Source organism: Ursus americanus, chromosome 31 (genome assembly GCF_024610735.1).
Source record: "Ursus americanus isolate L20-20 chromosome 31, mUrsAme1.1.p, whole genome shotgun sequence".
In the NCBI taxonomy this organism is placed as follows: domain Eukaryota; kingdom Metazoa; phylum Chordata; class Mammalia; order Carnivora; family Ursidae; genus Ursus; species Ursus americanus.
In genome coordinates, this window is record NC_142157.1 from 21,308,826 (window position 1) to 21,597,183 (window position 288,358).

The following is a 288,358-nucleotide window of genomic DNA, read 5'->3' on the forward strand; positions in this document are numbered from 1 at the left end:
AGGGGCTGTGTGAAGAGCAAGCAAGAGGCCATTACCTGGGCTGAAAAGCTAGGGTTCCCTCTGGGAAGCAACTGAGCCAACGGTCCCTCAGCAGACAACCCCAACCTAGAGTGACAGAAATGGCAGGCACTAAAAGAACAGTTTCATGCTGGAAACATTTTCTTAAGGGCTGAAACGGATTCCCCTCATTCTCTATATTCCGTGCCTGGAGTGTCTTTTTTCCTTTGATTCAAAAGACACAGTTCTCACAGACCATTGTTCCTTTAACCAGAAGGAAAGTGAGCGGCTAAACCTAAGAGGGAATCTCCTCAAGGCTGGGAGGCAGAAAGTTCTAGAAGGCTTTCTCTAGAAAGTTCTCCAGAAAAACAGAGAAAACTGTGACAAAAGATCCTTGAAGCCCAGCCTCAACCATTCTGGTCCTCTTCGACTTCGGAAAGGTCCTCTTAGAAGAGAAAATCTGCTCATTTGGTCACAAGGATGTATATTCATTACATGATGGGTAGAATTGTTTCCTTAAAAACAAAGATGGGAGCACCTGGATGGCTCAACTGGTTAAGCACCTGATTCTAGATCTCAGCTCAGGTGTTGATCTCAGGGTTGTGAGTTCAAGCCCCACACTGGGCTCCATGCTGTGCATGGAGCCTACTTAAAAAATAATGATAATTTTAAAAATAAATAAAAATAAAAACAAAAATGTTCATTAAACACAACATTAACCCCTAAACATCTACTTTGCTATTTTTCAGAAGTAAAACATGGATTAAGAATATCTTGATGCAGATATCAGTAATTAGAGAGCCAACCACACCTAGAATGTTATAAAGATTACCAATTCAAAATGAAACTGCTAGAAACATTGCGTTTTTTGGAAAAAAATTTTAAAGATTTTATTTATTTATTTGAGAGAGAGTGAGCCAGAGATAGGGCATGAACAGAGGAGGGGGAGGGGCAGAGGGAGAAGGAGAAGCAGGATCTCTGCTGAGCAGGGAGCCCAAAGCCGGCATGATCTCAGGACCCTGGGATCATGACCTGAGTCAAAGGCAGACACTTAACAGACTGAGCCATCCAGGTGCCCCTCTTTTTGAAATTTTAAATAAATAAGTAAATTATCATCAAGTGGAAAGCCCTATGACTGACCATTTTTGTGAAAATTATAAAAGTTATAAACTGCTTCCTAGGAAGAAATGTGATATACTCCACTTACTGATTTTTTTAAACATTCTAAATTTAAGATTATTCAGACAGGTTGCAAAAGGTGGTAGAAATGTAGGACACAGGACAAAAGTTTGATTTTTTTTTGTTTTTGTATTTGTTTTTTTCATTAAGTTAAGACTTGACTGACAAAAAAAGTTGGTTATGAAACAGATGAAGTGTGCCTGGGTGGCTCAGCCGTTAAGTGTCTGTCTTTAGCTCAGGTCATGATCCCAGGGTCCTGGGATCCAGCCCCGCGTTGGGCTCCCTGCTCAGCAGGGAGCCTGCTTCTCCCTCTCCTGCTTCCCCTTCTTGTGTTCTCTCTTGCTGTCTCTCTGTCAAATAAATAAATAAAATCTTAAAAAAGAAAAGAAACAGATGAAACAAAATGTTTGTTTCTGAAACACTGTTTCACTGATTTATCACACACACAAAAAAGATATTTTAAATGAGTCATTCATGGCCTTTAAATGTAAATAATTTACATAAATTCAAAACATTTTGCCTAATTTGGATTTATATCAATTTCAGAAGCAAAGAAAATGTAATTGTATTCTCTCTACACTCACCCTCAGGGTCTTTTGAATTATACAAATGTGTCACATGGCCAACCAAGATCAGTGGTAAATCTGTGACTTTGAAACAAAAGGAAGCCAACTGTCCCACAAAGAATTTTTTTTAAAGATTTTATTTATTTATTTTGACAGAGAGACAGCCAGCGAGAGAGGGAACACAAGCAGGGGGAGTGGGAGAGGAAGAAGCAGGCTCCTAGCGGAGCCGGGAGCCCGATGCGGGGCTCGATCCCAGGACTCTGGGATCACGCCCTGAGCCGAAGGCAGACGCTCAACGACTGCGCTACCCAGGCGCCCCGTCCCACAAAGAATTTACCCCAAGGCCTTGACCTTATTGAAACAAAAATATATCAGGCTAGAAAGGGTGGACAGGCAAAAAAGAAATCCAACTTTTGGGAGAGTGACATCACAGAAGATGATGGAATAGGAAGATGTAGGTATCCATCATTTCATCTAAACAACTATTGAACTGGCAGGAGCTGTCTGAATTAACTATTTTGGAACTCTGAACTCTAGTAGAAACCTTGAAACACCCAGTGGAGAGTTGGTAAATTTCAATGAATTTCAACATTTTCCTTATGGTAAGGGCTACCATCCTCCTTCCCCAGTCTTTGTGGCTGTCAGTGAAAGGGCACCAGACTGTTTCTGGCGCAGCTTGCTAGACCCAGTGTGGACGGTAAGGACCCTGTCCTTCAAAATATAGGAGTTGTGGGTTCTGAATCCTGACAACTGCTTTTAATTGCTTTCAACACTTTTATTCAACATGGTACCAGAAGTTCTAGCTTGAGCAATTAGTCAAGAAAAAAAAAAAACAGTTAAAAGTATCAAAGTGGAAAAGAAGTAAAAGTATCTCTCAAGAAGAAGTAAAGTTATCTCTTTTCACAGATGGCATGATTTTATATGTGAAAAACCCTAAAACTTCCACCAAAAAAAAAAAATTGTTAGAGCTAATAAACAAATGAAACACAGTTGAAAGATACAAAATCAAAACACAAAATCAGTTGCATTTCTACATACTAGTAATGAAAAATCTGAAAAGGAAATTAAGAAAACATTTCCATTTGCAATAGCATCAAAAGAATAAAAATACTTAAGAATAAGTTTAACCAAGGAGGCAAAAGACTTATACAACGAAAGCTACAAAACATTGCTGAAAGAAATTAAGACCTAAATAAATGGGAAGATATCCCATGTTCACAGAATGGAAGACTTATCATTAAGCTGATAGTACTATCCATAGAGTTCTATAGATTCAATGCAATTTCTATAAAAATCCCAATTTTTTGCAGAAATTAAAAAAAAACCATCATAAAAATCACATGAAATCTCAAGAGATACCACATAGGCAAAATAATCTTGGAAAAGAATACAGTTGGAGAACTCAATTCATACTTCCTGATTTCAAAATTTACCACAAATCTACAGTAATCAAAATAGTGTGATGCTGGCATAGGGGAAACAAAAGACCAATAGAATAGAATAGAAAGCCCAGGAATAAATTCTCACATATGTGGTCAATTGATTTTTCACAAGGGTGCTAAGACCATTCAATGAAGAAAGAACAGTATTTTCAACAAATGGTGCTGGGAAAACTGGATATCCACATACGCAAGAATGAAATGGGGCTTTTGCTTATATCGTGTACAAAAATTAACTCAAAATGGATGAAAACCCTAATTTAAGAGCTAAAACTATAAAACTTTTAGAAGAAAACATCAGGAAAAATCTTCATGCCATTGGATTCAACAACGAGTTGGGGGGGGGGTGGATATGACACCAAGCACAGACAATGAAAGAAAAAATAGATAAATTGGGCTTCGCCAAAATTTTAAAAATCTGTACATCAAAGGATACAATCAAAAGAGTGGAAAGACAATCTAGAGAATGGGAGAAAATATTTGCAAATCATATATCTGGTAAAGGATTAATACCTATAATATATTAAGAAGTACAATTCAATAGCAACAACAACACAATCAATTTGAAAAATGACGAGCTTGAGCAGACATTTCTCCAAAGAACACACACAAATAGCCAATAAGCACATGAAAAGATGTTCAACATCACTAGTCATTAGGGAAGTACAAACAACACCACCACGGCATATCACTTCACACCCACTGGGATGGCTACTATCAGAAAACAAAAACAGAAAATAAAAAGCATTGGTGAGGATATGGAGAAATGGGACCCCTTGTGCACTGCTGGAGGGAGTGTAAAATGATATAGCCACTGTGGAAAATAGTCTGGCCATTCCTCAAAAAGTTAAACATATCATTGTCATATACTCCAGCAATTCCACTTGTAAGTATATACCCAAAGAACTGAAAACAAAGACTAAAACAGATATTTGTACACCAATGTTCATAGCAGCATTATTCATACTAGCTAAAAGATAGAAGTAACCCAAATGTCTATCAGCAGATGAATGGATAAACATAATGTGGTGTTTGTCACACACACACACAATGGAATATCATTCAGTCATAAAAAGGAATCTGATACCTGCCACAACATGTACAACCTTGAAAACATTATACTAAGTGAAATAATCCAGGCACAAAAGGGCACATATTGTATGATTCCACTTATATGATGTATGTAGAATAGACAAATTTATAGAGACAGAAAGAATAGAGGCTACCAGGGACTGGTGGGGACGGGAGAGTGAATGTTATTGTTTTGTGGGTACAGAGTTTCTGTTTGAGATGACGAAATGTTCTAAAAATAGGTAGTGGTGATAGTTATACAACATTGTGAACATACTTAAAGCTACTGAATTGTACACATAAAAACGGTTAAAGTGGGAAATTTTATGTTACGTATATTTTACTACATCAAAATAAAATCTATTACCATATTCTTCTGCTAAGTTTTGGTTCTGGTTTTTGCTTAGCTGTTGATGATGGTGGTAGCTTTTAACTAGCACTTCTTTCAAGCTAATGAAGTATTTCTATAAAATTAAGAAAATCCTTACTTTTTTCATTGGCAAGATAATTGCCGAACTATTTCATTTCCTCCTAGACATTCTCTTTCTGAAGCATCACGTACTTCATACCCACTCAAGTCCATAAAAGATTAACTTGGTGACTCTTTGCTCTGAAACAGTTCCAAGAAAATTAGCTCAACACATTTCTGTGACCTGTTCTATCATTTCTCGTGGTTAAAACTGGTGACTAATTCAGAAGTTCATTTTGTTTAAGCAAGCCTGTCTTTTGATGGGCAAATTTGCTCAAGTGGTATCACAATAACTATGACCCAGAAAAAAAAGAAGATATAATTATGCAGCTAAGTATAAAAACTTAAAAATTTAAAGGATGGAATACTGTTTCCTTATGTTCTTATTCCTCACATTTTCCAATCCTTACCAAAATATGCCAAAACACGAATAATGCATTTGCAGTTTAATAGAAAACAATTGCCTTGCCACAATAAAAAAAATCTTTGTATTGGATTATTTACCTAAAATTTGACTTCAATTGTAATTGTCTTCAGATAGAATATTTAGATTGATTGTAATTTACAGGATATATAGGCAGACTATTTGAGGGCCTGTGAGTTCTACGGTTCTTTAATTTGTGTTATGTTTTGTTTTGTTTGACACCACACACATCTTTATAATAAGCTTATTTAACTTTGCAAAATAATTTAATTAGAATGTTATTTGACCCATTTAATATTTGAAAAAAAAGTTTTAAGAATAAGATTAAAAATGTACGTTATGACCTGAAAATGACCAAGACTTTATAGTTGGAAGCCAAGACACAAACACATTAGATTTCTTCTCCAGAAATACACAAATATGTAATGTTACCTATAATATTTAGCAATAAAGAATATAAATGTTACATCTATTCACTGAAATATTCTGGAAACTCTATTCTCTAAGATACCTAAATCTAAAAAAAAAAAAAAAAAGAAATACATTGTAGAGAAAGAAGGCATTTCTGAAAAATCCATTAATATTTTAATTTCAATGCATGAGAAATTATGAGTTTTTTTAAATAGGCACATCCTGAAAAATTAAGATTTGTATATATATAAATGCAAACTTTCATAGCAAATATTACTATAGTAGATATTATCCGGAACACATATAAAATCATTTTTTTGCTATATTTAAGACTACAGTACTTTTTTTTAAGATTATTTTTTTAGGACACTTAGTTTACGATAAAATTTAGAGGAAGGTACAGAAATTTTCCCATTTACCCCTGCCCCCACATGTGCATAGCCTCCTTCATTGTAATTGTCCTCTGTACTCCGCCTGTTCATCTTTTTATATTGTCTCTGTAGTTTTCCCTCTTCTAGAATGTCATGTAGTTTGAATCATGCAGCATGCAGCCTTCTCAAACTGGCTTCTTATATTTAGTAATATTCAGATAGTTTCCTTCATGGCTTTTCATGGCTTGCTAGATCATTTCTTTTTAGTGCTGAATAATATTTCATTATCAGAATTACCAGTTTATTAATTTTACCTACCAATTTACCTACAGAAGGACATCCTTCTTGCTTCCAAGCTTTGACAATCATGAATAAAGCTGCTAAAAATATCCACGTTCAAGCTTTTGTGCTGACGTAAGTTTCCAACTCCTTTGGGTTAATGTCAAGAAGCATGATTGCTGGATGGTATGGTAGAAGTATGTTTATTTTGTAAGAAACCATCTTTCTGTCTTCCAAAATGTCTATACCATTTTGTATTCCCACCAGCAATGAATGACAATTTCTTCTGTTCACATCCTCCCCAACATTTGGTGTTGCCAGTGTTTTGATTTTGGCCATTCTAATTGAGGTGTAGTAGTATCTCATTGTTGTTTTAATTTGCATTTCCCTGATCACATATGATCTGGAATATCTCTTTGTATGTTAACTTGCCATCTGTGAGGTGTCTATTCATTTGGTGAGGTCCTTTTCCGGTTTTAAATTGGGCTGCTTGTTTTCTTTTTTTATTTTTTTAATTTAAATTCAATTAGCCAACATATAGTACATCATTAGTTTTTGATACAATGTTCAGTGATTCATTAGTTGCATATAACACCTAGCGCTCATCACATCACATGCCCTCCTTACTGCCCGTCACCCAGTTACCCCATCCCCCCACCTACCTCCCTTTCCGCGACCCTGTTTGTTTCCTGGAGTAGAGTCCCTCATGGTTTGTTTCCAGGGTCGCTTGTTTTCTTAGTGTTGAGTTTAAAGAGTTCTTTGTATATTTTGGATAACAGTCTTTATCAGATATGACTTTTGCAATCATTTTTTTCCAGTCTGTGGTTTGTCTTCTAATTTTGATATTGTCTTTCACAAAGCAGAGGCTTTTTAATTTAATGAAGTCAAGTTCATCAATTATTTCTGTATGGATCATGTCTTTGGTGTTATACCTAAAAAGGCATCACTATACCCAAGGTCACCTAGGTTTTCTACTATGTTATACTCTAGGAGTTTTACAGTTTCATATTTACCATTTAGATCTATGATCCATCTTGACTTAATTGTTGTGAATGGTGTAAGGTCTATATAAGATTAATGTTTCTTGCATGTAGATATCTAGTAGTTCCAACACCATTTGTTGAAAAGACTGTCTTTTCTCCATTTTATTAATTTAGTTCTTTTTCAAAGATCTGGGTTTTTTTTTTTTTTTGATGTAATGTTCCATGATTCATTATTTGCATATAACACCCAGTGCACCATGCAATACGTGCCCTCCTTAATACCCATCACCGGCCTATCCCAATCCCCCACCCCCCTCCCCTCTGAAGCCCTCAGTTTGTTTCCCAGAGTCCACAATCTCTCATGGTTCATTTCCCCTTCTGTTTACCCCCCTCATTCTTCCCTTCTTTCTCCTACCAATTTTCCTATTTCTTATGTTCCATAAATGAGTGAAACCATATAATTGTCTTTCTCTGCTTGACTTATTTCACTTAGCATTATCTCCTCCAGTGCCGTCCATGTTGCTGCAAATGTTGTGTAATTATTCTTTCTGATGGCTGAGTAATATTCCATTGTGTATATGGACCACATCTTCTTAATCCAGTCATCTGTTGAAGGGCATCTCGGCTCCTTCCACAATTTAGCTATTGCGGACAATGCTGCTATGAACATTGGGGTGCATATGGCCCTTCTCTTCACTACGTCTGTATCTTTGGGGTAAACACCCAGTAGTGCAATGGCTGGGTCATAGGGTAGCCCTATTGTTAACTTTTTAAGGGACCTCCACAATGTTTTCCAAAGTGGCTGTACCAACTTGCATTCCCACCAACAGTGTAAGAGGGATCCCCTTTCTCCACATCCTCTCCAACATTTGTTGTTTCCTGCCTTGTCAATTTGTTGACTATTTATGTGGGTTTATTTCTGGTCTCTCTTCTGTTCTGTTGATCTGTTTGTCTATTATTTTGTCAATACCATATTATAGCTTTATAGTGACTCTGGAAGTCAGGCAGTATCAATTCTCCAACACTGCTCTTCTCCTTCAGTATGGTATTGTCTATTCTGAACATTTTCTCTCTCCATATGAACTTTAGAATCAGTTTGTCAACATCCACAAAATAACTTTCGAAAACTTTCATTGGGATTGCACTGAATCTCTCGATCAAGTTGTGAAGAACTGACATCTTGACAGTATTGAGACTTCCTAGCTATGAACATGAAATATCTCTCCATTTATTTAGTTCTCCTTTGATATTTTTTATCGTAACTTTGTAGTTTGGTTGTTAGTGTTGTTGAGTTCAACCATGTCCTTACTCTGCCTGCTGGAACTGTCCATCTCTGAACAGTGGTGTTGAAGTCTCACTATAAAAGGAGATTCATCTATTTCTCTTTGCAGTTCTATCAGTTTTTGACTCATGTAGTGTGATGCTCTGTTTTTAGGTTGCATACATGTTAAAAATTGTTATGTCTCCTTAAGAAACCCACCCCTTTATCATTATGGAATACCTTCCTTAATCCTGATAACTTTCCTTACTTTGCAGTCTTCTCTTTCTGAAATTAATATAGCTACTGCTGCCTTTTGTTGTTGTTGTTAGCATAAACATAGTATATTTTTCTCTATCCATTTACTTTCAATCTATATGTGTCCCTATATTTAAAATGGGTTTCTTATAGATCAGAGAACTTGGTCAGATTTTTTGATCCACTCTAACAATCTCCATCTTTTTTTTTTTTTTTTTGGAGATTTTGTTTATTTATTTGAGAGAAAGAGAGAGAGCGCACGCGTGCGTGCGCGCACACACACACGCGCGCTTGCGCGCGCGAGCAGGGGGAGGGGCAGAAGGAGAAGCAGACCTCCTGCTGAGCAGGGAGCCTCAGGCAGGGCTTGATCCCATGACCCTGAGATCATGACCTGAGCCATAGGCAGAGCGTAACCAACTGAGCTACCCCGGCTTCCCTGACAATCTCTGTCTCTTAAAGGGTATATTTAGACCAATGACATTCAGAGTGATTATTGATAAAGTTGGATTCATATCTATTGTATGTATTACTGTTTTGTTTGTTGCTATTTTTGTCTTTCACTCTTTTTCTGCCTTTTATGGTATTAATTGAACATTTTATAGGACTCCATTTTGTCTCCTTTCTCAGCGTCTCTATTATACTTCCTTTTTTAAACTTCTTTTAGTGACTTCCCTAGAGTTTGCAACATACTCTTACAGCTAATCCAAGTACAGTTTCAAATAATGCTATACCACTTAACACGAAAGTATCTTAAAATTTAAAAAAATTACTAATTCCTTCCTCCCATCGCTTGTAACATTGCTGTCATTTATTTTACTTACATATAATTGTATAAAGCACATATGTATATGCTATATACATAAGCATACATAAATGAATACATTGTTGCTATTATTACTTTAACAAACTGTTACTTCTTAGGTCATTTAGAAATTTTTAAATAATTTTTATTTACCTTCATCAATTCATTTTCTGATGCTCTTCCTTTCTTTATGTATCAGTTTTTTTTTAAAGAGAAAAAGAGTCTTTTTTTTTTTTAAGATTTTATTTATTTGACAGAGAGAGAGACAGCCAGCGAGAGAGGGAACACAAGCAGGGGGAGTGGGAGAGGAAGAAGCAGGCTCCCAGCAGAGGAGCTGGATGTGGGGCTCGATCCCAGGACTTTGGGATCACGCCCTGAGCTGAAGGCAGACACTTAACAACTGAGCCACCCAAGCACCTCTGTATCTCAGTTTCTGACCCTTTTTTTTTTTTTACCTTCTAAGAACTTCTTTAAACATTTCTTGCAAGACAGGTCGACTGACAACAGATTTCCTCAACTTTTGTAAGTCTAGGAAAGTCTATATTTCTCCTCACCTTTGAAGAATAATTTCACAGGGTACAGAATTCTAAGTTGGTAGTTTTTTCTCTTAACCCTTTAAATATTTCACTGCTCTCCTTGCTTGCATGGTTTCTGAGAAGGTAGATGTTAGAGGTAAGGTGTTTTTTTCCTCTGGCTTCTTTCACAATATTTTGTCTTTGACTTTTTGTGATTTGAAAATGATATGCTGAGGTGTAATTCTTTGCCATTTATCCTGTTTGGTGTTTTTTGAGTTTTCTGGATCTGTGGGTTTGGTGTCTCACATTAATTTGGGGAAATTCTTAGTCATTATTTTTTCAAATATTTCCTTAGTTCCTTTCTCTCTTTCTTCTGTTTTAATACTCTATTACTCATAACTTATACCTTCTGCAGCTGTCCCGCAGTTCTTGTGTGCTCTGTTCCATTTTTTTCAGGCTTTGTTTTGTTTTCAAAGATTCTATTGCTATATCCTTTAATGCAGAGATTCCTTCCTTAGCTATATCCAGTCTACTAATAAGTCCACCCAATGCAGTTTTCATTTCTGTTACACTGTTTTTTATGTCTAGAATTTCTTTTTTGGTTTTTCTTGGGATTTCCATTTCTCTGGTTATACTGCCCATCTGTACTTGCATGCTGTCTACTCTATCCATTTGAGCCCCTATTATATTAACCCTAGTTGTCTTAAATTCACGGTCTGATGATTCCAACATCCCTGACATGTCTGGTTTTGATGCTTGTTCTAGCTCTTCAAGTCATATATATTTATGAAAAAAAAATATATATATATAATATGTGTGTGTGTGTGTGTGTGTGTGTGTGTGTGTGTATTTTACCTTTTGGTATGCCTTGTAATTTTTTCTTGATAGCTGGACATAGTATACCAGGTAAAAGGAACTTCTGTAAATAAGTGTTTAGTAATGTAGTGGTGAAATATGTGTGTGTGGGGGAGGGGGAAGCATTTTATAATTTATGACCAGGTCTCAATCTTTAGGGAGTCTATGCCTCCAGACTGTGAAATTCACAAGAGTTTCCCTATTTTGTTTTGTTTTTTTTCCCCTTATCCTTAGGTCAACAAGATAGCTAGAGTGGGCTGGAATTGGGTCTTTCCCTTCCCTCAGGTCAGATAGGCTCTGATGATTATCCCAGCATATTAGGCTCTGGAGAGCTAGTTTTCCCTGAGGGCAGGCTTTATTAAGAAGAACAGAGTGTTCTGGCTTATTTCAAAAAGGTTCCTTTTACCCTCCCTCTGGTGGAAGCATGAGGGAATTTTTCTCCAATATTTGCTATGAAAATTTGGTCAAGCTCCTGGAGGTTAATCTCACAATGGGGAGCCCCTATGACTGGGTCCCTCTGGAGTTTTTAACTCAGTTATATACACAGAGCCTCCAACAATTCATCAGTTACAGTTGAGATTTTCTTACCTGGGTGCTGGTGAGTATCTCCTTCAGGAAGCTGTTGACTCCCTGTCTGTCTCTCCAATCTTGGAAAAATCCCTGATGTTCTTCTTACTTGTTGCAGGTAAAACCCTTCGTTTTCCTATTCTTTGGCTTGGTTGTATCTTTTGGCTCAACACTCACCAAGAGGGAAACCCACTTTGGAGTAGGTTTCTTTTTGTCAAGGGCACTGCATAAGGATGTGCAGGTTGTTCACTGCTAAACCTAAAGGGTTCCCTTCCCATTGGCTACCACAATCATACATGCCAGTCCTGAAAAACACATGGAGCTGCATGATTTAGAGTTCATGAATTAATGCCTCTTTGTGAGACAATGAAACACCTTCCCAATGTAGGTACGGCAGGGCGGCTCCCCACTAGTGTGCCTCCAATAGTTGTAGCTGGACCTTGCAACCAGCTGCACCAGGGGCTAGCTTCATATACAAGCATGCCCATTTGAGCCACAGTTGGTCTCTTAATCAACCACACTGGGCCAGGCTTGCCCACCAGTCACAGCACAGCCATAACAAGAGGGCACATGCAGACTACACAGTGGGTACCTCTGGAGCACTTAGTTCTGGTGACTGGGAGGATTGTACTTCTGAGTCTCACAGGACATCTGCATAAGGCCACTTCTTCAAGGCCAGGAGATGAAGCTGATCTATCTAATACATAGAAACCAACAGAAAGAGTCAGGCAAAATGAGGAAATAGAGGAATTTGTTAAAAAAAAAAAAAGACAAAACCACAGAAAAAGTACTGAATGAAATGAAGATAAGCAATCTACCTGATAAAGAGTTGGAGGTAATGGTCATAAACATGGTCATTAAACTAGGGAGAGAATGAATGAACACAGTGAAAACTTCAATAAAGAGATAAAAAAAATATAAAAAGGAACCAATCAAAGCTGAAGAATGAAATAACTGAAATGAAAAATACACTAAGGGGAATCAACATCAGATCATAGGATGCAGAAGAACAGAACAGTAATCCGGAAGACAGGGTAGTTGAAATCATCCAAAGTGAACAGCAAAAAGAAAATTAGAAAATGAGGATTGTTTAAGTAACCTCTGGAACAACATCAACCATACTAATATTTTTTTTTTATTATAGGGATTCCAGAAATAGAAGAGAGAGAAAAAGAGCAGAAAACTCATTTGAAGAAATAATAGCTGAAAACTTCCCAAATCTGGGAAAGGAAACAGACATCCAAGTCCATAAAGCACAGAGTCCCAGACAAGATGAACCCAAAGAAGTTCACACCAAGTCACATAATAATTAAAATATCAAAAGTTAAGGATGGAGGACTTTTAAAAGCAGCAAGAGAAAAACATCTTGTCATGTACAATGGAACCCCTCTAAGACTATCAGCTGATATTTCAGCAGAAACTTTACAGTCCAAAGGGGACTGGCATGATATAGTCAAAGTGCTGAAAGGGAAAAAAAAAAAACCTACAACCAAAAATACTCTACCCAGTAAGGTTATCATTCAGAGCTGAAAGACAGATAAAGAGCTTTCCAAAGAAAAAAGTTAAATTTTATCACCACTAAACTGGCCTCTCAAGAAATGTTAAAAGAAATTCTTTAGGTGGAAAAGAAAAGGCCATAACTAGAAGAAAATTATGAAAGGAAAAATCTTACTGGTAAAAGCAAACACACAGTTAAGGTAGTGGATAAACCACTTATAAAGTTGGTACGAATGTTAAAAAACCAAAAGTAGCAAAATCAACTATGTTTATAATAATTAGTTAAGGGATACACAAAATAAAAAGATGTAAAATACGGCAACAAATAAAACATTGGGGAAGGCGTAAAAATGCTGTTCTTTTAGAACACGTTCAAACTTAAGTGTCCATCAACTTAAAGAGACTGGTATATACAAAGGGTGCTAAATATAAATCTCATAGTAACAACAAACCAAAACCCTACAACAAATACCCAAAAAATAAAAAGAAAGAATGTCAAACATAACACTATAGAAAATCATCGAAACAAAGAGAAAAGATTAAGAAGGAACAGAGAATAACTACAAAAACAACCAGAAACAATTTTGAAAATGGCAGTAAGTACATACATATCAATAATTACTTTAAAGGTAAATGGACTAAGTATTCCAATCAAAAGACACAGGGTGACTGGAAAACAAACAAACAAACAAAAAAGACCAGGGCTCCTGAGTGGCTCAGTCAGTTAAGCTGTCTGACTCTTGATCTCAGCTCAGGTCTTGATCTCAGGGCTGTAAGTTCAAGCCCCACATTGGACTCCATGCTGGGCATGAAGACCACTTAAAAACAAACAAACAAACAAACAAACAAACAAACAAACAAGACCCATCAATATACTGTCTACAAGAGACTCATTTCAGACTGACAGACACATACAGACTGAAAATGAAGGGATAGAAAAAGATATTCCATGCAATGCATGGAAATGAAATGAAACGAAACCAAAAGGACGCTGGGGTAGCAATACTTACATCAGACAAAATAGACTTTAAAACAAAGAGCGTATCAAGAGACAAAGATAGGCATTTACATAATGATAAAGGGATCAGCCCAACAAGGATATATAACACTTGTAAATATGTATACTCTCTAGTAGGAGCACCAAAATATATAAAAGCAAATGGTACTAGATCAAAGGGAGACAGTAATACAATAGTAAAAAAATTTAACACCCCACTTACATCAATGAATAGTTCAACCAGACAAAAAAAAAAAAACATTAAGAAAACAGTGACCTTAAATGACATATTAGGCCAGATGTACTTACCAGATATATACAGAACATTCCATTGAAAAACATCAGAATACACATTCTCTTTAGGTACACATGGAACATTCTCCAGGACAGATCACATATTAGGCCAAAACACAAGTCTCAACACATTTAAAAAGCTTATAATCAGATCAGCATCTTTTGTGACCACAATGGTATGGAACTAGTAATCAATTACAAGAAAAAAAAAACTAGCAAAACACAAACACCTGGAGGCTAAACGACATGCTACTAAACAACCAATGGGTCAATTAAGAAGTCAAGAAGGAAATTAAAAAAATACCTTGAAACAAATGAAAATGAAAATAAAATGCACCAAAATCTATGGGATACAGCAAAAACAGTTCTAAGAGGGAAGTTTATAGTAATATGGGCTACCTGAAAAATCTCAAACAATCTAACCTTACACTTCTAAAGGAAATGGAAAAAGAAGAACAAACAAAGCCAAAGCTAGCAGAAAGGAGGAAATAATAAAGAGGAACAATAAATGGAACAGAGACTAAATAACAATAGAAAAGATCAATGAAACTAAGAGCTGGTTCTTTGAAAAGATAAATAAAATTGATAAACATTCAGCCAGGTTCATAAAGAAAAAAAAAGAGGACTCAAATCAGAAAGAGAAGTTACAAGAGACACCACAGAAATATAAAAGATTATAAGAGAAAAACATGAGCAATGAGTTACAACAAATTGGACAACACAAAGAAAATGGATAAGTTCCTAGAATTATATAATCTTCCAAGACTGAATCAAAAGGAAATAGAAAATTCGAAGCAGACTGAGTACTAATAAGGAAATTGAATTAATAATTTTAAAAACTTCCAAAAAACCAAAATCCAGGACCAGATGGCTTCATAAGTGAATTCTATTGAACATTAAAAGAGGAATTAACATTTATCTTCCTGAAACTGCTCCAAAATATTGAAGAGAAGGAATATTCCAAATTCAGGAGTCCAGCATTACCCTGATATCAAAACTAGACAAAAATACTACAAAAAAAGTTACAGGCCAAATATTCCTAATGAATGTGGATGCAAATATCCTCAACAAAATATTAGCACCCTGAATTCAACAATAAATTAAAAGGATCTTATACCATGATCAGGTGGGATTTTCCCCAAGATACAAGGATGGCTCAATATTTGCAAGTTAATCAACATGATACATCATATTAACAAAATGAAAATAAAAATCCTATCGTCATCTCAATAAATGCAGAAAAAGCATTTGACAAAATTCAACATCCATTTATGAGTAAAAACTCTCAACAAAATGGGTATAGGGAGAACATATCCCAACATAATAAAGGCCATATATGACAAACCCACAGCTAACATCATACTCTATAGTGAAACATTGCAAGCTTATCCTCTAAGATCAGGAATAAGACAAGGAGGCTCACTTTTAGAACTTGTATTCAACATAGCACTAGCCACAGCAATAAGACAAGAGAAAGAAATAAAGGGCATCAAAACTAGTAAGAAGTATAACTGTCACTATTTGCAGATGACATAATTATATATACATAGAAAATGCTAAAGACTCTACCAAAAAATTGCTAGAACTAATAAATGAATTCAGTAAAGTTGCAAGATACAAAATTAATATACACAGATTTGTTGCATTTCTGTACACTACTAACAAATTATCAGAAAGAGAAATTAAGAAAACATTCCCATTTACAATTGCGCTGAAAAGAATAAAATAAGGAATACATATTTTTAAATACCTATTTAACCAAGGAAGTGAAAGACTTTTACTCTGAAAACTATAAGATGTTGATGAAAGTAATTGAACTTGACACAAATAAATGAAAGATATGTCATGCTTATGAATTGGAACAAGTAATACTTTTAAGATATTCATACTACCATAGGATCAATGTAATCCTATCAAAATATCAATGGGATTTTTCACAGAAATAGAAAAAACAGTCCCAAAATTTGTGTGGAAACAAAAAGGGCCTGAATAACCAAAGCAACCATGAAAAAAAACAAAGCTGGAGGCCATTATGCTACTTGACTTTAAAGTATATTACAAAGCTCTAATAATCAAAACAGCATGGTACACACACACACACACACACACACACACACACACCAGACACACAAATCAATAGAATGAAATAGAGAGCCCAGGAAAAATCCCCACAATTATATGGTCAATTAATCTATGACAAAGGAGGCCAGAATATATGATGAGGAAAAATTCTCTTCAATAAATGATGTTGGGAAAACTGGACAGCTACATGGAAAAGAATGAAACTGGACCACTTTTTCAACCCATATACAAAAATAAAGTCAAAATGAATTAAAGACATAAATTTAAGACCAGAAACCATAAAATTCCTTATGTCCTCTTGGACATAAGTCTTAGCAATTTTTTTTGGACCTATATTCCCAGACAAGGGCAATAGAAGCAAAAATAAACAAATGGGACCACACCAAATGAAAAAGCTTTTGCGCAAAGCCATCAGCAAAATGAAAAGGCAACTTACCGAATAGGAGAATATATTTGCCAATGATATATCCGATAAGGGGTTAATATCCAAAATATATAAAGAACTAACACCATAAAAATAAACAATTTAATTAAAAAATGGGCAGAGGAGGGAGGTGAAGAGGCATGTTCCAAAGAAGACATACAGATGGCCAACAGACACACGGAAAGATGCTCAACATCACTAATAACCAGGGAAATGTAAATCAAAACTACAGTATCACCTCACACCAATCAGAATGGCTAATATTCAAAGGACAAGAAATAACGTGTTGGTAAGAACGTGGAGAAATGGGAACCTACATCTCTTGGTGGGAATGTATGTAACATTGTGCAGCCATTATGGAAAACAGTATGGAGGTTCCTCAAAAAATTAAAAATAGGACTACCATACAATCCAGCAATTCTACCTCTGGTATTTGTCAGAAGAAAATGAAAACACTGATTCAAAAAGATATGTGCACCCCTATGTTCACTGCAGCACTGTTCACAATAACCAAGATAAACAGAGGCAGCCTAAGTGTCCATCAACATATGAGTAAATTAAAAAATGTGATATATACACAATGGGATATTACTCAGCTGTAAAAAGAATGAAATCTTGCCATCTGCAACAACATGGATAGTTCTTGATGGTATTATGCTAAGTGAAACAAGTCAGACAGAGAAGGACAAATACCATATGATTTCATTTATATGTGGAATCTAAAAAACAAAACAAATGAACAAACAAAACGAAACAGAAACAGACTCTTAGGTACAAAGAACAAACTCGTAATTGCCAGAGGGGAAGGGTGTGGGTGGATGGGTGAAATAGGTGAAGGGGATTAAGAGGTACAAATTTCCAGTTATAAAATAAATAAGTCATGGGGATATAAAGTACAGCATAGGGAATGTAGTCAATAATATTGTAAGTACTATGTATGGTGAGAGATGGTAACTAGACTCATTACAGTGATCATTCTGTAATGTATGTAAATATCAAATTACTATGTTATACACCTAAAATTAATATTGTATGTCAGCTGTTCTTCAGTTTAAAAAATTTTTAATTAAACAAAATACTGAAAAGCACTGAAGTGAAAAAAAAACCCCATAGACTTGAACTTTATAAACATGTGTATACTCTTGAAATAAAATGTTAAATTAAATTAGTTACCCAATAATTTTCCTCCTACGTGTACATGACTATACTATTTGTATAAAGTGTGACTTCCCAATATATTATTATTCAAATATTAGACACAAAATGCATTCTAAACACAAATAAGTAATACTTTAGAGTTTGAGCACTGCTCACTCTATAAATTCCAATATAAAGATAAATATAAATATATGTAAAAATATTTTCATACTTAAGAATATTACAAATCAACTACTTCACCATAGGTTTTCCTTAATTAAAAGAGATTATCATAGCATAATTTGGAAGAAATGATTTGAATTCTCATTTTTTAAGAGTTACAAGTACTATAAGATCCTGTTGGATTAACAGATGAGGTGAGAGATGCATTGTTAAACAAGATTAAGGATTTAAACATTAATGGGGAACTCAAAAAAGTAAATTAATAATGAAAGTCTTCACAGAGTGCTATAATTAGGGTCTATGAAAACTCAGGTGGGACGGTCAAATGCCTGATGAATCAATAGTCACAACAACTTTAATCTGTATATTTGCTTATTTTGAACCTAATACTACTTGATGAAAAATTATAATCTGAGATAATCTTAAGATTTTACATATTATTTTTCACAGATGCACGGGTAAAATTTTTATTCCCAGACAGTAAGCAGGGATGCAGCAAAGAATAAGACAGGAAAATTAGAACAATGCATTTAGCTACTTGTTTCTCTGAGATTTGGTACATTTGAAGTATTTATAATTTATCTGGTTATTATTGTTTGACAGACAAAGTCATGAGAGCATTTCCTATCTCGTGTAATCCTCTCAACTCTCTTAAAGTACAATTCTAACCTATTAAGTCACTGTTATTAGTCTCCTGTTTGAGATGTGGAAACTAGGGCTTATCGTGGTCAAAGAACTTGCTCCAAGCCATAAAGCCAGAAGCTAAGCTTTTAATAACTGTGAATAGATCTTTTCTTACATTGTGAGGAAAAACCATAAAGCATAGGGGGCCAGTGAGACTGGGGAATTTGGTGGAAAGTAGGGGTGGCATGCAAGTGCAGTTATCCATCCTTAAGCTATGTTGCCACAGATCATTGAAAAGACTCACTAGTTTAACACATTACTCTGTAGGCATACGCCTCTCAAATTTCTCTAGCAGCTGAATATCCAAGAGCGTCCCAATATGGTGAAAGCAAATTCGGTAATTATGTAACTAATCACTTAACATCAAGATATTCATTATATATTATCAGATAAAACACCAATGCATTTGCTGTTATATTCATAAGCTGAACTTCTAATTCTAAACGGGACTTGGGACTGCTTTTAGGATGGCCTGAAATTCCACAAACAAAATATTCTTTGAAATTCACATCTTCAATGTATGGTTTCTTCCTATTATAAAACTTTTCCTAGGTATTACTGATGTACCCAGACTTCATTATGTTAAACAGTATTTGTATTAGTACTTCAGTGCTAGCAAAAGAGTTGTGCCTTAAACTGAACCAAACATCTGTTAAACTAAATTGCTGTTTATGCTATAATCAGCCAATTACATAAAAGTCACTTGCCATAGTGGATTAAAGAACATAATACCATGTTTGAAGAAGACCCTAAAACTACAATTCAAATTGTTAAAAACTATAATCTAAAAATTATTCAAGAATTTCAGGTATATTTTCTAAAAAATAATTCTATCTAATTAATTCTTACAATGTTCTTTAATTTATATAAATGATAAGAATCTCATTCTTGGGCTGACTTAGTGGGAAAACATGTTTTAATTTTTTTAAAGCTTTAACAGTGAGTGTTCTGAGGAAAAGTATGGTATACATAACTAACTAAAATGACTAACATTTTCTAGAGATCCAGGGGAGTTAACATAAGAATAAAACTTTGCTTAAATTTACCATCATTTCAGTACATTTTTAAAAAAGTGATCCACTACAGTTATTAAAAATAGTGTAGTCTCTACAATGTATTCCTCATTTCTTTATATAGTACAAAAACTTAAGCCCAGAAAAAAAAAATTACAAACGTGCACACCTGCATAATGAAGAGGTTTGACTATATTACATTTTCTCTTTAAAATGAAGACGTTTCAAAGATAGAGAAAGCCCTGAATTTGGTTAAGAGATTGAAGTACACATAAGACAGAGTCACCAGTATGTTTTTACAAAGGCCCAATACGGGTGTGATAGTTCCCAGGGCAATGATTAAACTTATTCTAACAAAAATAAAGGGTAAATCCTGGAGAAGGATGCCCAGGGAATTCAGAAGAGGGTTCTGAGGAGTTAATATAATTCGAAGGAGAGAAATAAAACTGAATATGTAGACTGGGTACAGCCAGCCTGACTTATACACGGCAGACTGGCCAGCTACGCGCACCATCTCTACGGTGTCGGACCACAGCAGAAAGCTCCACAGGAAGATCTGGGCACGATCGTCCTGCTGGGACATTGTTGCCAGGACTCCCGAGTGAAAGGAGGGCTCTTGGGGTCTCGCCATCACTGGATCGGGGTTCGGTGTCCTTGCTGCTGACGGCAGTGACAACTCGGTCCACCTGGCCGGATGGGGAGGTGAAGCATTTTCTTCATTTTGCTTCACTTGGTCCGTCACGGTTTTCATTTGCTGCAAAGTAGCTTTACGAATGTGCCTATCGTCATTACCTGCAATGAATTGATTTGAAGTTTAAAAATTGTTTAAATGTTCTGTAAATTAAAATTTCTTTTCAATTTTATGTAAATTTAAATTTTAAAATTTAAAGGTAAAATTGTAAGTGTTCTCTTGACTGTTTTGACATCTGTTTTACACATGGAACTTCAGACAACAAGGGGAAGCATAATAACCAAAAAACAAACAAAAAACGCCAAAAACCAGAGGCAGAGAAGGTTCTTCATATTTTTTAATTTTTCTAGATATGGATCCCAAGTCATTTCTACCATTTCACAGTACTAGCCATGACTGGTTAGTGAGCTAAGCACTTTCACACATTATCTCATTTAATCCTCAGGAAAAAAGTTGACAGATGGGAATTACTATCCCATTTTATAAAAAGAGAAACTGCAGGCCAAGAGGTGAAATGACACACCAATTCAAATACACAGTTAGTAATGGGCAGGGTTGGAATTTACACCCAGATTTGTTTGACCCCAATTGACAATCTCTTAACTTTATGGCTGCTGTTACCGTCTAGGGGCACTACATCATGTGCTAATTATAAAGCATACAAATATCGTAAAATCAAATGACTCTAAAAGTCCAATGGTCCAATCCTGTCATTTTTTTTTAAAGATTTTATTTATTTATTCGACAGAGAGAGAGACAGCCAGTGAGAGAGGGAACACAAGCAGGGGGAGTGGGAGAGGAAGAAGCAGGCTCACAGTGGAAGAGCCCGATGTGGGGCTCGATCCCACAACGCCGGGATCACGCCCTGAGCCGAAGGCAGACGCTTAACCGCTGTGCCACCCAGGCACCCCAATCCTGTCATTTTTTATTAGAAGTCCACAGGGATCACTACAACCCAGATCTTCAGGTTTGGAGTTTGGTTCTAAGAGGGAGTCTGTTTGACCATGAGAAAGTCTTAGTGAAGAGTGCCACTCGATCCAAGATTTTTTAAGCTGTACTATCCTCAGAGTTTTTGAACCAGTCAGTACAATTGATCAGACTAAAGCAATTTGTTTGTGGCCACAAGGCTATGCCGGATCAACACAAGAGTCATCTGAATAAGGAGGATATTTTCTCATGAACATCACATTGTGCGTAAGCGTGTGTGTGCATTCGTGCGTGTGTCTCTCTGTGCACACATGGGTGTTGAGGTTGGGGAATTATGAAGGGAACCTCAAATCTCAAAACTTACTACCAGTGCTGATGGTGTGGTTCTTATACATGAATGGTACAGCACATTATTTCTCAAACATTCATCCAGTTAAGCACCATTTTTTTTGTTGTTTTTGGCTAAGAATTTGTTAGGTCTTAACAATTCGTTTACTCAGTAAACATGGTGAGCTGTCATATTACTTGATAAGACAAAATTTAAAGAAGTCATTATACTGAATAGTTCTAAAGGTTAAAGGCACAAAATCAATAAAAATTTGAACTATATTGAACTGATGTGAAAACATTTTAAAATAAATAAACTATTATGATTAATGACTAATAAAGGGTTTGATTACTATAAATAGGAGCTGTTTAAAGAACAAACAAGCCTCAGTTTTCTTTTTTAAAATTTTGAGTGTGAATTGAGTAAATCGATAAACTAAAAAGATAATCTAAATTCTTGATGAAATAGTACTTAGTTCTGATATGAATCATTTATAAATAAACAGTAGGACCCTTAGAAACTTCTTTACCAACCTTAGATGACACAGTAGCATGAATGAGTATCATTTTAATAAATAATAGTCAAGTAAGAAAGAAAATTATATACTAATTACTATTATTTTAATATTCATAAGATCATCTCTTTTTAAACTCAGATGCTCACTGGCATCAGTTATCTCTCTCATTTTACAAAAGAAAAAAAAAACAACACGGAAATTATGTTTCTTAGAGTATGTCATGTCCTGGAGAACTCTCCTTCACCTGTCTTAGTAGATAAAACTGAATGGAAATCCAAATTCCTTTGTCAACATAAATAATGCAGTGTATAATGTGGGCTTTGGAGGATGATTGCAAATTCAGCTGTTTCAATGCCAGGAAGCGGCAAGCTAAGATGTGACACATTAACATTTTAAACAGTCAGTAAGAATCTTAATATCTGTGGATAAAAGCCGTGGGATGAACAACGAATTCTTAGCTAGAGTTCGTTTTTAATAAAATAGTAAAGTCCCAACCCATGGGTATTTGGTGAAATTGGGGCTGGGAGCTTCATATCTCTCTACAGCTCAATACAGACTAGTTTGGATTTGGGGGTACAGGGACTCTGTTGTCCTCTTTCCAAGGGAGAAGTACTAGAACTATCAGCTGGAAAGCTCTGCAGGCCTGCCAGGGGGCAAGATAGTGTTGAAGAAGCCAAGATACTGTTTGGTCGTTAGAGTAGACCCACAAATTTATCCCCAAGCAATGTAAAGTTTCATGTACTTAATACTATTCTGTTTGACTCAATAACTAGTTACCCTCCAAACTATTATTTTTATAAATTTCCACTTTGTTCTTTTGTTGTTGTTGTTAGTGTTCTATTTGTGCAAAAGGATATTTATTTGTGCAAAATCCATAAAAGATCTAAGCATGAAGAAAGAGATCTACTCACTTCCCTAGAGGCTGACATTTTGCTGCAAAAAGTAAAAGTAAGAGCCATTCTGTAGCTCCCTACATCTTATGCCAGTTGCCAAAACAACTTTTTGTCTTCACTGTGCAAGCTAAATACTTAAGAAAATGTAATTTTAATCCCAGGTAAATGTTTAAGTAGGTAACTCACATCTATTTTACTTGTTTTTTTTTTGTTGTTGTTGTTGTTATATATTTTTTGAGAGAGAGAGAGTATCAGTGGGGGAAGGGGCAGAGAGAGAGGGACAAGCAGGCTCTGCACCCAGCATGGAGCCCAACAGGAGACTCAATCCCACCACCCCAAGATCATGACCTGAGCTGAAATAAGAATCAGTTGCTCAACCAACTGAGCCACCTAGGCGCCCCTTGATTATTTCTTTATATTGATGTATTTCTATCTCTAACTTGTTACCCAGAGTTTTAGATAGCTTACAGGGAAAACCTAAGAACAACATAACAAATCAGTAGTGGAGAATTTTCTAAGGTGAGTGAGTATTCCTCTTGAAAAGAGAATAGGAAAGAAATAAGAGCTATTTAAATATAAGAGAAAAAGAATCATAAGGAAAGGCACCTAAAACCAAGACAGGAATGGAGCTGATACTAAAAATGCACTAGTTAGGCTCCTGATTGTCTGATAGGAGCAGACAGATTTTAGAGTGCCATACCAAGCCTCAACTGGGCATAACGAACGGTAGCAAGTACTGTGAACACAGTCCTACCCTCACCATGCTGTCACCTGCGATCACATCAATAAATACAGAAGAATAAAATGTGGTAGGACTTTAAAAGGAAGGTTAGTTCTGTGATGAGAGACTCATATGGGTCTGAGTGACACTGGAGGTCAGGAAGCCTCATCCGAGAAGTGACAATTAAGCAGCGACTTGAAGAATTAAGTAGGAAAGAATTAGGTGAAGAATGGAGAAGAACTTTCTAGGTAGTAGAAAGAGCATGTGTAAAGATCTTTCAGCCAGAGTGATCGAAAGAGGGAAAGTTTTGTAAGGCGTTGGGGAGGCAGAGGAGGAAGAGGAGGAGAGGAGTCCAAACCTAGTAAGTGCTCTCTATATACCAGGCACTGTTTTAAGCTCTTTCTATGCATTATCACTTAATCCTTAGAAAAACTCTATACTGTAGATGCTGTTATTTTCCCACCTGAAAGATGAATAAACTGAGGCACAGAGAGATTGACAATTGTTTCTAAGGTCACACAGTTAGCAAAGAGAGACCAGAACTTGAACCTGAAACACTTTGCCCTTAGATCACGCTATCAGTGGCAGAGTCAGACTGTGTGGCACCTTATGGCACATGATAAAGGCTTTGGACTTTCTTCTAAGCTCAATGGAAAGCTGCTGAAGAGGGAGAGTGGAAGGCAGGAACCAGAAAGGACATGGAGACATCAGCAGAGAGGCTCTCAAGGCCACTGAGGCAGCTGTTATGAAATGAGACTGTTACTCAATTCACAGCAGCCAGGAGATCAAAGAATTATTCAGAAAAAGGAAGACTGGTTTTGATTGACAGTCCCCAAAATCTACTTTTCTTGAGAGAAAAATGTTCTAGAGAATATGAAATGCTAATGAACTAGAAATAACACTCTGAGAAAAAAAAAATCTTGACAAGAAGAAAATTATTAGTCATCACAAATATCTTAAAGTATATTAAGCACACAAGGCACTTTTGGTCATAGTCTTAGAGACTAAGACAAAATGTAATAAATTAAAACACACAATAAATTAAAACACAAAATGTAATAAATTAAAACGCACTTATATACATTGTTATTTTGATGGTATCTACTGACTAAACTTAACTGTACTGTGTATAGTTCGTTTCCTTTCAGCAGCACATCTGAGGTCTGGAAGACAAGTAACTTCATTGCCAAGTAATAAGTGATGAAACCAGCATCGATGGTTTAACACAAAAGGACCAAGACCGTCCATACATTACGCAGACCATCAGCCCAACAACCTATTTTACTCTCTTCGCTCCAAGACAGGAAAATCTCGATAATTTTTTTAAAAAGATTTTATTTATTTATTTATTTGACAAGCGAAAGAGAGCATGCACAAGCAAGGGGAGAAGATATGGGAGAAGGAGAAGCAGAATCCCTGCTGAGCAGAGAGCTGACATGGGGCTCGATCCCAGGACACCAGATTCTTAACCGAATGAGCCACCCAGGTGCCCCAAGAAAATCTAGATATTGAAAAGCAATGACCCATGCCTTTACTTTCAATTTGGGGCCATACTCTTTGTTGATTATAACGATAGGAAGAACAAGGCTTGGAATTATAACAAAGTAATGCATGCCCAGTTCTTCATGTTCCCTATTTTTATCAGTCTTCCTAAAATATTTACTTTGAAAATATCCTGCAAATCTCAAGAATCTCACTTATGCTAAAATTGTTCATAATTTTCCCTATGTAGGAAGAAAGTAATAATTAAATGCCGAATTGTTACAATCATGTAAAGTTGTCCTAATCAAAGGATCACAATTTGATAGCACCCGATGTCCTATGTCTTTTGGCATGAGGATTGCTACAATATAGTGTATGACCCAATACCCACTGACCTAATCCTGACAGCTCGTTCTTCATTAGAAGGTATAAATCAGAAATTCTACCCTTCTCTCATCCCAGTCTGGTAAGTAGCTACTCATTTCTTGAGAAGGGGGAAAAATCCTAGAACTAACGTCCGTACTTTTCTGAAACTTCCTTCTTCTAAACAGCAAAAGGAGGGTGTGAAGGAAATACTCCCCCTTTTTGGCATGGCCCCGAACACAGTGTTCCTCATATGTACTCTCTAAACCCATTGCAAAACACACTATGGAAACCCAGCTCACACGCTGGGCTCATATTGTATAATAAGCTTTTTCTTAAAAAGAAACAAAGGGGAACTCAAAGTGCCATTTATTTTATTCAGAGAAAAGCAGTGCCCCTTTCTCCCCCTCCCCTTTGTTGTCTGTCATATTTTAATTCTATCTGGTTAAAGTGTGTTGCATTCCATTTCAAGGAAATCTGGAAAGCAAATAGCTTCAGGAATTTGGATTTGGGCTCTCAGCTTTTAACCTGGCATATGTCACAATTCCCAATACTTCCCATTACTAGGGGCTTTTATTCAGGGTGGGTATCAGAACTGTTTGTGGAACTTTTAAAAATTGCAGATGCCAGGCCTTAAACCCTTGCGTATACTTCAAGCCAGAAATTGCTGGTCTAGGTATTTAACCTGAAGAAGTTAACTGTATATGCTGAGACCCCAGCAACTGTCCCCTGGTGTACTGATCAGTAGATAGTGTTCACGCATATGTGTTGTGAAAAGACGCCTCTGGTGAGTACCCAACGGGTGAGCCCCTGCATATATGTTCACAGGTGGTCCAAGATTCACTGGAAATAGCTTAGAAGTTCAGTAAAAATCATCATTGTCATGCATTTAAGAAATCGTATAATTCAATAAGAAGGAATAACTAATAAAGTAACAGTCCTTTTCCTTCTTCCATTCCTGCTCTGTGAACCCCTAAACCTGGATCAGCCCTACAGTTCTATCTTTTCTACAATCAATGCCCAGATTTCTCAGTATCATTGAGGAAAGCTCTCATCATCTTGATTGGTCGCAGAACAAATTCCTGGTTTCCATCCTTCGCTGAGCCCTATGCATCTCTCATCTATCCACCTCCCTGCCCTTGACCTTCAGCAATTATTCCAAACCTTACCCATCCTGTTACAGATTCTCTCCCTTCCATCCATCCCCAGGGCTCTCTGCAGGTAACTTTGCTTCCTATTTCACAAAGACATTGGGGTGTTAACAGGTATAAACTGTCCCTGCTTGCTTTCTGCCCACCCACTTGAATCACATTCACAAATGTAAATCACCTGGAGGTTTAGAAATTACTTGTGCCTGGCCCTATCCTCCACCAAAATTATGATTTAATTACTTAGTGCTCAGTCTGGGAGTCAAAACAATTTCAAGTCCCTTAGGCAATCTGAATGTGCAGTCAAAAAGTGAAAAACACTGCTCATAATTGGGGATACAAATCAGAATCCAATGAGGTTTTGTTTTTAAAAATTTAAATATGCCCAAGTTCCATCCTCAGAGATCCTGATTTAGTTTATCTGGGGTTGCTATGACTGGAATTGACATTTTTAAAGCACTCTATTAAGTCCTTTTTTTATGTTGGAAATATGAGGAGAAATGGAAAGAAATACAATAAAGGCAGGGTCTAAAAGTTTTGCCAGATCAAGTAAATAAATATACTGATTATCATTCCTGATTTACTGGTTACCTACAAATTAATGAGTTTATATGCTACAAAGCTTCCAACTTCTTCTCTTCATGAAACACTTATATGTACAAAATTTTGGGGAAGATAATTGGTAAATATTTAAATCAGCTTGAAGTGAAGAAAAGATTTTTAAAGCCTAACATCATAGACAGAGTCCAGAGAGGAAATATTTATAGAATAGATTATGTCAAAATTAGAAATTTCCTGTATCAAAAACACTGTAGTAAAATTAAAAGGCAAATAACTCTGAAATATATATTTCTGACAGGCAAAGTTTTATGTCCTTACTATTTACAGAACTCATGAATCAGTAGTAAAAACAACAACAATAACAACAAAAGAATGGACATATCAATAGAAAAACAGATCAAGGACAGAAATATATGATTTTTAAAAAATACAAATAGCCAAGAAATCTATGAGAAAATACTCAACACAACCACTACCTTAAGCAAATTATTAAAACAATAAGATACTATTTTTGCCTATGAAACTGGCAAAAATGAAAAGGAATACATTATCCGAAGTTACAAGGTTGAAGAGAAACAGGTGTTTTCTTACACTACTGTTTCGATGATAAATTAGGGCATTCTTTAGAGGGGGTCATTTGATTGATTGACACCTGTCAAAACCTTAAAAGCCTGCATATACTTTGAGCCAGAAATTGTATGTCTAGGCATTTAACCTGAAGAAGTAATCATCTATGCTGCTGAGGTCCTACAGCACTTGGCCCCAGTCTCTGGGTATTAAAGAGACTACACAGTAGGAACTGGACAAGGGCCACTGAGAGCAGATTTATTTGAAAACCTTACACTGCCAACATCATACCTGGCACCTCTTACTGATGTGACAGTGGAAACCACCTCCTCTGCAGAGCTCTGATGTTTTCCACTCAAATAGCCTGTTGATCTCACTTCTAGCAAGTCATCTCTGACTGTGCAGGTATCCTTAATGCAGCCAAACCACCTTGCCACCCCATTGTACAATCCCCTATGAAAGAGCCCCTCTGTATTTGTCTGCATGTGCGGCCAGTCCATAATAGTCCCATTTCTTCTGGCAAATGTCATTGCCAAGGAGTCTGGGCATGTGCAGATGCTCAGGGTCTTCTGAGGACACTCTGTGGTCATCCTCCTAATATCATTCAGCTGCCATCCAGTGGCAGTTAACTCTCTCTGTCCCCAGGCACTGCTTGGCCAGTGACCTACAAGTGGCTTCTGACTCTCATACACAGCATAAGGTCCCCCAGAAGCTGACCACCTCTACTACCCACGCATGTGCGCTCCACACATGCCTCCCCTGCTCAACTCAAACCACATCACCCTGCTCATTCTCACCACATCCTTCTCCTTTTTTCTGCAACCCTTTTGACTTCTGAACAAGAGCCCTAACAATAGTGTTTTTAGTAGTTAAAAACTGGAAAAGAATCTAGTTGTCCAACAACAGGGGTTAGTTAATAAATCATGGTTAAATAAGTCAGGGTTTGTTAATATAACAGAATATTATTCAACCAATAAAAACCACGTAGCTGAAGAAGATACAATAAAAAGAATGATTCCCACCACATACTGTTAAGAAAAAAGATACAAAATAGGTTTCCTTAAGTGAAGATTTGTCCACAAAGATGTTATCAGTTCTAAATCTCTAGTCTACAGGATCATGGTTGATTTCCATTTTCTTCTTTTTTGCTTATGTTTATTTGACAATCTTTTTAAATGAATATGTATTATTTTGGGAAAACAAAACATTAGAAATAAAACAGTTTGAAACAGAATGTTAAAAAATTTACCTGGCTTTTCTATGTGTCGAGCCTCAAAACCTGCGTGTGGTCTACCAGGACGAGCCTGTTCTACCTGCAATGCTGTATTGTAGTGTGTTTTAGTGTGTTGTACAGTATTGTATTGTATCATATCACAACACCTCGGATGAGGGTACACTTTGTCCTTTGGTGGTGCAGTGTCATGATTCCCAGGGAGCCATAGGCTGGAAAGGTAGAGCACTGGCCACCTGAGTTATGGTACTGCCTTAGAGAAAGCCACAGCCTGTGAATCTAAATGAGGTCCTGGTTCATGGTTTCTAAACATTTAGCAGAAGAACCATTTTTTCTTTCAAATGAAATCTTATATAAAATATCAACTCCTAAACAGACAAATGTTGTGTTGATTTGGTTCAAGAAGGAATTGGGGCAACCAATGACTCCAGTTAAGCCTCCCCTTTCTGCCCACACCTCCCTACAAAGCAACTTTTAGGTTTCCAAATTCACTAGTTGAGAAGCAAACAATAGGTGTTTTAAGGAGGCAACTTCCATTCCAGCAATCGGTTTTTCCATTCAGAGTATGAAATCCAACTGGTTATTTTTACCCATTTATTACATGTATGCCTGGATTTCTTGAGGCCCAATCTTCCTTCCATGTAGAAAGCTTTCTTCACCAGGCCTACCTAAACTCCTACAAACCCCAGATACTCCCTTTAGATTTTTCTGACCTCCAACACCCTAGATTAAATGAAGTAGTCCTTCATGTGTTGCCCATAGTACTTTATTATTCTCTATTATACCACTTGTAATGGGGTGCCCGAGCTAGGCTTATGCTATTCAAGTGAGTCCTTGTAGGTAGAACTGAAAATTTGCATCCTAACCACGGACTTCTTTGTGGGTCTGTTTGCATTACTGGTTTTTATGGTGGTTAAAGAATCTACCTGGGGGCAGGGGGAATCTAATGGTGACCGTGATTTGGGGTTTAGACAATATAGGTAAGACTGAAGTAAGGAGAAACTATGAGATCCCATGGAAAAGAACTACCTCAAGAGAAGAAGGAGCCTGGCTCTACCAGAATCAGCCACAAGATCTAGTGATAGGATGGGAAATGGTGGTTTCCAGTGGAGTGGAATGGCCATTACTTGAACTTGTTGAATCCCAGCCAATCTGTTGGTTCATATACATTCTGGGCATAAAAGGCTTGTGTTCCCAAATGAAAATCTATTGCTCTGTTTGGGACCTCTCTAAACAAGTACATCTCAGTGAGGGAAGTCAGGATTCCCACTGTCAGAAGAAAGGCAATCAGTCTAAAGCACCGCAGAACATCAAACAATATCCCAGAGGCAAGTAAGAGCCATACTAAAAGCATTTAGTGCAGAGTCAGTCAAGAGTGGTGTAAAAACAGCATTGCCAGGTTGTTTGTGCATGAGAATGACAACTGAAAAAAAAAAAAGCAGGAGCAATGGAATATTTAGCAGTCTGGAGCAACAAATGAGACCAGAGGAGACTCATCTTGGGCCTGGCTTAAAAAACGGGAGAGGGAACAATATGGAAGAGGAAGAGGTATGGAGGTCCAGTCATTTATTGGTTGGGACTGAGCTAGCAAAATTCAAATAGAAATATCATAGTGTGTTCATCTGTACCCACATACTAGTAAGAGCTGGGGACATTCAGGCTATATATTGTCTCCTTATAATTTGTTCCCATGAGTGGGACGTGACATTATTAGTTACGACATACATCTGTGAGATGGCTATGCCTCAGAGATCTGTCATCAGAAAACATTCCCATGTGAGGCTCAGGCTATGTGAAATGATGCACTTACTTTGATGTTATGACATGGTAATCACTTGATACTGAGATGTTTCGACTGGTAACGGAAAGTTAGCAGAAAGGACTCTTGATCCAGTGAAGACTGGCTTAAGCATAAGCAAATTTTTATATAGAATAATTTTTATTTAAAATTCTAGAAAAGGAAAAGCTACACAAAGACCAAGCTTTTCTAGTTTGGAATTGAGATGGTTGAGATGGCATGAGAGTGTCCAGAAATCCAAGCACTGTAGATTACCTTAGTTTCATCAAGTATAAGGTCATAACTGCTGTAAGCTGATAGATGGGTAGGCATTTCAAACTCTCTGGATAGGGCACAGAACAGAATATATTCCATTTCTCAACATTTTCTAAACGGAGCCAAATGTTTCTAAAGCTTCTTCACCACCTACTCCTACCCTACCTCTTGGATTCTGAAGTACTACATGCAGTGACAGCATATTTTTAGCATACTGGCTTATGTTCAGATTTATGTATTACAACTTACATGTTTACAAATTTACATATTAAATTCCAGAGAATGAGAATACCCCATAAATTGAAAATTCACATAATCTATTTTATTAGTATGCATGTTCAAAAGCTTGCATAAAAGTTAAATTAACATATATTAATATTTGCAAAGGTAGTTTTTTAAAAGATTTTATTTATTTATTTATTTGACACAGAGACAGCCAGTGAGAGAGACAGCCAGTGAGAGAGAGCCAAGCAGGGGGAGTGGGAGAGGAAGAAGTAGGCTCTAGCAGAGGAGCCTGATGTGGGGCTCGATCCCAGAACGCCGGGATCATGCCCTGAGCCGAAGGCAGACGCTTAACGACTGAGCCACCCAGGCGCCCCTGCAAAGGTATTTTGAGTGAATGCTACTTTTTTAAAAGCATGATTTCATTAAATGGTGGAGCTATTAAACCAGACATTAACCCTCCCAAGTTTGGGCAGAGAAGAGCTCAAGAAGAAGGCTTTTCAAATAAGAAAAAGCAGTTCTGCAAGAGGTTTTCAAGTCTTGTCTCCAAGACTAACTTCTTTGGGGTTTTCTCTTTTCAATTCTTAGTGTCATCATCATTGCTGGATACAGGGAAAATTCCCCTTTGACAATCCAACTCATCACTTAAAATATAAGATGCCAATAACTTAGTCCCAAAAATATACATGTACCTTTTTTAGAAGGAGAACTCTCTAAGAACTCCAAGAACTCTCACTAAGAACTTAAACAGAATGTCCACATTAAGCTGGAAGGTACAGCATTATTTAAAACAATCCAATTTCAAAATAGGTTTGCATCGAGAAAGAGTCTAGAGAAGTAACAAAGGACATGACAATCCCCAAAGGTCCCCAGTCTGAGACAAATACAGTTGACTCTGGAGGGCAGATGTAAGTTGAGGATACCCTTTCCTCGAAAGGTGGCCATTACCTACCATCTTACCTACCTCGTCCCCTGTGTTATGTTAAGCATAACAACTGTCATCTCCTACTTGAGGACAGAGTACAAACATGAAGCTCAGAGTCTCAGATTTCCTGGTGGCCTCCCAACTCAGTTTTATTCTTCAATTTGAGGAGTAAGAGTGACTGGGAGGCTGGTGGCTCATGATCCATAAGTGACTCTCTGGTCTTTTCCTTCCTGGTTGCGGTAGTCATCCCTATTGCGCTAATGCATTCCCCAGTGACTCACTCAATTCAACCCCTCCACCCCACCAGGAAGTGATTAGACAAAATCTATCCACTTCAAATATAAAAATCTTAGCCATACAAGAACTATAGCATACACTTATTATAAATTAAACTCAGATACTATCACATGAAATGAAGTGAAAGTTGAGAAAATTTAAGACCAAACATAATATTCAATTAGCAAATTACCTTTTCCTTTTTTCTTCTTTTTTTAAGGCCAACTTGAATTTAGTTTTGATTGATCCCTTTGGAGGAATATTTGTGGCACATCTTGGTTTTGTTGTGATTGTTAGCTTTTTGACAATCCACAATTAAAAACACACAATTCTCTAAGACATAACTGCAGTAGTCACATTAATTTCTGTATCAAAGGTATCCAAAACTAAACTATTTATTTATCTAAACTTCAGGTTTTAAGAGTTCCTAAAAAATATAAATCTATAATAATTTACTCAGATAATTATTGTGCTAGAGTAAACATTAAAGGTTTTGGTATTAAATATTTGGTAAGCTTATTCATTTATCAGTACTACCAAAATACAAATAAGAATAACTGTGTAGCTATCAAGGTAGGTTTTAAAATAATTATATTTAGATATATTCATTTCTTATCTTCTAACTATAATGTTAGATGTAAGAAAGGGTATCATTAAACATGTCAACAGATAACAAGGTGACAGGAAAATCTGTCAAACTTTTAAAAATTTTTATGTTTAAAAGAAGAATACTTACTCTTTAGCCGCCCTCTAAGAGGATATATCCTGAGCTTTTCAATAATATCAACCACAATCAAGGAAGTCAGAACCAGAGAAACTGGCAGGTCTGGTAATCTATCAGGTAAGATATCCGCAGAACCGCTAATACTTTTTTGAACCTGTTTTCAGAAAACCATTTAAAAGGATTACACTTTTGTGCTTTCTTTGTTTAAAATTCTTTTAATAGTCTGAAAGTAGCACTAAATTAATTATAAAGACATTTGCTCAAAGACTAGAAGCTTGATTTCCAGCTTTTCAGGTGTTCAACCCCATAACCTTCTGAAAAATTTGTAAAGATGTAGCAAAGATCCCTATCAGTGGATGAGCTTTCAGTTCAAGATAGAGCTTGGTAAATACATGCAAACATACAATGGCAGGCTCCTGGTAATGGTGGGATGGACAATTTCTTCAAAATCTACTGCTAAGCAGAGCCTTTGGGAGTCCTTAGATCAAAGAATGAGGGGGACAGATGTTGGACGGAGCTCAGGGTCTTTCGAGAAGAGAGAGCCCAGGTAAACCCAGCCATGTTTTGGGATACTTCCTTCATCTAATTAAGGTATCTACAAAAAAACCTATGGCAAACATCCTATTAGTGGTGATATGTTGAGAGCTTTCCCTCTGAGATCAGGAAGAAGACAAAGGTGCCACCATGACCAATTCTATTCAACATTGTATTAGTGGTCTTAGCCAGTGTAATGACGCAAGAGAAAGAAATAAACACTGTAAGTATTGGAAAGAAAAGAAATATATGATTGATCGTTATTCATAGACTACATAATTGTACATGGGGAAAACCTCCCCAAAATGGATAAATTATTTCTAAGTACCAGTAAAGGGAAAATGAGATTTTAAAAAATGATACCATTCAATGCAACCTCAATCAAAATAAAAAGTTTTGTGGAAAATGATAAGTGGACTCTAAAATCCATATAGAAATACAAGACATTTAGATGAAAAGGATATAAAGATTTACCCTTATGGATATAAAGGGCTATTATAAAGCTAGAAGAATTAAGTCAATGTGGTATTGGCATAGGTATATAAAAGTAGGCAGTGAACAAAACAGAAGACTTGAAATAGATGTGTATATATACTCACCTGATTTATAACAAAAGTAGCACTGCAGAGAAATGTGGAAAGACAAACTTTTTAATAAACAGTGCTCAGTTCATTAGACATTAATTGGGGCGAAATGGACTCCCTACTGCACAACATATACAAAAATTAGTTTCAAATGGATTGTGAATATAAAGAGAATGTAAAACAATACAGGCCCCAAAATATAATCTAGGAGGATATCATCAGGTGCTTGAGGTTCAGATTCACAATATGACAAAATCTTTTCAAATTACCAAAACTACTACCCGCGAAAAAAAGAAACTGATAAACTGCACTGTTTTTAATTTAAGAACTCTTTGTCCAAAAACGGCATGAAAAGTAGTAAGCCACAAATTGTGAATATATTTACAACACATATAATCAACAAAGGGCTTGAAATCTGAATATATAAATAATTTCTGAATCAATTCCAAAAGGATAAGTAACACAATAGGAAAAAATTGACAAGATGAGAAAATGTTCAATTTCATAAATTATTGGTGAAGTGGAATATAAAACTACAATGAGATTCAAGAATATACACACTGGAATGCCTAAAAGACTTACAAGGTAAGGCTAGCAAGAATGTGGAGCAACAGGTAGGCTCGTTCTCTGCCAGTGTCAAGTCTAATTTCTTTGGAAAACTGGCATTTTCTGCTACAGCTGAACATCTGAATATCTTATGATCCATCAATTACACTCCTCCATATTTAACCAACTGAAATTCTTGATATGTGCATCAATAGACATATTCAAAGATGTTCACAGCAGCATTATTTGTAATAATCAAAACCAGACACAACTGAAGGTGGGCATCAAAAGCAGAAATGTAACCTGTAATATATTCATAATATGAAATACTCTACAGAATGAAAATGAATGGAATACAGTTGTACACAAAAACCTGAATGAATCATACTTCTGAATAAAAGAAGCCACACATATATTAGGTAGATAAATAGAAGATAGATAGATAGATAGATAGATAGATAGATAGATAGATAGATAGATCATTGAATTTCTCTTTATGAAAGATTCAAAACCAGACAAACCAATCTATGGTATTAGAAGTTAAGTTAGAAGTTACCTCTGAGGAGGAGGGAAAGGTGGTCATTGCAAAAAACGTGGGGGTGGCTTTTAGGGAGCGGGCAAAGTTTTATTTTTTGACCTGAGTAGTACTGACACAGCGGTTTGCTCTGTGGTATTTCATTAATACTGTATATCTTATGTTTTGTACACATTTCTGTTTGTGTGTTATACTTAAGTGAAAAATTAAAAGAAAGAAGGAAAAAAATGTGCACCAGTGGATAAGAACATAATAGAAAAGAACCAAAAAGATTCTTTTTGCCCCTAAAAGGGCAATCCAACTACAAATATACCATCACTTTATGATAATAGGATTCCTTAAAAGGTTGTAAACCGAATTTTTAAAGGTCTTGGGGACCTCCCATGTGCTTTACAAAGTCCTTGGGGAGGAGGGAAGGGAAAAAGATAAATTTAGATAAAAATATTCACATATTGTTGTTTGATGGCAAGTACATCTGTGGAGACTTCTGAGGTTAACACATTCATATGCTGTCCTAATCCAGCATCTAGGACATATTCCGACAATCGTGTATTTCTAATGATATCATACACTATCCAGTACTCACTTCTCTCACAAAGCCTATCATAACTATTCTGATTGCCTGTTTATTTTTCTCTCTACTGTCGATAAATGATGACTGAAGGCCAGAGACTCCATCAGATTTCCTAAGGATTTTATCCTAGTACCTAACACAGTGCCTGGCATGTAATATGCACTATTTAATAAGTATCTATGCAACATATTTCATCTATGAAATATAAAGTAATTTAAGTTGCTCACTTTGGGGGACTGAAAATTATATTTTTCACAGCATCACGCAAATTAATAAGGTTAATAGGGCATTCTTCTTTGAACCACTTTTAGACAATAAAATTCTCACAACCTTAAAGTTCTGCCTATAATAGTCCTCTCCTATAGATGCCCATCTATCAGAGTCCTTTTGAACCTGCATTAAGTCAAAACATAAAGTCAAGTTTATTTTCAAATAAATATCGTGTGCAAATGCTTTGCCAATGGATGTATTATCAAAGGTCTTAGAATGTGAGTGGTTATCCTTTCGGAGAGTTTAGTACTGAGGACACTCAAAAGACATCTAGCTAAAAGAAACAAATGTGGATCTACTTTCAAATCCCTTGCTTTTTTATTATTTTGAAATTAACATTCCTACCTCTCACACACAAACACAGAAGGTACTTTTTTTAATTGGCTGCTAGACCTTCCTTCACAATTGCAGATGTAACAATCATCTCAGTACTTTAAATATATGCATTGTAACTTGGAAGAAGATTGGATAAAATACACTTTAAGAAAATTATCAGGCACACTGTTCTATCAAATTCCAGTAACAGAGGAAAATTAAAAATCTCAAAATCTTGCAGCAGGAGAAATTAAAATTCCATACCTCAGTCACTGCGATAGAAAAGCTGAAGCTGGGAAGTGTGGTGAGTATAACACACATCATCATAACAGGTCTCCTAGCAAAGGAGAAAAAAATAAGCAAAAGCAATAATGTACAAGATCAACAGTTCCTGTTACATTTTGCTAATTTTGCAGTTCCTGTTCCATTCATCTATAGTTTTTCTAAGAAACTACTGCTTCCCTATTTCCATTTCCCAAATGTTTGAGTATGGCAAAGGGCAACACATGCAAAAACCAGAATATTTTCTAGAACAAAGGGATGAGAGATTTCCAAATAACTAGCAAACTATGGACTTCTAAGAGCATCTCCGTGCAAGACAAGACAAGTGACATTCAACATTTTCATTATTATTTGGAACCCTGCCCAAGAGTTCTGGCTCTGGTGACCAACTGAAAAAAAGAACATGACTTGTTTAAGTTATACTATACCCTATGTCTAAAATTGATTTTTCAAAAAAGACATTTAGAGATCGTATACCAAGGATGACTTCAAGTGAAAATATTTGGATAGATAGATCTATATATATCATATATCTATATATCTATACATCTATACCTATATTTATCTATATATCTATATGGATAGAGATATATAGATATATAGAGCTAGAGAGGATATATAAAATGATATACAAACTATATATATAATATATAATGAAATATGGTGTGATTTTATATATCATATATATGTATATAAAATCACATATATCACATATATATACAAAAATATAAAATTTTATGTATACCACATATATATAAAATCATGTATGTATATGATATATAAAATCATATAATTTTTCACACTTGTTTTGGACCATTTCTTAAACTTTACATGATCAATTAATCAAATGGCTATTGTGATATAATACATGCATAATACATAAAATACCGTATGACAGAAAGAATTAAAATATACACTTAGCATCATTAATTTATGGGAAGATAAAATATACTCAAATCTTTTGTATAATGAAATGCTTACCTCCTCTTTCCTGAAATACACATTTCACTAATTACACATTTTACTAATTACATTTATATGATAATGTGTTTTTAAGTACAAAAAGTGTTGAACTCTTTCAAATAACTAAGTATCTCTCCTTGGCCCTACCATGCTTCCGTCTATCCCATTCTGGTCCTAGATGTTCTAGGTATAGACATAAATTAGGGGGCGGGATAGACCCCTCTCCCAACCAGACCCGGTATGATGTGCTAAAACCAGAGGTACAATGGAGCTTTTAAGGGGAAGCTTTGCCTCCTTTTCCGAGCCCAGGTCTAGGTTCCTGCAGCACCTGGTTCTCTAAGACTAGCTAGAGCCTTCAGGGAGCCCTCTTCTTCTTAGCTTGTGCTCAAAAATAGATAGGAGTGCCCCAGAGATTACTCCTGCTCCTCTTCTTTATCTATATTTTCTCCCTCAATTATCTAAGCCAATCCCTTGGTTTTAAACACCAACCACTTACCCATGACTTCCAAATATTTTATTTATATATATGATTTCTTTGGTTCAAGTAAGAAATACCCAAATGTTTTCACTTGAAGTCATTCTTGGGGGGCGCCTGGGTGGCACAGCGGTTAAGCATCTGCCTTCGGCTCAGGGCGTGATCCCGGCGTTATGGGATCGAGCCCCACATCAGACTCCTCTGCTATGAGCCTGCTTCTTCCTCTCCCACTCCCCGTGCTTGTGTTCCCTCTCTCGCTGGCTGTCTCCATCTCTGTCAAATAAATAAATAAAATCTTTAAAAAAAAATGAAGTCATTCTTGGTACATGATCTCTAAATGTCTTTTTTGAAAAATCAAAATTAATAAATCAATATTTTATATACATAATCTATATATAGATATATATATCTATATATAGATTATATATATATTCCTGAGCTCTGGGCTTGTATGCCCAATTCTATTTGGTACCTCCACTTGGATGTCTAATAGGTAATCCAGATTTAATGCCTGGAAAAGACTCCACATCCTTCTCCATACCTGTTCTGATTATCTTCAAATGCTGTCTGGTTTACTGCAAGTAGATTTACTAAAAACACATTTCCAATTCATCCTTTGCTAACACTGTAGCTTGTCTGCTATCATCTCTCATCTGACTTCCTAACCGATTTCCTGTTAGTGCTTCTATTCTTGCCTAGCAACCTTTTCTCCATAGAGCAAACAGTTATATTTTTAAAATGTAAAACATATCTTATCACTGCCCTGCTCAAAAATCTCCAATGATGGGGGATGGGGTGAATGGAGAGTTAGTGTTTGGTGGAGACAAAGTTTCAGTTTTGCAAGATGAAAAGAGTTCTGTGGATGGATGGTTGGTGACGGCACAACAGTGTGAATGGAATTAATGCCACTGATCTGTGCACTTAAAAATGGTTAAGATGGTAAATTTTATGAGTATTTTTCATAAAATACACACATTTGTGCGTTTTATATATTTTTTAAAAATCTCCGATGCACAAGTCATGTAATTAGAATAAAACTGAAACCTATTAGTCTAGCCTACATGCTCTATATGATGTGGTTTCTCTTCGTTCTCCTACTGTTTCTCATTTAGAATGACCTTCTTCTCTCCCAAAAAACCACTTAACTCCAGCCGTACTGGCCTTCTAGTTACTTCATGATCACAGCAAGCTCACCCCACCTTCAAGTCGTACACTTGCTACTCCCTTTGCCAGCAGCTCTCTACTCCCAGATCTTCCATGTCTGACGTGGAATTATATATATTTATGGCCCTACGACCATCTGAAATTCTGCTGATTATTTCTTGTTTACTGTTTTACACATTCCTCTTTGCCAATCCCCAAACTAAGTTCCATGGAAGCAGGAAGCTTATCTGAGTGGTTTCACTACGTTATCTCCACTGGCTAGAACAATGTTTTTGAACCATTTTTGTGCAGTGAAACTTCTGAGAATCTGGTAAATTCTATGGACCTTTCTCAAAATAAAAATTCTAAAAACAAAACAAAGCCATTCTGTTGAAATACAGTTATTCAAATTCTTTTAAAATTTTGATAGAGTAATATATGTGCCTATCCATGAACACACTGTCTTATTTCCCTTTGAGTACTCAAGATCTCCCAGAAACTGAAATCATTCATAAATCATTCTATGAAGTATCTACAACAACTGTAATGTGACAGGAAAAGGCCTGTGCAATGAAATTACAGGTTCTGGTAATACTACTGTGGTTTGTTACCAACATTATAAATGGAAAAAAAGGGGCACCTGAGTGGCTCAGTCGTTAAGTGTCTGCCTTCGGCTCAGGGCATGATCCCGGGGTGCTGGGATAGAGCCCCACATCAGGCTCCTCCACTGGGAGCCTGCTTCTCCCTCTCCCACTCCCCCGGCTTCTGTTCCCTCTCTCACTGGCTCTCTCTGTCAAATAAATAAAATCTTTAAAAAATAAATAAATAAAATAAAAATGGAAAGAAATGATAGCTTTCAATTAGAGGTTAGTGAAAATAAAGATGTAACCTGTTCCTAATCCAAGTTCTGTGTTTTATGTAACCTGAAATAATAATTAGTATTTGAAAATCTTGACTTACTGCTAACATATGTTTATAATTTATTAATAACTGTTGTGGGTTAAATTCTGTTCCCCCTAAAAGATATGTTGAAGTTCAAACTCTTGGCATCTTACAATGTAACCTTATTTGGCAATAGGGTCTTTCCATACGTAATAAGTTAAAACGAGATCGTTAAGGTGGGCCCTGATCCAACGTGACTGGTGTCCTTATAAAGAGGGAAAATTTGGAGAATGTACAGACAGAAGACTACGTGAAGAAACACAGGAAGACATCACATGATGAGGAAGGCAGAGATCAAGCAGGGTGATGCATCTCCAAGACGAGGTATGCCGGAGTCCCAGAGAACCCCCCGTGATCAGAAGGAACCAACCAACACCTTGATCTCAAGACTTCTAGCCTCCAGAACTGGCAGACAATACACGTCTGTTGTTTATGCCACCCAGTTAGAAGTTCTCTGTTATGGTCACCCTACAAAACTAATGCAGATTTTGCTATAAGGAAGTGGGGTACTGCTGTAATAAATACCTAAAAATGTGGAAATGGCTTTGGAATGGGATAATGGGTTATCTGGAAGAGTCTGAAGATTCGTGATAGGAAAAGGCTAGACTGCCTAGAACAGACTGTTAGGAAAATATGGGTCTTACGGGAGATTCTGGTGGAAGCTCAGAAAGAAAAGAGGAGAGCTGCAGAGAGAGCCTCTATCAACCTTAGACAGTATGCACATTGTCAAGAACATAAATGCTACAAATACGAATGTTATAGGTGTTTCTGGTGAAGTCTCAGGCAGCACTCAGGACCGTGTTATTGGAAACTGGAGGAAAGGCAATCCTTTCTATAGAGTGGCAGAAAACTTGGTAGAACTGTGTTCTGCTGAATAGAGAGTAGAACTTCACAGTTGATGAACTTGGATTCTTAGCTGAGATTTCTAAGCAAAGCACTGAAGGCACTGCCTGGTTTCTCCTTGCTGCTTAGAGCAAAATTTAAGAGGAGAGAGAGAATTCAAAGAAGGGAGTGTTAAGCAAAAAGGAACTGGAACTTGAAGATTTGGAAATTTCTGTCTATCCATATTGGAAAAAATTAAAGGGGTACCTGGGTGGCTCAGTCAGTTAAGCGTCTGCCTTCAGCTCAGGTCATGATCCCAGGGTCCTGAGATTGAGCCCCAGGTCGGGCTCCCTGCTCAGCAAGGAGTCTGCTTCTTCTTCTCCCTCTGTCCCTCACCCCCTCACACTTGTGCTCTCTTTCTCAAATAAATAAATACGATCTTTAAAAAAAAAGATAGAGCATGTTCTAGAGAGGATACTAAGGGTGTGACCTGTGAATCAGAAATACCTCCACTGCCAGTTTGGACTAAAGGGGGACAGAGATGGGACAAAAGGAAGGAAAGCTGTTAGCCTTTTGGAATTCAAGAGGCAGGAAGTGGACTACTGGAGCTCTTTGACTGTGAACATGTCTCATCCTTCAAGAAAAGGGAAGAATGACTCTGACAGTGCTTTAGAGGCCCAGGAGGCTGCCACTGCCACCACGGGCCCAGAGGTTTCCACCTCAAACCCAGAAGCCAGGAAAAGGATGGAGCCCCCAGCCTGATGGGGCCAGAGGACACAGTGTCCAGCCACAGAGGATTATTCTCAAGCCTTAAAATTAAGTGAAATTTGCCCTGCTAGGTTTCAGTGAATCTAGTTTGCATGTCAGAGGAACATGAATTTTGGGGAGGGCCAGAGGGCAGACTGTCATGGGTTGAATTATGTTCCCCCAAAAGAGACATGTTGAAGTCCCAACCCCCAGTACCTCAGAATGTGACTCTATTGGAAATAGTGTCTTTCCAGAGGTAATAAGTTAAAATGAGGTCATCAGGGTGGGCCCTAATCCAACATGACTGGTGTCCTTATAAAAAGAGAAAATTTGGAGACACATGCACAGAGGGAAGACTACGTGAGGAGACACAGCAAGAACACCGTGTGATGATGAAGGCAGAGATCAGGGCGATGCGTCAATACGCTAAGAAACGCTAGAGTACCAGCAAACCACCAGATGCTGGGAGACAGTCCTGGCACAGATTCTTCCGCACAGCCCTCACAAGGAACCAACGAACAACTTGACCTCAGATTTCTAGCCTCCAGAATTATGGGACAGTACATTTCTATTGTTTAAGCTCCCAAGTTTGTGGTACTTTGTAACAGCAATCCTAGGAAATTCATACAACGAAATTAATGTTGGAAATCCCACAGACACATCTTTGAAGGTGTACTCGTGCTAAGACCAGCGCAAGGCTGTAACCAGAGTACAGAACAGCTGGGGAGAAGGACGTGTGGACATGGTGGAGGTTCCAGATGGAAGGAGGAGTTAGGGACTACCAGTAGGGCTCTGTGGGCATCTGGAGTAAATTAGAAAGACGGATTCCCCCAGGCATAGGCCTACGAAGAAAGGCCTGACTGAGCTCAGCCATGGTGAGTTAACAATTCCTATTTGTGCAACAAGAATTCTGGACCTGAGATTTCTCAGAGAAAGCACGGTGAGTGGAACAGGTCAGATAATAATGTGGGAAACCACCCTATGCTCAGAAACTCATACACATTCTCTATCACTTAGCTCTTCAGGTCCAAGTTCCCTTCCTTGTCTTCCAAGACTCCCCACAATCTGCCATTAACTTCCCAACGAAAAATAATAACCTTCCTATTTGACACTAACCCCAGTGAGCTCACACTACAAGCCAAGTTCTGCATTCATCCATTTGCCCATTCGTCTACACTGTTGTTAAATGTGTGAACCACACTCTGTTCCCAGGATGGAAAGACATGTAAGATGAAGTAACTGTGCAATTAGAGCAAGTTTTTTGAGAAGTCACCCTCAGCGATGAAAGTGACACAGCTGTAGTTGGTGTCAATACATCATACCAACAGCTGAAGTTGACAGCTGTATCCACAGGACATCAGGGTATCAGTGAGATCATCTGAACATTAGCTAGTCAGCCATCATATGAAGGAAATATCCAAAGGGTAAAAGGTACAGAAATCATAGAACAAGAATACCATAGAAGACTTAGCAGACTAACATGGGGTGTGCTTGAGATGGCCGAGTGATGCAGCTCCTTTCAATATTTGAAAAACTTTAATACACACTTTCCTCTGAGGTCATTGAGGTCATTCAGAGAAAAGTCACCCCTGGAGACACAATTTTGGGAATCATCATCATATAAGTGGCAGTTTGTATTATGAGCCAATGAGAACGCTTGTAAAGCAATAAAGAGAGGAAATTGGGGGGCACCTGGCGGGCTCAGTCAGTTAAGCATTCAACTCTTGACCTCAGCTCAGGTCTTGATCTCAGGGTCGTGAGTCCAAGCACCACACTGGGCATCATGCTAGACATGGAGTCTACTTAAAAAGAAAGGGGGGTGATCTAAGAAATCGGGGGGGGGGGGAGGGGATTGGGTACAGCTCCTAGCCATGGCCAAATTCACTGGCATATAAAGAGGGCAGAGGACATGAAGTCTATGAAGAAGATGGGGAGGAACTTTCATGGAGGCAGATTTTATTTTCATATATGGCAATAAGGAAGACTATTTTCAGAACTAGACAAAAACTAGTGAATTCCCCTTAAAATCAGAGGTCCATTGTCTATCTGTATTGTGAGAAATAGTGTAGTAGGAGAACTCTAAGTTGACTTCTAGCTTTAGGATTCTGTGGTATAATGCCAATACCATTGTACAAGCAAGGGGGAGATTAGATTTTTAAGGGGCAAGACTGATGTGCAGAAAACATTTTTCAAGAAGATTATTACACCAGCTGGTGAAGGTTATCAGAGCCCCAGCATTATTTCATAAAATGTTCTTCATGCTTCCTTGAACAAAACAACCAGGACAAATGATCTGATACTGGATTTGAACATAGGAAAATTTGGGGAACCATGTCCGTGTATGATGACTCTGGAAGTTAGTGCCTAACTGGGGTGAAGTTAACAGTCATGGAGAACAAAGACGTGATGCAAGAGAGATGAAAGAGGAAGAATTGATGGAATCTGGTGACTTATTGCACAAGGTGGGAGAGAAAAGCAAAAGTAAATATATTCCGGATTTACTGGATATGGCAAGGAAGAAAAAGCCTATAGTCAAGTATCACAAAATTATTGCAAATGAATAGAAGATGGACAGACCCACTGGAAGAAAGAAGTAACTTAAGCACCAGTGTTTTAGTTCATGGTAACTAACGGATGACCTTCCCAGGTCTGAAAAGAGCAAGCTCTACTTCCTTCAGTTTATCCAGCCTGTCCAGCAGTGCTTAGGCATTATTATCACTGCGCACATGACTTAGGTGTGCCACTATGGAATAGTAAGGTGCTCGAGAGACCAGGCTCTGGAGACAGACCACCTGTGGTCAGTGTGGCTCCATAGCTCACTGCCTGTGTGGTCTTGTAACTTCTGTGCCCCAATTGTTCTTACACATAAAAGTTAGAGAATTAACTAAAATAATACAGGCAATATGTTTACCACTATGCCTGGTACATACTGCTACTATCGAACGCTTTCAATAAGTACTTCTCTTATTTTACTACGACTACAACTACTACTACTATTACTACCACTATCTTAAACAAATCAACAGCAAATCATATCTAATAGGTTAAAGACTTAAGCAAGGTACAATGCAGTCCAAAATGTTGGCATGTTTCAAACATGGCACTGCCCGGAATTCATGACATGTTATGTTCTAAGGTAATTGTACTCTGAAAGACTTGTGAGAATTCCTGAAATGCAGCCCTGTGTCCCATGGCATTCTGGGAATCCCCACAAGTCTTCCATTATTATCCTATCCCCAGATACCCTCTTTATCGAGATATGCTCCATCTGCAGACTAGTTTTGCAGCTCAGTTGTTTCATCCATTCACTGATACCCCAGGAAAGAATTTCTTATTTACTGGGATGTACAATTTGGTGTGTATATAAATAGCTTTTCCTCATTCCTCAAACCATCTCCCTAGTCTATTATGAATTATGACAGGCATCCCTAAAAAGGAACAATCATTCTAAAGAGAATGAGGAAGAGTTCCACAAGAGTAAAGCAAAGAGCACTGGATTAAAATTCAGACTCTACTGTTGATTTAGTGTGCATGTCTTAAGATGTCTGGCATTGTTTCCTCCTTTACAAAATAGGAATTATATCCACTTGGTCAACCTCACAACACTAGTGTGCAGGTCAAGTGAAAAAAATAAAACACAGAAGCACTGTATAATTGCCAAATACTTTATAAGATATTCATGATATCACTATTTTGACCTTCATTTTTCTCAAAGGATGAAAGAGACCTGCAAGATTTTCCAAATTCAAAGACTCTCACTTATAGCATATAACTTTTTTCCTCATCACTTTTTTTATCCCTTCTCCCACTTCTCAGAGTCATTCTGAGGATTAAACAAGATCATGTCATATTTATTTATTTTGTTTATTTTTTTTTTAATTAGAGAGAGAGTGTGTGTGTGTATGGGGTGGGAAGGGGCAGAGGGGCAGAGAGAGAGAATGTTAAGCAGGGGAGTCGAACATGGGGCTCCGTCTCACAACCCTGAGATCAGGATCTGAGCCAAAATCAAGAGTTGGACATTTACCCAACTAAGCCACCCAGGTGCCCCAAAACAAGATCATGTTTTAAATGGAAATACTAAATGCAGCCTGAGGTAATAACAATAATATTCATTGAATCTGAACTATGTGCCAGGCATTATGCTTGGAACTTTATATGCATAATCCTATTCAGTTTCTTAAAACAGCACTCAAATGATAAAGCTAGGTTGTCCCTGTTATGCTCATGAGAAAATTAAGATTCAAAGAACTTAAATAACTCACACAAATCCTCACAATTTCAAAGCTGAGATTTGAACTCAGGTCTGTACCTCTCAGCTGTATGGCCAGGGCACACTCTTTCCTAGCTGGATGACTCATTCTCTCCTGAATACCAGCTTCATGGGGCTAATAATGCCATCGTGAACCTACAGGGACGTCCTCAAATAGGCTCATCAACAATTTATCTGTGAATGCTAAGGATTGATAAGATTTTGTATAAACAACTATTTAAGCATTCTTCAAAAGTCGTTATTTCAATCCTTACCTTCTATCATACCAATTGTTTTTGCAGCATCTTCATCTAGCAATTAAGATAAACACTCTACCTTACCACAGATATTAAAATATCCATTTACACAATGTTGAGAATCATATATAATATCCAAATATATATCTTTGGAGGAATACATCTTAAAGACACCAAAAGAGTTGCATTGATCTTGAAATACACTTGGCATTCAAAGACAGAAAAAAATAAAGGAAAAGTTACACAAGATAAAAGAAATGGCACAGATTCAGACCAATCTGGGCTTACGAATCCCAGCTCTACCGCTTACAAATTTTATTACCTGACAAAGTTGATCACTTGTTAGAATTTCTATTTCTTTATCTATAAAATTAGAACACTAGCACATACCTCACTGGGCTGTCATAAAGCTTAGATTTAATAGTACAGAATGTGTAAAGTTCCTAGAATAGTGCTAGGTAATTCTTCTCTTCTATGCCAGTTAAGAGAAAGAAATATGACAGTGCTCACAAATGAGGCCATGAGGAAATAGTTTCACAGCGGCACTAAAACTATAGATAACCTACTGTATATCTATTTAGAACACCTGTGGCCAGCCACACCTACAAAGAAAATGAAAGACCAGAAGAGTATTTCACCAAAGAATTCACTGGAAGATGTAACTGTGACAGCCAAAGACTCATTAGCACAAGGGGAGTACATGGACCAGATTTGTAAATCAGAATGTGTACTGGGGAGTAAAAATGAAAGACTATTCTCTTCCTTACCCTCAACTTACCCCAGCAGATTGGGACCTTGTCATTCAAAGACACAGTTTAGGAGAGTGGTTAGAAGTACCAATTATGGAGTCAGATGGACAGAAGTCCAAAGTCTGGTCCTCTCACTCACTAGTTAAATGACCAGGGAAGTTGCATAACCTCTCTAATCATAAATTTCCTCTTGGGAATAATAATGATAAACTCAGGAAAATACCTACTTTACGAGGTAGTATAGAAGGAAATGAAATTCACATGTAAATCTCTCAGCACATATGTGATCAGTAAAAGAAGCAGTTATAACTTAATGAAGATGATGATAAATGATATGGAAGGTTTGCTGCCTGATGATATCCAGAGCCTAGAGACCTAGGGATGTGAGTCAATGTAAAAAGAAAAAAAAAAAATCAAGGAGTATCTTTCTGGGCTGGAGTAAACCAATTGTTTCTATAGTCATTTGGATACTCCATCCTTCCCCCAAAACTCCCAGCCCAGCCAGGAGTTCTGGACAGTCAGAGTAACTCCAGGTGATGTGAGGAGTGAAGGGCCCAGCTCAGCTCCAAACCTGCTCCATAGGTAATCCTGAGACTTTGGGTCATAATCCTGAGACTTTGGGTCAAGGTTTGGAAAATCGCTAAACCCCACTGATAAATGCAGTGTCAACCAAATGGTTTATTTCCAGAAACCCTTCAATACCTTTGCCCTCAGGGAACTGAAATTCCCCTGGCAAGGTTCATGGAGCCACATCTGGAAGAGAACACTTGTGAACTCCACACTTCAGTTCTCCTCTTCTGCACCCTTCCGATACAACTAGACTGCCGTCTCTGTGGTTTTTACATTTCTGCCCTTGCTAAAATTCCCAGCTGCTTGCTTTTCAAATGTGTTGATATTGTTTGACTTCAAAATAAAAATCAGTATTGGGGTGCCTGGGTGGCTCAGCTCGTTAAGCGTCTGCCTTAGGCTCAGGTCATGATCCCAGGGTCCCGGGTCATGCTCCCTGCTCAGTGGGGGAGCCTGCTTCTCACTCTCCCTCTGCCTGCCGCTCCCTCTGCTTGTGCTCTCGCTTGCTGACAAAAAAAAAAAAAAAAAAAAAAAACTTAAAAAAAGATCAGTATGAAAGAAGGTTTAACTAAAGCAAAGGAAACAAAGAAATCTCAAATGAGTAAAAATCAGATCTGAAGATCTAAAAGGAAAAATATATTAGTAAATATATTAGCATCAGAGATTATTTGTATTCAATTGATACAGGTAATACAGTCCTCAAGTTACTGCTGAATCAACATTAAATCTTAATTTATTTAAAATATTTCTATATCATTATTGAAGCAGTCCCCCACCCACACACATACCAGGGAAAAAGAATTTCCTAACATAGTTAAGTATTATTTTTTTAAATCTAAGTAAAGAAACCAGTTGCTTAAAGATCTCAGCTGGATACAGTGGCTACCTGATCATAATAAAAAAAAGTTAAATTTAAAAAAAATCTCATTTGGTTAAGGGTTAAATGATGCTTTAGACCTGCAACACAATATAAACATTTCAAAACAGACATTATTTTGTTTCACACAAAAGTAAAATTCTATGTTACAATCTTACAATTATGATTTCTATAAATTAATTGTGGTAATGTCATGCAGTTCTGTGTACAGAGGAATTAGGTCCAACATTTAGGACTCAGGATATAGACCCATGCTAACTGCAAGCTTATGAATACATGTGTTGCTATCAGTCTGGAAAAATGCCCCCCCCCTTTTTTTTTTAAAAGGAAGATACCATAATATCAACATATTTATAGAAATGGTGCCAATTGCTTCTCACTAACCATATGCTCACACATTGTGTACATTTGTGTTATGCTAACATCCTCACCCATGGTACCTGAGAAAGTATCTTTGAAAGCATCACAGAGATTCCCTGCTATAGAACCCTTTTACTTACCATCCTTTAATTTTTTCGTTAAGGCTATGCATCTTGTATAAGAGAACCTTTATGGGAACCCAAATCAGTAGAGTCGCTAAAGCCACATACGCGATGGAACAGGAAACAATCAGCCAATAATGCGTTTTCTCGGGGTTGCCTGCGACTCTTTGATAGGCAGCGGCAAACTGTTCTACCATCACGAGCGTGGGGGTGGAGAAAGCTGCAAATTCAAGAAGCTCAAAAACCAGGAGCTTGATGAGTCTTCCAGACGCCATCCTGAGAAAAGGCAAGCTGCTGAGATCAAACACTCCCCCTTTGGTTGTGAGCAGCATATGGACACCGATACTGAACTAGGATCAAGTTCCTTGTACTGAAATCACTAACCAGTGACTTTTTATTCTTTTATTGACCCTCATATGGTTCAATGATCTTCTGACTTAACAAGCAAGGTCTCTTAAAGAAACAGAACAGTTGTGGAAATGATGACTTAATGTGTTTGCATGTTCATTATTCAAAGTCAAATGAATTTCTGAATATGTTTTGCACCACTGGTAAAAAGCAGGTCTTTCACTGTAGCTTGGATTGCCAATTTGAGCACACACAAAACATTATGAAATATTTAACATTTGTCAAGTAGAACCATTGGAATCATATAATTTTAAAATTCAAGGAGAAGAAGAGCTGGAATCCAATCCCAAATTTTTATATCTAAGCAAATCCAGGCAAAAAGACATACCCAAAACCTGGGTCTTCATCATGGAAGACCACCCCTCGCTTTTCTTCAAAGGGCTTGAGAAGGGAGTTTAGATTCACACTGCCAACCTCCTAACCAAATTTCTTCCTGGTACTTGGACTATTTGTTCTTACACGTTAATTGTTATGTAACCCAGATTAACATTTTTATTTTGCTGGTGAGGAAACCAACATATGTTGGAAACCTGTTATCAGGATTGACATATTAAGAGCTGTCTATATCTAGACCAAAAGCATATCAAATATTTAAAAGACAACAACTATCTCCGTGAATATCCTTCCTTCAGAAACTACTTGTGAGCACCTGCAATGAGCACTTTGCCTTTGCTAGGTGCTGGGGAGTGAAAGTGGACAGACAGACGATTTCTGCCCTAAAAACCTCAAAGTCCATAGAGAAAACAAACCTGTGAACAACAAAAATCACTGAGGTCAGAAGTACAACCTAAGTGCTATGGTAACACAGAGAACTTCCTCTTTGGGCTGTGGGAAGGGGAGGGAAAGATAAGGATGAGGACAGATGGCAGGTTTTGGGGTGTTGGTGACATTCCAGACACAAAAAAAGCAGCCAGGAGGCTGGAGCGGTTATGAGAACCTGGTGTCGCATGGCAGGATGCAGGGACAGGTGATGTTACGAGAATTGGCTGGGGTCAGAATGTAAATATTCTGTGAAGGATTTGGGTGTGGGGTGGGGTGACGCGGTGTGTGTGTGTGTGTGTGTGTGTGTGTGTGTGTGTGGCAGCGAAAAAGTAGTTTTCCAGACATAAGAGCCACTTACTTGATCATTTGGAAAGAGGAGTGAATGCTGGTGTGGAGGGAGGACAGGAGCCGTGTTAAACTGGAGGTGCAGAAGTCAGGGGGGAGCCACAGAGCCACCTGGGGAGGAGGGAGAAACTTGGCTGCGACTGATGAAGAAAAAGCAATGAGGGGAGCACTGATTCTGATCCCTTCCACATGCTTGCTTCTTTAGATGGCTTCCCCTGTGCCTGCTGGCAGCCTGAGGCACGCCAGTATTTCTCTGGGTTCCTCTCTCCCCAGGCTGGCCCTTTGCAGATGGGGCCCTGCGCTGCCTGGTTCCCTGGTGCACCTAGGATTCTGGTGGTGGCTCTGAGGATTACTGCCTCCTGCCCTCCCACTGCAACCAGTTCCTCAAGCTATCTATTTTATTTGAACTTGAATTTCCAATCTGCAGATGTTTAGCAGAAGTCCTCTCAAATGAACAAAGAGACCTAGAAGACGGGTACCAAGAACATGAACGGACAGGGTAGAAAAACCACGAGAGCCACATTTCTGTTACCAACTATTTCTAATATCATATAATTGTCACTGATTCTCTGTATCATCCCTGACAAAACTTTCTATTTAAGAGAGACTAGATACAAATTAGACTCTAACCTTCTAGCCCTCTGTCTAGAGGGATCAGTGCTACGTTGTGTTATAATTTCGTCTACAAATTTTGTGTGTTAGTAGGAATTGTGACCTGGGCATTTGAAGACAGTTGTTGAATAAAACTGCCTGGCTCCAAGCAAAAGGACTCTGTCTAGGACTTTAATTCCATTTTAAATACTAAATTTTTTTCCATGTATGGGAATTTAAAAATGGTACTCGCTTTATATTTCTCACATATAATTTTCCTCCAGTTCCTAATCTCTCTTCACCTTTACCTTCAAAGACAATGTTTCTGTGATGCGACCTGCAGTTTTCTACGGCACGGAATGCTCTGATAACTAGCTGTGCTTTCTCTGAACAGGAGGGAGGTTGTGATTCTTGCCCGCTACCCACAACAAGCCCACCTCCATGTAAGGGAAAGAGCACCTGTGTTAACATTGTTTATGAACACTTTCTATGAGCAGATCATGCTAGAGACACAGCCCTCCTGACTTACATTCTGGTTAGGAACAGAATGTCCCTCCGTAAACTGGGCCATGTGCTCCAGCTCAGAACCAAGAAACACAGAGAGAATTTGGTAAGTGGAATTAAAGGAGGCCATGATTTGGAGTCAGGATTAAAGCAACCTAAACTGTGTGTGCTGGAATCCCCTGGCATGTTGCTTATGTGCTTATTTGCTGAGTGAACGAATGGAAGCCGAGGGAACAGAAGAGTTGGCAAAGAGGGCAACACAGAGAGCAAGAAGACTGGAAGAGATCAACAGGGAGAGGCAAGCACACCAAGAAATGCCAGTCCCTCAGTTCTTGAATGTTCCAGTTTATGTGTATTCTTACAAAACGGGCTCTTTGGTCTTGGCAACCAAAAGGGCTTTAGTGTAAGAAAGGAATATGTTTATGAGCAGGGGCCAAATATTATACAAAAACAATAGGTAAGCCTACTGGATAATTCAGAAGAAAGGAATTTAAAAAATCAAAGTAGAGTTGCTCAGAGAGGGCTTCTTGAAGGAGGTGAGTTTTGGCCAAACTGATTTTTCTATTGACCCAAAGCAATATCCATATATTACTACAGCAACCTTCTCTGTGTCATATAATGACATTTTCTTTGAAAATTAGTTCTAAGACTGTTCATGATGTAGTAAGTTAGGAGAGGGTAAGGAGAGAGAAGTAAGTTGCAGATGCTATGTATAACAATGTGAACAGCACAATCTCATTTTTGTTTTAAAATATCGTAGTTGTGGATTTAAGCATAAATTAAAAATCCAGAAATATACTCATCAAACTTAACAGTGCTGGCCCTGGGAAATGGGTGAGGTGGGGTGGAGGGGTTTTCACTTTTGATTTATTATTTGCATAGCTATAATATTTCACCAGCATAAAAATTAGGAAATACTTTCAGATTAGTAACAATCAATTAGACAAAGCAATTCTGGCTTAATAAAAATTTTATGCCCTATTTTTTAAATCTTTCCCCCACCAGTTTGTTTTCCCTAACTTCTCAGCAAAAGCAACATAAATAAATTCCACTTCCACTTATTCCTTAAATGGCAGCACTAAAGAGCAATGAAATAGCTACGAGGCAAGCAGAAGATGGGGAGATCCTTGAATAGCTGCTTGCCAGCTGGGCAGTGTGGGCAGAATTTTATTGTCTTCTTCTGATCTCACATGAGAGTGGCAAAAGCATAGCCTTCCTCCTGCACACCCCACTCTAAGAGCTTTCTCCCCTCTGAAATCCTTCCTTACTCTCCTTCTCCACAGAAGCAAGCATTTCTTCCTTTGAGTCAAAACACCTTCTGAATCCTTCTGGATTCATTCACACTTTTACCGTAGCACTTGTCTCCCTACACTGTTTGCACACTGGGTCCTCTACAAAGCTGGAAGATCTCTGAAGGCAGAGAACACTTGCTTTCATCTTTGTATCATCATACCTCAGCACAGTGCCTATCACATAACAGGCCCTGGAAAGATCTTGTGGAAGGAATGGATGGAGATGAAGAGTAAGAGAAGTGGTGGGCAGTAAGGGGAACATGCCAAGCTTTGATAACGCTAACTCATCTTTTATTCCGAGGGCATCCTGGCTCTCACATGGATCTTTCAGAAGGAGAAATCATGCATTACCTGTCCCAATACCATCTGTCCATTCAGCCTACGAGCTTCAATTTCCTTGTGTGGTCCCAATTACAGCCCTGGGGTCTCCTTCCTCCACAGCCACGATGCCATAAAGTCTCTAGGGAAGAGAGAAAACAAAGCCCCTGGGGACTGCAGTTCCTCCATCTCAAGATGCATGTTAGGAAAAGACCATGCTTCTTTGCAAGCATTCACAAAGACTTAGGTCCCAGTGTTGCAATATCTTTCCCAACCTTTTCTAATCCATATGCCCTCAAAAATGCATATTCCATAATGGACTTGAACCATTAACAAAGGAGGCTACAGAGGACTGGCTGGTATGTGTCTGGACCAAGGCACAACCTTCAATTATTTCAGAATCCTCAGCTCTTCTCAAGTAAGTATTTGTCTAAAATTTCCATAACAGATTGGGAGGCAAGGTAGGTCTCTTCACCAGCGATAGAGCAACAAGCTAGCTTGGCAAAAAAAAAAAAAAAAAGTCATTATGGCAACATTAAGCTACTGGGAGGAAATGCTAGACCCCTAACTTGGAGACAAAGACAAACGGAGATGAGAGAGGGTTTGAAATCACCTACCCTTCAGCTGAGACCAGTTTATGCCAATCCTGATTCTTTCCCCTTCTAAGTCCCCTGACGAGTCCGCCATGCAATTGCACTGCCAGTAACTGGAAGGACATGGAGGGAGACATTTTCACACCCCCAAAATCTTTACTTGGATTCATCCAAAACTGCTACAAAGAACTCTGCCCCTTACTCTGCTCTTTAATCCTGGGTGTAACAACTTCCTGGTAGGAAACAGATCTGGTTTTCTGGAGCTGGGTCGGTGGTGGAAAGACTGAGTCTTGTGGTTAGAACTCACTTCCACGTAGGAATGTTGATGCAGTGTTTTTTATTTTAGTAAGCAGAAGATATCATGCTGTCCGGGGTAACACCTGTTCTCCACACTTCCAACTGTCATTTCCTTCCTGCAGGCAGGAAGTCAAAAATTCAAAGTCTCTTAAATTGTTAGTAAGATCATTTGTAATCTCAAGGTTTGTTCATTGTTTTCAGCGTAGGATCTGTGAAACAAAATGTACAGACAGCCAGGAATGTTCTGGCATATCTGTGGTTTGTTTCCTGTGGTCGTATGGTGTTGATGTGCAGAAAGGCAGGAGCTGGTGGCAGTGAAACTGCTCTACAGGTCAAGCTGGATCTATGGAGAGCCTGGGGAAGAGGTCAGACCTAATTACTGATTACTTATAATTTCCAAAGCCTATTCCCAAAATACAATACTGATCCTCACGTGCAGGTGTCATGAAACAAATCACAAGAAGTGAATTCAGTAAGATTATATCACCAACTGATTACGCCCCTTTTATCAGCGTTATGCTACCAGAGTTGAGACAACAATCAATTTATATTATAGGAAAAAAGTACAATTGCTTCTCTTTGACTATTAAATAAACAACTTTGCAAGAGCGAGGACAATAGCATATTCACTTTTGCAACCCTTTTAATATCTGGTATTCATTTAGTGACTCTATTCTTGAAATAAAATTTAGAGAATGTCCTTACTTTTTAAAATAATCACGCTCCCCTGAAATATTTTTTCTATTAAAATTATCAAGATCTCAAAATTTTAAAGAAAGAAAGGAAGAAAGAAAGGAAAATGAGTTAAGATTTCCCATTACACAAATTGCGTGTAGTGGCATATAAATGGGAGCTAATAATTAAAAACAGACTTTTAAAGAAAAGAGGAAGTCACTTCATTCTGTACGATTCTCAGATTTTATTTTTTAAGAGACTACAACAATCTGGGTTAGCCTTTCAATATTCCGAAGAAACAAATGTAAGCAAATAAATAAATCCTACTTAAATATAGATGCAGCCCTAATTAATTACTGTATATTCATCCCAAAGTTCACAAAAACAATTTAATCTATATTTCCCAAATCTTCACTGCTAAGGACTTGATAAGTTTGTGGCTCTTCAATTTTTCTTACTTAAGATAAAATAACTTGAAAACAATATTAGTAGACATGGCCATATCTTTGCAAAGTACACAGAAATGACAACTATCCAGTTATTTTGGTTAATGTAGATAAAAGCTAGAATTTCCAAGTGGTATGCCTAAATGTAGTGTTCCTGAACTCCACTGGGTGGTGCAAATTTGTTTTGTTTTAATCACAGATTTTAAGTCAATATTTTAATGATATTATTGTTTTGGAATCTTCTAACCTAAATTGCTCCTTTAAAAATTTAGGCTATCAAGGCATTCAAATTATATGTCTTCTTGTACTATGCATATTTGGCCCAATTATTTCCAAAAACGTTTAATGAGTAAGTTCACTTTTCTCTGTCCAAAGCTGCCCAGTGGCTTCCCATCTTGTTTTGAGTAAAAGCCCAAGGCTTTACCAGAATTTTCAAGGCCTTCCACAATCTTCCCCCAACCACCTTTCTAACTTAATTTCCCATTACTCTCCCTCTCACTGTTCTCTTCGATGTTCTCCAAAAATGCCAGACATAGAGGCTTCACCCATTATGAAGCCTTTGTCCTTGCTATTCTCCACCCCAAAACATCCAAAGAGCCAACTACCTCACTTTCTTTAGGTCTTTACATAAATGACACTTAAACTGTGAGACTGCTTATCCAAAATTTCAACACACGCCCCTCCTCAATTTCCTAATCTTTTCCCTCCTTTATTTTTCCTCTTATTACTTAACAACGTAATGTTTATTTGACTTACTTATTATATTAATTGTCTGCTCTCTCAACTGGAACATACGTTTCTTTAGGGCAAGAACTTTTACCAGTTTTGGTCTCTGTTATAGACTCAAGCCTAGACGAGCACTTGGCACATAGTAAGATCTCAATAAATGTTTGTTGACTGAGCGACAGAATGAATTCACAAATGAACTGAGTGGACTCTCTATGCTAGCTATTATGCTTATGCTGGGGTACAAAGATAACCAAGACACACTCTCTGCCCTTACAAGCTTAACAGTCTAATTGAATGGACAGGCATTTCCACAAGTAATTTCAATAGATGCACAATGAGACATGTGTACCCAAGTCATTATAGAAGCAAGGAGGAGAGCAACATGGAGGTTCAGGTAAAGCTTCCTGACAAAAAAAAAGAAAATAGGCCCATTTTCTGTGCTCAAGAAATTAGTCTAGCTACAGAAATACAATACTCAAATATGAAGATCAAAAGGGAGATTTTAAAATATCTTGAGACAAATGAAGACAAAAACACAACATACCAAAGCTTAAGGGATGTAACAAAAAAAGTACTAAGTGTTTACAGTGATAAGGAAGATCTCAAACATACAACCTACATTTATACCTCAAGTAACTAGAAAAAGAAGAACAAACTAAACCCAAAGTTAGTAGAAGGATGGAAATAATAAAGGTCAGAGAAGAAATAGATGAAATAAAGAATGGAAAAATACAGAAATAAACAAAACTAAGAGTTGGTTTTTAAAAGACAAACAAAAGCCTTTAGCCAGAACAAGTATGAAAAAAGAGAGAAGACTCAAATAAATAAAATCAGAAATGAAGGATAAGACATTATCATTGATGCCACAAAAATAAAAATATCATAAGAAACTATTATGAACAATTATATGATGAAAAGTAGGACAACTTAGAAGAAATGGATAAATTTTTAGAAACATAAAACCTAAGAATGTTTCAAGATGAGACAGGGGCATTGGGTGGCTCAGCTGATTCTGTCCAACTCTTGATTTTGGCTCAGGTTATGATCTCAGGATCATGAGATTGAGGCCTGCATCAGGCTCTGCACTGGGCATGGAGCCTGCTTAAGATTCTCTCTCCCTTTCCCTCCGCACCTTCCCCTGCTCACATGTGTGCATGCATTCTCTTTCTCTCTCAAAAAAAAAAAAAAAGGATGAAACAGAAAGACTAAACAGATCAATAACAAATACTGAGACTGATCAATAATCAAGAACCTCCCAGAAAAAAACAAAAAAACAAAAAAACAAACCAGGACCTGAGTGCTTCACAGGTGAACTCTATCAAACCTTTAAAAATAATTAATAGTAATCCTTCTTAAACTCTTCCAAAAAATAAAGGGCACAATTCTGAATTCATTTCATAGGCCAGCAATCATCCTCATCTCAGCACCAGACAAAAAAAAAAAAAAAAACACCACAAGAAAACTGCCGGCCAACATACCTGATAAACGTGGATGTAAAAATCCTCAACAAATTATTAGCAAACCTAACTCAACAGCACATAAAAAGCACCACATACCAGAACCAAGTGAGATTTATCCGTAGGATGCAAGAATGGATGAACGTACATGGCTCAAACAATGTGACACATCACATTAACAGAATGAAAGACAAAAAACAATCACATGATCATTTAAATAAATGCAAAAAAAATTATTTGACTAAATTCAGTACCTTTTCATGACACTCTCAAGAAAAAAAAAAGAAACAGTATAGAAGGAACTTGCCTCAACTCAATAAAAGCCATATATGAAAAGCCCAAAGTTCACATCACACTCAATGTTAAAAAGCCAAAATCTTTTCCCCTGAAATCTGGAACATGACAACACCTGTTAGGATGGCTCTTATGCCACACACAGCCCCAAAACAGTACTGTTGGTAATGATGGATAGGGAGAAATTGGAACCTTTGTATACTGTTAGTGGGGATGTATAATGGCATAGCCACTACAGAAGATATTACGGAGGTTCTTCAAAATATTAAAACTAGAACCACCATATGATTAGGCAATCCTACTTCTGGGTGACAGGATCTTGAAGAGATATCTGCACTCCCACATTCATTGCAGCATTACTCACAACAGCCAAGTTGTGAAAATAACCCAGGTGTTCATTAACAGATGAATGGATATAGCTACTGTGGTGTATGCATACAATGGAATATTATTCAGTGTTAAAAAAAAAAAAAGGAGGAGGAAATCCTACTATTTGCCGCACATGGGTGGGCCTGGAAGACATGCTAAGTGAAATAAGTCAATTGCAGAAGGACAAACACTGAATGAATCCTCTTCTTACATGAAGCATCAAAACAGTCAAATGTAGAGGAAAGTTCAGAGGAAAATGGCAGAGGCGGAGGACCCTGAGCTCACTTCATTTCACGGACACACAGAGATAACAGCTACATCCGTACAACCGACGCTGAAAAAAACCCCTAAAGACTGGCAGGATAGAACTTACACAGTTAATCTTAGAGAGGCCACATGCAAAAGAGTGGGAGGGGGAGAGACACGGTTGGGAACCACACCCCTGGCGAGACCAACCACAAATGGAAGGGAATCTACAGGCAAGGAGAAGGGAGAGGTTCAGACCCCACACCAGGCACCCCAGGCACTGGGGGCCTGCCCTGGGAAGACAAATCCCCATAACATTTAATTTGAAAACCCGTGAAGCTTAACTTCTTGAGCTTTTAGAATCAGTGAAGCTTAAGTCCAGGTATTTAAAAAAACCAGTGGGTTTAGCCCAGAGAGAGCCAGACAGCAAGAGGAAACTGAGTCCCTGCCCTTAAAGAGCCAACATAATAAATAACCCTGCTGAGACAGCATAGAAACAGCAGTTTGAAAAGCGCCTGTGGTATTACATAAAGGAGATTCATTTACAAATTTCAGAACATGCCCTATAGGGGAAGAGATCTTCAGGAGACTTCTCCAAGAATAAAAGTGCCGGTTGGTGCCATTTCTCTTCCCTACCCCCAGCCTAGATAGTCATACATTTGTGGGAACCGGTGTAACATTCTCCAGCTATCTTGTTGGCACTGCATGGCCTGCCCTCACATTCCCCTGTGGTCCTGCCTTATCCAACCCAGCCACTTAGCAGATATCCCTCCAAAGCAGCTCCTGCCCTTGACACACCCTATAAGCAACCCCAATAGGGACTTGTGCCACTCCAAACTGATCAGTGTCCTAGAAAGAGGGGGGAGATCACCCCACATACCAGTGTGCCCATAGTTCCTGCAGGTGAGACTTTTGGCTGGCTGTGCAGGGAGAGAGCCCTGCTGTTCAGTGCATGTGGAGCTGTGGCAGACAAACAGTGTGGACAGCCAGTCTGACTGCTGACATCACCCACTCACAAGCCCAGGGTGACCTCAGAAAGGCCACTCAACAATGCAGGGACCAAATCCTGCCCAGTGTACTCTCAGTAGGCAAAGTGGGTCACTGCAGCCGACTGGACTAAAGCAAACAAGGTTCAGCCCTAACAGTAGAAAATGTGCTGCCCACAGAGGAGACGTATCTGGGATGCCTGGTTCTGGTGGCCAGAGGGCACTGTGCTACAGGGACCTCTTCTACACAAGGCCACTACTTTCAAGACCAGGAAATGCAGCTAACCTTCCTAATACACAGAAACAGAGAGTAAGAAAAAATGAGGAATATGTCCCAAATGAAAGAACAGGTCAAATAACAGCAAAAGAGCTAAATGAAATGGAGATCATCAATACCTGATAATTAATTCAAAGTGATGATCATCAAGATATTCACTGGCCTTGACAAAAGAGCGGAGAATCTCAGTGAGACCTTCAACAAAGAGAGAGAAAATACAAAAAGGAACCAGTCAGAGATGAAGAACTCAGTAACAGAAATAAAACATACACTAGAGGGCATCGACAGCAGATTGGAGGATGCAGAAGAACAGGCTGGCAATCTGGAAGTCAGAGTAAGGGAAAGCAAACAAGCTCAACAGCAAAAAGAATAATAAAAAAAACAAAAAATGAGACTAGGTTAAAGGAACTCAGTGACATCATCAAGTATAATGCATTATAGAGATCCCAGAAGGAGAAGAACGAAGAGAGCAAAAAACTTTTCTGAAGAAATAATAGCTGAAAATTTCCCTAATCTGGGAAAGGATAGAGATATCCAGATCCAGGAAGCACAAAAAAATCCTAACAAAATTAATCCAAGGAGGTCTGACTCTTGATTTTGGCTGAGGTCATGATCTCAGGGTCTCCCTGCTCAGCGGGGGTGGGGGTGGTCTGCTTGTCCCTCTCCCTCTGCCCCAAGCCCTCTGGTTGTGCTTTCTCTGTCTCTCTCAAATAAATAAATAAAATCCTTTTTTTTTTTTAAAAAAAGAAAGGGATGGAAAAATAGATGCCATGTAAATGAGAGCAAAACAAAAACAAAAACCTAAAAAACGGGAAGCAATACTTACATAAGACAAAACAGACTTTAAAAAAAATATTGTGGAAAGAGACAAAATGGAGCATTATGTAATAATAAAGGGAACAATCCAATAGGAGGATATAACAATTGTAAATATCTATGCACCCAACAGAAGAGAACCTAAATACATAAAACAATTATTAACAGACATAAAGGGAGAAATTGGCAGTAATACAATAATAGTAGGGTACCTTAACACCCAACTTACAACAGTGCATAGATTATCCAGACAGAAAATCAACAAGGAAACAGGGGCTTAGAATGACACATTAGACCAGATGGACCTAACAGATATACATGGAACAGCCCAGCCAAAAACAACAGAATAAATTCTTTTCAAGTGCACATGGAACAATCTCCAAGATAGATCACATGTCAAGTCAGAAAAAAAGTCTCAATAAATTCTAGAAGACTGAAATCATATCAAGCATCTTTTCTGACCACAGTGGTATGAAACTGGAAATTAAGTAAAAGAAAAAAATCGAAATAACAGAAATACATGGAAGGTAAAACAAAACAAAACAACACGCTAAGAAATGAATCAATCAAGAAATAAAAAAGGAAATAAAAAAAAATACATAGAGACTAATGAAAATGAAAACACAATGGTCCAAAATCTTTGGGATACAGCAAAAGCAGTCCTGAGAGGAAAGTTTATAGAAATACAGGCCTACCTACCTCACGAAACAAGAAAAATCTCAAATAACCAACCTAACCTTATACCTAAAGGAGCTAAAAAAGAAGAACAAAGCCCAAAGCTAGTAGAAGGAAGGAAATAACAAAGATTAGAGCAGAGGTAAATGAAATAGAGACTAAGAAAAGCAACAAAACAGATCAACGAAACCAGGAGCCAGTTCTTCAAAAAGATAAAATTGATAAACCTTTATCCAGGCTCATTAGGAATAAAGAGAGAGAACTCAAATAAATAAAAGCAGAAATGAATGAGAAGTAACAACCATATCACAGAAATACAAAGAATTGTAAGAGAATATTATGAAGAATTATATGCCCACAAATCGGATGTGTAAGAATTAATAAATTCCGGGGCACCTGGGTGGCAGAGCGGTTAGGCGGTCTGCCTTCAGCTCAGGGCGTGATCCCAGCGTTGTGGGATCGAGCCCCACATCAGGCTCCTCCACTATGAGCCTGCTTCTTCCTCTCCCACTCCTCCTGCTTGTGTTCCCTCTCTCGCTGGCTGTCTCTATCTCTGTTGAATAAATAAATAAAATCTTTAAAAAAAAAAAAGAATTAATAAATTCCTAGAAACATATAATCTTCCAAAACTGAATCAGGAAGAAACAGAAAATTTGAACTGATTACTAGCAATGAAGTTCAATCAATAATCAAAAAACTCTCAACAAACAAAAGTCCAGGACCAGAGGGCTTCATGGGTGAATTCTACCAAACATTTAAAAAAGAGGTAACACCTATTCTTCTCAAACAGAAGAGTTACGAAAACTTCCAAAGTCATTCTATGAGGCTAGCATTACAGTGATACCAAAACCAGATAAAGATGTTCCTAAAAAAAAAAAAAGAGAGAGAGAGAGAACTGCAGGTCAATATTTCTGATGAACACAGATGCAAAAATCCTGAACAAAATAATAGCAAACTGAATCCAAAAATACATTTTAAAAAATCGTTCACCAAGACCAAGTAGTATTAATTCCTGGGATGCAAGCGTGGTTCAATATTCACAAATCAATCAATTTGATACACCACATTAATAAAGCAAAGAATAAAAGTCATATGATCATCTCAACAGAAGCAGAAAAAGCATTTGACAAAGTACAACATCCATTCATGATAAAAACTCTCAACGAAATAGGTTTAGAGGCAACATCCTGCAACATAATGAAGGCTGTATATGAAAAACCCACAGCTAACATCATACTCAATAGTGAAAAACAGAGTTTTTCCTCTGAGATCGGAAAAAAGACAAGGCTGCCTGCTCTTGGAACCTTTATTCAACAGAGGACTGGAAGTCCTAGCTGCAGCCATCAGATAATAAAATGAAATAAAAGGCAACCAAACTGGTAAGGAAGAAGTAAAACGGTATTTGCAGATGACATGATACTGTACATAGAAAACCCTAAAGACTCTACCAAAAAACGTATAAAATGAAGTCAATAAAGTTGCAGGATACAAAATTAGTATACAGAAACCTGTCGTGTTTGTATTCACCTAATAATAACTATCAGAAAAGAAATTAAGAAAACAATCCAATTTACAATTATACTAAAAAATAAACTACATAGGAATAAACTTAACCAAGGAAATGAAAGACCTGTACTCTCGAAACTATCAGACGCTGAAGAAAGAAACTGAAGATGATATAAACAAATGGAAAGATATTCGATGCTTGTGGATTGGAAGAATTCATATTGTTAAAATGTCCACACTACCCAAAGCAATCTACAGATTCAATGCAATCTCTTCACAGACCTAGAACCAATAAGACAAAAATTTGTATGGAGCCACAAAAGACTCTGAGAAGTCAAAGCAATTTTGAGAAAGAAGATTAGAGCTGGAGGTATCACAAGCCCAGATTTCGAGATATATTACAAAGGTGTAGTAATCAAAACAAGATGGTACTGGCACAAAAACAGACACATAAATCAATGGAACAAAACAGAGAACCCAGCAACAAGCCTAGGCTTATGTGGTCAATTAAGGTACCACAGTGGAGGTACAGATATACAGGGGAAAGGACAGTCTCTTCAACAAATGGTATTGGGAAAACTGGACAGCGACATGTAAAAAAATGAAACTAGACCATTCCCTTACAAACGTTTATTGCAGCACTATTTACAATAGCCAAAATATGGAAGCAACCCAAGTATCCATCAATAGATGAATTGATAAAGATGTGGTGTATATATACCCAATAGAACATTACTCAGCCATAAAAAAAAGATGAGATCTTGCCATTTGCAGCAACGTGGGTAGACCCAGAGAGCATTATGCTTAGGGAAATAAGTCAGAGAAAGACAAATACCATGTAATTTCACTGCTATGTGGAATCTAAAAAAACAAAAACAATCAAACAAAAAATGAGACTCTTAAGTGCAGAGATCAAACTCGTAGTTGCCAGAGGGGAAGTGTAGTGGGGGATGGTGAAATAGATAAAGGGGATTAAGAGGTACAAACTTCTAGTTCTGAAGTATTAAATAAGTGTACAGAAAAGTACAGCACAGATAATACAGCCAATAATGTAGCAACATTAAGTGACAGATGGTGACTACACTTGTGGTGAGCACTGAGTAATATACAGAATTGTTAAATCATTATGTTGTACGTCTTAAACTAATATAACACTGCATGTTAATTAAACTTCAATTAAAAAATGGAAAAATGTAATAAATAAATAGTCAAATTATAGAAGTAGAAAATAGGATGGTGGTTATCAGGGGATGAAGGGAGGTATGGGAAGTTCATGTTCAATGGGGAAGAAGCTACAGTTCTACAAGGTAAGTGCCAGACATCTGCTGTACAACGTTATGCCAATAGTCAGCAATAAGGTATTTTGCACTTACAAATTTCTTAAGAGGACAGATCTCATGTTAAGTGTTCTTACTATAAAAACAAAACAATACCAGGAAACTTAGGGCAGTGATGGATATGTTCATTACCTTGATTGTGGTAATGGTAATATACATACAGCTGTTCACATATATCTAAACTCACAAAATTGTCTCTATTTTGTGTAATTATTTATATGCCCATTATCACATCAATAAAGCTGGGAAAATTTTTTTGCTCCAAAGCATTAAAATGATTAATGCTCATATCTGACTTCCCAGTTGCAATATTGGCACCATCTCCACATTACTAAACTCTACCCTGTGCTGTACTTTCAAAAGCACATGCTTTATTTCCTTACACATTTATGACCTCCTTAAAGGAAGGTACGGTATTTTGCTGTGTTTCAAGGACCCCACCACCACCCCCAGTTTTGATGGTTCACAGGGAAGACTTACAGCGTTCAGCATATTGTACTCAGGGCTATAACTTATTACCCTAAGAGGACTCCAAACCAAATCAGCAAAGGGAAAAGGTGCTTGGGGTGGTGAAGTCTAGGGGAAACCAGGTACAAGCTTCCAAGAGCCTCTTCTCAATAGGGTAACACAGGATGAGTTTAACTCCCCTAGCAACAAGTTGTGACATGTGTGAAATGTTGCCAACTAGGAGAACTCATTAGACCTAGTGCCTGGGGCTTTTATTGGGGGCTGATCATGCCCTCTGCCTGGCATATGCCCAAAGTCCAGACTTCCAAAGGAAGGCAGGTGTTCAGCATAAACCACATCATTTGTCTGAATAGTTCGGGCACAGTGAGCCACTCTTGTCAATTCTGGGAATGGTGGGAACCCTCCCCAAATCCAAGTTCCCAAATGCAAGCCAGGGGCCAATCTTGTAAATGGGACTTTAAAAGACAGCAGTCAGACCTGCTATGCTTGTTTCTGTCCACTTGGTCACAGGTTAAGTCCCACTAGTGCTCAAATATCTGTTGAATTCCATTTACAACCTTATGCTATTGATAAAAATGAGACAACGGGAATCAAAGAAATAAGTTTCATATATATGATGAACGATGTTTATATCTTAAAACTGTCTGCATGTGTTTTTAAAAACTGTCTTGCCACAAAATAGGAGTTTGTTCTGGTATTACCTAAACTTGGAAAACCAATTTCCTGTAAACATCTAGCTAATTATAATAAATACAGAAGTAAACAATATGTAATGGTTAAATCACCACCACAGAGATAATGACCCAAATATAATTTCTCTTTTTAAAAGATTTTATTTAATAAAGACAGAGAGACAGCGTGCAAGCAAGCATGAGCGGGGGGAGGGGCAGAGGGAGAGGGAGAAGACAACTCCCTACTGAGCAGGGAGCCCAATGTGGGGCTCGGTCCCAGGACCCTGCATGCTTCACCACTGTAGTACCAGAATGACTTTTGCCACCTCCAAATTATGCTCTAAACAAGGGGTCCGGGGGCGCCTGGGTGGCACAGCGGTTAAGCGTCTGCCTTCGGCTCAGGGCGTGATCCCGGCGTGATGGGATCGAGCCCCACATCAGGCTCTTCTGCTATGAGCCTGCTTCTTCCTCTCCCACTCCCCCTGCTTGTGTTCCCTCTCTCGCTGGCTGTCTCTGTCTCTGTTGAATAAATAAAATCTTTAAAAAAAATAAAATAAAATAAAATAAACAAGGGGTCCGTCTTTGAGAATAGAATAAATTGATACATATACCTTGACAGGTCAACACAGTCTACTTTATCAGAAACAGCCAATTGCAAACTATAAAACCCACCTAGAGCATTCCCTTAATAGATTACATTCTGTATTTTTTAAAAACATCTTATTTACTTCAGAGAGAGAGCGAGCAAGCATGCACAAGCACGTGGAGGAGCATGGGGGAAAGATAAGCAGACTCCATGCTGAACATGGAGCCCAACGCAGGGCTTGAACCCACAACTCTGAGATCATGACCTGAGCCAAAGCCGAGTCGGTTGCTTAACTGACTGCACCACCCAGGTGCCCCAGATGATATTCTGTATTTTGACAAACACATACAGGCTTTAAGAAAAGCATACTGGTTCCTTTGATTTTAATTTTTCCATGTGTCCAGGAATATAAACTAAAAAATTTGCTCGTCCTTACAGCTCCTGAATACGATGGGTATGATGAGGCCGAAGGCTCAATCAGTAGCGTAGACCAAGATTACGGGAAACCTTGAAATCTAGCCTGGGGAATTTCAAACCGATTCTCTGAGGGTTTGCAAAGTAGGTGATGTAGATGGACTCTAAGGGTCTCTGAAGCATCTGAAATTGTATGTAAAGCTCTGGGTAGGAACATTTTTCTGGTAAGGGTCCCCGGTGACTGTCACTCTAAAATGTCTGTGCAGTCTCAGGCCAAGTATGTAAGGAAATTTAGGTCAAAAAGAAGCTACATATACCAGTGTCTTCCAAACTAGTGTGACCATAAGGATCACTGGGGACACTTGTTAAATTATAGATTTCCAGCCTACCTCAGATCAACTAAATCAGAATCTCCAGGCAAATGGCCTGAAAATCTGTATTTTACCAAGTACCTAATTTGAGTGATAGACTTCAGCATCTTTAAAATCCATGCAAGGTTAGACATTTACAACTCCATGGTTTTTATGGGCCTATTCCTATTAGTAAAGGCCTGTACTACTGTGTTTCCTGAGGGGTGACAGAAAAATGGTATCTCAGTGGGTCAACAAATCATTGGTCATATTTGTCTCATGAGATGAGGCTGCCAGAGACACAGCTGTGAAGTTCCTTGTATGTAATTCTCTTCCCCCGAAAATTCAAACAATGAATCAGAAATTGACTGGGTTGCAAGATTCTTTCCCAAATAACCTATCTGAATCCTAGATAATATTCAGTTTTAAATGTCTAGATTTATGTTTTTCAGGATCCAATCTCAGCAGCACCACCTACTGATGATTTAAATTCAGTACTTCATGTAAATTCTTAGCAATGTGAATATTAAACAACTGGAAAACAACTCGAATGCATTTGGCTTTTCATAAAATATGCATGAAAACCGATAGAGGAAAGATTTAATTATTTTTGCAAGTGAGGAATCAAACTGCATTAAATGACAATGCATGCTTCGATTCTGCTATAGCATGAATGTGTGCTCCCCTAAAATTGATCTTGAAATCCTAAGCCATAACTTGATGGTAGTAGGGAGCGGGACCTTTGAGAGGTGATTAGGTCATTTGAGCAGAGTCCTCATGAACAGGATTGGCACCCTTACAAAAGAGACCCCAGAGAAGTGCATACCCTCTCCTCTTGCCATGTGAGCTTGGAGGAAGAAGACAGCCTTCTATGAATCAGGAAGTGAGTCCTTACCAGATACTGAATCTTGCCAGAACCCTGTTGGTGGACTTCCCAGTCTCCAAAGCTGTGAGGAATACACTTCTGCTGTTTATCAGCCACGCAGTATATGGTATTGTTATAGCAGATTGAATGCACAGAGACAAATCCGGATATGTTTCTAGCACACTGCTATTTTCCATTTGTCCCCCTCCCTCCCTGATCCACTCCCTATCATGCAGTATTCTAGCGGGGTTCAGCTACCAAGAGGATTACTGGCAGGAGATCAGAGGGTGGCAGGAGACAAAGGGATATCTATCCCTCGTCCCTCTTTCCTGCCTGCTGTGCCAGTCACAGCTCTGTCACTGTCCCTCCTCCGTAAGTCTTACCTCTGCTCCCACGGAGCTCCACACGGTTACTGTATAATAGCTGCCCCTTTTGACCTAGGAGTCACAACAGCAGAGAGTGCCTCAACACCCCTTGTTTGTTCCCTTAGTCTTCAGTAAGTAGTTCTTTCCTGCAAGTCTGTTCAGATGGGCCCCTGAGTGTAATTCTGCTTCCTGCCAGGGCCCTGACAGATATGGAGAATCACCTTGTGTCCTATAAAATTGAGTTGATCATTCACTCAACACTTAAGTGAATACAGCGAAAAAATACTGTCTTAGGTGCAACACAGATACAGACACAAAGATGAAAAAAAGTCCATTATTATCCTCAAGCCTCTCGCTAACATACGTAAATGAGATGTGGGCTGACTAAAAACTTTCAAAGAAAATGATTCAGTGTAACTATTTTAATTTCCATACATCATTTTATTAATCTTATTTTAGGTATCAAACAGGTAAGCCTTTTGGCCGATTGTCTGCATAGTTCCCTAAAAGTCTCACCGAATTTATTACTACCAGATTAGAGCCCTAAGATTTATTTCAACAACCCTCAATAAGACATTTAAAGGTTTATTTCAACAACCTTAAATAAGACATTTAAAAACCTGGAACCAATTACTTAACCTAAACATGTACACTTTTACATTCTAAAGAGGTATTCTTACATACGAATGCTTACCTTGGAGTCCTGCTGTGGGACACATTCACATACACACACACACACATACACACACACACAAACACAGAGCACAAAATTCTCACTTTGTGTGAAGATTCTGGCGAGCAGGGACTTGCCTCATTCTCTCCTGTGGCGAGTTCTCAGAGGGCAGAAAGTGAATCATTTTTTCAGTGAAAAGCTGGGAGCAGCACAGCATGGTGGAAAAGAGTACAAATTTTACTTAGGTTTGAACCCCAGCGATGTCACCCTCTAGCTGGATGACCTTGAGCAAATTACTAAACTCCCTACCTCGTTTTCCTTACCTATCTCACCTGTTTAAATGATTATTTGAAAAGCACTTAAGAATGGTACCTGTCCCATAGTAAGAACAATGTTAAGTACTCATCAAATAAACAAAATTAAAGGAATGCTGTTTTTTACATTGCCTAGAAGTACTGCAGTTGGAAAGGACCTTACAAATATGAGTCTCTCATTTGTAGGATATAACTGAAGCCCAGGAAAAGTTAATACAATTAGCTAGTGTAGAAAATGTGACTGTCTCAGATAACTTCCCTCTTAGGAAGACTCACTCATTGATACAACATGCTTAAGACATACAAGCAATTTTATCTAACAAAGCAAATAAAAATCTTTTTTTCCAGGGAGGAGAAAAACATATGGGTAACCCAATCCATTCTGGAAAAAGTTTATTCATGAGTAGATTAACTTCTGTTCTGTCAAAAAATAAAATCTTGACTATTATTAACCAACACAAGTTTCAAGACCTCTGAAGGCTCTGAGATCTTACCTTACTTGCAAGCTAAAGAGCTAATCTGTACCATTCCGTGAATGCTGAAAAAAGAAGACACAAGGCCCATGGGTCTGAGACAAAGGACTGTATCATTTCCAGCGCTAGTAGTAGGCAAAATGTCAGCATTTTTGTTCCAAAGGGAGACACTAAGTTTATCTTCCAAGGCTTTAAGCAACCCTGCTTTTTGTTCCAAAGAGATACCATCTCTATCTTTAGCAAGGCTGTTCACTACACAAACATCTTTAAGAAGATAGTCTAGAAAAAGCAGTCAGTGCCTCTGCTTGCAAGATGTGTAGAAACACAAAAGAACTAAGGAGAGGTATCTCTCAACCTTCATTTCTACACCATCTTCGTCTTAGGGAAATTTTCATGAATTTCATGAAATTCATGCACCATTCCATTGATCACTAATAATCTGACAGAGGCTGGGATCAACTGTTTAATCTGTCTCACACAGCATTCAACTACAACTACAGCCAACAGGACTCCAAGCAGAGGGATGAGGTCAATTTCTACCATGCCCCAGTGGCCTGGATTCAACCGATTAAACAAATCTCACGAACCCTCAGAATTCACTTACGCAAGTCAGATGGACCTGGACTTCCTCTCCCTGAAGTGGACCTACACACGGGGAGCATGTAATAATTAACGTGTTTTTCTGTGAGCATAAAATCAAAACAAGGGAAGGTAAGCTCACCCGAACTCAAGCTTTATGTATCACCACCTGGAGAACAGCTTATTTAAAGGGCTAGGATGCTCGAAGTACACTGGCTAAGATTCACTCTCCCCAGTAGATCCCCTCTCTGCTAGGCTTCTATTGTTTTACGCTGCCCACCCCCCTCTTCCCAGGCTATGTGTTTTGTTACCGAACAACGAATTTCTACAGTTAGTGGCTTAAGGCAATATACATTATCTCACAGTTTCTGTGGGTCAGGATCCTGGGCATGGCTTATCTGGGTCCTCATCAAGGCTGCACACAAGATGTTGGCCCAGAGGTGGGTTCTCATCTGGAGACTTGACAGGAAGGCTCTTCTTCCAAACTCAGTCTGCTAGCAAGATGGAGTCTCATATAACATAACATAATTACAGGAGCAACATCCCCTCACCTTTCCATAGTCTGCTGGTTATTAGAAAGTTACAGGGCCTACCCACACTTCAAAGGAAGGGATTAAACAAAGGCAGGATCATCAGGAAGGGATCATGGGGGAATACACTCTACAGTCTATTTCCCTCATCACATCAGACATATTCTTGATAATTACATAGTCAGGTCCTAGAAGCCTTAGAGAAGCACTGTCCAATAGGAATAGAATGCGAGACACATAGTTAATGTCAAGCTTTCTAGTGGCTACATTAAAAAAGTTGAAAGAACACAAACACTACAACAATACCATTACGTGACCCGATGGTTACAGTGAAATATAGTCCTACTGAAACAATAAAGTTATGTTTAAAGGTGGAAACATTTTCATGTTGCTTCACGTTTTAAATTTAATTAAAATTAATTAAGATTTAAAATTTAGTGGGGGCGCCCAGGTGCTCGGCCAGTTAAGCGTCTGCCTTCAGCTCAGGTCATGATTCCAGGGTCCTGGAATCAAGCACTGTGTCGGGCTCCCTGCTCACCTGGGGTCTGCTTCTCCCTCTGCCTCCCCCTGCTCATGCTCTCTCTCTCTCCCTCTCTTTCAAATAAATAAATAAAATCTTTAAAAAAATTTTTAAATTTAGTTCCTCATCACAAGCACTCAAAAGTCCAACTGGATAGGGGCGCCTGGGTGGCACAGCGGTTAAGCGTCTGCCTTCGGCTCAGGGCGTGATCCCGGTGTTAGGGGATCGAGCCCCACATCAGGCTCTTCTGCTATGAGCCTGCTTCTTCCTCTCCCACTCCCCCTGCTTGTGTTCCCTCTCTCGCTGGCTGTCTCTATCTCTGTTGAATAAATAAATAAAAAATCTTAAAAAAAAAAAAAAAGTCCAACTGGATAGTGCAGCTTTAGCTCCACTCTCTTTAAAGCAGGAATCAAAGCCTCAAGTATCTCCAGGGGTCAGGCAAAAACAAATGAAACGGTAACAAAATGCTCTTTGACCAAACTCTAGTCAGGCTCCTCTAAGCCCTCTTCTCGACTAGGCCTTGACATGGTCCCTGTCCTTGCCAGGCCTTGGCAAGAATTCTGCTAAGTCAGTTTAGACAGAATCCACCTCTCCCTCCTTGAGATGATTACCTTGGCCTTCCCTCAGCAAGGATCCCCCCATCCTTGATGAATCTTCTTAGAAATTTTTCACCTAAGGATCTCCCACACCCCTTGTCCTCTGCTTCTTAGCTCTAAGTCCCTACTTATTTTATTCCGCATCGAGTCCAGTTTTAAACTGAGGTCATTTTCTCTACTGCAAGTTTCTGACTAAAATCTTATCATATTAACTAGTATCTGGCTCTAGTTCTCCTTGACAATTGGAAGGGTGACGTTTTAATAAATGGAGGGCTCGGTGGCAAACGAGATGGAATAGTCAGCTGTGGGAATAATATAGGCGTTGTGTTGTTAGATCATGATTTTTTTTCAAGGAGCAAAAAAAATCTGTATTTTTCATGGGAAATCACCTAGCCTTAATATAACATGTATTTTTAAAAAACTGTAACTCAAGGCAGGCCAAATAAAACATGTTAGCTGGATTTGGCTGAGCCACTAGTTTTTAACCTCTGCTTTAAGGTCCCTATCCTTCTACTGTGGTTCATTCTGTATTACTCTTTGTTTGAATCACAAGGGGTAGTCTTAATTTCCTTTACTCTCAAAGTTTTGGGGAGCTATATCTCTGTAGTCCTTAAGAACTGACCACATTCAGGGAAAAAAGGCTTCTCTTGGCCTCCAAGAATCTCTCCTCCCAGCCTTTCCTTTGCAACCCTACCCCATGCCTACGTTTGGTCTCACTCAAAGACAGTCTGAGAGGGAAGCAGGGAAGATTGCCTCTTTTTCTTTACTCTCCTCCTGCAACTCTTAAGTGTCAAGAAAAAAAGGGGCATGTTTTTTCGATTAATTTTACTTCATTCTTTGGTACCTTTGCCATTTTCCCCATGCATGAATGAAAAGAAGGGGCAAAATGGGAACTAGCTTACCTTGGTGCTTCCTACAGCTGACTTAAGATAGAACGTGCCCTCAAATTATTGGAATCATCAAGGAAATGAAAATATTGTATTTACTGTGAAACCCACAGGGAGGGTATTATAGGGGAAGATTGTTTGGTGCTTTGGGGGTAAGGAGAAACACCACCTCCTTTCCACTCCCCTCCTCCGGCACCAAAGGCCAAGTGCCAACAATAGAAGCTAAACCCTTGTAAGGATGGGTGCAGGGCTTTGTATTATCATATGGAAGAGATATCAAATTAGCCTGCCTGGGTCCTCTGTTTCACTTCAACCTTAGCACTTGCAACTGCAGTTAGAAAAACACAAAAAGCCGCTCTGGGGAAGAAAGGAGCAGTGACACTGTCTTTAGTCCTCCAACAGATTGGACAGAGTGAAAATGTGATCGGAAGCAGCAATTTGTGAAAATGGTGAAGACAAGTAGATTTATCTCTGGATCTCCAAAAGGAGAAGAGAACAAACGGGCCTAGACTGGGTACTCTGAGGGTTGAAATGAGGTAAGCGTCACTGTTTATGGGCAGAGAGAAGAGTCTGAACCCCCCAGTCAGAGGTAGGAGCTATGCTTCTGGCAATCCAAGTCTGGACTCTCTGAGTGGGTCTTCCTTTTGAAGCGTCTATGGTATATAACTTCAACACCATGAACACAATGTCACACTTCGGTTACATCATGGCTTTAACAGGGTTTAGATCCTAGCCTGGCATCCTAATCACCAGGTTCAACATTGTTCCTCAAATGTGTCCCAGAACCAGGTTACAAATAAGCTTTTGGGGAACAAATTATGGATGATGTGAACAAAATACATTGTAACATACTGTATAATGATTAAATTTTGACAATAGAGTGAAACCACTAGTATGCTTCTCTATTGTTCATTTTTAAAGTTTATCTGTTGATATGAAAATGAATTTGTAAATAAACTGCATCCATATTTTCAGATTTATAAAGGTATTATTTAAATATTCAAGGTAATGTTTTAAGGTAAAATATTTTTTTTTAAAGATTTTTTAAATTTATTTATGAGATAGAGACAGCCAGCGAGAGAGGGAACACAAGCAGGGGGAGTGGGAGAGGAAGAAGCAGGCTCACATCAGAGGAGCCTGATGTGGGGCTCGATCCCGTAACACCGGGATCACGCCCTGAGCCGAAGGCAGACGCTTAACCGCTGTGCCACCCAGGCGCCCCAAGGTAAAATATTAAGGTAAATGTTTAGGTATTTATTTAAACATTTATCTTAAATATTTAAATGTTTAAATAAATACCTAGCATATTGAATGCTGACATGTAAAAATTTAGAACGCAGTTAGTAAACCTTAAAAATCTGGTATACACTCAAAGTCAACCAAATGAAAAACAAATCAATAGTTAACAAAAATCAATGAAAATAATGACATAATGGCTATGCCCACTTAAGTCAGAAAATGATGGTTATTCTTAATTTTCTTTTCTTTCCCTTTTTTTGAGGTGGGGAGAGGGCAGGATCTTTTTTTTTTTTTAAGATTTTATTTATTTATTTGAGAGAGAGAGCAAGTCAGAGAGGAGGGAGGAGGAGAAGCAGACTCCCCTCTGAGCAGGGAGCCTGATGTGGGCCTCAATCCCAGGACCCGAGATCATGACCCAAGCTGAAGGCAGACACTGAATGAGCCACCCAGCTGCCCCAAGGGCACTGTAGGGCATACGATTTCTCACAGACTGTATTTAAGCAAAATATATAATTCTTTGAATCTAAATGTGTTCACACGTTCAATTAGGATACTTTCTGATCTGCTAAGGAGGAAGAAAGTGTTCTGTCCTACATGTCCGTAATTCTTACCAATCACTTACAAGTTTAAAAGGAATTTTCCTAAAGTTAGAAATATATGGTGACCAGTCACTCATTCTCTAAATCACTCGCAGAGTCAGCTTTGATACAATGATTATTCGGAAACCACAAATTTGTTGCAGGAGATTGATACACTAGGAAACAAAAGGAGCAAAATGCAATTTTCAGTTAGCTTGTCCAGGAGAAACAGGGTTTCGTCCAAGAGAAACATGAGGTGAAATGCAGAAAACTGTGCCTGGCTGACCTGAGCCACGCAGGAATACCCAAAATACACACCCCTCCTACCAGCAGCAGCGCCCTCCGTTCACTGCTAGGGCTGTCACACTCCCCCTACACCTGGGGTCACAACCTGCCCTCAGATTCCAGCAGCCCGCCTTCCACCTTCCCCAAACCCACAAGCTGCAACCTTTCTGACACTTATTTCCACAAGCACCACACTTCAGGTCTTTTTCAAAGTAAAGTGCCATATTTAGGGCAATATTTGTATCTTTATTAACCATTTAATAGGTGTAAAACTGTGCTACTGTTTTTATTAGATTCTTATCTTTATCCTTAAGTGTTGCCATTGCTGAAATTTTGGTGTTGTGCCTCTAACCCTGTTTTTCCCATAAACCCTTAGTAAGGCTTTTTTTTGTTGCACAAATACACATAACATGATTTTCAGAACACATATCTGCACTACAGCAGAATCCACTGTATACTATTACGATCTCTAGTTCAAATGAGTTATAACCAAATCCAATATACAAGAGTCAACTGCTGGAAACAACTGCCCATGTTCAGCTGTCTCTTAAGGTGATTTTAAGCATTCTGTAGAGAATTTAGATTTCTCAAACGACAGCTTGTGGAATAAGTATCTAGAAAATAATGAGTTATAAACAGCATTTGATTAATAAGCCATGAATTAGTAGAGAAAAATATTTTGAATACCACTTTCAAAAGATATTAAACATAGTATTTATATCATGCTACTCAGTTTTAATTTCGTGATGCTTACCTCTTGGTCAAACATGGAAAATAGCACTTCAGTTTTTTATCTCAAAATGTTTACTTTTGACAAAACTGCTAAAACATATTACCTAATCTCAGCCTCTTTAGCTATTACTCTCTGGCTTAATTTCTGAAAACAATTCCCCTGACCATTCTGAATTATTATAAAAACAAACTTGAGTATAAACTAGACACTTACTCAAATTTAACCTTTCCCTATTGAAAGCATCGACAGGACCATGTTACAATAAGTATTCTTCAACAAATAAAAATTGGGGGGTATTTTCTGCCTTTCAAATATACCAGTCAGAGGAGTTAAACACATATAAATGCTGGATGAAAGTTAAAATAAAAACAGAATTTTGTCCTATCATGCTAAAAACCTCAGGGAAATTATCATCTCTCAAATGCAGGAAAGGCATGAAGGGAAGAAACCCGTATGGAGTAAGAAAAAGCACAGTAACTGAACTTGTAGCTCCATTCTGGGTACTGGAAGTCCTCCTGTTTCAAATCCACATTTAACTTCACCTCAAGAAAATCCATTAGCCAACCTGCCCCCCCCCCATGTAAATTAATGTTTGGCAACCACATGAATAAAACAAAATTATCCTGATATTTTGATACTAAAACATTTCACTAAGACCAACAGAATCTAAGTAATCTTTTAAAAAGAAGAAAAATATATTAACTGTATAAAGACAAAATTAAAATTAATCTTTACTATGATGTTAAGATAAAGAACTTTTTCTGGTAAAACCCAATAAGTAGTCATATCTGGGACAATGCCTCAAAAAATTAGCATAAGGCAGCAAAAAAGACTCTAAATAACGCAGTGACGCTTCCCTTTCACAGCAGTGATAAACTGGACGACAGTTTATAGTTTCCCCTCTACAAAAAAGAGCTATAAAAAAAGCTTATCTACTTCTTTTCTACTTTATTAAATATTTGATATAAGCCTTCTTTATCAGATTCCTTTAATAACAAATTCAGTGAAGAAACTTTTTTTAATGCTAGCAAGGTATCTTCTAAAGTACAAGAAAACTAAAATATATTTTATTCTTAAAATTGTTTTATATAACTATATATGTATAAAATAAAGGATACATGTAACTGACTCACAAGAAAAAGGATGATTAGAAAAAAACCACCTTTAACAGCTAGCTAATGTCTGTTTCAAGTAATAACTTGTAAGCAAACAATGTATACTGGCATTTTTCCAGGCCAAATATTTGTGATGTAAAAAAATGCAACTGCTGATTCTACACTTATTTGGAATATTAGAAATAAACTCTCAGCCAGCACTTTAATGTCTCAAGCAATTTGCTTACTAAGTAAACAAAACAGCTGAAAGACGGCCAGAGTTGCACATGGCCTCCAGCATCACCTACTTTTGTCTATGAGAACATCAAGAACAGTAACATTTTACATACTCTGATGCTACCTATCTCCTTTAGTTTGAAGCAATATACAAAAACAGTATATGCAGGGCACCTGGGTGGCTGTAAGCATCTGCCTTTGGCTCGGGTCATGATCTCCAGTCCTGGGATGGAGTTCCGCATCTGGCTCCCTGCTCAGTGGGGAGTCTGCTTCTCCATCCTCCTCTCCCTCTGCCCCTAATCCTGCTCGCTCTCTCTCTCTCTCTCTCTCTCTCTCTCTATATATATATATATATATATCTCCAATAAAAACTTTAAAAAAAAACAGTATATGCTTCAGAGCTGTAATTAATAATTCCCCCCTGGTACCACCAGAAATCAGCACCAGTGAAAATGTAAGCACTATTAAATGAAAGTACTTCTACCTGGAATGTAGATGTCCCTGGTGAGGTCGCTCAAACAAACAAAAGGCTCAACTGTTCGCTGATAAAAATAAAAAATCCCAATTACTTTCAGGAAGTATATTATGAATGCCAGAAATCATATCCCTAGGTTTCAGTACCACAGTACTCCACCCCACCCCATCCTCCTCCTTCAAGATACGAGAGGGTAACTGCAGTGCCAGACATGAGTTATTCCGGCTGAACGTCAGGGGTATTTAAGGTAGGCAGAGGTAGAGGATCTGAAGCACAGATGTTCTGCAAGCTGAAAAGAATTCTGTAGTTATACTAACACTACAATTTAAGGCAGCCCAGAGAGATTCCCATGAATCTGCCCAAGATCACTATCTAGCAAGATATTCTTTTGACAAAAGATATATATCTGTGTTAAAATCCAATCCTCTGACTTCCTTAGGGCAATGAACTAAAATTTCCACTTCATAGCAGAAGAGAACTCCAGTAAACAATCTAATTTAGTTCTTATTCTTACCCTTCTCCTCAACCAAACAGTACCACCACTTCCTTTACAAGAAACCCATGTGGTCACAAACTGATAGATTTTACTATGCAAATTAATGAAACAGTTTTATCATGTGCCATCCACCATTTACAGAAATGGACTTGGCTACTGTGAAGCCTTTTCAGGAAGTTTTGTTTTGTTTTGTTTTGTTTTGTTTTGTTTTGTTTTGTTTTGAGAGAAAGAGATGGATGTGCTGGGGGCGGGAGGGCCGGGGGAGGAGATGCAGACAGAGTCCTAAGCAGACTCTACCGCTGAGCACAGAGCCCAACATGAGGCTTGATCTCATAACCTGGAGATCAAGACCTGAGCAGAAACCAAGAGTCAGATGCTTAACTGACAGCACCACCCAGACTGCCCACCTCTTTGGAAAGTATTAAGTTAATTTACCTGTATCCTTGATTACAACTTCTTCAGTCATTTTAAGCAACTCATTTAGAGTGTGTTACCATTATAATTTTAAATTACAGAACATCAAGAATATTTATATTGAAATTTTCCTTTCTCTGAGGGAGGAGGAACAAATTCTAAAGTAGTATAGGGGTATTCTTGTGTATGTATTTTTGGTTCTGAGGAAAATAACCATATTACATGGATGTTTCATAATATTTGGCATCTAGACTGGCTAACAGATTATATTACACATAATTAAGTGAAAACATTCTCAACTGTTTATATACCATATCTTGTTTTAAAGTAACAAGATGATCCTGGACTTAAAAAATTCCTAAAACCAAAACAAAACTTTTTATATCCTGCCACAGAAACAATGGATTACAAACAAATATCCCATTTTTTAAAAAAGCAATTAACCAACCAAAATAATCTAAGGTCCTAACCCCAGCTATTTAATAACCTGATAGTGTACATTACTGTAACTTGCAATTGCTTCTAACCTGACTGTGGTTGTAAATTTTACTTGGTCCAGTTTGGTAACCAACTTGCGGAAAAGAAGTAACATTGAAAACTTTTAAGAAAAAAGGGTTTTCCTCCCTCTTCAGTGATTTCAATAACTTAATAGAAGATATGACTATAAGGTAATGAGAAGTCTTTTAACAGAAACATGCCAAAATGCATGCATCCAAATAACAAAGTCCTGGGACACCTGGGTGACTCGGTTAAGCCTGATCCAACCCCTGATTTCAGCTCGGGTCTACATCTCAGGTCGTTGAGTTCAAGCCCTGCGTTGGGCTCCACACTGGCATGGAGCCTACTTAAAAACAAAACAAACAAAACAAAGTCCTATATAATTGTTGATTACATTTCTAAAAACGGCTTAAAAAGCCATCCAGAGTGAATCAGGTAGAACACCTTGAGAAAAGCTGATTTTGGTTTGAATGGGGGGAAGGAGGCTCTCTTTTTTAAAGGCACAAATTTCCTTCAGATTCTAAATGCAATTCACAATGAAGAACACAAGGGTGCCTGGGTGGCTCAGTCAGTTAAGCATCTGCCTTCAGCTCCGGTTGTGATCTGAGGATCCTGGGATCAAGCCCTCCACTGGAGCTCCCTGCTCAGCAGGGAGTTGTCTGTTTATCCCTCTCCCTCTGCCCACCCACCCTGCTCGTGCTTTCTCTCTCTCTCAAATGAATAAGATTTAAAAAAAAAAAAAGACACAAAACTGTACTGAGCTATGATTGCATCAATGACCTGAACATACAGTCTGCTATATACTTTAAGGTTAAACATTTTAAGGTTAATAATGTTTATTTCTATGTACCGTTTTGGTATGAACCTGAAAATTTTAATAATTTTTTAACCATAAATCATATGGTTCTAACTGTAATTCCTTTAGGATTAATAAAGCACTATAATGAAAATGGAGCATTAAGTCTAATAACACCATAAAGAACGTGATAAAACCAGAATGTGCGGATTCTATGCAACAACTAGTACAGATCTTTAAAAAAATCAGTAGCAGGGAGGAAAAAAGGCAAGAAGATTAATCCAGATTAATAAAGAATAAAGGAACATGAAAAATGTGGTGTATGTTCCTGGATTTTTAAAAAAATTTATAATAATAGTTTGGGGACACTTGATAACAATAATATCATAGAATTACGGTTAATTTTCTTAGGTGTGATAAAGGTTTAGGTTATGTAGAAGAATGTACTTATCCTTACAAGATACATGATAAAATACTTAGGAGTATGGCTCACAATGTTCGTAACCTCTATTCACACAAGACAGTGTGTGTGTACGTGTATATATACACACTTATAGACACACACACATATATATATACACGTGTATATAAACATAAAGAAATAAAGCAAACGTGACAAAATGTTATTGATTAGTTAATCTAGACAGAGTATTTGGGTGTTCAATGTATTATTATTCTTTCAATCTTTCTGTAGGTCTGAAAATTCTCAACATTAAAAGTTGCTGGGAAAAGCACCATTTGTAGTATCAGATACTTACTTCAACAGGCCAATTTAGTAATAATCTCCCACTCCCTCTCTCTGTCTAATCTTAACCTCTAAAGCAGTGGTCTCCAAATCAGATAGACACCTCCTAGGACACAGACAAAATGAACCAGAGATACAGAAGGAAAATATTAGAATTTCTATTAATATTCTTTTTCTCTGACCCTTCTAAGATGTCTATTTTTCAGTGTTGCATAATGTACAATATATATATATTGCCACAGTCGAACCTGTACAATTTGTAAATATATATACATACGTATTTTGAAGCTGTATACCTAAAAATATTTGTTACTGATGAAGGTATTTGATAAAAAAAAAAAAAAACTGGGATACAATTCTTCTTTAAAATAGACAAACCTATTTTTAAGTTTCTGACCACTAGAAGATTATTAAAACCAGTCCTTCTTGCTTTTATCTGAGAGAATGCTGATTCAATAATTTAATATGTAATCCTTATCTAAAATTCTAAGAAACTTGTAAGCAGCAGCAAACAGACAACCGTGGAGAGGGGAGTATTAGCATAAGATAAAGAGTGAGAAAATCAGCAAAGCACAAAATGACAAGTTATCATAAATAAAATGCTAAATTTTGTTCAGCAAGGAAATATATGGTTTTAAATACTAAGATTTAAAATGTTCTAGAACATAATGAAAAAAATGTTGTTGAAGCTAGGAAAACTTCAGAAAAAATTACTTAAGTTTTATAATTTCAAAGAGAGGCCATACTAAAAAAGAATACATAAAACTCAGCTTTGATTAAAAACTGGGGGGAGCATATCATCATAAATAGTATAGAAAATAATCTAGATACTTAACAAGAATACTAAAAAGATAACTGAACATAAGGCCTTCAGAAAATATTTAGCTAAGTTTCTTCTATATATTTTATTTTGAAGAGTGCAGGCAGTTAGCTGATTTAAAAAAAAGGAAAAGAAAATGATATAAGAATGAAAACTTTAAACTCCAGTTTTGTTATTAAATATTTAAAAAGTGATATATCAGAAAGCTGTAATTATTAGTATAACTGCTAATAAAATAATAAACGAAGAAGGAAACAGATGAGAAAAAGAAAAGTGTGGTTTTAAAGTATTAAACAGATGAGCAATTTGATCAGTAATACCAATGGACCTCATTTTAGGAAATAATAGTTTTTATAGCTGCATAGTTTATCACATAGGACACTAGTATGTCTTGAAGCTTTGGACTAAAGATATTTCCGAGCTGAATTATACATGTCATATATACATAAAAACTGTACTAAAAAAATGTTAGTGGTCTATTAAGCATTTTAAATACAAAAATTATTAAGGTATAGAAACAAAGTTCCAGAAGTTTGTAACATAAATAGATGGGAATCTCTAGGCCCCTAAAATGGTCCCTCACTGAGTAGGAGTGAGAGGTACAGAGAAGGATGATCCTAGAATTGGAAAGACTGTAAAATCACAGTAAGTACATACTATACATTAGTCCTAGCAGGCTTATGGCACTGATAAGATTATCACATCCAACGGGCCATAGGTTTGTCAGTTACTTATGCTACCCAGTAACTGGATGAATTTTTCCATGAGTGTAGGTACACTCAAATACACTTTTCCACACTCATGGAAAAATTCATATGTATACACCCTCAAATTCTATAAAGGAAATAAACGGAAGTAAAATTTGCTTCACAGAGGGGCGCCTGGGTAGCGCAGTCGTTAAAGCGTCTGCCTTCGGCTCAGGGCGTGATCCCGGCGTACCCGGATCGAGTCCCATATCAGGCTCCTCCGCTGTGAGCCTGCTACTTCCTCTCCCACTCCCCCTGCTGTGTTCCCTCTCTCGCTGGCTGTCTCTCTGTCACATAAATAAATAAAATCTTAAAAAAAAAAAAAAATTTGCTTCACAGAAATCTACATTATAGTTAATTCATTTTATAAATAATTCTACTCAGAAAAGGGAGGGGGCAGCTATATTTTAAAAAGACTTTTTGAAAGTACGACAAATACACTGGTTTCAGAACAAAATCGTTTGTGCTCCTACCTGGTCCTTTCCTGTTTCTATCCTTGCCATGTCATCTGAATGATGGAAAATCCAGGGATTCTTTTCCATTGGAATTTTTCTATCTAGAATTTTTATACCAAATAAATGCAAAGCACAAACTAATACAGTATTAATTTTAAGTGCTCATCATTTAAACCTTTGTAAGGCTAGTAATACATAAGAAAAATGTATATGCATTGTAATAAGGGCAGCTTTTTTTCATCTCATCATTCATTGACTTTTATAGGTCAAAAAGCATACTAGAGACTATAATTGATGTTACAGCATGAAGGATATCAAGATAAACTAGGAAAATGATATATTTGCCATTGATAAACAGAAATTTATCAAAAGACAAAGAGAAATACAGTATGACTTGGGAAGAAGTCTATCAGTTAAACTAAAATATTCAAATTGGAGTGAAAAAGATCATAATCTGTTTAACAACATTTATCAAGAAACAATAATTAAAAATTTTTTAGGATGAAGTGTGAATTCAAGTTTTAAAATTACTGTTTGAAGGCAACAAATTCTAAACTCAGGATAACACAACACTAGGGTGATATACTGAAGCTGAAAATGATGCTGTAAATTTGAACCTATAACATTAGTCACCATTAAGATTACTTGCCACAGATGGAATCATTTGTCAAAAAGTAAAGGAACAAGCTACCTGATTACAGTAGTCTTAGAAAATACAAATTAAATGTTCATTATGGTGTGAAACATGTTAAGTCAATTCATTTAATATGCTGAACTCAATTTTTCAGTTGTTTAAACAGTATTAAATAACAGTATAGCACAACCAGGGAAATAAATATTTAAGAAGATTAAAATGTCAGTGGAAAACATATTTCCTGTAGGTCAAAAGGAAAGCCTTCATTCAAAAATACTCCTGAATAGGAAGCCAAAATAATTCCATTAGAACTTTAAGAGAGATGAGCCCCAAAGTCCAGTTTGAAGAATAAATATACAAACTTACATTAAGTAAAACCAGGAATATAGAATAATTTGAAACATCTACTTATATCCATTTTAATGAACAATTAAAGGATACAATGTGTTAAAGACATATTTAAAAGACTAACAGTGGGAAAAGACAGATGAATCAAATTTTGTATATATCCTAAATAATTACAAGAGACTCTGAAAATGTAGTGTAATTCATGTTTCCTTTCCAGTTTAAAAACTTCTATCCATTGCCTCTATCTTTGGTGTCACTGCCACCAATAAACACAGTATACAGCTTAGAAATCTAATTACTATCTTCAACTAGGAAAAAGTAAATCAACATTATTCCTTTAAAAAAAAGATATAAAGAATGTGATCCTACTTAATTTTGTCTCATGGTCCCACAATATTCTGAAATATCACGCCAAAATGTAAAAGTTTAAAAGGGAACATCATCATTTGCTAAAACTGAACCAAAAATTTAGCTACTGTACGCTGGTGTGATGACAGCTAGTAGTACGCAGAGGCTACAGAAAGACATAAAATACATATGTTTAGCTCATAATTAGTCAAAGAAAGGTTCAGTTTAATGTGAAACTGAAACATGGACAACATAATGCCTTCACGTAAATATGCTACAGCTTTGTTCTCTTGCATTTTAAAGGGATAGGGTAATTATTTTAAATTTACACAAAACATTATGAAACATGGTAGTTGTTCATGATTAAAATAAAATAGCAATGTAAATTAATTTAACAGTGTTAAATATATTCACATGATCACCATTGTGATTCAAAATGGCCACTAATGAAGTTACACAGCAATATATGTACATAACATTTGCCACAACAGTTTTTTGTAAGTTTGACTTTTTGCAGACCAGGTAATTTCATGAGACAAGTAATCTTGTATCGATTCTTTCATATTATGAAAGGAATTAAATGTAAGTAGTTTCATTCCTCTAGGGGAGGGGGAAGGGAGAACCTCTAAAAAGTCAGTGCAAATTGAAGAGAGTTCTACCTTCTTGAATATTTGAACCTGTAGACCAAGATAGATTCCTAGAAGCTGAGGATAAACAAACCTTAAGATATTAAAGAATCTCATAACATTGTCAGCGGCATTTAGCGGATATTTGCCACAAAGAGGAATCCCAAGTCCTATAGCAGAGCCTTCTGAGAATATGGTTGCTGTGGCTGAGGTGGCTGTTGACTGCCTCCTGGCTGAGGCAGCGTTGATGATGTTAAGTTATAGTTTGGCACCTGGGACATATTAGTTCCTGCATTCTGGTATATAGTGACATCAGCAGGAGCAGCAGCAGCAGCAGGAGGAGGACTATATACTGAAGCCTGGTTGGGATATGTATTTCCTTGAACAGAACTGACCATTGTGCTGTGGAGGGGGGAAAAAACACTCAATTAGATCAATACTGACTTACATAGCCATTTAGAGATAAAAAGGAAAGCTATTCATTAAACATCCATTCATTCAATCCATTCCATAAATATTTATTAAATACCTATAAGAGCCAAACATTTGCTAATTTAGGCACTGGGATATTATAAATAGAAAGAAGGAAAAAGAGTCCTTATCATCAGGGAGCTTAAATTCTAGTAGGAGAATTAAGATAATAAATCTATAACAGGTCAAGGGGTAATAACTGGTATGAAGAAAAATAAAGCACAGTAGGAGGGCCAAGAGCACCTGGGACAAGAGATTCCAGTTTGTGAACAGTGGTAGATAGACAACATTTAAAAGGCAGGTAGGTAAACAACATTGAAAAGACAGCTGAAAAACATGAGAGAGGGAGTCATATTGATTATCTGGGGTGTGTGGGGGGGAAGTATATCAGGCAAAGAGGACAGCAAATACAGAAGCCTTTGAGGAGAGAAAATGCCAGGCATGTTCAAGGAACAGAAAAGAAACCATGACGGAGACAAGAGTGAGCAAAGCAGAGAACAGCATAACAAAAAACGGCAGAATTAAGGGGGGAGGAGAGCCTTAGAATATGTGGTGCCTTGTAGACCATAACAAGGATTCTGGCTTATATTTGAGTGAGATGAAGATACTGATTGGTTGGTTTTGGACAGAAGACTGATGTCATTTGATTCAGATTTTAACAGACTCACTTTGGGCCAATGATAGATACGAGGATACCTGAAAGGAGGCTACTACAATTGTCCAGATGAGAGATGACGGGTAGCTAGAGCCACGGTGGACATGGTAAAGAGGAGAGGAAAGGATCAGATTTTGAAGGCACTGCCATCAAAATCTGCTAAAAGCAAGTGGTCAAGATTGTCTGAAATTTTAGAACTGAGTACCTGGCAGAATGTCCATTCACTGAAAAGGAAGACTACAGATAAGGATTACAGTAGATTTGGAGAGGGAGAATTCAAAGTACAATTGTAGACACATTAAGTGAGAAACCTAGGAGATTCACAAAAGATAATGGACAGGCATGGAGTCCAACTGAGAGGTCAGAACTAAAAATAACACTAGGGAGTCATTGGCATACACACAGTGTTCAGAGTCATGGGCCTGAATGAGATCCCCTAGGAAGTGACTACAAACAGAGAAATAAGTAGTTCTTATTTAAACCCTAGACCTAGAAAAAAGGAAGATAAAGAGGCACTAGGCAAAGAAGATTGAGGAGTGGCAATAAGGTGGAAGGAAAACTAAGAGAGAATGGTCATGCTCAAGTGAAGACAGTATTTCAAAAAGGAAGTGACCACTGGATCTGACAGTACAGAAATCACTAGTCCTTGACAAGAGCAGTTCCAGTGACTAGGGGAGATGAAAGCTTAATAACCCTGTTCCTCTTATTTCTCTGAAAGTAAAGCAGCATTATAAGAGGCCTCCCGGTGTGCCTGGTTGGCTTAGTCGGTTAAGCAGTTTGATTTCAATTCAGGTCATGATCTCAGGATTGTGAGATTGAGCCCCCAGTCAGGCTCTGCAACTAGGTGTCGAGCCTGTTTAAGATTCTCTCTCTCTCTCTCCCTTTGCCCCCATCAACTAAAAATAATAATAATAAAATAAATGGGGCCTTCTATCTACTCCCACCACATATACTATCTGTACCATACCCACAGGTAAGACTCTGCATTCACTCCTGCTGAAACTGATCAAGGTCAGTGCTTCCATCCAAGCCACTGTACATGGCTCCTATTCCACCAAAAACGTTCCTTCAGAGTTGTTGCTGTCTCTGCTTCCTCTCTTCCTGTTCCCAACCTGCTATTTGAGTTTCTACTCTGTGTAAGACACTAGGTTAACTAAACAAAGAAAAATATAAAGAGCTTTAATATTGAGATACCCCCTCACACACCACTTTCTATTAAAAATGTAAAACAATCTATACAATGGGAAATTGCCCAAAATTTTCAAAATACTGCCTATTTCTAAACTTTTCTTCAATTCCTACATTGTTTATAAATCAGTCATTTGTAAATTCAATGCTCTTCTACTTCACACACACACACACACACACACACACACACACACACACTCATTATTATAAAAGATAGTCATTTACTGATACATTCCACCTACTAATGTAACCACTTAGGTAACAGTTAAAGGCATTACTCATTATCATTCTATGTGTTGTGTTGTGAGATACAAAGTATAACAAGAAGTTGGATTCGATGTCATTACTTACATCAGTAAGAGTCACAATACTGGTATAATAAATACAATGTTGAGACTAAGAGTTTAGCTCTGGAGCCAAAATGTCTGGTTTTGTATCTTACGTAAGTAGGACCTTAGCCCTTCCCTCCATGTCTCAGTTTCCTCACCTATAGAATGGGTGACAGTGTATCTACTTCATAGGTTATTAGAGCAAAAGGGTTAGAATACATGTAAAGCATACAGCACAGTGTCTGGTGCTTACTGAAACACCCCATAAATGTTAGCTATTACTGCAGTCATTCCCATTTTGTACCATATTTCCTAATTCATTCATAAGATCTGCTATCTACCTGAGGGCAAAACCCAGCAATTCACCCAATACTTCTCTTTCATATCACTGCTCTGCTCTCGCTCCCCACCTTGTAACCCATATGTAATCATTCGTTAATCTCCTGAATAAGTCTTTCCCCATCTCTTATCATTTTGTCCTGCAGCTGGACAATCATTTCTTGTCTAATATATACAATCTCCTGGCTTCTTACCTAGGCCCTAAAAATTCATCTATGCTACTGCCATTTAAAGCCCTTTAACAAGGTTTCCCAGATAAGACCCAACCTCCTTAACATATCTAGGACCATTCATGATCCTTGCCAGTAAATCTAAGTGTATCTCTCTCCCATCCCACTGCAGACTTTAATCTTTTAGTAACACTGTACTGTTTGGTAATGCCTAAAATGTGTCATGTATTTTCACAACTCCTCAGTTTACTCATTCCCTGGGTACCAAGCCATTTCATACTACGAAGTCTTTGCTTATGATAGAAAATCTTCCTTTTTTCCTCCAGGCTAAGAATAACACAGCTTGAGCATATTTTCTTATAAACCTTCCCTGAACCACAAGGCTCCTAAATCACCTTGCAAGTACCTCTATTTGTAATTTGTTATAATTACGTATTTTTTGTGTGTGTCTGTCTCTACTAACCATTAAGCACCCTGAGGCTAAGAAACTCTAAATAAATGATCAACTAATATTTGACCAGAGAGCCAAGAATATTCAATGAAAAAAAAGACAGGCTCTTCCATAAATGGTGTTGGGAGAACTGGATAGCCACGTGCAGAAAAATGAAATTGGGCCTCTGTCTCATATCATTCACAAAAATGAACTTGAAATGGATTAAAGACTTATATTTAAGACCTAAAAGTCCTACAAGAAAACATGAAGAAAAAGCTCTTTGACATTGGTCTTGGCAGCAATTTCCTGGATGTGACAACAAAAGCACAAGCAACAAAAATAAAAATCAACAAGTGGGACTACATCAAACTAAAATACAGAGCAAAGGACACAGTCAACAAAATGAAAAGGCAACCTATAGAACGGGAGAAAATGTTTTTAAATCATATATCCAATAAGAGGTTAATATCCAAAATATATAAAGAACTCATATAACTCAACAGCAAAAAAACCTAACAACCCAATTTAAAAATGGGCAGGGGAACTGAATATACGGTTTTCCAAAGAAGACACAAAATGATCAATAGGTACATGAAAAGTGCTCAATATTACTAATCATCAGGGAAACGGAAATGAAAACCATAATGGAATACCACCTCACACCTATTAAATTGGCTATGGGAAAAGAGGATCCTTGGGCAGTGTTGCTGGGGATGTAAACTGGTATAGCCACTATGGAAAACAGTACGAAGGTCCCCCCCCCCCAATTAAAAATTTAACTACCATATGATCCAGCAGTCCTATTTCTGGATATATATCCAAAAGAACTGAAATCAGGACCTCGTAGAGGTATCTGCACTCTAATTTTCACTGTAGCATTACTCAAAATAACCAAGATACGGAAACAACCTAAGTGTTTGTCATTGGATGAATGGATAAAGATGTGGGGTATACACACACACAGACACACACACAATGGAATATTATCAACCACAAGAAAGAAGAAAATCCTGTCATTTGTGACGACTTGGAAGAGACATAAGGACGTTATGCTAAATAAAATAAGTTAAGATACAGAAAGACAAACACTATATGATCTCACTTACATGTGGAATCCATAAAAGTCAAACTCAGAGGAGAGGGCAGTTAGCAGGGCTTGGGGATTGTGGAAAATGGGGAAATACTGAACAAAGGGTACACACCTTCAGTTATAAAATGAACAAGTTTGGGGACCTAATATATAGCATGGTGGTTCTAGCTAATAATATTGTATCAGACACATGAATGCTGCTAAGAGTAAATCTTAAATGTTCTCACCACAAAAAAAGAAATGGTAACTAAATGAGGGGATGGAGGTGGTAGCTAATACTATGGAGTGGTAATCATTTTATAACATATAAATGTATCAAATCAACAAGTTGTACACCTTAAACTTACACAATGTTTTATGTCAATCATATCTTAATATGAATATAATAATATAAAATTATAATATAAAAGAATTCTAAATCATACTCTGGCACAGATGAAACATTCAGTAAACATCTGTTTAATAGAAGTAAACTGTAAGAGACGAGTACATAGCTTTGGTCATCATGGTACTATCATGCCAACACCGCTATAGGCAGGTTTAGGAAACTGCATCAGTACCACCTTACCAAATTATCAGTAAGAGCGACCTAGGGTGACAGAAGTCTGGACAAGTGATGACCCTAGACCAAAATTATATGTAATAGAATAAGAAATTGCTCCTAGGTATGAACTGAGGGACATTTAAAAACCTGCCTACCAAAAATAGAAGAAAAAATAATTCCTCATTGACTGTAATTTGTAATTACAAACCTCAAGTCGAATATGCAGTACACCTCTATCAAGTATACTTCCAACCCCAATTCTTGCTCCTCCCAATTTCATTATCCTACATTTACTTTGTCATCAATTTCCTCACTTAAACACACAAAACACATTTTTATATATTTATAAATATATGTATAATACATGTGTGTATGTACGTGTGTGTGTCTATCTTTTTAAAAACTTCCTCAAAGCCTTTGTGAAGCCTTTTCAAGAAATTAAAAAATATATCTCACTGGCCTAATACAGCACTTGAAATTCCCATCAACACTTAAACATTTATTTATCAAATATTTACTGAGTTTCCAACAGGTGTAAAACTCTGTGGTACATAGTGTGCATACAAAGGCGAAAGAGACTTAGCTCCAGCTCTCAGTATACAGTTCAGCAGGAATATAAACAAGTAAAAAAGTACTGTACACGCTGTGCTGGGGTCCTGTAATAGCAACAGAAGAGGAACAGTGGAGAGGCGGGAAGGCAAAACAGGCACTCTAGTAAAGGTGAAGGTCAGCCAAGAATAAGAACTACAGAATAAAGAGGAATCTGCCAGGTACAGGGGGCTAAATATTTCCAGGAAATGTTCTACTAGGCACCTCTAAAAGGCACCTACTGAAATGCGCCTGTGTTTCTTGAGAGATGGCACTGATAGCTACAGTGTATCAGTGGAAACAGGCCCTCGAATACAGAGCAGGACCTGCATCAGGGAGTTTACATCCTCACTGCTGAAGCAGACACAGCAACCAACTGCAAAAAAGCAACGGGACGCTACACGTTTATGGTATAACACAGTTTAAGCACCTACCAACAGGTTATCTCCAAGGAAAATTTCTCAAGACGCTGACCTCCAAATGGTTCAGAAGCAAGCTCTAGTAACAAGGGCTTTGTTAGAGCCAGTATGTAACACAGTAACAACAGACTAGCTGGGAGACAGGTAGCATTTCTGGCTAATAGTAAGTACATTAACTCATGCACATTCTCAACAATAACCACCTACTTGGTATCTACTTTTTAAAAAGCATTTTTTTAAATGTTTTTTTATTATATTATGTTAGTCACCATACAGTACATCCCCGGTTTCCAATGTAAAGTTCGATGATTCATTAGTTGCGTATATCACCCAGTGCAACATGCAATACGTGCCCTCCTTACTACCCATCACCGGTCTATACCATTCCCCCACACCCCCCCCTAATGCCCTCAGTTTGTTTCTCATAGTCCATAGTCTCTCATGCTTCATTCCCCATTCTGATTACCCCCCCTTCTTTATCCCTTTCTTCCCCTACCGATCATCCTAGTTCTTATGTTCCATAGATGAGAGAAATCATATGATAATCGTCTTTCTCTGCTTGACTTATTTCACTTAGCATTATCTCCTCCAGTGCCGTCCATGTTGCAGCAAATGTTGAGAATTTGATCTTTCTGATAGCTGAGAAATATCCCATTGTATATATGGACAACAACTTCTTAATCCAGTCATCTGGTGAACGGCATCTCGGTTCCTTCCACGCTTTGGCTATTGTGGACAATGCTACTATGAACATTGGGGTGCATATGGCCCTTCTCTTCACTACATCTGTATTGTTGGGGTAAATACCCAGTAGAGCAATTGCTGGATCATACGGTAGCTCAATTTTTAACTTTTTAAGGGACCTCCACACTGTTTTCCAGAGTGGCTGTACCAACCTGCATTCCCACCAACAATGTAGGAGGGATCCCCTTTCTCCACATCCTCTCTAACAATTGTTGTTTCTTGCCTTGTCTATTTTTGCCATTCTGACTGGGGTAAGGTGGTATCTTAGTGTGGTTTTGATTTGAATTTCCCTGATAGCTAATGATTTTGAACATTTTTTCATGTGTCTGTTAGCCATTTGTATATCATCATTGGAAAAGTGTCTGTTCATATCTTCTGCCCATTTTATGATTTGTTTATTTGTTTCTCGCGTATTGAGTTTGAGAAGTTCTTTAGATCTTGGATACCAGTCTTTTATCTGTAGCATCATTTGCAAATATCTTCTCCCATTCCGTGGGCTGCCTCTTAGTTTTTTTGACTGTTTCCTTGGCTGTGCAGAAGCTTTTTATCTTGATGAAGTCCCACAAGTTCATCTTTTCTTTTGTTTCTCTTGTCTTTGGAGATGTGTCATGAAAAAGGTTGCTTTGGCCGATGTCGTAGAGGTTGCTGCCTATGTTCTCCTCTAGGATTTTGATGGATTCCTGTCTCACATCGAGGTCTTTCAACCATTTGGGGTTTATTTTTGTGTATGGTGTGAGAGAGTGGTCAAGTTTCATTTTTTTGCATGTAGCTGTGCAATTTTCCCAGCACCATTTATTGAAGAGACTGTCTTTTTTCCACCGGATGTTTTTTCCTGCTTTATAAAAGATTAGTTGCCCAAAGAGCCGAGGGTCCATTTCTGGGTTCTCTATTCTGTTCCATTGGTCTATGTGTCTGTTTTTGTGCCAGTACCATGGTGTCTTTGTGATCACAGCTTTGTAGTACAGCTTGAAATCCGGTATTGTGATGCCCCCAGCTTTGTTTTTTCTTTTCAACAGTTCCTTGGCGATTCGGGGCCTTTTCTGGTTCCATATAAATTTAAGGACTATTTGTTCCAGTTCTTTGAAAAATGTCATCAGTATTTTGATCAGGATAGCATTGAAAGTGTAGATTGCTCTGGGTAGCATGGACATTTTAACTATGTAAATTTTTCCGATCCATGAGCATGGAATATTTTTCCATCTTTTTGTGTCTTCCTCGATGTCTTTCAAGAGTGATTTATAGTTTCTAGAATATAGATCCTTTATGTCTCTGGTTAAGTTAATTCCAAGGTAACGTATGGTTTTTGGTGCTATTGTAAATGGGATGGATTCCCTAATTTTTCTTTCTTCAGTCTCATTGTTCGTGTATAGAAATGCAACTGATTTCTGAGCATTGCTTTTGTATCCCGCCACATTACTGAATTGCTCTGTAACTTCTAGTAGTTTGGGGGTGGATTCTTTTGGGTTTTCCATATAGAGTATCATGTCATCTGTGAAGAGAGAAAGTTTGACTTCTTCTTTGCCAATTTAGATACCTTTTATCCCTTTTTGTTGTCTGATGGCTGTTGCAAGGACTTCTAGTACTATGTTGAATAATAATGGTGAGAGTGGGAATCCTTGTCGTGTTCCTGATCTTAAGGGAAAGGCTTCCAGCTTTTCCCCATTGAGAATGATATTTGCTGTAGGCTTTTCATAGATGGCTTTTATGAGATTGAGAGATGTACCCTCTATTCCTACACTCTGAAGGGTTTTAATCAGGAAAGGATGCTGTATTTTGTCAAATGCTTTTTCTGCATCAAGAGGATCATACGGTTCCTGAGTCTTTTCTTGTTGTTATGATGTATCACGCTGATCAATTTGCAAATGTTGAACCACGCTTGCATCCCAGGTATGAATTCCACTTGGTCATGATGGATAATCCTTTTAATATACTGTTGGATTCTATTAGCCAGAATCTTGTTGAGAATTTTGGCGTCCATATACATTAGGGAAATCGGTCTGTAATTCTCCTTTTTGATGGGGTCTTTCCCTGGTTTGGCGATCAAGGTAATATTGGCCTCATAGAATGAGTTTGGTAGCTTTCCTTCTGTTTCTGTTTTTTGAAATAGCTTTAGGAGAATAGGTATTATTTCTTCTTTGAATGTTTGGTAGAATTCCCCAGGAACACCGTCCGGGTCTGGAGTTTTGTTATTTGGAAGGTTGTTTATCACTGACTCAATCTCTTCATAATTGGTCTGTTTAAAAAATCAATATCTTCCTGTTTCAGACTTGGTAGTTTATAGGTTTCCAGGAAGACCTCCATCTCTTCCAGATTGCTTAATTTATTGGTATATAGCTGTTGATAAAAGTTGCTAATAATCCTTCCAATTTCATTGGTGTTGGTCATGACCTCTCCTTTTTCATTCATAATTTTATTAATTTGGGTCCTTTCTCTATTCTTTTGGATAAGTCTTGCCAGCGGTCTGCCAATTTTATTCATTCTCCGAAAGAACCAGCTTCTAGTTCTGTTGATCTGCTCTACTGTACTCCTGGTTTCTAATTCATTGATTTCTGCTCTAATCTTGGTCAACTGCTTCCTCGTGCGTGGATTAGGCCTGTCCCTCTGTTGCTGTTCCAGCTTCTTGAGGTGAGAATATAAAAACTGCATTTTAGATTTCTCTATTCTTTTTGAGTGAGGCGTGGATGGCTATGTATCTCCCCCTTAGGACTGCCTTTGCAGAATCCCATAGGTTTTGGACCGTTGTGTTTTCATTCTCGTTGGTCTCCGTAAATTGTTTAAATTGATTTTTGATTTCTTGGTTTATCGAGTCATTCCTGAGCAGGATGGTTCTTAGTCTCCAAGTGTCTGAGTTTCTTCCAAATTTTTCCTTGTGGTTGAGTTCCAATTTCAGAGCGTTGTGGTCTGAGAATATGCAGGGGATCATTTCAATCTTCTGGTATCAGTTGAGACCTGTTTTGTGACCCAGAACATGGTCTATTCTTGAGAATGTTCCATGGGCATTAGAATAGAATGGGTATTCTTTGGTTCTGGGGTGTAGTATTCTATATATATCTATGAGGTCCACCTCGTCGAGTATGGCATTCAAAGCCCTTGTTTCTTTGTCGATTTTTTGCATGGGTGTTCTTTCTCTTTCTGATACTGGAGTGTTGAGGTCCCCTACTATTTTTTATCTATATATCTATATATATCTTTTTATCTATATATCGTATTTTTATCTATATGTCTCCTTATTCTGGTTAAGAGTTGGCCTGTGTGTCTTGCTGCTCCCCTGGTGGGGGCATATATATTTATAATTATCATATCCACTTGTTGGATACATCCTTTAAGAATAATATAGTGCCCTTCTCTGTCTGTAACTGCACTCTTTAGTTTAAAATCTAATCTGTCTTATATGAGAATTGCTACCCCAGCTTTCTTTTGAGGTCCATTGGCGTGAAACATGGTATTCCATCCCTTTACTTTCAGTCTGAACGTATCTTGAGGTTCAAAATGAGTCTCTTGTAGACAGCAAATGGATGGGTCAAGTTTTTTTATCCAGTCTGCAACCCTGTAGTGTTTTATGGGAGCATTTAGGCCATTTACATTGAGACTGATTATTGAGAGAGATGATTTTAATGATGCCATGTTGGCAGTAAAGTCTTTTGTTTCTATAGATTGTGATTTTCTGTTCTGTATCCCTCTGGGGGCCTTTTTACTTTTATAAGACCCCCCTTAATATCTCCTGTAGGGCTGGTTTCATGGTTATGAAATTGGTCAATGACTGGCGATTCTGGAAGGTCTTTATTTCTCCATCAATTCTGAATGACAGCCTTGCTGGATAAAGGATCCTTGGCTGCATGTTTTTCTCTGAAAGAGCTTTAAAAATGGCCCCCCAACCCTTTCTCTCATTCCAGGTCTGTGTAGACAGGTCTGACGTAATTCTGATATCTTTGCCTTGGTACATGAGAAATTTCTTTGCCCTGGCCGCTTTCAATACTGTATTCTTGGATCTAATATTTGTGAAATGCACTATGACGTGGTTGAGCTTGGGAGGGGTCCTCTCTGCCTCTTGGACACGAATGTTTGTTTCCCTCGCTAGATTTGGGAAGTTTTCAGCTACAATTTGTTCAAATATCTCTTCTAGACCTCTGTTTTTCTCCACCCCCTCGGGGATGCCGATGATTCTGACATCGGAACGTTTCATTGAGTCAGTAATCTCCCGTAACCTACATTCCTGTGTGTGGATTTTTTTGAGTCCAGATTCTATTCTAGTTTTTTTTCTACTAACCCATCCTCCAATTTGCTGATTCGTTCTTCTGCCTCATTCACCCTGGCCGTCAGAGCCTCTAGTTTTGACTGCATTGGGCTCATAGAATTTTTAATTTCTGCCAGATTCACTCTCATTTCCGCCCTTAGAGATTCTATATTCTCATTAACATTTTCGTTAATACTTTTTACAAGTCTACACATCATCTTGACCATTATTACTCTGAATTCCATTTCTGATAATTTGGTTATATCCATATCCATTAGTTCTGTGGCAGAGGCCACAGACTCATTGTCTTTTCTTTGCTGGGGGAGGGGGGGAAACTTCTCCTTCTCGTCATTCTGATGAGGAGCGGTTGCGGGGTTGTCCAGAGCCCAAATTATTGACCGGGACCCAGGCTGTGCACCCTTGTTTTATAGGGATCTTAGGGATATGGGCTTCTTTTTTTTCTTTTTTCTTTTTTTTTTTTTAAAGATTTTATTTATTTATGTGACAGAGAGACAGGCAGCGAGAGAGGGAACACAAGCAGGGGAGTGGGAGAGGAAGAAGCAGGCTCCCAGTAGAGAAGCCCGATGAGGGACTCGATTCCAGAACACCGGGATCACGCCCTGAGCCGAAGACAGACGCTTAAGGACTGCACTACCCAAGCGCCTGGGGATGTGGGCTTCTTGATTTTTCAGCCTGCCTTCTGGGGGAGGGGCCTGCCGTGCCGATACTCAGGCAACCCTGTTTGGGTAGAGTTTCCGTGTCCCCTGCAAGGGGGGATGGGAATGGGCACACTGTGAGCCGGTATTTCCGGGCTTTTGTTCTCTGGCAGCTTTCCCTGGTGGTTTGCTGTGCATCTTCTGAGAGGCAGAGCAGCAGTGGCCGAATCTCTGCCTCTGTCTCAGAACAGAGGGATCGCAGACCGTTCTCCACTGATGTTCTGGCCACTTTAACTCCGTTACTGTTGGTGCTGCTCAACCCTGCAGCATCCAGGGATGTGCGCCCCACACCCGGCGTCCCAGCCATCACTTCCAGGGCCGTCGCGTCTCTGTCCTTTGTGTTTCTAACACCGCCAGCTGCCAGCCGCCAGCCACCCCCGCGCGCTCCTGGAGCTCCCGGTCTCAGTCTGGTTCCAGTGAACACACCAGAGTTCCGTGAGAAGTCTGGTGGCGCGCACTCCCGGCTCACGGTCTCAGTCTGTTCTTTCGCGGGTGCCATCCGCGAGTCCGCCCGCTCCCCCATGCAGGTGGCTACCGCTTCCCAGCGCCCAAACACGGCGGCTCCCTCCCCCTTCCGTTTATCTTCCGATATCTGTGTGCGGTTTCATGGCTCCCCGCTTCGTACCTCAATACTCAGTGCTGGAGATGTTCATTTGTAGAGATCCAGATGTATCTTCCTGCGTCTCAGGCTGATTCCGTGGATGTTCAGGCTGGTCTGGTACCTATCCAGCTCGACTCAGGGGACCGGCTGAAAAAGGGGTCCCCTACTCCTCCCTTTTAAAAAGCATGTTATTCCTTACCAATTTGTTTATTATCCATGTAAGGGTATTCATTTTCATCAAATCTCAACTTAAAATTAAAAAAAAAAAAGTCCTAGAAGAGAAAGAGCTATACCTAACATTTTTTTTCCTATGCTATATAACCCAGTAGGAAATGCCCTGTCTTTCTATGTCTATAATTGGCCTCCCCATTACCCTTCTTCTTAAGGTCACTTAGGAATTCTAGTTGTGATCACAAAATGATGTGTAAAAATCCCCAGTGTCCCCAGTGTGACTCTTTTGAGGATGAATAATGCAACAGTGATGGTAACAGCGGCATTCCTGGGCAACTTCAACACAGATGGAAAAGTTTCTACAAACTGTGCCTGTGCTACCAAGAAACTCCTGTTATGAGTCAGAATATCATGACTTTTAGAATGACACACTGCTGAATTCTTAATGCCTATCTTTTACTCACTTCAAAGGAAAAGACTTCAGTTTAAATTTCCACTGAAGCAGAAGAAACACTTACGTAATTCTAAATTTTATCATATATAATCACTTAACTATGATAGCAGGATTATAAGTAAATAGCCAAAACACTGGTCTGTCATTTCATGTTCAGCTTCTGGACACATGAACTATAGAAGCATTTGGTTTCTTTTATCTCTCCTTTCAAATGCTTTATCTTGCAATAATATACTAAATTCTGACACAGGGCAAAAAAAAGGAAATATTTGTTTTAGGAGACATGCCAGAACTATAAATTCTAGAACAATAGTGATAAAAACATTTAGATTTTTATATGAAATTTGTGGAGGATAAATTATAGTTATCAAATTTAAGTTTCATTAAAGTCCTTCAAATATCATCATATACTAAAAACAAAATCAAAACCAAGTTATGGGTTGGGTTCAAAATGGCAGTGCAGGAAGACCCTGGAGTCACTCCATCCCATGAATGTAACAAATACAGAACTACATATGAAATAATTTACTCTTAAAACTGGACAAAGAGAACCTCTGTGACAAAGGACAAAAACCAGTGACACAGGCAGGAGAGGCAGAGACGCCATCTGGACAAAAAACCCCATCCCAGGCACTGTGATTCACAATTGGGTGAGATCTCAAATATAAATACATTTCCCCTGAGGAGAGATCTAACCTTTAGAGCCCACATGGGGGGAGCCCCCAAAATGTTGGCTTTGAAAACCAATGGCAATTATATCCATGAAAACCACAGACTACAGGGAACAAAGAACTCACTCTTAGAGCACTAGCCATGCAAACTCAGTCAGAATCCAGCACTATAACACCAATTTGAAAAGCGCCTAGACCATATATAAACAAGAACCACTTACTAATCTTGAAGTGCCTGCCAGAGAGACAGGAAACTGTTGGGACTTTCCTCAGGGACAGAAACACTGGTAGGAGCCATATTAGTGACCTCACCCTATCTTGCTAATGTCCATGTTAGCAAGTGCCATTTTGAAACTATCCTAACCTGCTAGAGACAGCAGTCATGTCCAGTGAAGAATCCTGCCCACATGCATACCACAACCATGAGGGACAGTCAGGCGAGGGCAACAGCCCTGCCTACCACCCTGACATAGCACATCTGCAAGACACAGCCCAATCAGGCACTAGCCCCACCTACTCCCACACCACAAACTGAGCCCTGACACAGCAGACAGGCACACACAATCCACACTAGGGATACCCTGTAAGCACCTAGCTTTGCTCAGACAGGATTGTGCTTCTGTGCTCTACATGAAATTTCCTACACAAGGCCAATCCTTCAAGACTGAGATAAGTAGTCAATTTACCTAATACAAAGAAACAAACACAGAGTCAGGCAAAATGAAGAAACAGAGGAATATGTTCCAACCAAAGAGCAAGAAAAAATATCAGAAAAAGACATTAATGAAACAGCAATTAGCAAACAGATAAGAGTTCAAAGTAATGGTCATAAAGAAGCTCACCACACTCAGAAGAAGAATGGATGAACACAGGGATATCTTCAACAAGGAGACAGAAAATATAAGAAAGTACCCAACAAAAGTAACAGAACTGAAAAATACAGTAACTGAACTGAAAAATGTACTGGGCAGGTACAACAGCAGGCTGGATGAATCCAAAGTTGGGATACAAAGAGAACTCGTCCAGAAGGAACAGAAAAAAAGAATGAAAACAAATGAATACTGTTAGTAAAATATTAAGCAGAATAGCATTCCCATTATAGGATCCCAGAAGGAGAAGACAGAAAGAAAACACCAAAAAACTTATCTGAAGAAACAATAGCTGAAAACTTCCCTAATCTGGAGAATGAAACAAACATGCAGGTCCAGGAAGCTCAGAGAGCTCTCAAGAAGATGAACCCAAAAGATCTACACAAGGGCACAGTACAATTAAAATGGTGAAAGTTAAAGGGAAAATCCTAAAAGCAATAACGGAAAAACAACTAATTCATACAAGAGAAACCCCATGAGGCTATCAGCAGATTTTTCAGCAGAAACTATAGACAGAATACAGTATTCACAGTGCTAATGGAAAAAAAAAAAAAAAAAAACTCCAACCAAAAATTCTCTACCGAGCAAGATTATCATTCAGAATTGAAGGAGATTAAATGTTTTCCAGATAAGCAAAAGCTAAAGGAATTCATCATCACTAAACCTGGCTTTACAAGAAATGTTAAAGGGATAACTTTAACGTAAAAAGAAATGGCATTAATTAATAATAAGAAAACATATAAAAGCAAAAATCTCATTGGAAAAGGTAATATATAGTAAAGGTAGATCAATCACTTACAGAGCAAGTAGGAGGATTAAAATACAAAAATAGTAAAATTTACTAAAACTGTAATAATTAATGGACATTTAAAATAAAAAATGCAAAATGACACACCAAACATATAAAAAACGGAGGTAGAGGGAAAAAATGTAAAGTTTTGGACTGTGTTCAAATTTAAGTTGCTATCAATTCAAAACAAAGTTATATGCACAGCAAGTTCCATGTGAACCTCATGGTAACCACAAAGCAAAAACTTACAGTAAATATACAAAAGAAAATGAGAAAAAAATCTAAACATACACTAAAGAAAGCCATCACACCACAAGGGAGGAGAGAAAGTGAAGGAACAGAGAGGAACTATGAAAATAGCCAGAAAACAATTAACAAAGTGGCATGTAACATATACCTATCTATAATTAGTTTAAATGTAAATGGACTAAACTCTCTAATCAAAAAAGATGGAATAGATGAATAGATAAAAAACATGACCCATCTATATGCAGTCTACGAAAGACTTACTTCAAAGTAAGGACAGAAACAGACTGAAAGTGAAGGGCTAGAGAAAGATATTCCATGCAAATGGAAACAAAAAGAAAGCTGAAGTAGCTATACTCACATTAGACAAAATAAGCATCAGAAGACTAATTAAACTGAGCCTGGGTGGCTCAGTCAGTTAAGCATCTGTCTTCACCTCAGGTCATGATCTCAGGGTCCTGGGATCAAGCACCGTGTCAGGTTCTCTGCTCAGTGGGAACTCTGCTTCTCCCTCTGCACCCTCCCCCCTTGTACTCTCTCAAATAAATAAAATAAAGTCTTAAAAAAAAAAAAAAAGGAAGACTGTAATAGACAAAGGGCATTACATAATGATATAAAAGGTCAATCCAAAAGAAAACACAACATCTATAAATATATATGCATCCAACATAGTAGCAACAACATATACAAAGTAATTATTAACAGACCAAAAGAGAGGAATGGACAATAATACAGTAACAGTAGAGAACTTAAACATCCCACTTATATCAATGGGTAGATCATCCCAACAGAAAATCAATAAAAAACATCAGCCTTAAACAACATATTGGACCAGATGAACTTAATAGATATTTAAAGAACACAACATCCAAAAAGAACAGAATACACATTCTTCTCAAATGCATATGGAACATAGTCTAGGACAGATCACATGTCAGACTACAAAACAAGTCTCAATAAATTCAGGAAAACTGAAATCATATCAAGCATCTTCTCTGGCCATGATGAAGAAAACTGGAAAAACTACAAATAGATGAGATTAAACAATATGCTATGGAACATCACTAACTCAATAAAGAAATAAAAAAAAATTTAAAAACCTAGAGACAAATCAACAGAAATACCTATGGGATGCTGCAAATGTGGTTTTAAGAGGGAAGACAAAAGCACACAGATCAGTGGGACAACACTGAAAGCTCAAAATTACACCCATACACATAGGGACAATTAATTTACAACAAAGTAGCCAAGAACATACAATGTAGAAAGGACAGTATCTTCAGTAAAAGGTGTTGTCAATACTGGATAGCCAAATGCAAAAGAATGAAACTAGACTACCAGCTTACACCATCCACAAAAATTAATTCAAAATGGATTAAAGACTTGAATGTAAAACCTGATACCATAAAATTTCCTAGAAGAAATCACAGGTGGTAATAAGCTCTTTGACATCAATCTTAGCAATATCTCTGTGGATCTGACTCCAAAGGCAAGAGAAACAAACAAAAAATGAATGAATGAATGGTATTACATCAAAATAAAAAGCTTCTTCTGCACAGCAGAAGAAACCATCATCAAAATGAAAAGGCAACCTACTGAATGGGAGAAAGTTTTTGCAAATCATATATCTGACAGGGGATTAATATCCAAAATATATAAAGAATTCATATAACTCAACAACAAGAAACCAAACAATCCAATTTAAAAAGGGGAAGATGATATGAATAAACATTTTTCCAAAGAAGACCTAAAGATGGCAAAGAGGCACAGGAAAGATGTTCAACATCAGTAATTATCATGGAAATGCAAATCAAAATCACAACGAGGTATCACCTTACACCAATTAGAATGGGTATTATCAAAAAGACAAGAAATAACAAGTGTCAATGAGGCAGTACAAAAAAGGAAATCATCATATACTGTTGGTGGGAATGTAAAGTGGTGCACCCAACAGTATGGAGATTCCTCAAAAAATTAAGAATAGATTAACTATATGATCCAACTGTTCCTCTTCTGGGTATTTATCTGAAGAATACAAAAATATTGATTTGAAAAGATATATCCACCCTTATGTTCACTGCAGGATTATTTACAATAGCCAAGGAATGGAAATAACCAAAATGTCCACTGATGTATTAATCGATAAAGAACAGATGTGTGGGTGTGTGTGTATGTGTATAGTAGTATAGGTAGTGTATATATACTACTCAGGCATGAAATCTTACCACTTGAGACAACATGCATGGACCTTAAAAGTATTGTCATGTTAAGTGAAATAAATCAGATAAAGACAAATATCATATGATTTCTGTGGAATCTAAAAAAAATTCAACCACCAAACCAAACTCATACAGAGAACAGATTGGAGGTTACCAGAGGGGAAGAGGGTGAGTGGGTGGGTAGAATGGTTCAAGGAGGTCTACTGAATGGTGATGGAGGTAACTAGATTTTTAGTGGCTATCACTTTATAGTGCATACAGATAAAGAATTAAAATGTACATCTGAAACTTATACGACAATTTCACCTTGATAAAAAGAAAAATGATAGGAATTTTAAAAAATACAGAACCAAGACTTGAATAGAGCAGTTCAGTGAGTCAGTAAGACAGAAGACTAGCTTGCTGGCTAGTAAATGCAATAATGCAGTGTTTCAGGTAGAACCACAAATGGAGCTGATCATCTGGTGTTAGTGATGGCATCTATCCTAGGTTTTTCCTATGCAGCTCTTACTGTTACAGGTGATTGGAGGCATTTAAGAGTTATAACAGCACTAACTCCAAACAACAGCAAAACAACAGTCAAAAATCAAATTACTTAGGGTAAGAAGCCTGAGTCTGCTGACTGGGAAGGGCTGGGTTTACAGATGGTGGAACTGCTCCTTGGCTGAGAGAAGACAGTTGCTCTGGAGGAAGACTGTAGCTCTGGAGATGGCTCATCTGTGCACTTCCTGCAACCAGGTAAGCACCACTTTGGGGAGGCCCTGGATATACCTAGAACAGTTCATGATTTAAAAAAAAAAAAAAAATTACATTTTCTAAGATTTTTTTTAAAGATTTTTTTTTAATTTTTATTTATTTGAAGAGAGAGAGACAGCCAGCAAGAGAGGAAACACAAGCAGGGGGAGTGGAAGAGGAAGAAGCAGGCTCCCAGCGGAAGAGCCCGACATGGGGCTCAATCCCAGGACTCCGGGATCACGCCCTGAGCCGAAGGCAGACGCTTAACGACTGCACCACCCAGGCGCCCCACATTTTGTAAGATTTTAAAAGGTATGCCAAAATTTCTTTGTAAAGACATTCAGTTACGAAGTGAACAACAATGAAATCTCTGAAATCTTTTTAAAAGTTACTTCTTTTGATAGGCATTTAAAAAAAACTTTTCAGTGAAGTGGGCTTCCGATGATTTTTGTTCTTAGGTAAACATGAGCTAAACTTGTGTTTATCTCATGTAGAAGCAGTAAAGGAACTTATCTTGAAACTTTATACTAATATCATCTTTTTCCATATTGATATTTTAAGTACTTTCCTAAAAGGAACCCCCAAAAAATGTTTAAGAAGTATCTTTGAATTCACCGTTTCATGTCAATAGACTGCATTTACTTATAGATACAATTTATATTTCCTACATTACAGTTCAGTGAACACAGAGCAAGCTAACTTTCAAAAGCAGGTGTCAGCAAACATTTTTACAAAAGTCCAGATAATAAATATTTAAGGCTTTGTGGGCCTCTCTGAACTCTGCCCATATAGAAAGCAGCCAGGAACAATGTATAAACGAGTAAGGATGGCTATGTTACAGCAAAGGTTTGTTAAAAAAAAAAACAGGTGGGAGGCTGGATTTCGCCTTTGGGCTATTGTTTGGCCACTCATGCATCTAAAAACTATACTTATTTTACTCTAAAGAGATTGACCTCTTAAAATGCCCAAAATCTTAAACACATGTAATATTCTAATTTTCTGTAGTATTCATTAGATCCTTCCATTTCATATACTTGAAAAGAGAACTCCGTTGTCTATGTAGTCAGACTCTTATCAGCTGTTAAAATAGTAGTAACACAATCATCTTAGCACTTCTTTTAAGCCATAAGAGACTCACCACACATCAAAATACAGAAGGTCTTAATTATAAACAGAGCTATTCCACTCTTCTTAAATGCATTGCTTTTGTACTTTGCAAATGAAACATGAAGAGTTTTTGTTTTTGTCTCAAACTGGTATCAGGGGGTATGAGTAGGTGTCACCTAGCCGCATGTTGCTCAAATCTGACTGCTCAGCTCCAGGAATCTGGCCCCTCATTTCAGGGGAAGTGGGCCATTTTTTAAGAAAAAAAATAATTTGCACAAAGTCTGTGCCACTCTGCATAAGTAAAATGGAGTGCCTGGCTAATTATTCCCTATACAGTAAACTTACTGAGTTTGTGGGAAAAGGGCGCTTGAAATAGTTGTTTAAGGTGAATAAGGGGGAAAAGGTCTCTCTATATTACATTCTACCTCTTTTCATGTAAAGGAAGAGGGAAAAACTCAGATTAAAGCAACTTACTATAAAACCAAAAACTGCAGATACCCAGAAAAATTCAGTAATAATTTAGTAATAATCAGACAAAAAATGCAGTTCTTAACCAGATAATTACATATGAAGTTTTAGAAATATATAGATGTTTGGGTTTTACTCTTGAACATTTTGATTCAATAGGTTTTGGGTGGTGCCAAGGAACATGTATTTTTGTTTTTTTAAGTTTGATTAGTGATTCTGATGCACACCCTTGAAGAAAAACAATTTTTTAAAAAGAATAACTGGAATAATTAGTGTATTATACATTGTATTTATCAAGTAAAAAATTCTTTTAAACTTTATTTTAAGATTACTTTCAGAAAGTTTCACATTTTACAAAAACACAGCTATTCCAAATAATCTTAAATATATTGAAAATTTTAAATGATACACTTGAGGGGCTACCTGAGTGGCTCAGTCAGTAAGCATCCAACTCTTGACTTTGGCTCAGGTCATGATCTCAGGGTCTGAGGTGGAGCCCCAAGTGAGGCTCTGCACTAAGCGGGGAGTCTGCTTGAGATTCTCTCTCTCTCCCTTTCCCTTTGCCATGCCCTCCACTCACATGCTCTCTCTAAAATAAATAAAATCTTTAAAAAAACAAAAATAAAAAATAAAATGATATACTTGATTTTTTAAAAGCTTACCTGAGAACCAGAAACACCAGATGACTGCATATAATACTGCTGATTCTGTAATTTTGCATACATGGAATACATTGGATCTTCATTCATTAACTTGGTATACAGTGAAAGTGCTTCCATCACTTTAACATTAAGTTCTGAGAGTTCTGAATGTTTTCTGAAATATTACACAGTAATTTCAAACACAACGCTATTCAAATGATACGATGTTCTAAATAAGAAGGCACATAAAATAGCAAACAGTAATATAGACATTACTAAAAATTAAACCTTATGGCAGAAAATATCCTGTTTTAGCTCCAAGGCAACCAAAACTGCTTAAGGCACTGTGCTGGGAGAACTCTAGCTTATTACTGTACTTAACTTTACCTTGAAATAACTAGGTGTCCCTAGTCAAGAAGAGATGGGTGGATCATTTGTGGGCTCTGGTAATGCCACTTAAAGCATTACAATGACTACAATAGGTAACCATTTTTTTTTAAAAAAAGACTAATATAATTAAGGTCAAATAAATGCTCACCTTAAAAAAAAAAAGGCAGGTGTTTCTAATTCTAATTCCCATATCTATAGTGAATGAGAACTGGTTCTTCTGGCATATCTTTAAAATAAAAAAATAATAAAAAGGCAGCTCTATCCCAGTATGCACTTAAAGAGAACTTCAGGGGAGAAGATATACAATATAGATACAGCACATGTTCTTTTACCTATCAATATCTTCCAGCTTTTCATCAATGAGAGGTCCCATCTGGTGACACATTGCTAAGATAACAAGATTTAAAGAAACATAAGTAAACATAGCAAAAGTAAGCACATCCCTCATGGATATCCATATAAGTGAGACTAGGTCACAGAGGAGTGGAAATGTTAACATTTTTTATATCATTCTCAACTTTATTTAAATATAAAAGCATCTGCAACAGAACACTGGATATAATCTCTGGTTATTCTTTATGTGTAAGGTTAATGGAAAACGAAGTCTACCTTCAAGATGAAGTAACTCTGGAAGATCTGGCTGGTCATCACTGGGATCTGTACTTTGCAACATCTGTAGCAACTGGTCCATTTTGTCCTAAAGGAATTAAATAGTTAATAAAAAAAGCAACAAATCGTTATGCAACAATATGGTCTCACTTCATTAATCAGATAATGGATGGAGAATTTTGGTGATTCATATGGAGACTCCAATTTTGCCTTTACGTATTTAGTATCTGTTCTCTTTAGTAACACGTGAAGTCAGAGCCTTGAAAGTTCTTCCCACTTACTTTTGAAACTGCTAACAGAGACTCTCTTAAATGAGAAGAAACATATTTAAACTTAAAATGTGTGAGTTCTTCAATCTGTTATGTCATGCTTGTGGATTTCTGTGTCATTTTGTTTTGGAGCAGCTGTCGCCTTGCCATGCTGACAGGTGTAACTTCTCTCTCAAGATGGCATTACTTATGACTAACAACTCGTTATTGCTTCTCCACCATGGTGAATACAGCAGCTGTTTCAGTGAGGCATAGCTCAGCTATATTGCAGCTCCTCTCCTTCTAAGTAGGGCCATAACATTTTATTCTACATTTTCTTTCCACCAATATTTCAGTCTGTTATAAAAGGAAGGAAGAAGATTTGTGGTTTCTCTATTTTCCTATGTGAAAGGCTGGAAGGCATCTCAAAGCAAGGACGCAGATTTCAGAATCTTCCCTTATAAAAACCAATGGAACTAATGAAGCCATCATTATATAAGTACATCTATATATTATACAAGTGTATATGTACTTATATGTAAGTTTTTAAGCGTCAAAATACTGATCTCATGTACCAAAGAACACTACTGCAATAATAACAAAGTTTTCTCCATGCACGGTTTTTACATGGTTACGCTACTAACCATAGGTACGTTAGGTAAATAATGTAGAAGACTACCAATTTTATACGTCATTTAAACCAAAACAAAGACTCTGTTTCTACAAAGAACAGCTTGAGAGATGAACTAATCACTGGTGAGTGAAAATGACATAAGTATATAAAAAACTCTTCTAAAGTCAAAAGAATTTTATATCTTGTAATGGATACTATTTTTCAATGTAGAAGATTCACAATTTTCAGTTTAAGTAGCCTAGAAAAGAAGGCATGTGTCAGAAAAGTTTGCCTACAGCAAAGAAAAAAAAAAGTGGAGGGAAGTGGAGGTAACATGAGAAAGTCAACTAACATCTGGTTAATTTTTGTTTTATTTGTTTACAGAAAATTACAGCTATTTGAAATTATCTAATATCAGAGAAATAAGATTTCTATACCGACCACTAGACTGACTCTATACACATTTTCTTATGCAGCGTAATTGGTCAAACATAACTCTTCCTGATTCACTTAGATTCCCTGGCTCTCAGCACAGTCTTCAACAGTCTTTCTCTAAAAGAGTACTCTTCAAACTTTCTGTTTATGGTTCCTCCCAAAGAAGACAAAAACCTATAAAATCCCTTCAAATATTTTAAAGATGACATATTATTTTTCATTGTAAGTTTAAAATGTTACAAAGGATGTAATTTCCAGAGCATTAAATACTGATCTTTGCAAATAAAAGTCACATACTCTATTAAATATATTCCATCCAAAAAATTTTCACTACAACTGTGTTTGCAATAATAATTTTTAAAAAACCACAAAAAAACCTGCAAAAAACCTAAGCTCCAAAAGTAAAATAATTATATCATACAAACCCATTCGATGGAATGCTAAGCAGGAATTTTAAATAATGAGACTAGAGAGACAGTTTCAAAGACAATCTTTGCTTTGTCTATATTGCTTGAATTTTATAACATAAAATACATCGATTAATCAAGTAATCAATTTTTTTTAAAGATGACAATAACAGCACTTCAACTTCAATCCCAAGTACAAACAACTCTCACAGAGGAAACCACTTACTTCATCAATAAAGGCTTGCTCCGGTTCTGGCTCTATTGTTTCTACTTGAACATCATCACTAAATTGTACCGTCTTCTTCTCCGTCTTAACTGTAAAACATGTAATATTTATCTTTTCCTTATAATAAACTTAAAATTCTATTTAAAGCACTTTAAATTACACGAGAGAATTTGGATTTTTCTTTTATTCCCTTCAATCTGAGAGACTCAATTTAAGGAATAATTCGAGTACAGATTTAGGCAATAATGAGAGAACATTATTTTATGGAATTCTGTGAAGATTTCTTAATTTTCTCTTAAGATTTTACATTTTCTGTAAAAGATACTTCACTAAAAATAAGAGGTATATTTCTCACATATATCTCATGTACATATGAGAGTTAAAAAAAAAAGTAAAGTTTTACACGGTCATAAATGAACTCTACAAATTAAAATAAGTCCTCTTTTAAATTACCAGTTTCTTCAAAGAAAAAATCTCATTTGAAAGACCATGCTATTTCAATGTAGTGAAATGGAAAGTCAGCTATACGTGTTCTGGCAAGCCCGTCAGACTTTTTACTAGGAGAATGACATTCAGGTCAGTGGAGAACTTTACAAGGGGCATGGGCAGTGATGTGACTTTTCCACTAAATCAGCCTGCATTTTTTTAGTTACATTATTCTTTGAAATAAAAATGTGGTTATGAAGGGATTTGCAAACCACGGGTCAGAAGCACATATTTCTCTTGCTTAACAAGGCAGTCTTTAAAAACTATTCAATGTATCATTAACTAGTAAATATAAGGTTATGATTAATAGAGCAATTAACATTCTCCTCCAACATACTGAGAAGCCCATACGACTTTAAAGGAATGAACTTCCTTTCTGCATTTCTCATCCTTGTACCAATGTGGTTAACCAGTATTCAGAAAAATATTAAGAATCAAGACGAAAAGGGGTTTGGGAATGGAGCTGAATTAGGGAAAAGAAATATATTAATTAAACTATTAAATGTGCATAACAGAATATTACATTTCCTCCCAAATGAATATCTTCTACCATCTTATAAGATACGCCCATTTTAAAAATGAGGTTAACAGCAGCACAGCAATATTAAAAACGCTTGCACAGGAGAAAGTTAATATATGACACAGCCTGGATTTAAATACCAATCTATCTGGCGCTACCAGCCCACATACTGGAATCTGGCCGATGATTTTTTACTCTGAGAACAGGAACTCATACCACTTACATATTCTGTGCTGTAAGCTTCTATATATATGTAGATAATTTAATTTCCATTCATCCCATTTAAGTCACCATAAAGCAAAATTCTATATACAAACAAAAGTTTCAGTTGATTTTATTTTCCTAGGGGGTAAAAGAGACATGTGCTAGAGATATTTCTGCTTTTTATATCTTGAGCTATTAACAAGTAGAGCGCTGGAAAAGCACTGCATTGGCTGCTACCCATAAGCGAACACATGGTAGACTCGACACCTTAACAGCTGACAATGCACAAGTTTTTAGTGCTTCTTCTCATAGGCACTAATACTATTACCAAATATGCGTGTGTGCGTAAGTGCATGTGTGTGTGTGTGTGTGTGTACACAAAATAAACTGTTTTCATGATATCTTCCTACACATCCAAAAGAAAAACAAGCTAAGCAGGGCAGGTACTTGTACAGGACATTAAGTAAAGTGGGCTTCTGTTTCCTCATAAAGAATAATGCTATGAAGGGGTGCCTGGATGGCTCAGTTGGTTAAGCATCTGCCTTTGGCTCCAGTCATGATCCTGGGATGGAGCCCCACATCAGGCTCCCCGCTGAGCGGAGGAGTCTGGTTCTCCCTCTGACCCTCCCCTCTCTCATGCTCTCTCTTTCTCTCTCAAATAAATAAAATCTTAAAAAAAGAAGAAGAAGAAGAAGAATGCTAAGAAGATCATGCTAACTCATTTCCCAAACTCAAGAGCTACAATTCCACTACAGAAGCTCTTCTGTTCCTGCTCTTCTTTTCAGTAGTCCAGAGTGACACACAGGAAGAAGAGCTAGAATGCTCATTTTGAAGCTGCACTGCTATATGATGGGGAAAAAGGTGAGTCGGCTACATGATCCATGAGATCTTGGATTTCATCTTGAACAGAAGTCCAAGACAATTCCATCTTTTCCAACAGCTTACTGAGACAAAACAAAAACAAAGAACCCAAACCTCAAAAAAAAACAAAGAAACCCGGCACCATAAGCCCGGGTTAAAAAGTTGGCACGCAATACACTGCCATTTAAAAAGGTTCTACAACATATTTTTTGAGTTCTAACAAAAAAGAACTCCATTACTAGAATGGGTATCAGGACTCTGCCTATGTCATAAATCAGTCAGAAAATGACACGAGACAACTTGGCAATAATTAGGAGACATCTTTGTTTCATCAAAGATAAAAGTAATGTCTGATTTCTTGTTAAAGCCTTCTCTTGAAAGAAAAGTATTCTTATTCAAGAAAAGGGTATCTTTTATATATATATATTTATATATATATATATATATACACACACACACGTGTATATATATATATGAAAACACACACATATGTATATATACACACATATGTATCATTTATTGTTTACATATTTACATAGCCTGTATTCTGGGTACAATTCAGTACTATGCGCTGTTGGAAATGAAAAGATGACTAAGACAAAGATCCTTTCTTAAAATTCTCATAAACTGAAAAAGACCTAAGCATCCTGTAGCTTATAACTAACTCTCTTTGATCCCTTCTATCGGCATTACAGAAAGATGAGATGAGGTGAATTATTTTGCCAGACAACTATAGCCTACCAACTTATATACACAAACTCTTAAAATTCTAAACCTTTCAACCACTAATGGAAATCTTTCTATACTGGAACATATTCGTTTCATAAAAAGGAGATTATGACTTAATCTTGATGACCCAGACTCATCGTTATGAAGATTAGTCAAGTATAGTATTATGTAGAAATATAGTGAACTGCCTACCAATATTTTGGTAGGTTACCAGTAGTTACATCTCCTGCAACCATTATGCCTTCCAATTTTATCACTTTTCCTCCTGCGCCCTACTTTCTAGTTTACTTCCCCTAGTAGCACACGTTTGGAAACCAAACAAAAAGGTATTCACATCATTAGTTATGGTTCCTTCTGACTATCTGACATGGGAGCTTAGGAAAGCTATTATACTGCTTACAGGCCACTACCTCCAAGTTTGGGGCTAGACACTAAAGAAATGGCCTCAATCTTAGAACAGAAAGAATTCTCTATGAGATTACACTGCATTTGTCATACTTTATCAACTGATAATGAAAATACATAATGCATAAATTTCATAACACTTAATCTTCAGTTTTATAATGGTATATATCTAGTATTTTTAAAGAAAAGTCCATAGTCTGCCCAATTATTTGATTAAGGATAGTCTTGGTAGACAGATAATTTCAATTTGCAGATAATTAAATGATTTCTGGTAAATAATCTACTGATTAGGAAGCTGCATTTTTTTCTTTTTAAATTTTTACTTAAATTCCAGTTAGTTAACATACAGTGCAATATTGGTTCAGGAGCAGAATTTAGTAATTCATCACCACATATAATACAAAAACATAGAATGCTTCATGAATGTACATGTCATCCTTGCACGGGGACCATGGTAATCTCTGTATCGGTCCAATTTTAGTATATGTGCTGCCGAAGCGAGCACACAAGCTGCATTCTTAATAAACACCTTGGAGGCACTAACATCTGAGAGTCCCAGCTCAGCTTATAACTTTCCATGAAGTTGAATTTACTCTTTTATTAAGAAGACGGTTGTGGATTATCATCCACTTACAGACTGGAAAATACTTACTCATTTCTGGTTCAGCAGTAAGATCAGCAGTCACAAAATTAGAGGGAAATAACCCGATGCCTTGATGGGTTTCACCCTTCCACCAGTTGGGATCACTAATGAGGAGCAAAAAAGAATGCTTGATTATAATAAAGATTTTTATCTCTATAAATCTTCACCTTTTATAGTGTTTAATTTGCATTATTACCAGATTTGAATCCCCCAACAATCCAGTGAGGGGAAAAAGTGAATGTACCATTATTACAAATAGAAGATAAAACCTCAGAGAAGATAAAGAGGTGTTAAACACACAGCTCTTTATCTTTTGGAAGGCTGGTGAAAGCTTTGAAGATTGAATACAAGGCTCTGAATTCGTACCCAAAACAATATCTCCTCAATTTCAGGTAGTTCATGCGTTCCCTATAAGACTCCTTTGTAGTAAGGTAATGGTAGGCTCTTAATTCAGATCCATTCCTAAATTAGTGTGCTCTCTTGTACACACTAGCACCTTTTCCCCCACAAGAAACAACATGACAGATGACACTGTTTATAGCACAAAACATTCACAATGAACACACACACTCAGATAAATTTCATGGTTCACCACTGTATCCTTGGTGCCTGGTATAAGGAAAGCTAGCAAGCTCTCGATGAACATTTTTTGAATGAATCAATCAATGATCAAGGTTTTGTGCAATTTCCAGCTAAACAGCTCAAACTTTACCGCATTTCTTTCACTCAAGAAAACAACGTAAACTATAGAAATAACCTAAATTTTTTTAAATTTAGTTTTTAAAACCACTTGCAAATTTTAGCACTTTATTATCAGTAACAATCATCAGTAACAATTTTTGAGTAAACATAAAACTATAGTCAAAACCCAGATGTACTTACAGGAAACAAACTGAGGGTTGCTGGAAAGGAGGGGGGTGGGGGGATAGGGTAACTGGGTGATGGACATGAAAAAGGGCACATGATATAATGAGCACTGGGTATTATATAAGGCAGATGAATCACTGAACTCTGTCTCTGAAACTAATAATACACTATATGTTAGTTAATTGAATTTAAATTAAAAAACAAACAGATGTACTGAATCACTCCCATAATAATGTAAATGTATAATAATTTCATGTAAAATGAATTTGACCAATATACTGTTTTTTGTGAATAAATAAGTTCAATATATTACATATTTCTAACAAATTCCATAAATATATGCACATATTTGGCAAAATTTCTAAAATATTTATCTTACTAATTTAATAATTTATATTATTAGATGGAACAAAAAATGAATAAACTAGGCCTCCAAAACAAATAAAAATTATTTAAATAAGCGATGAGAAAAAAAATTAAACTACAAATAAGAATCCATACAATATGACACAAGCAAAGCAATCAGTCACACACAGAAAATATCTACATCAATATTTTTTCTTATTACCTTTGGTAAAGACATTCAACAGGAATAATACGAAACACAGAAGTAATATGTTATATATTTTCATATGAATGTCAACTATTATCAATTTGATATTATCCATCACCTGTCATCAAGAACTGTAATTATTTCTCCAGCTTTAAAAGTAAGTTCATTATCTTCAGCAGCTTCAAAGTCATATATAGCACGAACTTTTCGGCCTTCATGTTGGTGGTTAGTTAAGAGATTGGATGTGCTTGGGTACAAAGTAGAAAGGGTGGTTGACTGCTGCCTTTGGTCCTTCAAGGACAACTCAATAGCTGGAAAAGAATGAGTTAAAAAGACCCAGTTAATATACCCGACAATCCAAAGAAGAACAAAAAGGTATCTGAAGGTAAAAGGTATTCTTTTAAATGTGGAGATGGAACCAGGACATATCTTGACATACTGAATAAAAAGAATTTCATCAATTTTATTCATTCACAACTGAAAGTTTAAAGAATAAACTATAAAAAAGTTGAACAGAATAATGACTATTTTTTTTAAGAGTTTATCTTTTTTATGTCATCTCTACATCCAACATGAAGCTTGAACTCTTAATAACACCAAGATCAAGAGTCACTGCTCTACCAACTGAGCCAGTCAGGTGCCCTGCATAATAACTACTTTTACTGAATGGATAAAATTTAAAGTATTCTGGGTACTAAAGAGATATAATCTCTTAGATCCACTTTTTTTATTTAGCTGCAGATACTTTAATTTTCTTTCATCTTTTTAATATATTCCTATAGCTTCTGTTCCCAAAATGATAATCAAAATCACCTGGGAAGTCAAGAGTCCCAAATCTCAATAAAGACTTACTAATCGGAGTGTCAAAGGTAGTACCCGAGAACCTGCACTTTGTGGCTCCGAAGTTAATTCTTATGTAATCAGTCTAAGAAATGGAACTTGGAAATAACTACAACAAAAGTTTCAGAGGGAAACTTTAGAGGGGTAGAGGGAGAGGGAGAGACAGGCTCCATGCCCAGCATGGAGCCCGAGGCAAGGCTAGATCTCACAACCCTGAGATCATGACCTGAGCCAAAATCAAGAGTCAGACGCTTAACCAACTGAGCCACCCACACAGGCGTCCCTCAAATGTGTTTCTTCTATCGCTTCCACTCCTCCCCCAATGCAGGCCATTGCCATGTGTCACTCAGGCTCTGCAATGTAATCTGAACAGACTGATGACCCTGCTTTCAACTCTTCGTCCCTTCCACCTCTGTTCTACATTGATAAAAGAACTAAAAGGAAAACGAAAACTTTAAAACAATCATAAGAAAATACAGGAAAGTACCTTTTAGGATTTGGGAGTAAGGAAAAATATCTTAAGATATAAAAAAGCAAAAATCGTAGTAAAAAGGCAAAACTTTTGACTACATCAAAACTTAAAACTCCTGTTTGATAAAACACACCATTATCAAAGTTAAAGTAAAAGCCAAATATCAAGAGTAGATATCTACAATAGAAATAACAGGCAAAGGTGCCTGGGTGGCTCAGTCAGTTAAGCGACTGTCTCCGGCTCAGGTTGTGATCCCAGAGTCCCAGGATCGAGCCTGCATCAGGCTCCCGGCTCAGCGGGGAATCTGCTTCTCCCTCTGATGGTCCCCCATCTCGTGACCTCTCACTCCCTCTCTCTCTCAAATAAATAAAATCTTAAAAAAAAAAAAAACAGGCAAAAGTTTAACATCCAAAATTAAGACTATGTATCATTACCTTAAAAAAAAAAACTCAATAAAAAGAGAGGTATTCAGAACACTTAATAAACATACAAAAAAGGACACAGACTCACTAGTAATCAAGGAAATAAAAGTCAAAATAATTGGGCATTACTTCCAACCTATCAGAATCACAAAAATTAAACTCTGACAATACCAAATGTTTTTAGGAGATTAAAAATATTAATAACTTTCATACACTGCCAATGGCAAAGGAAATAATACAACTATTTAGCAAAGTTGAAGATGTACTTCCCCATGAGCCAAAAATTCCAGCTGCAGTCACACAATACACACACACAAAAATATTTATAAGAATATTCAATGCAGCCTACTTAGTATTGTAAAAAAAAAAAAAAAAAAAAAAAAAGACAAACAAAAATCCCAGAAAACCCAAACATCCATCAGTAGCAGGACAGATAAAACTATAGTATATATTTATTAGTACACTGGTCTATTATATAATAGTTAAAACAAGTGAACTTGATTTATATGTTTTACTATGAATAGATCTTAGACACACTGTAGCATGAAAAAAAACTGTAAATGGTATGTATAATTACTTATGAAAAAAGAATTTGTTGGACACATAAAAGTATCTGGTATTGTTTATGGATATACAGTGTAATAAAAACAGCATTACAACATAGACTTGAAAGGACATATATGAATAGTAGTTGTCTCAGAAGAGTATTATTTGATACCGTAGAGGGGCAAAAGTAGATTTCAGCATTAGCCATAAAGTCCTATGTCTTTTACTTTTAAATATCTCAGGAAAGTAATATTAAGTAAGGGACCCATTTTCTTCCCACCTTTCCAATACCCAGGACTTAAAAACATACCTTTTGCTAAATCTTCTTCTTCCTTTTTGTTAGCCACAGTACCAGGATCTTTGGCAACCAAGGCTGGGCTTGCTTTTGCTTGTTCTGCAGCCTAACACACAAAAAAGGAACACAATATTTGAGGACTGTCCTCAAATTTTCCTACCTCCACTTAATCTAAGAACATGCAAGAACCTTCTTATCAATCTACCACAGACTTCTGAAGCAGAAAATAATCCAAACTGGAGCAGTCTCCACTTTGAAAGGAGAAGGGCTAGAATTGGAGAAAAAAGACTGAAAGAAACAGGATACTGAGGGCTGACAGCCTAATCGCACTCTCCTACATTTGTGTAAAGGCAGTAAGCTAAAAGAAGACAGCACACAAACAAGAGAAGAAAGACTAGAGGAGATTTAAAAATTGTCAGAAAAATCCTGACACCAGAAAAGAGGTTGAGAAAGGGAAGGAGATATATATTTTAAAAACAAATAGATTTTGGGGGCGCCTGGATGGCCCAGTCAGTTAAGCGTCTGCCTTCAGCTCAGGTCATGATCTCAGGGTCCTGGGATTAAGCCCCACATCGGGCTCCCTGTTCAGCATGGAGTCTGCTTCTCCCTCTTCCTTTGGACTCTCTCTCTCCCTCTCTCTCAAATACATAAATAAAATCTTTAAAAACAAAAATAAAAACAAATAGTTTTTTTAATTTAAAATATCTGTTCAAGTTATATTTTATTGCTTCCTTCCAGATTAAAAGGCAGGATGTCATCTTCAGGAACTGTGATTTATATATAACGATATACTAATAAAATTATACTATTTTGTAAACTAAAATACAACTAGTTAATTCTGACAATATACTCCAGTTAATAGTAACTGCTAGCACGCACACACACACACACACACACACTTTTATGCCTCTGACACAGATTTATTTCTACTTATAACGTCCTCCCCTCTGGCTCCTTTTACTCTGTCCACATTTTTCCCTATTGAGTTTTAACTCACCAGTCAGTCAACAGCTAAAATAATCACTTTCTCAATGAAACTTTCCTAAACCCCTAAATTAAGCATTCCCTCCTGTGTTCCTCTGATAGTACTTTTAACAAGGTACTATGCTGTGGGTAGTTAAGAATTTAAATTGTGGAGCCAGGAAACATGGGTTTAAATCCTAAATCTATCAGGTTCTAATGTACGACCTGGGGTACATTAACCTCTTCGTGCCTTAAGACCCTCATCTACAAAATGTGGGTAATAATAGCACCTACATATTGTAGGCTTTCAAGAGGATTAAATTAACATGTAGTTTCCAAACTCAGGATGGGGGCCACCACGAGGGTTTAAAGGATAGACTGGTGATGGGTAGTAAGGAGGGCACGTATTGCATGGTGTGCTGGGTGTTATACGCAACTAATGAATCACCGAACTCTACATCAGAAACCAGGGTTGTACTGTATGGTGACTAACATAAGAAAAAAACATTAAAATAAAAAAAAAAGTTTAACATTCTCTCCTATATACACAGAGGTAATGTAGGTCATACATATGATAACTATTGCATAAAGGATGGTGAAATGAAGAGTAAATAAGCCCTAAACAGTTGCAAAGTTTCTACATTTTACATGAAATAATACAATATTAACTCAAAATAGACTGTGAACAGTTACAAATATATATACTAGAATACCCAAAGCAACCAGGAGCAACATAAATGGAATTCTAAATAGTATTCAAATTAACACATATACAGCACATAGAATGGTGCCTGGCACATAGTAACAGTCAATAAATCTCAACTTATATTAAAATTATCTGCTTGTATCTATCTCCATAACTGTGCTACATGTTCCCTGAGAATATATGTGCCTAAAGATGGATGGATTACTAGCAATCAAGAAATAATTGCTGAATAAATGAAAGGCAAAATATTCAATGGTACAGTAAAATACAGTTCTAGATACATATGTAGTTCTACATACACAGTTCTATATAGACATTAGTATATTTTATATTGTCAAACAAATGCACAAAGCATTTCTTTTTTAGAAAAGTGGACACTAAAAAGCTTTTTGCAGTTCACTAAATGAAACTTTCAGCACCTCAATTCTGATCCATCTCTAGGTGGAATCTTCTTTGGATACTAATTTTGCGTGTGTGTGTGTGTGTGTGTGTGTGTGTGTGTGTGTGTGGTTTGGTTTTGTTTGTTTTTTTATTATGTTTAATTACCCAACATATAGTACATCATTAGTTTTCAATTAGTGTTCAACGATTCATTAGTTGTGCATAACATCACACATCTCTGAAAATTAAAGGTATGCTTCCTCTGAACAACCTTTTCAATTACATATGAATTTTTTTTCAGTTTGGTGAATTTCACAAAATAGACACATTTATCTTTTGTGGTCTGTGAAGGAATTTCTATCAGTCAAGAAGAAAGTGCAGACAATATATTCAAAGTGCGAAAAGGAAGAAACTTACAACCAAGGATACGCTACTAGACAAGATTATCATTCAGAACTGAAGAACTGATAAAGAATTCCCAAATAAACAAAAACTATAGGAGTTCATCACTACTAAAAGGGTTTCACGAGAAATATTAGAGGGTCTACTTTATAGGGAAAAGACCATAATTAGAAATAAGAAAACATGTGAAAGAAAAAAATTTCACTGATAAAAGAAAACATATAGTAAGGGTTGCTGATCAACCACTAATAAAGCTAGTATGAAGGTTACAAGACAAGAGTAATAAAGTCAACTATATTTACAATAACTACTTAATAGATACACAAATAAAAGATGTAAAACATGACATCAGAAATATAAAATGTGGCTGAAGGGAATAAAAATGTAGTGCTTTTAGAATGTGTCTGAACTTAAGCAACTACCAACTTAAAATAATCTGCCATATATACACAGGTTGTTATATACAAACCTCAGGGTAACCACCCAAATCCAAAATCCTGTAACAAAACACAAACCAAAATCCTGTAACAGATACACAAAAAATAGAAAGCAATCCAAACAAAACACTAAAGAAAGTCATCAAATCATAAAGGAAGACACCAAGAGAAGAAAAAGAAACAGAAAAGTACCACAAAAACACCAAGGAAACAATGAACAAAATGGCAATAAATACACACCTATCAACAATTACTTTAAATATAAATGGACTAAACCCTCCAATCATAACACATAGGGTAGATGAATAAAAAAAATAAGACCCATCAATAGACGCACTTGAAATCTGAAGGCACATTTACTGAGAATGAAGGGATAGAAAAAAAAATTTCCATGGAAATGAAAAGAAACCTTGGGTAGCATTAATTATATCAATCACAAAACAGGCTTTAAAACAAAGACTGTAACAAGAGACAAAAAAGAACATTACATAATGACGGGACCAATTCAACAAAAAAATAAAACACTTGTAAATATTTATGAACCCAACATAGGCGCACCTAAATATATAAAATGAAAAACAAAGCTGGGGGCATCACGTTGCCGGATTTCAAGCTATACTACAAAGCTGTGATCACAAAGACAGAATGGTACTGGCACAAAAACAGACACATAGACCAATGGAACAGAATAGAGAACCCAGAAATGGACCCTCGGCTCTTTGGGCAACTAATCTTTGATAAAGCAGGAAAAAACATCTGGTGGAAAAAAAACAGTCTCTTCAATAAATGGTGCTGGGAAAATTGCACAGCTACATGCAAAAGAATGAAACTTGACCACTCTCTCACACCATACACAAAGATAAACTCCAAATGGATGAAAGACCTGGATGTGAGACAGGAATCCATCAAAATCCTAGAGGAGAACATAGGCTGCAACCTCTTTGACATCGGCCACAGCAACTTTTTTCATGACACATCTCCAAAGACAAGAGAAACAAAAGAAAAGATGAACTTGTGGGACTTCATCAAGATAAAAAGCTTCTGCACAGCCAAGGAAACAGTCAAAAAAACTAAGAGGCAGCCCACGAAATGGGAGAAGATATTTGCAAATGACACTACAGATAAAAGACTGGTATACAAGATCTACAAAGAACTTCTCAAACTCAGTACGCGAGAAACAAATAAACAAATCATAAAACGGGCAGAAGATATGAACAGACACTTTTCCAATGAAGACATACAAATGGCTAACAGACACATGAAAGAATGTTCAAAATCATTAGCCATCAGGGAAATTCAAATCAAAACCATATTGAGATGCCACCTTACGCCAGTTAGAATGGCAAAAATTGACAAGGCAGGAAACGACAAATGTTGGAGAGGCTGTGGAGAAAGGGGATCCCTCTTACATTGTTGGTGGGAATGCAAGTTGGTACAGCCACTTTGGAAAACAGTGTGGAGGTCCCTTAAAAAGTTAAAAATTGAGCTATCCTATGATCCAGCCATTGCACTACTGGGTATTTACCCCAAAGATACAGACGTGAAGTGAAGGGCCATATGCACCCCAATGTTCATAGCAGCATTGTCCACAATAGCTAAATTGTGGAAGGAGCCGAGATGCATTTCAACAGATGACTGGATTAAGATGTGGTCCATATATACAATGGAATATTATTCAGCCATCAAAAAGAACAATTTCACAACATTTGCAGCAACATGGACGGGACTGGAGGAGAGTATGCTAAGTGAAATAAGTCAAGCAGAGAAAGACAATTACCATATGGTTTCACTCATTTATGGAACATAAGAAATAAGAAGATTGGTTGGAGAAGGAAGGGAAGAATGAAGGGGGGTGGTAAACAGAAGTGGGAATAAACCATGAGAGACTATGGACTCTAGGAAACAAACTGAGGGCTTCAGAGGGGAGGGGGGGTGGGGGATTGGGATAAGCTGGTGATGGGTATTAAGGAGGGCACATATTGCATGGTGCACTGGATGTTATACGCAAGTAATGTATCATGGAACATTACATCAAAAACTAGGGATGTACTGTATGGTGACTAACATAACATAACAAAAAATTATTATAAAAATAAAAAATATATATATAAAATAAATATTAACAGACAATTTAGGAAAAAATGACAGCAACACAGTAACTGTATGGGGCTTTAAAATACCCGCTTACGTTAATTGATAGATCATCCAGATAGAAAATTAATAAGGAAACTTCAGCCTTAAATGACACATTAGACCAGATGGATGTAAGAGATACACACAGAACATTCCAACCCAAAACAGCAGAATACACATCTTCTCACAAGAAACATTCTCTAGGATCGATCACATGTTAGGCCACAAAATAAGACTCAGTAAATTTAAAAAGAAGAAATATATCAAGCATCTTTTCCAGCCATAATGGTTTGAAATTAGAAATCAGTTACTAGAAAAAAAAAACTATAAGAAACAAATACATGAAGACTTGACATGCTACTGAACAACCAACAGGTCAACAAAGATATCAAAGAGAAAATTTTTTAAAATCCTTGAGACAAATGAAAATGAAAATACAATGTTCCAAAATCTATGGGACTCAGCAAAAGCAATAGCAAGAGGAAAGTTTGTAGTAATACAGACCTACCTCAAGAAACAAGAAAAATCCAAAAAAAAAAATCTAACTTTACACCTAAAGAACTAGAAAAAGAGGGGCGCCTGGGTGGCTCAGTCATTAAGCGTCGGCTCAGGGCGTGATCCCAGAGTCCTGGGATCGAGCCCCACATCAGGCTCCTTCGCTGGGAGCCTGCTTCTTCCTCTCCCACTCCCCCTGCTTGTGTTCCCTCTCTCGCTGGCTGTCTCTCTCTCCATCAAATAAATAAAATAAAATCCTTGAAAAAAAAAAAAAAGAACTAGAAAAAGAACAACAAAACCCAAAGTCAGTAGAAGGGAGGAAATAACAAAGAGGAGAGCAGAAACCAATGAAGTAGACACTAAAGCAACAATAAAATTGCTCAATGAAACTAAGAGCTGGTACTTTAAAAAGATTAACAAAATCAATAAACTATTATTCAGATTCATCAAGAAAAAAAAGAGAGGACTCAAATAAATAAAATCAGAAATGAAAGAAGAGAAGTACAACCCATACCAGAAAAAGACAAAGTATCATAAGAAACTACTACAATTATATGCCAACAAACTGGACAACTTAGAAGAAATGATTAAATTTCTACATTCTTCCAAAATGAAATGAGGAAAAACAGTAAATCTTGAAAAATGATTACTAGCAATAAAATTGAATCAGTAATCAAAAACCTCCCAACACACAAAAGTCCAGGACTAGGTGAATGTGAATCAAACACTTGAAGAATTAACACCATCCTTTGGAAACCATTCCAAAGAACTGAAGAGGAAGGAATGCTTCCAAACTCATTGTACAAGGCCAGCACTACCCTGACACTAAAAAAAAAGAGACACTACAAAAAAAAAAAAAAAGAAGAAGAAAAAAAAAACCGTACAGACCAATATCCCTGAAGAACATGCAAAAATCCTCAACAAAATATTAGCAAACCAAATTCAACAATACATTGAAAATATCATACACCAAGATCAAGTGGGATTTATTCCACAGATGCAAGGATAGTTCAATATCTGCAAATCAATCAACATGATACACATTAATACAATAAAGGATAATAACCATATGATCATCTCAATAGAAGCAGAGAAAGCATCCAACAAAATTCAACATTCTTTGAAGATAAAAACTTTCAATAAAGTGGGTAGAGAGGGAACATACCTTGACATAATAAAGGTCACATATGATAAACCCACAGCTAACATCATACTCAGTGGTGAAATCCTGAAAACTTTCCAAAATCAAGAACTGGACAAGGATTGTTCAACATATTGTTTGAAGTCCTAGTCACAGCAATTAGGCAAGAAAAACAACAACAACAAAAAAAAGCAGCTCTCTATGCCTCCCCATTCAACGGCAGTCACATCTTGTACAGTGCCAACTGCGTTCCTGAGACAGGATGGTGAAGGTCTGAGTAAATCAATTTGGCTGTATCACACACCTAGTCACCAGGGCTGCTTTTAACTCTGACAAAGTGGATAGTGTTGCCATCACTGACCCCTTCGTTGAAATCAACTACATGGTACACATGCTTCGATATGATTCCACCCACGGCAAATACAATGGCACAGTCATGGCTGAGAACAGGATACCTGTCATCAAGGGAAAGCCCACCTCCATCTTCTAAGAGTGAGAGTCCCACCAACATCAAATGGGGTGATACTGGTGCTGAATATGTTGTGGAGTCCACTGGGGTCTTCACTACCATGGAGAAGGCTGAGAGCTCAATTGAAGGGTGGAGCCAAGAGGGTCATCATATCTGCCCCTTCAGCTGATGCCCTATGTTTATGATGGGCACAAACAATGAGAAAGATGACAACTCCCTCAAGATTGTCAACAATGCCTCCTATACCACCAACTGCCTGGCCTCTTTGGCCAAAGTCATCTATAACAACTCTGGCATCATGAAGGGACTCATGATCAAAGTCCATGCCATCACTGCCACCCAGAAGACCATGGATGGCCCCTCTGGGAAGCTGTAGCATGACGACCATCCCTGCTTCTCTGGTGCTGCCAAGGCTATAGGCGAGGTCATCCCTGAACTGAATGGGAAGCTCACTGGCATAACCTTCCATGTCCCCATCCCCAGTGTATCAGTAGTAGATCAGACCTGCCACCTGGAGAAAGCTACCAAATACAATGACATCAAGATGGTGGTGAAGCAGGAATCAGAGGGACCCCTTGAGGGCATGCTGCGCTGCACTAAGGACCAGGTTGTCTCCTGCCATTTAACAGTGACACTTACTCTTCCACCTTCAATGATGGGGTCAGCACTGCCATTAATGACACTTTGACAAGCTCATTTCCTGTTGTGACAATGAATTTAGCCACAGCAACTGGGTGGTCAACCTTATGGTCCACATGACCTTCAAGGAGTAAGAGCCCCCTGAACAACCGGCCGCAGCTAGAGCACAAGAAAAGAGAAGCCCTCAAGTGCTATGGAGTCCCTGCCCCAGCTCATCCCCCAACACACTGAGAATCTCCCAACTTCAATAAAGTTTTCAACCCAGACACCATGAAGAAGAGAAGGGGCTTAGGGAGCCCTACCTTGTCATGTACCATCAATAATGTACAATGTAGCAAGCCAAAAAAAGAGAGACAAGGACATCCAAATCATAAAGGAAGTAAAACTGTCACTATTTGCAGATGACATGGTACTATATATAGAAAACCCTGAAGACTCCTCTGAAAAACTATCAGAACTAGTACATTAATCCAGTAAAATTGCAGAACATAAAATCAATATACAGAAATCTGTTCCATTTCTATACACTAATGACAAACTATCAGAAAGAGAAATTAAGAGCACAATCCCATTTACAGTCCCATCAAAATGCATAAAATGCCTAGGAATAAATTTCACCAAGAAGGTGAAGAAAGACCCACCCTGAAAACTATAAGACAGCGATGAAAACAATTGAAGATGACAGAAATAAATGTAAAGATCTGCCAATCTCATGAACTGGAAGAATTAATATTGCTAAGATGTCCATACTACCCAAAGCATCTACAGATACAATGCAATCCATATCAAAATAATAATGGCATTTTCCACAGAACTAGAACAAACAGTTCTAAAATTTATACGGAACCACAAAAGATGCCAAATAGCCAAGCAATCTTGAGTAAGAAAAAGAAAGCTGGGAATATCACACTCCTGGATTTCAAAATACACTATAAAGTTATAATCAAAATAGTATGGTACTGGCACAAAAGCAGAAACACAGATCAATAGAACACAAAAGACAACCCAGAAATAAAATAGCACTTTCATGGTCAATTAATCTACGACAAAGGAGGCAAGAATATACAATAGGAAAATGAGTTTCTTCAATAAATAGTGTTGAGAAAACTGGACAGCTACATGCAAAAGAATGAAACTAGCCCACTTTTTTATACCATGTACCAAAAATAAATTGGATTTAAGACTTAAATGTAAGACTGAAACCATACAGCTCCTAGAAGAAAACACAGGCAGTAAGCTCTCTGACATCGGTCTTATCAATATTTTTTTGGCTCTATCTCCTTAGGCAAGGACAACAAAAACAAAAATAAACAAATGGGACTACATCAAACCAAGAAGCTTTTGCACAGCAAAGGGAAACATCAACAAAACAAAATGGCAACCTACTGAATCGGAGAACATATTCATAAATGATATATCCGATAAGAGGTTAACGTCCAAAATATATTAAAAAGCTCATATAACTCAGTATTAAAAAAACAATATAATCTAAAAATAGAGGACCTAAACAGACATTTCCCCAAAGACAATATTCAGATGACCAACAGGTACATGGAAAGATATTCACTGACAATCAGGGAAATGCAAAACAGGACCACAATGAGATAATTACTTCACATCTGACAGAATGGCTATTATAAAAAAAAAAAATTACAAGTGTTGGCAAGGATGTGGAGGAAAAGGAACCCTTGCATTATTGGTGGGAGTGTAAACTGGTACAGACATTATGTAGGTTCCTCCTCAATAAATTAAAAACAGAACTATCATAAAATGCAACGATTCTGGTTTTTATCTGAAAAACTTCTAGGTTTTTAACCAAAGGACAAAAAAACCATGAATTCCAGAAAAAGACATATGCACCCCTGTGTTCACCGCAGTACAAGAGCCAAAACTAGAAGCAACCTAAACATCCATCAATAGATGAATGGATAAAGGAGATGCAGTATATGTGTACGCGTGCACAGACACACACACACACACACACACACACACACACACTTACTCAGCCACAATAAAAGAAAATCTTGCCATTTGCAACAACATGGATAGACGTAGAGGGTATAATGTCAAGTGAAATAAGTCAAACAGAGAAAAACAACACATGGTATGATTTCACTTTTATGTGGAATCTAAAAAACAAAACAGAAACAGACCTAGATACGGAAAAGAAACTGATGACTGCCAAACAGTAGGCAGGTGAAGGGGATGGACAAAACAGGTAAAGGGGATTAAGAGAGACAATCTTCCAGTTATAAAATAAGTAAGATGGGGGAGGTAGATATAATGTACAGCATAGAGAATCAATAATATTGTAACAACTCTGTATTGTGGCAGATGGTAACTAGACTTATTAAAGTGACCATTTCATAATGTATATAAACACTGAATCATTATGTTCTACGCCTAAAGCAAATACAAATATTCTTCAATTAAAAAAAAGAGAGAAGGAAGTGCAGAAATAAGCTACATTAAGTCCTATATTCCTGAAATGCACACTTTTCAAAATTCTTTCCTATCACCGGGTTCTAAGTGTAGCACTGATACCTAATGTTATTAATCAATCAAATACAGTAACAGTGCTAGCATTACTTTTATCTCTAAAAGTTATACTAACTAAAAGTTAGTGCTACAAGAACTGCAGCAGAATGGGTTAGTTGACTAAAGTATGACTTTTCTTAATATTTTTAAAATTATTTTCTTCTGTACTTGGGATGAAAAAATATACTTTAAAAATTCCTTATATTTTCAGAGGCTTTTGTTAAGTATGCTGACAAAGATCTAGTCTGATTAAAACGTAATAATGATTAAGCGACTGAGTTTAAAATCTACAGGGATTTGTGTAGATGATCCTACATGATACATTTTTCATTAAATATGAAGTTCTTCACAAACATGGTTTTCAATAAGCTATCAGACACCATTATTAAAAAAATCACCATTCTACCTCATATTTTACTTGATATGAATTTTATATATTCCTTGTGGCTGAAGATAGTAACTACAACAAAATTAGCTTTCATGTATTTTATAACATCCAGACAAAAAAAAGAAAAGTAGCTCTTTTTTTTTTTTTTAAAGATTTTATTTATTTATTTGACAGAGAGAGACAGCCAGTGAGAGAGGGAACACAAGCAGGGGGAGTGGGAGAGGAAGAAGCAGGCTCCCAGCGGAGGAGCCTGATGTGGGGCTCGATCCCAGGACTCCGGGATCATGCCCTGAGCCGAAGGCAGACGCTTAACGACTGAGCCACCCAGGCGCCCCAAGAAAAGTTAACTCTTAACTTTACTATTGCCGAGGTATGTCCTGAATCTCTTGAACAGAAGAGTAACCTAACTTCTGTACCAGTCAATAAATAAATGCTCTTGCCAGTGTTCACTCCACTTCTTGTCCTTTGAAGCCTAGTCCAAACAGACACATATCCACTAACCTCTATATCAAACGGAAGGCAGGATCGTGTAGTGGAAAGAACACTGGACTGAGTGTCAGGAGGCCTGTGTTCTAGTTCCAACTCTGTCAACTATGAGCTGTGGCCCTGGGGAAGTCACTTAACCATTCTGGGTCTCAGTTTCCTCATCTGTAAAATGAGGGGATTAGATTAGAGAATCCCTGAAGTTGTTCACACAACTATCTGAGACTCTAGGTTAACCAAACAAAGCTACATAGCACATAAATCATTAGTTCTTCTTCTCTAATTGGAACAAGTCCCTTTGTGGACTGAAAAGCAGTTTTCACAGCACTGAAAGCTGTACTCAAGAGCAGTGCTTCCCAAACTTTAATGTGTACATGGAATTATCCGGGGATCTTGTTAAAATAGAGATAATGAATCCATAGGTCTGGAGTGACACCCTAGATGCTGCATTTCTAACAAGCTTCCATGTGATGATGATGATGATGGTCAACAAGACACTTTTTAAATAACAAGCTATAGAATAGCTTCTTGGGGCATATAAACTGCAGTCTCACTAATCATCTATATTTCTTGGTTTTCTATAGTGAATCTACCCTTTGATAAGTAAACATTGCCCCTCTTGCCAAGGAACTTACAAGATATCCTGGACTTTTCTGCATAAAATTATTCCTTAATATTATACAGATTTTAGAAAATACTCCGAGAGTAGTAAAAGCCAGCTATGAATTATGAATAAATACTTTTTAAAGACGTACTTTATCATTGTAAAACCATCCATAAGCCAAATTTTTTTCAAGTAAGAAGAAAAATACCCTCTCCTTCCTTCATCTCCCAAACATATTTCTGGATCTTCACATCTCAAGAATATTCAGATAGACTAAAAGAGGGTTTTGGGTAGAAATCTAGATAGCCTGGATGAATCACTTCATGATTCTCTGAAGTGGTCAAAATCCCGAACTTGAGTCCTCTATAGCTTAAGAGTTTTCTGTGCATGCTTTCACACCACTTGTTATATTCTACCCCAATCCACGCAGGAGGGAAAGGCAGTACAGTAAATCATCACACACTTTAAGAGTTCTAGATTAGCTGGAGATCCCAAAGGACGGTTACCCAGAATAGAAAATAAATAAATCAAAGAGATACCCTTTAATTTTTTATGACATAAATCAGAAATTGATCCCATTACATAAATTGGGGGAGGGAGGGGCAGAAGGAAATTTAAGCCTTTTACTTAATCATATTTATGTACTGGTCAGCTCTTATTAAGGGAAAAGATGCTTTGTATGCTTCTCTCCTCATTGATTCCTTTATCTCCTTCTCATTTCTCATACAAGTATTCATAAATTTCATAATCAAAAGAACCTCTAAACTCATCCTTAAATTATAAGGATACACTGATTTTTAAGCTGTCATTCTTTGCAGATAAAATTAAAGCACAAAGAGTATTTAAGAAGACTGTCAGTACTACCTGATATCATAAAGCAATTTTGTCTATAGTTAAAAACTCCATAAAAAATTTTTAAACTGCAAAATGCTAATCTAATCTATTTACAAGGAAGGAGAAACAGTGGGAAAGTAGCATTTGGAACACATTAATATTCCTCTGTATTTTTCTGGTACCACTGAATGCAAGATTATCAACAAAAATTCCTTTGGTGTAGTAAAAACTACCTGGTTTTGGAGGAAAAAAGAAAAATTCATACAAATGTGGCTACTTTAGAGAAACAAATTGTAGCACACAATGCAACTTTAAAATACCTGAGAGCCAATAGCTGGAAATGTAACTCCTTGTTCCTTAAGGTTCTTAATCATTGCTGATATTAGACTAAGCTGTGGATCATTCTTAAATTCATCTGTCCATTCAACCATAAGAGCCTTTAATTTTTCACAGACTTTAGGATGACCCTGAAAATAGAGAAAAAATTTAATAAAAAAGTATTAATTTCCTGGCTAATGATATAACATAGATATATTAAATATAAAAATTATAAAGTGCTATGGACACTTTTTTGAATCACAAATTACCCCTAGCTATAGATGATAGCTACGAAAACAGAGTTGGTTACTAGAAATGATCGAATTTTTTTTCACACTATGAAAAAACAACAGATGATACCAACATACATACCCCATATCAAATTAAAACAGGTTAAGTATATAATAACTTATTTTGGAGGTCAGAGAGATGGAACTTTTCAGAGTATTTTGCAACTAAGTGAGCTTTATACATCAGGAAGACACAGGAAGGTACTATGTTTTGTTTTGGCTATTTTGCAAACCAATAAAAAATAAGTTGGAAAGAGAAAATAAATGATACATTTCCTTTATTCCTAATCCCTGACTTTTAAAAATATGCTTGACTGTGTATTTTGTCCAAGTTGTTTAATTATCTGAGGCCTGGTTTGAGATCTACCGTATGACTATATTTCTAGAAACTTAATTTCTTCAAAATAACATCTCCCCCTCAAGTATAAAATCACTATGGTCACTGCAAAACATTTGAAAAATAAAGAAGTCCTTTCTTTTATATATTTGCTTTTCAAAACAGTTGTTAATGCCACTAAATACAAGTTTGAATATCTCCTCTCAATTAAATTACAGAACAGTCATACACTTTGATGGACATTCAGGACATTAAAAGAATGGTTATTAGCAGAAAATACCTAAATGTAACTGAATAAAGCAAAAGAGAAAAAGAATTAGCACATAATCATGCTTGACAAGAAAGTACAGAAATTCTGTAAAGAATTATGTAAATAAATTTTTATCTCATTTCTGTACTGTTTTCTACTAAAACCTGGAAGTAATCATTTTGCCAAAAACAGGAGGTATTTTCCCTTTTAACATCTTAAAATTTTTTTTGATTATATAATATCCTATCCTCCCTCTTCCCACGTCAGAAATAATTACCTTTAGAATGCACAAATTTTCACTAGGAAAACTCACATGTTACTTATGACTTAAATTTTTTTAATTCCTTGATTGCATAAATTGTATTCTTTAATCTACAGCCAGTTAAATAAAAAGCATAGCATTAAAATCCTGTCATGGTCAGGTAGTGGCCTTACTCATGTCACAATGAAAACAGCATTATATTTTGGCAGTATTTCTGAACAGTTCCACATTAGGAAAATACCTCTGTGGCTACACAAATGGTTACAAAAACTGTGCCTACAATAGACTGGTATTATTTAATCAGATAGAAAAATACATGTATTTTCTTTTTAGATGAAGGGAATGATGAAGAAAACAGGTTAAATATACTCTAATCTGTTTTTTTAAAAAAAGAACAATTCTCCAAGTATATAAATTTATAGTCTCTTCAGCAAAACAACATTTACTTTACTTATATATTGGATAGACACAGCCTAGGAAGGATTTTTAAAAAAAAAAAAGCACAAACCAGTCCTTTGTGATTTAAAATGTGAAGAACTGAACAATAAAATACACAAAGAAGACTGTGTTAATTCATTTCTGGAAATAATGTTCCTTACCTTGTTTAGTACGTTGCTTACTTCACTAGCAAAATCTCTTGAACATACTTCTAAATGAAAAATTTTGCCACAGTTTGATACACATGCTCCTAGAAGCTAAAAGTATAAAATCACAAGTTAAAAGGGCTCAATTTTAGCAGGTAGTTTTGTGGTAAAACTTAAAATGCAATCACTTACAGTCAGAGCTTGCATAGCAACATGAGGATCTTTATGGTTCACCCTCCTCATAATAGACCGAAGACAATCTTTAGGTCTAAAAAATGAGAAATGTAACAATCAGTTAGTAGTACATCCAGGCTTTCCCCCCTTAACTCTAATAGGCAACAGACGACTACACAAAAGGTAGACTAGGGGAGAGAAGTTTAATTTTTATTAATGGCACAAGTGAACTATACACTAACAAGTTCCTTTAAATTTTTCAAACAAAATTAACAGGCTCTCTTCCTTAGCAATCATAGATTAGGCATTTCACACTAATTCTGGATGGAAAAAAGCTCTGAAAATTAAATGTTAGACCAAAACTTCCACTTGGAGTCATAATGGAATAATTGGAACTAGACTTAGACTCCTGCTGTAAACAGTGAGAAAACTGGAAAAATATACTTAAAATATACACTCGGGTCACTGTTTGGGACATTAGGCCACAGGCAGTGATGAATGACCTCTAAGAAGGAATATAATTAGATAAGACAGACACTTTGCCTCAACTTTCCACTCAGAGGCACTTTCCAGATATCAGTACAGGCTTTCTACCTAAAGGCAGTTTCTGGATCCCGGTGCAGAGAAGGTGATTCCAAGTAGAGAATGGTGATCTCACTGAGTTGAGGGGAAAGAAATCAGAATTCAGGGAGGCCAAGGGAGCTAGAATTTACAAGACAGAGTAGAAGGAGCTATATGAAGAAACAGATCTGGATACTCGCATAGGAGTCCACTTAGGTCGACTGAGGAAAAAGCCACACATACATAAAACCTCCATAAGGCTGGGCAAAAGGTGACTGTGAGCTATATGCTGAAGAGTTTCCAAAGCTCACATAGTTGTCAGAGTTCATATCAAAATGGAGAGTCCTTGTTAAATATCTAGAGCATTCAGCGGATAACCAGAGTCTTGACACCAGACGGAACTATCCAAAAGACTACTCTACATCCATCCTACAGCAACCTAAAAACAAGCCACAGAAGGATAAAGTTGATCCAAAGTAACTTAAGTTCAGAGAGAATAAAAGTCCAATACTCTTTAACAACAACAAAACCTGGCACTCGATATAAAATTCATAACACTAAGCATTCACTCAAAAATTATTAGATATGATACGATATGAAGCAATTATTAGATATAATATGAGGTACTCAATATAAAATTTGCAACACTAAGCATTCAGTCAAAAGTTATTAGATATGATACAACACGTAAAGGAGAAAATTCAGTCAACTGAAAAGGAAGAAATGACAGCGATGATGGAATTAGCAATCAAAGACTGCATAAGCTATTCTAAGCATACTCAAGGATGCACATCAAATCATCAACATAATGAGGAAAGAAATGGTGTAAAAATGATAAAGCTTAAAAAAAAGACAATACTTCTAGAAATGAGAGATATATTTTTAAAAAGTGGATACAATTAATCAGATAAGAATAAAAGATAAGTAAACTTAAAGACATGCGGGGCGTCTGGGTGGCACAGCGGTTAAGCGTCTGCCTTCGGCTCAGGGCGTGATCCCGGCATTATGGGATCGAGCCCCACATCAGGCTCCTCTGCTATGAGCCTGCTTCTTCCTCTCCCACTCCCCCTGCTTGTGTTCCCTCTCTCGCTGGCTGTCTCTATCTCTGTCGAATAAATAAATAAAATCTTACAAAAAAAAAAAAAAAAAACACTTAAAGACATGCTTGAAGTACATGAATTTAAGTACAGAGGAAAAAAGACTAAGAATTTTTAATATAGAACCATCACTAAATACATTTTTAAAAGAGAAATGGAAATTTTAAAAAATCACAAAAAATATTCAATTGATATACAAGATAATGATCAAAAGTTCAACAGAAGAAACATACCATCTAGAAAAATGGTAAATTTTAACATTTTAATCCAACCATATCAACAGTTATATTAAATGCAAATGGTCCAAGCACACCAAATAAGACAGATTGCTAGACTGGATTAAAAAAGCAAGACCCAGGGAACCTGGGTGGCTCAGTTGGTTGAGCGTCTGTCTTCGTCTCAGGTCATGAATCCCAGCCCTGTGTCAGGCTCCCTGCTCAGCAGGGAGTCTGCTTCTCTCTCTCCTTCTATGTGTGCTCTCTCTCTCTCTCCACTCTCACTCTCTCTCAAATAAAATCTTTATCAAAAAAAAATAAAGCAGAACCCACCTAAATATTCTCTACAAGAAACTATTTAACTATAAAAACATATGTAACTTAAAAGTGAAAGGATGGGGGGCGCCTGGGTGGCACAGCGGTTAAGCGTCTGCCTTCGGCTCAGGGCATGATCCCGGCGTTATGGGATCGAGCCCCACATCAGGCTCTTCCGCTATGAGCCTGCTTCTTCCTCTCCCACTCCCCCGCTTGTATTCCCTCTCTCACTGGTTGTCTCTATCTCTGTCGAATAAATAAATAAAATCTTTAAAAAAAAAAAAAGTGAAAGGATGGAGGAAAGAAAGATATATCAAGCAAACATAAACCCCAGGAAAGCTGGAGTAGCTATATTAGTATCAGGCAAACCGCCCTTCAAAACAAGCCACATTACCGGGAATATAGAGGAAAATTACAAAATGATAAAGGGATCAATTCTCCAAGGAGACATAAAAGACCAAGATGTGTAGTCTTATCTAAAAACAAAGCTTCAAAATACATGAAAAAAAACTGATAAAACTGAAACGAGAGACAAATGCACAATTGAGATTTCAGTCCTTTCTCAGAATTGATAAAACAATTAAATAGAAAAATAGGTTTGAGAACACTCTACTCTACAATAGCAGAATATACATCATTTCCAGTGCATACAGAATTATTTACCAAGACAGACCATATTGTGAACCATTAAAAAACTTAATTTTTTAAAAAATTGATATGAGATATGCTATGTTAGACCATGATAAAATTATATTATAAATGAGTAATATGAAGAAAACTGGAAATTCTCCAAGTTCTAAATAACCACAGTTGGCCATAATACATTATCCTTTTTATTATCCTTTTTATATATTATTGGATTTGATTACAGTATCATTGAGGATTTTTGCATCTTTGTACATAACTGGTCTGTGGTTTTCCTTTCTGTTTTTGGCATTGACCTATTGCAAGCCTCATAAAATGAGTTCCAAAAAAGAAAATCCTGAGCCCAGATGGCTTCACTAGTGAATTCTACCAAACAAGTGCCATTATGCTAAATACACAAATTTTTTACAGATGTCCTTTAACAGGTTGATGAAATTACTTTTAGTTCTTAATGATTTTGTTACAAATGTATACTGAATTTTTTCAAAGGAACCTTCCACATCTATTGAAAGATGATTATATAGGGTTTTTTCTTTAGTTCGATGAGACCGATTTATTTTCAAGTGATGAACCAGGCCTGCATGCCTGAGATAAATTCCACTTCACTTTTCTTCAAAGAACCAGCTCTACTTTTAAATTTTCTCTATTGTTTTTCTCTTTTCAATTTCATTAATCTCTGCTCTTATTTTCATCATTTCTTTTCCTTTGCTTTCTTTAAGTTTGTTCTTGTTTCTTACGACAAAAACTTAGATCACTGACTTGAGACATTTCTTCTTCTAATATAAGCATTTAATGATATAAATTTACCTGTATGGATTGCTGTAGCTACATCTTACAAGTATCAATATATTTCATTTTCACTTTCATTTCACTGAAAATACTTTCCAAATGCTGCTGCACAAACAGAATTTCTGTTTGGGATGATGAGCGAGCTTTGGAAATGGATAGTGAAAACATACATGAAAGAAAAACCATTCTCAAGTGGTCTGAACAACAATGGGCCCTGAAGAAATTGGCCAGTAAGAATAATTATCTAAAAAAAATGTTTTTAAGAACTGGAATACAATTACTAAGCACTGTGATAAATTTTAAAAAGTCATTTTGATAGGGAAAAATTAAAATGAAAAAGGATTTCTATGAATGTTTTATTGACTATTGGAAGATTTCCTCTTGAAGAGCATGGAGAAAAGAGAAAAAAAATTTTTTTAATTATATTTACTGAATACCTATTGTATGTCAAGCATTCATCTCTTATGATTCTGAAGCTCTTTTTCTACTGATTTTGTATGATCTTAATACTATCTGAGGGGCACCTGGATGGCTCAGTCGGTTAAGCATTCAACTCTTGATCTCAGCTCAGGTCTTGATCTCCAGGTCATGAGTTCAAGCTCCACATTTAGCTCTACACTGGATATGGAGCCTACTTTAAAGAAAAAAAAAAGTATCTGACAACAACATTATTAAACTGAAGAATTAATATACTGTAACACAATTATTTAAATTTTGCCTTTTTCATAGTGGGACTTGTTTTAGGAACCAGAATCTGTGACCCCATGCTAATTTTTGCAATTGTGAAAACCACACCAACATATAAAAACAGAAAATTATAATTCAAGCACCAGTAAAGGTGAAATATAAAAGGGATTATCTGAATGCTAAAATTAAAACCATTAAAAAATAATGATCCAAAGATGACTCAGCTCAGTAAATTAACTTATTAGAAAATAATCCTCTATAGTTGCTTAAATTAAATTTCTGATATATTGTTTATAAACTACTTTCATTTTTTTAAAGAAAGAACTCTAAACTCTGATGACTTTTGGAAAGGGAAGTGGGGAAAGGGCTTTGAAATGCAACCTTTACTTTTTATTTTATATATTTCTATATTGTTTGAATGTTTTGCCACAGCCAATTTTAAAAACCAAAGCAAAGATACCTCTGGCACCAAAACAAACTTGACTATTGCACCATAAAAAGGATAATGTCATAAAAAGCCAATTAGAATGCTTATAAGTGCTGAGGAATATAGTGAGTAAAACACAAACATGAAAGTGAAATAATATATACATATTCGATTATTAAATCTTATAATTTAATGAAAGATTATGGCTAAAATACTGTTTTTAAAAAGGCTTAAGAGTTATATTTTTTAACATAAACCTATGGTTTTCAATATAAAAGTAAATACAAAAATATTCATGTAAATAGAACATATACATATATGTACATGCATGCATATGTTTCCTAGCTCTGGTACTAGCAAACTCACCCGGTACCCATACCTTGGCTTTTTTTTCACAAGTGAATTTAAAATAAGTATACTATGGCTATTATCCTCTCAATGAAAAATGCAAGTTGACTATAGTATAGAGACTGTATAATTTATCAACTATACACGTACCTTTTTGAGAGTGAAAGAGGTGCTAACTGGGTATAATGCAGGAACAGTAGGCATAAAGTGAGATTACCCAAGACAAACTACATGTACAGTCACAGGGCCAAAACTATGTCCATCCACAAAAATCTGCTTTTTTATGCATACATCTGAGATGCAGTTCAAAAAAAGGGTAAGAAAAAAGAGGCAGCACAGAATTCTCCAACTATCTAAAAGTAGAACATTCCCGTAGAGACTTGTGTAAGCCTAAAAGGCCTAAAGGGAAGAAGCAATTACCATTAACTTATAAGGAAAATGTTTTTAGCATTCCCAGATTCCAAACATAACCTCTCTTAGCCTTTTCTGATACCTTAGGACACATATTGCTAATGGATGCACAAAGTCAGTCAAGATAAAGCAGATGCTCAGACACAGTTCAAAGCTATGCTGGCTTGATGCTGAGACACTGAGTTCAGTTCCCCAGAGTGGAGCCATTTTCACTTCTGGCCTTTTTTTGTAAAAGTGAGGAGTCCCCTTCAAATTTCTTTTAGTTAGGGTAAACAGGTACTAGCATAGGTCCTTCCGTAAGAGCGAAGTGGCATAACACAAATGTTCCAGAAGCAGAGGATACCTGTGCTTTCATGTGGCTGTGGCTTCTAATGACTTTTTCTCAAATCATACACCAGCCAGAAAACAAACTTTTCAGGAATGTACACAGCTGCCTTGGCATATATCAGTTCTGATGAAGTAAAGCATCAAAGTCAATTTCATTATTCACAAGACTTACTCCAATCTACCTCAACAAACTACTATGGGCTTCAAAGAAAGCACAGCTTTAAGAGGGGCCTCTTTTCTATCGAATCCTCTCTACTCTACTTGTCTCCCATCATACCACTCTTGGTCATTTGGTTTCCATGTGAAGTTACAACTACTAAAATTAAGCTACTTCATGCTCAAAGGTAAATGAAAATTAAGGCATGAACCCTCCTTAATCTTCAGACACAATTATCACAGAGTCATGCTACTGTGCTTTCTTTTGCAATTCAGACTTCTCCAGTTTCCCACAGAAAACAGAGACTGCAGAACTTGAAGCTCTTATGGCAATTCTGGAAAGGATACATTCTCTTTAAATGAATTTCATCAACAGCCACTCCTTTGATCTAACAATGAATACATCAAACTTCATTCTTGCTCATTCATCTTATAGGAAAAGTACCCAGAAAGCAAGAAGCCTCTACATATAGTGCCACATGTTTATATCAGTGCTAAAGAATACCGACCCTTATGATTAATCCAGTTTGGTCACCAAAACTGTCACACTGAATCACCGTCTCCATGTAAATTACACTAACACTGTAAAAAAATATTTATCAGGTAGCAAATAACTCTGCTGATAAAGCTTTCATTAACTAATGTTATTCCGTCATCTTCACTTTGGCTTTTATGAATTTTCATAAGCTAAGTTTTACCACGTCATGTATATAAAACAAAACCATGAAAGGTCACCATGAAACTAAGTCTTTATGACTACCCAAATAGTTTTAACATGTTACCTCTTCTTATTTACAAATATCTACAAATGGGTAGAACTCTCTCTACAAGTCTTCTATAAAAAAGTCATAAATAAATGTTAGATAAAAGTAGTAAAATACCCTTACATCATATTTTGCCATTCAATCTTCTACGCAAAAAGTCATAAATAAATGTTAGATAAAAGTAGTAAAATACCCTTACATCATATTTTGCCATTCAAATTCTTACGACTATGTATCTCAAGTATCAAAAATGGAATTTACAATTTTGTTTACTAAAATCCACTGTTTTGTTCTAATGATATATTCATTGTTTAATTATCTAGGTCAAATTTCTCACTCAATACTTACAGAACAGGCCTCTGTGCCAAATGATGTATTCCAAAGATAACCACAATAATAACTCCCTTTCCATATGCTCTTCTGCGAAGTGACCTTGCCACTTCCCATCAAGAGGTACAGTTTAATAACCCTCCTCTTAAATGCGGGCTGACCCCAGAGACTTGCTTGACCCACAGAATGTAGTACAAGTGATATCTTGAGATGTATAGTTCATAAAAAAGCTATGTAGAATACACCTATATCTCAGAACATTTGCTCTTAGGATGCTCCCTCTAGTATCCCAACTACCGCTCTGTAAGAAATTCAAGCCACATGCATAGGCCTTGGTTAATGTTTCAAATGATAGCTAGAGCTGAGATTCCAGTAGACTGCCAGACATCAACTGCCAGCCATAATGAGCATCCATTCCAATCAGGCCTTCAGGTAGTCCAGTCCCAGCCATTAGGTGACTGTAAGTTCATGAGAGACCTCAAGCAAGAAGTGCCCAGCTGTTAACCCACGAAGATAATAATAAATGCTCTTTTAAGCCACTAAGTCTTAGGTTGGTTTGTTATGTAGCAATAGATAACTAGAATCACTCCTAACAAAGTGTGCTGACAGCTGTTAGCTTTAAATACTATTAACTTGTATTATTTCAAATTGTTTGGGTTTTCTTTTTTTTTTTTTTTTTAATAAAATTGCCTTAATTGTTTATCTCCCCATCTTGAGGGGTCCTGAAGACAGGATCCAGGGCTACACTGCTCATCCTTGGCTCCCTATCCCTAGTCATAGCACATAATTACGTTCTTAAGTGAAATCTGAGGGAACAAAAATAGGAATTATTTAGCTCCTAGTGCTGCTCACCAATGACTGAAGATAAAACATTTTCATTCTGAATGTTGCCTACAATAATGCCTTCAACATGGTCGATACTCAATAAAAAGTCATCGAGCTAAATATGGAAAACGCTACTTTTCACTGTTGTACAATACTCAGTATTTATAATAACTGAATAATCCTTACAAAGCTCTATTTATTACTGACTCCTATATGTCTTCCACTGAGTTAGTTTTCTATGAGAAAAATGTACATGCTTTCATAAAATCTTGTCTTAGAATTACAATACGATCACAATAAGGGAAAAATGGAGATTAAGTAATGCTGGGAGGAGCACAGGATGTGAGGTAAGAAGTTGATGGTAATAACCGTAAATGAAGTACTTTGTAAAAATACTTGCTAAAGATGAAATCTGCACATGCATTAGGAGAAGTCTACCAATGATTCCTATCACCCACTTCTGTAAAGGAATGTCTCTCTAAAAACCTTCTCAAAATTCCATTTTGGCTTTTTAAAACTTTTTGTAAGACATATCCTCTTTTTTCTTTATCTTGAGATGGGAAAACAAAAAGACTGGGGTCAGGGATAAGGACAAGAACAGGGAAAGGGAAATTATTTTTCATCTTCCTCAGTTTTCCAACCCCAAAATAATTTGTTGCTCTTAACTTACCATGTGAGAAATGAGCATAGCACAACTCTCACCATTGTAAAATGTAAGGGAATAGTACCATTTCCTGGGGGTTTTTCCCAAGTCAGGGCATAGGCGAAAATTGCAGTTAATCAATTTCTCTTGATTAGGGAATTACCTATTAGAAAACATACTCTGCCATCTCTCAAATATGCTCAATATAGGCAACTTTTCCTTAATTATTAAAGCAAAACTGCTACTTTGAGCACACGTTGAAGAAAGTGGCTTTCATACAGGGCCACGTTGTTTAAAAAAAAAATGCATACACTGAGCAAGAATCAAACTCAGTGAAATGAGATATTCATACTCTAAGAGAAATGAAAACTGTAATGGTGAGATAACACATATGAGCTCACTAAATGGACAACAGGGACAAGTCATTAGGAAAAATACAGTTTGAGGGGGCTACAAAGAATACAGTTAAATTCAGTAAGATAAACATGCATATGATGCAACTCAAATCTATAGTCAGAAGATCATGGAAAAGCAAAGCTGATTTTGCTTTCCTGCAACTCTCTTTTCAAAGAACAATGAAATTTCAAATCTCTTTAAATAGCCTCAAGTAAATCTCCAAAATTGTTACATTATTCATAAATGTCTACCTACTTACAAGTATGCTGCTGTACAGTTATGACAGATAAATAGCTCAAAATTAGTCTCTAGTCACCAGCTAGGGGGGACTCCCTGAAAAGGTCTTTCCATTAATACATATGGAAAAAGCCAAAAACATGTAATGATTCTGCTGGATTAAGGAGTCAAGATTTGTGACGACTTGTGCATTATAAAATTTTGTTAAAAACCCTCATTTCACGAGGGGGAGTTAAGATGGCAGAGGAGTAGGGGACCCCTTTTTCAGCCGGTCCCCTGAGTTGAGCTGGATAGGTACCAGACCAGCCTGAACATCCACTGAATCAGCCTGAGACGCAGGAAGATACTTCTGGATCTCTACAAATGAACATCTCCAGCGCCGAGTATCGAGGTATGAAGCGGGGAGCCGTGAAACCGCGCACAGATATCGGAAGATAAATGGAAGGGGGAGGGAGCGGCCGCATTCGGGCACCGGGAAGCGGTAGCCACCTGCATGGGGGAGCGGGCGGACTCGTGGACGGCACCCGCGAGAGAGCAGAATGAGACCGTGAGCCGGGGAACTCTCGCGACCAGACTGAGGGCCGGAGCTTCAGAGCACGCAGGGGCAGCTGGCGGCTGGTGGCTGGCGGCTGGCGGTATTAGAAACACAAAGGACAGAGACGCGACGGCCCTGGAAGTGAGGGCTGGGACGCCGGGTGTGGGGCGCACATCCCGGCACGCTGCACGGTTGAGCAGCACCAACAGTAACAGAGTTAAAGTGGCCAAAACATCAGTGGAGAACAGTCCGCGATCCCTCTGTCTGAGACACAGGCTGAGATTCGGCCACTGCTGCTCTCTCAGAAGAGGCACAGCAATCCGCTAGGGAAAGCCGCCAGAGAACAAAAGCCTGGAAAGACCGGCTCACGGTGTGCCCACCCCAATCCCCCCTCGCAGGGGACACGGAGACTCTACCCAAACAGGGTTGCCTGAGTATCGGCGCGGCAGGCCCCTCCCCCAGAAAGCAGGCTGAAAAATCAGGAAGCCCATATCCCTAAGGTCCATATAAAACAAGGGTGCACGGCCTGGGTCCCGGTCAATAATTAGGACTCTGGACAACCCCGCAACCTCTCCTCATCAGAATAACGAGGAGAAGTCCCCCCGCCCCCCAGCAAAGAAAAGACAATGAGTCTGTAGCCTCTGCCATAGAACTAATGGATATGGATATAACCAAACTTTAAGAAATGGAATTCAGAGTAACAATGGTCAAGATGATGTGTAGACTTGTAAAAAGTATTAACGAAAATGTTAATGAGAATATAGAATCTCTAAGGGCGGAAATGAGAGTGAATCTGGCAGAAATTAAAAATTCTATGAGCCAAATGCAATCAAAACTAGAGGCTCTGATGGCCAGGGTAAATGAGGCAGAAGAACGTATCAGCGAATTGGAGGATGGGTTAGTAGAAGAAAAAGCTAAAATAGAATCTGGACTCAAAAAAATCCAAGCTCAGAAATGTAGGTTACGGGAGATTACTGACTCAATGAAACATTCCAATGTCAGAATCATCGGCATCCCCGAGGGGGTGGAGAAAAACAGAGGTCTAGAAGAGATATTTGAACAAATTGTAGCTGAAAACTTCCCTAATCTAGCAAGGGAAACAAACATTCGTGTCCAAGAGGCAGAGAGGACCCCTCCCAAGCTCAACCACGACAAACCTACTCCACGTCATGTCATAGTGCATTTCGCAAATATTAGATCCAAGAATACAGTATTAAAAGCGGCCAGGGCAAAGAAATTTCTCATGTACCAAGGCAAAGATATTAGAATTACGTCAGACCTGTCTACACAGACCTGGAATGAGAGAAAGGGTTGGGGGCCATTTTTAAAAGCTCTTTCAGAGAAAAACATGCAGCCAAGGATCCTTTATCCAGCAAGGCTGTCATTCAGAATTGATGGAGAAATAAAGACCTTCCAGAATCGCCAGTCATTGACCAATTTCATAACCATGAAACCAGCCCTACAGGAGATATTAAGGGGGGTCTTATAAAAGTAAAAAGGCCCCCAGAGGGATACAGAACAGAAAGTCACAATCTATAGAAACAAAAGACTTTACTGCCAACATGGCATCATTAAAATCATCTCTCTCAATAATCAGTCTCAATGTAAATGGCCTAAATGCTCCCATAAAACGCCACAGGGTTGCAGACTGGATAAAAAGACATGACCCATCCATTTGCTGTCTACAAGAGACTCATTTTGAACCTCAAGATACATTCAGACTGAAAGTAAAGGGATGGAATACCATGTTTCACACCAATGGACCTCAAAAGAAAGCTGGGGTAGCAATTCTCATATCAGACAGATTAGATTTTAAAGACTATAGTTAAGACACAGAAGGGCACTATATTATTCTTAAAGGATGTATCCAACAAGTGGATATGACAATTATAAATACATATGCCCCCAACAGGGGAGCATCAAGATACACAAGCCAACTCTTAACCGCAATAAAAGGACATATAGATAAAAATACGTTAATAGTAGGGGACCTCAACACTCCACTATCAGAAATAGACAGAACACCCATGCAAAAAATCAGCAAAGAAACAAGGGCTTTGAATGCCATACTTGACGAGTTGGACCTCATAGATATATATAGAATACTACACCCCAGAACCAAAGAATACCCATTCTATTCTAATGCCCATGGAACATTCTCAAGAATAGACCATGTTCTGGGTCACAAAACAGGTCTCAACCGATACCAGAAGATTGAAATGATCCCCTGCGTATTCTCAGACCACAACGCTCTGAAATTGGAACTCAACCACAAGGAAAAATTTGGAAGAAACTCAGACACTTGGAGACTAAGAACCATCCTGCTCAGGAATGACTCGATAAACCAAGAAATCAAAAATCAATTTAAACAATTTACGGAGACCAACGAGAATGAAAACACAACGGTCCAAAACCTATGGGATTCTGCAAAGGCAGTCCTAAGGGGGAAATACATAGCCATCCACGCCTCACTCAAAAAGAATAGAAAAATCTAAAATGCAGTTTTTATATTCTCACCTCAAGAAGCTGGAACAGCAACAGAGGGACAGGCCTAATCCACGCACGAGGAAGCAGTTGACCAAGATTAGAGCAGAAATCAATGAATTAGAAACCAGTACGGTAGAGCAGATCAACAGAACTAGAAGCTGGTTCTTTGAGAGAATCAATAAAATTGGCAGACCGCTGGCAAGACTTATCCAAAAGAATAGAGAAAGGACCCAAATTAATAAAATTATGAATGAAAAAGGAGAGGTCACGACCAACACCAATGGAATTGGAAGGATTATTAGAAACTTTTATCAACAGCTATATGCCAATAAATTAAGCAGTCTGGAAGAGATGGAGGCCTTCCTGGAAACCTATAAACTACCAAGACTGAAACAGGAAGATATTGATTTTTTAAACAGACCAATTAATTATGAAGAGATTGAGTCAGTGATAAACAACCTTCCAAATAACAAAACTCCAGACCCGGACGGTTTTCCTGGGGAATTCTACCAAACATTCAAAGAAGAAATAATACCTATTCTCCTAAAGCTATTTAAAAAAACAGAAACAGAAGGAAAGCTACCAAACTCATTCTATGAGGCCAATATTACCTTGATCGCCAAACCAGGGAAAGACCCCATCAAAAAGGAGAATTACAGACCGATTTCCCTAATGAATATGGACGCCAAAATCCTCAACAAGATTCTGGCTAATAGAATCCAACAGTACATTAAAAGGATTATCCATCATGACCAAGTGGGATTCATACCTGGGATGCAAGCGTGGTTCAACATTCGCAAATAGATCAGCGTGATACATCATCAACAAGAAAAGACTCAGGAACCGTGTGATTCTCTCAATTGATGCAGAAAAAGCATTTGACAAAATACAGCATCCTTTCTTGATTAAAACCCTTCAGAGTGTAGGAATAGAGGGTACATTTTTCAATCTCATAAAAGCCATCTATGAAAAGCCTACAGCAAATATCATTCTCAATGGGGAAAAGCTGGAAGCCTTTCCCTTAAGATCAGGAACACGACAAGGATGCCCACTCTCGCCACTATTATTCAACATAGTACTAGAAGTCCTTGCAACAGCAATCAGACAACAAAAAGGGATAAAAGGTATCTAAATCGGCAAAAAAGAAGTCAAAATGTCTCTCTTCGCAGATGACATGATACTCTATATGGAAAATCCAAAAGAATCCACCCCCAAACTACTAGAAGTTACAGAGCAATTCAGTACTGTGGCAGGATACAAAATCGATGCTCAGAAATCAGTTGCATTTCTATACACAAACAATGTGACTGAAGAAAGAGAAATTAGGGAATCCATCCCATTTACAATAGCACCAAAAACCATACGTTACCTTGGAATTAACTGAAGACGTAAAGGACCTATCTTCTAGAAACTATAAATCACTCTTGAAAGACATAGAGGAAGACGCAAAAAGATAGAAAAATATTCCATGCTCATGGATCGGAAGAATTTACATAGTTAAAATGTCCATGCTACCCAGAGCAATCTACACTTTCAATGCTATCCCGATCAAAATACCGATGACATTTTTCAAAGAACTGGAACAAATAGTCCTTAAATTCGTGTGGAACCAGAAAAGGCCCCAAATCGCCAAGGAACTGCTGAAAAGGAAAAACAAAGCTGGGGGCATCACAATGCCGGATTTCGAGCTGTACTACAAAGCTGTGATCACAAAGACACCATGGTACTGGTACAAAAACAGACACATAGACCAATGGAACAGAATAGAGAACCCAGAAATGGACCCTCGGCTCTTTGGGCAACTAATCTTTGATAAAGCAGGAAAAAACACCCAGTGGAAAAAAGACAGTCTCTTCAATAAATGGTGCTGGGAAAATTGCACAGCTACATGCAAAAGAATGAAACTTGACCACTCTCTCACACCATACACAAAGATAAACCCCAAATGGGTGAAAGACCTCGATGTGAGACAGGAATCCATCAAAATCCTAGAGGAGAACATAGGCAGCAACCTCTACGACATCGGCCAAAGCAACCTTTTTCATGACACATCTCCAAAGGCAAGAGAAACAAAAGATAAAATGAACTTGTGGGACTTCATCAAGATAAAAAGCTTCTGCACAGCCAAGGAAACAGTCAAAAAAACTAAGAGGCAGCCCACGGAATGGGAGAAGATATTTGCAAATGATGCTACAGATAAAAGACTGGTATCCAAGATCAAAGAACATCATTTCAAATATGTCCCACTCCTCTACTTCTCATTTGAAAAGTATTCTCATACCATAAAAATATTAAGTTAAACTGTGATAAGGTTTATATCCTTAAGGAAAATATTACCAATGAAGAGACAGTAAATTTGAATTCTAACTACTACATCTATTACTAAATCAATCAATGAACTTAGATCAATTAACTTTTCAGAATAAGGATACCACCTTCTTCATTATCCCCCTCATCGAATCTGACAAAAAAATAAAGGACATTTTCCTCAAAATACTGCAAATATAAAAGAAAAAAACAAAGAAACAGTCATAATAAGGCAAAACACAGTTAATGAATGTGCTTGCATGGTTAACCTCTAATCACCTACGAAATAAGAATGAAAACCGACACAAACTCTAGCAGTAGATTTCTAAATAGAAGCACTATGACATGTTCAGAACAGAAAAATTCTTTGTAGTGTAAGACTATCTGGAGTATCACATCCCTTGGTGCCACATAACCAGTGTCAGTACTAACCCCCATATTTTGACAACCAAAACCATCCCTAATATACCAATATCACCCAGGCTGAGAACCATTACTAGACAAACACAGCTCTGTAATATAGTGGAAAAGATCTGAAGCTTGACAGACAGTCATCTTGAAAGGGGATTCTTTCTTCTTTAGGATTTATTTATTTGACAGAGAGAGAGAGAGACAGAGACAGAGAGAGAGCAGAAGCAGGGGCAATGGGAGAGGGAGAAGCAAGCTCCCCACTGAGCAGGGAGCCTGATATGGGACTCAATCCCACGACCCTGGGATCATGATGTGAGCTAACGGCAGACTCTTAAGTGACTGAGCCACCCAGGTGCCCCTTGAAATGGGATTCTAATGCTTCCTGATCAGTATGTTACTCCAATACTTTAAGAAATTGTGCCACGGATATAGAGAACTTCAACAACATTAGTTATAGTTTGTTCTTCTACCAAGTTACTTTTACAACTTGAGCTTTCAAATTATCTTAGAGTGATTTGACCTTTAAATTGTCATTTTAACATGCTATAAAAAGTGCTTTACTATAACTTACCACTCAAGGATTTAGGTGGTTTGGTGGAAGGCTAAATGTGTATGAACGGTCTTATAGGTCTTAGTGTGGGGTAGTACCTAGCAGGCACACACTGAAAGATATGGGAACTCAAATCTTTGCTGAAGTAATTTTTTTTTAATTAACAGATAAAAACCTTCCTTGAATACTGAGAAGAGCCTAACGTCAAGGATGCCTTTCAAAAGCGTAAAAGCATCACACTAACTGTAAGAGAACTCTAATAGAAAATATAAAAGCCATCAGAACTGAAATGAATAACTGTATATTCAATGGCATATTCAAAATTTAGATTTGATCTATAATACAGATTACATAAAACACAGTCTACACAAGGACAGAAAGGGTGAAACACTGAGCATAAATATCAAATTCTTGACTTTGAGCTTGTAAAGTAGGTGTTTCTCATGAGATGACCAATGGAACACGAATGAAGTATACAAATGATGTTATCTGATTATTTAAAGAACAAGTTCATGATTCCACAATACTTCAGCAGGAAAAGTAGGTAAACTAAACTTCTATATACTACATTCTGAGGATTAATGGAAAGGACAGATAACAGTTACTACATACTTAAATTCAATATGGTGATATTTTGAGTTTCCTAGACCAAATATACACTAAGGTATATTTCTGTCAAGCAAAACACAACACAATATAATGCATGGGAGAGAGAGAAATCACTCAAAACTTCAATATCAAATTGGCGTGTCTTGTTTCATGATTTTAACTTTCAAATAATTCTTCATTATAGGCACTTAAGAACGCAGTACAGAGAAGTGAGAAAAAACATAAGATTGGGAGTAAAAACCTGACTTTGAATCTTGCCTCTGTTACTACTTTTGGAAAGTCACGTTAAAATCTCGGGGCTTTAGTTTCCTTATCTGTGAAATGATCTCGATAGTCACAAGGACTCTATAGGTCCTAGCTATAAAATAAGTGGTGTTTTAAAAATTGCAATAAAATACAAAAGTAAAATCACTGTCTAGGGCAAGTAAAGATGAAAAAATGAGACTAAATCAGAACCCTACCCTAGTCAAGGACGTGGCTCCTGTTACTATCCCCATTTTCTCCCAAATCATCATCTCAATTTCCCCCTGAAAATGGATCATTCTCTTCTGGATACACAGATGTTATAATGCAGTCCACTGATGAAAAAAGAAAATTCCTATCAAACAACCAGTTGAAGAAAGACTTCACTTAAACAGTGGCAAAAAGGGCAAAATACCTCATAAGAAACTTTACCAAAAAAACTGAAGACTTCTAGGAGGAAAATTTCACAACACTAAAAGATACAAAGATATGTTATGCTCTTGGATAGGAAGATTTAATATCATAAAGACAATTTATTAATTTAAAACTAAGCCAATTTAAAAAGAAACTGTTTTGTTTTTAGGCTAGTCAAGCCAATTCCAAAGTTTATCCGGGGACAGAAGGAAAGGGAAGGAGTATTTAGAAAAACTTTGAAACCATGCATAAGCAGGCCATGTATACACACGTGCAAATAGGACAAAATATAAAGTTCAAAAAATACATGGGGTAATACGCATGGGAGTGTAATATATAAAGGCAGTATTTCAAATCAGAAAGGGAAAAAATGGATTATTCAGTAAACGGCACTGGAATTTTGGGTAGCCAAACAGAAGAATAAAGTTAGAATATCCTACGTAAGAGGATATTCCAAACAGAGCAAAGATTTAAATGTAAAAAATGTAACCACAGGTACAAAGACTTTGGAAGACAGTTTGGCAATTTCTCACAAAGCTAACCATAGTCTTCCAAATATCCAGCAACCATGCTCCTAGTTTTTACCTAATTAAACTGAAAGCCTATGTCCACACACACAAAGCTATAGGTGAATTTATTTCATAGCAGCTTTATTCACAGTTACCAAAAACCGGAAGGCATCTAGATGTCCTTCAATAGGTGAATGGATAAACAAACTGTAGTACATCCATATAATGGAATATTATTCAGAAATACATGCATTTTGCTTAGTAAAACAAGCCAGTCTTAAAAGGCTACATACATGATCTTAATTATACAACATATTGATAAAGGAAACATTGAAGAGGCAATAAAAAAAAAACAAACAGTGGTTGTCAGAGGTTAAGAGAGAGGGAGGAGAAGAATGAATAGGTGGAGCAAAGAACATTTTTAAGATGGTGTAGCTATTCTGTGTGATACTGTAATGATAGATACGTATCACTCAGCATTTGTCAAAATCGATAAAACTGTACAGCACAAAACAAGCTGGAAACAACAGATTTCAGTTAATAATGTTTCAATATTGGTTCATTACTTATAACACATGTACCAGACAATGCAAGATGTTAATAATAGGGTTAGCTGTATGTGAGGGGTAGGGTGGGTACATAGAAATCTTTGTACTGTCCACTCGATTTTTCTGTAAATCTAAGACTGTATTTTAAAAACCAAAGACTATTAATTATGAAACAAAAAAAATGAAACCACGAAGAAAAAAATGAGTTAATTCCACTAAAACCTTGGAGAGGGCAAGTCCTGTACAATTCAAAATTCTACAAACCCTAAGAAAAGACTGATAAATTTACCTGTATAAAAATTAAAAACTTCTAAATGGAAAAACAACAAAGTAAAAAGAATAATGTAACATATACATATATATACACACACACATACAACTCAAATCATAGACAAGATATGTCCCTAATACATCAAAGACTACAAGAAATGAAAGGATATGTACAGTTCACAGAAAAGGAAACATAAAAATCTCTTAAACACAGAAAATGATGTTTAATCTTGCAAAGGATAAGAGCCTTTGATTTAATGTAAGACTATTTCACGATGAGTACAGGGTGATGTACGGAAGTGCTGAATTACTATACTGTACACCTGAAATTAATATAACACTGTATGTTAACTAACGAATTAAAATAAAAACTTAAGGGGCGCCTGGGTGGCACAGCGGTTAAGCGTCTGCCTTCGGCTCAGGGCGTGATCCCGGCGTTCTGGGATCGAGCCCCACGTCAGGCTCCTCCGCTATGAGCCTGCTTCTTCCTCTCCCACACCCCCTGCTTGTGTTCCCTCTCTCCTGGCTGTCTCTACCTCTGTCAAATAAATAAATAAAATCTTTAAAAAAATAAAATAAAAATAAAATAAAAAATAAAAACTTAAAAAAAACAATAACAACAAAGACTGGGGCACCTGGGTGGCACAGTCAGTTAAGCAGCCAACTCTTGGTTTTGGCTCAGGTTGTGATCTCGGGCCTGTGGGATGGAGCCCCGAGTCCAGCTCTGCACTCAGCACAGAGTCTGCTTAAGATGCTCTCTTCCTCTGCCCTTCCCCGCCTTCCCCCCACATGTGCTCTTTCTCTCTCTCTCTCAAATAAACAAATAAATCTTTAAAAAACAAACAAAAAAACAAAAACAAAGACTATCCCACCTCAAACCCCTTCCCCCTTTATGGACAGGGGTCAAAAGAGAGCCCCAGTCACTCCTTCCTAGGCCTCCAGGGTTCCACTATCTGCAAAGGTCAGGAGGAAGTGTTGGGCACCCAACTTTCTCTACTATCCAATAATTGAGAATTTGAGAACACATGCCTATTATTCCTGTTTACACCAGTCCCTATGAGAAGCTCCAGACTCTCCATCATTAAACAGCTCTACATATGCATTACTTTCCACCTTCTGAAACCTCTCTGCTGTGTCCTCTAGAACTCACAGTCCACTGTCAACAAAAGCCCCGATCCTCAGTCCTTTAGCTCTACAGAAATCTGGCTCTCCAGGGAGGATACTACTCCCACTATATAGGTAGGTACAAGATATGGGTCTTCTTTGCCCACTTTCCTACTTCCAAATCATTCTCCCTCCCTCTTTCCTAAAACAGTCCAATTCTCATCAGGCCAGACTATCTTCTTAATGCATTTATTTTAAAAACCTCAAGTGGGGTGCCCAGGTAGCTCAGTCGATTAAGTGTCTGACTCTTGATTTTGGCTCAGGTCATGATCCCCAGGCTGTGGAATCAAGCACTATGTTGGGCTCTGTGCTAGGCATGGAGCCTGCTTGAAATGATCTCTCTCCCTCTCCCTCTGCCCTCCCTCTCTTTCTTTCTAAAAAACAAAACAACAACAAAAAACCCAAAACAAGAAACACAATTACTCCTCATCCCTCAATGATTTTAACTCCTGGCTCACTGCCACTCTCTCCAACATCACTCCTGTCTTAATTCTCAGAGATGTTAATAATTACTATGTAAGAGATGTCTCCAACATCTTGCCTTTTCAACTTCTATCCCACTTTATTAACTGCCATGGTCACGTCCTAGACCATGCCATTACCAGTAAATGAAAACCCTCTATAATCTCAATTTCAAGCATTCCAATTATCACTTCTATTTTTCTAACTCACTCACTCTCTTACATCCAACTCTGTGCTCATTTAAGGCAACTCACCTCTGTTCCAGCTACTTTGTATCTTTGAAGTTCCCAGCACCAAGCATTTTCTCTTTTGCAGGATTCACACAGATATTACTTCCTCTGCCAGGGACCTGCTTTCAGCTCTTAGGTTCTTCTCAATTTTAAAATCATAAATGTTATCCCTTCAAACTAGTCCTTCCCTGAAAAATCTAAATAGGTCTCCCCTTTTATTCTCCACTAAAGCACTCTGATCACTATCTTCTTAGCTTGTTATCTGTCTACCTGTTCATTTCTACTTTCTACTACTAGACTGTCACTACTGGTGACAAAGGCTTTGTTGTTTTATTTACCACTGCATACACAAAGCATGATACTCAGCCAGTACTCACTGTTTTGTCAAATGAAAGAAAAAGTGACGCAGAAAGAATGAAACTAACTAAAAATAAGTCCACAATGCGAAGTAAAAGAGACATGGAAATCAAGATCACACTTTACAAAAAAAATCCTTCAATTTTACTCCTGTCGGGATGTCCCCTAATTTAAATTATACTTAATCTAAAAATGAATTAGATTCCATTGTAAACTGGAAAAACCTACAGTACCTAGAGCTGCTGTGATAAGTATATATATAATGTTTCTAAGGAACTTAAACAAGACTTGACAAATAATAAGTCATCAATAAATATTGGCTATTATTTTTTAAAGAGCCCTTGAAAGACTTTAAAAATTAAGGCCTATAAGTTGAAAATACAATTATAATAGAACATATATATATGTATATATATATATAATATATATATATAATAGAACATATATATATAATAGAACATATATATATGTATATATATATATATGTGTATATATATATATATGTATATATACATATATATATATATATATATATATGAAGAGATGTGTTTCTCTACCTGATTGAAGATGGTTGAGTCAGAGACTACTTTTTCCCTTTAAAAAAAATCTGGAAATATTCTATCAAACTCCAGGTGAAAAACAGAAATAGTCACAGCCCAGGTACAAGACTAGACAGACAAAATGAAAAGCATTTTTAGCAAACTCTTTTCCAAAGGTTTACATTTGTATTTGTCACAAAATGTCAGTAATGACTATCATTATCCTTCTAGTTCTAGGAATAAATCAAAGATTTACCACCTAAATAGATCCCTTAACCAAGTAAAGAAAAGAGTTGTATCTTGTTTTCCAGTCAACTCTATCTCTATCCAAAGCTAAGCGAAGACAGTGCAAATATAAAATAACAGCACAAATTAATCTAGATGTCAATTAGAGACCTTTAATTTTAACTTGTTATTGTGGATAATCAACATCTACCCAGACATTTATTTTTCACATGAGAATATAAATAAATCAATTAAAACTAACAAACAAAAGTTATTCATTATGCGAAGACATGTTAAAGAAAACTGCTACCATCATTCTCAAAGTTCTCTTGATTCTAAACAAACAGACTTTTCAGTCCATCATATGACCTCACTGGCTAGGCATTTTTCAGTACTTACTCATACACTGGAATTGCACACTAAAAGTCATGTGAATATCCTAGGAAGTCAGAAAAAATTTTCAAAATGTTCTTTAGAGTTTCAAGTCCATCATATTCAAACATTTCAGGCTCAAAAAAAAAACTTCTAACCTATATAAAGCAAATAGTAACCACATCTACTAGGTTTCCTGAGACTGATATAATTATTTGTAATTATTAATTAAATGATTTTACTTAGTAATTATTACTTAAGTGTGGTAACAGTCTACATGCCACTAATCAAAACTCATGTTAAACTAGAAAATGATTTCTAAATTTGTCAATTTAACAACCAATGTACCGCTAACAGACATTAAAAGAAATATATTTCTAAGGCTATCAGGATATATTAATGAATTAACTAATTACAAATGTGGAATCGTGTATATAATATGCTTATTATATATGAATGGAAAATAAATTCATATTTCTGTAAAGAAACAATGGAAAGATAAAAAGGAACAAAAGCATTTATCTGTAGAGGATGGGGGAAAAAACACGGATAGGAGTTAGACTTGCCCATGTTCACCTTTTCAAGATATTTTAACTTTTGAGCCATATAAATATAAATCTATTTTTAAATCAAAAAAGTACATATTTTATATAAGCATAAGTATTTCTTGGAATCAACAAATATAAATATAATCACACATATGTATGTATGGTTTAAAAGAACAGAACAATAAAACTTTTAAAAGAGAAAGAATAAAAGGAACGTTTTTCAAAACACTGGAAGCCATGTTTCTGGGTCACAGTTCTGACTAAATAAAATTTCACAATAATGGCTTTTTCTTCCATTTAAAACTTGAGAATTTTTCCAACTACGACAACTCTAAAAATAGATGATACTTGGAGGAGGGTGAGGAGGAGGAGGAGGAGGAGGAGGAGGAGGAGGAGGAAAAAAGGCCAAAAGGATTTGGGTGGCCAGGGGGAGAAAGACTTGATATAAATTATTTTATTTATGCACTAAATAATTCCACAATATACTGATGATTATAAGTCATTTTGATAAAAATACCAAAGTTTATAGAAAAAGAAAAGCTAAAGTTCCCTCCACAATCCCCAAATTCATCTTCTTAAATAGATCTGTACATTTCATAAAATTAGATTAAAACCAAATGGCAATGCTTTTTAAAAAATTCTAGACTGTCGCCTAGTACACAAATAACTTTATGAAATGCATTCCAATCCGTAACTTCCCTCTACTTCAACCTACCCTATCTAAATCTGTTTCAGGAAAACACACATCACATGGGTATGGTTTCAGGAACACCCCTCTCACACCAATGACATTTTTCAGTCTTCTCTAAAGCACACCAGGTACGTAGACTACCTCGCTGACAACCTACAGTAATGTTCAATATTCTAATGCTACCATCAGTAACCCATAACTAAACATGTGTATGTAGGTTCCTAGATAACATAAACCAGATCTCCAAAGTTCTCCATATACACTAATTACAAAACGATTTCAAAGATTAAAAACCAACTATAAGTGGTTACCAGCTCCTGGCGGGGGGAGAGGGTGGTGGTGAGCTGTCATCTAGTAAGCAGAGTTTTAGTTGGGGATGATGAAAAGTAATGGAAATGGGTAGTGGTGAAAATCCCACAACAATGTGAATGTACTGAATGTCACAAAGATGCCACAAAATGTTTAAAGTCATAAATTTTATGTTATATATATTTTACCATAATAAAAATAAATAAGGGGGTGCCTGGGTGGCTCAGTCATTAAGCGTCTGCCTTCGGCTCAGGGAGTGATCCCAGGGTCCTGGGATCGAGCCCTGCCACCGGGATCCCTGCTCCACTGGGAGCCTGCTTCTTCCTCTCCCACTCCCCCTGCTTGTGTTCCCTCTCTCGCTGGCTGTCTCTCTGTCAAATGAATAAATAAAATCTTTAAAAGATAAATAAATAAATAAATAAATAAATAAATAAATAAATAAATAAATAATAAATATAAAAATAAATAAGCGAACAAAAGAAATATTATGAACACCACAAGTACCCCATAGTTTACTGCTCACCTGAAAAGTACCTTCATAATTTTCTACTACTAAGTTGATCTGAGAATATCTAACACAATTGTGTAACACTTATCCTTAAGCATGCAGGCACAACACCTAGGGCCCACAATAATTTTGGGGGCCCACAAAAATGTTTTCATTTATTTTATTTTATTTTTTCCAAAGCAAAGTTTATTGAGCGATAGTAAAGTGACAGTACAAAGCTCCCAAAGAGGAAGCGGAACCAAGAGGGTTGCCCATTTAAATTTATTTTAAAAGAAAAAGAAAAGAGAGAGGAAAAAATTAACTTTTAGGGCAAAGAAATGTTTGGATGTACAATAATATAGGTGTCTTTATAACAATGCAGTCATAAAACAGTTTTATTAATTTTCACAGAGAAAGAGACCCATAAAGGCAAAAGTGCCGAAGGCCCGTGAAAGTGAACACGGCCTTAATGGTTTCCATTTCCTATTATGAAATTATCAAGGTAAAACAAGAAAGTGAAAATGAAAACACAACTGGATATGTATATAAAACATTATTCTTAAAGAGAAATCACAAATATTAAGGGTTTGACTTTTTTTAAGGGCTAATACTAGACTAGCGTCTCGATTATTATTTAATCCTTTCCAAACAATTCTTTATTAACAAGAGCTATAAAGAGAGACTACATTTATATAAATAAAATAAATAACTTGGAAATTAACTTAAAGAGGATTTAAAGGAACTGGAGAACAAATGTTAAGGGAGGAAAAAATAAGTGGAAGGAAAAAAGGAAGACAAGAGGAAAGGAAAAAACTATTTAAAAGGACAAACAGAACTACACCTCATTATTTAAATCAGCAAAGTTGAAAATACTTACTAATTTATAAACTTAGCATAAAACACCCAAAAGATAACTGAAATATTAAGGAACATACTGACAAGAAGTATATTGTCTAAGATAAATTTGAAAAAAAATGATAATGTATTGATCTAGATAAATAGATACATACTATCCATACAACCTATTGATACGAGATAAAAAGCAGACAAACAGGGTACCCGGGTGGCAAAGTCAGTTAAGCATTTGACTCATGGTTTTAGCTCAGGTCTGATCTCAGGGTGGTGAGATCAAGCCCCACGTCAGGCTCCACGCTCGGTATAGAGTCTGCTTGGGTTTCTCTCTCCCTCTTCCTGTGCCCCCCCAACTCTCTCTCTCTTTCCAATAAATAGATAAATCTTAAAAAAGGCAGGGAGGAACAGTTTTTTAAAGCTACAAATTAGGACATTTTAAATATATGAGAACAATACTGGATGGACCTTGAGGGCATTATGCTAAGTGAAATAAGTTGGAGAGAGAAAGACAAATACTGCAGGATCTCATGGATATGTGGCATCTAATAAAACTGAACTCACAGAGTAGAGAGTGGGTTGATGGTTGCCAGAGGTGGGGGGTGGGGGTGAGGTGAAGTGGGTGAAGGCGGTCAAAAGGTAAAAACTTCCAGTTTTAAGCGAGTTCGGGGAATGTAATGTACAGCACGGAGAGTATAGTTACAATACTTTATTGTACATTAAAGTTGCTAAGAGAGTACGTTAAAGTTCTCATCATACGAAAAAAATAGGGAAAACAATAACAAATGTGGCTAGGAAATTAACTGTTAACATGAAGAAAAACAAACTGATCTCTTTATCTTCATTGCACATTATACAGAATTTCAGATGGATTATAAATTTTTAACTGTAAAATATGGAATATTTCTAGTAATACAAGGGAGTTTATCCTTGCCTTTCAAGCAACAAACCAATTATAAAAAGTATCTACAAAATAAATACCAAATTTATCTTTACCAATGCAAAGATGAAAAGAAAACTGAAAGAGTGAAAAGAGGAGGGACTTTGTAACTGGAATGCTAGATAAAAGTTTTATCTCCAAAATATACTGGGATGGAATTAGCTCAATAACTAATCCTTAAGAGACAAATTGTCACAAAATTGAACTTCAATCAAAAAGAGGTTAAGTTGCACCCATTTAACCATGTGCTCGATACACCATAAACCCTTTATATATGTTAACCAATCTCACACTGACAAGAAGCCACCTGTGAAGAAGACACTATTTTTATTCCTACATAGCAAATGTGGCCCCTCCCCTACAAGGCAGTGTGACACAGCAAAGTGGTCAGAGCTAGGATGTGAACCCAGGGAGTTTCACTCCAAAGTCCATGCTCTCAACCACTACGCTATCTGCGTCTTTCCTCTGCACAACAAAAATTCATGGACTTTTTCGTTCTACAAATCTAAGTCTATAAGATAGACATAAACTACTATAGCACAAAACAAAACACAAACAAGAATGTTTTTGATAGAGTGCTTTGGGGATTCACAGGACCATAACATGATTTGCTGTAAAGAGGATAAAGAAAGCTTTGTAGAAGAAATGATATGTATATTGGGCCTGGAAAGATATGAGACACAAAGACAGAAAATGGGAGAATAAAATATTTCACACTGAGGAGGAGAAAAGATGGCAGAGGAGTAGGGGACCCCTTTTTCAGCTGATCCCCTGAGTCAAACTGGATATCTACCAGACCATCCTGAACACCCATGAAATCAGCCTGAGACGCAGGAAGATACATCTGGACCTCTACAAATGAATATCTCCAGCGCTGAGTATTGAGGTACAAAGCAGGGAACCATGAATCCACGCACAGATATCGGAAGATAAACGGAAGGGGGAGGGAGCCGACGTGCTCGGGCACCGGGTGTAGTAGCCACCTGCACTGGGGAGCGGGCCAGACTCCCGGACCAGCATGCAGGAGAGAGAAGACTGAGACCTTGAGCCCCAGAACGCGCATGTGACCAGACTGAAAACCAGAGCTCCGGAGCGCTCACTGGAGCCGGACTGATACTGGGAGCTCGGGAGCAGGCACGCGTCCAGACTGAAAACCGGAGCTCCGGAGCGCGCACTCAAACTAGACTGAAAACGGGAGCTCGGGAGCACACGCGTGACCTGACTGAAAACCGGAGCTCCGGAACGCTCACTGGAACCAGACTGATACCAGAAGCTCAGGAGCGCGTGCATGCCCAGACTGAAAACCGGCATTCTGGAGCGCACAAGAACCACACTGAAACAGGGAGCTTGGGAGCGCGCAAGGGAACTGGGGGCAGCAGGCAGTGTTAGAAGCACAAAGGACAGAGACCTGCCGGCCCTGGAAGTGAGGGCTGGGAGAGGGACGCACAACCGGGGACGCTGCAGGGTTTTTCGCAGCACCGACAGAAACAGAGTTAAAGTGGCCAAGAGAGCTCAGTGGAGAGCAGACTGCGATCTCTCTGTTCTGAGACAGAGGCTAGGATACGGCCACTGCTGCTCTGACTCTCAGGAGAGGCACAGAAAACCGCCAGGGAAAGCTGCCAGAGAACAAAACCCCAGAAATACCAGCTCACATTGTGCCAATCACCATCCCCCCTCGCAGGGGACAGGGCAACTCTACCCAAACAGGGTTGCCTGAATATCAGTGCAACAGGCCCCTCCCCCACAAGGCAGGCTGAAAATTCAAGAAGCCCAAATCCCTAGGGTCCCTATAAAACAAGAGCACACTGCCTGGGTCCTGGTCAATAATTTGGGCTCTGGGCAAGCCCGCAACCTCTCCTCATCAGAATGACGAGAAGGAGAAATCCCCCCCAGCAAAGAAAAGATAATGAGTCTGTGGCCTCTGCCACAGAACTGATGGATATGGATATAACCAAATTGTCAGAAATGGAGTTCAGAGTAACAATGGTCAAGACGATGTGTAGGCTTGAAAAAAATATTAACGAAAATATTAACGAGAATATAGAATCTCTAAGGGCGGAAATGAGAGTGAATCTGGCAAAAATTAAAAATGCTATGAATCAACTGCAGTCTAAACTAGACGCTCTGACAGCCAGGGTAAATGAGGCAGAAGAAAGAATTAGTGAATTGGAGGATGGGATGGTAGAAATGAAACGTTCCAATGTCAGAATCATCGGCATCCCCGAGGGTGTGGAGAAAGAGAGAGGTCTAGAAGAGATATTTGAACGAACTGTAGCTGAGAACCTCCCTAATATGGCAAAGGAAACAAGCATTTGTGTCCAAGAGGCAGAGAGGACCCCTCCCAAGGTCAATGATAACAGACCTACACAACGTCAGGTCATAGTGCATTTCGCAAATATTAGATCCAAGGATACAGTATTGAAAGCGGCCAGGGGGAAGAAAATCCTTACGTACAGAGGGAAAAATATCAGAATAACGTCAGACCTGTCTACAGAGACCTGGCAGGCTAGGAAGGGTTGGCAGGGTATTTTCAAAGCTCTATCTGAGAAGAACATGCAGCCAAGTATCCTTAATCCAGCAAGGCTGTCACTCTGAATTGATGGAGAGATAAGGACCTTCCAGGATCAGAAGAAACTGAAGGAATTCGTAACCACCAAACCAGCCCTACATGAGATATTAAGGTGGGTTCTATAAAAGTAAAAAGGCCCCAAGAGTGATACAGAACAGAAATTTACAATCTATAGAAACAAAGACTTCACAGGCAACATTATATCATTAAAATCGTATCTCTCGATAAACACTCTCTATGGGAATGGCCTAAATACTCCCATAAAACACCACAGGGGTGCAGACTGGATAAAAAGACATGACCCATCCATTTGCTGTCTATAGAGACTCATTTTGAAACCTAAAGATACATCCAGACTGATAGTGAAGGGATGGAAAACCATTTTTCATGCCAATGGACCTCAAAAGAAAGCTGGGATAGCAATTCTCATATCAGACAGATTAGATATTAAGCTAAAGACCGTAGTTAGAGATACAGAAGGACACTATATTATTCTTAAAGGATGTATCCAACAAGTAGATATGACAATTATAAATATCTATGCCCCTAACAGGGGGGCAGCTAGATACACAAGCCAACTCTTAACCAGAATAAAGAGACATAACGATAATAATACATTAATAGTAGGGGACCGCAACACTCCACTCTCAGCAATAGACAGATCACCTAAGCAGAAAATCAACAAAGAAACAAGAGCTTTGAATGACATACTGGACCAGATGGACCTCATAGATATATACAGAACACTATACACCAGAACAACAGAATACTCCTTCTTTTTGAATGCACATGGAACTTTCTCCAGAAAAGACCATATACTGGGTCACAAAACAGGTCTCAATCGATACCAAAAGACTGAGGTTATTCCCTGCATATTCTCAGACCACAATGCTTTGAAACTGGAACTCAGTCAGAGGAGAAATCTGGAAGAAACTCAAAGACTTGGAAACTAAGAACCATCCTGCTCAAGAGTGACTGGGTAAACCAGTAAATTAAAAACCAGTTTAAACAATTTTTGGAGACAAATGAGAATGAAAATACATCAGTCCAAAACCTATGGGACACTGCAAAGGTGGTCCTAAGGGGAAAACACATAGCCATTCAAGCCTCACTCAAAAGAACAGAAAAATCTAAAATGCAGTTTTTATATTCTCACCTCAAGAAGCTGGAGCTGGAACAGAAGAACATGTCTAACCCACGCACGAGAAGGCAGTTGATCAAGATTAGAGCAGAGATCAATGAATTAGAAACCAGGAGCACAGTAGAGCAGATCAACAGAACTAGAAGCTGGCTCTTTGAAAGAATAAATAAGATCGATAAGCCACTGGCAAGACTTATTCAAAAGAATAGAGAAAGGACCCAAATTAATAAAATTATGAATGAAAGGGGAGAGATCACAACGAATACCAATGAAATAGGAAGGATCATTAGAAACTTTTATCAACAGCTTTACGCCAATAAATTAAACAACCTGGATGAAATGGATGCCTTCCTGGAAACCTATAAACTACCAAGACTGAAACAGGAAGAAATTGATTATTTAAACAGACCAATTAATCATGAAGAGATTGAAGCAGTGATCAAAAACCTCCCCAAAAACAAGAGAGTGGGGCCCGACGGATTCCCTGGGGAATTCTACTAAACATTCAAAGAAGAAATAATACCTATTCTCCTGAAGCTGTTTCAAAAAACAGAAACAGAAGGAAAACTACCAAACTCATTCTATGAGGCCAATATTACCTTGATCCTCAAACCAGGCAAAGACCCCATCAAAAAGGAGAATTACAGACCGATATCCCTGATGAATATGGACACCAAAATTCTCAACAAGATCCTAGCTAATAGGATCCAACAGTACATTAAAAGGATTGTTCATCATGACCAAGTGGGATTCATCCCTGGGATCCAAGGGTGGTTCAACATTCGCAAATCGATCAGTGTGATAGACCATATCAACAAGAAAAGGGTCAAGAACCATACGATCCTCTCAAATGATGCAGAAAAAGCATTTGACAAAATACAGCATCCTTTCCTGATTAAAATCCTTCAGACTGTAGGGAGAGAGGGTACATTCCTCAATTTCATAAAAACCATCTATGAAAAGCCTACAGCAATTATCATTCTCAATGGGGAAAAGCTGGAAGCCTTTCCCTTAAGATCAGGAACACGACAAGGATGCCCACTCTCACCATTATTATTCAACATAGTACTAGAAGTCCTTGCAACAGCAATCAGACAACAAAAAGGGATAAAAGGTATCCAAATCGGCAAAGAAGTCACAGATGACGTGATACTCTATATGGAAAACCCAAAAGACTCCACCCCCAAACTACTAGAAGTTACAGAGCAATTCAGTAATGTGGCAGGATACAAAATCAATGCTCAGAAATCAGTTGCATTTCTATACACGAACAATGAGACTGAAGAAAGAGAAATTAGGGAATCCATTCCATTTACAATAGCACCAAAAATCATACGTTATCTCGGAATTAACTTAACCAGAGACGTAAAGGAGCTATCTTCTAGAAACTACAAATCACTCTTGAAAGACATTGAAGAAGACGCAAAAAGATGGGAAAATATTCCATGCTCATGGATCGGAAGAATTTACATAGTTAAAATGTCTATGCTACCCAGAGCAATCTATACCTTCAATGCCATCCCAATCAAAATACCAATGACATTTTTCAAAGAACTGGAACAAACAGCCCTTAAGTTCGTGTGGAACCAGAAAAGGCCCCGAATTGCCAAGGAATTGCTGAAAAGGAAAAACAAAGCTGGGGGCATCACATTGCCAGATTTCAAGCTATACTACAAAGCTGTGATCACAAAGACACCATGGTACTGGTACAAAAACAGACACATAGACCAATGGAACAGAATAGAGAACCCAGAAATGGACCCTCGGCTCTTTGGGCAACTAATCTTTGATAAAGCAGGAAAAAACACCCAGTGGAAAAAAGACAGTCTCTTCAATAAATGGTGCTGGGAAAACTGGACAGCTATATGCAAAAGAATGAAACTTGACCACTCTCTCACACCATACACAAAGATAAACTCCAAATGGATGAAAGACCTTGATGGGAGACATGAATCCATCAAAATCCTAGAGGAGAACATAGGCTGCAACCTCTTTGACATTAGCCACAGCAACTTTTTTCATGACACATCTCCAAAGGCAAGAGAAACAAAAGATAAAATGAACTTGTGGGACTTCATCAAGATAAAAAGCTTCTGCACAGCCAAGGAAACAGTCAAAAAAACTAAGAGGCAGCCCACGGAATGGAGAAGATATTTGCAAATGACACTACAGATAAAGACTGGTATCCAAGATCTAAAGAACTTCTCAAACTCAATACACGGGAAACAAATAATCAAATAAAAAAATGGGCAGAAGATATGAACAGACACTTTTCCAATGATGACATACAAATGGCTAACAGACACATGAAAAAATGTTCAAAATCATTAGCCATCAGGGAAATTCAAATCAAAACCATATTGAGATGCCACCTTACGCCAGTTAGAATGGCAAAAATTGACAAGGCAGGAAACGACAAATGTTGGAGAGGCTGTGGAGAAAGGGGATCCCTCTTACACTGTTGGTGGGAATGCAAGTTGGTACACCCACTTTGGAAAACAGTGTGGAGGTCCCTTACAAAGTTAAAAATTGAGCTACCCTATGATCCAGCAATTGCACTACTGGGTATTTACCCCAAAGATACAGACGTAGTGAAGAGAAGGGCTATATGCACCCCAATGTTCATAGCAGCATTGTCCACAATAGCTAAATTGTGGAAGGAGCCGAGATGCCCTTCAACAGATGACTGGATTAAGAAGATGTGGTCCAGGGGCGCCTGGGTGGCACAGCAGTTAAGCGTCTGCCTTCAGCTCAGGGCGTGATCCCGGCGTTATGGGATCGAGCCCCACATCAGGCTCCTCCGCTATGAGCCTGCTTCTTCCTCTCCCACTCCCCCTGCTTGTGTTCCCTCTCTCACTGGCTGTCTCTATCTCTGTCGAATAAAATAAATAAAATCTTTAAAAATAAATAAATAAATAAATAAAAATAAATATTAAGAAGATGTGGTCCATATATACAATGGAATATTACTCAGCTATCAGAAAGAAAAATTACAGAACATTTGCAGCAACATGGATGGGACTGGAGGAGATTATGCTAAGTGAAATAAGTCAAGCAGAGAAAGACAATTATCATATGGTTTCACTCATTTATGGAACATAAGAAATAGGAAGATCGGTAGGAGAAGGAAGGGAAGAATGAAGGGGGGGTAAACAGAAGGGGGAATGAACCAAGAGAGACTGTGGACTCTGGGAAACAAACGGAGGGCTTCAGAGGGGAGGGGAGTGGGGGACTGGGATAGGCCGGTGATAGGTATTAAGGAGGGCATGTATTGCATGGTGCACTGGGTATTATACGCAAATAATGAATCATGGAACGTTGCATCAAAAAATGGGTATGTACTGTATGGTGACCAACATAAGAAAATAAAAATTATTATAAAAAAATATATATTTCACGCTAAAGGAATACAATGACCAAAAGGATTTAACTAAGATAGGAAAGCACTGGCAACTGAAAAGCTTGAGTTAAAAAAATGGTACTTGGAGGAAAAATAAATGGAAAAGAAATGAGTCAGATGACTAGAGGGAGTCAGACAACTCACTGCAGAAGGTAGAGGAGTAACATGGTCAGAGATGTTACAGGGCAACTAGATATAAGATGTGTACAGAAAAGATACGGAAAGAAATATCAGAAGGTTAATTTGCTAGTCTAGGCATGGTAAGGAATGTCTCAAGTAAAGTGGGACCAACAGAACTAGAGAAAAAGGAATAGAAATATAGCACACAGTAGCTACACAAATTCCAATTAAATTAAGGAACTAACAGAGTCAGAAAGAAAAAGACTCAGTACACTAAAATGTAAAGACAACCAAGGGGATGGATGAGGCCACATTTGGAGACCACGCTTTGGGGAACCTGACAAGGGCTGCACGTTACAAACCAAAGAGGGCTTGACTGAAGGGGCTGAAAGACCCTGAAGACAGTCCTTGCCTGCTTTGTCCAGGTTCAAGAAGTTAACTGAGAAGACTTTATAATATCAATACTCTGAGATATTTTGGAGGAAGATTGACAGAATTTAGCAAGAGTATTAATGTGGAGGTGACTCTAAGGTTTTAAGTGCAAATGAAATAATCTTGTCATTAACAGACAGGAACAAAAGAGGGAAAGCAGGTTTAGAGCAAAAAGAGACATGACTTCAGGTTTCTACATGGTGAGATCAAAGCTTATACAGTATGATATCCAGAAATAATGATGTGTCCACAAGACTAGGGCTATGGTGAGAAAAATCAGAGCTGAAAATATAGATGTCACCCATATAAAGATATGTATAAGTTGTAAGATTTTTTTAAAAATGTACTAGAAAAGAAGAAAGTATTAGGGAAACAAAACGGATCAAAGACTGTTTAAGGAACTGCCTATATTTAGGGGGGAAGGAAGCAGAGCCAAAGAAAGCATCATCAGAGGGTTAAGATTAGCACCACCAGAATCAAGTATAGGGGCACCTGGCTGACTCAACTGGTGAAGCATGCAACTCTTGATCTTGGGGTTATGAGTTCAAGGCCCTATGTTGGAGCCCTATGTTGGATGTAGAAGTTGCTTAAAAATAAAATCTTAACAAAAAAAAGTATAACACAGCAGGGTTCTCTAACAGTTTTCACAGGAAAGTACATAAATAAGACAATATTTTTGTGGCACAAAGGGGTAAATGAGGCTGCTAATAACCAGGTGTTATTAGCCCAAGAATTTAGGAAATTATTAATCTGCATACCAGTTGATCCACTTGTACTGAAAGCTCTGTATTAACAAAAAGGCTTTATGCCAGAAAGTTTAAGATTATACTGTCCTAAACTCTCTTTCTATAGTCACTGATCAGTTAGGTGGAATATCGCAGATACGACAATGAAGCAAAGAACTGAAAACCATGAAACTTGAGAAATCAATTAATTGAGAAATCACTAACGGTTTTAAAAGTCAATAGAAAAAGCTAGACTTCAGGAAGCAACTATGGACAAAGGTTTAATTAAAATATCAACATTGTTACCAGTTATGTTACCCTAATTGGTTACAGAGAGTAACTAAAATGGGATGTTTCCTCATAGCTTCCTAACAAAAACATTCCTTTTTTAAACTAAGTTATAACTGTAATATGCTTTACCTTCTAACTCTCATTTTATTCATGTTAATAAAGAGAATAAATAAAGCTCCTCTGAAACTTTGCAACACTTACCCAGTTCGAGATTGACCGACTTTATCACAAATATCCAAAATGAGGCCCCAATCCTCAGCAGTATTCATCTCACTGGTTGCTTTCTCTGTGTATTATGAAAAGAAATTGCAGAAACATTATTTTTAAAAATCTTTAAGAGGTAAATAATCACATTCAAATGACCAAACTGTGATTAAGAAATCAGAATAGTTCCTAGGGGCGCCTGGGTAGCGCAGTCGTTAAAGCGTCTGCCTTCGGCTCAGGGCGTGATCCTGGCGATCCGGGATCGAGTCCCACATCAGGCTCTTCCGCTATGAGCCTGCTTCTTCCTCTCCCACTCCCCCTGCTGTGTTCCCTCTCTCGCTGGCTGTCTCTCTGTCACATAAATAAATAAATAAAATCTTTAAAAAAAAAAAAAAAAAAAAAAAAAGAAATCAGAATAGTTCCCAGCAGCCCATTTAACAAGATAGTCAAGTACATATTCAATGATGTAATGAGCACTGGGTGTTACATGCTACTGATGAATCACTAAATTCTACCCCTGAAACTAATAATACACTATGTGTTAACTAAATTGAATTTAAATTTAAAAAAAAATTTTTTTAATAAAAAATTTAAAAATCTTTAAAAAGGAAAAAAGAAAAAAGAAATAGGCCATTGACAGGACACCTGGGTGGCTCAGTTGGTTAAGCATTTGACTCTTGATTTTGGCTCAAGTTTTGATCTCAGGGTCCTGAGATTGAGTCCCACATCTGACTCCGTGCTCAGTGCGGAGTCCGCTTGTCCCTCTCCCTCTGCTCCTCCCCCAGCACCTGCTCGCGCACGCGTACTCTCTCTCTCTCTCAAATAAATAAATGAGTAAATAAAATCTTAAAAAAAAAAAAGAAATAGGCCACTGATACTTAGTTATAAAAAACAACAACAAAAAACTACATACAGGTCTATTCCCTTCTCCAAGAAGAGAGACTAAAATAAGAAATACTTTCATTATCAAATAATTCTTAGCTTTACTTGCCAATGAAGAAACATGACAAGGCACAAATCTCTATGAAAATGTTTCAGGCAATTAAATTAATTAATTATATGATTTTGTTGATTTTCGTGTCTGACATGGGGAAGGAGGAAAATGAACAAAAGAAACCAAGCTTTAACTGAGTGAATGAATGAGTAAATGAAAACTCAGCAAATTAAAAACCATCAACAGAGGTATCACAGACGGAGCCCAATCATCTCATTAAGCTCCCTCCCTTAATTAAAATAAGAGATTTTTTAAGGCAAACACACAAGAATAAAGAAAACATGAGAAGCAAGAACAGCAACAATATCTCGAAAATTATGTAACAATATAGATATATGGTACCTACTTAGAAGACCCAAAAACAGTGCATCATCATACACTGGCAGTAACAAAAAAGCTTAAGAACCAGCCTGTTTTACACCACTGAATTCTCAGAAAAGTCAAGTACTGGTAGCAGAAGGAAATGCCTGGAGCTGACAGTGGAGAAGAAAGAAGGCTTACAATGGATTAATGCTGTTGGAAGTGTGTAGGTAGGTACCTACTTCGCCTTCCTTACTCAAGAGCTCTGGCAACCACCTCTCCCCAACCCACCTGAGCAAATGAGTGAAGATTTGCTTTCTGGAAATAAAGCAAAGTTTTTCTAGACAAGGAGACACAAAGCATAGTTGAGACATAAGCACCAAAAATAAGGAATTACTTCCAGTTTCCAGTACAGCATTTAAGGAACTTGGAAGTTACCACTCCATCCAATAAGTAAAAAGCTGAATAAAGTGAAAAATAAACAACTCTTCTGAGATCCTTCAGAAGTGACATCACAGGGCAAATGCAGTCCCCAAAACTAGAGACACAGACAGACGGATACATAGAATGACAATTTAAAAGAGCAGAAACCCATAAGCAGAAATATCACCAAGATGACCAGCACCACAGATCTAAGCTGTAACAGACAAACTGCTGGAGGCTAAGTGCGCACAATCCTGAAAGCTAAAATCCAAGGGGGCCCAGATGCAGGGGATTTCTCACATTTTTGTAAATTTTATTTTCATGAGCTCTCCCAGGATCTCAAGGTAAATATCAGAGAAAACTTCCTAGTTTTCAGCAAGGGGAGCAGGGCAATAACTATTGTGAGATACACCAGAGCATTCTCTTCTTAACAAGGCCACTTGTTAATTATTTTAACCAGCACCTAACCAACTAGGGTTTTACCAGAGATTAACCCACCTGGGGTAAGGGAAATTCCCAACTCCAACCTGCTCCAGCCTTCCATGTGGAAAAAGGGGAATACCCAATTTCAGCCCAACTAGCCATCTCTGCCCACCTAAGAGGGGGAAAAAACTGAGAAGCATGTGAGAAATTCACACCCCAGGGGCAAAGGGTCACTTTAAAAGACTGAGACCTAATCACCAGACTATAGAACACTTCTTACCTAATGCCTTTCTATTATGCCATTAAAGAACAGTGTTCCTTTTTTTTTTTTTAAAGGATGGTGTTTCTTTTATCTAGGTGCATCATGTCTAGCTTTCAGCAAACCGCACTATTAAGGCAAAAAACACAGTCTGAAGAGTAAGCATCAGAACCAGATTCACACATGACAGGAATGCTGGAGTTATCAGACCAGGAATTTCAAAAGCTATAATTAATATGCTAAGAGCTCTAATGGAAATAGGAGACAACATGCAAGAACAGATAAAGAAAATAAGCACAGAAGTGGAAATTCTGAAAAAGAATCAAAAAGAAATACTAGAGTTCAAAAATAGTGTAACAAAAATGAATGCCTGTGATGCACTCATGAGCAGACAGAACATGGCTAAAGAATCTCTAGACTTGGGGCGCCTGGGTGGCACAGCGGTTAAGCGTCTGCCTTCGGCTCAGGGCGTGATCCCGGCGTTGTGGGATCGAGCCCCACATCGGGCTCCTCCGCTGGGAGCCTGCTTCTTCCTCTCCCACTCCCCCTGCTTGTGTTCCCTCTCTCGCTGGCTGTCTCTATCTCTGTCGAATAAATAAATAAAATCTTTAAAAAAAAAATTAAAAAAAAAAAAAAAAAGAATCTCTAGACTTAAGCATATGTCAATAGGAACTTCCAAAACTGAAAAGCAAAGGGAAAAAATGACTGGAAGAAAAAAAAAAAAAAACACCTGCAACAGATTATCCATGAACTGTTGGAAACTACAAGAAGTAAAACATAGACATAATTAAAATAGCACAGAAGAAACACAATACTTACAGCAAAAACAACTCAGCATCCCAAATTGATGTGAGACATCAAACCACAAGTCCAGGAAGCTCCAAGAACACCAAACACAACAAGTTTCAAAAAAACTACACCTAGGTATACCATTTTAAAACTGCTAAAAAATCAATGATAAAGAAAAAAATGGGAAAACAAAAAAGACAGCAGAAGAAAAACACCTTACCTATCCGGAAGTAAACATAAGAATTACATCTGACATCTCAGAAAGCATGCAACCAAGGAGGAAATGGAGTGAAATAGTGTTGAGAGAAAATAACCACCAACCTATTATTTATGTACCCTGTGAAATTATTCTTCAAAAGGAAAGGAGAAATAAAGCCTTTCTCAAACAAAAAATCATTAAGAAAATTTGTTGCCAATAAACTGACCTTGCAAAAAAAAGCTAGAAAAAAAAAAAAAAGTTCTTCAGAGAGAAGAAAATGATATAGGAGGTGTGTGTATGTTTCCATGTAAGTGAAATAAATGACAGCAAGGATATCAGGAACAGGAGAGAGGAACTGGGAATATTATGTTATTCATTTCACTTGCCTGCACTACCAGTGAAGTGGTATAATGTTATCTGAAAGTGGATTTGGATTACTTTTAAAAGTACATTGCAAACTCTAGCGCAACCACTAAAAATAACAAAAACAGAAGTATAATTGATATGCTACAAAAGAAAGACTGAATCATATGAAATGCACCAAGGCACACCTGAGTGGCTCAGGCAGTTAAGAGTCTGCCTTTGGCTCAGGTCATGATCCCAGGGTCCTGGGATCAAGTCCCACATTGAGCTTCCTGATCAGCAGAGAGCCTGCTGCTCCCCCTGCTTATGCCCTCTCTCTTGCTCTCTCTCTGACAAATAAATGATTAAAATTAAAAAAAAAAATGCTCCATTAAAATCATGAAAGAAAAAAAAAGAGAGAAAGAAAAAATAGGAACAAAGAACAAGGGCTACAACTAGAAAACTTTAACAGATATAGTAGATATTAATGCAACAATATCAATAATCACTTTAACTGTTAGTGGTCTAAATACAAATATTGCCACAGTGATCAAAACAAAATGCAATTATATGTTGTCCACAGGAAGCTCACTTTAAATATAAAGACACGTATACATTAAAAGTAAAGAGATGGAGAAAGAGAACCATACCAACACCAATTAATAGAAAAATCAATACAACCAAAAGTTGGTTCTTTGAAAAGATCAATAAAATTGACAGACGGTTGAAAAGAAAAGAAGAAAGAAAGAAGATACAAACTACTAATATCAGAAATGAAAGAGGGAATATCACTAAAGATTTCATGGACATTAAAAGGATATTATATGAACATTACAATGGTTCTTGAGGGGATACTATTGAGGGGATTATGAGAACCTCTAATTTACAGCCAATCAGTAAGAAGCACATGACATATCCTGGACTTTGGCATCTGAAGTGGACAGTGAGGGCAGTCTTGTGGGACTGAGCCCTAAACCTGTGGGAGCTGACAATATTTATATTTAGATAGACAGTGTCAGAATTGAGTTAAATTTGTGGGACACTGGACAGTGTCCACTGAGAATTAGAGAACTGCTCAGTGGTGTGGGAAAAACACACATCAGAATTATGAACTCTATGCCCACAAATTTGATAACCTAGATAAAATGGATCAATTCCTTGAAAGACACATCTGTCAAAATACACACAAAAATATAGACACTCTGTAGACGCCTATGTCTATTAAAGAAATTGAACCAATAATTAATAACCTTCCAAAACAGACAGCATCAGGCACAGACAGGTTAGTGGTAATTTCTACCAAACATTTAAGGAAGAAATTATACCAATTCTCTCCAATCTCATTTAGAAGATGGAAGCAGAAAATACTTCATTCTATGAGAGCACAGTACCTAGTACCAAAACCAAAGACATTATTAGGAACGAAAACTATAGATGAACAGAGATGCAAAAATCCTTAACAAAATATTAGGCAAATCAAATCCAACAATATAAAAAAAGAACTCTACATCACAACCACATGGGATTTATCCCAGGTAAGCAATGCTGGCTCAGTATTCAAAATCAATAAATCTATCTCATCAACAGCTAAAGAAAAATCGCATGATCTTATCAATAAACTCAGAAAAAGCAACTGACAAAGTCCAAAACTCATGATAAAAATTCTCAGTAAACTAGGGATAACAGGGAACTTCCTAAACTTGATAAAGAACATCTACAAAATATCTATGACTAATATATTTAATGGTGAGAAACTAGTAGAAGCTTTACCACTAAGATCAGAAACAAGGCAAGGATGTCTTCTCTCACCATACCTTTTCACCAGCATACTGGAAGTCCTAGCTAACGCATAAGGACAAGATAAAGATATTAAAGGTACAAAGATTGGGAAGGAAGAAATAAACTTGTTTTTCCTCACAGACAACATGTTCATCTATGGAGAAAATCCAAAAATATCAACAACAACAAAAAACTAGAACTAAAAAATGAGGGGCACCTGGGTGGCTCAGTTGGTTAAGCCTCTGACTCTGGTTTTGGCTCAGGTCATGATCTCAGGGGCTGGAGATCAGCCGCCACCCCCACCCCACCAGGCTCCCCGCTCTTCAGGGAGTCTGCCTCCTCTCTCTCTCTCCCTCTGCTCCTCCCCCGCTCCTGCACTCTCTCTCAAGTAAAGAAATATATCTTTTAAAAAAAATGACTTTGGCAAAATTGTACAAGGGTGATTGTACAAAAGTCAGCAACTTTCCTATATATTAACAACAAACTGCAATTTTAAATTAAAAACAAAATACCATTTATATTAGTACTCAAATAAAATACTTAAGTATAAATCTACAAAATACATATAAAATCTATATGCTGAAAACTACAAAACTCTGATGAAAGAAATCAAAGAATTAAATAAATGGAAAAATAGTCCATGTTCATGAATGTCTACAGCAGCTTTATTCATAATCACCAAAACTTGGAAGCAAACATGATGTCCTTCAGTGAAGGGATAAACTAAGGTACACAGAACAATGAAATATTTTTCAGTGCTAAAAAAAAAAAAAATGAAGAAGCCATGAAAAGACACGGAAACTTTAGAGCCACACTACTAAGCGAAAGGAGCCAATCTGAAAAGCTAGATAACGCATGTTTCTAACCATGTAACATTCTAGAAAAGGCAAAATTATGGAGACAGTTAAAAAAAAAAAAAAATCAGTGGTTACCAGGGGTTGGAGGGAGGACGAGATGAACAGGTGGAGCACAGAGGATTTGCCAGGCAGTGAAACTACTCTGTACAGAATCGTAGACACACGTTACTATATATTTGTCAAAACCCTTATACGATACAACACCAAGAGTGAATGCTAATGTAATCTATGGACTTTGGGCGATGATGATGGGTATCTGTGGTTAATAGACTGTAACAAATATACCACTCTGGTGCAGAATGCTGATAGTTGGGGAGGCTGTGCATATGTGGCGACAGGAGGGATACAGGAAATCTCTGTACCTTCTGCTTAATTTTTCTGTGACTCTAAAACTACTCTAAAATATAAAGTCCATTTTTTAAAAATTAATAAAGGAATTAAGCAACTGTGTGAATGCTGATACCTGCTGTGCAGAAAAGAGTTAATAGAGAGAACTGACCAGTATCCTTTAAAAGGCCTGTTTACACATTGCCTGGTGAATAGGAACTTGGATTTAGGGAGAGTTCTCACCATTCTCAGAACTGAGAAGACTGGTTCCCTATGTCTAAACTGTTTGTACAGACAATATAGTTTATACTGAATACCTGCTTTCCTTCTGGGAGTCTGAAGTTCGGGTGTGTGTCAAGCAGAATACGCCTACAAGATCAGCTCCCAAGAAAAACCCCAAGCACTGAGTCTAATGAATGTCCCTGGATGCAACATTCCACACGTGTTGCCCACAACTCACTGCTGGGGGAATTAAGCATGTCTTATTTGGAAGACATTAAGCATGTCTTCACTGGAAGAGGAGCCAAGGAAGCTTATGCCTGGTATTCCCAGACTTCACCCATGTGCCCTTTCACTTTGCTGATTGCATTTTGGGTCCCTTCACTGTAATAAATCATAGCTGTGACTATAACTGAGTCCTGTAAGTCCTAGTAAATCCTAGAACTGGGAAGGTGGGAGGGTGGTCCTGAGGTCCCACCCACCCCCATCAAATACCTGCCCTCTCAGAAATTATCCTATATCACCCCTCACCTTCATTTGTACCTTCACCCTCAGAGAGATTACAGGACTCTTCTCTGGGGATTCCAGGTCAGCCCAAGAGGAAACACCTTAAAGATAACATAGTGACATGGAGGGATAGAGAGAAGTTCCACAGTAAATGGCATACCACATCAACTTACGAAGTTCAACCAATAAGACCTAACCACATGATCATAGCTTCCAAAGGGCTTTCTATTTCTCTAATTCAAGGATTATCAGCTATCTGAGAAAATCTTCTAACATAGAAGATAAAGGAAAAGACAAAACAGACAAATACAGCAAAAAAGAAAACAGAGTAAGGCAAGTTAGAAAAAACAAGAGCCTAGGTAGGAGGCAAAAACTTCAAAAGAAATCACTATTATCTTCTGAAACAAAAGCTATACAGAAGTAGAAGGTAACCTGTCTTGACTGGAAGACTGTAACTCAAAGAACAGCATCACCATGATCCCCACTAACATTTTCATTTTTTTAAACCTGAGGTGGGTTGGGGATAGGAGGCCTGATCCATAACAAGATTCTCACCTGTAAGGGTTGGTCTTGGTGAAGACAGTGAAATTCCTGCTCCCTACTTCCCTTCAAAGCCCTGTTGCCTGGTTCAACAGACAATGATACGCATTTCCCCATTTTGATCTGGTACTGAGAGCTGGAGATTTAAAGCAGAAAATAGCAAGCAGCCAGTTCTGTCCAAACTCTATGTAGGCTAATAATTCCTGGTTCATAGCAGAGCCCCAAGAGATAGAGCAACACCTACCAATTAGTCATTGCCACTCGAGAATTAAAGTATCTAATAAGGTGATGACAGTGGGTGATAACCAATGAGTAGTGGGTACCTATGCCTAGTCATCCTACCATCTTGTATTCCCACAAATTCCTTGTATAAGAATACAAATATCCAAGACATCTAAGATCTTGGAAAGGCGACTTATTTGCAGGAAATAATAAAATTTGGACAGATATTCAATAAAATGGAGTAAGTTTCTAATCTATGCCAGGCCCCATCTGAAGTAGATTAGACTCTAAAAAAAGAAATGAAACCAGCAGATAGAGACCTAAATAGATGATAGAAAAAATGTTACAGAAAAAAATGGAAAGCCTGAAGCAAGCTGAAAAAAAAAAGGTAAAGACCTGGGGGGAAAGAAAAAGAGAATTAAGAAAGGTTTCTTGATATACTTAGAAACTAAGAAGAGAACAGGATTAATAATAAACTCGTTTATTTCTTTTAAGTAGTGAGTATACAGTAGGGTATAATAAAGAATAAAGTTATGAAAACAAGTATAACAAAGAATCTAGGCTGGCTACAATAGAGACTACTTTGTAAAAGGTGGGAACCACTCAAAAACCTAAAATACAAGATGAGGTGTTTGTATTAAATCAAAAAACAGAGAACCAAGAGAATTTCCAGCAAGGAAATAATCTAATCAGAACTGGACTTTCAGAAAGGGGGGAAAAGCAAACAAACAAACAAACAAAACAATCTACTGCCCATATGTGAAAATGGTTTGCATGAGGGAAAAGAAGAAAACATAATGAGAAACTAACATTACTCTTGAAACTAAACGGGTTACTTAGAAAGCAAATGTTGAAATGTTATTTAATTTCATTCAGGCTGCAGGGTGTACCAAAAGGATAACTGAGTCAAATTTACCTGTCATTGTTCAAGCTTCCATAATAAACTATAAATCCCTTGAAAATAATAACAATTTCTACTTTGGGCAATTCTTTCAATATTCATGCTCTCAGCCTAAATACTAAATACTAAATAAATACTAAACCCACTCATGTAATCACAGTATGAATCCATATAACTCACAGAAACACATACACCTTTAATAGCATCTACTTCAGTGATTCTCAAATTTTACTTTTCAGTGTGAAAAACCCTCTACAATGCAACTGTGATACTACCCATCTGGAGTTGCTGCTGTTCACAGGTTAAGGGCACAGAACTACACAAGTTTCCCCACTTTAAAAACACAAGCAACAACTTCTGGGGTTCCCAGGTGACATGAACTTCTGACCAACTGGCTAAAAAATCAGGGGTTTCCATTATCCCCTCATGTTCATTAATTCACTGTAACAACGCACAGAACTCAGAAAAGCATTATAATTACAATTTTATTACAAAAGATACAAATCTGAACCAGCCAATGAAGAGATGCATAGTTATTAAGGTCTGGGACAATCCCAAACCCAAAGCTTCTGTGCCCTCAGGACGCATCATCCTCTGCGTACATCAATGTATATCGCCAGCCAGGAGACTCAACCAAGGTTTGGTGTCTAGAATTTTTATTGGCATTTCATTATGAAGGTATGATCGGCTACCTCCTGGAACTCAATCTCCAGGCCTCCTACCCATCCCTGGAGGTCTGGCTAATATCATATGACTGAAAGTCCCAACCATCTAATCACAAGGCTAAGGCCTTCTAGAGTGACCAGCTTCCACGCTGAATCATCTCATTAGAATAAATTAAAATATTGTCCAAGGAGCCCTTCTTGAATAAGATGCTCCTATCACTCAAGAAATTCCAAAGATTTAGAATGGGATAGACCGGTGATGGGTAGTAAGGAGGGCACATATTGCATGGTGCACTGGGTGTTATACACAACTAATGAATCATCGAGCCTTACATCGAAAACCGGGGATGTACTGTATGGTGACTAACATAATATAATAAAAAATCGTTATTAATAAAAAAAAAAAAAAAAAAAAAAAAAGAAATTCCAAAGATTTAGAGGCTCCCTCTCAGGAAACAGGGATTAAGACCAGTCACACACTATATTTTTCAATACTCTGTTTTATAAGAAAAGTTTACCTTCAAAGAAACTCAATATGTAAACCAAATCCAAGTGGAACTGCTCTAATTGAGGAGTCTCAGAGCTCTACCTCATAGACCCTCAGCCCTTACAAAGCCAAAGAAAAGTGAGTGAGTCATCCTGATCAATATCCTCTGGTCTAACATTTACTTCATCTTAGAAAAGGAAAGCAAGTCATTACTTTAATCTGATAGTGTATTTAAATAATTAATTCATCATCTTTACTGACTGGTAGCCAAGCAGCCCTTTTAAAAACATAGTGCATTTTTGTAAAAAAAAACAACAACAACAACAACAACAAACCACTTAAAACTTGAAATCTATCACCTTCTTAAAAAATATAATTGCTAAGCTTATTAAAACTTAACTTACTAAAAGTCAATAGTTTACTAGAAATGATATGCTTACGTCTGATCAAATATAAACTGACTATTCCAGTAGCTAAGTATGATCTTACAGTTCCTGAATAAAGGTGTAGCCAGGAGTGTATGGTACAGTCATCAGCAGGTACGCTGAACACTCATGAACTACCTTTTTCACTCTGATATATAAACAGGATCAGTATCTGACTCAAACTTATGTACATCAGAAATGCAACCCATTTCCAAACTCTACAACTATTCGGATTATTTATTGATCCTCCCTTAAGATCAATAAGAGCAGTAGCACAATTCTCAGTTACAAAACAAGTATTTTTTAAATTGCAATAAAAACTATTAGTAACAATTCAGCATGGTTTTATGAGTAGCAAAGTCAAAACTATTTTCTAAGACAAAAACAGGTTGTAGGGAAGGTAAAAGTGAAGCAAGAAAAGAGACTTGCTTCTAAAGAATTCAAAACTTCACAACCATTCATTTTATCCTCAGATTATCCTTACTCTAATACAGACAAAGCTCATTTTATTGCGCTTCACTTCATTGCACTTTGCAGATACTGTGTTGTTTACAGATTGAAGGTTTGTGGCAACCTTGCTTCGAGCAAGTCTGTTGGCACCATTTTTCCATGTGCCCCATTTTGATAATTCTTGCATTATTTCAAACTCTTTCATTACTATTATATTTGTTATGGTGATCTGTGATCAGTGATTATGATTTGCTAAAAGCTCAGATGATGGTGAGCATTTTTTAGCAATGTTTTTAATTAAGGCATGTGCATTATTTGTTAGACATGATGCTATTGCACACTTAATAGACTACAATATGATATAAACATAACTTTTATATACACCAGGAACAAGAAAATTCATTTGACTCACTTTATTGAGATGTTCACTTTATTATAGTGGCCTGTAACCCAGCCCACAATACTTTCAAGGTGTGCCTGTATACAAAGACCAGTGATCTTTGATTTTGCAATTGTAACTGTTTTGGAGCATCACAAATTGCACCCATATTAAGACAATGAACTTAATACACACAGTGTGTGTGTTCTGACGTCCACTGGCCATTCCCTATCTCTCTCCCTCTCCTTGGGCCTCCCTATATTCTCTGGGATACAACAATATATTAAAATTAGGCCAACATTGTAACTCTACAATGGCCTCTATGTGTTCAAGTGAAAAGACACATGTGTCTTTAAATCAAAAGCTAGAAATGATGAAACTTAGTGAGGAAGGCATGTCAAAAGCGGAGATAGGCCAAAAGCTCGGTCTGTTGAACCAAACAGTTAACCAAGTTGTGAATGCAAAGGGAAAGTTTTTGAAGGAAATTAAAAGTGATACTCCAGTGAACACACAAAAGATAAGAAAATGAAGCAGCTTTATTGCCAATATGGAGAAAAGTCTGAGTGGTCTGGAGAGATGATCAAATCAGCCAAAACATTCCCTTAAACCAAAGTCTCATCCAGAGCAAGGTCCTAACTCTCTTCAATTCTATGAAGGCTGAAAAAGGTAAGGAAGATACAGAAGAAAAGTTTGAAGCTAGCAGAGGCTGAATCACAAGGTTTAAGAAAAGAAGCCATGTCTGTAAGACAAAAGTGCAAGGTGAAGCAGCAAGTGCTGATGTAGAAGCTGCAGCAAGTTCTCCAGAAGATCTAGCTCAGATCATTACTGAGGGTGGCTACACCAAACAACAGATTTTCAACATAGACAAAACTGCCTTATAGTGGCAAAAGATGCCAACTAGGACTTTCATAGCTAGAGAGAAGTCAAAGATTGACTTCAAAGCTTTGAAAGATAGGGATGATCCTCTTGTTAGGGGCTAATGCAGCTGGTGACTTTAAGTTGAAGCCAATGCTCATTTATCATTACAAAAATCCTAGGGCCCTTAAGCATTATGATAAATCTACTGTGCCTTTGCTCTATATATGGAATAAAGCCTGGAAGACAGTGCATCTGTTTACGACATCGTTTACTGAATAGTTTAGCCCACTGTTGAGACCTACTGCTCAGAAAAACAGATATTCCTTTCAAAAATATAACTGCTCACTGACAATGCACCTGACCACCCAAAAGCTCTGACAGACATGTACAATGAGATTAATGTTGTTTCCAGGTCTGTTAACACCACATTCATTCTGCAGCACGTGGATCAAGGAGTCATTTTGACTTTCAAGTCTTATTATTTAAGAAATACATTTCCTGTGGCACTGGGTGGCTCAGTCGGTTGAGTGTCTGACTTTGGCTCAGGTCGTGATTTCGGGGTCCTGGCACTGAGCCCTGAGTTGGGCTCCGTGCTCAGCAGGGATCTGCTTGTCCCTTTCCCTCTGTCCCTAACCCCCCTCATGCCCTCTCTCTCTCTCAAATAAGTAAAATTGAAAATATATATATATATATATATATATAGCTATAAGGCTATAGCTGCCATAGATATGAATTCCTCTGATGGATCTGGGCAAAGTAAACTGAAAACCTGGAAAGGATTCACCGTTCTAGATGCCAGTAAGAACATTCACAATACGTGGGAAGGTCAAAAGATCAACCTGAATAGAAGTTTGGAAGAAGGTGATTCCAGCCATCATGGATGACTTTGAGGGGATCAAGACTTCAGTGGAGGAAGTAACTGCAGATGAGGTGGAAACAGCAAGAGAACTAGAATCAGAAGTGGAGCCTGAAGATGTGGCTGAACTGTTGCAATTTCATAATAAAATATGAACCGATGAGGAGTTGCTTCTTATGAATAAGCAAAGACAGTGGTTTCTCGAGGTGGAATCTACTAGAAGATGCTGTGAAAACTGTTGAAATGCGACAAAGGGTTTGCCTATTACATAAACTTAGTTGATAAAGCAGCAGCAGAGTTTGAGAGGATTGATTCCAATTTTGAAATAAGTTCTACTATGGGTAAAATGCTGTCAAACAGCATTGCATGCTACCAACAAATAGTTCAATGCAAGGAAGAGCCAATCGATGTGGCAAACTTCGCTGCTGTTTTCTTTTAAGAAATTGCCACTGCCACCCCAATCTTCAGCAACCACCACCCTGATCAGTCAGTAGCTATCATCAAGGTAAGACCCTCTGCTAGCAAAAAGATTATCACTTAATGAAAGCTCAGATGATGGTTAGCATTTTTTAAGCAATAAAGTATTTTTTAACTAAGGCATATACTTTTTTTTAGACAAAATGCTATTGCATATTTAACAAGCTACTGTATAATGTAAACGTAACTTTTATATGCACTGGGAAACAAAATTCATTTGACTCTCTTTACTGCAATATTTGCTTTACTGCGGTGATCTGAAACAGAATGAGCAAGATCTCCCAGGTATGCCTATACTCAAAAGGAGAAGATTAAGAAATCTGCCTAGCAATATCCAGAAAAACATAATGCAGAGCCTCATTTGAATTTCAACAGTCTTCGCAATGAATTGGAGAACTTTTTCTGATAAGCAGCTACTTTTGATTTTCTCAATTTATAACTGTCAAAGATTTGGGGAGGTGAGAAATGCTGACAGGATGACTGCCCATCATGTTCTGGCTATAGGGGGAGAAAAAGGTCAATCAGCTTAGAGATGTAACAGTTCATCAAAAATGACTAATGGAGAAAGCAAGTCTTAAATTATTATCTTTTTGAGATTATGGTTATCAATTTTTCCAAAATGTTTCATCTAATGTTCCTATCCCCCTGACCACCAGAAACTGTACTTACAAAGAAAAACAATCTGAAGCTCTACTAACCAGAAAGGAAGTAGGCGTCAAAGGAACAGCATGGAAGCATCTCAGAGAAAAGCACCAAATAGAAATGAAAGCCTAAAAAGCTATACAAGGAATACTTTACAGGAGAAGTAAAATCAAAACAGAAGAAACAATGAGTACAATTTCTTAACCCAATGGTCATTAGACTTTTAACAGACCTGTATTCTAAAATTTTCACATTTCTCCCCTGAGCATGTGTTCATAGCAACTGATTCCACCCCTTAGAATCTGAGTAGCCTCTACAGGCTCCATAGGTATTTCTAACTTTATTATAAGAGACGCTAAAATGTTTCCATTGCTTACTACACACCAAATACTGTGTTAAGTGCTTTATATGCATCATATCCTTAAAACAACCCTAATCAAGACTAATGAAGAGAAGGCTATGTCAGGCCAGAGGATCCACACCTAAAATAGTAGTATAAAACCAACAAGGAAATATGCCTTGAGAAACATAGTGGAAGGTAAGGCTGAAAGGGTAAAAAAGGAGCTAAGTGCTAAAAGGTCTTACATGCCATGCTGTAAAGTTCAAATTCCTGTGAAAGCTGTAGATTCACTGAAATGCTTTAATCAGAGGAGATATATGGTTATATTACCTTTCAGAAATATGATCAGCCACCTAGAAAATGACTGGGGACAGACTGGAGGCAGGGATAACAGAGGCTACTGTACTAATCCAAGAGTTCAGGGATCTAAGCCTGCCCTAGCAGCGGCAATGAAATTAAAAAGGATGGGAGGCATGAATTGAGGAAAAATAAATGTGGATTCAAGAGCTTATTAGGAAGATAAAGCATAGAGACTATAGCAACACCAAATCCTTGAGGGCACGTTCAGTGTGCCTGGCACATAGACGACAGTATGTGTCTGTTGTCTGGAATGTAGAAAACTACAACTACAGAAGTCAAGAATGACTCCTAGAATCTTGACATGTGTGACTAAAATGAAGTACCAGTAATCAGAAGAGAGGAAAAGCATACTTGAGAAAAGTTTGAATATGATTTTGAACATTAATCTGAAGCATATTCATCTCCAAAAAAGAATTAGAATGTCATGTGTTTTTATAAGTATTTTTCATAGCAACTCCGTGGGGTAGACATTTTAATCCCTATTTACGAAAGTGAACTTAGATGGCTTCTGTACTTGCCCATACTCTGCCCATTTACTAACAGCAAATGCCACACGTGCAATTTAAACCCAAAGCCCAAAGTCTTTCCATCACACCATACTCTAGGAGAATAAATGTAGCATTAACATTTATGAAAATTAAACTGGCTATGGTTTATAATACTGAAGAGACTAGAAAAATAGACTAAAAACATGGCCAAGTCTATAGGATACGAACAGGTCCAAAGTACTCTGATTAGGAATGCAAAAAAATACTATTACAAAAGCAAAGATATGATGATTTAGCAGAGGCAGGGTAATGATTCAAAGATACCCCTAGGGTTTCAAATCAGGATAACTAGAACACTGTAAAATTACCATATAATCAAAGTAGAACTAGACTGGAAACTAGGTTCAGTTTTCTGATAGATTGATTTCTAGGTGATAACACCAAAAAGATACAAGACTGGAGATGCCAAAAAAAAAAATCAGTATTTATTATTTGATAAATACTTATTGAGTACTTACTGTGTATCAGATAGTGTCCCTATGTATTACAGATAGAAATGAAAAGCTCTCATCCTGTGGAGTTTATACTCCATACAGAAGACAATCAATCCATCAACTAATGTCAGGTAGTTGAGTACCATAAAGAAAAATGAAATAGAACAAGGAAACAGAGTGAGGGAGTAAAAATGGATTTTTTTTTTACAGTAGGTAATTAGGGAAAGCCTCTCTTAGAAACTCATTTGAACAGTCTTGAATGATGTAATGGACATCAAGATCTTCAAATGCCCAGGGGAAGAACACTGCAAGAAAAGAAGACAGCAAAGAGATAAAGGCAGGAATGACCTTTGAGTGTTCAGACCCAAGAAGCTTAGAATGAGAGAGTCTGGAGGTCAAAATCATATCAGAGACACAAGAAGGGGCCTATTTATAAACCATGATAAGGAATTTGCATTTCCCTGTAAGTGGGATGGGAAGCTACTGGAGGTTTCTGAACAGGTAAGTGATATTATCTAAGATTTTTAAAAGATCATTGACCTTTGTATATAAGAATTGACTATAGGGTGCAAGCGTGTAGCCCAACTATAAACCTCTTGCCACAGTCTAAGAAAGAGATATCAATGACTGGAGGAAGATAACAGAGGTAAGGTAAGGAGAAGTGCCGAAATTCTGGATATATTTTTAAAGTAGAACCAAAAGATCTTACTGATAGAATGGATGTGGAATGTGAAAAAAGAAAAAACCATGATAACTCCTAGACATCAGAGATGAGTGACAGGAAATAGCGATGGTGCCATCTAAATGAAATAGGCAAGGATGAAGAAATGAAGACGTTTAGTTAAGAAAACTAAGAACCATTTATCACTATATCCCATATTAAAGATAAGGAAACTGAGGCACAGTGTCACTGCTGATAAGCAGCAAAGTTAGGAAATGAATTCAAGCAGTATAGCTCCAGAGTCTGAATTCTTAACAATAAACTAAACTGCCTAGTAAGACAGCAAGGGGAAAAATGTCAAAAGAATTTCTAGAACTGAGCCTGAGGCTTGGTTCAACATTTGGAAGCCACAAAAAGGAGAGGCCAAAAAGACCAAAAAGGAGCTAAGAAGAAAATCAGAAAAAGTTTGGTGTCCCGGAAAATAAGTGAATGAAGTATATCAAAGAGGAAAGCAAAGAGATCAACAGAGAAATAGACTAGGAACTGACCATTAGATTTGGCAAGATGGAAGTCACTAGGGACTTTGAAATAAAAACTTGATGGAATAAGCTATCATTATAATTCAAGTTGAACTGAGCAAGAAATACAACATCCAAAATGAGATTCATGTATTCAAAAAATGTTTGCTGAATGTCTTATTAGTGGTCTACATGCTTGGATATAGTATTGAGCAAAATCCCTCTCCTCATAGAGTTCACATTCTAAGAACACATTTCAGCATTTCTTACAGGAAAGAGCTATGGCCAGTATTTTGCCTCTTTGTATAAAATGTTACATTATATAAATGTGTGAATTACTGATTCACCAATTCAGTTTATGAATAAAACCAGAGACAGTTAATTTTGAAGAAATATAAATGTATACAATGTTAAGTGATAATTAAATCAAGTGACTTATAACTACTTTAATGTCACATACTCATTGATGGACAAAGTGAGAAGGAATATTGTTAAATTTATTCTATTCTAAGTATATTTTATATACTTTACTAGTAAAAAAAAATTAACATGGGAGTCTATTGGACTCTTTCCAAGTATTATTTACTGGGAGTCTCTGACAGGTCTCCTCAGGATAACCTTTCGTATTTTCATATATGGATCATGAGAAGCGAATTGATGCAAACACCAGAACCTGACTAACTTTAAAAGGTAAGCTTTCCTGGAGCAAAAGAATGTCCTTAACAGGTGGCGCCTGGGTGGCTCAGTCGTTAAGCATCTGCCTTTGGCTCAGGGCCTGATCCTAAGGTCCTGGAACTGAGCCCCGCATCAGGCTCCCTGCTCTGCTGGGAGCCTGCTTCTTCCTCTCCCACTCCCCCTGCTTGTGTTCCCTCTCTGGCTGGCTGTCTCTCTCTCTCAAATAAATAAATAAAATCTTAAAAAAAATAAAGAATGTCCTTACAGTTAAGGAGCTTACTGTTTAGCAGGCTCAAGTGAGACAGTCTCAATTAAACAAACATTTATTAGGCACCTGCTATGTAGCAACTAATAAAATAATTAAGGAGCATAATACAGGATATAACTATCTTTAATACCAAATAATTTGGTAAAGACAAAGTGTTGCAAGAGTTTGGAAAAGGGGGAAGATTACAGTGGGCTAAAAGAGTGGTCTGGGAGCTATTTTGTGCCCCCAGGGGACATTTAGTAATGTCTGATAACTTTTAGAATCATGGGGGGCAGCACTGGTAGAGGTCAGGCAGGCTGCTAAACACCCTTTATTGCACAGGATAGACCTCCATAACAAAGATATTTATCTCGTCCGAAATGTCAATAGTGTCACTACTGAGAAATCCTAGGCTAGAGTAATCAGGAAATGATTCAATAACGAGCTGGACTGAGTTGGCGTTTAATCATGAGCACATGTAGGTACATGTAGAAATGTACAAGAAATAAATTAGAAGTGAAAGTATAAAAGCTGAAAGAGCCTATGTTTGAACTGACTGGTGTAGGTACTGGGAAAGAGTTTGACATTAAGAAATTTATTTAAACCCAATGGAAATGTGTGTTTAAAAGTCAGCAGGATATAAAAGTGAAGGTAGCTGGAAACTAGATTATATACGGCCATGAGAACTAGATAAAAGTTCTGGAAACAGAAGTAGGTATTAAGAAATTGTTTTACTTTGAGCATTTGCCCTAGAAATTACTGTAATGTTATGAAACTGCTTGAGAGCAGTAACCATGTCTTATTCATCACTCTCTTATGTCACTGAGACAGTGTCCTATAAATACAGATCTTTCTAAACTTATGATGGGGTCAGGTCTTAATAAACCCATAGTAAGTTGAAAATATCCTAAGTCCAAAATGCATTTAATCACCTAACCTACATCACGGCGTAGCCAGCCTACCTTCAGTGTGCTCAGAAAACTTACTTTAGCCTACAGTTGGGCTAAATCATCTAACACAAGGTCTATTTTATAACAAAATGTTGAATATCTCATATAATTTACTGCATATTATACTGAAAATGAAAAACAGAATGGTTGTACGGGTGCAGAATGGTCTAAGTATATTGGTAGTTTACCCTCGTGGTTGCGTGGCTGACTGCAAGCTGCAGGTGGGTGCCACTGCCTAGCATCACGAGACAATCATACTGACCGCATATGGCTTTCCCGGGAAAAGAGCCAAATTCAAAATGCAAAGTACAGTTTCTACTGAATGCATATCCCTTTCGCACCATACTAAAGTTGAAAAATCGTTAAGTCGAACTATTGAGTCGGGGACCATCTGTATTGTGTGCTAAGTGCTTCTTGAATTAAACGCAATTTTCCAATTGTTTATTAAGTATTATTGTCTATGTCTAAAGTTCCATCCATTGCTGATTCAGGCCATGCATTTAAACTAGAACCAAAAATAGCCATCGGTTAGCAGGTGACTACTATATAAAGGCACTATAGTGGGCCCTTTACACATATTATTTCACTGAATCACAAACACAATGTATTTTTCCACTCTTTAAAGATGTGCACTCTGGGACTCAAAGAGCTTCAGTGACTTGCCCATGATTTCACTATGAGCTAGGCAGTGGCCGAGATGAGACTGGACCCTTTTCTAGTATTAACCCAAACCTCCAAGCCTCAGTGGCATGCTCTAAGGAAGAGTTAAAAAGCAAAAATCAACACCTGCCATTTGCAATTAAATTATACAAAATAACAAAAAGCAATTCCATAAGGGTGTCCTTATATTTCTTTACCACAGTAATTAGTCATGGCATTTGGCTTGCTTTCATTCCATACTTGTGTGCCAAAGTACTCCCTAAATGCAATCAAATCACCCCAAAATTCTACTCCAGGAAACTCAAAGTCTTGTAACTATTACGCTCAGACCAGGAGCGGGGGGGGGGGGGGGAGCTAACCTGTTGAATTGGTATGCTCAGTACCCAAAACCAATGATTCAGAAAAAAAAAAACAAAAAAAAGGTATTTCAAAACCAAAACAAATCAGCATTCTCAGATTTAAGGTCCTCTCCCACACTTCATAAAGTACTGAGACATAGCCTAAAGAATGCAGCACAATGGCTCAGGTCCTGAATTCGGTTTCAGTTGTTGCCAAGTATTCCATTTTCATCTCTCCCAACGTTTTTGAGAATCTACCCTTAGCCAGAAGCTCTCTCCGCCCGTTACATTTACACACATACACACACAGAGATTTTAAAATCCCCTAAGGAAGCTCACCTAAAACATTCTCCTAGTTCCAAACGTTTAAAATTTATCCAGGAAAACACTTTATTGGAGGGCTTATAATCCTACTCTAGGTAACATACTGCTCAGCTCTCAACTCCCTTCTTCCAGAAGCACTGTCCCAGCACCAGATGCTACACCAGCCGTTCCTCGGAGGCCCTCACATCAACCCCCTAAAGCAGTTCTTTGGAAACCCACAGCCCTAGTCTAAGGCCCGCTTCGCAGGCTGAGTCCCATTTCTTTCAAAAAAAGATAAGCCAAGCCCCCAACCTCCTCCAAACTCTTCAGGAAGGAGCCTCAGGAAAGGGGAAGCACTCAGCCTCGGCCAGGGGATCGGGAACGCACGCAGGGAGCGGGCAGGGTGGGCTTGCACTCCGGTGCGGGGTCGACCGGGAGCGGCAAAAGCACTTACCAACATCCTGATCGAAGGGATTGGTGGCAAACAGAGGCATCTCCGCTGCGTGCCCAGGTGTCCGCAGGGACTCCCCCTCGACACCACGGGAGTCAGAGAGCGACGCAGGAAACAAGCCTCCTCAGGCAAAAACAGCAACACAGACGCACTCCTCAGGGTTGGCGACAGCTCCACCTCTCACCTACCCTCAGCAACCGCGGCAGCGGCGGCGGCGGCGGCAACAGCGAAGGCGCAGACAAGGTCCCCCGCGTGGAGCCTGTCGGGAACCTGGGCGACCTCGGCGCTGCCTGCTCAGAACCTGCCGGACACCTGCCCAGCCAGAACAGGCCCCACCAAAGCGCCCCCTCTGCCTGACTCCTCTTGTGATCGGTCATACCGGAGGGCGGGAGTAATGCCTGATTTTTCTGCTTTTGCGTTGGCCAGGAGTCTCCGGAGGACGGGGTCCTCCAGGCGCGCCGAAGCCGACTACCGAGCCCAGGCGTGAATCAGAGACTGAGAAAGAAAAAGGGTCGCGTGAGGGTTGCTTGAGACCCCGTGCTCGCCCCTCACTCCGTCGGTTGTCATAAATCTGTAGTCCCTGTTGAGGGGGATGGAAACTCCTTCGTTGGGGGTCATCTAAGTTAAAAAGCCGTGGGTTCAGTTGCTGCCCGAGGTGACAAGAAACTTGTTTGGATGAAGTCATGTGAGCTGAACGGATTGGCCCGAGTCCTTAAAGAGGGGAGTGTCAGGGCGCGCGGCTCCCTCGGAGAGGCTGAGGTAACGCTGGCACCTTCCCGAGAGTCCCTGAACGCCTGGCTTCTGAATCTCTGTCGAAAGCACTTCTAGCTGGGCGTTGTCACCACTGACTGTGCAGTCACTAAGCAGTTGTGATGATTGGAAAATAAGTTTCACACACCAAGAATGTCTGCGATAGCCCCCTCCCCCCAAGACCGAGCAAAAAACAAAACAAAACTGCAAATGGAGCTAGAAACTGATGAGGGATTCCTAATAACATAAAATGTTTATGTTGTGATTTTATTTATAAGTATTTAACAAATTATGCCCATGTCATGTAGAAATTTTCAGGAGCACTTAGAGGTTTTGTGTCCCGCTTGGAACTAAGTAAGAGAGTCTTGCGCATAAATTGGAATTATGTAAATGATATCTAAATTAGAGCCCTTACAAATTAGCATGTGAACAATTATTTACAACTTGTCAAGGACAGGATTAGTATACAAAGAGTGCTTACAAAAATCCATTAAAAATGAAATCTTATTCCTAAAAGTGAACAATGCAAATTAAAGTAGCATTCAAGTACCTTTTTGTCTGACAGGAATTAAAATGGGATGTGAAGAATCATACACTCAGGTTGTTAAGCGAAGTTTAAATTATGTAGTTTTAGTAAGGGAAATATCTGAAAGGTCTGTTACAAAAGTTTTTGCAAATGTGAATACCTTTGGACGCACCAGTTCTTTTTGGAATTTATTATAAAGACATTCTTTAAGAACATAGACAATGATATTCATGGCAACGTTGTTTATAATATCAAAGCATCATTACGCATTAAAATGTCCAATATTAAAAGGTTATATAAATTACTTCACCTCGTGGTACCTCAATTTTTCATCTGTGAGAAACAGGAATAATAATAGGGTTGTGAGGATCAAACAGATGAATATAAACCAAGCCCTTAAGGCCTTAAGTTTATAGTAAGCAACAAATAAGTGTAAGAAATTGTTATAATTTATATTGGTCAAGTAAATTATAGTACCCATACCCACAATGTAAAAATTCCACAGCTGTAAAAGGTGATTATATAGATCTATATTTTCATAAAAAGACATCTAAATACTTAATATCTGGTAAAATTTGGGATGACTTTTTGTCCTTTATGCATTTTATGTTTTCCAGATATTTTAATAATGAGCCTATATTTCTTTCAGAAGCAGAGTTAAAACACAAAAGTGGAAAACATGTGCAATGTTAGCATCACCAGTTCTTAACCTTTTTAGGAGCCAAAGCCAAAAGCTTGTTTGTGTTTCATATAACAAGTATAAAATTCTTCTAAAATATCACTATTGCTATGAGAAGCAGAACATTCTCTCTCAAAAACTGATTCTTGATGACTGGGCTGACAGAATCAAGTGACGACTTGTCCATCTTAAGTTCTTGAGCAGTGTCGGGGGCACATTATCATTATTACCCTGGATCAAAGCCACATATTTATGAAAATGCATATGGATGTGCTTTGTGCTTCAGTAAGGAGAACAAATTATTCTGTTGCCGGCAATATGCCAGTGATCAAATAGTTCAAGCCTTGATCATCGATATGTAAAAGCAATGGGAATAGTGAGGGAATTACTCTTGGTAGCATTATCCATGTCTTTTAACCTAAAGAATTACTTTAGCTATTTGGGGCCTTTATGGTTAATATACTATAAATAATAAATATTTTTAAATGTAGAACTTCTAATATTATTGTTATGTTTAACATAAAAACCAAATATGAGAAGTGAAATGGGTTTGTATTTTGAGGTTAGCTTTCTGTTGTTATCCCTTAAAACACAAATTGCAGGAGTTGCACTTTTTTTTTTAAGATTTTATTTGTTTATTTGAGAGAGAGAGAGTGAGAAGAGCACAACAGCTGGATGAGGGGCAGAAGGAGAAGAAGTACATTCCCACTGAAGAGGAAGCGCAATATGGCTCAATCCCGGGACTCCAGAACCCTGACCTGAGCCAAAGGCAGATGCTTAACCGATTAAGCCACCCAGGTGCCCCTAAGATTAGCAAAGTTTTTAAACTGTAGAGACTATATGTCAATGTCACAGTAAAACATTTCTATAATATGTATTTACTAAATTCTATGGTTAATTTTAAAATGTTAAATCACTTTTTTTGTGTGATTTTGAAAATTCTACATTAAAAAAATGATAGCAATGTGCAAATGGAGTTATTCCGGGAAAAATCTATACTTTTAAAGTTTAGGAAAAGAAATGCCCCAGGAAGATTATTCACATTAGTTCACACCCTCATCATCTTTTAGATGAATTTTTACAACCTCCTCCTACTATGTTTTTTTCTCCTTTCTTACTGCTGTGGACTGATTTGCATCCCACCCAAATTCACATTAAAGCCCTACCCCGAAATTTGATGGTATTTGGAGATGGAGCCTTTGGTAGATAATTCAGTAATTACGTTTAGATGAGGTCATGAGAGTGGAGCCCTCGTGATGGGATTAGTGCCCTTTTGCTAGTAAACACCAGGGAACTTGCTCTCTTTGCCTTGTGAGGACACAGAAGGGAAGCCAGGAATAGAGTTCTCAACAGAACCTGATCACGCTGACACTCTGATCTCAGACTTCAAGCTTCCAAAAATAAATTTCTGTTTTTTAAGCTTCCCAATCTATGATCATTTCTTAGGACGGCAGAGTTGACTAGTACACCTACCTATTATTCTCCAAACCCCTGCTGGAATGATTTTTCTAACACATAGATCTGATTATGTCATTCCTATAAAATTCTCAGTAACTCAGTCATTCAGTACATATTTATTAATTCCTTATGTATGCTAGGTACCATTTTGTATGCTGGAATAACATAAGGATAAATGCTCTATATGAGATAACCTTTTTTGGAGTATATACTATGGGGAATACAGTCATTAAGTAAATAATTAAAGTAGTTGCATAATTACAAGTGTGCAGAGTAGTCTCCTGCCTTCAGGATTAAATCCTGATTCTTTAGTAATTATATTGTTACTAAACTGGCCCCTAGTACCTCATCTTTTCAGTCTTTTTTTGTAATCTCTAACATTTCTGATAGTCCATGGTTTCCATATCTTCAAACAAGCAACTTTTTCTGCCTTTCCTTCTCTGGTTCTATACCTTCTCTAAACCTCTACTCAGATTTCACTTCCCAAAAGCCTGTCCTGACTCAGTACCTGATCAATAATAGACATATAATAAATATATGTTAATTAGTTGGTTATTGGCCACCTCTGTCATAGCACTTAATAGTATTATATTTGTTCCAGGTGTCTTTTACTGTATAGAAGCCCCTCCAAACTTGTCTTAAGGCAACAATAATCATTCCTTTTGATTACAAATCAGAAATGCAGAGCTCTGCGGGCACAGATTGCTTCTCTTCCACATGGTGTCAGCAGGGGTGCCTCAAAGGCAGGAATGATTCTACATGAAGGGGTTGGCAATTGTTTGAAAGCGTTTGCACTTACATGTCTAGCAATTGTTGCTGGCAGTTGGCTAGGTCACCGGAGCTGTCAGCTAAAACAACTATATAGGACCTCCTATATGTCTGCTTGGTTTCTCCCAGCATATTGGACTGAGTATTCCAAGAGACAGGAAAAGGAAACTGCTTGTTTCCTAAGACTGCTAGTATTCCTAAAACAGGAAAAGGGAACTGCTAGTTTCCTAAGAGATAGAAAATGGGCACAGCATCATTTCAGTCATATTCTATTGGACAAGCAGTCACAGTGTCTACACTCAAGGGGAGAGGAAATAAAACCCAATTCTTGATGAAAGGAGTATTAAAGAATTTGGGGACTATATTTGAAAGCAACCACAATACTGAAACTTTTTACTTGTTTGTATAGCATTAGTCCATTACTTACTTATGTCTAGATTTCCACAGTAAGTGTCCCATAAATATTTATTAAATGTAGTAAATAAATAAAATATGTCATGATTAAAGTATATTTCCAATGACATACTTACCAGCCATGAGGCGATAACAGGATCTGGACGTATCTTTTTACCATAACCAAATAGAACACTGAATAAAATATATGAAACAATTGATTTCAAACATGGGACAACAGACTGTAATCCCAGAGAGAAAGAGGACATGCATGAGCCCTGTGATTGCCACAGCTTTCTGCCTAGAGTCAGTTTTTGGACTATGCTATAGACAGGGAAAACTCAAAAGGAACCAAATTGTCTTACTGTATTAAAGAGAGAAAAATCAGAGTTTGGATAGGCTAAAGGGTTAGAACTTGGAAGACAGAATACTAGGAGGATGCTATGTAAAGAAAGAGCTCCAGAAATCTGTGTAAGAGTTCCCTTGAGACTATGGCTGAATGCTAATCTAGTCATGGGTCAGGTAGAGCTCTATAAGCCCAGGTAAAGAACTTTCAAGGAAAGAGCTATTTCCAGGGAACCAAAATCTGAAAAATCCCAAGAGTTCATACAAGTCCAGGAATCATTTTTTCTTAAAGCCAGAGGGAATAGATCTAACTGAATATATTGCGGGGTTAATAAATAACCCCCAAAAGGTAATGTTTTAGTTGTTGGGGAAAAAGCCTAAAAGTACCTCTTGAAAAAAATCAAGACATAACTTAAATGGAGAGTAAAACAAACTATGAAACTCAAAAGGAATACCCCTCCCCCCCAAATACAACACTCAAAAATATAAAATGGCTACACTCCAATAAAAAGTTACTGGACACATGAAGGCCCAGGAAAATATGATCAGTAACTAGTAGGCCAAGCAGTCCATAGAAACATCCAGAAATTAAATAGATGATTGAACTAACACAGAAATGTTTAAAGAACTATTATAACTATGGTCAATAAAGTTAAGGGTTTACAGATGAACATAATGAGGAGAGAAAATAAAATCAAAAAGAATCAAATGGAAATTCTACAGATAATCTAATACCTAAGATGGAACTCACTAAATAGAATTAACAGATTGAACACTGCAGAAGAAAAGATATAGCAGCTTGAAGATACAGCAATAGAAAGTATACAAGTTGAAAAACAGAAGGAAGACAAAGTTAACAGAATCTCAACGACCTATAAGAAAATATGAAACAATATAATGTGTAGAATTTCATAGCAAGAAAAAGGGGAAAGATAAAAATTTTTAAATAACAGGTTTTCCCTAAATTTAATAAAAACTATATTTCCACAGATCTGAGAATATAAGTGAGTTCCAATCATAACTAACAACAATAAAACATGACACTGAGGCACAGCATGACCAAATTGCTGAAAATCAGTGATAAAGACAAAATCTTAAAGGCATTTGGAAAATGATAAGACATAAACAGGAATAAAGAATTAAAATAGACTTCTAATCAAACCATGGGAGATAAAAACAAACAAAAACAGTGGAACACTACCTTTAAAGTCCTGAATTTTAAAAATGTCAACCTAGAATTCTCTATCAGCAAAAATATTTTTCAAAACTGAAGGTGAAATAAATATTTACATAAAAACCTCATCACCAGCAGATCTACACAATGAAAAATGTTAAAACATAAATAAAAATAATTTTAGACAAAGGAGTATGGGATCTATGATATAAGTCTTCACATAGGCATGCACATCATCAGAATGGTCATGTGAGAATAAATATAAAAGACATTTCTACTTATTTTTAAATTTATTTAAACAAAAATATCAACTGTATATATTGGAACTGATAACATAGGTAGGAATAAAAGGGAAATAGCACAAAGGATGGCAGGAGGAAAATAGAAATGTAGGGTTGGAGGAGTCCTTACATTATATATAAAATGGTATATATGATTTGAAAAGAGATTATGATAATTTCAAAATGCATACCATAAGCCCTACAGCCATAGCACCCCCAAAGAAAATCAAGCAAAGGGGTAGAGATAGAACACTGGTGGAAATAAATGAAAATTTTTTAAAAATTCAAATAATTTTTTGAAAGGCAGTAAAAAGACAAAAAAGAACAAATGGGACAAATAGTAGATTTAAATCCAACCATATTAATAACTACATTGAATACAAAAAATCTACACATTCCAATTTAAAAGGTAGAGATTGTCAGACTGGATTTTTAAAAAAGCAAGATCCGGGGCACCTGGGTGGCTCAGTCATTAAGCGTCTGCCTTCGGCTCAGGGCATGATCCCAGAGTCCTGGGATCGAGCCCCATATCGGGCTCCTCCACTGGGAGCCTGCTTCTTCCTCTCCCATTCCCCCCTGCTTGTGTTCCCTCTCTTGCTAGCTGTCTGTCTCTGTCAAATAAATAAATAAAATATCTTTAAAAAAATAAAATAAATAAAATAAAAATGCAAGATCCAACTAGATAATGTATTATATAAGAAGCTTGTTTTAAAAATAAAGACAAAGGTAGGTTAAAAGTAAATGGATGGGAAAAGATATATTTTGAAAATACTAAAGAAAGCTCTGGTGATATTAGTACCAAACCAAATAAATTGAAAAAAGGAAACTTTCCTGGGGTGCCTGGGTGGCTCAGTCGTTAAGTGTCTGCCTTCGGCTCAGGATGTGATCCCAGGGTCCTGGGATCGAGCCCCACATCAGGCTCCTCCGCTGGGAGCCTGCTTCTTCCTCTCCCACTCCCCCTGCTTGTGTTTGCTCTCTCGCTGGCTGTCTCTCTCTCTCTGTCAAATAAATAAAATCTCAAAAAAAAAAGAAAGAAAAAAGGAAACTTTGCAAGGATGATGAATGGCATTTCATAGTGATGAAGGGATCAACTAACCAAGAAAACATATTAAATATGTATCAACTTAATAATAGAACTTAAAAAAAAAAGGAAACAAAATTTAAAGGAAAAATTGATTCATCCATAGTTTGTGTTGGCTATATTTTTTAAAGATTGATTTATTCATTTTAGAGAGTGCATGAGTACAGGGAGGGGAGAAAGAGAAGGAGAGAGAAACTTCAGCAGACTCCTCACGAGCTCTGAGCTAACTCTTGGCTTGATCTCATGACCCTAAGATTATGACCTGAGCCGTAACCAAGAGTTGGATGCTTAACCGACTGTACCACCCAGAGTTTCCTGTGTTAGCTATTTCAACATTCTTTTCTCAGGTAAAGATAGAAGAGTCAACTCTATCAATTAACTGACAGTTATAATGACCCTGCAAATCATGCATTTTTGTCAAGTGGTCACAGAACATTAACAAAAATAGACAATATGCTAGGCCTTAAAATGACTCCATATAATTTAAAGGATAAAATCATATACATTTTATTCCTTGACTAAAACAAAATTAACTTAGGAATATAAGAGAAAGTTGTCTGGAAAATTGTAACTTATGTAAAGATTGACCCATGCAGTTATAAATAACTTTTGTGTCAAAGAAAAATCAGAAAATATTTGAACTGGATGAAAGTGAAAACACAACATATCAAAATTTGTGGGATGCAGTTATGTTGCCTAGAGGAATACTTCAAGCATTAGCTAATCAGAAAGAAAAATCTAACATGAATCCCTTAAGATAAAAAAAGAATTCAAGGGTGCCTAGGTGGCTCAGTTGGTTAAGCATTTGCCTTCATCTTTGGTCATGAACTCAGGGTCCTGGGATCGAGCCCTGCATCAGGCTCCCTGCTCAAAGGGGAGCCTGCTTCTCCATCTCCCTCTGCAGCTCCTCCTGCTTATGCTCTCTGTCCCTTCTCTCTCTCTCTCAAATAAATAAACAAAATCTTTAAAAAAAATTCAAAGTAAGTAGAAAAAGGAAATAATAAAGACAACAGAAATCAATGAAATAAAACACAAAGGGAAAATCAACAGAACTAAATTTAATCCTCTAAAAAGATTAATAAAATGGGTAAAACTCTACCTAGATCAAAAGATAAAGAGAGAACACACAAATTACCAGCATAAGGAATGAAGGAAGCAACATGACTACATATCCTGTAATTAAAACATTATAGGAATTAAATGATATTAAATTAAAACATTCATAAAGGAATATTCTTAAACACTGTGCTGGTAAATTTGAGAACATAAGTGAAGTGGGAAAAAAAACCTTGAAAGATACAAATGGCCACAACTGGGTCAATAAGAAACAGAAAACCTGAAAAGATATATATCAATAACAGAAATTAAATTCTTCGTTAAACCTCCACAAAAGTCTCCAGGCCCGTGAATTCAATAGTTATTTCTAATTCATCAATCTTGTAAGGAAGAAATATCAAACCTATACAAAATCTGTTAGAAAATACACCATGAACGAACAATTTCCTACTTATTTTATGAAACCAACATTACCCTGATAGCAAAATCAAACAACATATTATAAAAAACTTCAAACAATATCCTTCGTTAACATAAATATAGCAATCCTTTAAAAATAGAGACTTACAGCAATATATAAAAACAAAAATGCATCATCCCAAGTAGAGTATCCTAGGAATACAAAGTTATTTTAGCATTTGAAAATCACCACAGTTCACCATTTTAACAGAATATAAGAGAAAAACCATATGATAATCTCAATAGATGCAGAAAAATATTTGAGAAAATTCAAAAGCCTTTGTGATAAAAACTGAGCAAACTAAGAATAAAAGAAACCTTTCTCAACATGAAAAGGGCATCTTCAAAAAACTTAGAGCTAACATCTTACCCAACGGTGAAGGAAAATGGTGTTTCTCTCTATGATAAACAGTAATACAAGAATGCCCATTTCATACTACAGTTAAACATATATATATAGTACTACAGACAAGAAAAAAAAATAAAAAGAATATTGGTTTCAGACTTCACCTTGGTCTAGATGGAGTAACACAGGCTAGATTTATCCTCCTGCCTGAAACAACTGGACAAAATATATGAACAACAGTTCTCATGACACTGGGCATCAGACAACAAAGAACAATGATCACTGAGAGATGGGACACAAATGACATTAGCCTTATGATTACCCTAGCTTACTGCCTGGATAGATTTTTCAGGCCATCACATACATTATCAGTCTCCTTGAGATGAGGAAACAAAGCTGGGAGTCCAGAGGGGCCAAGGCTGAAAAAGTTTGCAAGAAAGAGTACTGGAGACATGCTGAAACACAAAACTACCCATCACTTGAGAAGATAAAATATACAATGTCTGACATCCAATAAAAAATTAGCAAGGTATCTATAGGAAACCTACTTTAAACGTAAGACAATGTCATGGTATATAAAGATATGCCATGCTAACACTCATCAGAAGAATGCTGAAATGTGTACATTAATATCAGACAAAGTAGGTTTCAGTTCAGGGAATATTACCAGAGATACAGAATGTCACTTTATAATGAAAAAGGGGTTAATTAAGAGAACATGATCTATATGGTTTTGCATATAATAACAACTTCAGAAAACAAAATAAAAACTGATGGAACTTCAAGGAAAAATAGACAATTTCACAATTATAGTTCAAAATTTCAACTCCCTTGTTTCAACAGTGATAGAACAAGTAGACAGAAAATCAGTAAGGCTATAGAAGACTTGAACAGTACTATCAACCAACTTGACTTAATTGAAATTGATAGAACACTACAGCCAATAAGAACTGAATACATATTCTTTTCAAGTGCTCATAACATACAGAAAATCTCAATCAATTTAAAAGGATTTAAGTCATACAAAATATGTTCTCTGACTACAATGGAATTAAATTAAAAATAAATAATAGAAGAATACTTAAAAGTCACCAAATATTTGGAAACAACACACTTCTAAATAGCCATTGGTCAAAGGAGAAATAAAAATGGAAATTAACAAGTATTTTGAATGTAATGAAAATGAAAACATATCAAAATTTGTGGAAAGCAGTTAAAGCAGTATTTAGAGGGATATTTATAATATATCATATATACTAGAAAAGAAAAAAGGTCTCATCAATTATCTCCACTTTCATTTTAAGAATCTAGGAAAAAATAGTAAATGAAACCTAAAGTAAGCAGAAGAAATGATAAACATCAAAGAGAAAAAGCAATGAAACCAGGAAAACAATAGGGAAAATAAAACTAAAAGGTTTTTAAGGCGATAAATAAAATTGATAAAACTATAGTCAGACTGATGAGGGAAATAGAAAAGATACAAATTACCAATTTCAGGAATGAGGGAAGTGACCATTACAGATGCTACAGATATTAAAAGCATAATAAGGGAATATTATGACCAACTTTATACTTATAAACTGAATAACTGAGAGGAAATGGCAAAGTCCTTTGAAGGCACAAATTACTAAAGCTCAAAAAGAAATATTTAACTTCAATAGACCTATTTCTACTAAAGAAATGTAATTGCTTATTAAGAACCTTCAACCAAATTAATTGCAGTCCTAGATGAATTCACTGGAGATCACAAAGGAGTATGAGGAAATTGGGGGGTGGGGGTTGATAAGCTATTTTCATGATTTTGAGAGTAGTGATAGTTTCACTGATGTACATACATGTCAATACTTACCAAATAGTATATTTTAAATATGAACAGATTATTGTATGTTAATTAGACCTCAATAAAGAAATTAAAATTGCCAGAAATTTATCCTTCACAACACTTTATAGTTTTGATGGAAAATTTTAGATGATCATTTAAAATATGAGTGAAAGTAAAAATGTTTGAAAACCAAGGCTTCAGCCCATTCTCCAACAACCAGATTGCCCCAGCCTCTCCTAATAGATAATTCTGGAGCAGCTGCTTCTTGGTTTAACATCTTTTTTGAGCAGATTGGACCAATCTGTCTAATGCCATGGTTTATATATAGCCTCTTCACAACAAACCATAGTTTTATAATAAATATAAACACCCTTTATTTATTATACCTCAGCTTGTCAATTCCACTTTTGCCCCCTTTCCTATTATAAACATCATATATTTTCTTTAATTTAATAACTGCCAAACACTGGGTAACTAGATTAGCAACACTCACCAGCTGGTCTGGGTTTATAATGATTCCGCTGACTCAGTTTGCAGCTGGTATATACCAAAGGATCTTTGAAAAGTAATCTGCTCCACCCCAGTATTTACACATTCAAAGACTTTTCAGAAGCTTTCATGCATATTAAAATAAGCCACAGATTTTTAAAACAGGTGACCAGTTTTGAAAGTAGTTCATTTCTGGGAACAATGGAAAATGGATATGCTTGCTGTAGGGACATTGATAGGAATTTAAAAAGGCACCTTCATTCTAAGTTCCCTCTACTATATCTGTGTTGATATAGAAAATGTTCCCAAAAGGAGCAATCAAAATACTATATATTATGTTTAGTCTAACATAATTAATGTTTATGACAGTATATGTATTTAGTTTCATTTTCATGATCACTTTTGTAAGGTATGAACTAGTTCTTCAGGAATAAAGTTCTCATTTATAATAATACACCTATAGAACTAAAGGATTTTACTTAGGAAGATTGGACTGTCAGCTGACGGACTAGAACCAAATATGTATGATTGATTCTGCTTTAGAGGATATTCTAGATAAGCTCTAGATAAAGACATCACTGTGCCTCAGTTTTCACATCAATCAAAAATCAAATTAACTCCAGTATTCCTTCCAAACTACAGTGCTCAATTTATCATTTTCTACATTAATACCTCTGTTTAAGAGGTTTCTCATTCTTCACATTTCAGTTCTCATTCTTTTTGTTTGTATTTGCTTTTAACTATACTTCTGCTACTCATTTGTGTTGCACTTTACAAATACTCTCCTCCTGAATCTACCAACTTTCTTTCCTCTCATAGTCATTCCTATTGTGATACTTACAAATATTGTTAAAATTCCCATTATTCCCATTAATAATATCATTGCTCTTATCCTGTTGAAATAACCCAAATTTTATCACTATATGCTAAAAACATGCATGGCAGATCACTAAAACTCTCATTACCCTGATTTCAAGATTTGTTATTAAAGCTATGATAATCGGGGCACCTGGGTGGCACAGCGGTTGAGCGTCTGCCTTCGGCTCAGGGCGTGATCCCGGCGTTCTGGGATCAAGCCCCACATCAGGCTCTTCTGCTATGAGCCTGCTTCTTCCTCTCCCACTCCCCCTGCTTGTGTTCCCTCTCTCGCTGGCTGTCTCTATCTCTGTCAAATAAATAAATATAATGTTTAAAAAAATAAATAAATAAATAAAGCTATGATAATCAAGATAGTATGGTACTTGTGTAAAGATAGACAAAAAGATCAATGGAACGAATAGACATTTCAGAAATACACCTATCCATACATAGATAACCGATTTTTAAAAAATATTCATTTATTTATTTATTTATTTATTTATTTATTTATTTATTTGAAAGAGAGAGTGAGTGAGAGAGAGAACACAAACCAGGGGAGGGAGAGGGAGAAGCAGACTCCCCGCTGAGCAGGAAGCCTGATGTGTGACTTCATTCCAGAACCCTGGGATCATGACCTGAGCTGAAGGCAGACACTTAACCAACTGAGCCACTCAGGCGCCCCCAGACAACTGATTTTTGACAAAGGTACAAAGGCAACTCAGGGGAGAAAGTATAGGCTCTAAAAAATGGTGCTGAACACTTGGATACCTATAAGCAAAAATATGAACTTCAATCTATATCTCACACTATATTAAAAAAATTAACTCAAAGTGGATCATAAGCTTAACTGTAGAACTTCAAACAAGTCTTCCACAAGAAAACTGCACAGAATTTTTTGTGAGCTTGGCTTAGGCAAAGATTCTTAGATGTGACACCAAAAACACAGTCTATGAAAGACAAAATTGGTAAATAGAACTTTATCAAAATTAAGTCCTGCTGTTTGAAAAACACTGTTAAGAGAATGAAAAGCAGCCCACAAACTGGGAAGAAATACTTGCCAATCATATGTTTGATAAAGGACTTAGATCCAGAATCCATAAAGTACTCTTAAAACTTACTGAAAACACAGTTGCACCACTAAGAAAATGAGGAATAGATTTGAAAAGCAGCTACTGCAAAGAAAATATACAATTGACAAAAAAGCACACAGCATCATTAGTTAGTAAGGAAATGAAAAATTAAAACCATAATAAGATAGCACAACACATCTATTAAGATATGTAAAACCTAAGACTGACCATATCAAGTATTGGCCAGGATAGGGAGCAACTGAAACTCTCATGCATAGCTGTTAGGAATGTAAAATGATGCAACCACTTTTGAAAACATTTAGCAGTTTCTTAAAAAGTTAGATCTATATAGGACCTGGTCAGTATTTACATAAGAAAGATGAAAGCACATCTCCGTAAAACTCTTGTTAACAAATGTTCATAGATCTTTATTTGTAACTGGAAAAAAACCCCAAATGTCTAAACATGAATGGATAGACAAATGCTGTGGTAAATGGATAAACAAATTGTGGTATATCCACATGGAATATGGCCCAGAAATAAAAGAGCATGAGTTACTGATACCTACCACCTGAATCTCAAATCCAGGCCCAGCTGCATAATTTGTGGGGTACAATGCAAAGGGAAATATGGGCCCCCTTATTAGTAAATTATTAAAAATTTCAAAAGAGAAAGAAGAACATCAAATTAAAACAGAGCATTAAATCAAGTGCCGGGCCCTTCTGAGCACAGGAATCCTGTGGGACTGCAGAAGCTTCATACCCATGAAGCTGGACCTGTTCAAAATAATTATCCTGAGTGAAATAAGCCAGACAGAATAGAGGATATAATGTATGATTTCATTTATAGAAAATTAGTGAAATTGCAAACTAATCTGTAGTGAAGGAAAGCTGATCAGTGGTTACCTGGGGACAACGTGGGGTAGGGAAGGGGGGCATTGAAAAAAGGAGCACAGGGAAACTTTTTGAGATGACGGATATGTTCATTATCTTGATTGTGATGAAGGTTTCACAGCCGATACATATGTCAAAGCCTCTTAAGTTGTACAGTTTAAATACATGCACTATACTGTATGTTAGTTATACCTCAATAAAGCTACTAAAAATTGCAAAATGTTAATTGGCCTTTGAGAAGAATTTTTTAAAATATAGTTCATGATCTTTGATATATAGTTCTTACCCCAGACAAAACATACACAAGCATAAGTAAAAACAGAAGACAATGTATAATTAACTGCTAAAATGAATGACACATTATTAGTACAAACTATTTTATCTATAAGTTGGTAGTGTCAGGGAAAGCCACTTGAAAGAACTGGTATTAAATGCAGCCTTGGAAAGTGAATGAGATTTATACAAACAAGAAAAAACGGAAAGTAACAGTTTGGTAGGATGAAAAGAATGCAGGATTTGGATTAAGGGTTATCCAGATCAGTTTATGGACAACGAACAGACCTGCTTGGTTGAATCACAGTATTTTGGTGACAGGTACCTACTAAGAGATAATGTTTGATCAGCTCCCTTGGGCTCAGGTTATAGTAGAAAATTCTGAAGTCAAGCTAAGTAATCAGTTTTTATCTTAATGGCAAGGACTACTCCATGGAGTGATAAAAGATGTTTCGAGAAATCAAACAAGGTTATATGTAAAATGCTATATGTAAAATACTATAAAATGTTATATACCAAACTTTCTTTGCTGTCAGGACACCTTACTTTGAATTAAGTTCCCTACCTCAACTTTCTGTTCCCTACCTCAAAATATTTCTATCTCCATTTCCTCCATTCTTATCTGAGAAAGGAGTATCTTTTCTCTTTTTGAAAACTAATTCCTCCATCTATCTTCTTAATCTCTTACCTTCCCACATCAGAAGGATTTTGCTTCATAAATAACCTACTTATTTCACATAGACAATCAATCTTCCCCTGTCTTATGGCACCTTCACTTCAGCAAATAAACAGAACCGTTTCTTTGATTCTGTTGTGTCTCAAGAGATCTCATTCATTCCCTTGTTCATGCTGACCATCAACCTAATTCTGACCTTTCTTACTTCTCTCCTAGAAGACAATCAATCTCATTTCCTGGGGCCTAATTCATCCTTGAAACGTGGTTTCTTTAACTTGATTTTCCTCCACACAAGTCTTCAGAGTTCACTCCTGCCTTTTAAAATAGAGTGGTTCTCAGCATTTCTATTCTATCCTTCTCCTGACCACTTTAAGATTTAGTCAAACTGCACGATTCACTTTTCCTCAAGCTTGTTGGTTTGTCCTGTCTCCATGTTCATGGTGAGCCCTCAGCCTGCCTCTTGCAATCTGTCTGTTGGAATCAAGTATTCAATGGTGATTTCTTGCACAAAGCCATTTCTGATCCCCCAACAAGTTACATTTTTTGACAACTCTTTAACTCCCATAGCACTTTGTGATCCACTTTTCAAATTTATTTTTCTCTGCATGTTGATGGACATGTGAATTATTTTCAGTTAGAGGTTACTATGAATAAAGCTGCTATGAACATTTGTGTCCAAATCTGTGTGGACATGTTTTTGTTCTCTTGGTTAAATAACTAGTAATGAAATTGTTGGGTCATATGGTAAGCAAGTGTATGTTGATCTTTTAAAAAATTACCAAACTGTTTTCCAAAGTGTTATTCTCTTTAGCCATATATGAGAATGCCAGTTGCTCCACATACTGGCCAACATTTAAAATATTAGATGTAGTGATATCTCACTGTGGGTTTGATTTGCATTTCCCTAAAGACTAATAAGAGTGAGAGTCTTTGCATGTGCTATTGTTATTTGTATATCTTTGCAAAGAGTCTATTCAAATCTTTTGCTCATTTAAAAAAAGTCGGGTTGTTGTGTTACTGAATTGTAAAGATTATATATTCTGGATACATGTTCCTTGTCAGATACATGTATTGAGAAAATCACCTTTTAAATGTTGTCTTTGGAATTACAGAAGTTTTATGTTTTGATGAGGTTCTATCTATCTTTTCCTTTATGATTAATGCTTTTTTTTGTTATTGGATCTAAGAAATCTTTGCCTTCCCCAAGGTCACAATGATTCTGTTTTCTTATATAAGTTTTATAGTTTTAGCTTTTATGTTTAGGTCTACAATCCATATCAAATTAATACTTGGTGTATGGTGTGAGGTAAGGGTCAAGGTTTATTTTGTCACGTGGATATCCAGTTATTTCAGCACTATTTGTTGAAAAGACATACCTGGGCATCTTCACTGAAAATCAGTTGACCATATATATGGGCCTGGACTCTATTCTGTTTCATTGATTTGTCTATCCTTATGCTTACCACACCATCTTATAAACTGTAGTTTTATACTGTCTTGAAAGCAAGTATGTATGTGCCTCAACTTTGTTCTTCTTAAGCATTTCTGTATAAATTTTAGAGATATCTTGTCAAATTAAAACAATACATATTCTGGGGCGCCTGGGTGGCACAGCGGTTGAGCGTCTGCCTTCGGCTCAGGGCGTGATCCCGGCGTTCTGGGATCGAGCCCCACATCAGGCTCCTCCGCTATGAGCCTGCTTCTTCCTCTCCCACTCCCCCTGCCTGTGTTCCCTCTCTCGCTGGCTGTCTGTATCTCTGTCGAATAAATAAAATCTTTAAAAAAAAAAACAATACATATTCTGCTGGCATTTGGGGAGAACGGACATTTTAAACATATCATCCAATTCATCTTCCAATTCCAATGGCTTCCAACAGATAGCCATTTATGTAAATCTTTAATGTCTCTTAACAGTGATTTATAGCTTTCAGTGTACAGATCTTGCACGTTTTGTTAAATTTATCCTTATACAGTTCATGTTTTTGATGCTGATGAGAATTATATGGTTTTATTTTAAATTTCAAGTTTCAGTTTTCTTTTCTGTAGGAAACAATTTTTGTTACATTGACCTTGTAGCCTGCAACTTGTTCCAGTAGCCTTTTTATGGATTCCCAAGGCTTTTCTAATTATACAATGTTGTCATTTGCAAACAGTTTTATTTCTTCCATTCATTCTGAATTAAATGTCTTAAAAAAATAGTCGTTCATAGTTTTCATCAAATTTAAACATTTTCAGCCATTATTTCTTCCCCAGGCACATCTCAGCGTCCTCCTCAACGATTGGAATTGTCCTCCTCAAAATTATCTAAGCTTCCCAAGCAGGCAGGTAGTGCCCCTGGATCAGGCGCCCAGAGCCCAGATCACAATAAAGGGATGAGTCCTCCTTTCTCCCGTTTGGTGACCTCTCCCACGTTCTCCTGTGCATAAGAATGACTCCATACCCTGAGGAGTCTTTTGGTGGTCGTGCCCTGCCCAAGGCCAGGCTCAGTTTCCCGCAAACAACCTAACTAGCAGATGGCTTCCACAGGCCTGCACAGATTTTTTTTCGCTGGATCAACAGATATCCGAGTCACCAGAATGGTGCTAACACGCTAATCTGGGGGGACTCAAACTGCTTCAGACCTGTGAGGGGTTTATATGGGTAATTTAAGTGTGGGTGATTTATAAGTGTGAGACTTGCATCTCACAACAACCCATGGCATAGGTTTATAAATTATTCCCATTGAGGAAACTGAGGCATGGAGAAGTTTAGGTGCCCAAGTTCACAAGCTAATAAGACTGGTGGAGCCAGGAGTTTGGGGTTTGAATTTCAGTAATCTGACTCCAGAGCCTGCCTTCCCAACTGTCTACTTTAAGGGGAAAGAGCAGAGAGCTATTAGGAGAAAGCACGGGTATCTGAAGGAAAATACAGAAGGGAAGGCATAGAGTGGAGAACAGTGGGATACTCTTTACTGCTGGAAAAGGTTCTTGTCAGCCCTGTATCTGTAGCTGGCCTACGTCTGCTCAAACTTTCCTCCTTTGGTATCTTGTCCTCTTTCCTCCAGCTTCCCTCTAACATCCAACACCACGCGGCATTGAAGTCAGTGCCTTTAGAACACTGGCTCCAGGGGAATCCACCCAAGTGAGGGAGTTCTACTGTATTCCTCGTGTACAAGTGCCACTGGCCGGTAAAATGAAACAGACTAAAGTGAGCGAATCATCCTCGGAAGGTCTTAATGCGTAGTTGGCGGGAAGCTCCCACTACCTGTCCCCACATCCAGAAACTACCTTCTCAAAGGCTGGGCGGGGCAGGGCCACGCCAAGTCCAGGTGTGTTCCGTCCGTCCCGACTAAATGCACTAAAGGGGGCAAGTCGCCAGCGCCCGGGACGTCTGGGGCGTCTCACTAAGAAGAGGTTCCCCCAGCTAGAGACGCGGATAGCCTTCTGTGGGAACGGAAACCACACAGCCGCCTTGAAACTGTACCCGGGGGCTCACGGGACCCCGAGCCTCCGCACCCAGGCGGGGCGGCCAGGTTCCCGCGCCGCGCGCGCTCCCGAGGGCCGGGGGCGGGGCGGCCGGGGCGGTGGCCGGGGGCGCCCGCTCCTCCCCCTAAGGGCGGCCGGGCTGGCGGCGCCGAGCCCCCTGCGCGCGGCACATGGGGCGCCTGACGGAGGCGGCGGCAGCGAGCGGTGGCGCTTCAGCGGCGCGCTCGGCTGGGCCCTCACCCACTCCCCTTCCCCTGTCTTCCACCTTCCCCGGGTGCACGGCCACCATGGCGTCCAGCGAGGAGGACGGCACCAACGGCGGCGCCTCGGAGCCGGGCGAGGAGAAGGAGGCCACCGGCAAGAGGAGGCGCCTCGGCTTGTTGGCCACTGTCTGGCTCACCTTCTACAACATCGCCATGACCGCGGGGTACGTGCGCCGAGAAGGGCCCTTTCCTCCCTCTGCCCCCTTCCCCGCGCTGCTGTCCCCCGACATTCAGCGCTTGGGGCGCGGGCGGGGCTGCGGGCGCTCGCGGCTGCGGGGGGCGGCGAGCGGGCAGGGCGCGCCGGGTGCGGGCAGCGCGGGACGGCGGGGTGGGCGCGGCGCGGGGAGGGGGCGCGGGAGGCGGCCGTGGGGGAGGGGCGCGGGCGCCGCCGCGGGTGCCGGCGTTGAATGGAGCGGAGTGGAGCGGAGCAGGCGGGCGGGGAGGGGGGGCCGGGGCCCTGCTCGCCGGGCATTGCCTAATACGGTGCACGGCGTGGCGCGGCGGCTCGGGGCGCGGGCCGGAGGTTAAGTATAGACCCGGGCAGGAATGCGGGGCCGACTGGCGGGGGAGGTGGCTTTGGCCCGGCCGCCCCGGGCGCCGCTGCCTGCTGCTGCTGTTGAAGAAAAGCCTGGGTCCGGCTGCTCCGGAGCCCGGAGCTGTCCGGCCGGTGTCCCCCACGGTGCGTTTCCTCGCGCTGCAGATCGCTGGCAGAGTTTTCGGAACTGTTAATGTCACCACGGGTTTTGATTTTTGATTTTTTTTTTTCTGAGCCCCAGAGCTTCTTACTTGGGACGATATTTTAAAAACCCTGCGGTATCGGAACATGGCACTGGTGTCCAGCATCTTCATGGCCCCATGCTTCCTGACTGATAATCCTGTACTTTTATTTCTGACTTTGAGTATGACTTACAAGTTAAGGTTACACAATGACTATCGCTCTTCAAAGAGCTGTCAAAGTGACGTGTGTGGACGGCTTTTCAAGACCTGTTGGGGAAATGCTCTTCTGTTTCTAAATTGCATTGTCTTTTTAAAAAGTTATTTTCACATTATCACATGAAGTATTATTAATCTATATAAATGTGGGGGAACGTTTAATATCTTAAACGTTGTCCGGGGCTGTAGAAAAGAATAAATGGTTGGACCCAGTACTGAATAACTGTTATGTATTTAGTGTAATCCTGAATACCAAATACAGTTCACATTGAGGATTTACTATGTGCCAGGTACTGTGTTGATTACTTCAGATGTACGGTCTCATTTTTAGTTCTCTACCATCCTGTGAGGGGTACGGGATATTACACTTGACAGATTAGGAAACTGAGGCACACAGAGGCTAAGTAATTTGCTCAAGATCATACAACCAGCAGGTGTCAGACTTGGATTTCAGCCTAGACAGTCTGACACCAGAGACGTGCTACTTCTTTGCTTTTACGCTTTACTGAATTTTATAATTTTTTTTTTAAGATTTTATTTATTTATTCGACAGAGATAGAGACAGCCAGCGAGAGAGGGAACACAAGCAGGGGGAGTGGGAGTGGAAGAAGCAGGCTCATAGCGGAAGAGCCTGATGTGGGGCTCGATCCCATAACGCCAGGATCACGCCCTGAGCCGAAGGCAGACGCTTAACCGCTGTGCCACCCAGGCGCCCCTGAATTTTATAATCTTGAAGAAGAAAAATAATCTATTTAGAACAACTGGAGAACAATTGAGTACCCACCATGGGCCGCTGTCTTTAGCTATAGTGGGAGGTGAAAGAATTTTCTCTCCTGTGATAGTCTTAACGCAGTTTTTGGAACGTTTTTCGAATACCTGCCATTTGTTAACTAGTTTGCTGTCCCTTTCCTTTCCAGTCCACTCTCCCTTTTGAAAACCAGGTTAACTTTTTAAAAGTGAAAATCAATGCATAACGCTAGTTTAAAGCCTTCAGTGACTTCCTGTTACCTCCACTGTAATCTAAGGGATTTAGGCTGTTGGTTATCCAAGGGCCTTTGCAGTACGCTCCCTGGTTCCCCTTCCAGTTTTATTGTATTTGAAATCAGCTGTAAACTCATAATGCCAGCAGAGCACCATGCATTTTTATTTTCACGGCTTCCTCCATTTTTGCTCAGGCCGTTCACTCTTTGCGTAATATCCTCCATGTTCCTCATGATTTGTAAATCAAGCCATCCTCTTTGAAGGTGTCTAGGTCTTCTACCCCAGCTGGAGCAGAATTAAATGCTCCTCCTTTGTGTTCTCACACTTCATTCCTGTCTTTCTTACCTGCCCAGCAAATTACAGCATATCTGAAACTTACTGTCTCCTTGCCTATATTGGGAAGATCCCTTGTCATTTTCACCTCTGTTTAAAAGCAAAGGTAACCAAAATGGAATAATCCATGTAAGTCTTTGGGGGCTTTTTAGAGGCATTGAGATTTGAAGAAGGAATAGGATTGGCATATGCGGAGAGTTGATATTTCGAGTGAGATAAATTCTAGAAATAGGCATGAGATGCAAGAAAGCCTGGTATATTCTCTTGATCTAATTGGAGGGTGGTGTTGGAGAGCAGAGGTAAATAAGGTCGTGGTGTGGCAAGTGGGACACCAAGGAATACATTGACTTGTACAGCTAGCAGAGGGTTAGCTGAGGTTCTTTTTGTTCACTTAACTTATTTTTTCTCTTTTAGCAGAACTTTGAAGTATATTAAATTTTGTAATAGTTTTGAAAACAATGAAAAAATAGATAAGTATTTACATAAATATAAAAAAGAACTTGCCTAATTTTATAAGCTTAGCATGACCTTTGTTTTTTCTTATCTTTTATGTGCATATCTTCATTCAGAGAGCATATATCCCCATTATGCTATCATTCCCCTTGCCTGCTTTATTTATTTATTTATTTATTTTTAAGATTTTATTTATTTATTTATTTGACAGAGAGAGAGAGAGAGAGAGAGAGACAGCCAGCGAGAGAGGGAACACAGGCAGGGGGAGTGGGAGAGGAAGAAGCAGGCTCCCAGCGGAGGAGCCTGATGTGGGGCTTGATCCCAGGACTCTGGGATCACGCCCTGAGTGGAAGGCAGACGCTTAACGACTGAGCCACCCAGGCGCTCCTGCCTGCTTTATTTTTCTCATTGCACTTACTGCCATGTAACTGTATGACGTATTTCACTAATTTGTATTGTTGCTTATTGTCAGTCATTAGACTGTAAGCTCCTAAATGCATCTTACAGAATATTGCAGTTAGGGTATCTGCTCTATATATTCTATTTTCACCTAATATTCTACCAAATATTTCTGTATAGTTTTCATAAATAGATTCTTTCATGGCTACATAAGAGTGTATAGAGTCGATGTACAATAATGGATTAGCTCATTCCCCTAATGACATTTTGCTTTTATTTGTTTCTGGTGAATTAGTTACTTAGGATGAATACCCACGAGTAGAATTACACCTTTAAAGGATGTGAGGGTTTTTATGGTACTTGTTCATATAGGTCCTTGACCAGAGAAGTTAGTATTTCTCCCACTCTCTTTCTGGTGGTTTTTTTTTTTTTTCTTTTTTCTTTTCTTTTCAGGACTTTTGAGCCCATATGTCCTTGGTCAAATGAGAGACATAAGGTAAATATTTTGGGCTCCGTCCCTGAAGAAGTGTAACCCCGGGGGCATTCGTATATTGCAATAAAAGTCAGAATGAGTTAAGTGCTTGACAGAGGTAACAGGTCAGATGGGTAGGGGGAATCAAAGAAAGCTTTGTGGTGGGGATCATAGCATTTCAACTGAGCTTTGAAGGATGAGGAGGATTTGATAGGCATGCATGAGGCAACAGTGTGAGTTAGGGTGCAGAGAGATGACATTCCTAGACATGTTGTTGAGGCAATGGCAAGTGGGACTGAAGTGTAGGGAGAGATGAAGCTGATGGGGAGCATGGACCAGTGCACCCAGCCTTCAATGCCTTGCTAATGTTTGGGTTTTAATCTGTAAATAGTACAATAAGGTATTGGTTAAAGGCTATGTATGCTTCAGGGACGCCTGGGTGGCTCAGTCGTTAAGCATCTGCCTTCGGCTCAAGTCATGATCCCAGGGTCCTGGGATCGAGCCCTGCGTCGGGCTCCCTGGAAGCCTGCTTCTCCCTCTCCCACTCCCTCTGCTTGTGTTCTCTCTCTCTCGCTGTCTCTCTCTCTCTCTCTGTCAAATAGATAAAATCTTAAAAAAAAAAAAAGGCTGTGCTTCAGTCCTTTTTTGCTGGGTAGCCTCAGAGGAGTTACTTAAACTCTCTGACCCAGAGTTTTCTTATCTGTAAATTGGAACAGCACAGCTCCTTTGCAAGATTATTACAGAGACTAAAAAGATCATGGATATGAAGCGATCAGCATGGTGATTGACACCAAGAGGGAAACTATTTAAGATATTTTCAGAGTATGCATAGTGTGAGTTATTAGAGTACCAAACCCAAGGTTCAGGCATATACATTTCCCAACATGTTAATAACAGACATATATTTTATCCCTGAGGAGGGTAAATCCATTGTATGGATCTTGTTTATTCAGCTTGTTTTATCCATTCATCTGTTGATGGACATTTTGGTTTTCCCCAGTTTTTGGCTATGACAAAGCTATGAATATTCGGGTACAAGTCTTTGGACATATGCTTTCATTTTTCTCAGGTGAGTATCTTTGAGTGGAATGGCTGAGTCATATGGTAGTCGCATTCTTGATTTCTTAAGACACCGCCCAAACTTTTCCAGAGTGATTGTACCATTTTCCATCCCCATGGGCAACAAATGAGAGCTGCTGCTCACCCTCCCGGCACTTGGTCTGGTCAGTCGTTGTAATTTTAGACGTTCTAGTAGGTGTGTTGTGTTATCTCATATTGATTTTATTTTGCATTTTCCTAGTGACTCATGACACTGAACATCTTTCCATGCATTTACTTACCAGTTGTGTATCTTTTTTGGTTTGGCATCTGTTCAAATATTTTGCCCTTTTTTTTTTTTAAATTAGGTTATTTGATTTTTCTGTTACTGAGTTCTGGGAGTGTTTTTATATCGTATGGATATATGTCTTTATCAGACACGTGATTTGTAAATATTTTCTCCTAGTTGTGGCTTGGCTTTTTATTTTCTTCACAGTGTCTCTCAAAGAGCAGAAGGTCTTACTCTTAATGAAATCCAGTTTATCTGGGTTTTTTTTTTTCTTCACGAACCTTTCAGCTTACCTCCATTGGCATGAGTGTCGATGTGCAGTACCTTGAAACACATATTGGTTGCTAAATAAAAGTTTCCATAAATAAAAGTTTCAATGTAGTCTAGAAAAGGAAGTTTAGAGATGTCAAAGAACAATATATGAAAGTATGGATGGTATGAAGGTCAAAGACCATCTCTGGGACCAGCCTCCACACGGTTACTTTATCAGACGTGTCAAGAAGAAATGATAACATTAGAATATCACCATTTTTCAGTAACTGCTGAAATAAAGGCTCAGGGCAACGATCAGCAGTGAGTGCTAACATCACAAACAAAAGGGTCGACCAGACATTGTGTGCTTTTCAGGGAAGTACACAACATGACTTAGGAATTAGCCTCGAATGTGAATCTATCTGATCAAATGTATGGAACTGTCCACTTAATAGGAAATACAGGGGACAGAAGAACATAATAAATGAGATGTGGGTATCTGATTAGCGAAACCCAGACTGATGGTAACTTTGCAGGACAAACCACTCAGTGTCTCGACAGACAAATTTCCCAAGAGAGAGTGAAGGAGAGATGAATAGATGGAGGGAGGGAGGGGAAACCTATAGATTAAGGGTCGTGAAAAGACATAGCAACAAATCACAACATATGGGCTTTATTTCAAACATGATTTTTAAAAATAATGAGACAATTGAAAAAAGTTATATCCTGACTCTATGTTTTGTGATCTAAGATTTTTTACATGGGATGGTGATATTACGGTAATGTTTATTAAAAGCAATCCCCTTATTATGAAGCAAACTATAGAATGTTTGAGATTTCCTTCAAAATAATGAGGGGAAGCGATGGTGAGAAAAAAGTGAATAGAGGTTTGGATGATACGGTATTGTCCAAAAGATGATAATGCTTGAAGCTGGGCAGTGGGCTCATGGGGGTTCCTTATACCATTCTCTGTATCATTTTGTGTGTGTGCGAAGTTGTTCATAATTAATATCTAAAAAATGTTGGAACAAAAAAAGAAGAGACCAGTGTAGATAACCAAGTTCCTTATGGAGCAGGTTGTCTCCAGGAAACCTCAGGAGGAAAAGAAGCACCAGAGACAGCCAGAAGAAAGAACTCCTCCTTCGATAAGATTTTTCAGGGTTATCATAGTGTAGTGACATGGCAAGAAGGCCCTGTGTTTAGTGAGTGATGGCAAGTACCTCTTGTTACAGCACTGTTTTGTTTCCTCCACTTAACTAATTTAATGGTTCCTTGAGGCAAGGACTAGGTCTAAAATTTTCTGATTTCCCAACATGTAGCACACTCCCTGGCTTAGCAATAAATGTTGAATGTGAAGATGAGTGAATAAAGGAATGAATTAAGCTGAAAAGCAAGCAATCTTTTACGTATATAAGCACATGCTTATGTATTTTCTAGAGAGTACTTTCTCAAGGACTGAGCATATCTATCTAGGATCATATTTGCATCATCAGTCGCTCTGGCCAATTTTTTAAAAGCAGAACCCTGTAGAAAAGAATTCCCGGTTGCAGAAGCTGTACTTGCTTTTGCATTTTTGAAATTACAATTACTAAACCGATGAATGTAGGAAGTGTGAAGTTAGTTAAACGTAGGGCCACTACGGGAGACTTGTCATCCCACTGTGATGGTGGGTTTAGAAAGTGAGAGCTCATTAGTTCAGATTAGCCCCTGGCCACAGTGACTGAAAAATAGAGGAGAAGTTAGGATAGGTGGCTCCCTGGTCCTTTCCGACTCCACCCCAAGTGTTAATTTCTTTTATTTCCAACAAGTTAGTAATTGGTATGAGCCTGATACTATACTAGGTGGTACAATACTGCCACCTATGGAACAACAGTAAAATTGGTGACCATGTTAGAATACGTGGATTTTTATATCTTGCTATTTAAAAATGTAGAAAAGTTGCCGTCTAAATGAATCCTTTGATGAATTCTTTGGTAGGTTAATAATTAGCTCTCAAAATGATCTTTTGTAAAGATCTGGTTTGGATTTTCCTTAAAAGAAGAAACAAGTATATGAAAATGTGAATTTAAATATCTTAATATGCTTTTTTCTTATTGTTAGTATAAGGATTTAGAATTGAAGATGTGAAATCAAAACATTTTAAACCTGGAAGGCATCTAAAACATCACCCAGGTTAGCCCAGCACAGAATTCAGCATTGGCCCTCATATGGGATGAAGCCAACAGTTAAATCCAGTAAAGCCATGGTATCGTGGAGACAGAATAGCACGGGGGGTTGGGAGACCTCAAGGGGTCTATTTCTACCTGGACTGTTTGACTTTAAGACTTAGGGTAAGTCACTTGATGTCTCTGCATGGTGACTGTCTCATCTATAATAGTTAGTGGCCCTCAAACCTTTTTGATAGCACACTACTATCAGTTAAAATATTTGAGCATAATTCTCTTTATAACTTTTAAAATTTACTTGTAGTTCAAATAGACCAGATCCTATGATTAACTAATATCCCAAGGCACAATATATTCCTAGAGCCAGACCAGTAGCATCACGGTTCAAGAGCATAGACTCTGAGCTCAGTGTTGGGTTTATATCCCAGCTGCCTGGCTCTGTGACCTCTTCTGCCTGGTTTCTCACCAGTAAAATAGGATCACAGCAGTCCGTACCTCACAGGGAATGTGTGTGCATGAAATATTAAATGGGCGTTTAGAACACTGAAAGTGTTCTGAAAGTATACGTGTTATTATCAGTGTTGTTGGTATCATTAACATTTCCATCTTGGGAAGGTCTTGCTGATAATTTCAGATTTTACCTGACTTCTTGTGACACCTCTTAGGAACGTCCCTGCTTTCCCCTCAGTGTGTGTTGAGGAGGAGTGGAAGCTCCCAGAGCAGAAGCTTCCAGCCGCCATCTTTTCCTGTTGACCTTGTTGAGTGTGTTCATCATATTCAACCAGTAGTTCCCTTGTGGGGAATCGTTAAGCCGTTTGTCCATTTTATGAGTGTTCTTTAATTAAAAAGTTAAAACCGTGTAACAATGTTATCATTCCTAAACCCACGTAACTAGACACTTTGGAGACCACCGAATTGAAAAAGCCTGGAGTAGCTACTCATTTCCATGGGTGCGTTTACTCAAGATTTTAAAAAGTTATAGATGGCATAAGTCTTTAAAACTTACAAGTGCTCTTGTAATTGTGAAAGAAACTGGGGAAAAATGAACTCTCATTAGTGTCTCTAGCAGGCTGAGTGTAGGTGAGAAAGCCAGTCTCCACAACCGTAACTTGTGTGTGAAGTGCAGGTGATTCACAGCACAGAACCTCTCTGTCATGTAGAAATGGAAGTTGAAAAGGGAAGGCATATGAATTTTGTCCTTTTTGTAAAATAAGCTCTTTGAAAGCAGGCCCATATCTGACCTGGAAGATGTAGGCCTTCTGTGGCACCACAACTGTTATTATTTAGTGCAAGTTCTAAAAAAGTTAATTGTTATGAAAGATTTTTACTTATACTTACATGTAAATATATATTTGTGTAAGTGCATACATACGTACAGCTTTTTACCTTAAGAAATATCTATGTAATTATGAAACGTTTTATAATAACCTCGTTTTGGGTACATAATTTCTTCAGTCTGTCCACTTAAACCAAACATGAAGTGGACATTGTTTGACATTTGATTCTAGTTGATCTCCAGTATGTTCTACTCGTCCCCTTGAAGAGTCAATGTGAAAACAATGCCATTTCTTCCTGTGGGTTTTGTTAAATAGAATAATGAACTGAGAACATAATAAAACAAGATACTACTATGTAAATTATGCCATTTCTTTTCGGGAAGATCATTGGTATTCACTTTGATAGAACTTTATAAAATACTTTTATTTCTTACAGGTGGTTGGTTTTAGCTATTGCCATGGTACGTTTTTATATGGAAAAAGGAACACACAAAGGTTTATACAAAAGTATTCAGAAGACACTTAAATTTTTCCAGACGTTTGCCTTGCTCGAGGTAAGTTTTCAATGATGCTGTTTTCCTATTGTTGGGGTATTCATTTGAAAAATTATTTGTTGAACAAAACCTTATTTTGCTGATGACATATCATCTATGGATTTGTAGAAAACCAGTGTTCACAGGGATTTATTTTATGTTGCATGCTATTGACTTGCGATTTTTTTATTTGCTTACAGATAGTCCACTGTTTAATTGGTGAGTTTCTGATTTAATTTTTATTGTCAGTATAAATTGCCTTTAGGGCAATGGTTGACTTGTTTTTCTCTTTAAGGAATTGTACCTACTTCTGTGATTGTGGCTGGGGTCCAAGTGAGTTCAAGAATCTTTATGGTGTGGCTCATTACTCACAGTATAAAACCAGTAAGTGACACGAACACGTTCTCCTCATGATCCTGCAGGAAAGCTTTTTTTATTACTAGGAATCTAAAATACTAACATTGCTATAATTCAGGAAGCAGAACCACTAGACAAAAAAAAGGGCTGGGTTTGCATTTACGTGTGGTTGTACATTGACTTACTGCATTAGTAGAATGACCTTGAAACAGAAACAAAACTAAATATTTATATCCATAATCTATTCTCCTCTGATGTTTCCCAGTTTTTTAAAAATTAATATTCATATTCTGTCAAATAGTTAACTGAGAATTTTCTATTGATGTGTAGTCTCTTTGATTAGCTATTGAAGTCGCCGGTATAAACAGTGTGTTTTTCCTCAGTCACCATGGAGTGCTGTAGCAACAGGCATAAAAAGCAAATATAGTTCTGTAGACCTGAGCAAATGGGGAAGACTAAATGAAAAGTTGGAAGGGCTGAGGAACCTAGGAGAAATTAGCATATTATTTATTGAGGCATGACAGGAGACAGACCTGAATCTAATTAATGGCTTAAACCCTTCTAGACAAACACACAGCATGCTCACTATGTCAAGGCACTGGGCCTTTTAATCCTATGACAGAAGCATTTCCCAGATGGGCCCTTCTGACCTTCTGACAGCCTCCGGCGTCTCCTGTCTACTTGAGGACAGATCGCTGGCCTCCTTTCCATTCCTGAGATGCCTTTCTCGTCCCTCGTCTGCGTGAAATGATACCTTAACTCCCTTCCCTTGCCTGCAAGACTTACTGGCCCCCGTCTGCGCGGGGACAGATCACTGCCCCCCTGCTCTCTCACCACTCTGCACGTTAGCCTCTCCAGACCACTGTCTTTCACTCGACTCCCTCGGTCCCCCTGGCCCCTCACCAGTGACCGCCGTGCACTTAGCCGTGAGCGCATGCCGCGCGGAGAGCCGCACTTTGTATTCAGACTGCCGTGTAGTTTAAAAGCAGGAGTCCACCATAAACAGAATAAAAGAAAGACTATTCCAGATAGCGAACGAGTATAATAGCTGGGCCGGGACTACAAAGAGTCTGAAGACTGAGGGAGTATAAAGACAAAACACAGCGCGGCCAGCATCAACTGCGGAAAAGAAGTGAGAGAAAATCTAATGGGTTGCTAGCCCCCAAGAGGAAAAAGACCCATCGGCTCTTTTTTATCCTCCAAAGGATCTCTGTCTTAGTCTTTTTTTTTTTTTTTTAAAGATTTTATTTATTTATTTTGACAGAGATAGAGACAGCCAGCAAGAGAGGGAACACAAGCAGGGGGAGTGGGAGAGGAAGAAGCAGGCTCATAGCGGAGGAGCCTGATGTGGGGCTCGATCCCACAACGCCGGGATCACGCCCTGAGCCGAAGGCAGATGCTTAACCACTGTGCCACCCAGGCGCCCCTCTGTCTTAGTCTTACTATTTAATTTTCTCCACCAATAGTTTCCCTCTGGCACCTTTCCACCCCTCTTTAATTAGTTCAACCAACATTTATTGAGTGCCTTCTATACACATGACACGTGCTCATGTCTGGCTTTACACAAGTGGATAGGCCAGTTCCAGCTATATGTGTTCTGTTTGTTGGGAAGCGGGGGCAGTCATACAGATGTTGAATCATTCAGCAAATACTAATCGCACACTTGCTCTATGCCTGAGATTCTGCTGGGGATCTGGCAGTTAATAATACAAATATAGTTCCTGCCTTACGGATCCTGTAATTGGGAGAGACGGTAAACTCGTAGTTGCACAAATACACTTGACCTTGAGCAACACGCATTTGAACTGCACGTGTTCACTCATACACAGATTTTTTTCTTTTTTTTCCTTTTTATAGATTTTTTCTGATACATACAGTACTATAAGTGTATTTTCTCTTATGATTTTGTTAATGACATTTTCTTTTCTCTAGCTTGTTTTATTGTTAGAATACAATATATAATACATATAACATACAAACTATGTGTTAATCAACTGTTTATAGGCTATCAGTAGGGTTTCTGGTCAATGGTGTAGAGTATTAGTTGTTAAGTTTTGGAAGAGTCAAAACTTATACACAGTTTTTTTGACTACATGGCAGGGGTTCGTGCCGCTAACCCGCACATTGTTCAGGGGTCAACTGTAATTGTTTCATTATGTTAGTGTTAGTGCTTTGAAATAAGAGACGAGTATGTATCACAATGTACCTGGGGACTTAGCCCGACCTAAGGAGGGAAGGCAAGCTTCCCTGAGGAAGGAATGTATAAGGAGAGCACTGATGGATACACGAGAGTCGGGCAGACAGACAGACTCTCCTACAAATGGGCAAGTGTTCTAAAACAGACATGAACAAGGAAAGTGAACAAATAACTGCTCGGGGCGAAAGGAGGGGTTTGGGAAAAGCTTTCCAGGGTGCGTGATGCTTTGGCCAGATCTTAAAGGGTGAAGAAGGGTTTTCCATGGGAATGAATAAGGGAGTCAGTATAAGTAGCATTCGAATTGGAGGGAGTAGCATGTGTTAAGATGTAAACGTTCAGAGCATGTTCTGGAAATAATACCAAGTTGGTGTCACCAGAGAGAGAGCTGGTAGTGGGAGGTTGAGAGATTGCAGATGAAGTTGGGGAGATTCCTGAGCTCAGATTGTAGAGAACCTTGAATATGATCCTTCTCTCCTGTTAAGCAATGGGGAGCCAAAGAAGCTTTTAAGTCACAGGATCACTGCTTCCAAATGTGTTTTTTTTGTTTTGTGTGTAAGAGAAGACTTCCATCCATGGAGAGAATAAAGAGTGGTGAGGCTGTTTGGCAGACTGTTACAGTAGCCTGGATGGAGACGGTGAGGCCCTGAATTCGATGGTGGTCACAGGACAAAAGATGAGTGGACTGATGCAGTAGCTAGTCCTCCCGTAGGACGGGTACCATCAGACGACCCCCAGAAAGTTGGAGCGTCAGATTGTTCTCACATTGGTTTTGAGGGGGTGATGTTGTCCCAGGATAGTTAAGTTAGCAGCCGGAGTGAAGGCCAAGAGAGAGAGACCGGTAGAAATGTGACCATTCCTGTGCTTAGGACATTTTTGTGTGTTGTCATGAATTATGTAACGGTGACGGCGTTACGCTTTCTCTCTTGCCTCTGTCTACCCCTGACATTCCACTATAATCAAAGACGCATAGTACGTAACTGAGCTATCTTTGTGGAGAAAAATGTTCAAGGTTAAACCACACTGTGGATTTCTCTGTGATTCTGCAGATCCAGAATGAGGAGAGCGTGGTGCTTTTTCTGGTCGCGTGGACTGTGACAGAGATCACTCGCTATTCCTTCTACACATTCAGTCTTCTCGACCACTTGCCATACTTCATTAAATGGGCCAGGTGGCGATGTCTTGCCATTTAGTTTCTCACTGGTGCATGTGTGTTTTGTGTGCTGAGCTAACACCAGAGACAGAAAATTTGTGGCTTAGCCCCACGATGCCAGGATGCTGTTTTTTTGGCTATTAGCAGTGCTATAACTTGAATTCTAAAGGCTTAATTTAATGATCAGAGAAAAATCACATTAATATATATTTTGAGTAAAATCAATGCCAGACAAGTTACATCAGTATCCTTATATAACCTGAACTGGTCATTCATTTTTCTTTGAAAGCAAAACATAAAATTTTTTTTTGAATTATACTAATTAAATTCTGTGCCAAAAATATGGCATTTTTTCTGAATGATTTAAATTATTTTAAAAATCTAGTATCCACAATTTTTAGTATCTTATATATACAATGTCAGTTTCTTTGCTGTTTTAAGTAGCAGAGACAGACATTTTTAAAAGTCACACTTAAGCTGTATTTTTGGAATGTGGACACAATTCATATTTCAAGGGTTCTAAATATATCTATCCTTTTTTTAAAAAATGATATTATGTATTTATTTGACACAGAGAGAGAGAGCACAAGTCGGGGGAGCAGCAGGCAGAGGGAGAGGGAGAAGCAGGCTGCCTGCCAAGCGGGGAGCCCAATGTGGGACTCGATCCCAGGACCCTGGGATTATGACCCGAGCCGAAGGCAGACGCTTCACAGAACACCCAGGTGCCCCGAAATATATCAATCCTAAAGCAACAATTTTTAAAGTGAAAGATGTTCTGTTGTTTTTTGTTTTTTTTTAAGTTTGAATTCTTTGAGCAGCTGGTATTTTACAAAGTTACTATGAAAACAAGACTGCAATTTGAAGAACAGATCACAGGCCAGCGTAGATTTGTTCCTTTTGTTCCCTGTGTCGTACTTAGAGTGACAACAATAATAACACAAGTTGTATACTGACTGCATGCCCGAGAAGCAGGGTTGAACACGAGAAAAACTCTGTCCTTGCAAGACATAGGAGACCAAAAAAATAAAACAACTAACAGATATGCGAGATGCCAGGTCATGGGAAGTGCAAGGAGACAGTTGTGGGAGGATAGCTGTATCCCCTATATGTCTGTCCCCTATCTGTCTCTTCCACATAGGTAAGGTAAAAGCGTTTGACGGTATTTTCATTTTTAAAAATTTTTTGTTCAACTACAGAAGTAATACGTTTTCATTGTAAGAAAATCACAAAAGTACAGAAGTATATATACCCATCATGGAAAGTTTTTATTTAGACTCCTCCCTGACCACTCCCTTTCCCCTGGAGGGAGAAAGTTTGGGGTTTACCCATCCGCACTTTTTCATATTAAGGAAAATGTGAACACACAAACATGAGTTTCTAAAAACATAAATAGAATGATATATATTTGCTTTTTGTTTATATCTTGGAGTTTTTTTTTTTTTAATCAGAACAGGAATATTTAGATCTAGTTGTAACTCTTAATGCTGCCCAGTATTCCATAGTATGGGTGACCAGTTCTCCGTTGTCTGAATCTAGATCATTCCCAGGTTGCCAATATTATAAACCCTCTTTTGAGATATTATGAACAATGCTATGTCCATATTTCTGTTTTTTAAAACTGATATTTATATTAACACATTCCTAATTTGTTTGAAGGTAACATACAACCAGTGTCAGATTTGTTTTCGGTCACCGTATATTAAAAGCCTAACACTTTTTCTTAAGTAATTACTCCTTTTTCATAACTCATATATTATACATGTTCAAATATAATGAACTCTATAATATATAAAAAGTCCAAAATGAAGGGAAAAAAGACCTTTTGAATTGCTTACAATCCCTGTCCATAAGGATAATCACTGTTAATTACATATATACTCTCAGACTTTTTTATATGCTCTTGCTCCTTTTTAGACATTTTTTGTGGCTTACCATTTTGTTTATTGAAATGCTTTACAATTCTAATTTGAGCTTAAACCTATTGTCTCTCGTAAGAAGACTGCGCTCCCATTTCTAGATGTTAGGTTGGTTTTATTTTTATTGTAACTGAACACTTTTTCACTTCGAGCGATTGGGCCTTTCACACAGTTGGCCGTTTGGAGTGTCGCCGGACTAATCCTAGAAACCGTCTCCGTGCATCTTGAGTCTTGCATGACCTCAGTCTTCTGGACCTCCAGCACCTTTGAAAATACTAATTCATGATACAGTCTCTTCATTTACTGTATTTGTAAAATTTATTTGCAAAAAATAATGGTCTTTAATGTTTTGTCTGCCTTTTGGAATGCATTTTGCATGTCTTGAATTGCTGGAAAAGTTCAAAACATGTTTAAATTTGCTGTTTAGAAATCCTTTCTCAGTTGCATTAATGTTAAACCAAGTACTATAAGATCTTCCAACTTTGAAATGTACATGTTAGCATAATACATGTCAGTTAATCATAATCATGAGTAATTATATTTCACGTTAAAAATCTTAAAAGATCCCAACCATCTATACATATTTGCCAACCTCATTAAAAAACCTAAAATAATGTTTGTATTTATGTTCAAATGTTGAAGTTGTCATTCTCAAATAAAACTTCATGGTAGGAATAGCTTCTTATTTATAAATAGCTGGCCTACTGTGACAGTTTGAATATACTTTAATTCTACTTCATTTTAGCAGCGTTCCTAGAAAAGTCCACTGAATAGGCACTTACATGTTGTTATGTTCTATGTTAATTTCCATTTTAATTTCCAAAAATGCATTCCCTAAAATCAAAAAATTTTTAGGTAACAATTAAAATCTTTAATGAGGAATTCTTTTTCTGAATAGGTAGTTAAATTTCTCACGCTGCCATCCAGACTAACAGAGTTGGGAACATGAAATATTTTTAAAGTGCAAAGAAAATAAATTATATAATTTGTTCTCATTGCACTAAAAATAATCTTTAAAGCCGAAGGCTTTAAAAACTAGTTTACTCGAGGAGTGATATACTTTTTACTGTTGAAGAACAGTGCTTCCAGAAAAATCACTGGAGAGTAACATAATGTTTAAAAGCTATGTAAATAAGTTTGAATGTTTTACTTGGGAAAGGATTATAAAATATCAGTTATATGATTTTGAAACTGAGTTAGGAAATTAAGATGGGAAAAGAGTGATTTAAATAATATACAAAAAACTACACAACACTAGTAAGAAAGCAGATGATATACCTATGACAAGGAGGGGATAATCAGGGACAGTAAAAGGATCATCGGTCTTTCCTTTTACCACTGAATCTATTTTGGCAAATAGTTCTGTTCCCCCTCCATCTCTTACCTGTGTATATCCTTGACATACAATAATAAGGTGATTTTTAAGTTGTCTCCAAATTTCTGCCATACTGATAAATTTAACGTGTCTTTACAAATATCTTATTGCCAACAAAATGATGAAATAAAATACAGATTAATTTGATTTCTGTCTTTTTCCACCAACATTTTAACCTTTCTTTTCTGTGGTAACTGCCTTGGAGAAAAATGATTTTCTTTAATGGAGAAGTGTTGTTGCCCTGGGTCCTTGAAGCTCTTCCTGCTGGAGGCCCACAGAGACTTGTAGAACCTTGCCCTCAGCGTAGGCATGAGTAATGGCTGGCCTACTGTGCGTTAGAGACCTTGCCACAGCCCAAATGAACAAACTGTCATTTTGGGTTTTGAATAGAACTTTCTCGGCTGTTTTAAGCAAACTGTTCCTTTAATGTGGGAATTTTGGAAACATCTTACCTGTTTTGTTATGAGAGCAGTTTTGGATAATATTTTTATTAGTAGTTACTGATACTTTAGTATTATTTATATATTAAATATACTAAATATATATATTTAGTGGTATTATTTCAGTTTTCTGAAATAATAATTAATTCTCTTTTAATTATTAGCCACAGGGCTTTCCAAATGCCTCCAAGACCCACTTTGGTAATTTTGAGATTTAGATATAAAATTAGGATCATAATGGGTCTTTTAAAGCACAACACCTGATCAATAAATGACTAGTTGGAGGGAAAAAAACCCACTCAGTTTTGATTCCAACTGTCAAAGAAGTTGCCTTCACAATACCTTATAATACTTACAGGTACTTTACAATATAGTATTTACAACACTTAACGTCCTGTACAGTACAAAACTACATACATACACATTGTTAACACATATACCTCTATTTCAGTTCTGTAAAGTAAATTGACTTCTTCTTTTGTTAAGATCTTGCCATCTAAAATGGAGGCTGCTATGAGAAAAAAGGAGGATAATTAAATTTATAAGCAAACGATTAAAGTAGAAAAAAATTAGCCTCCTTCTGTGAGGGGCACTGTAAATATGAGTATTTTTTAAGTTTCAAGACAGTAGTAGCAAAAGAACGGTGATGTCAAATCCAGTCGTTATTATAGAAAAATAATTCTCTGGGGTCTTTCTTTCTCCAGATACAATTTTTTTATCATCTTATATCCCGTCGGAGTTGTCGGTGAGCTTCTTACGATATATGCCGCCTTACCATACGTGAAGAAGACGGGAATGTTTTCGATAAGACTTCCTAATAAATACAATGTCTCTTTTGATTACTACTATTTTCTTCTTATAACCATGGCCTCATATATACCATGTAAGTATATGGTCGTTAGTACTTTGAGCGTATGCTGCGAACGTTTCTGTAAAGTATCATGATTCCGCTAGTTTAATAAGCAAGGAGACATGATGGCTTACAAACACACCAAAACCTCTGTTCAACCCCACATGTATTCGTAATTTTAAATAATGCAAGAGTGAGTTAGTCAAAAAGGACTCTCCTTGGTATAAGGAAAAAGGTAAGTAAATTCATACACAAATGATTGCCTTCTCAGAACCATTTAAGAGAAGCTGAATGACCTTTTTTTTTTAAAAAAAAAGAAAAGATAGAGCACACATCAAGTGAACCATTTGCCAGCATTCAGAATTATGTATCTGAAGATAAACATTTTGTCCAAGAAAATGTCTGGTCACTTCTGTCTAATCCTTGAGCATACACTTGGGAAAGTTATTTAGCAGTACTTCTTAGTCTGGTGGGGGTCACTCTAATACTAGAAAATACTGAAGCTGCTTTTCTTAAAACATTTTGAATAATTCAGCCTCTTCACTAATTTCTCATCACCTTTCAGTAGTTGCCGTGAATTGGTGAAGCTTTACTGCAATAGTGGTAGGTTTTCAGGTCAAATATTTATAGTCAGTAGCAGGGAATGTGGAAGTAAAGCAAGGCTGTTCTTTACCATTCTCGATAAAATTAGAGACTCTGGTGTCAGCGAGGGAACAAAGGAAATACAAACAGTTCATAGCATCTAAAATCTGCATCGACGTGCTATTTACATAAAATGTAAAAAAAAAATTTTTCATGAAATATTTTATGTAAACGGGGGCGCATAAAACTTGCTAGTCCCTTGAGGCCTCCAACTTTTAAGCTTTTTCAAAATCAAAATTAACCGGATGCTCAGGCTGTTGCCCTTTCCCTCATCTCCTGTCATGTCAGCCTGACTCTCACCAGATTGTCCCCCAGGGGCAGGCCAGGAGGGCCCAGGGGTGGTCACCTGCAGCCCTAGGTCGCACCCTCTGCTCCCCTCCCCCAGCTTCTGTTGAGTGGGGCCATGTCTGGAGCGGAACCAGAGCTTGCTTCCATTCACATCAGAGTTACAGGTTTGGGTATCGGGCTCCCTTCTTCCCTATGACTATGGAGGCATCTCCACAGACACCCAGGGCCCAGCAGGTCACGGCTTGAAAGTGTCAAACCAGTGACTGTTGGCTGCGTGTGTTCAGGTGTCCTGGGGGCTTGAAAGCGTCAAACCAGTGACTGTTGGCTGCGTGTGTTCAGGTGTCCTGGGAGATGTAGACTCTGGCCTGAGTCAGCGGCAGCTTCTCAGTTCACCCTGCGGACCGTCTCGGGAGGGTCCCACTTGCTGGAGCAGCAGTCTGCCAGCGAGATGTTTTCCACTTGATTATTAATATTAGCAGTCACACAACTAGTTGTACTTTGCTTATTAAATTATTTGTTAGTTAAAAGGATTAACAGTACTCTGAGTACTTCAGCACTCAAAAGAAGTGCTAGTAGTTTTCATTTTTCAATAATGACATCACAGATTAGGGGGCATTTCAAGGAGGACATTACAGACATCGCTTAAAAATCACCCAGCTAGTAAATAAGGCTAGTGTTTGAACTCAAGCCCATACTTCTACACTACTCAGAATGTTCTAGATGTATTGTCAATAAATGGTCAGTTAGCGTTAAGCATATTTTACCTGAGTATGTTTAGGCCCCTCGGTGTGGTATGATGATTACATTGATCAAGATGGGTAGTAGGACCCAAATAAAAAAACAAAACAAAAACTCTGTTGTGCATTTTTGCTCCATTTGGGCTAAATTCTAAAAATAGTTCACCAAAGTTGCCTAAGCAAGATATTCAGAGGGTTTTGTGGGTTTTTGTTTTTGGTTTTTGGCTTTTTTTGGTCATTAGGTTAATTGCTTTTAATCCGTCCGTCTTTCTCAGAAATATTTTTACATTTGTGTTGTTTGTAGCTGATGTTGATTTGTTCATCCACTAGCACTGACACTGCAAAGCACCATAATTTAAGCAAATTCGAGAGGGGCTCCCGCTCTGGGCCCTGTTTTAGAGGGCCCTCTTCTGGCCCTCCATTGATCCTGATCACTCCTCCACACGGGCCCTCCCCTCCCGTCTAGACCACATTCTAGAAACCCGGGACCGTGGAATTTGCTACCCACATGGCACCGAGAGTGCGTCTAGGGACTGCACAGGTAGACGTCCTCCCCATTCTGTTCTCCTGAGGGGTAAACCGTGTCACCAGTATACACATCCCCGAGATCAAGGGTTAGCCGAGGGGCAGCTGTTTGTGAAGGGAATGGACGAAGCTAGCTTGTGTGGGCTTAGATACCCACGTGTGTTCATGGGACCTCTCACGGTGCAGGAGAGCCGATGGACTGGAGAGAAGCGGGCCAGGCAGGGCAGCTTTCCTTGTGCTGGAACATTCTTGCACCGCGTTCCAGGTCATTATGAAGACCTCAGATACTCAACGTCGCGAAAGAATCCCCAGCATTGCACGCATACCCCAGAGACAGTGCAGCTTCAGTTCCGACCACTAAAGCTAATAGTGCAATCAAGTGAGTCAAACACATGTTTTTTGGTTTTCCAGTGCATATAAAAGTTATGTTTACATTATATTGTAGTCTGTTAAGTGTGCAATAGCATCCACGTGCACACCTTAATTAAAAAATCCTTTATTGCTAATAAATGCTCACCATCAGCCGAGCTTTCAGCAAGTCATTACCACTGATCACAGATCCCCATGACAAGTACGATACTAATAACGCAAAAGGTTGCAGTACCGTGAGAATTGCCAAAACGTGACACAGAGACACGAAGTGAGCACCTGCTGTTGGAAAAACGGTGCCAGGAGACTTGCTTGAGGCAGAGTTATCACAAACCTTCAATTCGTAAAAACCGCCAGCAAAGGAGGCAAGCCTGGAAACCGGGGTGTGCCGGCCTCAGTGTGTGTGGGGTGTGGGGAGCGCAGGGGCCGCAGATGCTGTGCTTGCCCTCCGAGTGTCTACAGGTGTGAGAGGTTTCAAGTATAAATAAAGTCAACAGCATCCTCCTTTGTTTTCTTTTTTCCGTTAGTGTTCCCACAACTCTATTTTCATATGTTACGCCAAAGAAGAAAGGTGCTCCACGGAGAGGTGATGGTAGAAAAGGATGATTAGACGATGCCCGTGAACAAGGTGCTTTTTCCAGAGTAACCAGGATTACTTGAGTCCAAGTTTTAATAACAAGAATAAACAACTTTATGAAATACTACAGATTGTATGATTTCTTAGAATATAACCTGAGATGTGGTATTTGCCACTATGTGTCTTCACATTTTCTATAAGAACTATGCGAGTATTTATTACCAACTCCTGGGTGGGTGATGGTCATTAAGGAAATAATTGGGTGTATTACCTGGGGGGGGGGGGGAACCTTTTTTTTTTTTAATTTTACTAATTTTTTGTTTTTGCAGCATGTGCTTCAAGGTTTTTAAGTCAATATTTACAAATTAGTTTTAATGATTTAACATTATGATACTTGCCAGTGGTATTTATGTGATATTTATAAATGAAAGTAAATGCAGAATTTTAATAACGTGTTAATAATGTATTGGTATTTCCTGAACCCAAGCACTGTTTCTTACAAGTTATAAGGCAGTGTTTTTGATTAATAACCATTTTGGGAAGCATGGTCATAATTTGCTTTGATAGGACTTTTGATGGAGATAAAGTAGCTGTGTAACAAAAATATCCTAGTAGATGTCGCAATTGGAAAATATTCTTTGAATATATGTCTAGGCTGTTAAAATTACATATACCACTAAGCAACTTTATTTTTATTTGAATTAACCTTCAAGGACAACCTTTTCAACTGTAAGGATTTTAAGGGATTAGAAAGAATTTAAGTGTACACTTTGCCTCACTTGTGAAAAAAGAATAACATTGGGTCTGATCATAATGTTATAGTCAGAACTCGCTGAGAAAAGCTTCTCCGTACCTGGGATCATCTACTAAAAGTTATGTCAGGATAATCCCCTTGTGGGACTTAGGTAATGAAACGTTTTGGGGTATGACCTGCCGGACTCATTTTATTCTGAATTCCATTGAATTTCAAGCAAGAAGTCTTATAATAAAGCTCCTGTCCATGTGTTTAGTAGATAGACTGAAGATACTTTAATACTGCTTTAATTCTTTTTTTTTTTAAGATTTTGTTTATTTATTTGACAGAGATAGAGACAGCCAGCGAGAGAGGGAACACAAGCAGGGGGAGTGGGAGAGGAAGAAGCAGGCTCCCAGCGGAGGAGCCTGATGTGGGACTCGATCCCATAACGCCGTGATCACGCCCTGAGCCGAAGGCAGACGCTTAACGACTGTGCCACCCAGGCGCCCCAATACTGCTTTAATTCTTAAGTAGGCCCTTTAAATATTTTCCCCCTTACAGTAAGTTATGCTGCTTTGCCGACCCAGTTTAGGGAGAATATTAGATGTGTGACTTTAAAAGAAAAGGATTTTCTTTTTTCTTTCTTTCTTTTTTTTTTTTTTTCCTGCTAGAGATACGGAGGTGGAATTTTGGCTTTCCGTGTTCTGTACTGTTTGTGCTTGCCATCAACATGTAACATTACACTTCTCCAAACCGTTTTGCGTACCACCTTCTCCGTTTTCTTCACGTGGAGATGTGCAGTGCAGATGAATCTTTCTGCAAACTTTGGTTTTAGATAACATGATTTTTAAAAGGTGCTATTTCCTGTATTACATTGTAATATTTCTCTCCAGCTGAACGTTTTAACGAGCACTGTGTATTCTATGTATGAGGTTACTACTGCTCAAAATGCAAATGTTCATTCTGCTTGATCCGTTTTTATCTTGAATTTTTATATGGAAGAAATTTCTGGGGAGTTTTTCCCCTTTGGTGCCATAGTATAAAAAGTTCACATACATCTTGATCCTGTCAGATGCCTGTCTTAGGAGAAATATTTTAAATGCTGTTCCTAAAACTTGTGTTAATTCAAACTGTACTCCCTTTAAGCAGCTGTAATACCTCTTTTTTTCCTTTAGTTGTGGAATATCCTGAAGTAGGAATTGTGATTAACTTTAATAAAAATGAAAATACATCAAACTATTATTCAGTGACCTTTGTTAGCATTAGTACCCCTAAACTTTAGATTTAGTTTATCTTCAGTATCTTCGATACTCAGCGAATTCTAAACTGTCCCTTGGGTAGAAGATAAAGCACTTAAATGAGAGTTTGATTTGAAAGAGAGTATTTGAAATTCCTTTGCACTTGTTTCCTACGCCTCCGTCTTCTAGAATTCTCCAGAAGTCACCCTCACTTTCCTTTTTCAGTAGGCAAACTAGGACATGAATCAAACAGAACTTCCATTCAGTCCTGTAGACCTTGGCATTTGAAAAACATATATCAAGAAATTGTGATACTAGCAACTTTCAATTATATTTGGTGACATGCCATAAAATTCTGGTGGTTTTTCGTTTTTCGTAGCTTTAAAGATTGACGTACGATATGTACAGTGTGTGCGAGTCTTTTTTTCATTTTTCATAGCCTTGATTTGATTTTAATACAACAACATCCCTGTTGGAACTTACTTTTTAGAAGTATGCCAAAATAAACAAAGTGATTTTCACCAAAAGCTTTTATTGCTTGACCTCCGTAGATTCTGAAGAGCATTATTGTCTCATCTTTGGATTTATAAGCATCTATTTAGTATGCCTCTGTCTCGTGGTTTCCGATGAGATGTGGCAAGAGATATGGAATCATACAATAACCTGCCCCCGACAAACACTTACTTTGTGCCAACCCCGTGCCAAGGACTGTTGTAGGGAATTGGCGTCTTTTTCCTGTCACGCCTCTCTCCACCCTACACAGTAAGACCTCTGACACAACTGTTAGGTTAGATTGGCTAGGAAATCACATTGCAAAAATAATTACAGAATGCCATGCATTAGTAATCCGACCTGGCAGGATTTTTTGTTACTTATGTGTATACAAGTGTATCGGTGCCACTAAATAACATTCTGGTTTAAAACCTTTCAAATAGACTAAAAATCAATTACAGATATGAAACTGATAAAATAAATCATTAAGGCACAAGGAAAGGAAGGAAATAACTGTAAGAAAAAATAACTATAAAAACCAGCATTTGAATTATTTTTCAAATGAATGTGTAAAACGTAGAAGTATTTTCCATTAACCTATATAGGGATCTGGAATATACATATAACTGATAGAAGAAAAAATAGGAGCACAGTTCTGTAATTTCGAGTATGAAGGCATTGACTGGAATTGAAAATTCAGTTTGTTCATATTTTTAGTCTAGATTTACAAAACAGCTTAAATAGACATAAGTCGTTCCTCTGGATATGAAGCTTAAAAATATGTTCTAAAAATTTTAGATTTTTTTTTTTAGTGTTCCTGTTGACAGCTTTAAAAATATTTTTATCATTTTTTGTCTTGAAATAATTTTAAACTTAACAGGAAAGCTGCGAGAATGCTAGTCTACCTTGAATTCCCCACCCCTAACACTTTGCCCCATTTGCTGTAGTATTCCCTCTCTCTTCCTTCCTCTCCCCCCACCCCCAATATCTTGTGAATCATTTGGGAGTAAGTTGAAAACATTCACTTGTGATGCCTTCACTATATATTTCCTAAGAACAAGGACATAGTCTTACACAGCCACAGTACAGTGACCCAAATCAGGAAACTCACGTTGACACAGTACCTTTCTCTAGACTCCGGACCTCACACCAACCTTCTCCTCAGGGTGTTGGGAACAAACCACATCCATGTTCGGGGCAAGATGGCGTCCCTGTTGAGGGTTGCAGTTCCTTGTCACCTCTTCCAGTCTAGTGTGCCTCCCTGACTTTTCTTCATGCTTCGTGACTTCGACATTTTCAACAGGACAGGGGAGTTCCTTTGTAGAAAGTCTCTCAGTTTGGATTTGTTTGAGGTTTCCTCATGCTTAGCTTTAATTTATGCACTCTTCAGCAGGAATATCGATTTGTTCCATTTACTGGTGATAATAACTTGAATGTGTTAGGGTTTCTGTTTTTTAGTAATTTGGTGGCAGGGTGACACGTAGATATTTTAGTAATAGAAGGCCTATTGGTCTAGTTCTTTGGAGGTGGTCTTTGAAATCAGGCACTGGGATTTTTTTTTTTTAACCTGATGAATATGCTTGTCCTCTGATACATGAAGACTGATATCTTTTAAGTGCTTAAAAAGTACTAAATTCTTTTTACACATGCAATTTCCAGGCATATTATTAACTCACCTTTATATTGACTTTTATGCCCCTACACTATAAATCCCCGTAAGTAATTAACGTACTTTGGTTTTGTTTAGAATTTCTTAACCACAGCATTCTGTTCTATGCTGTTCTATCCTCTTACTGTGTTATTGTGCTGTACTAAAATACACAAGAATGCGATTGCTGTAAAAATTAATTTCATTTCTCGATTTATGGTAGTGCCTCATCCCCTTATATTTTAAAAAGCAGTTGGCACCGTTGGAAATTAAAAATTATCCTTAAATCCACTTAAAAGCTTTGTAGTTTTACTTTGAGGATGGGGACTGCAGAGAAATGGTTTTCAGAGGTTTGCTTTTAGAAGAGTCCACTGAGATCCCAGATCCCCCTCCCCACCCGTGGATACATCAGCAGCCCTGGGGCTGAGAAGCCTGTATTTTTAGCAGGATGCAAGGCAGGTCTGGTGCGGGCACCCTGAAGGAACAGTGGGTTGGGGGGGGAGGCTCAGCGGGGGGAAGGAGAGGACTTCTTACAAATAAATGCTCTATCAGTGTGCTTCCTATCACTGAAACCAACATTCCTGCGTCCCTCTGTATTGGCTCTAATCAAAACGAACACCGTAGTTGAAACTTTGTACAAACAAAAAGCGTGAACTTACGTAGTCTGAAGAAGACATTCTGTATGTGTTTTTCTAAGCACATATTATTTTATGTCCATACAGTTAGTTGCCCTGTCCGTGCACTGCTGTAGTCTGTATAGAACCTAAGACAGGTAACGGGGGGAACGTCCAGTAGTAGGTGTTTTTGTTGTGCTGAATTTAATGACAGGGGATACATGGGCATCATTCCGGTTGGAAACTACGTTAAAAGATTTCAGTTCAGTGGTCTTATTAATTGAAGAGAACTTCTAGTCTCCTGTGTAAATCAAACACTCACATACACACAAAGGAATATATTCAAGATTGTGGAAAATGGGGGCGCCTGGGTGGCACAGCGGTTAAGCGTCTGCCTTCGGCTCAGGGCGTGATCCCGGCTTTATGGGATCGAGCCCCACATCAGGCTCCTCTGCTAGGAGCCTGCTTCTTCCTCTCCCACTCCTCCTGCTTGTGTTCCCTCTCTCGCTGGCTGTCTCTATCTCTGTCGAATGAATAAATAAAATCTTTAAAAAAAAAAAAAGATTGTGGAAAATGTATATGTTCCTATTTTTGAGAAATATGCGTGACAGAAAGTAATTATAATTCGCCTGAATGATTTGTAATTCCGTCATCAGTGGACTAAAATAGGTTTGCGTCTAAATTAAAATGTTCACAACCTGGTTTTTATTGAGTTAAACTTTAAGTGAACTTCATTAGAACACTTACAACAGAAATTAATCTTCAGAACCAAGGAAGCGGAAAGATGAATTTACGGTGAGTGAACTCAAAAAGAAAAAAATGACTTTTGCATGGTTTTTGGCTGGGAGAATGTAGAATTTTGAGCATCAAATATTCTTTGCCAAAGCCACAACTTTATTGGTAACTTGGGTGCATAAGCATTTTCACCAAAATCTGGTGTTACTTTTTTCTTTCAATTCCAAAATCAACATGATTTATACAGAAACTGATTTTCTAGGAATAAAAATGTATTACATCTTTTAATGAAAATTAAAATTTCAGCAAGTTCAGAATTTCAGGGTACTTCTTATTTTGATAGCAGAGTTGCTACTGTCTGTCAGTGGTATGAACCAACAATGTGATAGGTATCAAAGGTTAGGTATGATCGTAGATCACAGAAGACTTAAAAATTATTTTGTGAGAATGTTGGTTATTTTACATGTGGCCCGTGTTCATAGTTACAAAGCAAATTTGGTTCTGGAAAATTCCTCATTTGTTATGCTTCGGAGTGATCTGTCTTATGTAAATTCATTCACGTCGTTTTTGAAAAAGTATGTTAACAATATTTTCTGTGAATTAACCTTAGAAGCATATACATACGGTAAACACTCATTGAGTTTCCTTCTTTTGAAATAGATTTCGTGTTGAGTAAAACGCTAGAAGGAAGGAAATCATTACCACATTTATTTTCAAGTTTTGTGGAATGAAGACTGAGTTGTTTTAGCACCAATTCCACTCTGGGAGTGAGCGGAGATGATTAACTTAAATATGTTCGCAGGGGTAAAAAGAGTACATGGATTTATTTCTTGACACATACAAGATAAAAAATCATGACAGGACCTTAGGATATTGTTATTAGATTCTGATGACAGGTATTTTAAAGTTCTCTCTCATCAGCCCCAGTCAGTGGTGCAATGGTGACAGTGGAACGGGGGATGGGAATGAGACCTGTGCTAGATTTGGGGAAAAGTATCTCGTTTTCTTAAGCTTTAGAGTCCTTCTCTGTAAAAAGGGTAAGACGTAGTCTGAGTTGCAAATGAGAGAGCATCTGTAACTGTAGCAGAGTCTGGCACATATAAATAATAAATGTTGGTGCGAATGACAGTTTGCTTTTAATGGTTTTGTAACAACAGTATTGGGCCAGGTGAAATTTCTGCAGTCATACCAAACCCGCTTGTTTCTTGGGTAGAATTTAATATCAATTTCAGAGAATCGTTTTGGTACAATTTTCTTTTCCTGGGGCGCTTGGGTGACTCAGTCGGTTAAGCATCTGCCTTCAGCTCAGGTCATGATCCCGGGCTCCCTGCTCAGTGGGGAGTCTGCTTCTCCCTCGCCCTCTGCCCCTACCTGGCTTGTGCTCTCTCTCTCTCTTTCTCATTCACTCTCTCAAATAAATAAATACAATCTTAAAAAATCCTTTTTTCTGGGGTGCCTGGGTGGCGCAGTCGTTAAGCATCTGCCTTCAGATCAGGGCGTGATCCCGGCGTTATGGGATCGAGCCCCACATCAGGCTCCTCCCCTGGGAGCCTGCTTCTTCCTCTCCCACTCCCCCTGCTTGTGTTCCCTCTCTCGCTGGCTGTCTCTATCTCTGTTAAATAAATAAATAAAATCTTTTAAAAAAATCTTTTTTTCTATATATTTTTCTTTTTTTACCGATTTGAAAGATGACTTATATTTAATGAATTTTCTTATCTTGAGTTAGAAACAGAAGGGCATAGTTTCATTTAATAGAATGGTGAAAAGGAGCTGCTTATCAATTGATCTCTTCTAGGATATATGTGGTATCCTGACGGGCATGTCTTTTGATAGTATTTAAAATAAGGCAAAAGCTGTGGTGAGATCCCCCGGGGCAGTGCTTCCAGGGAAGGAGGAGGGAGACTTTGATCCATTGACAGGAGTCCCAGGGCTGAGGGCATGTGCCCACTATCTTTGCAACAGGAGATCCTTTTAGAGAATTCCATTATGTCAGCATATTAATAATTTGTATGTATGGTATTAAGAACATAAAACTTTATAGGTTTCTCAAATGAAGAATTCCTTAATCAGAATATGATGAAATAATTTTATTCTGAAATGCCTCATTAATCTGCCATTGTTAGCAATAAGGTGATTTTCCAAAAAACTTAAGCTCATCTTAAGAATCCATTTAGAAAAATTAGATGTAAATCTTCACCATCCTAAATGGTGTGCAAAATCTAGATTATAAATTATCTTCTGTCATTTCTAATCTGAGAAACTAAATGATCAAATTGGTTACAATTGAAGTTGTATGGTCCAGTTGTTATGGTTTTATATGAGTCAAGTTCACTGGTCTTGGAGAGACCATGCCAGCTTATATTGGCTGTTCAGAAATGTCAAAATGCAATCACTACAGAATGACACAGGGTAAAGTATAAGTTTATCTTCACTTTTTCCAGTAAAGGATTTCTACACAGCCCGCAGAAAGGTAAGGCATTAATAACAGCTTGGTATCTCTTTAGACCTTAATAAAACCATTCACTCTTCCCCTTTACACACCCCCCAACACACACACACACGCACACACACAGATTGTTAAATAAATGCAAATAATTTTACATATTTTACATAATTTTGCTCGCACATTTTCGAGTGCTGTACGTACAATATGTGCTTGCTATTTCATATGTATTTCTCCATTGATGTACATTTTGTTTATAATTTATAAGTACACAAACATAACTATCATAATTAAATGGTAATGATGGTAATAGTAGTATCAGTATATGACATTCGTTGAAATTTATTGTGTACCAGGCCGTGGGCTAATTTACCTCATTTAAAAATAACAACCAAATGGGGTACACACTGTTATAATAAACATTTTACCAGTAAAGGATTAGTCTCAGAGAAGTGAAACAACAGGCCTAAGAACATTGTACCTTCATGCACACACATGTAAGAGATTCCTAGGTGTGAAGTTGTCAGATTAAGGGGAACACCCATTTTAAATCCTGGTAGATGCTGCTACATTGGGTTCCCAAAAAGCTGTTATCAATTCAATCCCAATAGCAAGGTCTGATAAGAGCACCTGCAACCTCATATTCTTCCATGAAATAGTGTGAATCTTAATGTTTGCCAATTTATGTGTGCCTGAGTATTAAAATTGCACATAGTTTCATATGTTTAGTGGTTATTTGTATTTGTCCTGTGAATTGCACTTCCGTGTTGTTTGTCCCCGTTCTGCTGAATTGTTAGTCATTTTTCCTGATGTGTCCGTGCATACACACGTCATTGATGTGCCCTCTTTAGCATACGGGTTTCTTGCCTTCGAGTGTTTCTGTTGAGCTTTGTTTATGACGGCTTTTGCTTTACAGGAGATTTAAATTTTTATGCACAAAACCTGCCAGCCTTTCCTCCGATTTTATGTTTTGCTCGAAAAGACCTAGACACCTCAAAATCTTAAGTACATTTTCCTTTCTTAATCTTTCATGGCTTGCGTTAACTTTGTTTCCATTTGAAATGTCGAGTGTTGTGGTGCAGGGTAGGAATCTAATTTTATTCTTACCTGCCTGAATTTCACATTATTCTAACAGCATTCCCTGAGTAAGACCTGTCTTCCTCTCACCAGAGTGGAATGCTGCCTGTGGCATATGGCAGGGGAACTTTTCATTTCAAGCTTACTTGAATATACAATACTATTAGGGGACAAGGGAAGCGTCTTGCACTTGTCACACACCTAGGGGATTTGCACATTTCAGTTCCCGTTCTTTACTCTGCTTTTGTCTCCGTGTCTCTTCAAATACAAGCATGAATCTGCTTTCATTCTAAAATTGAAATACTTGGTGGGGGTGTGTTTTGTGTCTCAGCCTGTTGAGCATGATACCTTGGTTGGAAATGCCTGGGACCCTCACCTGGGCCCTGGCTGCTCGCGGCGAGCCCCCCACGCATTTCCCCCACCAGAGCCCATGTGGTGGCTGACCCAGGCCTTGTGGTTCTCAGCAACAGCCAGCAGGGAATTTTGAAAAAACAAATTCATTACTCATAGGTCCTGGAGGGTATACAGCACGTCCAAGGGCCACACAGCGAGGTCATGGAGAGAGAGAGACCATGGGGTTCTGCCTTCATTGGGTCCCAGGGTGGGGGGCCTAGGGTTTTGAGGATTCACTCTTTATTGGTGAACTGAAAATACTTAAGTGTGGGATTTGAAGGGCAGGAAGGGAGAAGCAGAGTCACTCAGTTGGTCAATTATCTAGGCCATCCAGGGCTTTCTAAAAGGGGAACTCCATGGCTGGGGCAGCCCGGTTCCTTGGCTAGTGCTGTGGCTGGCCATGTGTTTATTCGAGATGGATCTTTGAAATGGAGCCCACCACCATAAAAAGCTTGACATCAGGCTCTTACATCACAATCAAAAATAATTGCCAGGCACTTACAACACAAGGCGAAATAGGAAAAATCCATTTATGACCTACTTGTTGCTTACTTTTTTCTCCTTGTAGGGGCAGGCCTCAATTAGAAATGGCATGTTTGGCCATTTATGAATCTAGAGGGAAGGGGAAGCGCTAATGTGAAGTTTCTTACCTTTCTGCGGGCTGTGTACAAATCCTCCAGTGGAACAAACAGCATTTTACTCTAGAGCCAGCAATATGACTGAAGATTTTTTTTTAAGGAATATGATTTTAAAATTGAATTCTCTACATATAAAAATCTGCTAGGTAAATTGTTAGTGGGGGCAAAACAAGGAGGTAGGATAGTGTGTAAAAGATGCATGTTTAAAAAAGTGCATGACGGGCGTTAAGGAGGGCACGTGATGGAATGAGCGCTGGGTGTTACACCTGATAAGTCACGAAACTCTACCTCTGAAACTAATAATACGCTGTATGTTAACTAATTGAATTTAAATTTTTTAAAAAGTTAAAAAAAAATTTAAAAAGTGGGGAGAGGAGGGTTGCCCGGGTGGCTCAGTGGGTTGAACGTCTGACTCGACCATGGCTCAGGTCTTGATCTCAGCGTCGTGAGTTCAAGCCCCAAGGTGGGTTCCATGCCAGTGGTAGCGCCTACTTAAATAAAAAGTGGGAAGAGGAGAAACATACATATTTGCGGGTATATACAGAAACACTCAGAAAATAAGGATACTTATTACCCCTTGGGGGCAGAGGTGGCAGCGGAAGTGGCCAGGTGTGGGAACAAATAGAAGACGATAGAATTGTCCCCTGCTGGTAACAATTGGAAACTTTCTTGTCTTTGAGCCATGCACAAGTATTATCCACGTGTTCTTTTAAGGAAACCTCTTTCCTCAAATGCAGCAGGAATTTCAGAAAGGCGAGAATGGGAAGCTGCCTGTTAACATTTCCCAATTTGTTAAATTAGGAGCCTTACCAGAACAGTCTTCGGAGTGGCCGTGGCAGACGCGGGGCTGTGTGCCGTGAAGTGAAATGTGAGTGACAAGTATTTTTATGATACATATGACTGAGTTAGGAAACCAAAATTGAAAGGCTCCTACAACAGTCCTGTGACTCTCTCACATCCTCTGGGTTGCCTGGGCTTAACTTCGGCAGCTTCGTTTTGGCTCCATGTGATGCCAGATCGGGCTACAATCCCCTGGGGACCCAGCTGGGCTCGAGCAACCCCAAGGACTCACACACGTGACTGAGATCCGACGCTGACCGCCTCCGGGAGCTGAGCTGCGGCTCTCTGTTCGCTTTCCTCTGCACCGACTTTTCTACACGGCTTGGCTTCTTTCTCCAAGGTAGGTGGGTTCTGAGAGCCAGTGTCCCAGGAGGAAGGAAGGGGAGGGAGGCTGTCCCCCTAAAGTGAGACCCGGAACCGGCCCAGCACCACTCACACCACGCGTTCTGTGGTTCAGGCCGACCCAGAGCCAGCCGAGACTCACAGGGAGGGGAAATAAAGTCAGCTCTCGATGCGGAGAGGGACGAATCGTGTATGTTCCTCTTTCATCAGTCACAGGAATAAGCCTCTGCCCGAAATGAATTATAACTAAAATGTTCACTGCACAACTCATTCTTTTTTAAAGATTTTATTTCTTTGACAGAGATAGAGACAGCCAGCGAGAGAGGGAACACAAGCAGGGGGAGTGGGAGAGGAAGAAGCAGGCTCCCAGCGGAGGAGCCTGATGTGGGGCTCGATCCCAGATCGCCGGGATCACGCCCTGAGCCGAAGGCAGACGCTTAACCGCTGTGCCACCCAGGCGCCCCACAACTCATATTTAAAAAAAAAAAAAAAATCTTAGCTGGGAGAATTATCAACCTACTTGATGAAAGATCGTTAACTGCAAACAAATGTGATGCCCCCCCCCCCCCCGGGGGATCAAGGAGAGCAGTCGTAACAGGCTACTTAGTGCAAAATGTTTGGGCAGCTTGAAAAACTGTGTTTAGTGAGTTTGGCTTTGGAATATTGCCCTCTGCTCACCTTGAGGGAAACCACAACAGTCGCGGGCAGTCCACTTCTGCATTTCTTTCAGAGTTTGTGCATAATATCCTTTACATATACGAAGAGCATTAAAAAAAATTTTTTTTCAAATCCTAGTGTTAGGAAATCTTTAGTTCCTGTGAAGAATGGATAGGGTTGTTTTTTATACTCAATGCAAAACTTATAAAGAATATCAGAAAAATTTGCAGGTCAAATTTAGAAATACCGTAGGATATGAGTTGCATAAATTTACATGTTAACTATGCCTTAATGAGGATTTTTTACACTTGCTGTATTTTCCATGAAGTTCATTGCTGTCTCTTTCTACTTTGCCAGTTTAGTGTTTGGTGCTTATATATCTTCTAAAAGTTTTTGTAAAATAAAACAGAGACTATATGGATGAATGAAACAACTTGAACGTTCTTATCGATGGGGAAGATAGAAAATTGTTACACTGTAATGACTGGAAGCAAGAGTTTGCTGAATAGATGGGCCAAAGCGGGGAATAGTGAATCCTTAAGTATCTGAAAAACACTCGGGGGATAAGAAGGGGGTGCTGGAGGACTCAAAAGTATTCTCCCAAAAATTCTTGCCTGTAGATGCCCTGTCCTTCCAACTGAGAATAAAAGGGATTTCCTTAATCCAATAACCAGTATCTACCAAGAGCCTACACCAGACATCGTACTAAAGGACGATCTAGTGAATTTTTTTCCTTCTTATAATAAGACAAGTGTGTTTATTATTACATTTTCAGTTCAGCCTTGTTCTAGAAGTCCTGGTTAGCCGAATAAGGGGGGAGGCAAGGAGAGCATAAGGGCGAGGAAGAAAGAAACAAAACTGTCATTAGTCACAGATAGTATTGCAGAAATTTAGGCAACACAGAAACTATTCCTGGTTCTCAGGAATAAAGGAGAAGCAAAAGCCATAACAAAGGTTACAGAAATAGAAATGCACGGGACAAAATGAAAGGTAGCATTCTGGTTTGTAATAGAGACTTCTAGTTGTCTCCCAGTATGGTCTCCACTTTTATAGTAATTGAACCCTGAGTTACAACTTGGCACTGAGCATAAAGATAGTTTCCAGTCTCCCTTACAGCGAAGCATGGCTGTATGACTGAGTTCTAGCATGGAATGTGAGTAGAAGTGACTGGTGCATCTTCCAGTGAGCACGCTGTTACTGGAATGCGGCTGTGGTGGTGGATCTGGGAACATGATGGATCTTGGAACTCCCCGGGAACAGTGGAGCAATAGGAAAAAGGAACACTGATCTCTACTACCATAGAGCAGGCACAGGGCTGGCTGAACACAGCTGTGCAGTCATACGGTACACGAGCCCAGCAGCACCATACCCAGGGACAGCAGTGTGAATCAGCCCCTAGCATGGTGCAGTGCACATCCTGTGCAACTGCACAGTAGCCAGCAGCCCAGAGCCACCTGCACAGGTAGACTAGACAGGAGGAGTACATAAGTCTCGAGAAGCTTCCACCTGGATTGTTCCAACTATTATGCTGGCTTACAGCCTCTGAATCTTTATTACAAGTAACACAAGCTTCTCAATTAGGGATAGGTTGTAGTGTCCTTTAGCAAAGAAAGGAAGTCAACAGAATGGCAGCCAAGGGACCAGGTGAATTTAATATTGCTTGAGTGAATGCTAGGCCCAAAGTTCTATGGTGAGAGCTGGTAGAGTCTAAATAGAGGACAGTTCCTGTCCTCCAGGAACTTAAAGTCTGGTGGAGAAAACACATTCATAAGCAGCAATAGCTTTAGATAAAATAGCCTTCAAGGAATTTATAATTTAGTGAAGAAAAATATATTTATACTAATAGCATTAATATGCAGGGGTGAGGTGCAGCTCTGGGGCAGCAAACTCGTAGAAAAGGCATTTATAGCAATAATGTTAATGGGCAGTGACCAAGAGGATGCCAGAGGCGCTCTGCATACGGTGCAGCCCAGACCCGCTAGCCTCAAGTAGCCAGATCACAGCATTCATCACTTTCCCCTTAAGATATCCTGAAGTTATGAGATACACCGTGCTAATTCTCTATTGCAGTGCCCTTAGACATCTGGCTTTCTGCAACACATAAGCAGTTTGCCTAGTGTGGTTTAAAGACTTTTTTTCAGCAAAGAAAAAGAAAAATCAATATTTTTTTATTGGCGCACAAAAATGAAAACCTACTTGGCCTCAGAGGAACAGAACATCTCATTTATTTTACAATGTTTTCTAAATATTACTCCAGAGAGGCTTATATTTATTGAGACTCCTGAATATGACCTTTAAAATACTTACATTGTGTTGGGGGCTTTGTTCTAAACAGACTATGATAACAAATAATATCCTGTAAAAGGAAATGCATTTGCAGAATAATTGTGTGTAGCGCTATGTGTGGGTGGGGATCAGCCGAAAATTCTGCAAATCTTTTCTTAATATTAGGACTGTTCTCATTGCTGTAGCAATTTGCTATTTAAATCTACTATGGGTATTTATTGGGGCTCTATTCTGAGCAGTACTTGGCGGAGAACTGGAGCGATGTGGTTCATAAAATGAACTCTGCATCCTCATACAGTTGGCCACTATCCAAAAGGAGAGAGAGAGACACACACATAAATCACCAATACAGAGAGCTAAGCAGGGGCCCAAAGGGGTGTGAACATGTAGGAGAGGAAAAGATTAGTTCCTACTGGCTGCAGCTTGAATCTATTGGAATAATGGATATTAAAAGTGTTGGAAACATTCCAATGCACACAGTTAGAAGTGACTTTGGGGCTGGAGCAGGTGTAGAAGAGGGGCTTAGCGCAAACCAATACAGCTAACACCAGGAGCACATAGAGCTGAAGCAACGGGCACGTGCTGGGCCGTGTAGGATGGAAGAGCCAGGCTGGAAGAGATGTCGTATGGACTCCTGCTCAGAGGACACGCATGCTCTTTATTTATCAGGCGGACAAAGGTCGTCAGAGATTTTTTAACATGGTGGGGATGATTGATTCCATCTATGCTTTCTTCATCATGGGAGAGACTGGAAGATTCGAATAATGAAGGCTGGAAACCAATTAGGAACTTGCTGCCTTCTAGCAAGGAGCAAGTCCCGAGAAGCCAAAATCGAAAAAATGGGAGTGAAAAAGTAAAGACAAACAAGAGATCTGAGATGTTGAAAAAGGAGCTTCAGAGTTGGTGCCTGGGGGAGGCATGGAGGAGGAAAAGGTACATCTCAGAATCTGGAAGCATAATCCTCCAGAATAATCCTCAGAATCTGAAAGCATCTACGTTATAAATATGACCTTATCATTGAACAGAAGAAGAAAATACAGAAGACATGCTCTAGATTTCCCCCAAAGATACACGCTCATGGAATCCTATGTACCAGTTGATGGCCAATCTGTTCTATTCCCCTCGCCTTGCAGTCATCACTGATGGATCGCTTCCTCTCATAACTCACAGTTTGTTGGCTTGACCTTCAAAATATATCCAGAATACAAACATTTCATATCTCCGCCGTGGATACCATTCTGGGTCTGGTCACCGTGTTCTTTTTGCCTGCGTCATTGTGTCAAACTTATTCTTTCCCCCAAGGCAACCATGGCTCTCTTTAGGCTGCTCTTTGCATAACAGTCAGTTACCTCTAAAACAAAAGTAAAATCAAATTCTACACCCGAAACTATTACCATATATGTTAACTAACTAGAACTCAAATTAAAAATTTGAAAAAGAAACCCCAAAAGTAAAATCCTGTTATTCCACTTCTCAAAACCTAGTAATTCCCCGCTTTGCTCAGAGTAAGAGCTCAAGTTCTACCTCCAGCCTAGAAGTCTGCATAATCTTTTGCCCTGTGCCCACAGCCACAATCGCTTTCTACCTCATGTTTTGCTACTTGGCTCCAGCCACACTTGACACCTTGCTGTTCCTGGAGAATGCCATCCACGCTTCTGCCTCAGGGCCTTTGCATTTGACATGAACCATTCCATTCCCTTCATGTTTTTGCTTGCAATGTCATTTTATCAGAGAAGCCATCCCCGACTCCTCTGTGAACGGCAACCCTCTTCCCCCCACGGCACTCTATATCCACTATACTCCAACTTAATTTTTTCTTAACACTCAGCAAAATACATATCTAGATAGTTTGTGTCTCCTCCATAGAAGGTAAACTCAAGGAGGGAAGACTTCTTGGTCTTTTTGCTTTCGTTCATTGCTGCATTTCCAACACCAAGAACAGTGTGGCACCGAGTAGGCACTGGAATATTTATTGAATGAGCGAATGAATGAGTTCAGTCGGCAAAAGACTGGATTCCGTAAGTGTGTACTGGGTGCTCCTTATATCGGCACCTACCTCCAACATAGCATCTGATGTGTAGAGACAAGCGGCTTGTTAGGAAGACCTGGTAAACTGCTTCTAAGTTGTAACTGGTGAACAAAGCCTCATCACCACAACACCTTAGTAACCATGCCAGTCAACAGTATGCTAGCAAACTAAAAAACTTTGTGCTGGGGGTTAGGTTAACAAGTGATCTTGGCATCATTTTTCTTAAAGATTTTATTTATCTGAGAGAGAGAGAGCATGAGCAGGGGGGAGCATGAGCGGAGGGGAGCACAAGCAAAGGGGAGTGGCAGAGGGAGAGGGAGAAGAAGATTCCCCACTGAGCAGGGAGCCTGATGGGAGCTCGATCCCAGGACCCCGGGATCATGACCTGGGCCGAAGGCAGACCTTACCTGTGCTCAAGGCATGAAAGATGAAAAGTTGTTTCTGCCCTTAAGGGGCTTACAATTTGTTAAAAAAAAAAAAAAAAAAAGGACAAGTAAAACTGCAATTAAAAATGTATGTGCCAAGGAGTGCCTGCCTGGCTCAGTAGGTGCCTTGAGCAACTCTTGACCTCGGGGTTGTGGGTTCAAACCCCATGTTGGTTGATGACTTAAAAATAAAATCTTTAAAAAAAATGTGTATGCCAACTGCTTTGTGAGCAGACCAAGGGAGCACCGAAGAGGGACAACTAATCCACGGGGAGAGCCCACAGAGGAGGCTGGGCTGGAGCTGAGTCTTGAAGGATTACATAGATTTCATTTAAGGGGCAAAGGCATGCCGCTCTGGAGGAGCTCGGGGTAGGAAACTTCGAGGAGTTCTGCGTGGCTCGAACACAAGCTATCTTCTGAGAGGTGATGAAAGATGAGGCTGGAGATATAGGGGAGCCAGGGTTATGCAGGAGACAGAGAACAGATGTTTGCCAGTCACTCTGATAGGGACACATCGTGATAGAACGGGCATTTGTAGGGAGGAGAGGGCTGGACAATGCTGATAGGTCCCATATGAAGGTTTACTTTTAATTCAGATGCTGTTTAATAACATTTTTTTTTTCAAAAAAGCTCTCAAGTATTGAAGGTTAAGTTTAAGAATAAACAAGATTGGGGCTCTAATCACACATTAACTGGGATTAGATTAATTGAATTAAAAAGTTAATTATAGACAGGAAGTCATAAACTTCTGTTTTATTCATGTCAGGCAAAGTTCATGGTAAAATTGGTGACTTGTAAAATTAAAAAAACATTTTTTCCTGCTTAACAGTTCATATTTTTTTATTCTTTACTCCTGTGTAAAGGAACTAAATCATCTTTAAATGGATTTTTTTTTTATTTTAGAGAGTGTGTGCTCAAGTGGGGGGAGGGGCAGAGGGAGAGGGAGAGAGAGAATCCCAAGCAGACTCCCTGGGCCGTACAGAGCCAGAGGTGAGTCTCGATCTCCCGACCCTGAGATCATGACCTGAGCCAAAATCTCCCGACCCTGAGATCATGACCTGAGCCAAAATCAGAAGTCAGCCACTTAACGGACTGAGCCACCCGGGCGCCCCATAAAGGCACTTAAATCATCTTGCCAGCTCCGTAAGGCCCTCCTGTTGGCAGAGGGCAAGCAGCCTTGAACCACAATTACAAGATCCCTAGAGAATTCCCAGCCTTTGGAGCAGGGCCAGCAATCTCTCATCTGACCTACCAACTGACTGATGGTAATCACTCTGACATTTACACTCTTTGAACCGTAAGAGGCACAGTGACTAAACTTTGGCATGTGAATGCATCCCAGGGCCTTCAGCTCTCCGACATCCTCATCCTCTGCTTAGCTTCTTGCTAGAAAACTCACCGATGTCGGCTGAGCACCCGCCTGCTCTCATTGGCCACAGAGAGGTCAACCACTGATGCTCCTTCTTCCTGAGGATATTGGGTAGGATATTTTCAAAAGTTGACATGTTAATTTGACAACAAAATTATGAGTTTTTGACGAGGTGGGAAAAAAGCTAAACAGGAAAAAGAGTGATGACGGATGAGAATACAGAACAGTTTTCACTGAAGGAGCGAGACTAGAATCAGGATTATCTGCAGGGCAGCTACAAAGTTCTACCTTGGAATTTTGGCCCGACTGAGCTCCAACTTTCCCACGAATTCCTTCCTAAAACTAGAAATCCTCACGCTGAAAGTCAGGAGGTAGAAAAGCTGGCTACTCTGACCAATATATTCAGTCTCCGCAGTTTACTGTCAAGCCAAAACTGGATCGGTATGCAACTGGCTGCCAACCATGACTCGGGGACCCAGGCTCCTTCTAGCTCAGGGCTGTGCCACGTATCACATATGGCTTTCCCAGGTCCATGTGCCCGTCTGTCTCTGTCAAGCTCACTGAGCCATGGAGAAACACAGATTCACATGTGGGATGTTTTTATGGGCCAGATGTGGCAATGACATTCACTGGTCTTCCATCAGTCACATAGAGCAAATTGTGAAGGACGCTGGTGCCCAAAGAGAAGAGGAAACAAGTTGGTGAAGAACTTTCTTATTTCTCAAAGGAAAATTTGCTTTCACTCAAAGGTTCCTATTTACAAAGGGTCCCCATTTTTATTTTTAAAACATATTTTTAAGTCCACTCTATAATTTCATATATTTGTAATCACGTAATTTTTTTTTACTGATATCATTTTCAGATCTATGCATAGAGATTATTATTATCATTTAAAAATAGTGATATCATACTTCGTGGAACTGATTACTGACATCATTTACCCTTTTTGGATACTAATCTGTTTCTAGGTTTTTCCTTTTCCACCACTATAAGTAAGGCTGCAGTGAGCAACTTCTAGCAGATAATATTTTCGACAGTTCCACTGTTTTCTTATAATTAATACAGTTGCATTATTGTAAAAATGATTCTGAAGTGAACACATTTCAGCAGATAGTTTTTGCTTCTATTGAACTCTTTCTTTAGAATAAATATTGATTCATTGCATTACTGGGTTCAATGGTGTGAATGTTTTTATAATTCTGGATGCAGTTTTTCATCAGGTTACTTTTCCAGAAGTTTATACTAATATTCAGCACTGTTAACATTACTGTTTTATTCTGGCCTCACCAGTATTTATAAAATGTTTTCTGAAACTATTTAATAGGCATTCAATGGTACTTCAGAACTGTCTTCCTACTGATTCCTGAGATGCACATTTTTGTGTCTGTGGAATTCATGACGTTTTCTTGATACATCTGAAAGAGCTGTTTATCTGGTAGAGATATTTACCTTTTGTCTATTCGTTTTAACTGCAATTTCTTTTCCTCTCCATTGTGTCTTGTGATTATAGGTTTCCCACACCCCCTCCCCAGGGAACACAAGTACTTGAGTGGATACAAACTTTACATTTTCCTTTGTGATGTTTCTATTATTTGAAACTGTAGAAATCCGTATAGAGTAGTATCTATTTGGGGTTTTGTGTTTTATTCCATTAGTCTGCATGTTTATTTTTGTGGCAATTCAGCACAGTAGTAGTTGAAAGATATTCAGAGATGGGGGATGGGGTGTAGGATGAAGGAAGAAATCGACTGCTAAATTTTCTGCATGCAATTTTCTTATTGGGTTGATTTAAATCTCTCAAAGAACAGAGGAGTGTGTAGGGGTGTCTATGTGTCCTGTGGCAGGAAAAAGGGGAGGTCAGGAAAGACAAAAGGAAGAAGTGATGAGAAATTGTGGGGTTTGGGATAGATGGAGAAGCTGGTAGATTGTTTGGGGTTCATGCAACTGTGATTGTACATTTCTGTATTGGCCTTATGGATTCCAAGCAGCTTCTGAATGGTCAGACTTGACAGATCACAAATTTGTATTTGATTATTTAAATCTGATTTAAACAAGGTTTCAAAATGAGTCATTCACGGCAATGAACTAAATTCAAGTTCTCATATTTTTTCTAAAACAAATCAAGCCAACAACCTAGAGAGGTATTAAAATTAATATGCAAAAATGCTATCAAGATGGTAGCTGTGTGGTGTTTAACAAAATCATTTTGTTTTTCAGGAAAACATGGAATAAATGACTTTTAAAATAAACACTGCAAAAATTGTGTGCAGAATTCGTATGTTCTTATGCTGAAAGACAAAAAAGGATTACTTCAAGTGAAAAGAAATTTATAGTTCAGTTATGAGGCTGCATTGTAAAGCAGAATTACAGCTGCTTGAGAGCTATTTACATTTATAATGAAGGGAATTCAGAAGTAAAGCATTGTGGACTTGATCTGCCCAATGTTGTGATCATTCTTAACACTCTCCAGATTTCTTGATAATATAAAACTTGATTGCAGCAGAATTATGGGAAGTATATGGAATCTGGACAGAATCCAGAATCTAGTAGTGTCTGGGGGGAAAAATCCTTTCGTATGGTGAATAGATAGAGGCATGATACAAACAAACCTTCGTCTATTTATTCTAGTTCATGGTCTGGTCATATCCCCTGCCAAAGCTTTTCTGGGAAGCTGTAAGGAGAAAATGATTTGTTGGCCTAGCTTCTGACTTGACTTCATGCCTCTCTGTGGGGGATCACTTTACATTTCCTTAATTGCTGGGACAGCTTGTGTGGTTGGCAGTTGTTTGAATTGAGAAATGGATTTTAATGAACTAGGGTTTCTTTTGCTCAGCCGGAACTGAAGTAGTCATAGACTAAATTAACAGCCATGGTCAAAGCTAAGATGACAGCTGTGTCACAGGAAAGGAAAGGTAAGGTTTTATGCTACTATATTAGGATCATGCTCTTAAAATAATGGGTTTTGCAAGTTCACACTTTTGAGTTAGATTGCTGGGTTGTTGCTTTTTTTTTTTTTTTTTTTTAAAGGTACTAGAAGGCTCCTGCAAGGTAGTTTTAGAAATGTCAGATGTCAGCACAAGGAAAGCAACCTGGTTGAAAGTCATTCATTTTTAATCAGATAATAATTTATATTCGTCTTGTGATTTAGAGTACATGGTCTTAGTTTTTTCTTCATCATGGCCAAATGCGATAGGTCATGAACATTCCTATTAAACATTTAAGGATTCAAATGCAGATAAAGTTTAAGTCATACGGACCAACAGAAAAGATTGGGATTATACTCCCTAATCGTTAATTGAACATGTGACATAGCTTCTACTACTTCTGTGTACTTTGCAAACATTTCTTTAGGCCATTTGAAAACACTTTTTTGTACTGAGATAAAATTGGCCTATACATAATAATCACGTAATAATTCAGTATTTGTATACATTACGTAGTGATTACCACAATAAGCCTAGTTACCATCCATGACCATACAAGGGACCTTAATCACCCATTTCACCTGCCCCCAACTCCCTTCCCTTCTCATAATCACCAATCTGTTCTCTGCGAGTTTTGGTTTTTTGTTTGTTTTGTTTGTTCATTTGTTTGTTTTTTAGATTCCACATATAAGTGAAATCATACAGTATTCGTCTTTCTCTGACTTATTTCACTTAGTGTAATACCCTCTAGGTCCATCCATGCTGTCATGATGGCAAGATTTCCTTCTTTTTTATAGTGGAGTAATATTCTGCATACACACATGCGCGCACACACACACACACACACACACACACACACCCTCTTTACCATTCATCTATGGATGAACACTTAGGTTGTTTCCATGTCTTGGCTATTTGTACATCATACTGCAATCTACACGGGGGGCAAATATCTTTTCAAATTAGTGTTTCCTTTTTATTTGAATAAATACCCAGAGGTGGACTTGCTGCATCATATGTCAGTCTTATTGTTAGTCTTTTGAGGAACTTTTATACTGTTTTCCACAGTGGCCGCACCAGTTTACTCTCCCACCAGCAGTGGGCGGGCATTCTTCTTTCTCCACATCCTCGCCAACACTTGGTGTTTCTTGTCTTTTGGATTTTAGCCATTCTGACAGGTATGAGGTGATAACTCATTGTGATTTTAATTTGTATTTTCCTGATGATGAGTGATGTGAAGGGTCTTTTCATGTGCCTCCGGGCCATCTGGATGTCTGCTTTGCAAATGTGCGTATTTAGATCTGCCCATTTTTTTAATCGGTTTTATTTTGTTTTTATTTTTCCTGTTTAGTTGTTTGCTTCTTAATATATTTTGGATAGTAACCCTTTAATGGCTGTATGGTTTGCAGATATTCCCCCCATTCGGTAGGTTGCCTTTTCCTTTCTTGATGGTTTTCCTCACTGTGCAGAAGCTTTTTAGTTTGAGACATTCTCAATAGTTTACTTTTGCTTTTGTTACCCCTGCTTTTGGAGTCAGTTCCAAAAGTTCGATAGCAAGACTGATGTCAAGGAGCTTACCACCCGTGCTTTCTTCTAGGTGTTTTATGTTCTCAGGTCTTACATTCCAGTCTTTAATCCGTTTGTGTATGGTCTAAGACAGTGGCCTGGTTTCATTCTTTTACATGTGGATGTCCAGTTTTCCCAGCCCCACTTATTGAAGAGATTATCCTTTCCCCATTATATTTTCTTGGCTCCTTTGTCAAAAATTAATTGACCATTTATGTGTGGGTTTATTCCTGGGCTCTCTATTTTGTCCACTGCTGGTGGGAGTTTAGATTGGTAACCTCTTTGTAAAACTGGCAGTATTTTCTAAAGGCTCCTGACTCTGTACTCAAGAGAAATGAATGTCTGTATCTACCAAAAAATACATACAGCAACGTTTCCAGCAACTTCATTTATGGGAGTCTAAGACTGGAAACAACCCAGTATCCATTAACAGGAATGGATGAATAAATAGTGATATATTCATAGAATATAAAATTCGACCTAGCAATATCATGGACTGAATTACTGCTACCCACAGCATGGATGATACTTGTAGACATTATGTTGAGTTTAATGAGTCAGGCACAAAAGAATAAATAGAGTATGATCCTATTTATATGAAGTTCGAGAACAGACAACGCCACTCATGATGGAAGGTTTCAGAATCATGGTTGGCACTTTTGGGGGTGGAGGACTGGCTCAGGAGAGCATGCGAAAGCCTCTAGCATGCTGGAAATGTTTTATATGTTGATCTGGGGGATGGTTGAATAAATATAAATATATGTAACCCTTCACTGAGTTGTACACTCAACATTCTTTCCTCAATGTATTCAGACCTCAATGAAAAGTAGAAATATGTGCTCTGGTTTATTCCATAATTCTAGAATAAAGTCAACCAGTCAAGTTGAGCAATGGCAAAAAGAATGAAGGAAGAGAAGACCTATAAGTCACATTACAGCTCTCTTCAAACAGTTGAAAAGATGTTATTTGAAAAAGAGATTTGCCTTATTTTATATTTTTTTAAAGAAAGGACGCAGGGAGAGGAAGAGGGAGAGGGAGAAAGAGAGTCTTAAGCAGATTCCATACCCAGCACAGAGCTGACTCTGGGCTCGATCTCACAACCCTGAGATCGTGACCTGAACTGAAACCAAGAGTTGGTGGCTTAACAGACTGAGCCACCCACGTGCCCCTTATTTTATATGGTTTTGATTGAAGGACCAATAAGAAGAGTTAAATGCAAGAATATTTATTTGAATAGAATGGGGTTTTGTTTTGTTGTTTTTTGTTAAGGCGATAGAAGCTTATTGGATACACTGCAAGGCCTCGGAGGGCCGCAGAGCTGAGGAGAGGCTGTCTGCCCAATAGATCGTTGAACAGCTACCTAGTTCAGCCTCCCTAGTTTGCATCTGCCTGTGCAGTGTCATGTTGCCGTTCCTCCGTTACAGAAGTGGAGTCTTTTTACCCACCATCCCCCCGACCCCAACCCGTTGCATCTGGTCCAGCCTATTAGCTTTGACCAGAAAAACGTGGCAGAAGTGATGTTGTATGAGGTCCAGGTCGGAGGTCACAAGAGGCCCTGCAGTTCTGCCTTCATTCCTTTGGAACACTCCCCTGAGACATATGATGAAGTCACTCTAACGTGGAGGAGGACAAGAAGCTCTGTGGGAGACAATCAAAGCCCTCCCGGCCACAGGCAGCACCACCTGTTGGTCAGGTGAGCGGCGCCATCTTGGATCTTCCGCTCAGACGATCCTCCAGTTGAAAGCAGTGACGTAATTGCGCCCAGGAAAACCTGGTAGGAATAAAATTCCACAGAGATAAAAATCAGTTAGCTCTGGGCTCACCTTGCCAAGTAATCTTCTAATTTTTTGAGGATTTTCAATTAGGGACCCGTAAGCGTATCTAAAACCACTCCCAGTTTATACACAGGTTTCCTATGTTAGATCAGAAGATCAAAATAAATTAAAAGATAATAATGTAAACAATACACATTTCATAGGTAAATGCTTGGGCATGACGATAGCAGAAAATATAATGAGATCAGTTGCTTCCCCCCCCCCCCGCCCCCATGCAAGCTCTCCATGAACGTGATAGCTACCTTCAAATGTAGCGTATTCGGAGGTATTGTATTTGTGACTCAAAATGTGCAGTGCTTCTATCAGTGATAGGGTTTTCTAAAATGGTAACCAACTCCTGACAAAATTCCAAAACAAATATGGTAATTGCTGTTCTAGAATATTCAGTGTATAAAAGTATGCAAAAACATAATTTGTTTTCATGTAAATCCAAGTTAAGTTCTAAGCTCGGATAGTTATCAATGGGTTTTCATCACATGAAAGTCACACGAAACATAGGACCATAGGCAGGACTCTCCCTGAATTGGAGGAGTCCCGGCCTCCGGGATTCCTACCAATCAGATGTCGGCAGGGTTCCCCAATCCCATGCCAATTTAAGCTGTCCCCCCTCCATGTCCCCCACAAAGCTTGGAGTTTTTGCTGAGAGCCATGAGTAGAATATTCTTTTCTTCATTATTGAGCATTTTGCCTTCAAACCCGTGATGAGAAATTACATCTGATTTCTGCACACGATAACTAAAGAACAAAAGTCATCTTTTTCTAGTATGAAACTGTTGAAAACTTAAAATAAAACTTTACATAGGAGTTGAACGAGATGACTTTAAGGTGCTTTCCAGCTCTGAAATTTTAACAGATATTACATTTTAAATACATCACTATGACATAAATCACATTAGATGAAAACTATGGATTTATTCTTATATGTGAGCGAAGGGATAGTCTAAATGATTGACTTTTTTATTCTTTAAAAATTTGCATTTAAATGATCATATGTGCTCATTATAATAAAATTGTTACAATTTAGACAAATAGGAAGATAAATTATATGAAATAACAGAAGCAAATCAACCAAAGAGAGTTAATATTAATGTTTTTAGTTAATTTTCTTCCAGGTTTCTTGCCATGTGTAGTTTTGTATTTAGGGCTTTAAAAATATTCCGTAAACTTTGTCTTTTAAATTGACATTATGAGCAGCTCTCTTATTATTTCAAATAAGTGGTAGTCTTAAATTTTTACAAACATCATAACATGAAAATATGTGATGACAGAGAGAGCTAGTTATTTTTCAATATATTTTCATGCCCCCTCCTCCACTCTCCAAAACTCCAAAGTAAAGGAACTCTAGACTTGCAGCTCTGCACATGACAATCTGGACCGGGGTTGGCATAGGCCAAATTCAGCCTGTTGTCTGTTTTCATATGTCCCAAAAGCTAAGAATGTTGTTATAGTTGCGAGTGTGTATTAGTCGGGGTTCTCCAGAGAAGCATCTATATATGAGTTGGCTCACATGATTATGGAGGCTGAGAAGCCCCACCGTCTGCCACCTGCAACTTGGAAACCAGCAAAGCTGGTAGCAGAATTCAGTCTGAGTTCAAAGGCCTGAGAACCAGGAGCTCTGGTGTTTCAGGACAGGAAAATATGGAGTTCCAACTCAAGAAGGGAGAGAAGGAATTTGCCCTTCCTTTGCCTGTTGTTCCATTTGGGCCACTAAGTTTAGATGATGTTCGCCCACATCTTCTTTACTCAGTCTACTGGATCAAATGCTAATCTCTTTTACAAACACCCTCACAGACACGCCCAGAAGTAATGTTTCACCAGCAATCTGGGCATCACTCAGCCCAGTCAGTCCAGCTGACATGTAAAACTAACCATCACAAAGGAATTGTTAAGAAGAGGAGGAGGAGAAGGGGAAGAGGAAGAAGAGGAGGAGGAGGAAGAGGAGGAGGAAGAAGAGGGGGAGAAAGAAGGAGAACAGGAGGAGGAGAGGGGGAGGAGAAGGAGGGGGGAGGGAGAGGAAGGGGAGGAAGAAAATGCAATGGAGATGTCACGTGGTTAAAATATTTACTACCTGGGGCGCCTGGGTGGCTCAGTCATTGAGCGTCTGCCTTTGGCTCAGGGCGTGATCCCGCCGTTCTGGGATCGAGCCCCACGTCAGGCTCCTCTGCTGGGAGCCTGCTTCTTCCTCTCCCACTCCCCCTGCTTGTCTCTCTCTCACTGGCTGTCTCTGTGTCAAATAAATAAATAAAATCTTTAAAAAAATATATTTACCTGCCCTTTACAGAAAAATGTTTGCTGATCCTTAATATAGAACATAAACAACATTTCTGAGCCTCCCTTGCAGCTAGCTCAGTGGGTCCATGTGCCTAGCTCAGGCCCATGTACCTGGGCTACCTCTCTGCTATGTAGGAAGGGGCATACTTCCCTCACCGTCCTTTCTCCTGCGTCCGCACATGAGTGTGATAGTGAGCCATGTAGAGGAAAGGAGCCCTCTAGGGATGGAGGAGTAAGAATGAAAAAGCCAAAATCTCTAGGTGACCTTGTTGCACAGTAATTGTATCGGCCCTAGATCACTACAGGTCGTTACCTACAGAGAAATAAATGTTTATTTCATTCAAACCACTGTTATTTGGCATGTCTGTAACACCCCAATTGCAGATGCCCTAGATTGTATGCAGTATTAGCGTGGACATCCCTAAGACAGAAAATAGGCTTTCAAGTATACTATTTCCCAATTTTATTATCGTTAAAAACTTTGTTTTTAAGGACTTTTTTGGGGGCACCTGGGTGGCTCAGTTGGTTAAGCGTCTGCCTTTGGCGCAGGTCGTGGTCTGTCCTGGTCTGTCCTGGTCCAGGGGTCCTGGGATAGAGGCTCCCTCCTCCCCTTCGGGCTCCCTGCTCAGCGGGGAGTCTGCTTCTCCCTCTCCCTCTGTCCCCCCACTCATGTTCTCGCTCTCTCACTTACTCTCTCAAATAAATAAATAAAATCTTTAAAAATAATAATAATAAAAAGACTTTTTTTAAAAAGAAGATTCTTCTAGGCTTATTTTTGCAGAAATTTTAAAAAATCATATATCCTCTTGTGCATACATAAGAATGCACGAAGAAACATAAGCTTAGTTAGACATAAGTTAGAACTAAAACTTCTTCAGCTTATAGTGCAATTCCTCTAACTGATTTTTGACACAAGATCATCAAAGTTTGTGTTTTCCACACAATACCGTCTTCGGTGAGAACAAGGGTGTTATCAATGCAGCATTGCTTAAATGAGTTTTCTTGACTCTGGAATAGTCTTCCAGACTTCAGGCAGTTGGTCTACAGTTTGGATATTTGTGCACAGACCATGATAATTATGTCACAAGTGCTGCCTGTTGGAGAGCAATTGTAAGGTGCACCCCGATCCCAGAGCTGTTAACATGTGAAAGGAGGCATCTTCGAATCAATGAAAAATGCTTCTGCAGAACGCTTAGAAATTACTGACAAAAGAAAACAATCGTGGATACTCTCCAAGACATTAATACTTTGGTGTATTTCCTTTCAATGTTTTTTTGTTTTTTAAACATTTTAATTCTAGTATAGTTAACATACAGTGTTATATTAGTTTCAGATATTAGCCTTCAATCTTTTAAAAGCATTTTTATATAAATAATTATTTATATAATGGCTAGCAAAATGAACCTACAATTGTACATCCTGCTTTCTCATTTAATAATGAGCATAATTTCATGTTATTAATAGCTCTGATATTTACCGGATATGTAATATTCACTAGGTAGATGTCCAATAATTCACTTAGTTATCTCATTAATGATTTAGCTAACCAAGTTCACAAGCCAGAATGGAACTTCCTGGTAATTTTATATAAATGAGAGTCAAGTGTAAAGAAATGACAATGGAATCAACCACATAGGCTTTCAGGGTATTTTTTCCCCTAAAAATAAATAAATGTCCTTACAATTCCTAATAACAAATGAGAAGTTTAACTTAAGCCTTTTTTGGTAATTTTACAACAGAGAAGACTCTTCCTTGGCCTTATCAAACCTTATCAAATATTCCACCTCATGCTGCATGATCACCCAAGAACGAATATAACCCCCGCCTGGCAGTGGGGATAGATCTTGCTATGGAAACCATTTTATCAAAATGCCTTTTAAGAGTATTGAGAGAGGGCCTTAAATGCTCACAGTTTAGGTTTGAACAAAGGCCCAGAGACTGAAAAAGCACTCAACAGCAGAATAAAGATCTCAGGTCAGATTATAGTTATCTTGTCATAGGAAAAGGCCATGAAAGAAATAAGTGACATGATTTGATAGCTGCCTGAAGATAGAAGAATAATGGGCAAGGCCAAAAAAATAAGGAAAGGAAAGGAAAGGAAAGGAAAGGAAAGGAAAGGAAAGGAAGAAAGAAAGAAAGAAAGAAAGAAAGAAAGAAAGAAAGAAAGAAAGAAAGAAAGAAAGAAAGAAAAATGTAGTATCTGGGATAATTCTATTCCAGGACAATTATTTCGGTTGATGTTCCTTGTAGCACAGGCTTCTGAGTTATTAAAATTTTGAGACGGCCCAGGCAGAGATTATCACTTGCACAGTGAAGGATTATGGCTCCTAAAAAGATTTTCATGTTTACAAAGCGCAGCAGCAGGTCCTGACAGCAGAAAAGAAAGAAGAAAAAAAAAAAAAAAAAAGACAGCCCTAACAGAGCGGGAAGCTCACCCTTAGTTGTTCTGAATTTTGACAGAAGCAACCGTGGGGACCTTCTAGAGCTACAAGATGGGGCATAATCTTCGATTTTATGAGTAACAGATGAGACGAGAACATTTGTTAGAAAGACCTTTCTCTCTCTCTCTCTCTCTCTCTCTCTCTCTCTTTGGTTAGTTATAGATACAAAGAAGTAAAAACTGCAGAGCAAGATAAAAAGAACAAGTGTCTCAGAGAGAGGAGCTCCACTCTGCAGTCAAGGTAATATTTGTCTTTGACAATTACGTGTTAAATCACTTCGGAATGGTAACATGGAACTTTAGACAGGGAAGAAAGGAATGGAGAGAAACATACAAATGTGAAAAGTGTACTATCCAGAGTAAGTTTTCTGCCGTTGTTACACTCTTCAATAAGTGTGCCTAGAGTGTGTTTTTGGTTTTGAAAAATTTACGTGCCCCCAGGATGGGAAAAATATTTGCAAATCTTCTATCTGACAAGGGACTTGTGTCCGGCATATATAAAGAATTCTTACAACTCAACAATAAAAAGACAGAGAACTCAATTACAATAATGGGCAGAGGATTTGAAGAGACATTTCTCCCCAGAGGACATACAAATGGCCAATTAGGCCGTGCAGAGATGTTTCCAGAGCATTATGCTTAAGGAAATGCAAATCAAAACCACAAAGAGTTGCCAGTTCAGACCCGCTAAGATTGCTGGAATTTTAAAAACAAGGATAGTCATAACCAGTATTGACGAGGAGGTCTTGAAATTGAACTCCTCATACATGGCTGCTAGGGGTGTAAATACTGCAGCCACTTTGGAAAACAGCTTGGCAGTTCCTCAAAGTGTTAAACATAACCTTAGCATCTGACCCAGCAACTTCACTCCTAGTATATACGGAAGAGAACGCCAACTATGCCACACAGAAACTCGTACATGAATGTGCATGGCAGCATTATGCATAATAGCCAAAAGACCGAAACGCTCCGAATGTTCATCAACGGATGAATGAATAATAAAATGAGGTATATCCATACAATGGACTATTATCAAGACATTAAAAATTAATGAAATACTGATCCATGTTACATGGACGAACCTTGAAAGTATTGTATTAAGAGAAGCCAATCACGAAAGACCACATATTCCATTTATGTGAAACGTCCAGAACAGATTAATTCAGAGAGACAGAAAGGGGGCTAGTGATTGCCAGGGGCTGGGGGCAGGGGGGAATGGGGAGTGACTGCTCATGAGTATGGGCTTTCTACTAGGATGATTAAAATGTTCTAAAATTAGCAGTTATTTTTTTTTAACTGAGTAGTTTCTTTTCTTTTTCTTTCTTTCTTTCTTTCTTTTTTTTTTTTTTTTTAGATTTTATTTATTCATTTGACAGAGAGAGAGAGAGAGCCTAAGCAAGGGGAGCAGGAGGCAGAGGGAGAGGAAGAAGCAGGCTCCCCATGGAGCAGAGCGTCTGACACAGAACTCGATCCCAGGACCCTGGGATCATGACCTGAGCCGACTGAGCCACCCAGGCGCCCCAAATTAGTTATTCTTGCACAATTTTATTCTTGTGTACTCAAAACCACAAATTGTATACATCAAAAGTATGATTTTTATGGTATGTGAAATACATCTCGAGAAAGGTGTTATAAAAATTGATAACAATTAAATTTAGACTGTAAACAGAATTTCTTAAGAATCAATACAGGATTAGGTTTCTAGATTCCCATAATGCCCTTTCTTTCAATATTATGAATGGCTATACTACCTTTGTTTACTTGACCGAATCGTGAAACTGAAGTGATAATTACTCTTCCATCTGACCAGGCTATTGTGGGTTTTGCTTTCCTCCATTTATTTATTTCCATTTTATTACAAATCAGGAATGAAAATGGGACTTCTAATTTAATTATTTGTTGAGATAAAGGAAACGCTTACTGTTTTTTTTTTATTGTAATTACTCTCTTTGTGTGTTCTGACAAATGTCAACTTTATTTTTTTTCCAGAATATACCATTAAAGGAAATGATTCACTAGAGGGGGAGTGATGGAGGATGATAAGCATACACAATCCTGCTCTTTTTACAGAACCTTTTTCATATTTAAACCTGATTTCCTACTTCATGTGTGCTTTTTTCTATGCCAAATAATTTCAATTGCATACTTTGCTTCAACTAATATTGTTTCAAGAATGCTTTACCTAGGGGCACCTGGGTGGCTCAGTCGGTTACGCGTCTGCCTTCAGCTCAGGTCATGATCCCGGGGTCCTGAGATCAAGCCCCCAAGTTGGGCTCCCTGCTCAGTGGAGAGTCTGCTTCTCTTTCTGCCTCTGCCCCTCCCCCACCCTGCTCGTGTGTTCTCTCTCTCTCTCTCTCTCTCAAATAAATATAATCTTTTTTAAAAAAAGGAATGCTTTTCCTTGCTTTGCCGTTTTCTGATCATTGTGGCGGAACAATTCCTCCATCCCCTCGAAGATGTCCACATCCCAATCCTGGAATCTGTGTCTCTTCCAGTATGTGGCCAAAGGGACTTTGCAGGTGTAGTTATCTTAGGCATCTTGGTGTGGAGAGATTGTCCTGGAATACCTGGGATTGTCCAAGTGAACCTGCTATGATTATAACAGTCCTCCTAAAGGAAAGGAGGTGGGGGGGGATCTGAGAAGGAGATGTGACCATGGAAGCGGAGGTAGGCATGAGGCAAGGGGTCAAGGACCAGGAATGAGGGCAGCCTCTAAAAGCTGGAAAAGACAAGGGAACAGGTCCTTTCCTGGAACCTCTTACTGACCCATTTTGGAAGTCTGACCTTCGCAATTCAAGATAATAAATACATCTTGTTTTAAGATATTCCTTTTGTGGTCATTTGTCATAGCAGCAACAGGGAACTAATAACAAGCATCGCTGAAAATCATGGCTCATCGTCTTCATGGACCACAGTTTCCCAAATCAGGCCCTCACTTTGAAATAGCGAACAGTGGGAAATGGTATTTGAGTTAATGCAGCCAGGTCTGCGTGTGGTGGTTTGGTCCGTGGCTGTGGAGTGTGACCAGCTTCCAGGATACAGCCTGGCAGCATGTCCATGGTTACTGTCATCCCATTCGCCTCACCAAGGGAGGTTTAACACCAAACAGCACTACAGAGCGCTTGGCACCAGCCCCCCACGAAACCCCTTCCTGGCTGGCCCAGGTCCTATCCCTCGAGTCACGCGCAGCTGCGTGGTTACGGGCCCTACGCTCAAAAACCACATTTTCTGAACCAAAAATTGGAGGACAGAGTATTTCCAATCTGTGCTTTTGGGAAATCTGGAACCTCTGGTTATCCTACATATATGATCACTGAGAGATCGTTGATAATATCCTTCGTTGGGGGATAATAATGCAAGCCTTCTGAAAGCAGAACTCCTTCTTTGTGCCTTCTTGAATAATTGCCATGAAACAATGCCAAACGGTTTCTTGTGGAAACACTGGACGTGTCCATTTTGTCTTGCGAAGTTAGCCTGAGTTCCAACAGATGGAAACACAGCAGCAGTTGCAATGGATGGCCGCAGAGAGAGACATAAACAAAGGCGGGGACAGTGATTGAGTTCCCAACTGTGGAAAGCCCAAAGCTTCCTAGAATTCAGTTTTGATGGGGAAAAAAATTCACGGGACAAATGCTCCGTTAAATTCTCTAAACCTATGGGCAGATAGGAAAGGTGAGCCTATATGAGCTGCAGGCTGTGATGAGACAATACACATTGCCCAATTAAATGGAGTTAATCTGACACATATGTGGTGATATGGACTCTTGTTAATATGCTGTATGATGATTGGGGAAAATGGCAATTAGCTCGCATGAATGACCGTAATTAGTATTATTTGCACACAGAGCCATTTTAAACACTTGTTTTCTTCTTTTTGTTTTCCGAGTTCTCCAGTATCTGGACTCAATCAGAATCACGATTCCCTCTGACTCCATGCTCCGTTTTCTATCCAAATCGTTATACAGACCACTCCACAGAGAGACTCTGGCCCCTGCATTGTCATACTGAGGGCTTTTGGCTCCTGACACTTCCTTTTGGGATTCTGTTCTCTTCCCAGGACTATTCCATTCCCTGCACTGAATGTTCTGGGCAGTGAAACTTTGTGCTGAGGTTTTGACTGCTTTGCACTTGTCCGGGTGGGTGGGACAAAATCTTTTATTGGTCTATGTCCTAACCCATTGCTGCGGCTTACCGTTGAGTTTTAAAGGTATATAAGCAAGCTTCAAAGAAGAAAAGTTTAACTTCTAATTTTTGTAGTATGCATCAGATTCTGCATAGATACTAATTCAGAGAACGCCTGGTTCAGATCTGCTGGAGCTCATCTTGGCTGTGGTCTATGTGTCCAAACCCTGTAAAACTACGTAATTTTGTGTTTACACAGTGGATTGAAAATAAAGAATAGTAGTGCAGTGATTGTAAAGACAAAGACACAGAAATCGAATTGCTTTGATCTGTCATTCTATGTAACCATTTGGAGATTTAATTCAGTTTCAAATTTCTGGGCTGCAGGCACATTTGGAAGCTGCTAGAATCTATCCCAAAGAAGTTTAATATGCAGACAGCATTGCAATCTCTGGAATTTAAAAGGATTTTTAAATGTCCTGTCAAACTTATGCTTGTCTATAAGACTTTTTCTACTTCTGTTGCTTTATGTGAAATAAACTTTTGAGATTGAAACTAATAAAGTGTGCTTTGATCACCTATAGGCACAAATAGGTTGACAAACCTAGCTATACTGTTTGCTGCGTGAAAATGCAGAAAAGATCAGTTTTGGTGGGGTCAGTTAGACTTTAAGGCAGAAACCATAATGTTTCTGTTATGTTTTAGTATTCATTACTAAGATTGAAGAGTATGTACATATAAGTTTTCCTCTATTTTTCAAGACGAAAGAATAAATCTAATTTAAAAGAATCAATCCAGGCTCCTGGGTGGCTCAGTCGGTTGAGCGTCCGACTCTTGGTTTTGGCTCAGGTCATGATCTCAGGGCTGTGAGATCGAGCCCGGCCTCGATCTCAGCACTAGGTGTGGAACCTGCCTAAGATTCTCTCCTTCCCTCTGCCCCTCCCCCACCACCTCTTTCCCTCTCCTAAAAAAACAAGTATCAATCCATTATGTTTTTCCGTTGTTGGTATTGTAATATTTGCTTCAACTTTTATTAACAGTGATTTTTCTGTAATGAGCCCAAATAGGAAGTTCAAAGAAAATTTTCACTATTTTTTTTTCTGGCCATTATTATTATTTGTTTCATTACAAGGATATCCTTGAAGATAATTTTGTCATAGAGGGGATATGTTAAAAAATGAAATGTTCTTTGGTAGCACTGTGAGGAGACCCAGTGTCTGAGAGTCTAGTGATAAAGAGATGAGAGGAAAAAGAGTATTATAGGAAAAAGAAAAGTAGAAGAGATACAAGGTATCTGATACAAAAATTCGGATATCTTTCATTCCTCCAACAAATATTTTTGACTGCTTGTTATACACTAATGTTCTCATTGTTGAGATCCAGCAATGAACCAAACAAAGCTCTACCCTTCTAGAATGTACATACTACGAGGGGAGATAGTGTGAAAACTAACGCTAAATAAAAAATCATGTAGTAAGTTAAAATGGGATAGATGTCATAAAGAAAAACAAAGCGGGAAGGGGAATGGGGAGTGTGGGCAAAATATATGTTTGAAATATTGTAAGAATTACCCAAATGGGACCCAGAGACACAAAGTGAGCAAACGCTGTTGGAAAAATAGTGCCGATAGACTTGCTGGACACCCGGTTGCCACAAACCTTCAATTCAAAAAAAAAAACGGGCTATCTTCGAAGTAAATAAACGTATAGTTCATTTACTAGAAACTAGTTTATAGTTTACCATAAAGCAACGTATAGTTAAACAAGGTATGCCTATACTAAGTGAGACACGCGCGACTGTGCTGGGCTGCCCAGAACTCCTTAGACATAGACAAAATGCACAACCTCGAACATCTACCCGCTGCCTCAGTTTACCGTGCGCCTTACGGGCTACCACCCACACCTGGTGTGACAAATTTCCCTCCCATTTCAGCTGACCCTCCTTCCACCCTTCACAATAACTCACAAGCCGCTATCCTTCTGGCCTCCTTTCCCTTAGGCTCATTTAGGTTTCTTCCAAGGTCGATTACCGTATTTATTGTAATACAACTGCCTTAATCATTTAACATGTATAAAACCGTGGTACTGTTTGTATTAGGTTACTATCTTTTTTTTTTTAATATAATATCACCGATGAAGTTTTTAAATGTTGCGCCCCATAGCTATTTTGCCCATCACCTCTGTGGTTTTCATAGGGTGATTTTCATAGCACAGTGATTTTTAGTAACCTGTCTCTTGCGTGATAGCGGAACTGGCTGTGTTTGGAGACAGGCCGGGTGTAGTGGATTTTGCTGATGAATGGACCGGAAGTTCTAAAGAGCACAGTGGCAGGGGTTTTAGGAGAGAGAATGGAGAGGAGGGGAGGACAGCAGAGGGATATGCAGAGCCGTGGGATTATTAAAATACGGAGTAAAGTGTGACCTGGGAGCCTGGAGCGACTCGTGGATTAAACAAGAGACAAAGGGTAAAATGGAATTAACGCTGTGACCTCAAGGCTGACGGCGGAGGCCAGGCTGTAAGTGCTGGGAATCAGAGGGGTGACAGTCGGGGCGCCTCATTATTTCCACCTTTTAGCAAGGAAGTGAGGAGGTGAGGGGGGCAGGGCAGGTGGGTTTTCTCTGAGCACAAGGGGCTCCTGAGAGAGTTACCACATGAGTGTGAATAAGTTCAAGTTAACAAAGAGAGAATATTCATTGTTACTCTGCTTGGAGAGAAGTAGGGGATTTAAAAGTGGGGAGACATCTGGGGGGATGGAGGAACTAATGCCAGGGCCAGAGGGAGAACCTGACAAAACTCGAGGCTAGAGATACACAGAAATAAACCATTTCGCAGCCTTCGGGGTTTACATCGCTTGATCTCCAGCATCAGAGCCAGAATTGTGATGGGGACTGGCTTTTATTTCTGCCCAAACTCTCAAGGACTCTATGAAGTGGCTTGAGAAGAGACGATAACTCTTTGAATCGAAAACATCTTTATTTTCTCTTAAAAACAAAGTTAATGTTCTTTTTTTTTTTTTTTAATTTTATTTATTTATGTGACAGAGAGAGACAGCCAGCGAGAGAGGGAACACAAGCAGGGGGAGTGGGAGAGGAAGAAGCAGGCTCCCAGCAGAGGACCCTGATGTGGGGCTCGATCCCATAACGCGGGGATCACGCTCTGAGCCGAAGGCAGACGCTTAACCGCTGTGCCACCCAGGCGCCCCCAGAGTTAATGTTCTGTCACCAAAAAGTGAATGGAGTGCCGAAAAGTGAAGAGAGAACCAAAACATGTCATTGTCCCCCAAGGGCTCAAACTACACGTCGGACATGTTAGTGCTTTTGCCTTAAAACACGTGCAGGGTTTCATTTTTAGTGTCAGTGGACCCACAACTAAAAACCGATGCTAAGAACAATACAGCACATGCTGATGATTGTCCAAACTTTGCTTTCTGAGTTTCAAATTCTGCAGCGCGACATAAATGTTAGGAAGTTCAGAAAAGTATAAAAGGAAAGAGTGCTGGTAATTCCATCGCTCAGTTTTATGCATTTTCCAAAAGGCTATTTTATTTATAGTCAAATATCCCAATAGCTTATGTGCGACAGTTTTAAAGAATGGTTATCACAGGCCACTGATGGGTTCTCCGTCTGGGTTTTCCAGACTGTTCTCGGTGACCATCTGCACCTGAAGCTCCTGTAAACTTGTTGAGTTAGTGACTCCCGGTCCCGCCTCAGGCCTGTTGAATTAGGATTGCCTGGGGATGAATCCAGAGTCCGCCTTTCAAAGCTCCTCAGCTATTTCTCACAGTCAAGTTGGAAAATGTGACCTCGGGGAAAGACAACATAAGGAGACATTTAGTTACACCTCTCTGGTTTATTAGCCTCTTCCAATTACAATAATGGAACCACTGAGGTTAGATTCAAAAGTGATATAACGAAAATTTATCAAGCCGTGATGTGCCAGCTCTTTTATATAGGGAACCCGAACTTCCCTAAGACTCTGAGTATGATTTGTGTTGTCTTAGAGATTCTCCCCCCATTGGTTTGTGCCCCTAAACTGCAGAAAGCAGTCCGGTCCTTCTCTAAACCTTCCCTGTGTTAGCGTCTCCTCCGTGTTCTCTAGAAACAGGACGGAGCTTCTATTAGGTCCACTAATAGCCCCTGTATTTCCTGCAGCTCCAGCTTTACTAGTTTCACTGGTACCTCTGTGGATTAGGATTCTCCAGAGAAAGAGAGAAAAGGGATGTATATATAGAAAGAGATTTATTAGGAGGAATTGGCTTATGTGATTGTGAAGGCTGGCAAGTCCCAAGATCTGCAGGGTGAGGCAGCAAGCTGGAGGCCCAGAACTGATGGCTCCAGGCTGAGTCCAAAGGCCTGAGAACCAGGAGACAGGAACGTGTCTTTCTGGTCTGAAGGCTGGCAGACTTGAGGCCCAGGAAGAGCTGTTGTTTCAGTTTGAGTCCAAAGGCAGGAAGGAAGCTCATGTCTTAGTTTGGAGGCCATGGTGTAAGAGGAAGTCTCCCTTACTTGGGGAAAAGTCAGCTTTTTTGTTCTAGCCAGGCCTTCAACTGATGGACAAGGCCCACTCACATTAGAGAGAGCAATCTGCTTTACTCAGTCTACCAATTTAAATGTCTATCTCATCCAAAGGCACCCTCACAGAAACAACCAGAATAATGTTTAACCAAATATCTGGGTACCCGTGGCCTAGTCACATTGATGCGTAAAATTAATCATCACATTGCTTCTCCCTTATTTAATCCAGCTAGCACACATGGTATTATATAAATAAATTGAAGATCACTCACTATTATGTATTAAGATGCTAATTCAGGTTTTTGAAATAAAGCATAGCATTTTCACAAGGTGAATTTGGGTTCAGTAACTAAATCTAATACTAAAGGAGAGGCACTGCTATTGGCCTCATGTTCTGGCACTTGAAGGACTTCCCTTTATTTTGACAAACAATTCTGTCTTTGCCAATTCTTTTATTATTTACCTGTGTTATTTTCGCAGAAATAGCATGTTCATTTATTTTTGCTAACAAATATTTACTCTCAGCTTCGTCTGTGTAGTCGGTATGAGCAGTGGAGGCACTCTTATGACAGGTGTGGAATGGTGGAGTTGTGAAATAATTAAAGAAATCATCACATAAGTAACTTCTAGTAACACTTGTGGTGTGAAAGGAAAATGCAGGTTGTAGATGGGTGGGGGGATGGGGTAACTGGGTGATGGGCATTAAGGAGGTCATGTGATGCAATGAGCGCTAAGTGTTACATGCAACCGATGAATCACTAAACTCTACCTCTGATACTAATAATATACTATATGTTAATTAATTGAATTTCAATAAAATAAAATTTTAAAAAAATGCAAGATGTGACACATAATGAAGCCTCTTCCCTAGAATTGAGGGTTTATGAAGTTGTGGGAATTTCCTCAAGCTAAGGTAATAAAGGGTGATTTAAAGCTAGCTTCATATCGGGTGGAAATAAAATGATTTCAGGCAGAGGAGATGGAATGTGCAAAGCTTCTGAGGCAGAAGGGAGCCCAGGGCATTTGGATGCAAAGAAGTCTGAGGTGGTTGGAGCCAAGTGCAAGGGCCAGAGCAGGCCATGCAGCCCTTGTTGCAGCCTTGGGATGTTTTCCTAAGAATAATAGGAGGCCTCTAAAGGGTTTTAGGCAGAGTGGTGCTATGATTGGACGTGTGGTTTGAGAAGATCACCCTGAGAGGTTGGAACAGGGTTGGGGGAGGGGCAGTGAGGAGATGGTTTGGAGGTTATTGCAGAAGGGGGGAGCCATGATGGTTACACATGGCACAACAGCGGTGACAGGGAACAGAGGGTATCTCCAAGAAGTTTTCAAGAGACAGACTGATAACCTTGGATATGAAGGAGGGAAGGGAGGTGTCCAAAACTACCACTAATTTTCTGGTAAAACTAATGGGATGCACGGTGTTAGAGGGAGAGGTTACACTGGAGGGAGAGCAACTTGAGGGGGCAGATTTTGAACTCCTCTGGACTCAAAATGTCTGTAGGACTTCCAAGTATAGTAATATCGAGTAGACACTCTGGAGGGAAGGGAGAGGTCCAGGATATTGGTGTATAGATGCTTTGGTTTTGACCCAATCGGGGCAGAGTAGAATTTTCTAGAATGAATAGTTGCCCTTCCAGAACTCCACCTACTTTTCTGCCCTGTTGAGTTCAGGGTGATCACAGTCTCCAAGTGGATTTTGGAAGACAGGAACTGATGACACAGGGTGAGGGGGTGCATGGAAGTTGCAGAAAGACCAAAAATCATTCTGAGTGTCTCAGAATTATACTAAAGCAGAAGAGTAACAACAACTGCCAACTTCTCCAGTGATTTAGGTCTTGTATATTAGGTCTGGAAAATGATCCTGAGGCAGAAATAGTCTTTCCTTATTCTATTCAGTAGGGCTAGTCTCATTTTGTTTGCAATTCCACTGGACTTAGATTAAGTGGAAATTATCTCCAATACGAGGATTTTGTGGTGGTATTACTTTGTATTTTCTTCTGTTGTGCAGCATATTTTAAGGGATGTTCAGAAAGCTGGATCATTTTTAAACCACTAGTCAAATTTCTTACTTTCTGATTTTATTTTTTTATTTTTAAAAAGATTTTATTTATTTATTTGACAGAGAGAGCACAAGCAGGCAGAGCTGCAGGCAGAGGGAGAAGCAAGATCCCCACTGAGCAGGGACCCTGATGTGGGGCTCAATCCCAGGACCCTGAGATCATGACCTGAGCCGCTTAACTGACTTAGCCACCCAGGTACCCCTTATTTTCTCATTTAAAATAATTTTTTTTTGGATTTAGTTGATTTCTGCATAACTGTATCATCATGGTTTAGAAGATGCAGCAAACCATAAGAGACTCTTAACTATAGGAAACAAACTGAGGGTTGCTGGAGGGGAGATGGGTGGGGGGATGGGGTAATTGGGTGACAGGCATTAAGGAGGGCACATGATGTAATGAGCACCGGGTATTATATGCAACTGCTGACTCACTGAACTCTACCTCTGAAACTATTAATACACTCTATGTTGCTTAATTGAATTAAAAAAGACACTGGAGGCCATGGGGTGCCTGGGTAGCTGGGTGGCTCAGTCAGTTAAGCATTGAACTCTTGATTTCAGCTCAGGTCATGATCTCAGGGTCATGAGATTGAGCCCCGAGTCATGTCAGGCTCCGTGCTCGGCAGGGAGTGTGCTTGAGATTCTCTCTCTCCCTCTGCCCCTTCCCCCATCTCTCTCTCTCTCTCTCTCTCTATCTCTATCAAATAAATAAATAAATCTTTTAAAAAATTACCAGATAGGTAAAGAAGGAAAATATAACTAATAAAGAGGAAAATCAATTTATCAAAACTGCCACAGAATTGATACGGATGTTAAAATCTGTATAAAGAACACTAAAACTGTGATGGTTACTATAGTCTGTATGTTCAAAAAGTCAAATGGAGACGTAGATATTAGAAACAAGACCCAAGTCAAGTTTCTAGAGATGAGATTTTCTGAGAGTAAAAAAACAAAAAACAAATTGGATGGGATGAATGGCAGATTAGACATTACAGGAGAAGAGAGTCATGAACTGAAGACACAATAGAACCGAAGTAATAGAAATGATCCAAAACGAACACAGGAGAAACTTTAAACATAAAAATATCATTAACAAGCTGTGAGAAAACTTTAAGCAGCTAATATGCATGTATTGGAGTATCCCAAGTGAGAGGAGAGAAAGGGGGTGAGGACACAGGAAAAAAAAAAAAAAGGTTTTTGTGGATTTAGTTGATTTTTCATACTGTATCATTACGATCTTGTTCAGAACATTTCTTTGAAATCTAACCAGAAATATATGAAAAGTGATACTATATTTTAAGTAACTCCTCCCAAATTTTTAAGGCAGAAAATTAAAGGTAATAATAAGAACTCAAGAAGCTATTTAGCTTAAAAAACGGTATTTTAAGAGATCAATATTTAGCATGAATGGGACATTCTCTTTTATCCCATTGGATGATTTAATAGTAACAGTATAATAGTAATGTAATAGTAAAATAGTAATGTAATGATAATACTAAAAAAATTGAATAAAAGTATAATAATATATACTAGTAGTAATAATAATATACTAATATATTAGACTATTATGTTTTCTTTAAATCAGGGAATTTGGTATTATATTTTATTTCATTTTTATTTTTTTAAAGATTTATTTACTTATTTGAGATAGCATGGGGGGGAGGGGCAGAGGGAGAGGAAGAGCAAGAATCCTCAAGCAGAATCGCTGCTGAGCACAGAGCGTGACACGGGGCTCGATCCCAGGACCCTAAGATCATGACCTGAGCTGAAAACAAGAGTTGCACACTTACTGACTGAGCCACCTAGACATCCCTGATATTATATTTTAAAAGCAAATCTTCGTATTTACAGAGCAGCAAGAGAACTCTATCTTTACATAAGGATTTTAAAAATTATTATTTAGTTGCTATTTGCTTCCTACATATCAAGAGTACTCGATATAGATTTCAGTACAATTCATAATTAGTGTCTAATTCAGTTGGTTGGGAGATTATAGAAAATGATGTAAGACTGAAATGAATTGAATCAGGATTTCTTCAACCAAAAACCAAGAGACATTGTACTTTATTCATTTTCCTTGTGTCCTTGCACTTCTTGTCTGATGAACTCTTGAAAAAATATATTTTCATTCCAGTATGTAAAATATTTGGGGGCATTAACAGGACACAAGCAGTAATTTAATCAATGTCATTAGTCTTTCAGTGCAAACATAAAGCCATCCGTAGTGATCGTTTGTGTTGGTAAAAATCTTCCTTCCTCCCTCCCCACATCTCTTTCTTGTCTCCCTTCCTTCCTTCCTTCCTTCCTTCCCTACTTCCTTCCTCCCTCCCTCCCTTTCTCTCTCTCTCTTTCTCTCTCTCTTTCCTTCCTTCCTTCCTTCCTTCCTTCCTTCCTTCCTTCCTTCCTTCCTTCCTTCCCCTTCCCCTTCCCCTTCCCCTTCCCCTTCCCCTTCCCCTTCCCTCTCTCTCCCTCTCTCTCCCTCTCTCCTTCCTTCTCTTCCTTCCTTTCTTGCAACTAAGTACTCGGCACAAAACATTTTGCCAAAATACGCAGGGAATCTGTAGATGTCTACAACATGATGTGACCCCTTAGAGGACGGGTACACGTGCACGGGATGCAAGGGGCTGATCCAAGCGACGGAATGAGTTGGATACTAAACACAGATGCAGCTAACTTCTGCATTCCAAATTGAGAAACTGGGTTTATGGCATAGTTTTGGCAGGGCTGGGAGCAGGAGACCTGGCCAGATGGAAAGGGCTCTTTGAAATCACCTCGGTGACTGGATCAAGTGATTTGCTCACAAAATTCCCAATTTGGTACCCAAAACGAGGACTTTTGCAATTGAAAAATTTTATGAGTAAAATTAGAGGCTATTAAAAGCAACACCCAGATCCAAATGGCTTCACTTGACCGAGGGCCAAATGCCTTCGTGGATCACAGTGGCTGATGTGAATAGCACTCAGAAGGGAGTCAGGAGCCAGAACAGATTGGGACAGTTGTCCTCCGCATCAGGCCAGAACCGCTAAGTGAACCAGCTGCTGTACTCAGAACTGCCTCACATTTTGAGCTCTTTTGGAGGGTGGCTTCGAGAAGAGAGAATTCAGTCTTGGCTGTGTTTCTCCCAATGGCATTATATATTCAAGATGAAAATGTATGGTCCAGTGAGCTTGTGAAATGTTGAGTAAACCAAAGTGAAACAGGTTTTCTACTACAGGACCTCTCTAAGATGTGACACACTAATGCTCATTTTCCGCCTACAGGACCATTTCCCGAGTTTGTTTATGTAGTGACCTCTTTTTCCTGGAGCATCTTCTAAGGGTCGTGTTCCACAGAACACACTCTGGGAAACATTTTATCGGATGAAGCTTTAAATAAAAGCTGTAGCTGGGGTAACCGTATGATTTATTATCCAACACGAGCGTCTTTGAGAATATGCAGGGAGCTATGAATAAGGGTGCTTGACAGCAAGTATAAATGGGTTTGCAGGGGGGCAAAACAGGAGGTGAGACTCTCTGAGTTACAGCTTAAAAGGGATGTTGCAACAGCAGTTGTTACCTTTTCAACACTGAAAGTGAAGGCTGCGTGTGGGAGAAGTCCCACACTGGGCAGGAGCTGACTGGTCTGGGCACCCTTCCTGTGGGAACTACACGTGGAGGTTTGGCCTCAATGTGAGTGCCATGCTGGGTCCCGAAGGGTGGCAGCTAGCGCCCCCCCCCAGCAGCTCTTGAGGGGATCTGAGAGGCACCTCTCTGGGGTTCCACCTGGGTTAACTTGCAAAAAATTAAAAATTAATTGCTGAACGGCCTCTATTAGTATTTCAACCCCACTGTTTGGCTCCGGAAATTAGACCATAGCTTGGGTCCCCACAGCCCAGTAGAAGTGGAGGCTGACATGCTGACATGTCTTCATAACTGGGAAATCCCTGGGCTATTGAAAGTCTCCTACCCCAGGTGGGCATTCGGTGGCAGAGCTGTTAACTACCCCAGAAGATATGGTTCATCAGGAGAAACAACATTGATGAATAAGGGAGGAGGAATCTATCCTGGGCTTAGAGGCAGTCTTGCTTCCCAGTAAAGTCTATCAGAATAGATGAGGTGTTTTGCGAAGACAGCAGCACTGTCACAGCTCCGTGGTTTACGGTTACACGGTGAATTCCTGTTCCTGGTAAACAGCAGAGAGAAGAGAATCCCAGCAGTTTGGGATTCAAAGCTCAAAACCTTCCGTGACACTGATATGGCTGTTGAAATGGGGCATTTGGGGGTTTTCGAGTCTTGCCTCTGGCCACACATACATATACAAGGACTGATGACCTGCGTAGTGGATAGCTCTCTTCTTCTCAGCCGCTAATTCTGGGTGGAGAAGGATTCTGACTCAGAGGAGCAAAATGTAGCATTTGTCTGTGGCTGTATTCCAAAGCCGAAATAATAGATTGTGATTATGCCTGTGATGGCTCATTTTATGTACCAATAGGGCTAGGCCACAGAACTCAGATATTTGGTCAAATACCAGTCTAGTTCTTGCTGTGAAGGTACTTTTTGATGTGATTAACATTTAAATCAGTGGGCTTTGGGTGAAGCAGTTCACTCTCTATATAATATGGGTGAGCCTCATCCAATCAGTTGAAGGCCTTAAGAAAAAAAAGACTGTGGTTCTCTGGGGAAGAGGGAATTCTGCCTTCAGATTACCTTTAGACTCAACATGAACTCTTCCCTGGGTCTCCAGCCTACTGGCCTACCCCGTAGAATTTGGCCTTGTCAGCCCCATAATCACATGATCTAATTCCTTAAAATAAATCTCTACACACACACACACACACACACACACACACACACACACACACAGTGCCTATTGCTTCTGTTTCTCTGGAGAACACTGACTAATACAGCCTCTTAATAGACAGGAGCCATGACACACAACTTCCTAAGTGGTGACTAATTCGAGTAGTCAGCATTTTACCTTGAAAAGCATTATCTGTTCCTCCTACCCCCGTGCGTCATCTTAATTATGAGGAAAACTATAAATAATGGTATTGAGAGTAGAGGTAGTGGGACTGCGGTCCGAGGGCTCTTACAGAGCAGTTACTATGTGCCAGGCATTGTTCTAGGCACTTCACACACATTGCCACTTTGAGTTCACACTTAATAACCCTATGCAGTGAGGATGATTGCTCCCATTTTGCGTATGGGAGAACTGAGGCAGAGTGAGGTTATGCAGCTTGCTTGTGAGAATGGATCACCCGTTGTCTTTTGCTGTTTGACATAGTCTTTGCTCTATAACTGTTTAGGTATTGAGGCTGGGATGGTGGAGAGGAAAAGATAATGTTACATAGGGCTCAAGGAACTTCCAGGAAGCAGAGACCTCAATCCCTTTCCTTTTGACCTTAAGGGAACTATGGTTAAAAGCATAGACTCTGGAACCAGGCTTCCTGGGTTCAAATACCCCCTGTCAGTTACCAGGTATGTTACTTTACTTCTCTGTGTCTCCGTTCCTTCACTGGAAAAAATGGGGCAAAAAGTAACATTTACTTCATAGGGTCTGTATGAAGATTAAATGAACAAAATGCTTAGTGTTTCTCTGATTAAAGTCAATATATCAGAACCCTTTTGAGGACTGAGAGGTTGCTGATTGACGTCTGGATGGCTTGCAAGGGTACCAGAGATTTCCAAGATGGAGATCACACCCACGAGGGGATGTCTGGGCATGCAGCCCCCACAAGACCCTGCCCCTTGGATGGGGTAGGCTGGTTCCAGCACAACCTTGGGACAAGGCTACGTGTCTCCTGCCTCTGTTAGCCTGGGTGGGCTTGGGGCGCAATGACTGAACAGGTGAATATGAATGAAAGAACTTAGCCATAAGTGGCCTGTCACAAAGTGCCTTTAAGAGAGAAAAGGATCTTTATCGTTTTAAGAAAATGTATGGTCTGAACAAGACCAGGGTCACCCGTGACATCATTAGAACTGCGAACAAGGGTACACGGCCTTCCAAAAAGACTCTGGTAGCAACACCAGCAACAGCAATGAAGTAGGGACTGCTCAGATCTGTACTGTTCTCTCTACCTGCTATTTGGAAGCCAGACTGGCTACTTTAGATGGAAGGAGCTTCCAGAATTCTTGTGTAATTCTGGGCAAGTGGGTATTGGAACACTTAATTTGAAAATTATGGCGTTATAACTTTGTGTCTGAAGGTGGCAAGCTAGTCATGCTAAAATATTCTTGAGATGGATATTATAATTACTTTTAATTTTATGAGTGTACGAAGACTTGGAAGCAGTGCCAGGATTGAGGAATAAGGGAGGAATCCAATCTAGGATTTAAAACATACTCGAGACTTGTTTTACAAGTAAGTTTGCATTAGCCCCTGCTTTGAAATACCACAAAGCATTTTCTAGACCACAGCAGTGGTACTGATAATGCCAAATTAATGCAAATTCTCCCCCACAACTTCCAGAAACAGATGCAGAAATTCAAAGCATAATAGATGCCTTCCAAAGCGACAGTGAGTCATATCAAAAAGTATAACAATCAGGAGAGGTAGGCTGGAAGAATGCATAGTCATCCATCTGATGGACTGTGGGTCTAATCAAGTTGAAGCTTGTCCTCCAAAGGGACGTTCTTGTTTTTCAAATTTATTTTCATGCGTATGATGAGAGCTATCTATTTTTGACTAGTCTGTAAGGTGCTGCAGAGAGGATGGCATCACATTGTGGAAAGAGACATGGAGAAAGAAAAGAATGAGGTTCTCGTTTTCTCTCCACCACTTAGTGGCCATGTGATCTAGGGAAGTTACTTAACTTCATGGGATCAAAAAAAAAAAAAAAAAAAAAAAAAAGCCTTAGCTACTTAGGTAGGCACTGGACCAGATCATCTCTTAGGGTCTTTCCAAAACAGCTATACATCTTTTCAGATGTTAAAGTTTCATACTAGGTTTCTTGCTACAATAATTGTCTTTCTCACTTCCTCCTTGTTTTTAAATATTATACAATGAGGGTTTATTGTGAATTAAAGCTATTTAATAAAGAATTTGTACTATTAGTGTATCTGTTTTCCCAGTTCAAGAATTGCTGAAATGGTACACTGATAAGCTCAAGAAACGTGGCTAACATAACTCTGGTTTCTATACGTTATTTTAAACGTGGAGTGGAAATGAGATCTTGATCCTAAATCTTTTGCAACACTCTTGACCTAACATGTTCTGGAACTGGAAAGAGAAAATCTTCTCTGATGTTCCCAAAGGCCACCAAAATTCTCATTTTGGGTTAATACTGTGAGGATAAGCTTTGGAGTACCATATTCCTCGGTGGTTGTGAGAACACGGGCTGGTTTCTTAGTCTCTCTTTTCTGCCATCTTCAAAGTAAACGTTGCTTTATGAATTACATAATGACCACAAGGTCTTAATAGCTTGCATTGCTCTGTAAAAGGGTAAAGGGTGGGTGTTGATTAGAATTTTGTAAATTAGTTCTGCTAACGGAAGGAAATTCTTCAGTATTTTTCTGCATGTAAAAATATTTTTGTTGTTTCTCAGTTACACTTTCTGACTATAGATTGCCAAACGTAAGCTTATTATTTAACGTGCAAAAATTGTTGCATTTTCTTAAAATCAAATCTCAACGTCGCAAAGTGATGTGTTTGTTATATTTTGATGCCTTAGAATAGGATCTTTTTTTTTTTTATCAGAATTGTCATAGAGTAAGAATAAAGAAAAGAATTAAGAACAAATAAACTAGTCATTACTTAGTTCATTCTCATCCAATTATAATACATACTTGAATATCTTCTAAAAAAGAGCATTTCTACCTAATAAATTCATTCACCAGTGCACAGACATAGAAGGGAAGGTAAAATTATGAAAATCTTTCAAGGAATATTAGAAATTAAACATACACTTTGAATAATCTAGCAGTGGAAATACCTAAAAATCATGAGCTATTTGATAAGCTAATATTTAAACATCTGCCCCTTTCATAAATATCAAGTAATAAACAGTTAAGTGGGTGTATCAAGAAGCTGATTTAGAGATAACAGTTAGAAGGTAAAAGTGCCAATCTAATTTTTTTCTTTCATTTTATACAGAGTATTTTTTTTTTGCTATAGTTGCTGAATACACAATTTATCTCTTCCCACTTTGAAGACTTCTGTCATGAAAATAATCATTGATTTGTCTGATGTTTTGATACAGCAGGCTTCTCAGTTGTATTTTGTCTCATTACCGACTAAAATTTATGTCCCCACGAAACACAATTTTTATTGTCTTGGCTGTGCCTTGGGGACTTGGGTGCATTAATTAGTTTGTCACTTGCCTGCCTGTAGTGTCAGAAGTGAGAAGACGTGAGTCGCTGACTACAAAGCTTCGATCCATTGGGTTTGTAGTTCTTCCTGTCAGGGGATTCCCTTCCATTCTGAGGTAAGGTTGCTGCTTGTCTGGCTTCTAACTTGGAGGGGAGCATGGCCTCTGGGTTCCTTTTCACAAGGAGCGTCTGTGGATTAACTGTAAGCCTTAACCAGTGCATTTGTTATTATGCCTTCCCCCAAAAATCGGTTTCCTGGAATGTATTGGGAAGCATTTTCCATCTGTTTTCCAGCACATATTCATACATATACACGAAGCTGTGAGTATATTCATTCTGGCTTTCTCGCAAACTGGCCTGGATCGTTCTAAAGTGTGTGTATGGCACCATTTCTCGGGGATTCTCAGTCTCCAGCTCTGGTATCTGGCTCCCTAACTCTGGCTGCCTTCCCTTCCCTGTGTCAAACTTCACCCTCACCAGTCTGTGCAAATTCTCAAATCCGTGGCTCAAGGTCTCTCCTTCCGTAGAAACCTGAAGTAAGACATCCCACAGACACTTGCATTTTGCTCCCTTTTCCCCCCTCCCAGGCTGGCATGAGAGACCTTGGGAAGTGATGGTTGCTGAATTGTCTCATTCAGCTTTCTGGGGTCTGCCACAGACCTGACTCAGAAAGCTTCCAGGAAAATCTTTCTGCTCCATCCCAGTTTATCTGCCTTCTCTTCATCCTGTCAGAATCGGCCATAGTTTTTCGGTTGCTTAGATTGTTACCTGTTTACTGCCCACCTTCCAGAAGTCCACTGGCTTACCCAGAAGCTGTCCACACATCTAGTCGACTCACCACTCAAGGCATAGGTGTTGCCAAACTACCTCTTCATTATTGCGAGAGACAGAGGATCTGCCTTGGTCATCCATTACTCAACGTTATCTTAAAACAACAGCCACTTATTTCTCAGGAATCTGTGGGTTCTCTGGCCTCGGTTGGGATGTTCTTCTGCTCCTCTCAGGGATCCCTCATGTGGCTGCATTCAGCTGGGAGCTCTGCTGGGCTGAAACATTCAGGATGGTTTCTTTCACACATCTGGGACCTCAGCTGGTGACTGGAATGGCCGAGGCTTGCTGGGTCTTTCTTTCTCCATCTGGTTTCTCATCGTATTGATAGTTTAGCTGAGCTTCTTTCCCTGGCGGCTGGTGTCTAAGGTGAAGGATGAAGCTCCAAGATCTTTGAAAGCCCTGACTCAGAGGTCCCAGTGAAGGGAAGACCCATTACTTCAATGCCTCCTCTTGGTCAAAGCAAGCCATTAGACCAGCCCAGATTTAAGGGGCGGAGAAACACATTCTACCTCTTGATGGAAGGAGTAGCATGCCCATACAGGCATGAGAGGAATGGTTGGTGGCCATCTTTGGAAATGATCTGCCATTAGCCCATAATTGCTTTCACTGGTTTTTTCATCTTATTACTCCTCCTCTCCCAATGATTTTGCTTACCCTAGCCAGAGATTTCCTTCTCGTTTTCCTTGGGTCTTCAATCTACCAATGCCAATCCATTCTATATAATAGGCCTCTTTTGCATATATTCCACTAGGCTGAGTGGGGCAACTGGGCACAAGAGCTGAGGTATCTCTTACGTAACAGTGTTGGTGGTCTCCTTGGTAACTACTTCAGTAGTACTGTCTGTGCTTAAAAGTTTTTTTTTTTTTAATTTTTATTTTAAGTAGGCTCTGTGCCCAATGTGGGGCCTGAACTCATGACCCTGAGATCAAGAGTCACATGCCCTACTGACTGAGAGAGCCAGATGCCCCTTGTGCTTAAAGGTTCAATTAACTTTTTTTATTAGAAGTATAGTGGACACGCAATGTTACGTTAGTTTCAGGGGTACAACACAGTCATCCCACAGGTCCATACACTCTGCTGGGCTCACTACCATGTAGCTAGGGTCCATCACCATGCAACCTTCGGCAACGCCGTTGACTCTATTCCCGATGCCCTGCCTGTATCTAATTAATTATTTAAAAACAAAAAGTTGCAAACATCTCAAGATATCTATATACCAGATAAGTACCTAGAAAAATTGCCTTGGCTGTTTGGTCATTCTTGTCATATAATCCTCTGCTTGTCATTTTGTAACAGGCACATATAACAGGAAGTTAGAGTTGGCTACTTGCAGAATTAGCCTCCTTTTCCTAGAATCTTAATGGGTGAGAAATCTGAGAAACTTACAGGTGTACTTTTGGAGATGCCACTTGAAGCAGCTTGTTGGCCTTGTCCTTGGGGAGCCCTGTCAAGCATTTCTGTCTCATTATCTCCCAGAGTTCCTCGTGATGGAAAAGGACTGTGGACCTTCACAGTTTACCCTTCTTCCCACATCCTTCCCTCAGAGAGGACTCCTTGAGTTAAAAACAAGCACGAGACCAGTTTTTGGGCGACAAGTACTTCTTCCTTGTCTTATCCTCCTTTTTTGTTATTTTTCGGTTCTATTAAAAGATTTGTCCTAGAGCCAAGGGAATTTTTGGACAGTGTTTTAGAAATTAATTAAAAAGAGACATCTTCTGTATCTCTAGTACTAAATAAAATGAAATTATTTACTGTTTGCCCTTTTCTCAGCAGGGAAATAATTACTCAAATGACTGAAAGCTATGTCCTTTCACCTCATTTTACAGATAGTTTGAAACCTCTTTTCTGTTTCTCTAAAGAGCAGTTTGAGTAGCGAAGGTATTTGCATATTTAATCTGTCATGTTATAATTCTAAAATCAAGCCATCTAAAAAACTAAGAAGATCTTCATCTTCACATTACTATCATTTTATTCCACATGACTTTCTTAACCAGAACAAACCAGTCTCATTCACTAGATGGGGCAGATTCTGGAAAATTCCATGTAGAGGCAGAATACACTATTCAGAGGGCATATCAGCCAACCAGCAGGCCAACTATTAGTTCCGGGAGGTGTGGGGTGAGGTGGGGAAGTCTGGCAAAGGTGTCTCAATGCTCCAAAAGGCTAGCCTGGCTTGGTGAGGGAGAAAACTGGCACAAATCGTTTTTGGAGGCCTAACTGCGAACCCTTAGTGTTAGAGAAGCCTTTTGTTGCCAGCAAGGCCTCCGGCCACTACTCGGGGGTTTAAGAAGAAAATTAGAATTTCCTAAGCAATTGATTAGTAACAGCAAGGCAGGACCTTAGTCCAAGAAGAGCTAAGATTCTAGCAGGTTTCCCAGCTGGCAAATGAGGCAAAGACTATTTGTCAGACATGGAACACAGACATCAGAATTGTTACTGGCTGAGCTAGAGGTCTTCAGGTTCCTTCTTAGTGAGGTGCCCGAGTGGCTGCTTGCCTCCCTCCACGTGATATTAAGACTCCACAGGTTAGGAACCAGGCAAGGCTCACCACTCTGTATAGTCTCTTCTACCAACTATATCAAAGTAGGTGAGAAATTAGGGACTGTTTTAATCCAGGGTGATGTTATGAAAGTATTTGCTACTTGTGATGCAAATATCCCCAAATCGGTGGGGACACCCCAACCCTTAAGGTGGGGTTTTGTCCCCAAGAAAAAAACTTTGGAGTGCTCAGTACAAAAATTCCTTCCAGTGTTTGACTGTGCGTGATGAGATGTAATAAGTTACAGTGGACAGTGACAGGGCTGCTGTGTGGAGAGGGCTTGAGGGTATGGAGGAGTAGACGAGGGGGAGGAAACCTCACTTCACAGCTGCAGTGAAGATCAGGGCAGATGTGGGCAGCTGCAGTAGCCATGTCCCACGTTTGCTAGCCAGGATCCCTCATTTCCCAAATTAACTATTGCTCACTGAATCCAAGTACCTACAATTTTGTCACCTTAGACTTAGCTGAGAAGGAAGGATTAAATGAATTGTAAAATCTGATTTCTCACCAAGATAAAGTTTAGAATTTGATAGACTGCTACTGGAAGAATCCAGTTTCTTTCCGTAGCATCAGAAAAAAAAAATTCCTCTCAGGTCAGGAAAATGAGGTTGTGATTTCTGTACAGTCTCATCCTTTCTGTCCTCAAGTCTATAATTGCTTCAAGTCAACAATGATATATTAGGCATTTCTTGTATACCCCATACTAATTGTTTTGAGCAGAACCAAGTAAATACAAGAGTTAGCCCTTGATAAGTCCCATTCGCTGAGTGTGTATCTTGCCAAACACCAAGTTTGTTACTTTATGTATATTTCTCATTTAATCCTCATAATAATTCTTTGGGTGGATTGAACCAGTTATTATAGCTCTACAACAAATAACCCCAAGACTTGGTAGCTTACGATGACTATTTTATTATGCTCACAGATTCTGGGTCAAAAATTTAGAACACAGAGTAAAGGCTTGTTTATGATTCATGAAGTTTCAGATCTCAGCAGTGACAATTTGAGAGCAGGATCTAGAACATCTAGAAATGTCCTTACTCACCTACCTGGTGGATGATATTAGCTGTTGACTGGGATTGTTGACTGGGTCTCTGGCTGGGGCACCTACACTTGGCCTCTCTGTGAAGGCAGGGCTTCCTCATAGCATGATGTTCTCAGGAGCTCCAAAAGCAATTGTTCCGGCTAACGAAGAGGAAAACTGTGTCAGCTTTAATGAATAGCCTTGGATGTCATTTAACATTATTTCCAATGCACTCTATTGGTTACAATGAAATTCAGGTCTGCCCTGAATTCACAGAGAGGGTACATAGATCCCCACCTCTTGAAGAAAGGATGACAAAGAATTTGCAGACATATTTTAAAACAACCACCGTCTGTCCTCATGTAAAACATATTTGCTTCCTCCCAAGATCCCCTAAAAGTGACATGTCATCAGACTTGGGCTCGAGGTCTAGTATCTAATCATCAAAATCAATCCGTGTGTGGATGAGACTTCTTGGGGACAATTTCTCAGGTATGGCTCTTCAGGTTATGGTTCCTCTTCATCCAAGAGTCTGAGGATCCAAGAAACGAAGTATTTACATTACACACCCCCAACTTAACACCACTCAAAGATGTGGTGGGATAACTGTTTATATATCCTGTTTCAAAGGTAGAGAATGGGAGGCACACGGCAGTTAGTGGTCCATAGCAATTCCGAAATCCAGTCAGACATGGCTGCCAGATCGTTGATTAGAGCTCAGTTCTACTTCTTAGAGTTTGTATCTGTGGTTTCGGGCTCTGTCATCTGAACCAACTCTTGGTTCAACCCTTTGAATCATCTTTTCTTTTCCATAGAATTGGTCTATGTTTGCAAATGAATAAACTTCTCATCCTGCTTCCTGCCTATAGTAGTATGGGGGAAGGTCTCCCTTCATGTGCTATCTCTGTCCCTCTTAGTACAAGCCAACATGTTTCCATCAGTACAAATTTCTTGAAACTTTGTGGGTTTTCTCTGGCTCTATTAAGATCCACTCCATTATACAAAAGCCACAAGCACAGATATCTTTAAGCTATCTTCTTTATCTTGAGGTCCCTGAGAGGTTGCTGAGTGACAAGGCCCTTGGAAATTACTGGAAGCCCTTTAAAAGGGAGGGTCTATGAGATATGCCTTTGATATCATTAGAGGTCTTTTTGTATGTCTGAAAGTTTATATGAGAATCTTTGTGATATTCCTACAGCCTCAACAAATGATCTTACAGCTTCCCCTTTAGGTGTTATCTTTGCCCTAGAATACTTCTTAATTTGGAAATTGTTTGCCATTTAAAGATGCCAGGAATGTGAAATAGTTTTACTTTTGAGCTCAACAATGTCTGGCTCCTGTGTGTTTCCTCAGAATTTTGCTTGAACACTAAACAGTTTGCCTTTTAGCTCATCTCGCTTGCATTTTTTCATAGGCAGCGAGAAGCAGCCAGGTAGCTTCTTAAATATTCTGCAGGGGAATCTGCTTCGCTAGATCCTCAAATTCCTTAGGTATATTTCCAATTCTTCACATTACCACATATGATAGTTTGGCCAAACTTTGCATCATGAGGTAATAAGATTCACTTTCCTCTAGCTTCTTATAACATTTTCCTTGCTTTTCTTCAAATCCTTACCAACAGCCTCGTCTAGCCTTGCCAGGCTTCCATTGGCTGTCTCCTTAAGATTACCTGCAGCTAGACAGTGGTTTTAAAGCCAATGTCTCATGCTTTACTCTACTTCTAGGTATCAAATATCTGTCCTAGTTATTATTGCTGTGTAGTAAATTGCTTCCAAAATGAGCAGCTTAAAACAACCATTTAGTCATGCTCATGTATCGTATGGCTCAGGAAGTTGGACAGAGTCAACAGAATGGCTTGTCTCTGTGCAATGATGGCTGGGTCCTCAACTGGGAAGACTCAACGGCAGGCTGTGATTTGACAGTTGAGGGCTGGAGTCATCTGGAGGGGTCTTCACTTGCATGTTAAGTAACTGATGCTGGCTGTTGGCTGGGACCTCAGCTGGGGCTCCCTACTGCAACAGCCAACCTGTGGGCTCTTCATAAGGCCTGGGCTTCCCCCATAGCATGGTAGCTCAGGGTAGCTGGACTTCTTAAAGGATTGCTCGAAGCCCCAACAGTGAACATCTCCACGAATAAGGCAGAAACCGCACAACTTTTATTGACTTGGTCTTGGAAATTACCCACTATCATTTCTCTTGTACTCTATTGATTACAAATAAGTAGTAAATGCATCTAGTTTTAACAGGCGAATATGAAGACGCCTCTTCATTGGAGAGTTGTCAAAAAATTAGGGGATGTATTTTAAAACACTGATGAATATTATTATCTTATTTTACAGGTAAGGTTAAGTGGCTGAACCCAAATTCAGTTGACTACAAGCCCAAACCTCTCCATCATTGAGGTGTATGGCTTCCAGATATGCTAGAGAGCAAACATTAATCACAGGAGATAATTTTGAGCTAAAAGATACAGTTCTTGAGCTGAACTTGAAAAGAAGTGGTGAAACTAGAATTTTTGAAGTTAATAAGAAAATAACAAAAGCAGGGTTTTTTTTTTTTTTAAAGATTCTATTTATTTGACAGAGAGAGAGAGAGGGACCACAAGCAGGGGGTGAGGGAGAGGGAGAAGCGGGCTTCCTGCTGAGTGGGGAACCTGATGCGGGACTCGATCCCAGGACCCTGGGATCATGACCTGAGCTGAAGGCAGATGCTTAACAACTGAGCCACCCAGGCGCCCCAAGGCAGGTTTTTTTTTTTTTTTTTTTGTAAAATGAAATGCTCGTACAGAAATACATTGTACAAATTTGCTTGAGCACAGGGTATATTGGAGGTGGGCAGGGAAAAAAAAGCTAGACAGGTAAGATGGTGGCATCTGGGGAAGAACTTGAGCTTTATTCTGTAGATAGTGCCATCTAGGGTATCTAAGCGAGAAAGTAATATGATCCAATCTATGCTTAAGAGGGATAATTAATTTTAAGACAATAGATGGATTAGAATGTTGTTAAGAACAGAGGCAAACAATTAGAGGACAATTATTAGGTATGGTGTTATTTTTATCTCAGATATAATTTTCTGGAGTCAGACATGCTACCATTGCACCACGAGGTCCTTCGGATACAATTTTCTAAAGAGACATTAATCTTTTGTCTTTGTCATCCCCTCCCCCCACCAAGAAGAGACTCTGACTCTCTGAACGGCATTCTGTTGCCGAAGTCATTATTTATGTGTCTGTATGCTTGTTTATCATATAAAGATTTTGATATGGTTTAAAGGCAACATAAAATGTGAAAGTAATTAAAAAAAAAATCAAAGCCAGAGAAAACATAGGCAGACTATCAAGAGAAGACAAGCTGGAAAATGTTATGGGGCAATGCAAAGAATGAGGTCCTCTGAGTTTACTAAATGGGGTTACAGATTTGACTCTGAGCATCTGGGAAGCCAAAACAAAAAGGACGCCCCAAATGCCCCAAAATTCGTATAATCCCTGGGACATGATCTGTATCACCCATGTCATTTCCTGAGGAGAAACAGTGCAACTGCCGGTCATACGGATTTGAAGGTAGTTATCACATAGAAGTCAAATGAAATTAGTCATTTGATTCTGGTTTTAATACTGGAAGGAACACACTTGTGTAGATTTTGATGAGAAATTCTCCAATGAGAGCGGCGAGGCAGCGCTGTGATTCAAACAGCAGAAGGATGATGAGGCAAAGTACAACGTAAGGAAATAGAGAATGAATCTGTCTGTCGTGGCTGGTGCTTTTCAGGGTACAGTGAGAGGTAAGAGACACAGGAATTGTGTCATTCTCATTGCGTAACTCACAGAAAGATCATATATATATATATATATGTATATATATATTCTGTGAATCACTGGCTTTTAAGCATTGTAGTAGGCATTTCATGGGAGTTTGTAACTCTTTTATCATGTGTGTATATAATTATGTCTAAGAAATTAATGGCATTCTGGTTTCTCGGTTGACTTGTAGCATAGAACTCTACTGATGATGGTATCCTATCTGCAAATCTGACTTTAGAGTAGAAATCATTCCAACATCCACAGAAAGACAGGATTCCTATAAAACCCAGCTGTGTCACTGTGCCCATCCCATGAATCTTTGCCAGTAAGACATCTTTCATCAGGATCCATTTCTTCTCCCTTTTGTCTTTACGTTTTTCAGTAAAGATTTTATTTTTTGAAATATAGCTACTCAAGGCAAACGGCCAGGGATAATTTTCAGGGAAACGCTCTTAAAATAAGACCTTTGACAGCCCTGTACTGAGTGCTAATGATTGTGCAGCACACAGCACTCTGAGTTTCTTGGTAGATTTCTCCCATCATAAAAGCAACCCCAATCATGGGCATACAACCCAAACCTTCATTCCCGCTCTCCTCTTGTAGCAAGAACAATTTGATGCCTAAATTTATGGCCTGTATTAAAAGCTTAGGAGTCTAAGATCCATAATTCGAAGTATACTGTATCATTCTTAATATCTTTTTTCCAAAAGCTTCAAAGGAATATGTTTTTCCCCTAAAGCATCAGCTTTCTGGCACATAAAGTACTTTTGGTTTAAGATAGGGGAATTTGGTTCTACATGCATTTCCTAGATTCCTACCTACCAGGTGCAGGGAGCCACAGTATGTACTGTAGGGAGGCGAAGATAACAAAGGCTTAGTTCAGGAAGCAGATAGTCTACAAAGATCTGTGACCAGAATGCAAGGAACCAACTCAAGGGAGGTACAGAGAGCTGTGGGCTGAGTAGAGGCGCAAGTCTAGGCAAGTTTCCATGTGATTGGGGTGGGGAGGACCAGGACAGTTTTATAAAGGTGAGGAGAAGTTTGATAGAAACAGGAGCAACAACGTCAGTAAAATTAACTTGTCACACTTGTCAACACACTCAAAACGGATATCTAATATTTATTAGGCCATCTTCATCTGTACTGCAAATTTAATATCCAAGCAAATTTCAAGTGAAGGAGAAAAACATTTTCTCAATAGAGGTATGGAAACCAATCAGTTGAACATTCCCTCCGAGTTGCTTTCAGGAAGAAAATGTCTTGTTCCTCTTCCTGGATCAACTAAGAACTTTGCCTGGAAGAGAACTAAGTTGGAGTCATACCCCTACACCCAGCTGGAACTTCCATTTAATCATTTTAAAATAGTAGATAGGTCAGCTCCATAAGTGTTGAAAGGTTGAAAAGACTGTTGTAATATGTCCCTTAGTACCCATCTTTCTCCTTTCCTCCAGTCCCCGGAACATACCATCGTGGTAGCTTTTAGGATTTTCCCGATTATCTGCAATTTGAGTAAAAACTAGGAATGATCCTACTTCTACGGAACTGTCAAAAGAAGATGAGCTCACAGTGCAAGATAGTGGGACTTTTTATTTGAGGTATGTCATTCAACTGAGGCAATTTCTAGTGGAAGCTTCCCTGATTTCATGAGAAAGAGCTTATAAAGAAAGCGTTCGCTCACAAATCCAAAGTAATGGAAGAATGACAGAGAAGAGACTATGGTGCACATAAAAATGATTAAAAACACTTGCTGGTCGTCATTCTAACAGGTCCTTGACTGACAGGACATTCATAACCTTAATACTCCAAAAAGAAGGCTTAGCATGAGAGAAATAGCCTCTGTGTAAGATCGATCTGTTGCAATAATAGGAAGAAGAAGAAGGAAAAAAAAAAAAAAGGAAAAACCTAAAATGTGAAGCTCAAAGAGGGACAAATCTGTACAAGTCTGCACTCTGAGTTAGGATTCCTTATTTGTTCAAAAAGAAGCTAAAATAGTGAAGAGTATTGTGTGATGGGGGAAAAAAGGAGCAGGAAGCCAGGAGACTAGGTTCTTCCGGTCATTTCCGATGCCTCTTCTTTGACTTCATGTTTTTTCATTTGTAAAACAGAAATAATATTCTGCCAGAAATCTCCTAAGTCTCTCCCAGGATTTTTGTTGGAATAAAATCAGATGCAACATGTAGGAGCTTCTTTGAGAAGGGCAGAGTATAAGCTAATAATCACGACCATTTCTATACAGAATGCTTTGTGTATATCCACACGGGCTTAAAAGTCTGACCTTGTTTAAGCCCCCAGAACAATCTTGAGGTAGGTATACTCACTATTCTATAGGTTAGGACACTGAGGTTTAGAGACACTAAGAATTTGCATATAATCATTGTGGTAATAAGTGGTAAAGCCAAGATTCTCTGATTCAATATAAAATATAAAAGTACTGAGAACTGGAAGAATCCAATGGGTGGTTTTGTTCAATCCTTCCATTTTGTAGGTGTGCCTCTCTCTTTTCTTATCTTCCCCCTTCATTCTGAATCATCCCGGTCCACTTGATACCAGTTCCTTCCCTGAGCACCATTGAATTTGTTCCTTTGCTCAAACACTCCTGTCCCCCACTCTTCACACTGCCTCACCTCCAGCCTCAATCCAAACACCACCATGGGACTGTGGTATTGCATTTACCCCTGTATTCCTAGCTTTCGCACAAAACCAGTCACTTAGCAGGTGCATAATTAGTCATGCAACAAAAGACTGAATGGAGGAAACTGATTTGCAGAGAACTGAAGCGAGTGGACCAATGCCATGTGGCACAGCGGATCTCCAGACATTTAAATCCACTGTTCTTTCTGCTATCCCACTGGATATTAAGTTTATTTCCTGTCCAAAATAATGGATTTTGAAGCTAAATACTTTAATCATAATCCATTAATTAAAACCTTAGTGATTCCCTAAATTAGTCATGCACCGTAAAAATAGAACGATACATTATTTTGTTTAAGAAAAAAAAATCAGCTGACAGCAACATCGAGATAGCTAAAACAAGATCTGGGACCAATTAATGACGTGAGAATGAGAGGCTAGAAGCAATATGCAGATATTAGAGAAGAGGCTCAAGGCTACTTCATATTAATTTTTGCAGCATATGGAACACTTGGTATCAATCCAGTTTGAAGAATATAACACTCTTCCTCCTATTTAACTATGCAAACTTCGGTTCCAGCTTCTTCCCAGCAGGTCTCAGCCATGTTAAAGTAAGCTGAAAGTGGAAAAAAAGTGTAAGAATGAAAATGACTAGGTAAATAGAAGTTTTAATAAATTATGTTCAGGTGAACTTGTAAAGCTGAGGCAGAGTTGTAATTTTAAAATGAAAAAAGATATTTTCATCTATTAAGAGGTGGGATAATTTCAAAAGTGATATCACCATGCCATAGCATTGATAGATGGCATTTTGCATGTCAGCGTGGGTCATCCATTTTCTCTGTTGCCTGTTTAGTATGAAGCAATCACTATGCCACCTAGTGTTTATTAAAATTCATTGACAAATGATATACACCAACATCAGGGGAAGTGTGTCACACTTGTAGTATGATTTAGTCTTTCATCTTTCCAGTCCCTTTCCGAATGGCTTGGTAACCTGGAAAGTGAAACCGGTATAATATGCTCGTTGTCAACGGACTGGTTGAGATTGATTTGGAAAGTAAAAAACCCAAAAATGACCATGAGTGTTTTGAAACTCTCCATGATGGAAAATTTCAGACATATGCAAAAGTACAGAGAATAGTACAAGAAACCCCGGGTTTTCTCACTCAGTTTGAAGAATTACGCACTCAAGGCCGATGCTGGTCTATTAATACTCCTCTTAGTAGATTATTTTGAGGCAAGTTCATGTTTTATTAAAGCAAATGTTATGATACGCTTCCTATTCTTTGATCCAAAAATATGTTAATATGCATCCCTAAAGCATAAGGACTCTTTTAAAATACAACCAGAATATCACTATTAAACCTAAAAACATTAACAATAATTTCCTGATATTATCAGCTAGCTATTCAACTAGTGTTCAAAATTTGTCTGATTCATAATTTTTTTCTTACAATTGGTTTGTATGAAATAAGATCCAAACACTGCCATCTGATTTATCTTTTTGTTGTTGTCATTGATTTATTGTTTAAGTTTCATTTGATCTATAGATTCCTCCTCCCCTCCCCTTTCATTTTTCATTATAATTGATTTAAGGAAACCAGAATGCTTGTCGGTTAAGATTCCCATATTCTGAAATGTTCTTGTTGCATTCCTGTAGTATACGGCTTAACATGTTTCTCTTTCTTGCACTCTCTGCAAACTGAAATCTAGAGGCTTGATTATTCAGATTCATACTATCGATGGTAATATTTCATAAGTATGTTTATTTCCATCACGTGGCACCTGTTATCTAATTGGCCGTCCGTGTTATCAACAATCATTAATGATCATTGCCTAGATCGACATGCATTATCTCCTTAAGGTTTGCCGATGTGATGACGTTCTAATTTTAGTACTCTTTCTTCATTTGTTAGATAAAATGCTGTCCAAGTTTCCCTCACCAATTATCGTCCTGAGGTACAGTCCAAGCATGTGAGGTCAGATAACTGCTTGACTTTATTTTACCCTCATCAGTTTTCACAATAACAAATGGAATCCCTACCAACTTCCAAATGTGACTGATGAGATTTTTTTAGTATCATTAGTGACGAATGGACTTAAACAGAGTTGACATGTTTCAGTTCATTGCAGTTATTATTTGAGGCTCAAATTGTCCCATTGCTGGCCAGTTAGAGACTCTTCAGTTTGGCTCTTAAGTTCTTTCGATGTGATGTTTTAGGCTTATATTGGCATTATAAGACATTTTAGGCTCATCTTGTATGCTTCCTGCCTGAGACCTGGAGTCAGCCATTTATCCAAGAAGCCTTGGTTTCACTAACATATATGTGCATATGTATATATTTTTGTTTGGTTGGGGTTTTTTTGGTTGGTTGGTTGGTTTTTTAAGTAGGCTCTGCACCTAGCATGAAGCTCAACGCGGGGCTTGAACTCACAGTCCTGAGATCAAGACCCGCATTAAGATCAAGAGTCAGAGGCTTAACCAACTGAGCCACCCAGGCGCCCCGTATATCTATTAAATTATAAGATTAGTCCATATTTCCATTTCCAATTGAAATTTTAGATTATAGAGTTTTAACAATTCTTCAATTTTATCTTTTTCCCCCTCATGCTGGAAATCTTCATTCATTCCCAAGAACATTCACAGAACTATTTGATTTTTCCTACAGAATATATCATAGTTACAAATAGTAATGCCAATATTATTACTAAAAATAGCTCAAATTTTATTTTATTTGTTTTCAGGGTCCAGATCACTAGGGTTGTGTCTCCAGATTGACCTGTTTAAAGTCACTTGAAGAACTTCCTTTTCCTGCTTATTCCTCCAAATGGGTGAACAGTTAGGTTTCCTCATCTAATTTTGCTTTGATTTATAGGGATGCTTTTTAAAGAAAAATTTGAATTATAATTGTTTATAGTTGTGCTGTATCATATAACGATTATATTGTATACTGGATTCCTTATGCCCCTCACTTAGTTTTATGCATAAATATAGATTCAGTGTTCTTAGCCAGACAGTATGCCAATTCTTCAACCAAATGGTTGTCTGAGTCATTTCTAGTGGATTCTTGAGAAAGGGCACATGAGAACAACACTCCCTGAGTTCTTACATATTCATTAGTTTTTATATGGCTTTCAAGTTGAATGTTTCTTTTCTTGGGTACAAAATTGTTTGCCCACATTTCTTTACCTCTTGTAATAGAAATGTTACTCCATTGTCCTACAGCATAAAATGTTGCTATTGTGAAATATAACGTCAGTCTATATTCTTTCTCTAATGAGGGGCTTGGTCATTTAGTTTTGTTGTCTAAAGGGTGTTCGGTTTTGTTTTTTTGTTTTTTGGGTATTTTTTTTTTTTTAGTTCAATAGTTACTAAAATATGTCTCATTTTGGCCACTCTGAGCTGATTTTCCAGGCTCCCCCGTGCCCTTTAAATATGTGGATTCAGATCTTCTTTATATTGGCAACATTTTCTTGAATAACCTATTACTTTCTGTCTAATGCTTGAAATCTTTTTCTTTATTTTGTTTGTTTTTTATTTCCTACCCATTCTCTTTTCTGTCTTTTCTTATGATGCTGATTTGAACTGTGTTCTCCTCAATTTTTTCCTTTCTGAAATAATAATATTTATATATTTATATAATAATTATATTATTTTTTTCTTCTAATCTTCAAACTCTCTCAGCTCACTTTTCAAGCTTTTCTTTCATCCAATCATCTCATGTTTTCTTCCTGTCTTACGGCATTCTTCCAGCTTCTAACATTTCCTCAAATTCTCTTAGCTCATTAGGAACTCTTAAGTTAAGGTTTTTGTTGCCTTATGGTCATATCTTTATTGTTGGATTTCACTGTCTATAGGAATAGAGTTCTCTGTCAATTATTATCTTTTTTCTTTCTTTAAAGCAACGAAGAATGGATGCAAGCACAATCACTGCTATTGTTCATGGTTTTTCTGTGCTCTTAGAGGGGAGGGTGCCCCAAAATCCTTCCTCGTTTCAATGCCCTAGGGCTCCAATTTGTGTTGTTATTGTGGTGCAGTACGGACTTACCCTTTCTGAGATATGTTGCCTTCGCTCCCCCTCCCACCGTGGCTACCTTTTCTCTCTCTCTCTCTTTCTCTCCCTCTCTCTCCTCTGCCTTTAGTGTCCCTGGTCTGTTCTGTTTGCATCCAATGCACCCCTGTTTCTTTTCAGTCTGGGATTTCCTGTAGTCTCCGCTTTATGAAAGTAATATTGAGTATTGAGTGCAGAAATAGTAACCCCTGTCATAACTTCATGGTGAATGTTAGCTTTTCGAGTTACCAAGACTTCTTTATCCTTTTAAATGCATTGTGATCTGAGCGATCAGAGACTTTGCAGGGCGTCTGGACCTGGCAAAGCCCCTGGTTTGGTTGCTCTTGTC

The 288,358-nt window shown here is 38.3% G+C and overlaps 3 protein-coding genes, 1 non-coding gene and 1 pseudogene across 7 annotated transcripts; 2 read left to right on the plus strand and 3 right to left on the minus strand.

The window, feature by feature from the left end:
- Positions 1-9,131: 9,131 nt before the first annotated feature.
- Positions 9,132-73,675, minus strand: TMEM236 (transmembrane protein 236). 4 transcript variants are annotated; one of them, XM_087857653.1, is made up of 7 exons: positions 54,313-57,440; positions 54,135-54,223; positions 53,551-53,659; positions 50,826-50,923; positions 37,007-37,079; positions 33,397-33,538; positions 9,132-20,547 (listed from the first exon to the last, which is right to left on the minus strand). In XM_087857653.1, the coding sequence occupies exons 3-7, from the start codon at positions 53,563-53,565 to the stop codon at positions 19,964-19,966; spliced, it is 912 nt and encodes a 303-aa protein (XP_087713779.1). In that variant the 5' UTR covers positions 53,566-53,659; positions 54,135-54,223; positions 54,313-57,440; the 3' UTR covers positions 9,132-19,963. The 4 variants fall into 4 exon arrangements, with proteins under 4 accessions (XP_087713779.1, XP_045643533.1, XP_087713778.1 ...); XM_045787577.2 differs by lacking the exons at positions 50,826-50,923; positions 53,551-53,659 and adding an exon at positions 68,717-73,675 and having other exon boundaries at positions 54,135-54,761; XM_087857652.1 differs by lacking the exons at positions 50,826-50,923; positions 53,551-53,659 and having other exon boundaries at positions 54,135-57,440.
- Positions 73,676-83,147: 9,472 nt separating this feature from the next.
- Positions 83,148-185,723, minus strand: STAM (signal transducing adaptor molecule). The gene is made up of 14 exons (XM_045787591.2): positions 185,489-185,723; positions 164,678-164,762; positions 130,588-130,663; positions 130,411-130,506; positions 128,675-128,821; positions 115,757-115,847; positions 113,285-113,477; positions 111,756-111,850; positions 107,899-107,987; positions 105,970-106,057; positions 105,693-105,747; positions 104,992-105,145; positions 102,615-102,790; positions 83,148-84,480 (listed from the first exon to the last, which is right to left on the minus strand). Exons 1-14 carry the CDS (start codon positions 185,526-185,528, stop codon positions 84,249-84,251), a joined length of 1,617 nt encoding a protein of 538 aa, XP_045643547.1. The 5' UTR covers positions 185,529-185,723; the 3' UTR covers positions 83,148-84,248.
- Positions 111,505-111,608, minus strand: LOC123786317 (U6 spliceosomal RNA). Its single transcript, XR_006777936.2, has one exon. It is a non-coding gene; the product is annotated as a U6 spliceosomal RNA (small nuclear RNA).
- On the plus strand, positions 122,662-123,641 carry LOC148107398 (glyceraldehyde-3-phosphate dehydrogenase pseudogene; annotated as a pseudogene).
- An 18,680-nt stretch (positions 185,724-204,403) lies between the features above and the next one.
- HACD1 (3-hydroxyacyl-CoA dehydratase 1) lies at positions 204,404-230,447 on the plus strand. The gene is made up of 8 exons (XM_045787607.2): positions 204,404-204,773; positions 213,638-213,755; positions 213,935-213,953; positions 214,030-214,118; positions 217,335-217,456; positions 221,874-222,052; positions 225,108-225,208; positions 226,241-230,447. Exons 1-7 carry the CDS (start codon positions 204,517-204,519, stop codon positions 225,188-225,190), a joined length of 867 nt encoding a protein of 288 aa, XP_045643563.1. The 5' UTR covers positions 204,404-204,516; the 3' UTR covers positions 225,191-225,208; positions 226,241-230,447.
- The last annotated feature ends 57,911 nt before the right edge of the window (positions 230,448-288,358 follow it).

Excerpts from the sequence above, each read along its gene's own strand:
- TMEM236 (XM_045787566.2), bottom strand. The coding sequence starts at position 49,629 with ATGCTGCTCACAACCAAAGGGGGAGTGTTTGATCTCAGCAGCTTGCCT. Across the intron at positions 37,080-49,315 it reads AACGAAAAAATTAAAGGATG|GAGACCTGTTATGATGATGT; the intron begins GTAAGTAAAAGG and ends CTCCTTTGCTAG. Across the intron at positions 20,548-33,396 it reads TCTTAGAGGGCGGCTAAAGA|GTAATGACGATAGGCACATT; the intron begins GTAAGTATTCTT and ends AATTCATTGCAG.
- STAM (XM_045787591.2), bottom strand. The coding sequence starts at position 185,528 with ATGCCTCTGTTTGCCACCAATCCCTTCGATCAGGATGTTG. Across the intron at positions 106,058-107,898 it reads AGCAAGCCTTTATTGATGAA|GACAAAATGGACCAGTTGCT; the intron begins GTAAGTGGTTTC and ends TAATTCCTTTAG. Across the intron at positions 105,146-105,692 it reads AAGCTGGAAGATATTGATAG|AAAACATTCAGAACTCTCAG; the intron begins GTAAAAGAACAT and ends GTAATATTTCAG.
- HACD1 (XM_045787607.2), top strand. The coding sequence starts at position 204,517 with ATGGGGCGCCTGACGGAGGCGGCGGCAGCGAGCGGTGGCGCTTCAGCG. Across the intron at positions 204,774-213,637 it reads AACATCGCCATGACCGCGGG|GTGGTTGGTTTTAGCTATTG; the intron begins GTACGTGCGCCG and ends TATTTCTTACAG. Across the intron at positions 214,119-217,334 it reads TTACTCACAGTATAAAACCA|ATCCAGAATGAGGAGAGCGT; the intron begins GTAAGTGACACG and ends GTGATTCTGCAG.